This window comes from Jaculus jaculus, chromosome 6 (assembly GCF_020740685.1).
Source record: "Jaculus jaculus isolate mJacJac1 chromosome 6, mJacJac1.mat.Y.cur, whole genome shotgun sequence".
Classification (NCBI taxonomy): Eukaryota; Metazoa; Chordata; class Mammalia; order Rodentia; family Dipodidae; genus Jaculus; species Jaculus jaculus.
The window spans coordinates 139084674-139373031 of record NC_059107.1 but is presented as its reverse complement, the minus strand read 5'-3'; the positions used below and the strand labels follow the sequence as shown (position 1 = coordinate 139373031).

General features: G+C 43.2%; 5 protein-coding genes and 1 non-coding gene across 7 annotated transcripts; 3 read left to right on the top strand and 3 right to left on the bottom strand.

Annotated features, from left to right (window-relative positions):
* Window positions 1-63530: 63530 nt before the first annotated feature.
* Window positions 63531-63602, bottom strand: Trnad-guc. The gene has a single exon. It is a non-coding gene; the product is annotated as a tRNA-Asp (tRNA).
* Window positions 63603-63966: 364 nt separating this feature from the next.
* Lta4h (leukotriene A4 hydrolase) lies at window positions 63967-98351 on the top strand. 2 transcript variants are annotated; one of them, XM_004650195.2, is made up of 19 exons: window positions 63967-64220; window positions 70009-70139; window positions 72179-72299; window positions 74605-74673; window positions 76443-76547; window positions 78193-78245; window positions 80901-80973; window positions 81222-81362; window positions 83150-83173; window positions 84473-84543; window positions 84987-85098; window positions 85644-85788; window positions 87482-87585; window positions 88397-88467; window positions 91140-91194; window positions 93328-93423; window positions 95535-95617; window positions 96242-96346; window positions 98108-98351. In XM_004650195.2, exons 1-19 carry the CDS (start codon window positions 64062-64064, stop codon window positions 98223-98225), a joined length of 1836 nt encoding a protein of 611 aa, XP_004650252.1. In that variant the 5' UTR covers window positions 63967-64061; the 3' UTR covers window positions 98226-98351. The 2 variants fall into 2 exon arrangements, with proteins under 2 accessions (XP_004650252.1, XP_045009257.1); XM_045153322.1 differs by lacking the exon at window positions 95535-95617 and having other exon boundaries at window positions 98108-98242.
* A 5288-nt stretch (window positions 98352-103639) lies between these two features.
* On the top strand, window positions 103640-133253 carry Hal (histidine ammonia-lyase). The gene is made up of 20 exons (XM_004650192.2): window positions 103640-104203; window positions 104736-104796; window positions 104888-104915; window positions 105858-105932; window positions 106029-106101; window positions 106469-106535; window positions 106889-106926; window positions 107565-107690; window positions 110023-110162; window positions 111909-111956; window positions 112598-112745; window positions 113510-113605; window positions 113703-113761; window positions 115285-115365; window positions 119191-119256; window positions 119333-119498; window positions 121924-122058; window positions 130425-130533; window positions 130631-130700; window positions 132725-133253. The coding sequence occupies exons 1-20, from the start codon at window positions 103957-103959 to the stop codon at window positions 132863-132865; spliced, it is 1974 nt and encodes a 657-aa protein (XP_004650249.1). The 5' UTR covers window positions 103640-103956; the 3' UTR covers window positions 132866-133253.
* A 12631-nt stretch (window positions 133254-145884) lies between these two features.
* On the bottom strand, window positions 145885-165940 carry Amdhd1 (amidohydrolase domain containing 1). Its single transcript, XM_004650191.2, has 9 exons — window positions 165804-165940; window positions 163719-163825; window positions 162237-162301; window positions 159224-159501; window positions 156638-156863; window positions 153430-153554; window positions 151033-151126; window positions 150072-150232; window positions 145885-146750 (listed from the first exon to the last, which is right to left on the bottom strand). The coding sequence occupies exons 1-9, from the start codon at window positions 165938-165940 to the stop codon at window positions 146663-146665; spliced, it is 1281 nt and encodes a 426-aa protein (XP_004650248.2). The 3' UTR covers window positions 145885-146662.
* On the top strand, window positions 165939-228746 carry Ccdc38 (coiled-coil domain containing 38). The gene is made up of 15 exons (XM_045152252.1): window positions 165939-166206; window positions 182100-182200; window positions 183338-183503; window positions 188410-188474; window positions 194579-194742; window positions 194881-194961; window positions 197193-197344; window positions 203957-204043; window positions 207018-207075; window positions 210515-210587; window positions 214928-215079; window positions 216507-216642; window positions 224565-224770; window positions 226515-226608; window positions 228633-228746. The coding sequence occupies exons 1-15, from the start codon at window positions 165939-165941 to the stop codon at window positions 228744-228746; spliced, it is 1917 nt and encodes a 638-aa protein (XP_045008187.1).
* Window positions 228747-229629: 883 nt separating this feature from the next.
* Snrpf (small nuclear ribonucleoprotein polypeptide F) lies at window positions 229630-235324 on the bottom strand. Its single transcript, XM_045153723.1, has 4 exons — window positions 235204-235324; window positions 232323-232448; window positions 230257-230321; window positions 229630-229758 (listed from the first exon to the last, which is right to left on the bottom strand). The coding sequence occupies exons 1-4, from the start codon at window positions 235204-235206 to the stop codon at window positions 229692-229694; spliced, it is 261 nt and encodes an 86-aa protein (XP_045009658.1). The 5' UTR covers window positions 235207-235324; the 3' UTR covers window positions 229630-229691.
* Window positions 235325-288358: the final 53034 nt, after the last annotated feature.

Genomic DNA, 288358 nt, shown 5'->3' with positions numbered 1-288358 from the left:
TTTTTTCTGACACCAAATGTTTATGAGAACAGTTGCCTCCCATAGATCTTCTTCACTCATCCAGACCGCTCACTTCGCTTTCTCTTCTTGGCCGAGGTCTCAGACTAGTTCAGGATTTCTATTCTCAGCACGGGTGACATCTGGGCTGGACGCTTGTTCGTTGAAGGCTGTCCTGAGCATCAAAGGAGTCTTAGCAGCATCTCTGACCTCTGCCTGCTAGATGTCAGGAGCTCCTCCCCTTCCCCAGATGGTGACAATGAAGAATGTCTTCAGGCTTTGCCAGATGTCTTCAGAAGGTCAAATTTGACCCTAATCAAGAGCCCTTAGGGTTGAGAAGAGTGGGACCCACAGGTGCTCAGATTAGAGCTGCATGCTGAATCTTATGTTGTAACCTGATAGAGGATTTGACAAGCACCGAGGTGAGAAATTAGACACGTTGCCTTTTGTATAGCCACTAGCTGGCTGAGCCTGCTTTAAAAAAAAAAAAATGTCACGTTTCCAAACTTGTCACCAATTAAGGTGATGATTCTCAGGAAATGGTAATTAGTTACCAACTACATGAAAGGTAAAATTCACAGAAGTTTATAACTTGGAAAATGCAGGGAAAGAGAGAGAGGAAAAGGAAAGGAAGGAAGAAAGGGAGGAAGAGGAGAGACACACTCTGTACTCTGCAGGAGGCTGGGAGATAGCTCAGCTGAAGTGCTGTCCTCACAAGCATGCACCTCTGGGTCTGGTGTCATGTGTGCCCGGAACCCCAGCACTAGGGAGACAGAGACAAGAAGGTCACTGGAACTCGCTGCTCAGCCATTTAATTCAGTTTAAGTAGTGATTTCTAGGCCCATGAGTCTGTCTCCAAAAAGAGGTAGACAACATTTCTGAGGATGACCCCTGAAGTTTGTCCTCTGTACACACACACAGACACTTACAGAGAGAGCAGAGAGAGAGAGAGAGAGATTCATAACTCAGATGCAAAGTTTAGAATTCAACTGGACCCAGTCTTAATATATGACAAGGAAGTCATGTCTTTGTTAAAATCCAAGTCCTACAAGCCCTCTTCTGCCTGCAGGATGAAGCTCACATTGTGGCTTGGTGCTGAGGCCTTCAAAAGCTGGCTCCACAGACCTGTTCTCATTGAAGCCTGATTCTCTTCTACCCAGTCCACTCAGGTTTCCACAGGCACCTCACTAATTAATATTCCTGGACCTTTTACATCATCCTTGCTCCATAATTGAGCCTTTTAGGTATCTAATCTTTCTGTCTCCAGCTTGTTCATTCACTCGTTCCGGCACACCTCGGGGCTGGGCCAGTCTAGAGACTCACAGCCTACAGGTGTCCAGCAGTGAGCACAGGGCGGACTCTGCTCTACACGGCCCTGGCTTCGGATGCCAAGCAGGATTTCCTCTTTCCAGGGCTGCCTGCTGCGCCACCCACAGCAAGCCCCGGGGGAACAGAAGTGGGCTTCCTGAGCCAGCCCGGCATCTGCCACTGCCACCTTGGCTTTGGTGCCTGTCATCTTCAGGAGCATACGTGCAAAGACCAGCCAGGGGGACAGGTGGGCTGCAGGGCAAAGCGCTGCTGGCAGGATGTGAGGTGAGGGGGCTGAGCACAGGGATGGGGGGCAGGGTTCGTCAGCCCACAGTGACCTCCCAGTTGAGAATGAGGGCAAGAGGAAGCAGATTTTTGCTGCTCTCCGCTCAGGGCTTCCTGAAGGCGGGGCTCCTGTCCCTGGCCTTCCTCTAGGTGCACGTCTGCCAAGACACCAACATACCCACCCATGGAGGAGGGTCGGTCCTTGCAATAAGTCGAGACTCTGTCCCCCAGTTCTGATCCCCCGAAAATGAGGCTTTGACTCATAGCTGGAGACACTGGCTTCCCTGGTAACTTCATTTCCACCCAGGTGCTCAGAAGAGCGAGGCAGAGACCTGGGCAGGTGTGAACTTCTCCAGGGCCTGGCTTCAGCGGTAGAATTCACTTTGAATCAAACATCGCTGTCTTGTCTAGAACATCTTTCCTCTGCCCTCCTTTCCTGTTTTCTCTTCTTGTCTCCTTATTCTGAGTCAGCTCAGTTGTTGAAGAACGTCAGTGCCACCTTCCAGAATATTCTTAAACAAGCAATGGCCTGAACCCCATACCTGTGCGCTCTGCTAAACTCCTCGTTCTTTCCCCCATGTAAAGACGATGACCTTGACTCTTTAGGTCAATGGTGTTCCTTTTACGAGGGAGCCTTGCCTGAGGGTGTTGTGTGTCGTGGTGGGGTTAACGAGGCCACTCATGTCTAGTCCTCGCCCTGGAGAAGAACTAGAGTAAAGCACAGTCTCCTGCAGGTTGTTGAGGTTGGAGTCATCTGCCACCAGGGATTTCTGGTCTGGTATTTATCATGGACTCAGCTGCCTGTGAACGGAAGAATTTCTCTCTGCCAGCTTGCCCTCCTGGGCAGCCAACCCTCCTCTACCTCTTGCCCCAGACTCAGAAGGAAGAACAGAGTTGCTGAGTAAGGTTTTGGGATTCAGACAGTCCTGCCTCAAACCCCCAGCACCATGGCTTGGGTGGTTACTCAATTTGCCACTGTAACATACAGACAAGAACAGCTATCTGAAGGTTCAGCATGAGGGATGAAAAGAGCTGACAGACGTGTAAAGAGAACTTTTTATTGACTACCTTTCTCCTTAGGAAGACAGCATGATATTGGTTGAGAAAATACTTCGCTAAAGGCAAAAAGTAGAAACCGAGATCCTACTGGCCTGAGGTGGGTGGGGTGCTCCCAGCAAGACAAAGGGAGGATTTTGTTTGCAGCTCCAGGGAGGAAGTGGGGGCCCATCTGAGGGCGGAAACCCAGCTATAGAAGAGGACCCCTCCCTGGGAACACCTCCTCCTCCCACTAAAATGAGAGTCAAGTCTGCCCACTTAATTAGTGTTCTGCTTCAAGGAAGTGACGAGGAAGCAGAGAAGGAGCTGAATTCTGTGTCCAGGAAGCTGGGGAACAAAGCCATGCTAACACTGTGGGATGAGAGACGGCAGAGGCCAAGGCAGCGAGGACCAGAGACAATCCCCTGGGAGTGGACCTCGCACAGCCAGACTTCTGAGACATAAGGACACCAACTGGCCACCTGGTTACGCAAGCAAACTACCGTGGGCTAACATTGTTAGGCCATTTGCGGCTTTCCTGAGGCCTTCCTCCCGGACTTCCCGCTTCCCTTCGGTCATTACTTCCTCCAGTTCCCAAAAGTGGGTTAGAACCAAATCTCTGAACCCCTGCCAGGGGTTCTCATGGTAAGAGTTATCACCCTGACTGACAATTTCTCATTGGGGTGTCTGGTTCCCTATAGGACCCTAACCCCAAAGAGGCCAAAATTAAATCTTTTACTCCATCTGTTCTGAAATCTGACATAGCACATCATAGATTTCCAATAAAATGCATGGGATCAGGGAATGAGAGTACACTAGGAAATGTATGGGCTTGTAAAAGCTGGCTGGCCATGCTACCGACAGAGATTAGGAGCAAGGCAATCTCCTTTTATTTATTTATTTTTTTTAATTTTAATTTTTATTTATTTATTTGAGAGTGACAGACACAGAGAGAAAGACAGATAGAGGGAGAGAGAGAGAATGGGCGCCCCAGGGCTTCCAGCCTCTGCAAACGAACTCCAGACGTGTGCGCCCCCTTGTGCATCTGGCTAACGTGGGACCTGGGGAACCGAGCCTCGAACCGGGGTCCTTAGGCTTCACAGGCAAGCGCTTAACCGCTAAGCCATCTCTCCAGCCCTAGTAATTTTTTTTATGAGAGCAAGAGAGAGAGAACTGGCATGTCGGGGCCTCCAGCCACTGCAACTGACCTCTAGACGTGCACACGGTCTTGTGTACATGTGCGACCTCGCACGTTTGCATCACCTTGGGTGTCTGGCATATGTGAGATCTGGAGAGTCGAACATGGGTCCTTAGGCTTCACAGTCTACTGTCTTTACCACTAAGTCATCTCTCCATCTTTTGTTTTCCTGAAGTTCAACCAGAGCATGCAGACCGTTGTCATAATTAAGTGTATTGGCTGTAGAACTAAACTACTCAGGTTTTAGCTCTATGGTGGCAGGCTACTGGCCACAAGGCTATGTATAAAAGGAGTGAAATGACAGCTCCCTAATTAGGTTCTTGTGAGAAGTGATGTCTTGATATATGTTAAATTCTTAAAACTATATGTGTTGATGTTTACTATAAGTTGGTTATTATTATTAAAACATAAGAGAAATTAGCAATATATATATATATATATATATATATATATATAAATTTATTTATTTATTTATTTGAGAGCGACAGACACAGAGAGAAAGACAGATAGAGGGAGAGAGAGAGAATGGGCGTGCCAGGGCTTCCAGCCTCTGCAAACGAACTCCAGACACATGCGCCCCCTTGTGCATCTGGCTAACGTGGGACCTGGGGAACCGAGCCTCGAACCGGGGTCCTTAGGCTTCACAGGCAAGTGCTTAACTGCTAAGCCATCTCTCCAGCCCAGCAATATATTTTTTAAAAATATATTTACTTATTTATTTGAAAGAAAGAGGGGTGGAAGAGAGAAAAAGAGGCAGATGTGTATATGCAGAGAGAGAACAGGTGTGCCAGGTCCTCCAGACACTGCAAACAAACTCCAGACACATTTACCTGGCTTAAGTGGGTACTGGGGAATCGAACCTGGGTCCTTAGGCTTTGAAGGCAAGTGCCTTAAACACTAAGCCATCTCTCCAGCCCCAGCAACACATTTTTAACTGCAAAAAATATATGAAAATAAACAGAGCAAAACCAGGTGTAGTGGCATATGCTTATAATCCCAGCACTTGGGAATCTGAGGCAGAAGGAGGACACGTCCAAAGTCACCCTGGGCTACATGGCAAGTCTGAGGCCAACGTACACTTCTTACTGAAGCCCTGAGTTTTGCTGCTGTTTCCCTCAGGTTGGACATGACTGTTGCCATCTTGAATCAGAGCAGCCGAGACCTTCATGAGCTTAGGCCTATTCACGTACCCTTGTTGGGGGGGATGGGGAAGTTCACTGGGTTCCTGGAGCTCAAGAGCCCTCATAAGAACCTCATGTGGCCCCTCCCCTCCCCACAGCCATTTTATAGGAGGAAAACAGTGGGTGGGGGTGCTGCAGGGGCGGTTACTCCTCAGCAGTGCAGCTGCCCATCGTGATCCAGGGCTCTTCATGACTCCTCATGCTATGGCGGGATTCCAGTGAGCAGCTGCCCCAGCGTCACCCATGCCCCTGTGAGTAACTCCAATAAAATCAATGATTCACCATGATGGATGTGTATGGAATCCTTTCTTTGCTATGCCAATGCCCTCTCAGGGGTGAACGGACGATTCCTTACATCTCCACAGAAGTCTCATGACACACTGTCTCAAAAACTGGGGGGGGAGGGGTCGGTGCTGGAAGGAAAGATTGCTCAGTGATTAAACCTGACAGCCTGGGTTGGATTCCTCAGTGTCTATGTAAAGCCAGATGCACAAAATGGCACATGCATCTGAAGCATGTTTGCAGTGGCCTATACCCCTCCTCTTTCTCTCAAACAAACAAATAAAAATATCTCTTAAAAATCCAAAGTGGGCAAAAGAAAGAAAGCAATAAAGAAGAAAGAAGGAAGGAAGGAAGGGGAAAAAAGAAAGAAAAGGGGAAAGAAAGCATAAAGGACAGAAAAAGACTCTAAGGTTATGATCCTGGAAAGCTGAATGGCAAACTTGGGCTTCACACTCCCCATCTGTCAAATGGGAACATGGGCTCCACCCAGTTCTCTTGTGAGGCTCTGAGAGTGGAGGGGACTTAGGAGCCAGGCACGAGCTGAAATCTAACAATGGGGAGCGCCTGCTGCTGTTCAGAGAAGGACTGCATGGCATTGAACAGAGCCGCACCACCGCCAGGCAGAGGCTGCTGGCGACAGGAAGGGGATGCTGGGCTTCCTCTTCCGTCTGGGGTTCCAGGCCACAGACTCCACGCTGGCTGGAGGGAGGAGACTGAGCCTCGCTGAAAGGCATCCCACAACCCCTTTTCCTGTCAGACAGTACATGGACTCTGCTTGGTATATGCATTCCTCTTCCTTTCTCCCCAGTTCATTCTTTTTGCCTTTGGCTTCTCCACGACATTGCTTATTAGCATGCTGTGAGCAACTGCGTAGCTGTCATTGGGCAATTGCCAGACTCCTGTTAAAGATAGACCGTTTTCAATCCCTCGCTCTCAAATTCACAGTTGAACCTCTAATCCATTGACTTCTAATGTTTGGAGATGGGCCATGAGGAGGTGATTAGGTCATGAGAGTAGAGGTCACATGAATGAGATTGGCATCCTTATAAAGGGACCTAGAGAGCTGTCTGCTCTCCGCCATACAAGGAAAAGACAGCCATCTCCCATAGGAAGCCAATCACCAGACACTTGACCTGCCAATGTCTTGGATCTTGGACTCACCAGCCTCCAGAACCATGAGAAACAATGCTCTGTTGCATTGGCCATCCAGTCTGTTGTGTATTATGGTCACAGCTTATCGTGGTTTGAATGTAAATGGCCCCATAGCCTCAAGTATTTTTATCAAGCGTCCTACTTCGTCTCCCACAAGTGTAGCCCTGAGGGAGGTGGTGTGTCACTGCGGGATCTTGAGTCCAACACTGAGGTGTTCACAATTAGCTTGGCTTGCTGTGGTGTCAGCTGTTGTCTCTCTGCTATGGATGTATGATGAAGTGAGCCGTCTTCTTCCACCATGGTGAAGCCTTCCCTGGAATCTGTGAGCCTGAAATCAACCCTGTCCTCCCACAAGCTGCTTCTGGTCAGGCGTTTGTTGTCCCAGCAATGAAGGTAACTGAAACACAGCCCAAACTAAGTGTCAGGCAATTGTTCCAAACTGCATGTTGTAACTCATGTATCCTCCGAGCAGTTCTGAGAGATAGCTTTTTTTTTTTTTTTTTAAATCATCTCCATGTTACAAGGAACAAATTGAGACACAGGGAGGTAAAGTAACTTGTATAGTTTGTAGGAGGTGGGCCTCAGACTCAAATCCTAGCTTAAGGGCTGGAGAGAACGTTCAGTGGGTCAAACACTTGCTGCACAGTCATGGGGACCTGAGTTCACATCCCCAGAAGCCACATGGAAGTGAGCCTCTGTAATCCCAGCATCCCTACAGCAAGATGGGAAGCAGAGACAAGAGAATCCCTGGAAGTGGGTGTGCCCAGCATGTGTGGGCACGTGCAGAAGAAGACAGCTGTGACTCTGTCTCAAACAGGTGGGAGGCTAGGACCAACACCCAAGGTTGCCCATCCTCTATCATCTATACATGCATACAACCACACTTCTACAGGAATGTGCACACACACGTGTTCACGCACACACACACACTATACACATGAAGATTCATTTTAAATCCTAGCTTACCAGCCCCAGACTGTTGTTAGCCTTGAGACCCTCTTTGGGTTTATTGTTCCAGGGCAGCCAAAAGGGAAGTCTAAGCAGTCTGATATGCACGATGTGTCTGTATTTATTCACCATGAATTCAAACTGCCTTGTGAGGAGCACAGACTGGTAAAGGCTTTGGGAGCAATGCTGGGGTCGGCTGTCCGTATTCTTGCAGCCTCTGCATTCAGAATCTAGTCTCACCACCGCTCCTGACAATGGGGGAGGGCGACTGTAAACACTTCAGTGTCTAGGAGCAAGTGACCCTGTACCTCAGGGAGAGCTGTGGTCCCCACTGCAGAGGAACCCTCCCAGCCAAGAGGATCCTGTGCTAGGCTGCTGAACAGCTGCTCTGACAGTTCCTGGGACCCTTTCCTCCAGGTTGTGGATGGCACATGCTAAGAAGGTGGCCCTTCCTCTCTGAGAATGATGTAACTCTGCACTCCTCAGCCACAAATGGTTTGCAGATTTTCTGGAGTGACTGTTTCCTGTGTTCTGAGTTTGCAGGTGGTGAGAGCGTTGCTTCTGAAGAACATTCTGAAGACAGCATTTCCACCAAAGCAGCTCAGATGAGCCAGGATGTGCCTGGTGGCGAGTCACAGAACAGCACAGACTGGCTTTAGGAATGAAGACTAAGGCACTGACCCCCCTATCTGCGCTCTCACTGGGTAGACATCAGGTGAGGATGGATACAGTGAAAACCATATCAGAGAAGACTTGGCTTTTCTTTGATCTCTTTTCTCTGCTTGCTAGGAGGTCATGTTCATCTTAAAGCTGGCTTTCTCTACAGAGGAGCAAGAGAGCCCCTAGAAGCTCAGGGAACATGCTATTGATCATCTCTCACAAAGAAAGAGCAGCAGCTCTTCTAATCTTCCTGATTGGACTACGCCCACTCATGCGCCAATCACAGCAGCCGGGGCCAGTGACAGGGCCACATTGAATGTAAGTCAATCAACGCCCAACCCAGGATCTGGAAACCAAGCACTTTGCTCTAATCTCTTACTTCTAACAGGGAATTTTCTAGAGGTATTAAAAATGCCAGATACCGGGCTGGAGAGATGGCTTAGTGGTTAAGACACTTGCCTGTGAAGCCTAAGGATCTAGGTTTGATTCCCCAGTACCCACATAAGCCAGATGTACAAGGTGGTGCAAGCATCTGTAGTTCATTTGCAGTTGCTAGAGACCCTGGTGTGCTTCTCTCTCTAATAAATAAATAAAATGATATAATTTTAAAATGCCAAATATGGGCTAGAGAGATGGCTCAGCAGTTTAGGCTCTTGCCAGCAAAACCTAAGGACCTGAGTTACATTCACCAGTACCCACAAAAGCCAAATGCACTAAGTGGCACATGCATCTGGAGTTTTTTTGCAGTGGCAGGAAGCCCTGACATACCCATACTCACTCTCTGTATCTGCCTCGTTCTCTCTTTCAAATAAATAAACAAATTATGTTTAAAGCCAAATATGGTTCAATAGAACAATAAAGTAAATAGCAGATACATTCTCTCACTCAAGTTAAAAATTGGAGATCAAGCTGGGCGTGGTGGCACACACCTTTAATCCCAGCACTTGGGAGGCAGAGGTAGGAGGATCACCGTGAGTTCGAGACCACCCTGAGACAACATAGTAAATTCCAGGTCAGCCTGAGCTAGCGTGAGACGCTATCTTGAAAAAAAAATTTGAGATCATTCTCTATGTCCTTATCATCTCAGTGGATAGATCCACACCCTTCATTACTCAAACCCTGATGCAAGCTACCACCATCTTTTACCCTGTTCATACAGGAACCCCTAACTGGTTGCCCGGCTTCTGCCCTGGTTCTACTGTCAGTTCTTCATACATCAACCAGTGATAGCAGTTTAAATCCTTAGTCTGCTCAACTCACTTCTTTGCTCATCTCTATTCAGACCTCTCGGCCCAAGGGGTCAAATTCATGTCCTTACAATGGTCTGCATGGCCTCTTTCCAAAGCCCTGAGCCCCTGTTGGCAACAATGTGATGGAACATTCCCCAATCCAGAAATGGAATTCACATGCAATATAACTTTTCTTCATAAAGCATTTTTAACGTATTTTTATTTATCTATTAGAGAGAGAGACAGAAATGGGTGTACCAGGGCTGCCAACTACTGCAAACGAACTCAAGATGCATGTGCCACCTTGTGCATCTGGCTTACGTGGATCCTGGGGAATCAACCTAGGTCCTATGGCTTTGCAGGCAAGCACCTTAATCACTAAGCCATCTCCCCAGCCCCACACAACATTCTCAAAAGAAAGGGTTGTAAAGAATAAATGAGGAGGAGGAAGAGAAGGAAAGAGAAGGGAATGTATAATGCCTGGTCTAAAATATAAAGTAGAAACAAAAACTTCACAATAAAGTATGTATTTAAATATGAAATGCTCAGAGGCTGGGAATGTAGCTCAGCTATGGAATATGCAAGAAGGACCTGGATTCCAATACAACACACACACACACACACACACACACACACACACACACACACACACAGAGACAGAGAGAGAGAGAGAGAGAGAGAGAGAGAGAGAAACAAAAAACATGTTTATGAATTTCAGGAACACCTACCATGAGAAGGACCATCCCGTTGAAATCCCATAGAAATCCACCAACCTATTCCTTCTGGCCTGTCTGCGTCTCGCTGACCTTCTCACACACTCATGCACACTTTACTCACACCCAGGCCGACACAGCACACCTGGCTTCTAGGCTGCTTCCAGACTGTGCAAGGCATGGCACTGCCTGGCTCCCCGAAATCACACTCTCCCATTCCTCCTTCAGGGTTTTGCTCAAATGTCCCTTTCTCAGAGTGGCAGCATTCATGACCCGGCCTCTTTAAAATAGTACCCTTCCTCCATTCCCCTTAGCCTACCATCCTTACCAACCTTCCCACCAGATATTCCATAGCATTTTGTTATATACCTTACTAAGCACTGGACCGAAAGTGAAAAATGCAAGTGGGCACCTGAGCACGCCTTCACACCACCAGGAAGCCTAAGCGTGAAATGTGAAGTCAGAACCTGGGTAAGCCGGGGACCATCTGTGTCCCACAGTCACTTGACTCAGCTTCTCCTGCCCAGATATGTTTTCTCCCACGCTGGCGCTTTCCGCTGCACACAGTCTCCATCCCCCAGTTTGATTCTTGACCTGGCTGTGTCTATCTTTGACTTCTTCCCATCTAGATTAAGGATTTGGCCCCCAAGTATGATAACATTGAACCAGCTTCCTGGCAACACTGATCTTCTCACCTTTTCCTGCTCTCCACACTGACTCATTAACCACGCCCTTCTCAAGTGCTCCTTAGGTCTGCTCACAAAAACATAGATGTGCATGTGGAGGCCAGAGACCAGCACTGGGTGTCTTCCTCAATTATTCTTCCATCTTGGTGTTTTGTTTTGTTTTGTTTTTGAGACAGGGTGTATCACAGAACCTGGTGTTTGGCTAGACTAGCTAACCAGCAAGCCCCAATAATCTTTTGCTCCCAGCCCTGGGACTATAGGCACAGACTTGCTGGGCGTGGCTTTTATGTAAGTGCTAGGGACCTGAACTCAGGTCCTCCTCATGTCACGGCAGACACCTTACCAACTGAGCCATCTCTCCAGCCCCCAGTTATTTGCAATTTGTACAGCCTTCATCATTTCCTTTGCTTCACAAAATTTTTGTATATTCATGAAGGTCAGATTGTTTAAGAGCCATTCATCTCTTGTATCTTACATGATAAGTAATCAATAAATATTCAATGCGATATTTTAGAGGAAGCCCCTTCAGTACAGCTCCCTGCACACAGCGAATGTTCAACCCATGCTGACTGCTAATACCAATAAACACACAGGGAAGGAAGAGTTGAGTTCCACTCAGATGAGAGCTAAAATCTGTACGGCCAGCCAGGTGGTCTTTTTTTATTATTATTTTAGAGAGAGCAAGAGAGAGGGAGAGGCAGAAAGAGAGGAGAGAGAATTGGCGCACCAGTTCCTCAGCCATTGAAAATGAACCGTAGATGCTTGTGCCACCTACTGGGAATACGTGACATTGCTCTTGCCTCATGTTTGTGCATCTGGCTGATGTGCGATATCGAGAGTCAAACATGGGTCCTTAGGCTTCGCAGGCAAGCACCTTAACCGCTAAGCCATTTCTCCAGCCCCTGGTGGGTTTTTAGAGTGCCAGATACATCCAGGTCCTTTCTTCTCACCACCTATCCCTCCTATCTATGACAGGAGCCCTATGTTCCCTGGACACACCCAAGTTTTCCTGAAGCTATAGACAGCTCCTGGACAGGAAGACTGACAGCTTCCCATCCCAAGTGTTTACATATGTTTTATGTCTATGTCCATCATAGAGTTTTGTAGGCTACTAGTAAATGCAACTTCATTGGCCAATCTGGAATGGAGTTGTTGGAAAATATGTTCTGACCTCTCTGACTCTTGGAGGAGCAATTTTGAGTCCAGTTCCATCTTGTTTCCCAGAAAATCCCTACTGGGATTCAGCCTATTATCCCCAATAGTCACTTTTCCCAACACTGCCCACACTTAAGTCCTGCTTAGGAGGGTCCCGCCATCTTTGAACATTCCTGAAGAAATTTAGACATTGCTCCTGGTTCCAACAAAGTTCTCCATGCAATCCCATCCCAACACACGATCCCTGCAGTTTAACAGCATGAGCTTATCAGTCATGGCACCAGCTATTCTACTGTGGGGGAGAAAACAGGGAAGAATCATTGGGGTGTCTGCAGAAACAAAGACTGAATGGAGGGGGCATATGTGTAGTTATTCTAGCTTTGACTCTGGCCTTTCAGAAATTGTGCCCAAGGAACAGTTGCAATAACCACCATTTAAAACCAAGGGCCACTCTCATTCTCTATTGTGATCAAACACTTGAACTTCTCCAAAGGCTAACCCCTACCTTGTGCTACGACCATTGTGCTACGAAGACACAAAGCATCATATCTATATATATGTTGGTTTTTCGAGGTAGGGTCTCACTCTAGCCTAGGCTGACCTGGAATTCACTATGGAGTCTCAGGGTGGCCTCAAACTCATGGTGATCCTCCTACTTCTGCCTCCCTGAGTGCTGGGATTAAGGGTGTGCGCCACCATGCTTGGCTTTGCAAAATTTCTTCTTGAAAACAAGTTGTGCCTGGCACTGGGGTTTCAGTGGGGACCATTGGTTCATTAGTCTGATAATAACCAAAGAAAGGGACACAAATATCTTCCTTTACAAGGACATCTTGTAGAAGTGCCAAGCTTTCACCCTACTTTTTTTTTTTTAATACTGGCAGGGAGGGCTATGGGTTTTTAAAAATATTTTATTTTTATTTATTTGAGAGAAAGAGAGAGAGAGAGGGAGAATGGTCATGCCAGGGCCTCCAGCCACTGCAAACAAATTCCAGATGCATGTGTCCCCTTGTGCATCTGGCTAATGTGGGTCCTGGGGAGTCGAACCTGGGTCCTTTGGCTTTGCAGGCAAGTGCTTTAAATGCTAAACCATCCCTCCAGCCCTCACCCTACTTTTAGTTACGTATAGACTCCCCACGGAGGAGCTGATGCTTTCTAGCAAAAGTAGTTTCCAACTGCTATTATCTCCTTTTCCCTTCCGAAGGAGCCCATGAATCAAATTCTTCCTTCCCCTCTTTTCCTGTTGCAGAAATCAAATCTCGGGGATATTTAGAAATTTGCTGAATATCACATGGGAAATAAGAGACAGAACTCAGCTCACATTGTTTCACTTAAAAATCCACATTGTGCGTTTATTAGAACAGTCCAGTGGGTCATTGTGGTGCTGAGCACACGGAACATACAGGACAGGACACCCACTCCTTCACCTATGGTGGAGTTTTGTCACCATAAAGCCAGTGCAAGTTGAAATTTGTATTTACAACGTCTAAGTGCTGCAGTGTCCGTGGGTTTATCTTTCTGGTCATGTGTCTACAAACTACGGCTTGCCAGCACCACAAGAGAGAATAACATGACCAATCACTAGCCCCAGACAGGATCAAAACTCAAGGTATAGTTTCTACAGATTGCTTACCTCTTTCACATCATAGCATAAAAAATGCTCAGTGGGTAAGAGCACTTCTTTTTTTTTTTAATTTTTATTTATTTATTTGAGAGCGACAGAGACAGAGAGAAAGACAGATAGAGGGAGAGAGAGCGAATGGGCGCGCCAGGGCTTCCAGCTTCTGCAAACGAACTCCAGACGCGTGCGCCCCCTTATGCATCTGGCTAATGTGGGACCTGGGGAACCGAGCCTCGAACCGGGGTCCTTAGGCTTCACAGGCAAGCGCTTGACCGCTAAGCCATCTCTCCAGCCCAAGAGCACTTCTTGAACAATCACGAGGGCCTGAGGAGGCCTGGGAGACTGCTTGAGTTTGATCCCCAGGACCTATACAAACCGATGGGCGTGGCCATGGACATCTGTAACCCAAGTCCTTAAGGGGAGCAGAGACCCCACCAGAGAATCACCAGAGCTTACGGAACAACGGCAAGCCCCAGGATCAGTAAGAGATCGTGACTCAAGTAAGAGCAGGTAGAGAAATGAAGGAGCAGGACACCGCACGTTGTGTTCCAGCCACTGCAGGTGAATGAAACCTGCCACAGGTGGCCGTGCGGGGCACTGCAGGGACACATGTCATGTAGACACCACACACAAACACCCTACAAGTAAGACCATTGCAAAGCAGGACTTGATTGTACTATATTTGAAATTTGACCCCTGTTGGCTTATTTGAGACCAAAAAAAAAAAAAATTCCTTCACTGGAAATATTGAGATTGTAAGTGGTAATGGTTTATTGGTAAGTGAGCGCAGGTGGAAGCCACAGATCTTCTTGCCTTTGCCATTGGCAGAGACCTGGTACGGAAGAGGTTGAGAATGCTGTGGGCTAGCTCAGAAATACACCCTCCGAACACAGAGACAAGCCAGGGGGGCACAACTCCTTACTCTTGAACTATGAGCTACGTGCAGAGGCAACCTTCTGAATAATATGGTCAAGTGTCACCTGTTTTCTGGGTGAGCAATGAGTTTGTTGTCTCAAGATTGTGAACAGTGACGTGACGGATGCAGACAGTTGAAGGAGGGCAAGAAAGCAAGAGGTATTGAAAGTGGAAGCGGCAGAGAGAGGTCCAGGAAAAATGGCCAGCCAGCATTCGAAATGGGTTTTTCTATGTATCGAGAAGGAGTGTGACTGGTCTGAGACTGTAAGTGAATTAGTCATCAACTTGGGGGTGAGCTTTATAGATTTAGTTTAAAGATACTGAGTTTACATGGACCGTGATTGGTTGGTGGGGCAGGGAGAGGAGCTCAGACTCACAGGGGGAAAAGACCTGCCAAAAAATTTCTAGAAGATGGGAGAGCCAGGAAGTAAAGAGAACAGAGGGCTGCCCCTGATTGCTATTTGATGAGTGAGGGCTTTGTTTGGACTGGAGTTGCTTTCTAGTATAAATTGATATTTGTGCTGTTTTGGACTTGTGTCCCTAACTAGCTACCTACAAAAAAAAGCCTACCTTGCTTCTAATCTTTATCCAAAGGAGATATCTTACAGCAGAGACCTTGAAGCAAAGACTACCTCAGCCAGGTGATCAATGTCAATGTCAGCAATCAGAAGCTAAATGATAAATCCCAAGCCCCAAATATGATGTGGTGCTCTTCCTCTGAAAGACCATAGCACCAGTGTGATCATGAGAAAAACACCAGGGAAGTCGCTGTTGAGTTACAGTCTACAAAATCACTGGCCTGGTCCAGTTGGAGCAGAGGGAAGGGAAGAGAACCAAGACATAATGGGGGTAAATATGTTCAGAGTATGTCATTTACATGTATGTAAATGTAATTTTAAAAAACCCATTATTTGGGGCTGGAGAGATGGCTTAGCAGTTAAGTACTTGCCTGTGAAGCCTAAGGACCCCAGTTCGAGGCTCGATTCCCCAGGACCCACGTTAGCCAGATGCACAAGGGGGCGCATACATCTGGAGTTCGTTTGCAGTGGCTGGAAGCCCTGGCACACCCATTCTCTCTATCTATCTTCCTCTTTCTCTCTCTCTCTGTCGCTCTCAACTAAATAAAAATGAACAAAAAAAAAATTAAAACAGCACCTCTTTAAAAAAAAAACATTATTTGGTACTGTTAACATATGCTAATTAAAATGAAAGGAAATGAAAAAGGAGTAAGAGTGGGAAAGTAAAGGGCTGGAAACATGACTTAGCAGTTAAGGTGCTTGCCTGCTAAGCCGAAGAACCCGGGTTTGACTCCCCAGTACCCATATAAGCCAGGTATGCTTGGCAGCACAGTCATCTGGAGGTTGTTTACAGTGGCTGGGGACCCTGGTGCACCAATTCTCTTTCTTTCTCTTTACCTGCCCCCCCTCTCTCTGCCTCAAATAAATAACTAATTTGTTAGTAACAAAAGGAAAGAAAAGAAAAATAAGAAATCTCTGACCTGTATTCTTCAAAGCTGTCAAGGTCAGCAAGCCCTTGTCAGTACCAAGAACCTAAGCCAACATAAGACTCCAGTGTCCTAATCCAGAGCTGGAGTCCTGGATCAGAGAAACGGGGGGGGGGGGGGAGAGAAGGCTGGCAGAGCTACTTTGCAGAGGATGGTTCGAGAAAACCTCGGGGGAGGTGACACAGGTTCTTCAAACAAGCTGGCCACAGGAAGTGGGGCAAAGGGAGCTTCCAGCAGGGAATGGCAAATCAAAGGCCTGGAGGAGCTGAAGGGAGCCAGGATCTGGGTGGCAGAGGCCCGGTGAGCAAGAGGAAGAAGGCAGGTGTGAGGCGGGGGAGGTCAGCTGTGGTGGTCCCCCGTCATCTCATGGTTTGTGAATGCTTCATCCTCAGCTGATGGCAATTCGGGTGGTGGAGCTTTGCTGGAGGAGGGGTGTCACTGTGGGGGGATCTTGAGGTTTATTACCCCTCAGTTTGCCAGTGTTAGCTGGCACACTCTCCTGCTGTTGTTGTCCACCTGATGTTGGCCAGCGCATGCCATGGTTTCCCTTGCCATCATGCAGCCTCCCCTGGAGTCTGTAAGCCCAAATAAACCCTTTCTTCCCACAAGCTGCTTTTGGTCAGGTGTTTTGTCCCTGCATTAAGAAAGTAACTGCAACAGACAGACACATGATGGAGTTACCCTTGATGCCTAGAGGAATGAGTCTGTGAAGCCTTCAGGTCAATGTTGAGGTTTGACTGCATACACATACCAAGTAAAGATAATTCTAGGACTGGAGAGATGGCTTGGCTGTTAAGGCACATGCCTATGAAACCTAAGGACCCATGTTCCATCTCTCTCCAGATCCCACATAAGCCAGACGCACAAAGGTGAGGCAAGCACAAGGTTGCACATGCCCACTAGGTGGCATGAGCATCTGGAGTTTGATTACAGTAGCTGAGGTCCTGGCATACCAAGTCTCTCTCTCCTCTCTCTCTCTCTCTGTCCCCCCTCTCTTTCTCTAAAAGCAAACAAAAAGATCAACAAAAACTAATTCTATTAATCTCCTGCTGCTGTTGTAACAAATTACCAAAAAGCAAATGTCTTTAAACAACAAGAAGATATGATCATATAGTTCTATAGGTCAGAAATCCAATGTGAGCCCATCTGAATTAAAACTAACATATCACAAGCAACACTCCTTTCGACTGCTCTGGGGGGGATCTGTTTCTCTCTCTCTCTCTCTCTCTCTCTCTCTCTCTCTCTCTCTCTCTCTCTCTCTCTCTGTGTGTGTGTGTGTGTGTGTGTGTGTGTGTGTATTTTTCCAGCTTCTGGAAGCCACTTACATTTCTTCACTCATGGCCCCTCTTTCATCTTCAAAGCTGTCAGCTCAGCCCTCCAATCTCTGCCTTAGTCATCACCTCCTCCCACTCTGGCCATCCAGGTCCCTCTTCATCCTTTAGAAATTCATGATCACAAAGAGCCAAACCAAATAACTTAGAATAATCTTGACTCTAATTTAATCACACCTACAAAGACCTTTTACTACATAAGGGAACATTTACAGATGCAAAATATTAGAAGGAAATCTACTGGGGGGGCATTATTCAATTTGTAGCAAGACAGCTGACTTCAAAATTGCTGACTCCTTTTGAGGTATCGGCATTTGAAGAAATCACCACATGCCCGTTACCATGGGAAGTCAGCAGCAGGTTTTAACCCTGGTAATGAATGACTGCACTCGCCTCTGAGACACCCCTAATGGTGATGCTGGCACCTCTGGGAGATGTTATCCTACATATTTCAGACTCTATTTGTCCGCTGGCCTGGTACCCTTGGGCCAGAGTCCACTACATAAATAGAAATAGTGTATATCTTCTGCCTGTAAAAACTCTTCAAGCAGATATGAAAGTAGACACATATCATGAGCCTGCACAAACCTTGAAGCCAGCTTTAGCAATCGCCGATGTCTGGACGGTCTTGTTTCATCGGTGTTCTTTCCTACCTCCCTGCTCCCCTGGGTTATTCAAAGCAGCTTCCAGACATTACCCTTTCAACCGTAACTGAAATATTACCTGGATGTTATTCAGAGAAGACTGCGGGCGGTAGCGGTAGAGGTGAGGAGTCCAGTCCGGTGTCTTAGAACAGGACACTGGAAGTAGAAAGGAGATGTGAGGAGCTGGGGAGATGGCTCAGCAGTTAAAGGCACTTGCTTGCAGAGCCTGGTTGCCTGGGGTTCGATTCCCCACTATCCATGTAAGCCAGATGCATACAGTGGCACATGCATCTAGACTTTATTTGCAATAGCAGGAAGCCCTGGTGTGCCCATGCTTAGTATCTCTTTTCTGTCTTTGCTTGCAGATAAATAAATAAATAAAATATTTTGAAAAGAGATGTGGTTATGGGGGGATGGTGGCTGAAGTGTAGAGGCAGAGGTGACCATGATAACCTCTGGAGGGTGTGGGGGCCATGAAGGAAACACAGGAGCCATGGAGGGCTCCTCCTATACAGCAAAGGCTTCTGTGTGTTCCTTAAATTCCACTTTTTCTTCTTACTGGCCACCTAGCAAGACTACATTTCCCAGACTGCCTTACAATGAGGTAGAGCCATGTGACTATTGCAGGCTGAAAGACATCTGTAGATAGATAAGGTGTTTATCACTTCCAGGCCTCCACTTTCCTATCCTGCCCTGTTCTCTCTTGTCTGTTGGTCAGGCAGAGAGGATCCAGGTGTCTGAGGTGAGGCCTCAAAGTGCTTCTGGGCTGATTTTGCTTTTCCTAATTCATTGCAGCCTGATATTTTTTGTTGTTCTTGTTTTTTTTTTTTTTTTTAAAGAAACAGCCCCATTCTGTAGCTAGGCTAGCTTGCAACTCACTATGTACCCCAGACGCTCCTCCAACTCAAGTAATCCTTCTGATTCGGCTTCTCCAGCACAGGGATTGTAAGTGTGTAAGTCTAGCCCTTTAGCCTAATACTTTTGTAAAATACTGTAAAAATAAATTTCTGAAAAAAATTAAATTACAGCTGGGAGTGGTAGAGCACGCCTTTAATCCCAGCACTCGGGAGGCAGAGATAGGAGTATCATCGTGAGTTCGAGACCACCTTGAGACTACATAGTGAATTCCAGATCAGCCTGAGCCAGAGAGACCCTACCTTGAAAAACAAAACAAGCCGGATGTGGTGGCGCACGCCTTTAATCCCAGCACTGGGGAGGCAGAGGTAGGAGGATGGCCGTCAGCTCAAGGCCACCCTGAGACTCCATAGTGAATTCCAGGTCAGCCTGGGCTAGAGTGAAACCCAACCTCAAAAAAACAAAAAAAAGAAAGAAAGAAAAACAAACCAAACAAGCAACAAAACAATTAAATTACAAACGAGACCAAAGGGGCTGAGGAGATGGCTCAGCAGGCAAAGGCACTTAACTTGCAAGCCTTCCAGTGGAAGTTTGATTCTCCAACACCCAAATAAAGCAAAATGGTGCCCGCATCTGTAATCTCGGCATACCTGTGACAACGGAAGGCGGCGCTCAGAAGACTTCCGAAGCCTATAGGCAGTGCAACGAAAATGAGGGAGACCCTTCTCAAAATAAGAAGGTGGAAGGAGAAGAGAAAGCCCCCAAGGTTGTCCTCTGACCTCCACATGTGTGCTGTGGCATGCATGCATATCCACACACACATACACACACATATATATATACACACATGCATTAATAATGAAAAATTTTTAAAGACAAAAAATTCTAGCTGGGCATGGTGGCGCTCGCCTTTAATCCCAGCACTTGGGAGGTAGAGGTAGGAGAATCACTGCTAGTTCAAGACCACCCTGAAACTACGTAGTGGATTCCAGGTCAGCCTGGGCTACAGTGAGACCCTACCTCAAAATAAAAGCAAAAAAATCTATCCTGTATTATTAGATTCAATATTTCTACAATTATTCTGGGGTGGGAAAATGGCTCAGTAGCTAAAGGCATTGCTTGTAAGTCCTGCCAGCCTGTGTTCATTCCCCAGTACCTTCATAAAGCCAGATGCCACAAAGTGGCACATGCACCTGGAATTCATTTGCAGTGGCTAGAGGCCCTGGTGTACCCATATTCTTTCTCTCCCCTCACAAATATGTAACTAAAAATATTTTTAAATAAAAAATTATTCTGTTAAATCATGTAAGTTTCTAAATAGTGTCACTTCTATGATCATCTTATCATGATCTGATAGTCAAGGTCTCACAAACCAGAACTGTGGATACAAATGTGACAGTCATTTCTGGTTTACCATGCGCTTTACAGTCACAAGGCCACTGGGTTAATAAAAATCCATTAGAGGAGGATGGAGAGATGGCTTAGCGGTTAAAAGCTTGCCTGTGAAGCCAAAGGACACCAGTTTGAGGCTGGATTCCCCAGGACCCATGATAGCCAGATGCACAAGGGGACGCACGCATCTGGAGTTCGTTTGCAGTGGCTGGAGGCCCTGGCACACCCATTCTCTCTCTCTCTCCCCCTCTTTCTCTGTCTGTCGCTCTCAAATAAAAATAAAAAAATATTTTTAAAAAATTGATTAGAGCTCACCATTTCCTCTGGTGAGAGCCTTGTGAGCTGAGCGTCCAACACTGTTTAGCCAGCACACCTCTAAGAACATGCTTTTGTATTCATCCAACCCCTTCCAAAAATGTCTCCCCAAACTCAACTGCTCCAAAGGGATTTAAGACATCCTGAAGCATTAGGCAAAGAATTAAGTTAGAGTGCCTTTGGGTCAAGTTCAGATGACTTCCAACAGCGAGTGGGCTGCCCTATAAAGCACACATATATTTTGGCCGATGGGCTAAGGGGTCACCATTGTCCCTGGAAAGACTTGCAGTGGCTGGGTGCGGAAGGAAGTGGCCTCCCCTCATCAGGGACAATGTGTCCCACCCTGGGCCGGATAATGGCATATCATAGCCTGGCCTCCCAATTTCACCCACTGGCCTTCATTTCCCATGTCACCTGAGGTCAGAGAGACCCAAGCCAACGAAGGTGACTCTGCAGCCTCGCAGGAAGCTGAAACTGTGAGAAGAAGGATATGCCACCCCATGCATATCCCGGAGGAGCTGACCGTGGACGGGCCACAGCTGCCGGGCTCCCATCCAGGTCTGCCTCTGGGACCAGGTGGTGTTGGAGTTGGCCGAGTATCCCTTCTCCATCACATTTTCCAGGAAGGGGTGGTTAGGGACAGTGGTAGGTGGGGACATTGTTGGCAACGGGTGTTAGGTTTTTTTGAGCAGAAGCCAATGTATTGTGTATTTCGGGGGGTCTGGCAGCCTGCCTCCACCAAGGGAGACATACGCCGCAAGACTGCCATCCCTACCTCGGGTGGATTTATTTGAGTTTTGCAGAGCACCTGAGCATAGTGAGCTTCTCATCCCCAAAGGGAGCCGTCCGTGTTCCCTGCATCTTTAAGCAAACAAAGCACGGGGCCGAAAGTGGGCTCCGTGAGCTGAGAGGGGACCCTTCCTTTCTAATCTTGTCAATTTTCTTGTTGTTGCTCTTGTCGGCTGGTTGGTTGAAGCGGGGTTTCACTCTGTAGCCTAGACACTCTCCTACACTCATTATGTAGGCCAGCTGACCTTGAACTCACACTGATCACCTGCCTTAGACTCCGCATTCTGCAATTACAGGCGTGAGCCGCCACACCTGATCATTTCTAGAGGTTAGAGGTCAACAGAAGAAAATCTGTTTTTTTTCTTTTTCTATAGACCACTTCTTGAGTTTAGGTCTTCACGGAGACGTGTTGGCATTAATAACAGCTGTCTGGTTTATAGCCAAGGCAGCAACGTCCAACAGTGTAGAGTCCCTAGTTATTTACAAATAACCGCCCTATTGTGGCATGGCTTCTTCCTTCCAGAACTCTCGCGGGCCTGAGAAACCCCAGAACAAAGAAGAGCAGAAATACCGAAATCCAGAATGGTCAACCTCTGAGCAAAAGTGCCTGAGGAGATTTCTAGAAAGATCCATTCCTCTAGCCCAGAAGCCTTCACGAAAAGTCAGGCTGCCTGGAGCGGGTGAAGCTCAGACCCTGTAGCACTATAGCGGGGCATAACTTGTTTCCGCCTGCAAAGGTCCATGCAGCAGGCTGTTTCCCACTGTGTGGCAATTGCAGAGGCCACTGCTGCCAGCTGTCAACAAGCAACACAAGCCTGAGACCACCCATGACTGGAGGCCAGTGGTATTTGAAGTTGCATTTGGGAGGCAACGTTCCACACAGGGCTGGTAGGGCAATGTGTGCCCCACAAGAGACCATTCTCCTGACCCACAAACTTGGCAAAATCTGCAGCCCCACCAGATGGAACTTCAGGGGTACCTTTTTGGAAATGCTGGATTCAGTATACTCGGGATTGGAGAGATGGCTTAGCAGGTAAGGTACTTGCCTGAGAAGCCTAAGGACTCAGGTTCAATTCCCCAGTACCGGCATTAGCCAGATGCGCAAGATGGCACATGAATTTGGAGTTTGTTGGCAGTGGCTAGAAGGCCCTGGTGTGCCCATTTTCTCTGTGTGTAGTTGCTTCTCTCTCTCTAAAATAAATAAATAAAATATTTTTTAAAAAAATTCAGGATGCCCCATGAAGTTGGAATTTCAAATAAAGCCTGAACAATTTTAGTACATATATATCCCAAATGATGCAGAGGCTGTAATTACACTTAAAAAGTAATGTGCTAGAGATGTCTTGGTGGTTAAGGCACTTGCCTACAAAGCCTAAGGAACCATGTTCAACTCTCCAGATCCCACATTAGCCAAGTGCACAAAGGTGAGGCAAACGCAAGGTCACACATTCCTGCTAAGTGGTGGAAGTGTCTGGAGTTTGATTGCAGTTGCTGAGACCCTGGCATGCCAATTTATCTCTCCTCTCTCTGTCTCTCTCTCTCTCTTTCTTGCTTTCGCTAAAAAAAAAAAAAAAATCCAAATAAATAGGAAAGTATTTGTTCTCCTCTGAACACTATTGGTTAGACTGCAAATTAGTAAATCTGTTATGGAAGACAGTATGAAAGTTTTCTTTAAAAAATTTAAACTCTAACTATGGTTTGAATGTGTCTCCTTCAAGATTCACTTTGAAACTTAATCCACTTTGTGTGGTATTGAGGTGTGGACTTTGATTAGGTGAAAAAGAGTCCCCCCTTTTTACAGTTACCTTGTCATCTGCAGGGACAAACACCCAGCACAAAGTATTTCACGAATGAACAGGCTTATTTCAGATTACAGTCTTGAGAAGTTTCATCACAGCAGGGAAAACCTTATAGGCCTGGGCAGGAAGCCTGGATCACAGCTCTACTTCAGCAGAAAGGAACTGCTCACAGTGAACTAGCTATGAACATCCAATTGGACCGAACTAATAAACCTCAAGGCCCACCCCCAGTGACACAACTCCTCCAAGACTCCACCCCCAAATTGCCACCAGCTGGGGACAAAATATCCTATGCACAAGAGGTCATGGGGGACATTGTATTCAACCACCACTCCCTTTGTGGTTGGGCTTCAGGCCCTTTTAAAAGGGCTTGAGGACTGGAGAGATGGCTTAGTGGTTAAGCACTTACCTGTGAAACCTAAGGACCGGGATTCAAGGCTCAATTCCCTAGGACCCACATTAGCCAGATGCACAAGAAGGGGCAGCATCTGAAGTTCGTTTGCAGTGGCTGGAGGCCCTGATGTGCCATTCTCTCCCTCCCTCCCTCTCTCTCTCTCTCTCTCTCTCTCTCTATCTCTATCTCTCTATCTCTTTCTCTCTGTCACTCTCAAATAAATAAATAAAAATTACAGAAAGAAAGGCTTGAAGGAGTGGGTTTGCTCGTTTCTGTTCTGCCATGTAAGGACTCAGCGTTCATCACCCCTTCCCCTTCTGATTTCTGCTGTGTGAGGATACAGCAATGTTAATGGAAATTTTAGGGCCAAAGCCTGGGCCCTGGAAGTCCTAATAATCCAAGTTCGGCTACTCATCTTCAAAATGCCAATTAAAGAGACAAGTAATAGTGACAAACAGAGAAAGGAGATTTATTCAATGTGGCCACATTGAGAAGAAGAAGACATGAAAAAGTCCAGGCCCTCACACGTCCATCTCTGGAGTCCTTCACAGGCTTAAACAGAGGACAGCGGCATGCATGCCCACACAGTCCTGGTCAAGGCGTGGTCCTGCTCATCACTGACCCGTCGTCTCAGCTCCAGTCTGCTCTGCTCTGTGATCTGACAAGTTGTCAGAATTGTGGGAAATCTCTTTCCAGAAGACAAGTTTCTCCTCTGGTTGGCACCAGGGTCTGTTATTGTTTCTTCTCTCAGCATGGGATTCCTAGAGAAATACCAATTCCTTGGCATGCATTGTCGCAATAGTCTCATAGCCAATGGGAGCCGCACAAGTGTCTGTCTTTATAGTATCTTCACCCCTGCCGGCAAGAAGGTGCCATCTGTGAAACAGAGCAGCTGTCACCAAAGACTCAATGCCAGCACTGGGATGACCTTGGGCTTCCAGCCTCCAGAACTCTGGGCAAATAAATTTCTAGTCTAGGTCAGCAAATTTAGTCTGAGTCTCAGGTCATATCAACACAAATGGACTAGGTACGTATGATCCAGCAATCCCTCTGCTGAGTACCTCTCCAGAGGAAACGGAATCCACAGGTCGAACACACATCTGTAATCTCATGGCCACTGCAGCACTGCTCGTGATAGTCAAGAAAGGAAACAACAGATCATAAATAAAGGAAATGTGTATATAGGTACAATGAAATATCATACAGTGTTATGAAAAAGCCAGAAAATCTTGTCACTTGTGACAACATGGATGAACATAGAGGACATTATGTTAATAAAGCAAGTCAGGCACAGAAAGAGAAATACCACATGATCTCATTTATATGTGGAATCAAAAAAACAAAGTCAAGCTCATTAAAGCAGAGCAGAATGTTGTTGTCAGGGGCTAGATTTGAGAAAATGTAGGTCAAAAGACAGAAATTTTCTGGCAGACATGAGGAATGAGTCTAAAGGGTCTATTACACAATATGGTGTTTATAGTTATCACAATGTATACCTGAAAATTAAATGTGTAAGTACACACATATGCACATACACACAAGTAATTACATACAGCAATGCTTTTGTCAGCTTGATTCAGCTATTCCACATGTATACTTACTTTGAAACATCATGTTGAGTGATAAATACATGTATCATTCTTGTCAAGTTTTTTTTTGTTGTTGTTTGTTTTGCTTTTCGAGATAGGGTCTCACTCTAGCCCAGGCTAACCTGGAATTCACTATGTAGTCTCAGGGTGGCCTCGAACTCTTGGTGATCCTCCTACATCTGGCTCCCAAGTGCTGGGATTAAAGGTGTGTGCCATCACGCCCAGCTCTTCTTGTCAAGTTTCTTAAAAGCTTTATTTAAGCTATTCTTTATGTGGAATTTAAATTGAACAAGGCATCTTGTATTTTCTGTCAATCCTATTCCAGGTACAGATGCCTCCAGAAGCTTCCACAGAACATAGAAGACAGAGAAAAGCCTAGAGAATGTTGCCTTCTTTATTTGTAGTCAGTCTTTCAACTTTTCCAGGAGACAAATTATTTACAACTACTATTTATTTTTACTTTCGTTGTAAAAACTTATTTATTTATTTGCAAGCTGAGAGAAGAGGGACAGAGAGAATGAGCATTCCATGGTCTCCAGCCACTGCAAATGAACTCCAGATGCATGCACTACTTTGTCTATCTGTCTTTACATGTGTATTGGGGAATTGAACCCAGGTCCTTAGGCTTTGCAGGCAAGCGCCTTTAACTGCTGAGCCATCTCTCCTGCCAGGCTTTCGGTGTGTGTGTGTGTGTTGCCAGTGCTGGGACGGAATCCAGAGCTTGTGTATTCTAGGAAAGTTCTCTACCACTGAGCCACAATCCCAGTCCTGAGCTGTTTGCTTATGGGACGAGCAACACACTTCAGGCTAAGATTCCCACTGGCCAATTGTCATCAACTGAGCCAAGGCATTCTTCGCAAAAAGAAGTGGTATTGTGCTATAATAATTAAACCTTTAGGCCACTTTAGTTCAGTGGTTACCTGATACCTGCTTGATGAAGGCAATCTCAGCCCACAGCTGCCCACCCTGTAGAACGCTTCACCCAGTGGGCGGGCACCCGGGCTTGAGCTCTCTTCCTTACCCTCCTACTCTGCTTTGGGGCTGTGAGGAGGGCAAACCTCTCCAGCAAATAACTCCAGGTATTTCCTCGTTCCTCCATGTAGAGTATTTCCCTGAACCTGTTTGCCTGAGATCTGGGCCAATATTTGGTGGGAAAAGCAATTTAATTTTATTGTTTTAATTTTTACATTCTTTTTATTGTTTGTTTATTCAATCCACTTAGGTTTTGTTTGCTCATCCACTTACATGCTTTAACTCTTTATTGACAATTTGAATATATGCACATAATGTATTTTGATCATAATCCTCTCCATTATTTTCTTTTGCCTCCCCACCTTCAGTCTCCTTTCACTGAACCCTTTCTGCTTTTACACCAGTCCCTCTTCGCATTTCTTTAAACTTTGATTTGCATGCACACATGTGTGCACGTGTGTGTGTGTGCATGCACATGTGTGACCACCACTGCCTACAAAGACCCAGATGCTTGTGCTTTTTTTTTTTTGTTTTTGTTTTTGTTTGCATCCACCCTATGCAGAGCCTTTAGGATACAATGCAGGCTGCAAGCTTTGCAAGCAAGCACCTTTAACTGCTTAGCCATCCCACAACCACCACCCCAAGCCTGGAGACGGCGTTCCAAAGCACGCCTTCCCATCCTCCTCCCTGACCTTCTTTCTTCCCTGAGCTTTGAAGGGGGTCGTAGAGGTGTCTCATTCAGCACTAAACACAGTCTCTTCTTAGCGCTTAGACAAGTTTTGAGTCTCCCTAGTACACCCTTTCATCTGCAAAAAAAAAAAAAAGCAACCTTTCTGACTAAAAGTGAGACAGCACTAATTGATGGGCATAAACGCAAGTATTTAGAGAAGAAGTTGATGAGCACAATGTATCCATTTCACCAATGTATCCATTTAACCGAAGAGCATTGGTAGCTTCCCCACTAGGGCCTTTGACCCTCTAAGGCATAGGCTTTTTGGCTAGGTTTTCAATATCAGGCATGAACTTTTTTCTGTCGAGCAGGCCTCAAATCCAATCAGAGAGCAAGTGGTTACCCCCATTAACAGTTATGCCACTATTGTACCATTGGGTACATCTTGCCTGACTGTCTAGTTACATAGCTCATACAGTCTACTTCTGGTTAAGATTGTTGATGACTTTTCTCTCCGAGAAGGCTATGTATCAGTTTCTAGCATGACTGCTAGCAAACCAGCTGGAAGGAGGCTTCCAGTTACATTCCAGCTGAGTTTCTTAGTATCCTACAATGGAAGCACTAGGGACTAACCATCTAGTTCTGGTGGGCATCCAAGAGCGTTGGCAACAGCCTGTATTGATCTGGGCCTTATGAGCCTCCCTGACTAACTGGGAGCTATCCCAGTCCTGGTACTAGATTTTCCTATAAAAACCTATGGCTTTTGGACACAACAGAGTACCCCTGTAGGGTACTCTGCCCAAACCCTTTCTCTAAAAAAAAAAATTGCATTTTTTATTAGCTAGCAAAGAAGTAAGCTTCCATATGCTTTATTCATAATGTCTTTAGTTTTGGTTAACCTCCCAATCCCTCTTCTCCTCTAGCCTCCTCCCCTGACCCCAGTTAGATCTTTCCACCCCCACTATTCCGTCCCTCTACTTACAGATCTACTGTGCCCTCCTCTTAAGCTTCCCTCCTCCTCTTCCTTCATGGTGCCTTTTTGGCTTTCAGGCTTCTACTACTGACTCATTCCAAATCACATGCGAGTCTCAACACTTGAAGCTAGCATCCACACATGTGAGAGAAAACATATGGCATTTGACTCTCTGAGCCTGGGCTACCTCACTTAGTATAATCTTTTCCAGATCCATCCATTGCCCTTCAAACTTCATTTTGCTTTACAGCTGAATAAAAACACATTGTGTAAATATAAAATACATCACATTGTCATTATCCATTCATCAGTTGATGGGCATCTAGATCGGTTCCGTTTCCTGGTTATTTTGACGAGAGCAGCAATAAATAGATGAGCAAGCATCTCTATGGTAACATGCAGTCCTTAGGGTAAATGCTCAGGAGTGGTATAGCTAGTTCATACAGGAGTTCCATTTTTAACTTTTTGAAAAATCTCTACAATGATTCCCATATTGGCTGTAACAATTTACACTTCCACCAACTGTGAACAACAAGAAAAAAAATCCAGGGCTGGAGAGATGGCTTAGCGGTTAAGCACTTGCCTGTGAAGCCTAAGGACCCCGGTTCGAGGCTCGGTTCCCCAGGTCCCACGTTAGCCAGATGCACAAGGGGGCGCATGCATCTGGAGTTTGTTTCCAGAGGCTGGAAGCCCTGGCACGCCCATTCTCTCTCTCTCCCTCTATCTGTCTTTCTCTATCTGTCTGTCACTCTCAAATAAATAAATAAATAATTTTAAAACAACAACAAAAAAAATCCAGCTTTTTATTGAGGTGACATTGACAGAACATAAAATTAAAAACTTAAAAATGTAATCCAGAATAATCCCAGCACTCAGGAGGCAGAGGTAGGAGGATCACCATGAGTTCGAGGCCACCCTGAGACTCCATAGTGAATTCCAGGTCAGCCTGGACTAGAGTGAGACCCTACCTTGAAAAGCATATACATATATAATTCAGCACTATTTGCATTTCTTCCACCATTTCCCAGTTCCATAACATTTTCATCACTCCAAAGAAAGCCCCTGTGGCTACACAAAGCAGTCAGATGTCACCAAGCATCCTTGGTGTTTTCTCTGCTTTTTATTTAAATATTTTTATTTATTTATTTGGGTTGAGAGAGAGAGAATGGGCTCACCAAGACCTCCAGCCACTGCAAACGAACTGCAGACGAATGTTCCACCTTGTGCATCTGGCTAAACTGGGTCCTAGGGAATTGAACCTGGGTCCTTTGGTTTTGCAGGCAAGTGCCTTAACTGCTAAGCCATCCCTACAGCCCATCCTTGGTGTTTTCAGTAGCTGGGAGCTTGGTCTGTGAGGCTAAAGTGAGGGCAATGAGAGGAAGAGAGGTCCGAACTTATGAATCAATGCACACCTGACATTGATCTGTGAAACTGAAGAACTCCAAGAAGACAGGTAAGATATGACAAGTGTCCCAGGTCCTCACAGGAGGGTACACCTTTGTGAATACAATGGGGAAAGGAGTCGCTAGCGCATGAGGCATCATGGGGAGAAGGGATGTGAACCGACTCAGGGGAAACTTTGGTGAGGAGTAGACAGAGAGAAGAGGGACCGAAACACACGTGCAACTGGTCTGAGTTTCCGGGTTCAGAAGGAGCAAATGAGTCACACTGGGGAGGTGCCCGTCCTTCCCTTTAGTCAGCAAGTGCCTTGAGGTTTCGGCTTCCCGAAGGAGTGGGTTCCCTCTCAAAGAAACCCTTCATGATCTTCTGTCGGCAGAGGCCAATCCCTGTTGTATATCAAGTCTGACGCAACTGCGTTTTCCAGGGGGCCACTGGTTGCTACTTGCAGCAGTTAGTTCTCTTGTTATCCTGTTGGTTCCAGCTTCCTGGTTTTTTTTCCCCCTTGGCTGCCAATGGGGGTCCTCAGCTCACCTCAAGCCTGCAGGGCAAGTCCCCTTTGTTCAAGACTTGGGAGTCTGCTGAGTGTGGTGGTGCACGCCTTTAATCCCAGAGGCTGGAGGATTGCTATGAGTTAGAGGCCACAATGAGACTACATAGTGAATTCCAGGTTAGCCTGGAATAGAGCGGAACCCTCAAAAAATAAGAATAAAAATAAAGATTCCCCCTTTGCAAGCAATGCAGAGGAAGACCTGCTGGGATGGGGGGGGGGCGGGGGGTGCTGGTCCTGCGGGAGCGGACCTGGCCTAAGCCGCGAGCTCGCCCTGGCCCCCCGAGTGAGAGATGCAGGAGGCCACGGGGCGGAGGGGAGCTGGGTCCTGCGAGGCGGGCGGGGCTCCGGCCCCTTCACTGCTCTTTACTCAGCCTTGGGTACTTACAGGAAAACAAGCATCTCCCCGCCTTCTCAGGGCGAGGGTTGTCCACAGCGGGGTTTGCCCACACTCCACCCTCCCATGGAGAGGCTCAAACCTCTCCCACAGGTCTCCCCTATGCAGTCATCACCGAGCCCCAAAAAGCTGTGATGACAGGGGCAGAAAAGGGAAAAAACACAAATCTATACCTCTGCACACACACCCAAATATCTTTTTTTTGTTTTGTTTTGGTTTTTCAAGGTAGGATCTCGCTCTAGCCCAGACTGACCTGGAATTCACTATGGAATCTCAGAGTGGCCTGGATCTCATGGCGATCCTCCTACCTCTGCCTCCCAAGTGCTGCGATTACAGGTGTGCACCACCATGCCCAGCACCAAATATCTTTTTTTTCAATTTGCTTTTTAGAGAGAGAGAGAGAGAGAGACAGAGAGGAGAGATAGAGAGTTGGTGCACCAGCTGGGCGTGGTGGCACACGCCTTTAATCCCAGCCCTCGGGAGGCAGATGTAGGAGGATTGCTGGGAGTTCGAGGCCTCCCTGAGACTATATAGTGAATTCCAGGTCAGCCTGGGCTAGAGTGAGACCCTACCTCAAAAAACCAAAAAAAAAAAAGAAAAAAGAAAAGAGAATTGGTGCACCGAGGCCTCAGCCACTGAAATCAAATGCCAAACCCTTGTGCTAGGTAGTGGGCGTGTGCGACCTTGCACTTGCCTCACCTTTGTGCGTCTGGCTAACGTGGGATCTGGAGAGTCGAACATGGGTCCTTAGGCTTCGCAGGCAAGCACCTTAACCGCTAAACCATCTCTCCAGACCGCACCCAAGTATCTTTAATCTACCTGTCTCCTTATCACTCCCCTACTCTGTGAGGTGAAAGCAGCTGTCCACTCTGTCCATGTCTATGGACACTTTGCTCGGCTGTCAGAGAAGACAGCCTTTAAATGAAGACCCTAAGTGAACATACTCCATTGGGCCTGGCTATGTGATGGTGGAGGATAGGAATACAAGTGTGCAAAGATACAGCTAGTGCCCATGAAGACAGACAGAGGAATGTCTGCAGCCCATCCTGAAAGCTGACCTTGCATCCTTAGCCTAAAGGGGTCTGCCTGCCAATCTAATTATCTTTTTTTGAGACAGGTCTCTCTCTGTCACTCAGGCTGGCCTTGAACTCACTAGATAAGACAAGATGACCTCAAACTTGTGACAAGCCTGCTGTCTCAGCCTCCTAAGTGCTGGCATCATGGGCACACACCACCATCTCTGGCTTCATAAACCTCCTTGTACATCAAGATGTTTTGTGAGAAAAGCTGATTTTATACTCTTACAAGATGCTTAAAGTATGTCTCACCTGTTAGCTGATGTTGGTTCGGCATACTCTCTCACCTTGTTCCTTGTGTTGGATCATATAGTAGCTGGCAGGTTGTGTGTGTGTGTGTGTGTGTGTGTGTGTGCATGTGGGAGTGTTCTGAAGTCTTTACAGGAAGGGTTAAAAGGCCACGTGCAAATTAGCTTCCGTCCCATGGCAGGCGTGTAGAGTCACCGTGCTTACAAGAGGGATAATGAGTCGCTGCTGGTTGTTACTGCTTCGCTAAGATGCCTCCGGAAGGGCGAGGAGATTAATTGGCTGGTCTGGCAAATAATTTGAGATGAGTCAAAAGTAGGCGCAGCTGCCGGCAGGAAGTAGGCAGGGACTCGCCTCCGCAGGGCCCTTCCGTGGTGGGTAGCACATAGGGAAATGCAGAAGAGAGCAAAGGCCTTTAAGTGCCAGGGGAGCCGAGAGGATTTGCCCTGACTTCCTGGAAGTAGCTTTGCTTCGCTTTCAAGACCCTCTGAGGTGCTTTCTTGCCTCACAAACCTGTGGGTATGAGTTGAACGGCTGCAGAGAATGCCCAGCTGGATACCAAGAGTGAGACTTTGAGCAGAAGCGATGGGCATGTGGAAGGACTTGTTTAAGGACTGGGGGTCATGGGCGCTCTTCACTCTGGCTATGCAGTTTGAGCAGTAGACACTAGAGGGCACCATTGGCAAACAAATGGCATTCCCTGCCCCCTCCCTCCTCATTTCTCTGCAAATCACAGCCCGTGTGATTTCCACAGCAGACCAACTCCACTTCTGACTTCTTAGAGGTAAAACTTTCTGTTCAGCTTTATTCCACCTGCTCAATATAATCCTTCCAGTCTCTAAGCAGGAAGCATTACAAGGGCCAGTAGCTATGTGGTACATCCTCATTCCTGCAAAGGGCTGGGAGTGTTGTTTTCCCAACATGCTTCACCTCAAGTCTAGAAACTTCTACACATACTAATAGAAATAGAGAGACACCGCTCGAGTGCGGATATGTGATTGGCAGGCCAGTCTTTGCAACCTCAGCACCACAGACATTCTCCAGCAAGCGACTCTGCTGTACAGAGCTGTCTATCCTGGGCAGTGTATAACGCTTAGCAGCACCCCTGGGCTCCACCCACTAAGAGCACAGCCTCTGTTCAGATGTGACAGCGACAGACACCTCCAGACACCGAGGGATCACCTTCACTTCAGAATCACGGCCTTCCGTCCACCAGGATCCTGCCCTGGATGCCTTTCTCTGAACCATAGGTGGACAGCGTGAGCGCCACATTCTGTCAGAAGTGACAGGCACTGGCTACAGCGCGGGCAAGCAACGGCGGCATCCACGTATAGTAGTGGAGCAAACCTCACATCACATGGAACCAAATGCAGGCCTGCCAAGTCATCTTTAACTTAGTAACTTGTTTTGTAAGCAACATACATACATTAAAAATGTGCCTGGGGTTGGGGGTGGTGAGGCTGGAGAGATGGCTCAGCAGTTAAGGTACTTGCCTACAAAGCCTAACAACCCAGGTTCGATTCCCCATTACCCAAGTAACTGGTGCACAATGTGGTGCATAAGTCTGGAGTTAGTATGGAGCAGCTAGAAGCCCTGGCATGCCCATTCTCTCTAGCTCTCTTCTCTCTGCTTACAAATAAATAAAATAATAAAATGTGTCTGGTGTTCAAATGGCTGAGGGGAAAGTGGGGTATGGGAAGGTATTACCATGGGATATTTTTTATAATCATGGAAGTTGTTAATAAAAATTTGAAAAAAAATATTTAAAAAAAAATGTGTCTGGGACCCCCATCACACCCTCCAAGGCCTCCAAGGATGAGAGAACATTGTGGAAGAGGAGGTAGAACGAATGTAAAAGCCAGAAGATGGAGAGGAGTGCTTTGAATCATCGAGTGGCTATTGCGTTTATGACTCAACAGGGACTGTTGATACCTTCATGAGACCTGCATGATCTTGGACCCATCAATATTAATATTTTGTCACGGATCATGGAGGAAGAAAAAGACACTGAAGCACATGAGGACTGAGCTGGAAAGAAGATGGATTCAGTGGAAGAGGGATGAGGCACGTGACAAAGGCGGCCATTATGATCAAAACACATTGTGTGTCGCTATGAAAATTATCAACGGGAAGCTTACAAAAGGGAAGAACGTGTGTGGTGGGGCTGGAGAGATGGCTGAGCAAGTAAAAGTGCTTGATTATTGATCTTGAGGGCCTGAGAGGGCCCGAGTTCTATCCCTAGCACCCAGGTAAAAAGCTGGGTATAGCCATACTTGTGTGTAACCCCAGTCCTGTTGTGGGGGACAGGGACAGGAGAATTGCTGGAGTTCATTGGTCAGGCAGTCTCACCAAAAATAGCAGCTCTGGGTTCAGTGACAGACTCTGTTTGAAGAAAATAACACAAAAGAGTGATAGAGGACACACACTGCATATACACACACATGCCACATGTACACATCACACCACAATACTACATGCATATGCATACATGCCACACATACACACCACATACACACATATTACACACCACACAGGCCACACATACACACACATACCACACCACAATATTACATCCATCCATACACACATATGCCACACATACTATATACACATACACACATGACATATGTACACACCATACCACAATGCTACATGCACATATACATACATATAACACATACACACCACACATACTACACACACACATGCCACATGTACACATCACACCACAGTACTACATACATGCACACACACACATATACATACAGAGCATGTCTATTGGCAAATAGCCTAGACTATGGAAATATAGGAATAGAACCAAGTAACCCATCCCCTTCTTGCCTTTCTACACCTTGCATAGCGGCTGGGTAGCCGAGTCTGCCAGGAGGTAGTGCAGGCCAGAGCGAGGCACAGACATCCCAGTTAAACACTCCCGGACCCAAATCCTGTTCTAGCACTTTCCAGGTATGCCAATCTGGGTAAGTTACTCTTTTTTTTTTCTTGTCTGTGAAATGAAACTAGTATTGCTACCCACCTCTAAGGGTTGATCCAATGATTACATAAAATCCACTCTTTAGTCCAGCACCTAACACATAATTAACTATCTCCAGTTGTTGGCTGTATTATAGCAAGAGAGCATTGGATCTAGGGTTGGAAGTTTTTCACTCAACAAATGTATGCTGTGTGTATTCTGTACCAAGCTCAGTTATAGACACCAGACATTCTGGGGCGGGGGTCACATTACTAAGACTCTGTCACCAAGGAGCCCTCCAACTCGATGTACCTTCCTAGTTGGGTGGAAGAGGGTGGGAAGATGCCTCTAACCAGAGTTGGGGTCCTGGCTGAAGCCTGCAGTTTGTTTTCTGTTCTTGGATCAGTGCCAGGTACACAATGAGTGTTTGATAAAATATTCATTGAACAATGACATGAGCACACCCACGCAGTGAGAATAAAAATTCCGACACAAGAATGTCTTGTTATCTACAAAGTCCTATAGAAATGTTAGCTAAGTTGATGAGGCTGAGAATCACATCATTATCAAAATCATTAACTAATAGGCAAGTTGACAATCTCAAAGATTTTTTACATGTGCTTAGAAAGCATTTGGTTTCTAACAGTTTACATTATTTTCCTGCCAAACCCTTTCAACCCCATTGACTAGAAAGATAAACTTGAAACCAGTTCATGTCCAACTCATAGCAGATAGGGGAAATCTCTCAATAACTTATTCACATATCTTTTTAAAAAATTAATGTGGAAGTTCACTGATTTCATCTACAAAAATACATTTGAATTTTCTTAAACCTTGATTTAGCTGAAGAAGTTGAAACAAAAAACTAATAGCAAATGACAACCTAAGAAATTATTGAATTGGATAAAATTTACCCTGTCCTTCCAATTTATACATATTAGTTTTAGATAATGAAGTTTTTTTATTAAGTTGAAATTTTGTATGGACATATCATTGTTGGTATCATTTTCCTTACCCTTTTGATAATGAAGCCTTTTTAAAAATTATTATTTATTTACAAGGAGAGAGACAGAAAGTGTGTGTGAGAGAGAGATTAACAATGGACATGCCAGGGCCTCTTGTCCCTGCAAACTCCAGATGCATGTGCCACTGTGTGTAGCTTGCTTTATGTGGGTACTAGGGAATTGAACCAGGGCCAACAGGCCTTGCCAACAAGTGCCTTTAACTGTTGAGCCATCTCTCCAGTCCATGAAGTTTGTTTCACTAAGAAAGCTTCTAAAATTCAATTATTATTATATAGTTAATATACATCAATGGATAATTGAAAAGTGGGAGAGAAAACAAATGAGTGGTAAGATGTAGGGAAGGGCTTCTGAGGCATGATGCCATGCCTGGGCTCTGTAAAATGCTTCACTTTAATGTGTACAGGCAAAAAAAAAAAAGCAGCCTGTTCGTTGAGTGCCTGAGAGCAGAGATAAGAGACAGAGGAGGTAAGCTTTACAGAGTGCTAAAGTCAGGAAACTGTGAGATTTGGTTTGAAAATGTAAACTGACTTACCAGGTAGAGAATTATTAGAAACCCAAGTGCCCATTCCCTTTGCACATTCTCCCAGATGATCCTGGGTATGGGATTAGAATACCTCTGCTATCCTAACTCTAAAGGAATGTTCAATGATCCTGGGTATGGGATTACAGTACCTCTGCTATCCTAACTCGAGAGGAATGTTAATTGACCCCTTGCAACTTCTCCTGAAATATGGGTCTCAGCCACACCATGAATGGCAAGCTCAGCTGGGAGCTTTTGCCAACCAGCCTTTCCCACACATAGACAGCTGCATTTCTGTTATGCCCAATTATATATGTAGAGGTTTTTTTCTCATAAAAAGAGCTGGGGATACAGAAAGCATAAATCATAGTCACTGAAGGCATTTTTAGGCATTCAAATAAAAAAATAAATAAAAGCTATAACAAGAGTAAAAGATAAAAAAATAAGTTAAAGAAAAACAAGCAGGTACATTTGAGTTCTTCATTAAGCCAAATGCTAACAGTCTGCTCTTTATAGTGAGGAGTCAATGAATCATGGACCAAAACCATTCAGGAAAAAAAAAATATCACCAGTCATAGTAATGCATACTGTGAGTTCAAGACCAGCCTGTGCTACTGACTGAGTTCCAGGTCAGCCTGGGCTAGTGTGTCTATGATAAACATGTACAGACGTTTCTCTGGTCATTATCCCCTAAACAAATAATTATTTTCATACTATCCACACTCTTCTAGGTATGATAAGTGATCCAGAGATGACTAAAGGCTTACAAGAGGATGTGTGTATGATGCCTGCAAATATTACGCCACTTGTGGGTTTTGTTTTGGACAGGATTTTGCTGTGTAGTTCAGGCTACTTTGAATTCAAGATCATCCTTTGTTGACCATCTCCTGGGTGCTCATTATAGGCACGTACACCAGGGGCCAGCTGGGAGTTCGGTCTCTACAGAGATCCTGATGCCAAATCACCCCCTATACTGAGAGACTCCATTCTGAGTAAGGAATTTGTTGTGAATTGCAGGAACTTGTGAAGGACTCTTTCCCATGGGCAGTTTGTGTACGTAGTGGATCTATCTTCTGTGGGCATTGCTGCTAGGTACTCTCCATAACCATAACCCCAGCTCTCACGGGTCTCCTTTACACTACCCCTCTCCCCACCTTGGAAGGACTAGCTTCTTGCTGAGATTTCTTGAGTGATTTCTCATCCTTATTTTGCATCGTGACCTTCCCCGGAGCTCTGTGCAGCGGTCTCTCATTAAAGACTCCTCAGAAAACTCCTCTGTTCCTCTTGTTTCCTTCCTGGCCCTCACACTTAATTTCCTTTTGCTTCTCCAACAAATAACCACAAACTTGAGCTTCAAAACACCGTAGGTTTATGATGTTGGAGCTCCGGAAGGTAACAGCACAAAACAAGGGCCAAGGCCATGGCTCAGTGAGTGAAGTGCTTACTGCGTATATTAGTTAGTTTCTTTCTCCTGGCTGGGACAAATACCTGACCAGAAGCCGTCACTTCTTTTCCTTCTCCTTTTCCTCCTCCTCCTTCTAGCATATATTAATTATACACAATCACAGGTTTCATTACAACAAGATGTGTTTATCCTAGGCATCCCTATTACTCTATCTAATCCCTCTCCCAATTCCACTGATCCACTTCTTCCTCTTCTCAGTTTGCATCCTTTGACTTGTTTTTTTTTTTTTTTTTTTTTTTTTTTTGGTGGCTCAATGAGTATAATTAGGGCTGCTTATAGGAGCATGAGCACCTTACTTGTGGCTACCCCACTGAGGAAAATATCCCCTTTACCAACTGCATACAGGTCCTCAGGTGGGGGTGGGACCTCATGAGCTCCTCCCCCATCCATACAGGATGTCTTGTGTAGGTAATCACAGCTGCTGTGAGTTCAAGAGTACAGCAGCTATGCTGGAGAGAAGGCTTAGCAACTAAGGCACTGGCCTGCAAAGCCTACGGACCCATGTTTGCCTCTCCAGATCCTCCATAAGCCAGACACACAAAGGTGAGGCAAGTGCAAGGTCGCACATGCCCACTAGGTGGCACAAACCTCTGGAGTTTCATTGCAGTGGCTGAGGCCCTGGTGGGCCAATTTGCTCTCTCTCTCTCCCTCTGTCTCTCTCTTTATATGTCTGTTACTCTCACTCACCCTAAAATGAAAAAAAAAAGAGTACAGCAGCCATGTCATGCCTAGAAATCACCACCCTCCTGCCCTATGTGTGGCTCTTAAATTCTTTCCATTTCCTCTTCTATGATGTTCCCTGGACATTGGAGGGGATGACATGGATGTTAGAAGGGCATTTCTTATTTATATAATCTAAGATGAGTCAGGATAGGTACCCTAAGTACCCATAAGCTCATTGGAAGACTAGGTTCCTTCTTGCTCTGCTGTTCTCCAACCTGTGACCCTTACCTTTATGGTCAAAGCTGGCCTACTGCTGCCCCATCCTCATTCCACAGTGGGAAAGGAAAAGAGGACGTGGGAGCTCAGCAGTCCCCCAGAAAAGAAGGAACCTTATGATTGAAGACATCATTTCTAGTCTCCTCCAGTTGGCCAGAATTTAGTCACATGACCACATGAAACTACAAGGGAGGCTGAAAATTATAGATGATTCTTAGGCATCCGCGGGCCCAGCTAAAAGCCCAAGACTTCTCTTACGTAACAGAAGGGAAAAGGTTGGGGAGATGGATCAGTGGTTATAGGCATGCGCTTGCAAGCCTGACAGCCCCAGTTCAATTTCCCAGAACCCACATAGCGTTAGAAGCAAAGGGGAACCTGCATGTCTAATCCCACTGTGCCTGTGAGATGGAGCCAGGAGCACCCAGAAGTTTGTTGGCCAGCTACCGCACCCGTGGCAGCTCGAAGCACACAGGAGAGCCTGTCTCCAGCAAGGCGGAAGGGAAGGACAAGCACCAGAGGCTGCCCACCTGGGCTGTTGCACACATGCTCCCCGTAGACACGCACATCCTATACACCCCCCGTACAGATCATTAATTTTTTTAATAAAAGAGAAAACAGAAATTGGGGAACACCTGGGAGACTCTGGCACATTCTTTGCAGCTTAGTTATCTCATCTCAAATACAAGAAGATGGACTTGGGGAGGGGGTGCAGTGTGGAGTGTGTGTGATGTGGCGTGTGCACAGGGTTATGCAAACATGCATGCTCTGTGCGTGTGCAGAGGTGAAGAGAGAGCATCTGGAGTCTGCCTCTATTTGCTCACCTGCGCGTTTCCGGGACATGGATTCTGCACTGAACTGGGTATTTCAGTTTTTGGTCAAACTGGCTGATTAGTGAGCCCCCACACCTAGTCAAAAGCCAATGGCTTGGAAGGTCACAGGCCCTAGAGACGCTACTACTGTTCATTGGCTAAATGGGTAAGTTATGCCCATCAATCACACTGCCAGAGCCAGAGGAAGGGAGGAGTGCTTTGAGATGCTGTGTGCCGGACATGAAGTGACTGTCGCGTTTATGACCTCACAGCCACTGCTGTGACCTGCGCAATATTGAGCCCATCATCTTTTTTTTGTTTTGTTTGAGGTAGGGTCTCACGCTAGTTCAAGCTGACCTGGAATTCACTATGGAGTCTCAGGGTGGCCTTGAACTCACGGCGATCCTACCTCTGCCTCCTGAGAGCTGGGATTAAAGGCGTGCGTCGCCACACCCGGCTTCCATCATCATTTTTAACACAGATTATGGAGGAGGGGAAAAAGGAGACATCAAAACAGAAAAGGGAGTAGTCAGAAAGAGAAGAGGATTCAGTGGAATGGGGAAAAGGGAAGAAGGACAAAAGAATTAATGGGAAGGGATTATGACCAAACTACAGTATGTTCATGTATGAAAATTCTCTACTTAAAAAAAAGGGTGGCAGGAGAGATGGCTTAGCTGTTAAAAGGCTTGTCTGTAAAGCCAAAGGGCCCAGGGTCTATTCCCTAGAATCCATATAAACCACATGCACAAAGTGGTGCATGTGTCTGGAGTTCATTTGCAGTGGCTGGTGCCTTGGTGCATCCATTCTCTCCTCTCCCTCTCTCTGTCTCTCTCCCTCCTTCTCTCTCTCTCTCTCTCTCTTTCACAAGCACAAATAAAATGTTGAAACAAAACAGCCAGGCATAGTGGCACATGCCTGTAACCCCAGCACTCAGCAGGCAGAGGTTGGAGGATCACAGTGAGTTCAAGGCCACTTGAGACTACATAGTGAATTAATTCCTGGCTAGCCTGGGCCAGAGTGAGACCCTACCTCAGGGTAAACAAAACAAACAAACAAACAAACAAACAAACAAGGGCTGGAGAGATGGCTTAGCAGTTAAGTGCTTGCCTGTGAATCCCAAGGACCCCGGTTTGGGGCTCGATTCCCCAGGACCCATGTTAGCCGGATGCACAAGGGGGTGCACACATCTGGAGTTCGTTTGCAGTGGCCCTGGTGTGCCCATTCTCTCTCTCTCTCTCTCTCTCTGCCTTTCTCTCTGTGTCTGTCACTCTCAAATAAATAAACAAATAAATGAACAACAACAACAAAAAAAACAAATAAAGGTGGCCGGGCGTGGTGGCGCACGCCTTTAATCCCAGCACTAGGGAGGCAGAGGTAGGAGGATTGCCGTGAGTTCGAGGCCACCCTGAAACTCCATAGTGAATTCCAGGTCAGCCTGGGCTAGAGTGAGACCCTACCTCAAAAAAAACAAAACAAACAAAAAAAAAAAGTAAATAAATAAAGGTGGGTTAAAGACTATATATCCTTGCAGGTTGCAGTATGGAAGCCTTTACCCCCACAGTCTGATGGTGTTTGGAGACAGGGCCTTCCAGAAAACAGTAAAAATTAGGTGAGGTCCTAGGTGTGGCCTAATCCCCTAGGGCTAGAGTTGTTTTTGTTTTAACCAGCTTTGGACACACACTAAGGCCCATAGCTTTGTCTCTCTGCGCAGTACAGAAAAGAAGCCTTCAGGAGTAGCAAGCTGTCTAAAGCCAGTAGAGGGGCCTCACCAGAAACCAACTGGCACTTTGGCCCCAGACTTCCAGCCTCCAGAACTGAGAGAAAATAAGTGTTTAAGACACTTGGTCTGTGATGCTTTGACATAGCAACCCAAGCCCAGAAATTTGAGTTGAGAGGAAAAAGGGGGAAATGTTCTTCACAGGAAAGAGGGCAGAGAGAAAGGAGGGCGAGAAGAGACGCCTCTTCAAGGCTAAGTACACAGTGCGCCTCGGAACTTCTAGAGGAGTCTCTGAAGGAGTTGTCTAGGTCCAGTCCTTATAAGTGAGGCACTACCGCCATCTGGTGGCAATAATCTTAATCTATTCACTCACTCATTCATTCAGTCATAAACATTATTGGATGACTGCTCTGTGGAAGGTAGTGTGCTCAGTAAAAAATATTGGTGAATATCAATTAGCACCTGTCATGTTAATTGATATACATTTCTCTCCTTTTTCTTTCTCATTTTTTTTCCCCTTGGCAAATTCACACTATGTAGCCTAGGCTGGCTTAGAACTCATGATCCTCCTGCTTCAGCCTCCCAATCCAGGCATAGAAAAAAGGGAGATAGAGAGAACCTAACAGGCCAATCGACACACAGCCAATAAGGGGACAATCAGCCTAGTGGGATGGGGAGATGGCTCAGAGGTTGAAGGGACTTGCTTACAAAGCCTGCCAGCCTGAGTTCAATTCTCCAGGACCTACATCAAGCCAGACGCACAAAGCGGTGCGTGTGTCTGAAGTTTGTTTGCAATGGCAAGAGAATTTGGCATACTCATAGTCTGTCTGCCTCTTTCTCTCTCTTTCATGCAAATAAATGAAGAAAAATTTCTAAAGGAACATTAGCAATAATATATATAAATAATTATATGTATTGCATTAATATAGCTAAACCTAAATATTTAGAGGGAAATTTGGTGGGCCAGAGAGAAATCAACAGTCTTAGCTACTGGTAGACTCTGCAAGCTACATGGCTGGCCAGCCAGGCAAAATGTGATGATAACTGGTTAACTGGTACAAGAATGGCATGTTTGTTATGGGGGAAAACAACTGCTTTGAATGGAATTGAAACCTACTCCATGGGTGGGAATTCACAAATGGCACTGAAAACCTAGTGAAAAGGCTGTGGATACCCTCTAAATATTTAAGTACATATATGTTATACATGTGTATTATATATATTAATCTTATTTTTACTTTTAAAAATATTTTGTTTATTTGCATGAGAGAGAGACGACTACGGACATGAAAAGCCTCTTGCTGCTGCAAGCAAACTCTAGACACACGTGTGTCACTTCGTGCAACTGACTTTATGTAGATCCTGGGAAATTGAACCTGGGCCAGTACGCTTTGCAAGTAAATGCCTTTAACCTCTGAGACATCTCCATACCTGCTGCTCTTACTTTTTATTAGAGAAGTTTCTCTTTTCAGATGGCAGAAGTTTCTCTTTTCAGATGGTAGTGGGAAACTCACAACTCAACAAAGTTCTAAGAAGTGACCGTGAAGTATTTGGCACTAAGTGAGATATCTCTGTCATTACCTCTGAGGCTCACAGACCATCGCAGAAGAGGTGATGGAAAGAATGTGAATCAAAGGATCAGGAGAAGTGCTTTGAAACGATCCTCACAGTGGCCATCATTACCTGCACAAGACCTGCCTAAAATAGGGGCAAAAAACCCCCACGAATGATGGCATCAACATAGAAGAGGGAATAGCTGGAAAGGAAAAAGGGTTCAGGGGAGAAGACTAGGAGACAGGACAGAAGAGGGTGCTTGGAGGGGATTATAGTCAGGATACATTGTGAATATGTGTGAAGGTTGTCATTAAAGAGACTTCTAAAAAGATATCCTGCAACAGCAGGCTTCACTGTGTGCTGATGCACGTGGTCAATCCTGTTCTTTCTTTCTTTGTAAGCAGAGAAGTGGGGGAGAGAGAGAATGGGTACATCAGGGCCTCCAGCCACTGCAAATGAATTCCAGATGTATACGCCATTGTGCATCTGGCTTTACGTGGGTACTGGAGCATTGAACCCAGGTTGTTAGGCTTTGCAGGCAAGTGCCTTAACTGTTGTGCCAGCTCAATCCTATCCTTTTAAAGAAGGCCCGATGTGAGTCTCTGATTAGCTAACATCACTTGTTACCACTTATGATAAACTGACACCTATGGGTGATTTAGTTAGGTCATAATCAGCTGGTCAAATAAAGTTCTAGTTTAGGTTGGCTACAGAGAAACTTACCAAGGCACACAGACACAGACACGCAGGACAGGGCAGCACCTAAGCCTGACTCTACACAGCTGTGCCCAGCCTCTTTGTCCGTTTTGTGGTTTTTGTCTCCCTTGCTGAGTCTTTCCTCATCTCACCCCCACGTGCACACCACGGCATGTGCTGACATGTGCATGTGTTCTCACGTGCACATACCTGCACATCAATAAAAAAATTAATTAACTAAAAATTACGTGTTGAGGATCTGCTGGCCACAAGTAATTGTGGTGTAAGAGAGGGATGCCTTGGCTGAATGAGATGACAGACAGACAGATGATAGATGTTACATAATGGAATATTTATGATCTAATATTCCCGTGGTTCCAAATGATAGAAAACTCGAACTGACATGTTAGTGGTAAAATGTACAAATATGCCTTGGGCCAGGAGATGGCTCCACAGTGAGAGCTGCTTGCTTGTCAGGTCAGCTGACAACCCAGGTTCAATTTCCTAACACCTACATAAAGCTGCAAAAAAGAAAAATTCTACATACATTGATGCACCTGCACGCACGCACACACACACACACACACGTAAATAAAGAAAATTTAAAAAATAAATAAAAGAATGCATCTTGGGCCTTATGTCGTGTGTGCCTTTAATCCTAGGACTCGATCACTGTGGATCACTGTGAGTTTGAGGCCAGCCTGAGACTACGTAGTGAATTCCAGGTGAGCCTGGGCTAGAGCAAGACACTACTTTGAAAAACAAACAAACAAACAAGAATTTTTTAAAAAAGAAAAAAACAATGTATCTTAAGTTTACGTAGCACATGATCGAGAGCATGCAGTGATCTCACTAGCAGTCTCTCTCTCTCTCTCTCTCTCTTGGTCCTCCTCGTTCCTTCCTGGCACGGTTCATTTTGGCTTCATATTTGGTCAACTTGTGAAGACAGGTCTGCCTGCAGCTCCAGGCTTACAGTGGGAATTCACAGCCCTGGCCTCAGGATCTCCGGCTCGTTGTCAGGAGTCATGGTAGCTAGACGTGGGTCTCCAGATCGCTTCTGAACTGGGGCTGGTCTGATTGGCTCGATTTGAATCCCACGGTCTACCTCGGCAGCACAGTGTGGGGAGGTAGTTTGTTGTTGTCTGAGGAGAGAGTATGGAACTACTGTGAAGAACTTTAGATAAATTAAAATGAATAGAGTTGGGCTGGAGGGATGGCTTAGCAGTTAAGGTGTCTGCCTGCAAAGCCAAAGGACCTTGGTTCGATTCCCCAGGACCCATGTAAGCCAGATGTACAATGTGGCACACGCATCTGGAGTTCATTTGCAGTGGCTGGAAGCCCTGGCACACCATCTCTCTCTCTCTCTCTCCCTCTTTCTCTCTCTCAAATAAATAAATAAAAATAAAATATTTTGGGGCTGGAGAGATGGCTTAGCAGTTAAGCACTTGCCTATGAAGCTTAAGGACCCCGGTTGGAGGCTCAATTCCCCAGGACCCACGTTAGCCAGATGCACAAGGGGGCACATGCGTCTGGAGTTTGTTTGCAGTGGCTGGAAGCCCTGGCGTGCCCATTCTCTCTCTGTCTCTCTATCTGCCTCTCTCTTTCTCTCTCTCTCTCTCTCTCTCTCTGTCACTCTCAAAGAAATAAATAAAAAGTGAACAAAAAAATAAAATAAAATATTTTAAAAAATAAAATAAAATGAATAGAGTCCTTCTGAACAAAGAACAACTCGTGAATCAGGAAACAGAAAACTAGAAGGGTCAGAGTTAGAGAGCACTCTAAGCTCCAAGTTCTTGTGGGCAAAATGCACAAGAAACATCTCTTTATCTCAGGGGGGCCTGAGAAATTTGCTGCCTGGGATTAGCTTAAACCTCACTTCTTCTTTTTTTTTTTTTAGAAATTTTCAATACAGATTTCAGTTTATTTATGTACCCTAGGTTTCTCTTTGCTATGTAGAAAATCAGAGACAGCCTTCAGATTTTTTTAATTTATTTAATGCTAGGTAGAATTTAAAAAAAAAAAGCTAAGATCTCTATAGCATGCTGGCCTCAAACTCATGGCAATCCTCCTGCCTCAGCCTCTCTACTGTTGAGATTACAGCCGTGAGTCATGGCCATCACCGTGGTTCTTACCAGGCTTAATTGAAATTCGTAAATGTGGTTAAAGCACTTAGAATAGCCCTGGTACAGAGAAAGTGCTAAAGATATTAAATGAATACAATTAAGGAAAGCAAGCGTGGCTATTGGTAAATGCTGTGCTACAACCTACTTTAAAATAGTCACCTGTGGGGGCTAGGGAGACGTCTTAGAGGTTCAAGACGCTTGTTTGTAAAATAATGACCTACCATTATTTGGTGCAACCTACTATAAATTTAGCTAAGAGGGCCAGAACAAAAGAAGAACAAAATTTTAATGTCTAGTGATCATTGATTGCAAACAGGTAACTTCCTCCTTCCCATGTATTCCATTTCCCTCTTACAAATGTTGCTCGCTGTCCTGCCTAATGTTATCCCCGTGGCTGCACGTGTCATAGGAAATGCGGTTTGTTTTTCTGGCCTTTGTGTCCTAAGGTCTCCTCTTGCAGACTGATCTTCAGCAAAATCTTGCTGCATTTGGCCCATGGGGTCTCCTGAGACAACAACCCGACCCAAACCATCCTGCACACGACTTTCTCTGACTTGTGTTCAGTTTATAAATGTCAGATTCTGAAACTGGATCAGTGGTCTTGTTATTCCTGGTCTGTGCATGGTACTTTCATAATTGTGCGGGTGTGAGAGACCATGGCCAGATGTTCTCTGTAAATTTCATTATTTGGAAACGGTCCAACTTCCTCCCTTAAGCAACAATGACTTTTGAAATGATCTAAGCAAAAGGAAGTACATCTCGTTTGCAATGTTTCATGCACTGGGGGGGAGGGGCGAAGAAGTTAGGGAGATAAAAGGCCTGTGGTGAGGCCAAGATACAGGGCTACGCAGTAAAAGGATGTGGTCTGGGGTCCCATTGCCAGGGTTTGATCCTTAGCGCTGCCTGTTCCAAGCAGAGTGACTTGAGCTAATTATTTAGTCACTGGAACCTCAGCTTCCTCTTTGATAAGATAAGGCTAATAATAATGCCTCATGGTCGTAGCCAGCCCTGGAGAAGGCACCCAGTGATTGCCACCTCCTGTACTTGTGGTTTTGTGCAGTCCCCTCGTATTAATCAGAATGGGTCTGTGTGATGAATGAAGTATAATGGAAGCGGTAGTAAGTCACTTTCAAGGCTCAGCAATGTGAGCTCAAGACCAGGAAGATCGCTTTCCAGCAGCTGCCATTTCCTTCACTTCCAGGAATCAGGAAACTTTAGTGATTTCTTGATCTGATTGTTGGCCAGGGTGGACAGGAGGGCCCAGTACACACAAGCATCTTGTGTGAAATGTGATGGATTCATCCTCTTTTTTCTTTTTTTAACTTTAGAGAGAGAGAATTGGCGCACCAGGGACTGGGCCACACTGCAATCGCACTCCAGACGCTTGCACCACCTAGCGGGCATGTGCAACCTTGTGACTGCCTCACCTTTGAGCGCCTGGCTTACGTGGTGTCTGGAGAGTCAAACATGGGTCCTTGGGCTTCGCAGGTAAGCTTCTTAACCACTAAGCCATCTCTCCATGCCTTGTCTTTGTGAAATATGCCTGGAGGATCAAGAAAGTGTATTGTAGGTCCATTGGGACTGATGACAAATCCCACCGACTGTGTGCCTTGTAAACAACAGTGACTTAGTCCTTTGGGAATGTAGTCCTCTTTGCTGGGACAAAACACCAGACCAGAAGCAGCTGAGGGAAAGAAAAAGTCCACTTCAGCTTGCAATTGCAAGGGGAAGCTTCATCATGGCAGGATAAAAACCATGGCAGAGAAGACGGCTGGGCATCACATCTTGTCAAAGCAGCAGGGAGAAAGTGGTAAGAGAGAGCTAGCTCTGGACACCCAGTGCGATGGCTTAAAATCCTCAAGATCTGCCCTTAGCAAGGCTCCACCTCCCGAAGATGCCACAACCCTCCCAAACTGCCACCAGCTGGGGGCCAAGTATTCAAATCACATGAGGCGATTGGAGACATTTGACATTCAAACCACCGAAGGGGAAGTCGGAAATCAAAGTGCCAGCAGAATTTGTCCTGAGTGAGGGTCCCTTTCCTTGCTCATAATTGGTGCCTTCTCATTGTGCGCTCACACGGCAAGACAGCTCCCTCAGGCATTTCCAGCATGAGTTCTAATACTGCTGATGAGGACTCCATCCCGTTGACTTAATGATGTTCTCAAAGGCACCACCTCTCAATTCCTAGTTGAACAGCTGGGATTTCAGTGTGTATATTTGGAACAGACATAAACATTCAGACTATAATCAAGCGTAAGTTATTGTTTCTAAATTTGCTTTCGATTTCCAAACTTGCTTTTTACTATCAACACCATCGGAAGTGTTTTTCCCATCAATTGTCTACCCAAACTTTACATATTTATTCCTGAGGGGATTCCCGTGCGTGATGGACATGTTTTCCTGTGGCAAACAGTTGAGTGAAGGCAGACAACACAAAAATTCTATTTTAATTTTTTTTTTTTTTTTTTTTTTTTTTTGCTTACCTGTTTTACAAACATGAGATGTAATCGCCACCATATATTTTTTTCCCTACCATTTTTTTCCTTTTTCTGAGCAGGCTAGTGGGTCCCCTGCTAGGATATGAAATCCTGTGCAGGCCCATGATCTTTCTGAATACTCAGGGGATTCAAAGATCTATAGTCATGTTTCACAAATTGCAGCCCCAATTAATAAACCAGAATGTAAGCATGAGTGTCTTTTTTAAATTTTTTAGTTTTTTAGAGAGAGAATGAGAATCTGCATACCAGGGCCTCAGCCACTGAAATTGAACCCGGGCGCTTGTGCCACCTAGTGGACATGTGTGACCTTGTGCTTTCCTCACCTTTGTGTGCCTGGCTTACATGGGATCTGGAGAGTTAAAGATGGGTCCTTAGGCTTCGCAGGCAAGGGCCTTAATGGCTGAGCCATCACACCAGCACATAACTGAGTGTCTTAATCAACAGTGGCTGCCCTAACAAAATACTGTGGACTGGATGGCTTAACCAATGTACATTTTTCCTTCAGTGTTCTGGAAATTAGAAGGTCAGAGATTAAAGAACTGGAAGATTCGGGCCTACTGCGGGGCCTTTCCCTGGCTGGTAGATGGCTGAAAGGAAGCTCTGATCTCTGCTCCTTATCTCATAAGGGAACTGATCTTGGGACTGCCACCCTCATAACCTCATGAAAGCTTTATAGCTCCCAAGGCTTCACCTCTTTTCCTTAGGAGTTAGAGGGTCAACAGGTGTGCACTCTCTTTTGTTATTATTATTTACAAATTTTTTATTTGCATGTGTGTATGTATTTGTGTGTACAATGCACCAGGGTCCTTTGTTGCTGCAAGTGAATGCCAGATGGCATGTGCCACTATTTTTGTATCTCACTTTACATGGGTGCTAGGGAATTGAACCTGGGTTGACAGGCTTTGAAAATAAGCATGTTTACTGCTGAGCCATCTCCTTAGCCCTCTCCTTTTTTCTTTCTAGCTCCCCTTAATTATCCATTTATAGAAATCTAAGGTTTTGCTAGCATGTGCTTTAAAACTCATCCTCCAAGTACACAAACTACCTCTACCTATTTCTTTTTTTTTTATTTTAAATTTTTTTTTATTTTTATTTATTTATTTGAGAGCGACAGACACAGAGAGAAAGACAGATAGAGGGAGAGAGAGAGAATGGGTGTGCCAGGGCTTCCAGCCACTGCAAACGAACTCCAGACGTGTGCGCCCCCTTGTGCATCTGGCTAACGTGGGACCTGGGGAACCGAGCCTCAAACCGGGGTCCTTAGGCTTCACAGGCAAGCGCTTAACCGCTAAGCCATCTCTCCAGCCCACCTCTACCTATTTCTGTATTTGTTACAGTAGCACCTACTCCTGGTATTCACTTCTGTCTTAATACACCCAGGTAGCCATAACAAGTAACAATGACAGGAATAAAAGATCCATTTAGTTAAACAGTAGTACTTCCTCCCTAGGGCTCATGACCTCTCAACCATATGTTTTCCATTAGGTTTTCAGTACCTTTCATGGAGTGGGTCTCAAGTGCAATCAGAGTGGTTGTTTTCCCCTATAACAGACATGCCACCATTGCACCAGATGGTACATTTGGCCTGGCTATACAGCCATAGAACTTGCAGAGTCTGCTGCTGATAAACACCATTGATGACTTTCCCCCCCCAACAGGTTACATAGCTCTTTCCAGCATCCTGACAGCTAGTCAACAGGGAAGAGGCTTCTAGCTGAGTCCCAGCATAGTTTCTCATTCCTGCACCCAAGCATGTGGGATCTTCAGCAATAGGGTCTTATCTGCTAGTTCTGGTGGGCCCTGGCAAGAGCCTGGACAAGTAATAATGAACAACAAGCAAATGGCAGGATCAATAATTCTGTTACTCTAAGATAAGGCAGGAACATTAACCAAGCAATGGTGGTTCATCAGCACTTCTGACAGGAAGGAAGCCATCCCCATGCACACCATCACTAAGATGGTTACTTAAAGTAGGGACTCACATTCACCCTAAGTGACATTGAACCTGACCTCCATGTAGTTTTGTGCATTGAGATAGTCATTATTTATATTAGTACATGTAAAGAACTTGCAGCCAGTAGCCAGGTGCATGTCTTCAGTCCCAGCACTTGGGAAGCTGAGATAGAAGAATTCCAGTAAATTCAAGGGCATCCTGGAGCCATGGAATGAGTTCAGCCTGCACTAGTGTGAGACCCTGCCTCTAAAACAACAACAACAATACAAATAATTTGCAACCACATGGCACATACAGATAACCTCAGAATTCTGGAGACTGAGGCAGGAGGATCTCAAGTTAGTTATAATAGTAAGATGCTGTCTCAAAAAAAAACCAATACTCTGGTTTGTCTTTAGATCAAATAAATCATCTTTCGTGCTTAAAAAAAAAAAAAAAAAAACAGGGCTGGAGAGATGGCTTAGCAGTTAAGGTGCTTGCCTGTGATGCCTAAGGACCCAGGTTCAATTCTCCAGTACCCATGTAAGCCAGATTCTCAAGGTGGTGCATGTGTCTGGAATTTGTTTGCAGTGGCTAGAGGCCCTGATGCACCCATTCTCTCTCTCTTTCACTCTCTCTCTCTCTTTCTCTTTTTCTCTCTCTCTCAAATAAATAAATAATATTTAAAAAAAACAAATCAAATAATTTGGAAATACACATTGGTGTGGCTATACTCCAAGTTTTCTCCTCGTGATGAGCAATTGCAGGGCCAGTGGTCCCCATTGTCATTGTCCACACATAGCCACTGTTGCATCCCGGAAGATTCCCGTTGACCTCCCACGGAAATGCTAAGCAAAGCATGTGTGATGGTTGCAGTGGTCTATGTGACATACAAGTTTACAATGGTATAAAACTGGTATGCCTTTGACAGAAATTATAACTCAAAATTTGAATTTTTTTATGAGAGCAAGCGATCAAGAGAGAGAGAGAGAGAGAGAGAGAATTGGCACACTAGAGCCTCCAGCCACTGCAATCAAACTCCAGATGTGTGTGCCCCCTTGTGACTATGTGTCACCTTAAGTGCCTGGCTTACATGGGTCCTAGGGAGTTGAATCTTGGTCCTTAGGCTTCACAGGCAACTGCTAAACCACTTCTCCCACTCTCAAAATTTGGATCTGAAGCTAGGGTTGGTAGTACACATCTGTAATCCCGGCATTTGTAAGGCAAAGGAGGAGGAGGAAGAGTTTGAGGCCAGCCTGGACTGCCTATGACTCCCTGTCTTTAGAAGGAAAACACAACTTTTAAAGGCTCATCCGTGCAGCCATGGAGTTACTGGTACTCTTCAGCGCACTGGGTTTCAGGGATGGTTGCTTGACAGCTTAAGTATAAAGCCATTACTTTTTTTTAGATTTTTTTTTTTTTTTTTTTTTTTTTTGCCGCCATGCCCGGTTTATTTCAGGGGGCATTTTAATAAGTGTTCTGAATACACATATAAAAGTTAATTTTTTGTTTATTTTTATTTATTTATTTGAGAGCAACAGACAGAGAAAGGGGCAGAGAGAATGGGCACGCCAGGGCCTCCAGCCACTGCAAATGAACTCCAGAGTGTGCGTCCCCTTGTGCATCTGGCTAACGTGGTTCTTGGGGAATCGAGCCTTGAATTGGGGTCCTTAGGCTTCACAGGCAAGTGCTTAACCACTAAGCCATCTCTCCAGCTTGTAAAAGTTAATTTTTATAAACAGGTCAAAAGGTATAATAACCTTGCCTCCTCGAGGTAGGGTTTCACTCTAGCCCAGGCTGACCTCAAATTCACTATGTAGTCTCAGGGTGGCCTCAAACTCAGAGCTATCCTCCTACTTCTGCCTCCTGAGTGCTGGGATTAAAGGCGTGCACTACCATGCCCGGCTCCCAAAAACATATTTCTATCAGCCCCAAAAACTTATTGTAAAGAACCTACACCACACAAACATTCCGCACCCCCTGATTTCATTTTTTTTTAAATCCAAGAGGGAGAGAGAATTAGTACACCAGGGACTTCAGCCACTTTATTTGAATTGCAGACGAGTGCGCCCCCTTGTGCACATGTGTGACCTTGCACCCTTGCTTCACTTTGTGCATCTGGCTTTTGTAGGACCTAGAGAGTGAAACATGAGTCTTTTGGGGCTTTGCAGGCAAGCACCTTAACTGCTAAGAAGTCATCTCTCCAGCTCGCGAAGGCATTTTTGACTTCCAGTTTTCAACTTCTCATGGGGTTACTGCTAGAACCTTTGTCAGCCAAGGAACACCTGTCCTCTTTGAGCTCTCACTCTGCCACACTGGTCTTCACCGTTGTTTCTTCACAGTCCCTGTTCCCAGGAAGCTTATGAGCTTCCAGTGTTCCTGAGTGCAAGGCCGGGGGGGCTTCACAGAGACTCTGTGTGGGAGATAAGCTGGGCTCCGGTGAGAATTAGTTTACTGGCCGTGAGGTCAATGTTAATGCTGTACATTGCGTCAAGTGTCTCTTCACTGAAACTCATATGAGACGGGCTGTGTGTGGAAGGGCTGGGGAGAGTGCTGTGACAGGGGCCGACTGTGCTTCTCCTGGGTGCAGTGGTTCAGGGTTCACGAATTCTGTGTTCACTGCAACTTCTTAGAATACAACGCCTGTGAATGATGAGAATGGAGTGTTCATCTTTCTTGTCCTTCCGGCTGGCTTGTGTGTTTCTTTATTCCTCTTTGTGTTTCCAAAGAAGTTGAAGCTACAAGCTTCGGACAAGTCCACGTCAGAGCTCCTTTACTTCGTTCCCAGAACCTAGCTTGGTACAGACCACACAACAGACCCATGATAGCTAAGAAATGACAAAATCACCGTTTCCTCAAATGTAGACTTGTAGATGAGAAGAACATTCAGGGAGAAAGCCTTTTACATGGGTCTTCACTCATGAAAACATGTCAGGAGGAAGTACAAAGAACCCACTTTGTTGGCAAAACAGGCGAACCTGGTCTTATGCCAACCAATATGAGCGAAGTAGGGCTTTCAGAAATGAAATCCTGCAGATACTTGTCAAACGTACGCACGCTTGTGTCCCTTGGAACAAAAGACGTAAGTTTCTGCCGTGCTGAAATATCATTGGCTATTAAGTAGGAAAATCCGAAGCAAAGCCGGAATCTGTGAGTCAGAACAAAAACCAGAATAGCTGAGCTTGTCATCAGACACACCTAGAAAAGAAACAGCATTACATGAGGTGGCATCTGGGCCAGTGGCAAAGAGCTTTTTCTTGTAACTTGAAAACAGCTTCCCTTCCTTCTTCATCTTCCCTTTATCCAAGCTGAATAATTGCTGGATTTGTAGGGGAAAAAAAATTACCTAGCCACTGCAATGAATGATTTGTTTGGTACAGTTTCCCCAGAGAAGAATTCCTGGTATGGATTCAGCTGTCCAGATTTCTAAGCACCAAAATCGAAATCTGGCTGTGAGCTGCCCACCAGCAGACACGTATTTCGGTGTCCATGGCAACACCAGTCATAACAATCCGAACCAGAAGTCACAGGAGTCCATGTACTTGGAAATAGCGGAAGCAGCTTGGGGGAGTCCACGCACGGAACACTGTCCACGCAGCAGCACGGGAGAATGCCATGAACACAGAATTCAGCCCAGGAAGCTAAGCATGTTTGCAGTGACATATGGGAGCTAGGAACAGCAAAATGGGTTAAAGCAATATGAAATCATAGGCAGGGGTTAGCCCCAAGAAATGGGATTCACAGAGCCCAGAAGGGAATTGAAAAGCAGCGTGTAGGGAGCAGTGCTAATTTTCTGGTTTTAGTCTGGGGGCTGGTTGCACTGGTATGCTCAATCTGAAGTTCCGAGAGCTGTATCCTGAGGACCATGCACTTCCATAAGTGAGCAGATACGTAATTTAACATATCCCTTAAAGGTCAATGCATTGGAAACGGTCCTCAAATTCATGTTGGTGCTATTTAGAAGTGGGGCCTCTGGGTGTTAAGTAAGATCAGCCAAGGTCATGAAAGTGGGCCTCCCAAGATGACAGGGCTTTATGAGAAGGGAGGCCCAAGTGGCCTTTCTTACCAAGTGATGCCCTCCACCCTGTTTTGGTGCAGCAAAAGAACCCTTGCACCAGATGCCAACGTCACTGAAATTCCCAGTCCACAGAACCTGGAACCAAATGTACTGTTGTTTTGTTATGGCATCAGAAAATAAACCGGGCAGTTTGTATGCTATCATAACAATGCTTTTGAAGTGCTTCCCATTGGCAGGATGTTAGCCAGAATATTTGATATTACAAGCAAATATGTTGCCTAGTGGCCTTGGAAGTCAGGAGGGACTCAGAGGTGGTTTTCTCTTGGCCCTGAGATAAATGCTGCTTGAAGCACTAACCACTAGGAAACCTCGACCCTCCATGAAACCGTGTGATGCATCTACATACAAATGTGTTCATTCAACCAGTGCCCATGCTCGGAGAGGGCCAATATGTGCTCTGGGACTTAAATAGGCAACCCGGTTGTGCTGGGGAGTACACGTTAATGCACTATGGGAGAGCTCAGAGCAGTGGACCTCAAAGAAGGGGTCCGGGCCAGGCGTGGTGACCCTCCTTTCATCACAGCACTTGGGGGAGTCCGTGAGTCCAGAGCCAGCCTGGGCTACAGAGTGAGTGACAGGTCAGCCTGAGCTAGTAGTGTTAGACCCTGCCTCAAAATTTTAAAAGGGGACTAACTCTTTTGTAAACAATATTTATTTGCACAGAGAGAGAGAGAGAGAGAGCACCTACCTGCACAGGGCATCTCGCCACTACAAACAAACTCCAGACGCGTGTGCCACTTTGGGCATCTGGCTTTAGGTGGGTGCTGGGGAATTGAACCTGGGTTGTTAAAAGTTTTGCAGACAAGTGCATTAACTGCTGAGCACCCTCCGATTAATTCTTGAACTAAATATCCTCCAACTCAAAAAGCTTTTTTTGAGCCTCTAAGGCAGTGGTCTGCACAAACATAATGCAGGTTCCGATTCTGCAAGCCCTGCACTGCTGAGGAGGCTTCTTGTTGTCCTTGTTGTTTGACCTTTAGTCTGAAAAAGTGTTGATTGAAAGTGTACATCAGAGCCGGGCATGGAGGTGGCACATGCCTTTAATCCCAGCACTCGGGAGGCAGAGGTAGGAGGATCTCTGTGAGTTCGAGGCCACCCTGAGACTACAGAGTGAATTCCAGTTCAGCATGGGCTAGAGTGAAACCTTACCTCGAAAAAAAGAAGAAGAGGAAAGAAGAAAGAAAGTGTACATCAGAGAGCAGGTGCAAGCAGCCGGGGCCACGGAGCCGCTGGTAAAAAAGAATGTCCTTAAATAAAGTGTTAACAGAGTAAAAACCAGAACCATCAGTCTGTCCCTCCAACACAACAGAGCACAGCTACAGAACCAACTGGCCCAAAGAACTAAGGAGGCTGGAGAGGATGCCGAGACTCCCAGACTTCCATGTGGGGGAAGAGCTCCCTCTTTGGAACGGGCTGAGGAAAGCTACCCAGTGTGGCTCCCCTCCCCGCCCAATCTGTGGGTCCCTGAGCACCCTTTGTGTGGGGAAAGACAGGAAGTCATGTGACCAGCAGTGATGCTCTGGCTCCAAGGGAGGACAGCTTGACAGTCTGCCTTGTTCAAACCAGTCCCCCTGAGTGCAGGCCTGTGTGGAAGAGACCATCCGAACCCTGACTATTGTAGTCCAGTGTGGGGAAGGGGGATCTGGAGGAGTCCACTTAGGCAGTTTTACCAAGTTGGCAGATTCTTGACTCCAGGGCCTCCCCCCTTACCCAAGCATTCACTTGACATGAAGAACAGACCAGAGGTGTAAATATAAACAGAATTCTTTTTCTGTTTTTGAGGCAAGCCCAACAGACTGGCCCCCCCTTTTGTGTGTGTGTGTGTGTGTGTGTGTGTGTGTGTGTGTGTGTGTGTGTATGAGGGAGAGAGAGAGAGAGACAGAGAGGGAGAGAATTGGCACACCAGGGCCTCCAGCCACTGCAATCAAACTCCAGACACGTGTGCTACCTTAAGTGCATGTGTGACCTTGCACATGTGTGTCTGGCTTACATGGGACCTGGAGAGTAGAACATGGGTCCTTAGGCTTCGCAGGCAAGTGTCTTAACCACAAAGCCATCTTGCCAGCCCCAAACATAGAATTCTTATACCAGGCCACACAAGGAAAAAATGGGTCAGACTGTCCTCAAACTATAGTGCAAGCTAAACACACCCAAAAAAGGTTGAAATTCTTTTTCCTATTTTCTTACCTATTGGAGCCTGGGGTCACCTACATCTTGGTCCCTTGGAGACAGAAATTCCAGTACATTCCAGCTAAACTGGAGGGAGGAGTGGCAGGAGAGGGAAGAGGAGAGACTTGCAAAAGTTAGAGGGAAGGGTCAGGGAGACCCAGGCTTAAGGAAGAGCAAAAGGGGCTGGCGAGGTGGCTTAATGGTTAAGGTGCTTGCCTGTAAAGCCTAGGGACACAGGTTCAATTTCCAAGAACCCAAGTAAGCCAGATGCACATGGTGGCGCATGGGTCTGGAGTTCGCTTGCAGTGGTTAGAGGCCCTGGCACATCAATTTTCTCAATCTCTCTCTCATAAATAGATAAATATTTTAAAAAAGAAAAGACAAAGAAAGAAGAAATGCAGGGTCTGGGAGCTTTGGTTCCACTCTGTGTGTGGCCATCTGAAGTGAAGGCCACAGAGCCAGGTGCGACCATGTTAGAAAGCATGGAGTCAACAGGAAGCCACAGAAAACTGCTTTTGTTTTCCTACGTCATTTGGGGGCCTAGTGACCTTATTTTTTATATTTATAACTTGATTAGGAAATGTATTCACTTCCATCAAAATTCAAAAGGCTTATTCTGTTGAAAGGTTATTATTCTGTTGAAGACTAAGAGGTTCAACTATCTGTTTCTTATCTTTAGCTACCCTTTTCCCCTTTCCCATAGGCAAATAATATTGTGGATGCTTTGAGACTCCTTCCCAAAATGTTTTATGTAGGCATGGGCATATTTTTACACATATGTTCCTCCAATCTTCTACACAAAACTCTAAGTCATTCCTAATAATTTTGTCTCACTGTCCAAACAGCCCTCCTATCTTTCTAAATGATTAACCCCCAACTCCGACCATGTTTTGGTTGAATTTATTGACTCGATGTCTTTGCTAGCTCTCCTACCCCCATGTGTCCTCCCTCCACATCTTGAATACTCTCTTGGCCAATCCACCCCCAGGCAGCCATGCCTGACCAGAGAAACTTTGCACAGGAATACTGCCTGACTCACGGTGAACCCTCCACAGGTCCTCCAGTGGGCTTTCAGAGGCACCCAGCCATCTCACCATCCACCAGCCTTCCTTTCTCCCCGACAGAGACCGTTCACCTTCTCTTCTTCCCTGGAATCATCTAGGCCTCATCCAACCCTGACCTCATTCTCCACGGGTGGCTTTGCTTCCTGCTCTACGAAGGAAGAGGACGTTCGGGACTGCTCCTTGCTTCCTGTCCCCCTCTCGCCTGCAGCTGCAGGGGTGGCCGCGCTCCTTCTCCCCTCTTGTGATTATGGATACATAACTTTCTCTTAGCTTGAGCCAACTTCTTCACTGAGGCCTGGATCTCAGCCTCTGGTCTCCAGGCACCAGCGAACTCCAGCCTTTCCCTGCCTCTCTCCTATCTTACCAGGAGTCTCCATCTCTCCTGGGATATTTCCAACAGCTTTTATTTCTTCCATCTCAACAACGACAATCCCTCGGTGGACTTCGCCCTTCTATGCCTACAAGCCCACGTTTCTGATCTCCTTTGCAATAAACCTATTCAAAAGAGAGATCAATATACACTCGGACTTTTATTCTGGTCACTTCCTCTTCCTCCTGTAGCTATTTCAGTTACAGTTCTACTTTCCACATCCTTCCCTCCCATCCTTCAAAGCTGCTTGTGTTCAGGCCACACACAACCTTCATTGCCACAGTAGTCAATTCCTCACCCTCACCTTATCTAACTAAGCAGCAACAATGACCCCTTTGATGGATTCTTTCTAGAGAGTATTTTCTTCACTTTTCTTCTGAGATATCTGGTTTTCCTTCTACTTTCCAAAGCTAGTTTACCTCCCGGCTGGGGGATCTATGTGCTGAGCTCCTGAGTTCATATTTCTAGCCTGCTCTGGTTTTTCCTCTGGATGCATGGTGATGCATGCGTCTGGAGTTTGTTTGCAGTGGTTGGAGGCCAAGCATGCCCATTCTCTCTATATATCTGCCTCTTCTCTCTCTCTCACTTTCTCTCCCCATCCCTCCCTCCCTCTCTCTCTCTCTCTCTCTCTCTCTCTCTCTCTCTCTCTCTCTCTCTCTGTCAAATAAGTAAGTAAATAAATAAATAAGCAAAAGAAATATACCTTAATCCTATCCATGAAATTTTGCCAGACTATGAAGTGTAGCCGATCTACAATCCCAGCATTACCAAGTACTTGAGCTTGCAGACTGCCCTCTTTCCAACACTTTTCTCCTTATGTTTTCCTTCTTCACTCCTCTGTCTAAAGCCAATGGAAGTTCAATGTAAAGTTATACTTTCTTATAAAAAAAGTTCTTGGGTTGGAGAGATGGCTTAGTGGTTAAGCACTTGCCTGTGAAGCCTAAGGACCCTGGTTTAAGGCTCGATTCCCCAGGACCCATGTTAGCCAGATGCACAAGGGGGCGCACGCGTCTGGAGTTCGTTTGCAGTGGCTGGAGGCCCTGGCGCGCACATTCTCTCCCTCTCTCTCTCTCTCTCTCCCTCTCTCTCTCTCTCTCTCTCTCTCTCTCTCCCTCTCTCCCTCTCTCTCTAATAAATAAATAAATAAAATGAACAACAACAAAAAAGTTCATGGCTCTTGGCTCTATTTGGACTTATTTACAACTGCTCTCTAGCTGTGCTGTTGGAGGCTGTGGAAGTTGTCCCAGAACCTGGTCCTTTTCTTGCTGCCACCAGCAACAGCTCAGCATACTGTGACTTCAGAGAAGCCTTTGTCTCAAGAGCCTGGGTTTCACACAGGAACACCTAATCATGCATTTCCCAACTGGGCTCCTGGGCAAGTTCTCACGGTTTTCCCGTGGAGCATAGGACACTTTCAACCCAAGCGCCTGCCTTCCCCCTCAGTTCACCCACTAGCTCTACCTTACCTACGCTCACACAACTAAGTACCCAGAGCTGCAAGATGGAATTTCTAGGAAGAATTTAGACAGGGAATAGGAACAAAATGTTCCTGCAAATTTTGCAGAAGAGGGGACAGAAAGAGTGTAGGAGCCACAGAGTGGAAGGGAATGTCCAGAGGCACTGCCCCCGCTCCCCCCCCCCCCCCCCCCCCCCCCCCGTGACTGACTGCTGCTCTCACATCTCAAAACCCACAGCCTCCGGGGAAGACCAGCAATCAGACTAAGGAGGGCCCTCAGCAGAGTGGGGTGGGGAGGAGGAGAATGATGACACCAACACATGATGTGCCCATGCAAAGTTTCTACTTAATTAAAAAAAGTTAATAAAAAATAATAATAAATGTTCCTGCAGAGAAAACACACAGGGGAAGTAAACCTATGATTAAAGGAAGACATGAAAGAGCAGGCAGGAAGTTAGGTATGGTCAGAGGACAGAGTGCTTTGGGGGTTAGAGTGGCAAGGTAAGTAGGAATGAGACTCCACAGGATCACTGGTGGCTGTGAAGGCTTGTGTTTCTGTGCTTCAATGATATAAACGTTCTGTTGAATTAGGTTATGGTTCTCTTGGAAGTTTATATTGTTTAGGCCATGTGTGTTACATAGAATGTTAAATAGAGTGACTTGAGTTACTTGGTGTAAAGCTTGGCATAAGTTTCTGCAAGCAAGAGGCAGGGGGTCTGTTACTCTGCAGTAGTTATTGAAGGATGGCCAGGTCACGTAAAGTCAAAAGCCACTCCATTCAAATTGGCCCGATCTTGAAGAAGAACCACACGAGGAATCCAGAAGTGTGGCTGAAGTTTTCTACGTGAATATGTGCAAACTAGGATTCACAATTCTTACTAGTATCAAATATCAAAGTAACAACAACCTCAGCCACTGGAATTGCTAACGTAAGCAAGAAACAATATTCATCTTTTAGTCACTATAATTTCGATATTTAAAAAAACACGAAAAGCCTACAAATAAATTATATATGGTTATATATTGTGTGATAGGTTTTTAAAGTTTTGTTTTCTTTTAAAACAACCCTATATTTGTCTTTTAATTCTTTGGATCATGTTATAATTTGAATGTAACATGTTGCCCCATAAAACTCATGCATCGGGAGCTTGGTCTCCAGCTGGCAGGGCTATTTTGAGAGGGTCTGGAGATGGGTGAGAAAGTGGGACTTAGCTGGAGGTAGCAGGTTACTGGTGGTCCATGGAGGTGTCTTGGGCCTTGCTATTTCCCATCTGCCATGAGGTGAACAGCCTCCTCTTCTTCAACTCAGATGCTGTATCCTACTGACCCTTCCCAAAAGGGTAGAGCTTGTCCCTTCGGTGGGGGGCATACCTTCATGTATGGTGTGCCCCAAGCCTTGGTTTCATCTTAGCACAGTGCTGGCTTAGGCCATTGGTTCATCTGGGAACGAGAGTAAACTATCTACTAGTTCAGTCGGAGCCTTCTCCAGCTCATTTCTAGGCAGCACCTTGCAGTAGAACGCACTTACTATCAGCAAATTGCATTGAGTATTCACATAAAAGGAGAGGCCTATGTGAAGCAAGAGAGAAAAACAAGGCAAGGTCTTTGCAAACGCTGAAGGAAGTGTCAGTGCACCCAGTGAAATTTCCTGCAAATGCATTTCAAAACATACAACCTTTGCAATGCTGAGGCCTAATTTTTGGAGACCTAAGTTGGTATGACTTGCTTTGCTGAACAACATTGCTTATTTGTTACTTCCCAGGCCTTGCTCAAAGCTCTTGCTAACACTGCAAGGAAAGACAAATGCTAAAATTATCAAAGTAGATAAGTAAAAGCCACTAGAAATGCTAACACTAGCTAACAGGTAACATACATCAGGGACAGTGCTAAGCACTTTACGTGTGTGTTATTTCATCTTTCAACAACGCTTTAGGTACAATTACCCCAATTATCTTGATACCCTTATTTTATAGATGCATCGGAATCCCTGTTGGTTTAAATCATTCCTACTCATCACTGGATATATATTTGTGTACTAGGGGTCAGTGATATAGAAAACAATTCTTTTTGTAAAACTATGTTTGATAAACTTTTTATTATTATTATTTTTATTTTGAGAGAGGAAGAGGTGGGGGTGGGGAGAATATAGGCGCACCAGGACCTTTAGTAGCTGTGAACAAACTCCAGATGCATGCGCCCCCTTGTGGCGCATGTGAAACATTGCACACTTGCGTCACTGTGCATCTGGCTATGTGGGACCTGGAGATTTGAACATGAGCTCTTAGGCTTCACAGGCAAGTGCCTGAACCATCTAAGCCATATCTCTAGTCCAGGTAAACTTATTAATAATGGAGGAATTCATTTGAAGTTATCTGTGGGTATCTTCTTGAACACAAGTGACATAAACTCTGTGTGTTCCCGTTGACTAACAATGGAAGATGAGGGGACTGTGGAGATGGCTCAGTGGGTAACAGAGACCTGAGTTCAGCTTCCCAGTGCCATGCAAAAGCCAGACATGGTGGCACAAACTTGCAATCCCAGATCTGGGGAGATGGAGAGAGGCAGATCCCTGGGAATTGCTGGCTAGTTAGTCTAGATAAATCAGTGAGCTCTGGATTCAGTGTGAGATGCCATCTCAAAAACCACGATGAAGAGTGACTGAGGAAGACAACTGATGTGGACCTCTGACCTCCACACACACATATGCACACATGTGTATACATACATGCACATGCACACATGCCACTCACCCTCAAATGTACATTTTTGTATACAAAAAGTCCTTTAAGTAGCTTTATCCTTATTTAAATAAAGTGAATAAAAATTTTAAAAGTACCTGCAAATGTTGATCATGTTTCATAGACTTATAGGTCCTATGAAACTAGAAGCTATCCACATGGCAAGCTGATTAGTTTTGTAATTTGGGATGACTCTGCTCTATTTTTGCTTTCCTGTGGTTTGTAGGAGCCAATACAAGCATACCCAGAAAGCATGCCATCTTTTCCTATAGCTGGAGCTAAATTTGGTAGCTCACTTTTAATAGAGAATTGGACTGCACCTGCATGTTCAATCCATTACCTCTCCCCCATACTTCTTAAATCTTCAACTTTTTTTTTCTCTAGAAACTCATTTACTTCTTTATATAAGCATGTTGAAATTCTCTCACCCCCCCCCCAAAAAATATAAAACTAGGGCTGGAGAAATGGCTTAGCGGTTAAGCACTCGCCTATGAAGCCTAAGGACCCTGGTTCGAGGCTCGGTTCCCCAGGTCCCACATTAGCCAGATGCACAAGGGGGCGCACGCGTCTGGAGTTCGTTTGCAGTGGCTGGAAGCCCTGGCGTGCCCATTCTCTCTCTCTCCCTCTATCTGTCTTTCTCTCTGTGTCTGTTGCTCTCAAATAAATAAATAAAAAATGAACAAAAAATATTAAAAAATATATATATATAACTAGTTTTTCAGTGCCACCTTCCTCTCGAGCTACCCATCTTAATTTTCTCTTCTTACACTGCCCTAGCACCTGGACACAGCGATTAATACTCTCCTTCCCCTTTTCTTTTTTCCATTGCTTAATTTGCAGTTCTTTCCTCCACATTCAACTAAACCACAAAAACAGGGCGCTGCTCATCCACACCCCACTGGCAAACCTAAAGGAGAATTTGCCATCCTTTCTTTGATGACTTGGCTAAACTTGACATAATTGGCTGGCTCCTTCTCATTTATTATGAAGTTTTTTCTTCCTCTAGTCCTTTTAAGAAACGAGATTCTAGTTTTCTCCCAGTTTTCAACTTATTTTCCCTGCTTTTCTCATTACACATTTCTCTTTGGCTTGAACTAACTCACTATTGTAATTTCATCTACACCAGTATGGGACGTTCTCATATCGTCCTGTCACTCCCTCAGCAGCATGGATTTTACTATCCAAGTGCTTTGACTCCTAGAGTTTCTCAAATTCCATATGTTCAGAATGGAACTTGGCATCTTCCCTTTAAATGTCCTTGCTCTCCATATGGTTTACCACATCCGGCTAATGATGACCCAGCCACTGAAGAAAAACAAAATTTTGAAGCCCATAGGCTCTTCTTAACCTGTGAACCCATTTACCTCTTAAAAATCCATTCCAGGGCTAGAGGGATGGTTTAGCCATCAAGGCACTTGACTGCAAAGCCAAAGAACTCAGGTTGGATTCCTGAAGACCCATATAAGCCAGATGCACAAGCGGCATCTGGAGTTCGTTTGCCGTGGCTGGAGGCCCTGGCATGTCCGTCCTCTTCCCCCCCCCATAAATAAACAAAAAATAAAATATCTAAAAAATTCATTCCATTCACCGTCAGGAGCCCAGGATCTTCTTCTTAGACTCTTTTTGCAGCTGCATAATTTCCCTGCCTCTGGTTGAAAACTCAGCTTCATTTTCTGACTAGGACCGATCCTGTCTTTATAATAGCAACCTGACCATTCACGACACTCCCAGGCTGAAAAGTCTGATGTGTTCCCCATGCATGCATCCGGAGTTAGTTAAAGCGTGTGTGTGTGTGTGTGTGTGTGTGTGTGTGTGTGTGTGTGTGTGTGTAGGTTCTTGGCTTTCTTTGTAACAGCATTCTGGTCTTCGATGTGTCCTCTTATTTATGCACAAAGCATTAAAGGCTCAGCTGTTTAAAGGTCCCTTGAGTCTGCCGTCTTCCAATCTCTTCAGTTCCAGCTCAGATGTTCTGCTCTAAAGGAAAGGTATTTTTTAATCCTCTCTCACCCTTTTTCAAGAAGGACGCTGGAGCTAGATAAGCTAGGCAACACAGCTTGCTTATTCCCATTGTGGCTGCTGTCATCGAGTTTTCTCATTCGTGTTTAACACAGAGAACGAGGGAGGGAAAAAAAAAAGTGGTCCGTGCCTCCCCGTCGGGGAATCGAACCCCGGTCTCCCGCGTGACAGGCGGGGATACTCACCACTATACTAACGAGGAACTGCACAGCAAAGCTGCTTCAGCTAAGCCTTTTATGCTACTTCACTCCGCCCTCAGTATGTGCAGCTCCTAAAAGGCCTGCCATTGTTTTGTTGCCACCGCAGCTTTTGCTGCGATTGAATGGAATTACGGTGGAAGTGTTTCACTAGCTGTCCTGGTTCCACTTCTAATCCCGCAGCCCAACCTTCCCTCAGCTACCCGCCTTCCCCGCTGCAGAAGCCCCCCTCTGTTGCCCTCCACACTCCCAAGCGGCCTAGCGCTCGCCTGCTCGCGCTGCACCATGGGATTTGTAGTTCCATTCTGCAGGTTCTCTGGGATCCTTGGGCTCTAGAAGACTACCTTTCCCGGCGCGCATCGGGGCTTCTCTCTTCTTCACCTCCTTCACTGCTCGGGTTCGCGGTCCAAGTGTGTCTGTGGTGTGTCTGGGTGCTGGTTGGTGTGCGGCGATCTCACGGAACCATGCCCGAGGTCGTGGATACCTGTTCTTTGGCCTCACCGGCTTCCGTCTGCAGGACCAAACACCTCCACCTGCGCTGCAGCGTCGACTTTGCTCGCCGGGCGCTGACCGGGACCGCCGCGCTCACCGTCCAGTCCGAGGAGGACAATCTGCGCAGCCTGGTACGGGGGGCGCCGGTCCAGTGCCCACTTGCCCCGGGCCACCCTCTCCTCGCGCCGCGCCCTGATCCCTGGTCCCCGCGAGCCCTGAGATCTTTGGTTCTCCCCGAGCGCCCACCCCCTTTCTTAGCCCCGCGCGGGTCCGCAAGCCCCCAGCTCGGGGTACTGCACCTCTTCGTCTGCCCCCACTCATCAGACACCCCTCAGCGCCCCCTCCTTGCCCTCCTCCTATGGTCACCCCTTCCCTTCCTGCCCATCCCTCAAGACCCTCTCTTTTCTCCCTGGGCACATCCTAACGCCCACATCCACACCTCGCCCCCACTCATCATGTTTTATCTTTGCAATAATCTCTTTTCCTCTCCCCGCCCCCAACCCTATTTCCCAGCGCTAACTACTTGCACATCCCGTGGCCCTGCGTTTCCTCGGCTTCCAGCTTAGGAACCCCTCCTCAGGACCCAGATTTCCCCCAGCCTTCAGCTCCCCTTCTTTGTGACATCCAGCTCTCACTGAGATCTCATATTCTGTCAATTGTTCATCACACTCTTTTCTCTCCCAGGTACCCTTAACCGTTCGCCCTGTTCCCTCGACCCCCATGACAGTGGCCCTTAAGCCCCTTAAGGATTCCCAGTCCTGGCCCCTTCTCTCTGCCCTTTTCCAGGCTTCCAGTCTCTGTTCCCTAAGCGCAGACGCAGCATTTTCTCTTCAAGGATCTTCCTATCTTTGCTCCTTATCATCATCTTCTAATGACTTGAGGACAAATGAGACCTTCAGGCTCTCTAAGAATGACTCAATGCAATTTTTAAATAGTTGGTTCCAAGGAGCAAATAACCCTTGCACTTTTTTTTTTAATGTACTTCTATAAATGCTCTAACCATTTGAATAAAGATTTGTATAGTATCATGGAATATTCAATGGTTTGATCTGTTCTGTGTAATCTATATTCAGTGTTCCTACTGATCAAGTGACATTAGGACCAACCATACCTTTCGCATGAAAAGATTTTATAGGCAATCGTTTCAGAAACAAGATGGGTATGAAAAAACCAGCAATATTCAGTATTCAGCCCGCTAACCAGTCAGGATGGTATATAGTGTGTTTTTGCTGTGTGGAGTGGCCATCTGTACTGAGTCACGACAGTAAGCAATCAGATCTGGTATTGAAGAGTGTATTCAATGAATGAAGTAAATATTTGGGCAGAATTGCAAGGACAGATGAGAACTGGTGGTTTTAATGCCTGTACAAATGATCTTGCTTGTGGGCTCATTAGTCGTAAACCACCAACCCTCCTTACTCTTGTACTGATATGTAATGACCAAAAAAAAGAAAACCAGGAAATCTTAAGCAAGAAGGTAACTATTTCCTTGTAGGCTGCACTTTGGTCCTCTTGAAGTACTGTACTATCTTTAACTGCAGTGACAACTTTGCCCCTAGCGGGGCTGAAGTTAAGACCTAGTTCAATACAGTCTCTGTCTCGTATTTAAAAGAAAGCAAATTTTGCTAACTTATCACTACTTAATGTAACCTTAACTGGCTTCTGTTTTGTAGAGATACAGAGCTTTATGTTTGTTAGCGAGTAACATGTTGGGAGGCTAACATTTTGAAAAGAAACATCCTAATCTGAAACTTGGCTCATAGCTTACACGTTCCTCAAGCCTGGAGAACTAAGACTAAAATGATGAGTTCTGGTCGGCCTGTCTGTTGAGGAAGTTAGCTGGAATTATAATGTTTGGTTTTCTGCAAGGAAGGTTTTTTTATAGTACAACATACCATCTGTTTATAATCATTTGCTTGTTTATGACAGTAGCCAGAGACCAAACACTAGATTTGGTTGATTTATCTTTATTTGAATTCAATTAACTTGCTTCTTTTCCAGATTAGGGACTCTTTTTAAGATAGGGTATCACTATGTAGCCTAGGTTGGCCTCCAGTTCATTATGTAGCCCATGCTATCCTTATACCAGTAATCTTCCTGCCTCAGCCTCCCAAGTGATAGGATTATAGGCATGAGCCATCACACCAGTTAGATTAGGGATTCTTGAAGGTAGGAACAACCTTTTATATCTCTGTATAGCTCAGATTCTGAGTATAGGTACCTGATATGCAGAAGACAGTCAAAAGTTTGGGACAAAGGATGCAGTGCCTCAACTTAATATGAGCTGTATTGATAATAGTGCTTCCCACAGCCTGTGGGGTCCATGGCGTAAAGTTCCCCACCACAGAGAGCATCTGCTCCAGGGCCGGGATGAAGTGATAGTGAGTCTACTTTTCTACAAGAAAAATTATTTGTTTGAGAGGTAGGAAAAGTCAGGATGAGAATGGGAACACCAGGACCTCCAGCCACTGCTAATGAACTCCAGATGCATGCGGCACCTTGTGCATCTGGCTGTGAGTCTACTTTTTGGCCTCACTCTGTGAGTCTTGAGATGCTGGGCAAGCTTGTTAGTGCATCTCTGAGAACGAATTCCCATTGTTCTAAAATCCAGTTTTGGTTTGCTTGCACTGAAGTTTGGTTTTCAAAATTTGTAATTTTCAAGCATTTGTTTCTTGAGGTTTTCATTTTTGTTTTAGGGGTGTTTTTTTGTTTTTTTTTTTCAGTTAGTAGCCCCGAGAGCTTAGTGTCATGGCCAGAAGTATAGGGTAGTGAATGGTGGTGGGGGGGGGGGGGGTAGGCATTGCTCATATATCTTGCTGACACTAGATAAAATGGCATAGCTAGAAGTCACATCAAGGTATTTGTTTATTTATTAATTTTTGTTGTTGTTCCTTTTTGGTCTGGTTGTTTTGAGGGTGACCTGGAATTCCTGATATACTCGCAGGGGTGACTTCAAACTCACCACGATCCTCCTACCTCTGCCTTCCTAGTGCTGGGATTAAAAGCAAGTGCCATCATGCTCTGCTCTCCAAGGTGTTTTTTTTGTTTTTAAATTTTGGTCTTAACCCAAATACCTGTGGATGTTGTTTTGTTTTATTTTTGTTTCCATCACAGCAGCCTGGAGATAATAAGTAGAAAATATAAAGCCATAGTACTAAGTTGTAGGCCTTCCTCAATTCAAAACCTGCTTTATTCCAGAAAGAACTTGAGACACTTCAGGTAACATCTATAGTATAATAAGATTTTTTTTAATTAAAAAATTTTGGAGGAAAAGAGAATAAAGATAAGAGAATCAAGACACGTGATATAAAGCCAGGTCTATAAAAAGAAGTATGCCAGAAAGTTGACATGGAACTTCCCTGCAATCTTGGCAAAAAGGGATTCAATAATATTTTCCTTGTCAACTAGCCAGTGGTCAGAAGTGTAATCTCTTCAGCATGTTGTCTAAAGAGGACGCTGTGAGATGTAGTAAATTATATCCTTAGTAAGTCCATACCATATGCAAGACAGTTTCTTCTAACTATGTAGATGTCTTGCCTTGTGCATAGTTAGTGATCAATAATTGCTTGCTGGAAAGAACTAATTCTAACTTGTCAACTATCCAGTTTCCTTACTACAGCTTTTAAAAAAAAGTTATTTATATGAGAGAAAGAGAATGGGAGAACCAGGGTTTATAGCCCCTGCAAACAAACTTCAGACGCATATGCCACCTTATGCATCTAGTTTACATGGGTTCTAGGGAGTTGAACCTGGGTCCCTTAGGCTTTGCAGGCAAGCACCTTAACCACCAAGCTTTTACTACAATTTTCGATCACCAGTTATTTAATAATATTAGTAAAATTTGAAGGCCAGTTTCTTACATAATTTGGAATGGAAGCTGAGGCTTAGGACTCAAGATATCTATTTTATCTCTGTCTCTTTCTATTTGCAAATAAATAAGTAAATTTAAACAAATAGTCGTTACAATAATCAACTCTTCTAATTCTGAACAGACTTGAAACATTTAGACAATATTGAAAATAGAGTATGGACCACTGGGAAATGACTTGAAGCATTAATGTTTATGGTTTTGGAGTCTATATAAGCATAGATATTTAAATTGTAGTCCTTTTTTTTTTTTTTTTTTTTTTTTGAGGTAGGGTCTCACTCTAGTCCAGGCTGACCTGGAATTCACAATGTAGTCTCAGGGTGGCCTCGGGCTCACAGCGATCCTCATATCTCTGCCTCTGGAGTGCTAGGATCAAAGGCGTGCACCACCACACCTGGCTCTTAATTGTATTTTTAAAACAAATTAGATATTTGGAGATAAGTAATGTATTATGAAGGGATAAAAGATAACTATGATTCTTAAGCTAGAATATGTAAGTATGAGAAGATGAGCCAGTTCCATTTAGAGTAACAGTTGAGGCACTCCCAAAGGACTGTAATTTGGAGAAAGAATTATACACTAGAAGGGAAGTAGATGATACTTGTAACAAATTTGGCTCCTAGAAAGAAAATTCAACCATGAGTTGACTTGGGGACATAATGGTGGTGTCAATTATAGAAGCCTGTTGAATATGAGGGGATGCTTACTGTGGAAACGCTGATCAGGCAATTACCGATGTCTAGCCGACATCACAGCAGGGGACACCACTGTAGAAAACTAGAAGAGCTCCGTGTGTGGCACATGCCTGTAATCTCTGTGCAAGTGTGTGTGTGCGTATGGGACTACACAGGAAGATGGAGCAGTTGAGGCCAGGTTGGGCTACAGGGTGAGGCCATGTATTGAAAGAAGGAAGGAAGGAAAGAAAAAAGAAAGAGGAAAGAAAAGAAATAGACTTGCACAAAGGCCTTAGTTGCATATGTGGCCATGAACATAAATGAGAGAATAAAGAACATTCTGGATCACAGCACTTGCGCTAAGACATGAGGGTGTGTCCATATTCAGGACTTAGAAGAGGAATAAGAAGCATTAGCAAATAGGACAACCATTCCCACATAAAGGCTGAGAAGCCAGGGAGGTTTCCAGCCACGTGGCATGACCCTCAAGAGCGAGAGCAGACAGGGTTCAAGTCACGGTACAGAAAAGACCCTGTGAACCAGGGAGGCTGCCCTTTCCATAGCACAGCACTAGAAGCCAGATTGAAGGAAGAAAGGAAGGAAGGAGAAATACAGCGGAAAAATCTCAAAGGTAACGCATGAGGTTGCTTGGCTGATGGCGTGGGAAGGTTGGGGATTCTAAAACCGGACATGGGAGATGCTTGAAGGGATCTGGGTTCATAGGAGATTGTTGGGGTGAAAACTGACAGCTACCTGCTGCTGCTCCACTGCCCAAAGCACTGTCCTTAACTGGACACAGTAAGTACAGATGGTCGCCCAGACATCTACCAGGGTCATTTGGATAGAGTAGCCTTACAAAGTTGAGCTTTTTCTAAATAGTAAACAATGGTAAGGATTTAGAAAACATGGTCTGCTTATTTGCCTAACAAGTGCCAAGATTTGTTTTAATTTTGGTTAGATGAAATTACGCTATAGGAATTCGACTGTATGAATTCTAGGAAGGAATATATTGAGTCAGAGTGAAAGAAATTAAAATTATTATAGCTGAGGTTTCTTTATAACAAAGAAATTAGTAAGTAGCAGGCAGGATTAAAGGCATTTTAACTTGAGGTGGAGTCCAGAATTTTTGTGATCATCCCAGAATTATTTAAGAGTATATGCAAATCTTTAAACTCTGAAAGTTTTAAGATAATTAGGGTCCTGAGAAATGTCCTTAACTATCTTCTGTCTTCTTTAATTTACATAATTGAACCCTGTATTTTGATATCTATAAGTTGCTAGTTTTACACTCATTGTACTTAGCCTATACCTAGTGCACATTTTTTCTGATGTATAAAACTATTTTCTTCTAATTGTAAACTATTAATTTAATTTTAGACCCTGGATACAAAAGACCTCACAATAGAGAAAGTGGTGATCAATGGGCAAGAAGTCAAGTACACGCTTGGAGAAAGACAGAGTTACAAAGGGTCTCCAATGGAAATCTCGCTCCCGATTGCTCTGAGCAAGTGTGTATGATTCTTTCTCTGTCACAGCTAAAGGAAGGGGACATGTGTTTTGAAATATTTATATATCTTTTCTGATTTTTTTGTGTTTGTGTATATGTTATTAATGCTATTAGCATATTTTGCTGATGTTTTCAGATTAAAGTATACAGTGAAAATTATATGTTCTTTTTTTTTTTTTTTTGGTTTTTTTGAGGTAGGTTCTCTAGCCCAGGCTGACCTGGAATTCATTATGGAGTCTCAGAGTGGCCTTGAACTCACTGTGATCCTCCTACCTCTGCCTCCTGAGTACAGGGATTAAAGGCATGTGCCACCAGGCCCAGCTTACATGTTCTGAAGGTCCTAGAGAAATTAATTGCATAGGGGCTGGGGAGATGGCTCAGTGGTTAAAGGTGCTTGCTGCAAAACCTGCCAGCCCACGTTCAATTCCCCAGCCACCCATATAAAGCCAGTGTTGCTTACAGCAGCAAGAGACCCTGGGACAACACACACACATAAGTAAATAAATTGATAGTGAAAAAAAAATTATTGCATGAGACACTGTAGAATAGCACATTAGGTAACTGGCTTCTTTAGTTTTCTCGTTACGTCACTGATGTCTGGGCAATGCCATCCTAAGGAGACTTTCCAAGATGACGTGGGATGCTTGTACTAGCTATACGCTCCTCACCTATGCCCCAGAGGCCAGCTGCTGTTAGGAATGGAATACTCATCATCATAATGCCAGACACAGAAGCGGTGACTTTGTACCAATCTTGATATAACTTCTTTACATGCATCGTTAATCCTTCCAGTCACCCCAGGCTGTATGGTCTGCACTTACAGGCGAGGAAAGGGGATCCACAGAGAAAGAAATGAGCATGTTGAAGAAATGGCAGTCAGCACTGTCATACAGGGAACATGACTCACTTTACACATGGAGGGGCAAGGGCGGGAAGTCCTGGCTTAGAACACACGTGACCTGCTTCCATCTTCCAGTGTCTCTATGTTTTCTCTCCTCTTTTCCCCTGTGGAAAGAGAAAGGGGGACTGGAGAGATGGCTAAGCAATTAAAGGCACTTGCCTACAAAGCCTAAGGACCCAGGTTTGATTCCCCAGTACTCACATGAACCCAGTTGTAATAGGTGACACATGCGTCTGGAGTTCATTTGCAGTGACTAGAGGCCCTGGGGCACCCATACTCACTGTCACTCTCTTTCTTTCCCTCACTCCCTGTCTCTGTCTGTCTGTCTGTCTCTCTCTGTGTGTCAAATATGTAAATAAATATTTTTTTAAATGAAAGAGAAAGGAAGGAAACACTGAGCATAACTTGGAGGTGGGCATCATTGACCCCACCCTCTAGTTGGGAGAAGCTGTTACATAGTGAATGAGGCTCAATCATGTGCCCAGGCTTCCCAGCACCTGTGACTGGCAGAGTCAGAAGTTAAGTCCACGTCGGGCTGCTGGTCCCCAGAGCTCTTGCTGCTTCCTCATCCTTAGTGCTTCTAAAACTAGCTGCGGTGTAAAGACGGTTTGTTTTTCTCCTGCTTGTCACAGGCTGATAACTTTTGTAAAATGCAATACGCGCGAATTACTAAGAAGAAGAGGTTTATGATTATTAGGATGGTTATTTGATTCAGCAGCCCTAAGCATGACTGTACCGTTGTCTTCCTCTGGACGTCGTGACCGCGCGTCACAGAGCAGCAGCACTTTGCAGCACTGCTCTGTGTCATGTGCTGGCACCCGCTGCTGTGGCCATCTCAGATCCACAGTGATTTCTTTTATGTCTCCAGTGCTATAAAAGACTCTAGGATGTGACAGATACAAAGTAGATGACACACTTTGGGGTGCTTCTTCATTAGTCCGGCAGAGTGACAAGGACCCACATTCGGGCATTCGGGGAGGGAACCAAGAGGCAAATTTGTCCTGTACCCCTAGAGCTCAATTGGAACTAGGACAAAGATGTCATATGATGCTGTGTATGTTATTCACTGTATATTTTTAAATTCAAATCGTATTTACATGTGATTATACCGTACTAATGTATTTATTTGTTTAATGCAGAAATCAAGAGGTTGTTATAGAAATCTCTTTTGAGACATCTCCAAAGTCGTCCGCTCTGCAGTGGCTCACACCTGAACAGACTTCTGGAAAGGAACACCCCTATCTCTTTAGTCAATGCCAGGTAAAAAGGATTTATGCAGAAAAGTCCACATGCAGGTCTTGTGAATTTGTGGGTCTTATATAAGATACTGTCTTATTTTCCATTATAAAAGATGCCATATATTTTTATTTATTCTTGTTATTGACACATTCATGTATCATTTTTAAGTATAAGTGTCTTTTGATTGAAAACAATCTACTAAATTGAAATATGTAAGTCTTCTTTATCTTTAAGTCCTGAACAGCCAGCATAGAACTTGCCATGGAATGAAGACTCAATGAATGATCCTAAAATGAATGCAAGGGAAAAATTCTTAATAATAATAAAGAAAGGAATATGTACTCATTACAAAATGCTAACAGTAAAAAAAAAAGGAATGTGAATGATCAAATTTATAACTTTCTAGACCACACTGTGCAGAAGTAGTCACCATTGAGTTCATTTTTATTTATTTATTTGTAAGCAGACAGAGATAGAAGAGAGACAGAATGGGCATTCCATGACCTCCAGCCACTGCAAATGGATTCCAGACACATGTACCTCTTTGTGCATCTAGCATCATATGGGTACTGGGAAATCGGACTTGGGTCACTGAAACTGGAGCTGCCGTTTATTCAGTCAGACTGGCTGACCAGCGATTCTCCTATCTCTGTCACCCACAGGACTGGGGTGACAGTTGTGTGTGGCCAGGCACACAAGGATCGAACTCAGGCTTCGTGCTTGCACGGTCAAGCACTCTTACTGGGAAAGCCCTCTTCCCAGCACCTTCCTTTATTTTCCTCTTTTTATTATGTGTGTAGTGCATGCATGTGTGTATATAGATGCACACACGCCATCAGCACACGTGTGAGGGCAGAGGAGAATGTCAGGTTTCCTCCTCTGCTACTTTTCCTTGGGACAGAGTCTCTCGTTCAGCATGGAGCTCATCAGACTGGCTGCTGACTAGCGAGCTCCAGTGATTTCTCTGGTCCCGGGCCCTGTCAATGCAGGACTTAGGGATTACAGGTGTGCCTGACCACACCGGCTTTAGAGTCCTCAGGCTGGTGCAGCAGGCACTTTTGCCACTGAGTCACCTCAACCCTCTCCTTAATTTTGTCCATCTTTTGTTTTTTGAGACAAGCCCAATAGACTGGCCTTTTTATTTATTTTTTATTTATTTTTTTAATGAGCAAAAGAGGGAGAGAGAGTTGGCACACCACGGCCTCCAGCCACTGCAGTCGAACTCCAGACTTGTGTGCCACCTTGTGCGCATGGGTGACCTTGCGCGCTTGCGTCACCTTTTGCGTCTGGCTTACGTGGGGCCTGGAGGGTGGAACATGGCTCCTTAGGTTTTGCAGGCAAGTGCCTTAACTGCTAAGTCATGTCTCCAGCCCTGCTCCATTGTTTTTACTTTTAGAGTTGGCTACAAGATTGAAATGGCAAAACAGTGACATTTCTCAAGTTCTTTTCTTAAGAACAGCGGCATTCTGCTAGATGCTAACTTGAGAAAAATGGGTTTCATATTAAGGATAAGTGTGAGGAATCGAACAGGCTTCTTTGTTATAGGGCTTTGAGGATCCTCAGCAAGCTTATGTTCCTACTGACACTCCAAGATGGAAGTAGTACGTGCCAGTCCACAGATTTCTTACAGTCCAGGCCCCTTTTCCTCAGGGCTGCTACACGCTTCACTGGACTCTTGGGTTAGCCCTTAACATTCACATCATTTTTCGTCTCAACATGGTAAAGAGGGGACATCCACATTTTTTATCTGTGGATCTATTGTTTTGTTTTGTTTTTGAGGTAGGGTCTTACTCTAGCTCAGGCTGACCTAGAATCCATTATGTAGTCTCAGGGTGGCCTCAAACTCATGGCAATCCTCCTGCCTCTGCTTCCCAAGTGCTAAGATTAAAGGTGTGTGCCACCATGTCCAGCACCATGGTTCTATTTTTCCTGCTCTAAGAGACTCCCAAGAGATGAGAAAGCTATTTTTATTATTATTTTATTTTTGAAAGAGAGGCACAGAGAAAGAATAGGGAAAGAGATAAAGGGTGTGTCAGGGCCTTCAGCTGCTGTGAATGAACTCCAGACACATGCGCCCCCTTATGCGCACGTGCAACATTGCATGCTCCTGTCACTTTTGTGTCTGGCTACCTGGGACCTGGAGATTTGAACATGTGTTCTTACGCTTCATAGGCAAGCGCCTTAACCGCTAAGCCATCTCTCCAGCCCTGTTTTTATTTTTTAAAAAGAATATATCTAAGAGCAATACTGTGACTTCAGTGATTTCTTAATAACTTGATGTATGAAAAGGGAAGCAACCATTTCTTTTTGTTTCTCCCCATCCCAGGCCATCCACTGCAGAGCAATTCTTCCTTGCCAAGACACTCCTTCTGTGAAGTTAACCTACACCGCAGAGGTAAACAAACACCACACTGTGAACTTCATTAGATGATTAATAAGCAGAGATGATAATTCAGTTTTCTTTTTTTAATGGAAGAGAGCAAGAGCAAGAGAGAGAGAAAGACAATTGGTGCACCAGGGCATCCGGCCACTGCAGTCAAACACCAGACACATGCACCACCTTGTTCCCATGTCCAACCTTGTGTGCTTGAGTTACCTAATGTGTCTCTGAATGCTGGGATTAAAGATGTGCGCCACCATGCCCAGCTAGAAATAATGTAATTTTCAGAGCTAGAAGCATTTTACTTACTGAAATTCTACCTAAAATTTATATTAAAAAGTCTGTGGGTTTCAGTTTTGATATCTGATTTGAAGGCAGTTTTAACTATTATAACTGAAAAAAATTGATTCTGTTCTTACTTTTTTTTAATTCATAATTCTACGTCTGAAAATAATAAGACCATTTTCTTAATTTTAGAAAATTGGCAGTGTCATCATTAAAGTTCCAATGAATGCATTTTGAAGCCATGACCGTCTCTAGGTGTCCTAATGGGCATATATCACAGATCTGTCTGCAGGCATGTGCAGTCTATTCCTGACGTTGGTACTGCTAATCCTTTTATAATAACACATTCCAGCCTAGAGGCTAGACCTGTTCAGACCAAACAAATTAAATGAGGTCCAGTTTGTATTCATGAGAGCTCGTCCACTCCCAAATCATCCCCCACCCAAGCCCCACCTAGTATAGGGCTGCACAATATCATAGTTGTAGGCAAGGAACCTCTGGGCTCTGTCCTCCACCGCTTAATAGCTGTGTGGCTGTGAGCAAGTCATAACAACCTTAGTCACCTTGTGCACAAATCAGCACCCACCACAGTGTCTGAGTGTCACAACTGTCTTGTGAACAGTCGCTGTCTCGCTGATGAGGGTGATGAACCTGCTCCCTTGTTATAACTTGTTATAACCTCGGTTCAAAACCAATTCCGGGTCTGCCACAGAAACAGTTACGAAGCCTGAGCCATGCAAAAAGGAATTAGTTAAGCATGTGTGCTCCTTACATTACTAATCACCAGGGGAGAATCTTATTTTGGCATTTATCAGAAATAAAACTTTCAAAGCTGGGTGTGCTGCACACCTCTAGTCCCAGCACCCGGAGGGATTACAGTGAGTTTGAGACCAGCCTGGGCCAGAGTGAGAGCCCGCCTCCACAAAACCAAAATGCTATTACTTCCGCTACGAATAATAAAACTTTCAGAATCATGGAGCCAGGGCTCACACACAAATGATCCTTTATTTTTTTTTAACTTAATGTTTTTATTTATTTATTTACTTGACAGAGAAAGAGGGGGACATGAGTATATCATTTTTGAGTTTGTTTTGGGGGCTGTGGGGGGGAGCAGAGTTGGTGGCTTCATTGCCAGGCATTTTTAAAATTATTTATGCTTTTCGGCAAACCTGTGGCATTTTACTTATTGATGAGGAAGCTGAGACTCTCCAAATCCCTACAGTTAGTAGGTGGGGAGCTAGGATTCTAATCCCGTTTCTACCAAAACCTTGCTCCCAATGTGTAAATGAACAAGCAGGCACATGACATTCAGTTTTAAAGATGACAGTTTTGCATATTGATAATTCTCTTTACAAAACTGATATATAATACTTTCTGAAATTACATCTCATTCATTACACAGACAGTCAAGAAGAGTGGGAAAGATTGTTTTGCATCTGTAGCTGGAGATACCTACACCCCTTTCTTTGGAATAGGAAGTGACTTTTCTTCTTGGTTAGGTGTCTGTCCCAAAAGAACTGGTGGCACTTATGAGCGCTCTTCGGGATGGAGAATCACCTGACCCGGAAGACCCAAGCAGGAAAATATACAGATTCAACCAAAAAGTAAGCCCACCGTGTCCAGGTTTGCCCTCAGCGGATGGTGAACACAGAGAGCCTGTCCCCTTCCAGAGGGCCACGCGGCTCCCGAGCCCTGCAGCCTAGGGCAGCTGTTCTTTCTGGGTCTTTGCTGTCCCGCTTGCAGCTGAAAGTGCTTGCTGGGGGCACATGGCGGGGCTTCCTGATTCCATTTCCTCTTTCCAGTCAGCACAGGCTTCCTGCCCCTGTTCAGTCACTGTACTTGCGCTGCCCCTGCTCCCCTAGTGCGGGGTGGGTGGCTGCTTAGAGTAACTCTACAGGGTTACCTTAGACCACACAGCCCTGGGAGTGAAAATCCCACAATAGCTGATAATTAACTGGACTCGTATCTTTGACCTTTAATAAGCAGAGCATATGTGTTGGGGAACAGGTGTTGATTTTTAATTTAATTTTTATTTATTTACTTGAGAGAGAGAAGGAAGCAAAGGAAGAGAGAGAGAGAAAGAATGGGTGCACCAGGATCTCAAGCTACTGCAAACGAACTCCAGATGCATGTGCCGCTTTGTGCATCTGGTTTACACGGGTCCTGGGGAATCAAACCGAGGCCCTTTGGCTTTGCAGGCAGGCAGCTTAACCGCTAAGCCATCTCTGCAGCCCCAGGTATCTATTTTAACTTACTTCACAATAGACAGTTTGGCTCCTGGTGGGGTTCAATATTATCAGAACTTTGTCATCTACTCACTGCTAGTTTAAAGCTATGATGAAATTAGAAAATAAAAAGTATCTGAGCACATGCCTTTTTTAATCTTGGCACTCAGGAGACAGAAGTAGGAGAATCACCATGAGTTCAAGGCCACCCTGAGACTGCATAGTGAATTCTAGGTCAGCCTGGGATAGAGTGAGACCCTACCTTGAAAATCCCCCCCCCCAAAGTATCTGAAAGTTGGAATAAAAAAAAAAACCCAAAATATAAAGGAAAGCACAGTTGCTCTCAAATAGGTTACTTTTTGAGATGTTTGCTGTATCTTTTAAAATTGTGCAGTTGGGGGTTTTTGCATGTCTGTAGTTTTCCTTCTTTTTTGAATAAAAGGAAAGTAGATTCTTAAAATCTTTTGGCATCATAGTTTTGAACTGTTTGGTCATTTAAAACCAGAACAGTTGAGCTGGAGAGATTGCTCAATGGTTAAGTGTAATTCCTGTATGAGTCTGAGGGCCTTGAGGGGACCGGACACTGCCCCCCCAATCTCTGGAACCCATGTTAAACAGCTGGGCATGGCCACATGCACTGTAACCTTAGTCTACGCGGGGAGCAGAGACCTGGGAATCACTGAACTTGTGAAAAATGGCAAGCATAGGGATCAAGCAGATCTGGCTCAACAAGAGTAGGCTGAAGACCGATGCCGGCTCTCCACTCTGGCCACTGTAGGGGATCCCACTTCACTGCACGGGCCACAAAGACACACACACACACACACACACACACACACACACAAACAGCAAAAATAGGGGATGTGTGTGTGTGTCGGGGGGATGCATGTTGAGAAGGACAGAAGGCAACTAGGTTCATACTAATGTTTGGAGATTTAAAAGGGAATTCATTTTAAATGTGAATTATCTGGTCGTATGCCATTCTCATTACTAATAGAGCATGTGGTGTGTTTGCCCCCTTCAGGTTCCCATACCCTGCTACCTGATTGCTCTGGTTGTTGGAGCGTTAGAAAGCAGGTGAGCTTTTGTATAAATTTTAAGGTCTGTAAACAAATATCAAACCTAACCTTAGGCAACTTGAACTTCCGTCAGGATGGATGGGTAGATTGTTTATTTGTGTGTTTCTTACAATGTCATTCTGCTCATTTTAGAAACATTCAAATACAATTATAAAATGTAGCTAACAAAATTTTTTTTGAGGCAGCCTCACTGTAGCCCAGCCTGACCTGGAACTCATTCTGTAGCCCAGGCTGGCCTTAAACTAAGGCAGTTCTACTCAGCCAGCAGGTCTGGCAGTGTAGGCATGAGTCACCACACCTGGCTCAACAAATGAATTTTAACTAAAGAAGAATGTCCACTAGTTGGCCCTTATATTTTCCAGTTGTTCTAAGATGAGCACACTCTTCCCTTTATGCTGGATCTGGATTCTTTGAAAAGTCCCAACAAGTCTCCTCTCTAACCTCTCTTTTTCTGTTGTAGTGGAGTTGAATCTAGGGCTCTGTGCACGCTGGACAAGTGCTGTATCACTGAGCTACATCCCAGCCTCTCGGTGGCTTCTCATAATCTCTATTTTCCTGTCCTTTAAGTTATGCCGTCTTCCTTTCCCATCTTAAAGGTAGCTCCATGAAACAGATAAGATATATCAGTACTCTTGGAAGTCTGCATAGAGTACAGGGATATAAGATATTTTATTAAAGAATTACCAAGTAGCTAGGGAGCCCTTTCTTCATTTTTCTTTTTATCTTTATTTCTAAACAACTTAAAATAAAGAATAATTACAGTAATCACAGTCATTAAGCTGCTAAAAATGTGAACATGCCAGGGAAGCCAGATGTCCCCAGAGTTACAGGCTACCTCCTTGGGCGGCTCAATGCCTCTTGGAGCTTCATTTCTTCACCTGGAATAAAGAAATAAAATGTAGTACAGAGGATGTTTCTGGAGAATTAATTGACCTGAAGGTCCTGGCTTATGGGAAGTACTCAGCCAATGTTGATTGTAATGATTGTCACCTCAGTTGACAATGAAACGTGCAAGTTCTTGTGCATTGCATCCTCAGTTTTGGAGTATATATGATTATTTATTTGTCCTTATTTTACCAAGAAAAAACCGTCACTCAGTGAGTTTTAGTAGTTTGCTCCTTCATACAGCCAGGAAGTATCACAGCCAGGACCTGTGCCTCTTCCTTTTGAGCGTACGTGGTATAGACCCATGCAGCTCATAATTGGTTGCATGAGGCTGTTGCACATTTGAAAAATAGGCCACCCAAATTGAGATGTTCTGTTAAGTGTAAAATGCAGGCTGGATTTCTGAAGACTGCATGAAAAATATAAAATATTTCATTGGTAATTTTAAGTAATATTTTAGATTATTGATTCAAATTTACTATTGCTGAGATTCATTTAATTTGCTTCTTTTGGTTTTTAAGGAAATGTGGCTACTAGACACTTCCAGATTACATCATTGCTTGCTGTTGAGGCTCTTAGTAAATTTTACTTTGGGAGCAGAATGTTGACACACACCTTTAATTCCAACACTCTGGAGGCTGTGGTAGGAGGGCATGAGTTCAAGGCCAGCCTGGGACTACAGAGTGAGTTCTAGGTCAGCCTGGACTAGAGTGAAACCCTGCCTTGGAACCAAGCCAAAACAAATCAAACCAAAACAAAACAAAAATTTATTTTGGGGAGCACTCACAGCTTGATTAGCAGACCAGTAGCTTTGACAAAAACTAGGAGTTTGTTAGAAATGCAAGTTCATGGGCACATCCCACGCCTACTAAATCAGGATTTGGATTGTAATGAGATCTCCAGATACATTGCACAGTAAAGTTTGAAAACTGTTCTAGAGCCTGTTGCCTCTAGGGCAGAATACCAGAGCAAACTCTTGTTTAGGGTTTGGTATCATATGCCTTGTAAGATGAAATTAGGACTTTTTTTTTAACCTTCAACATTATATAAGTAACATATATATATTCTATTTGTTATTTCTCCTTTGTGAAAACCACATAGATTTTGGTTTCTTAGCCATTGTAAGTGATACTCAGTGATGTTAAATATATCCATGGGGTTGCAAAACGGATCTGCCAAACTTCTTCATCTTGCAAAACTGAAACTTTGTTCCCCCTAACCAATGCCTGTTTCCCCCTTGCCCCTAGCCACGGTAACCACTGTTCTACTTTCTGTTCCTTTGGCTGTGACTTGGTTAGAAATGTCACAGTAGTACAATCATGCAGTACTTGCCTTTTGCTGTCCAGAATATTTCATTTAACATAATGTCTACAAGGTTCACCTGTACTATAGTGCGTGACAGGACCTCTCACCTTCTCTTGTAAGCGCATAACAAAGTGAATGTCTATCCATGTTGTCTACAACTGGGTTTTTACACTCACAAGATTGAGAGAGGAACCTGTGTCCCCAGAAATCTTACAAGAGCCACTAAGCTAAGCTCTACGGGCACCTCATGCCCCAGGCCGTGCCTGTGTGGACAACTGTAAGGTTCTGGCTGTGTGTACATCGGCATGTTGACGTGGCTGCCATTCGACCTCGTTCCTAACTCATGAACACGTGGTAAATCCAGCCCTGCTTTGAAAGGGTTTGTGTATAAGATGCTTTGTTCTAGAACCAGATGAGTAGTTTGCTTTGAATTCTTTTTTTATTAAGCTTTTCATTTCTGCAGGCAAATTGGCCCAAGAACTTTGGTCTGGTCTGAGAAAGAGCAGGTGGAAAAGTCGGCTTATGAATTTTCTGAGGTTGGTCATACAGTTATCCTTTCTAACAAGTGTGGTAGACGAGAGGTCTAGATTGTGATGTGGTGGTTTTAAGCAATACGGTACAAAAAATTCAAGTTTACCATCAATAAGTTAAGCTATCGCTGCAATTCTGATCATCATTTTCATTTCAAGTGTTCTTAACTTATAACCTTCATAGAAAATATTATGCACTTTTAAGAAATTACTGTTGTAATAATGATGACAAATGTGTGTGCATTCATTTTCAGACCGAATCTATGCTTAAAATTGCAGAAGATCTGGGAGGGCCGTATGTATGGGGACAGTATGACCTCTTGGTCCTGCCTCCATCCTTCCCGTATGGCGGCATGGAGAACCCTTGCCTTACTTTTGTGACTCCCACTCTCCTGGTAAGTATAACTGTGTCTTCACTTGAACTGGAGGTCACAAAAATGTTCCTAGATGGAAAAATCTTAGACTCCTACCAACATTTAAAAAAATATATGTGTTTTCCTTTTATTAAAGTATTTTTAAAATTAATTTTTATTTATTTGAGGCAGAGCAAGAACAAGAGAGAGAGAGAGAAAGAAGAGAGAGAAGGAGAGAGAGAGAGAGAGAGAGAATGGCATGCCAGGGTCTCTAGCCACTATAAATGAAGTCCAGACACATGCACCACCTTGTGCCTCTGGCGTATGTGGGACCTGGAGAATCGAACCTGGGTCCTTTGGCTTTGTAGGCTGGCATCTTAACCACTAAGCCGTCCCTCCAGCCTGTTTTCCTTTATTTTATTTTAGAGAAAGCAGGGTGGCGGGGCCAGGGGAGAATTAGCATGACAGGGCCTCAGCCACCGAACTTGAACTCCAGACACTTGCACCACCTAGTGGGCACATGCGACCTTGTACTTGCCTCATCTTTGTGCATCTAGTTTTTGTGGGATCTGGAGAGTTGTACATGGGTCCTTAGGCTTCACAGGCAAGCACCTTATCTGTTAAACCATCTCTCCAGCCCTGTGTTCCTTTTTTACATAACCCTGGTCTCATATTACTTATATTATTGCTGATTATTATTATCAAAATTTTAGTTTTCAAAGGGAAATTATTTGGCCATTGGGGATTAGGAATATTATGTTCAGGGTATATGGAAAGTTGAGGGTAGTGGTGTTATGTAACAACAATCCTTTGATGAATTATGTACACAGAGACATTATACTATTTGTGCTTGATATTTACAGAGAACAACCAAAATAAATAAATAAATAAAACCCTCAGTGCCCACTGTATAGGAGATTAGCCCACAGTATATCACTGTATTTTATATTCTTTGCAATTACATTGAATCCTCTGAGCATCAAATAAGTAATGGATTAGCAACTAAGTAAATAAACTGGAACACACCGCAGAACCTATTGACTTCTATAAGCTTTTCTTTAATACACTGTGAACACTGTGAATAATAGAGGGGAACAACAGTGCAAAGAACACATGCCAAATGGAAGGAGGAAGTGTTTTCTGGAAGTTCATTAGAGAGAAGTCTTTTGGCCTACTGGTCTTGATTTTTTACCCCTATGATTAGGGAAAGAAAGAAGAACCCTGACTTTTTTCAGTCCCAGATTTTTTTTTTTTTTATTTGTTTGTTTGTTTTGGAGCAGGGTCTCACGCTATCCCAAACTGACTTGGACCTCTCTGTGTAGCCCAGGCTGGCCTCAAACTCAGTGAATCTTCTAACTCCACCTCCTCAGTGCTGGGATTAGAGGCACGCACTTCTACGCCTGGTTCCAAACTTCTGTTTTCTCAACCCAGCCTCTTTGGAGACTTTTGAAATGCCTCAGTACAGGGCTGGGGAAATGGCTCAGCAGTTAAAGGTGTTTGCTTGCAAAGCCTATTGGGGAAATGGCTCAGCAGTTAAAGGCTCTTGCAAAGCCTACTGAGGGTTGATTTAGCTGTACCCATGTAGAGGCAGATGCACAAAGTGGCACAAGCTTTTGGAGTTCATTTGTAGTAACAGGAGGCCCTGGTACAGCTATTGTCTCTCTCTCTTTCATTTTCTCAAGTAAATAAAAATGTACAGCAATGAAATGCTTTAGTACAAATACAGTGGACCATCAAGGCAAGCATATGGGATATGGAGGAAAGTCATTTAGCTGCAGCCTCTCATTTTATTTATGGAAATAATGACATATTTTCTCTTTTTTTTGTAGGCAGGTGACAAGTCACTCTCCAATGTAAGTTAAATTTCGTATTATAGTTTTACCCTCAAGAAGTAATAAATAACTAATTCACAAATATCTATTGAATTGTTGCTGGGCATGGCGGCACATGCTTTTAATCCCAGCACTTAGGAGGATCACTGTGAATTTGAGGCCAACCTGAGATGACATAGTGAATTCTGAGTCAGCCTGGGCTAGAGTAAGACCCTACCTCAAAAAATAAATAAATAAATGAAAATAAAAATCCAGCCCAAAAAAATATAATTAAAAAAATACTGGGACTGGAGACATGGCTCAGCAGTTAAAGTACTTGCCTACAAAGCCAAACGACTTTGGTTCCATTCCTCAATACCCACATAAAATAGATGCACAAAGTGGTGCATGCATCTGGAGCTTGTTTGCAGTGGCATGAAACCCTGGCACAGCCCTTCTCCCTCCCTTCCTCTCTCCCTCTCTCTTTCTCTCTCTCCTTGGAAATATATAGATAGAAAAATTTTTTTTAAATACTGAATTGTTATGTTTAAGATATAAAAGTTCTCTCTTTTTTTTGCATGTGTATGTGTGTGCGTGTGTGTGAGGGCACACATGTAAGTAGAAGCCAGAGGTGGGCATGAGGTGTCTTCCTCACTCACCCTCCACTTTATTCTGAGACAGGGTCTGTCACTAAACCTGGCACTCACCCATTCAGGGTGGCTGCAGAGCCAGTATACCCCAGCACCCTTGTCCTTGTCTCTGCCTCCCCAACCCTGGGATTATAATCACAGGCCTCCATGCAAACTTTCACAGGAGGACTGGGGATCAGGCTTGCATAGCAAGCCATCTCCCTAGCCTTCCTCATACTATGTTAGCAATGAAATTTACCAGATTAAAGAAAATTTTGATCTCATGTTTATGGAATAATTTTAACGGACTGATGTGTCATTTAATTTTAATATTTTCTTGGTGGCTTGTTGTTGTTTCTAGTTCTTTTAAGTATTCTCTATTTTTGTTGTGTGTGTGGTTTTTCAAGGTAGGGTCTCACTCTAGCCCAGGCCAACCTGGAATTCGCTATGTAGTCTCAGGGTGGCCTCGAACTCATAGTGATCCTCCTACCTCTGCCTCCCGAGTGCTGGGATTAAAGGTGTGTGCCGCCACGCCCTGCTGTATTGTTTGATCTTAGATTAAATTTATACTTTTTCCCTGAAATAAATCCCCAAATATGTTTTGAAAAGCAGTGAGTAATGTGGACTTGAAAGAAAATTAATGTACTTACGTAAGGGCTTGTTTTAGGGATAAGTGATTTCATCACTGACTGCTTGACACTCTTTTCTCTAGGTTATTGCACATGAAATATCCCATAGCTGGACAGGAAATCTAGTGACTAACAAAACTTGGGATCACTTTTGGTATGAGTTCTTTTTTTAATTTCCTTTTCTTACTGGTTGCTGTTATTGATTGATTTCCCTGCCTCCCACCACTTTAGCCTGTTTTATATTTCTCTTGTTTTCTTTTGTTATGGCCACTTTGTTGGACAGTATTTTTTTTTTATTACAAAGTTTGTAACACTTGTCCCAGTGTTAGGTATGATTTAGGTGTTGAGTCTCTGACGCAATCATGTTTTCATACGGGGACCTGTAAAAAAACTCCAGCTTTCCGTTTCCTGCTGCCACCTGCTGGGCGGGTCTTGCATTGCTCCTAGTTAGCTGCTTGTGAGCCACATAGACAGGGCCGAGTCTGCAGCTGCTAAGCTTTGTAATTGCCAGAAAGTATCTGCTGGGTGAAAAAGCCTTGTCCTCTCAGCCAGGAAAGTGATTTCATACTAGTTGTTCATTTATTTATTATTTTTCAGGTTAAATGAAGGGCATACTGTGTACTTGGAACGCCACATTTGTGGACGATTGTTTGGTGAAAAGTTCCGACATTTTCACGCTCTGGGAGGATGGGGAGAACTACAGAATTCGGTAAATAAACTGGGCTTTGGAGAGCAGCCATCCAAAGTTGCACAGCCATGACCAAACAGTGTATGAAGTATCTTCTCCGCAACAAGGAAGTGATTCCCCGGGTGTGGGAAGGGAAGCAGGTGCTGGATGATACTTGTGGAGACATGTCATTCATGACCTGGTCCAAGTCAGGAGTTACAGGGCTACATTGTGTCTTTGCTGGCAATGCAGCTGGTTATTTCGTTGGATTTTATTTAGAATGCTTATGAATTTTCCAAGTGCTCTTTCCTGAAATCTGAATTGGTTGGCCCAACATTCGAGTTATCATTCTAGTCTATGATAAGAAGGGCAGTGCCTGCTTTTAGGTGAGAAATATAGATACATAGGCAGCCATTCTGTTATTTAGACTTCCACAAGTAATAGAAAATGACTGTACATATGGTCTATCAGTTGAAGTTCTAGACCCCCTTAGTACGGCCCTGCGTGAGTTAACACTTCCTTACCACCTTGTTGCCACACAGTACTTCTCTCCCATGGAAACAGTCACCTTGTTTCATGTCTTGCAGATAAAAACTTTTGGGGAGACCCACCCTTTCACCAAGCTGGTGGTGGATCTACAGGACGTAGATCCGGACGTGGCCTATTCCTCCGTTCCCTACGAGAAAGGGTTTGCTTTGCTCTTTTACCTTGAGCAGCTTCTTGGAGGACCAGGTGTGTGAATAGTCGGCATTGTCACATGAAGAGTGAAGGTGAATTACAGACTGTTTCCCTTCACTTCTCACTTCTGGTGTGTTCTGCTAGAGAAAGCTGTATTGTATCTCTGTACATAAAACTAAATAACCTGAGTTGTAGATAATACTGCTTGACTTTTTTTTAAAGAATCTTATCGCTATGTTAAGAAGAAAGATGATAGTTTATACTCATTGAAAAACTTACTGTAATCAAGAAGTTCATGAGCATAACAAGTGACCTTCAAACCTTCCCCAGCCCCATGAGTCCCTCCTGTTAGCAGTTTGATGCGTGTGTCCCCGGGATCTGTTTTTTTTTTTTTTTAAGTAGGGTCTTACTCTTGCCCAGGCTGACCTGGAATTAACTTTGTAATCTCAGGGTGGCCTCGAACTCACGGTGATCCTCCTACCTCTGCCTCCCAAGTACTGCGATTAAAGGTGTGCACCACCACACCCCCCAACCCCACCCCTGATAATTTTCTACATGTAGATGAACAAGCAGACAAACTTATGCCAGGCTGACCTGGAATTCACTATATAGTCTCAGTCTGGTCTTGAACTCACAGCAAATCTCTTACCTAAGCCTAATTATTTTTTAATGACAAGTACTAGCTACTGCAGCGGTTCCCGCTCTCTGACATCTCAGTTGCAGTAGTCCACTGCGTAGCCAAACTGGTGCAGTATCCTTTCTTCTTCCCAGTCCCGTGGAAGGAAAATCAGTCCTTACTGTCCACCTCAGCAACCTCAGTCTAGGACACTTTTTTCTTCCCTCATTAGGAGCTTTCCCTGTACACTTGATGGCTTCTGTTCGGATAATCTAAATTGTCCCCATCATTCCTCTTGTGCTTAGAGCCATTAGTAAAACAAGAGTTAGCTGAAGTAAGTATTCAAGAGCTCTATGCCTACTAAGATGTTTGGAGGGAGATACTGCGTTCACATTGCTTTTATTATGGTAGAATTCTAATTGTTCTATTTTATGATTAGTTAGTGTTAATCTCTTACTGTGCCAGCTGTGTTAATCTTAGGTCTGTATGTGTAGAAAAAAAAAGGTTCATAGAGGGTTTGGTACTATACACAGTTTTTAGATAGCCACTGGGATCTTGGAACATATTCCCCATGGTAAAGAGAATCTGACTACATTACATATTTGCCCTGACTGTGTTTTTTAAGTCTGCACTTTACATCCTTCCAGTCAGTACCCACAAATGTGCCTCATCCTTTTTTGAGGGCTTGATAATATCTCCTTATGTGGACATGCTGAGTTTGTGTGACTTCCTGAACACCTGGGAGGTGTTCTCCTTGGCTGATGGACTTTGTAGGTTCTTCCTCCCCTGGCTCCATCCTTCCTGTCGGACCTTCCTGCTCATATGAGGACTGTTGCTTTAGAACGTGTTTTGCTTGTTCCTTATCAATATCTTCATCTGTTGATCCCTGACGCCTAAAGAGCGCTTCTCTTCTCCTAGTGTGAAATTGCATGTATTCTTCAAGGCCCAGCTTAAGTCCCACCTCCTTTCTTGAATGTTCTTTCACTTTTAAAGTTCTCATTGGTTCTTTCAGTGTTCCCTGTTGTCTGTGGTTACTGGTACAATGTCAACCACAAGAAAAAAAAAAAAATCAAATAATTACCTTCCTATAAACTGACTTCTTTTTCTTTCTTTTAAATTTTTCACTCTTAGAGGTTTTCCTAGGATTCTTAAAGGCTTATGTTGAGAAATTTTCCTACAAGAGTATAACAACGGATGACTGGAAGAATTTTCTCTATTCCCATTTTAAAGATAAGGTTGGATTTTAAAATTTTTATCTTTCATGCTCAGTACATCTTTAACTATTTCACTAACTTGGATTACTTATTACTAGTAGTATTGGTTCAATATTTTCTTCAAGATTCACTTTTCCTATTTTATTTACCAGAACCCTAGAAATGAATGTAAATTCACTTTATAAAAAAGACTCAAGTATAGTGATATATGTTAAGTAGATTTTAAAACTCAGGTACTGACACCATTTCTTTTCTGTGTGTGTGTGTATGTGTGTGTGTGTATGTACGTATGTATGTACGTATATATGTATGTATGTATGTATGTATGTATGTATGTATGAGTGCTTGCATGCCACAGCACACATGTGGAGGTCAGAGACAACCTCCTTCCAGCTTCTTTGGGTCTCATTGTTTTGCCATTGGAAAGATCACTCTAGCTGACTATCAAGCTTTGGGGATCTCCTGGCTCTACCTCCCATTACCATAAGTGTTTTGGGGGTTTGTACACATGCACCACTTTGCACCTGGCTTTACCTGGATGCTGGGGTTCAAACTTGAGTCACGGGCTTTAACTGCTGAGCCAATATTTTCAGCCCCACTTAGCTAGACTTTAATCATTCCACATTGTATCCGTGTGTCAAAATATCGCATTATACCCAGTAAATATACATAATTATGACCTATAATGTTAATCTAAAAAATAGTGAGGCTTAGAAATTATCTGGACAAGACAGAGTTGATAAAAGTGTAAGTTTCATGTCACGACAAGTTTGTTTTGACTGACAGAAAGAGCTGTTCTACAGTCCCACGCTGAGTGTTCTTCCTGTCACAGGTGGATATTCTCAATCAAGTTGACTGGAACACCTGGCTCCACGCTCCTGGGCTACCTCCTGTCAAACCCAAGTAAGTGCTTACCTGTCTGGGTGCCCCTCATTCCAGGTCCTTGTCCCCTCAGAATATGCAGAGTCATCTGCCTTCCTTAAGATGTTACCATTGGGCCAGAGGGTGCACCTGGCGGACTCGGAAAGGAAGCAAGGCGGGGGGAGAGAGGGAGACAAACTGCCCCTCACACTTCAGCCAAGCCACAGCTGAATCTACAGAGGAATGGGGAGAAGAGCAAGAGTGCTGCTTCCCTTCTGTTCCTGACAATCAGTGCCAGGATGAAGGAGACAGACCCTGAGGACGCTCAACACCTACCAAAGCAGAGATCCAGAGGCTTCTAAGAGCTCATCACTGAAGTAGACTTAAAACTCGCCTAACATTTGCTGGGCGTGGTGGCGCACGCCTTTAATCCCAGCACTCAGGAAGCAGAGGTAGGAGGATCACCGTGAGTTCGAGGCTACCCTGAGACTGCATAGGGAATTCCAGGTCAGCCTGAGCTACCTCGAAAAACCAAAAAAAAAAAAAAAAAAAAAAAAAAAAAAAAAAAAGAAAAACCACCCACCATGGCTCAGGGAATTTTGTGGAAGAGGAGGCAGAAAAATTATAAGAGCCACAGGTTGGCACATCATGCCCAGAGGCATTTTCCCCCCACCCAATAACTGAAAACTGATCCCACAACTCCATGGGGAATACCTGCAACCCCACTGAGGAGAATCCCCAATGGAATAGGGGCAGGGACAAGGGAAAAGAGAGTACCAACACATGATATATCCATGCAAAACATTTTGTTAATAATAATAACACTAGTAAACATTAAAAAAAACAGAAAGATGTTACCATTGAGTGAGAAGCACCGAGGGTTTGGGTATTTAGACCTTATCCCTGAGGCCATATTGTTTTAAACCCTCACTTCAAGTGATTGCAAGTAATACTGAGTGAGATGTTTCTATACCAGGACAGTGAGGGACTTTTCCTTCCCTAACACTTCTGTGGAGGCTAAGTGTGACGTTACACACCTATTCCTGTGGTATATGGAAGGAGGGTCACAAGTTCAAGGCAAGATTGGGTTTCATAGCAAAACTTTGTCTCAAAACAAAACAAAACAGGAGAAAACTCCACAGCTTTTTTCAGTGAGAAAAATAAATAGCAAGTTCCAGACTTCAGTGGATGCCTTGAGCCATCACAGCACAGAATATGGACTTCTGAGTCCTCTGACTTTTCCAAAGCTCTCACCATTTACATGTGGTTTAAGGCCTGAGCACTGGAAACCCTCCGATCCTGCTTGTGCCCCGCGTGAAGATAATGTGGCCGCTTCTTCAGAGGAGGGAGCTATGTTGACTCCTGTGTTGGTCAGCGTCTCTTTGCTGTGACAAAATACCTGACACAGACAACTGGAGGGGCGAAAGGTTTAGTCTGGCTCCCGGTTTCAAAAGTTTTGGTCCGGGTCACATTGTTTCTGGGCCTGGGCTGAGATGGGGGCTGGAGTACATGGTGGAGGCGGCCGCTTGACCTGCTTCCTCCAGCCGGGCCTCCCCTCCTGATGGCTCATTCATCTGGGCACTGCCCCGCTGGCCAAGTCAGCATCCTTAGCATCCGGCCACCTCTCAGCAGCACCACCAGCTGAAGGCCAGGCCTTCAACACACAGCCTTTGAGGGGACATTTCAGATTCAAATTCTAAGAGCACATTTATGCTCTCCCACTTGTGTGTGTGTGTACATGTGTGTGTCTTCATGTTTCTGTGTGTGGGTGCACACGTGTGCACTTGTCAACACTTGGTGTCTTCTTCAGTCACTCTCCACCTTCTATTCTGACAGACAGGTCTCGCACTGAATCTACGTTCACTGATTCAACTACACTTACTAACAGTATTCCCTAGGGATCCTCCTGTTTCTGCCTTCCCAGTGCAGGGATTATAGGTGTGTCCTGCCACACCTGGTTTTTACCTGGATGCAGGGTTATGAACTCAAGTCAACCTGCTTGTGTAGTGAGCACTTATAACTCTCTTTAAGCAGGTTCAGTAGTAACTGTTCATCACAACTTAACTATACTTTATCCCTAAACAGTAGGAACCTCTCTGGGCACTAATGCAATCAATTCACAGCAAGCAAGCTTGACTTTTTGGACAAAGAGAGCTGTCTTGCAAGAATTATGTGCCCATAACACATTCAGATTGTGAATAAGCTTGTTTGCTCTACTGATCACAGCAGGTTCATTTGATTCTCTGACAAGGAGGTGACCACACAGTGATTTGGGACACTATTAGGGATTGGCATCCGGAACAGTGCCCGTTACCTGTCTGGATGATTAGAAGGTGAAAACAGTAGAAAGTAACATGTTCCTCATGGTGTCTCGAGTGCTGGATGCTGTTCCTGCCCAAGAGTGACCCCAGGTGTGCTCCGCTGGTTCTGACTGCCTTACCCTGCTGTCCTTGGGCACGTGATAGTGTGATGCTGAGATGCCTTGGCATGCGTCATGAACATGGCCAGGAGATTCATTCATACGGTGCCCATTTGGATTTGTGAGTTCCAGCAACTTCTGAGTCAGGCAAAAGACTTCATACTTCTATCATTTTGGAGCACCTTATCTTTAAAGAAGTTTGTAACTTGAGTGTTTTCTTTAGCTTTAAAATTACATATAAATAAACGCAGGCACGATTATCAAATTTAATCGTTAATATTTTTCATCTTTGCAGTTATGATATGACTCTGACAAATGCTTGCATTGCCTTAAGTCAAAGATGGATCACTGTAAGTAGTATTATGTGATATTTGGCTGCTTGCTGAGTTGTACACAGATGTCTCTGTTCATGGGGGAGTACTGTAAATCATGAAGGGTTGTATTTAGAAAGGCTATCTGAAAGTTAAGTTCCCACAAGGTAACACTTTCCTCAACCCCAGTATATAAAAAAGACAGCTTACTGGGTTGAAGACAGATGTTGACAGAAGCATGCAAAATACTTCAGTTTGCCTCCTCCTCACAACATATACAACATGACCTACAGGGTACATTTCAAACAGAGCAATTATATGTAGGTAAACCTAAAATAATCCTGGGTGAATGTTAATGCCACCTATGGGGTGTGAGGAAATGAGAGACTTTTGCTTGTTACTAACTCCGTTCATTTCTACATGAGGAGCTTTTTCATGTGCCACTGAACCACAGAGCCTATCATAGTGTTGCAGGTGTGGAATTTAAAATACCATAAAATGCAAACTCCTCTTTGGAGACTCATCAGCATCAAAGAGGATTATAATTTAGAACCAGTGTCTTTTTTTTTTTTTTAATTGACTTCATTTGTTTGGGGACTACTTGTTCTTGTTGCTTTTCTGGAAGGAAGGAATAGGAAAACTGCCTCAGAGAATTGGCTGGTTGTGATCATACGTACCTTGACTGAATGGTTCACCTGCAGTGGTGTTGAATTCTGATTGGTAAAGTGGTTTGATTATGGTCTCTTTCTGAATAATATAGAAAAGCTTATTTTTTGCACTTTTTATTAACAACATCCATACATATATACACATTGTGTCCCCTGATCATACTCTTCCCACAGCTCTCCTTTATTCCCCCTCCTCCATTGAACCCCATCTTCATTCCAGCTAGTCCCCGCCTCCAGAGCTTGACTGTTTCTATCTGCGGAGCCCGTGGCTCACATCTCATGACTTTCTTTAGTTTTGCTCTTCCATGTGCATCTCGAATATGTGGCCTGGAGAAAGATGTGAGAGCTATCTGTGGGAAATAAGATTTCATAGCAACACAAGTTCCCTGGAGATCTCTGTTTAAATGTGAAAAATCTATTCCATTTTGCCTCGTGCTAGATTCTGCTCAGATATTCCTAAGGGCCAGCACTGAATACGGGTGGTTAAAGAGTTCAGTGTCGGAGGGCGCAGGTGGTACGGAGAACAGAGAGGACATGCTGATCACGAGGACATTCTTCTCCTTTGTACTTTGTCAGTTATTTTCTTCTCAACTATTAAATAAACGCAAAAGAATATTCATATTTATAGGTCATAGAAACCAATAGTAGGACAATGCCTGAACATCTACCGCAAGGTGTTCTCATTTAGCCAATAAAAAATCTGGCCTCTTATGTCTTGAATTGGCTTATCAATTAGTTGACATGCTTTTATGATGTGTTGGTTTGTTGTTGTTTTTTTTACTTTAGATACCACCATACTTCTAGTATTTGCTTTTTTGTTATTATTTTTAAATAGTTTATTTATTTGAGAGAGAAAGAGGCAGAGAGAGAGAGAGTGAGAGAGCATGGGTGTGCCAGGACTTCCAGCCACCGCAAACAAACTCCAGACACATGTGCCACCTTGTGCATCTGGCTTACGTGGGTACTGGGGAATTGAACCTGGGTCCTTTGGCTTTGCAGACAAGCACCTTAACTACTAAGCCATTTCTCCAGCTCAAGAAACCAGTTTATTTCTTATAGCATAAGTGATGTCAAAAAGAATAATAAAACAAGCTAGCGATCTGAGGAATCTTTAGCTCTATTGGTTACAGTAAATTCACTTCAGGATTATATGAACTCAGATGTAAACTTATTTATATCATACCCATCCATGTCTTTTGTGGTTTTCTTTTTTAAATATTTTTATTTATTGATTTATTTGAAAGAGAGAGAGGCAGATAGAGATAGAGAATGGGTGTGCCAGTGCCTTCTATCTATGCAAACAAACTGCAGACACATGTGCCATTTTGTGCATCTGGCTTTTCATGGGTCCTGGGGAATTGAACCTGGGTCCTTTGGCTTTGCCTGCAAGTGCCTTAACTGCTAATCCATCTCTCCACCCCTAATTTTTCCTTTTCTATCAGATTGACTCACACTGTTGTCAAACTGTGCAGGAGTAGAAGTAACCTGCTAACATTTCTTTCAGGCCAAAGAAGAGGATTTAAGTTCATTCAGTGCTGCAGACCTGAGCAATCTTTCCTCTCATCAGTTGAATGAGTTTCTAGCACAACTGCTCCAGAGAGTAAGTACCACTCAAGACAGCAGAAATTCACATATACGCAACAGCACAGGGTGTGTTTGCTTTACTCAACTTGGCAAGAGTTATTGATACAACAACATAGAACAGAACTTATACAAGTTACTAGGATTCTTTGTTTTGTTTCTTTGAGGTAGGGTCTCACTCCAGCCCAAGTTAACCTGTAACCCAGGCTGGCTTTGAACCCACAGCAATCCTCCTATCTCTGCCTCCAAGTGCTGGGATTAAAGGCATGTGCCACCATACCCAGCCACTGTTTGGTTTATTATAAAAAAAATTATTGGATGCCTAATATAATTATTATTGTGCTAACTATAAAATATATATAAAAAAGAATATACTTTGTTTGCAAAAAGCTTATAGTCTATTAAGGAAGGGGAACACATACAAAATTTAACAATAACAGGAAATGCAGGTTAGAAAAAATGAGTGCAGAAGGACCCCCTTCTACCTGGAGTCATCAAGGGAGGATTCTTGGATGAGTGAGACTTGATTTGCTGTTGGTGGGAAGGTGGACGTCCAAGTTGGATGGCGAGTAAAGAGTGGAACTCTTGCTAGGGTGAATGAACTGTAGGTCTGGGTGAGGAAGTTAATGAATGCTGCTGGCGTCAGATACAAGTCTTGCATGCTAAGCAAGAAGTTTAGACTCTGTTCTGGTCAGTTGGAAGGAATTTCAACTTTGTAACTGGGAGTCACTTGATGAGATTGCGGATCATTATGGCTAGTACGTGTAGAGAGGCATCCTGGCAGGGAGGAGACTGTGACTGGAGAACGGAGTTGACATCTCTCTAGTAGTACCTCACCCTGTCCTCTCTAGACATCTTAAACTTTCTGTCTATCCAGTAAGAACTCAGCTTCTTCTTTCCATCATCTAAACTTATTTCCCATGAAGTATGGGCTAATATGAGCGCAGGAGGATCTTGAGCCCTCTGCAGTTGCATGTAGACATTTGTGTTTAGGATAAATGCATTTTCTCCCTTAGGAAAAGAATCCATATTATTCATCAGATTCTAGAAGTGGTCAGTGATACGAAAGTCTAGGAGCTGCCACCTTCTAAGTATAATAGAGTTTTATAAATAGTTACTTGCTGGACATGGTGACACATGCCTTTAAGCCCAGCACTTGGGAAGCAGAGATAGGAGGATCACTGTGAGTTCAAGGCCACCCTGAGACTACTTAGTGAATTCCAGGTCAGCCTGGGCTAGAGTGAGACCTACCTTTAAACTGCCCCCCGCTAAATTTTTTTTAAAAAACCTATTTTCAGAAAGAGAAAGTATGGTTGTGCCAGGATAACTCCATTTTGTGCATCGTGCTTTATGTGGGTATAGGTAATCGAAACTGGTCTGATCACCTTTGCAAGCACACCACTTTAACCACTGTGCCATCTCCCCGGCCCCCATAATTGATATATTTTTTTCTTTTTTTTTTGTTCATTTTTTATTTATTTATTTGAGAGCGACAGACACAGGGAAAAAGACAGATAGAGGGAGAGAGAGAGAATGGGCATGCCAGGGCCTCCAGCCACTGCAAACAAACTCCAGATGCATGCGCCCCCTTGTGCATCTGGCTAACGTGAGACCTGGGGAACCGAGCCTCGAACCAGGGGGGTTCACAGGCAAGCACTTAACCCCTAAGCCATCTCCCCAGCCCCATAATTGATATTTTAAAGTTATTAGAGAAGATATACAAAGATAACGCCAGGGGAATTCAGGGAGTAAAATTTATGGAGCAGTGATTTCATCTGGAAAATTGGATAAATGTAAGTTGTATATAAAGAAGTTGAAAGACTCTAGAAAGAGTCCGGAAGGTAATATTTATTCCATGAGGCCAGAGGAGAATCATTCTCATTTGCTCCTCTTAAGTACCTCAAAAAGTAAATTATAAAAAAAAAAGTAAATTATCCCTGCATTCCCAGTCAAACGCCCCTCGTCCAGAGTAAGTCTGCAAGAGATTTACTGTGGTGTTCGTCTCAGCTAACATAACTCTATATGATAAGAAACTTAGGCTTTTAATCCGGCTAAGACTCTCTCTGCAGCTCCTTTCTTCCAGGGAATCCTGTTGAAATGATACGTCATGCTTCTTTATTTTGCTCTTAGGCACCCCTTCCATTGGGGCACATAAAGCGAATGCAAGAGGTGTACAACTTCAATGCCATTAACAATTCTGAAATACGATTCAGGTACATCATTTTAACTTGTCTCTGTGGAAGAAAGCAGAACGCTAGTTTAAACCGTGGAGAAAGGGAAAGCAGAGTGTGAAGCAGCCATGAGTCTGGAGAAACCCTGGCCACACGGAGGGCGTCAGCCTAAGTGACCATAGAGGCGCTGGAGGGTAGTGCCTTGTGTACGCCGTGGTACTTTGCATCTTTGTGCTAGTTTTGGTCTGAACTTCTCTTGCCTTAAAAAAAAAAAAGCTAGAATGAAGGAATCAGTGATAAATAGGCTTTCATGAGTAGCTAAGTCATCTCTAAATGGAAATAGTTAGAAACCTGTGACTGTGATATGTTAACTTTTGAAAATTCAAATCTGTAGCTCAAGGCTTAAAGCAAAGCTTAATTCCTTCAGGGTACATGAGTGCTTCTATAAGCCAAACCTAAAACTCAGGATCTTTTCCAAGAGCCAACTTCTCTTCCTTCTCTTCTCCAGTGACTAAATTGTATATATACAGAGTGAAATTCTCAAAGTGGTAGACAGTGTAACTGTGATGGGACTCTTGTCTTCCCATCAGTAATTTTCGGATATTCCTATCGTTTTCTGTTTTCTCCTCCTCATTGTCTCCTCTCCCCCTGAAAATCCTTCTTTAGATGGTTACGGCTCTGCATTCAATCGAAGTGGGAAGAAGCGATTCCTTTGGCTCTAAAAATGGCAACTGAGCAAGGAAGGATGAAATTTACGCGCCCTTTATTCAAGTAAGGCCAAATTAAACTAGGCATACATATATACTCCAGGAGTAGGAAGAAAAACCTTAAGCAGAATTTTTATGGTTAAGCTACTTTGTAAAATGTAATCTGTAGCATAGATAATTAGAAATGTATTCAACTTTATTGTAGATACAAATTTTGAAATAGAAATTCATACTTGAGACCATTCAAACTTGAAGATAGCATCATTAATTGTTTCAGAAGCATAATGTGTGGATTGCCCACTCTGAACCAGATGGGGTTAGATAAGTACTGATGAAAAGGAAATAAACTGAACACAGTCTTATATACACAAAAGGATTTTAAAAAATATTATTTATTCACTTACTTATTTATTTAAGAGACAAAAAGAGAGAGGGCCTCCTGTCATTGCATATGAACATGCCACTTTGTGCATTGGGCTTTACATGGGTACCAGACCATCAGAGTTTGCAGTCAAGTACCTTTCACCACTGAGCCATCACCCCAACCCCTGCAAAAATATTTTTTAAAGGAGAAGATATTAATGAGTAGGTATGGAGAGAAAAATAAAAGAGTCTAAAACTACATACAAGGAGAAATGAGAAAGTAAAGGAAAATCTTTCCATTTAAATGTTGATGGTCATGTAGTAAAGGACTTCTTGATAAGTGGAAGGCAAGTTGTGTTTGAGCAGAAAGATATAATTTAAGAACACAACTCAGAAATTGTTTGGTTAATTATTTACTTTATAGTCTGCAAAGAACATAACCACAAATGTCCATGATCATTCTAGTTATTTGTACTTATTTCACATTAATTCAATTTGACAACACAAAGTGTTATCTGGATCTTTCAATAAGGCCACAAATTAACTTTTAAGTATTTCTAAGTATACTTCATTTATTTTCTGTAATTAAAATCATTCTAGCTTTGAATTGGGTATACTTTAAGTAAGTTGTACATCAAAAGATGATTTTGCTGGACTGGGTCGTGCACACTTTTAATCCCAGCACTTGGGAGGTAGAGGGAGGAGGATTGCCAAAAGTTTGAGTCCACTCTGATACTACAGAATGAATTCCAGGTCTGTCGGAGCTAGAGCGAATCCCTGCTTCAAGAAAAAAAAAGACACACACACAAAAAAAAAAAAACCCAAAAAGATGCTTTTGACAGGAATGATAAATATTCTGTTTATGGGTTGAAACTTAGTATATATGTATATATATATAAAATGTATAAAATATATATGAACATATAAATTTAAAATAACCAGTCCTACATTTTCTGTGGTCACCCACTTATTTAATATCACTATTATTTCGCTATGGTATTTTCAATCTCAATTTGATTGTTTGAGATTTTCAGAAAAGCGTTTTATAAAATTTAATTTTTTCCTATTAAATATTGATTAAAATACACTTGAAAGGTAATTTTTAAAAAAGACAATCAGTCATTGAGGTATACTTTCTCATACAAGGCTATATGTAGTTAGTAGATGAGAAGAGAGTGATGAAATGCCCTCATGCTGTTTGCTGTAGCTAGCATCCCGCCATTCCAGTTTTCTCTCCACCAAATGATACGCAATCTACACGTCTAAGCATCGGTATGTGATGCAGTAATTGGTTCATCTGGTTTCCTGGGGCTCATGCCTTATTTGGGTGATAGCATCTCTGCTATTTTAATTTAATCTTGGACATTGACTCAATGTTTTTGTTGCTTCTCTCCTTCTCTCTCCCCATGACTTCCCATCCTTTCCCTCTTTCTTTTCTTTCCTTTTCTTTCATTTTTGTCAGGGATCTTGCTGCCTTTGACAAGTCCCACGATCAAGCCATCCGTGCCTACCAAGAGCACAAAGCCAGTATGCATCCCGTGACTGCGATGCTGGTGGGCAGAGATATAAAAGTGGATTAAGGGCCTACCTGTTTTTGATTTCAAATAATTCTGATTTTTTAAAAGTTGAATCCATGATGAAATATGAAATAATATTAACTATAAGATTTCCGCTGTCATTGTAATTAAACATGTTTTGTTTTTTTATGAGTTTGTCAGTTATTTCGCTAAAATTTGCCTCCTTCTTCATAATAGTGGTGTATTCTTTGTAAAGTAAATTTCAGTGAACATTATTGATTTAGAAATTTTAAGTATCTATTTATTTACTTACTTACTTTGAGACAGGGTTTTACTATGCAGCCCAGGCTTGATTCAAACTAGCAATCCTCCTGCCTTTGCTTTTCGTATGTTAGGATTATATATGTATGTCAACACCCAGTGTAAGTGCCAGATTTTTTTTTTTTTTTTTTTTGAGGTAGGCTCTCACTGTAGCCCAGGCTGACCTGGAATTCACTGTGTAGTCTCAGAGTGGCCTTGAACTCATGGTGATCCTCCTACCTCTGCCTCCCAAATGCTGGGATTAAAGGCATATGCCACCATACCTGGCTTCCATACTTTTTTTTCTTAAGATTTTATTTTTATTTACTACAGTCAGAGGGAGAGAGAGAGAATGGGCATGCCAGGGCTTCTAGCCATCACAAACGAACTCCAGATGCATGTGTTTGTTTGGCTTACATGGGACCTGGAGAATTGAACCTGGGTCCTTAGGCTTCACAGGTATGCTCCTTAACTGCTAAGCCATCTCTCCAGCCCTCATACTTTTTTAAAAAAATATTTTTTTGCATGTGTGTGTGCAGATGCTTGCATCACTTTTTGCATATGGTTTAGGCGAATGGGTGGGGAATTGAACCTGGGCAGGTAGGCTTTGCAAGCCAGTGCCTTTATCTGCTGAGCCATCTTCTCAGCCTCACGTTTCAGATTTTTGAAGGAAAATTGTTTTGTTCATTTTTATTTATTTAGTTGAGAGTGACAGACAGAGAAAGAGGTAGGTAGAGAAAAAGAAGGCACGCCAGGGCCTCCAGCCACTGGAAATGAACTCCAGTCGCGTGTGCCCCCTTGTGCATCTGGCTAACATGGGTTCTGGGAACTCGAGCCTTGAACTGGGGTCGTTAGGCTTCACAGGCAAGCGCTTAACCACTAAGCCATCTCTCCAGCCCCAAGTTTCAGATTTTTAAATTAACTTCATAGTATTTTTTCTCAGTATAATTACAAGTTGTCAACATATTATTCACATAATATTTTATTGAATTCCATTAACTTGAGCTGCTGGAAGGCCAAAAATAATTTTTTTTGTTTGTTTGTTTTGAGGTAGGATCTCACACTAGCCCAAGCTGACCTGGAATTCACTATGTAGTCTCAGGGTGACCTTGAAGTCATAGTGATCCTCCTACCTCTGCCTCCTGAGTGCTGGGATCAAAGGCATGCACCACCATTCCTGGCATTTAGCTTTTTCACTAACCTTAAACAGGAATTAACCTTGCTCACCACCCACGTGGTAGAGATGGGATGGACTCCCCTTCCAAAGGGTGTAAGCCTCAATAACCTGTGCTTGCCAACCGTGGACCCATCTTGTTGATCTAATGTGCTTGGTCTTCTGTTCCTCACGGGTCGCCTGGCCACCCTAAGCAGGGGTGTTTCCCGTTGACCACCCTGAACACTGCCCATGGGCACCTCAGCTAGCACTCCAGCCTGCCTCGTCACCTCAGTGGCCAGCCGCCATTCTTTATCCACACTGCATATGGATATAGACACTTACTAAAAATGATTCAACCGGAACCACATAAAAGATAGATGACAAAGCACTCTTGGGACACCTCCACACAGTTTGGACACCTCCGAGACATTCAAAGTCTTTGCTTGTGAGGCGCAGATACCCAAATGACTGGAAATCAGCAAGGGGAGAAGAGGATAACTTGACAGCTACATGAAGGCCAAGGTTATCCAAATGAAGCCTTGAGCAGACAGACGAGAATTGCAGTTACACATGGAGAGGCTGAGTCACGCTGGGCCCATCCCTGGCCAAATATATGATACCTTGGAGTATAAGCTTAGATAAGGGTGAATGATTACCAGGTAACTCCTAAAAGTGTGGCACAGTGACCAAAATACGAAAATCAAGCTAAGTTGGGGAGTGGATGCCAAGAAGAAGGGGCGGGTTGCAAAGGGACATGCTCCTGTCCAGTTCTGGAATCTGGAGACTTCTCACTTGTTCCCACAATCTCCAGCAGTGTTACCTATGCTTTCGTGAGTCCTGCTTCCCAATGCTCAGATCTCACCAGTCTTTCTTGCCAGGAATGTCAAAAGAGAGAGCTCAACTCAAATCTTTGTTATATAATCACATTGTAAATGGTTAGACTTGAGCAGATACATGTACCCAAATAGCTCTTTTTGAGGTTTCTATTGCCCTATGAGCCTTCAAGGCAAACCAAGGTAATGCTTCTTCAGTCAACACCAAGTGTATTGGCCAAGGCTTGGAGAGTAGCAGGGAAAGGTGGTGTGAGAAAGGCAGAGGGCGCCAAAGACACACTATGTACAGGGTGACCCTAAGACTAAGTGTTCACACTGCCTCAGCTAATAATGTCTTTGTGTCCGTTTAGAAATGGATATACACATGATTACTGGATGAACTAGAAAATGCTAATAAAGCACTAGCTGAAGCCACTTGGAAAACCAGCCCAAACCAAGTGAGGTCAAAGAAAAGGCTGACCTGTGAATTCAGGAAGAATTGTTCCTAGCAAATAAGGAAAGCTGGAGAGTGTGAGAGAGAAAGAGTAACTAAGCCTGCGCCACAATGTCTAGGGCCTTTGTTGAGTCTCCCAACACTAGGGGTGACTTAAATCACTAGGAGCTGGTATCTATTATCAAAAGTTGGTTCTGGGCTGGAGGGATAGCTCAGTGGTTAAGGCACCTTGCTGCAAAACCTAATGACCTGGGTTTGATTCCCCAGTATCCATGTACAGCCAGATGCACAAAGTGGTGCATGCATCTGGAGTTCATTTACAGTGGCTGGAGGCCCTGGCACAACAATCCCCTCTCCCTTCTCTCTCCTTGCTTGCAAATAAAAATGAAGTCAGTCCTAGCTTGGAACATCCAGTAGGTGGGGTTTCCTTCCAGCCTGAGAAGCAGTTGAACTTCTTAGTCTTTCTGCCTGTATCTGTACCAGACACCAAGTCCAGGAATGTGTTTTAATGAACATATCCTGTCTCATTCCAGCACCTCACATACAACTTGATGTATAGAATGTTCAGGGGAGAATGAAGTTGGCTCACATCTAAGGGCTTTAGTTTCCCCAGAGATGTAGGGGATGAGGCCTATGTCTGAGAACATGGGGTGCAAGTTAAATGTTTGAGAAACTCACTGAGGGAAGGTTAAATGCCACAGATACACAGGACCACAGGAATTTCTGCTGCTAAATCTCTTGCCATGGTCAACAGTGGTCTGTTGTGAGGACTCTGCATAGGTTTCTCTGCAAGTATAGGCACAGAGTTTGGGTTGGAACCTATTTATTTATTTATTGAAGTAGGGTCTCATTCTAGCCCAGGCTGACCTGGAACTCTGTAGTCCCAAGTAGGCCTCGAACTCACTGTGATCCTCCTACTTCTGCCTCCCGAGAGCTGGTGTGGGCCACCATGCCTGGCTACAAAGTTATGGTTGGAAAGGACTTCAAGCTTGGGCTGGAGGGATGGCTTAGCGATTAAGGCTTTTGTTTGCCTGTAAAGCCAAAAGACCCAGGTTTGATTTCTCAGGACCCACATTAGGCAGATGCACAAGGGGGCACACACATCTGGAGTTTGTTTGTAGTGGCTGGAGGCTCCTGTGCTCCCATTCTCTCTCTCCCAAATAAACAAATAAAAATAAAATATAAAAAAAAATACTTCAAGCATGGTCTAGGTGAGCAAGAAGATAGCTTCCTGGGAAGTGGGGTAGAAGAAAGGACTAACCAGAGGTCAGGTTCATGGGCAGAGATGACTAAAGCAAGGGGAGAACTTGCAGGCTGTGATCTGAAAGTGAAATATTGAAATTTGGGCTGGAGGGATGGCTTGGTGGTTAAGGCATTTGCCCGAAAAACCAAAGAACCCAGGTTTGATTCCCCAGGACCCACGTTAGCCAAATGTACAAGGGTGTGAATGTGTCTAGAGTTCACTTGCAGTGTCTGGAGGCCCTGGCATGCCCATTCTCTCTCTCTCTCTCTCTCTGTCTCTGTCTGTCTTTCTTTCCCTCTTTCTCTGTCAAATAAATAAATAATTTTTTAATATTGAAATTTAATATAACACCTATGTATTAAATTCTGGTGATGGTAAGTGCAGGGTACAGTCAGGGTGGACTATCTGAATGTGATTCTCTGGATATGGATATGAACATTTGTTGGCAGTAGCTAAGTCTCCATTTCTAATGATGTTGAAATGGACTTCAGGATTTTTTGTTGTTGTTTTGTTTTTGTTTGTCAAGGTAGAGTCTCGCTGTAGCTCAGACAGACCTGGAATTCACTCTGTAGTCTCAGGGTGGCCTTGAACTCATGGTAATCCTCCTATCTCTATCTCCTGAGTGCTGGGATTAAAGGCATGTGCCATCACACCTGGTTGACTTCCGGATTTTCTACTGCAACAATCAAATTTCTATGGCCTAACTGCCTATTAAAGTGCTGGTTAACTAGAACAGTACACACATTTTTTGACTCTTTTTTTCATGCTACTCAGAGGTCCTTAATGCTAGCAATAATGAGTTGGGTGCATGGAATGGTGGGTGCAGTTTAATTGAATGAGGGACATCCAGGTACCAAGAAAGGACATTCACAAAATGACTGAGGTCACACAACGCTGATGTCTGGGTAAGAGAAATGCTGTACACTTCCAGAGCATTTCCAAGGGGCAAGATCTGTCCTCATGGCTTCATGCATATCAATTCACTTGGCCCTTTAAAACAGGCGCCCTTACGATCTACCTTTAAGCATGAGGGAGCTGAAGCCAAGAAAAGTCAAGGAACTTTCTCTGAGCTCAGACAACTGGGGAATGGCAAAGCCAGGATTCGACTTCAGGCAAATAACGCAAATTACTGCCGTTGTAAATTTGTCTTTTGGTTGTGGAGACAGGCTACCAACTCGCTTGAGGGCCATAAATTGAGGGAGGGTGGGCGCTTCCAAGCCATAGTGGTTCATTTGTCCAAGGTGACCTTCAGTTGGGACAATGATCTCCGGCCTTCTCAGTCTTCCTTGGTGGGGCAAGCGCCCGAGAATCACTCACCAGTGGTAGGGAGAGGTTGCTCAATCCGAGTTTGTGGAATAAACAATTGAGTGAGGATTGCCACACTCCCGGGTGTCACAATTGGCTAGCCCGGTGCATTTTACAGTTGAGTAATTACCAATAAAGAGAGAGGAACACAGTGTTTATAAGCTGCCCTCTATGGAGGAGGACAGTAGGGACTCTGGTCCGAAGGAGAGAGCAGCAGAGACCTGATCCCACCTCCTCGCCCAGGGTGGGAGACTCCAGGTCTTTCTGCTTTCAGGGCTCCATCGTGGTCCACCTACCCACCAACCGCCCCTCTCCTGCCCTAGTTTAGCTCCAAGAGAAAAGAAAACAAAAAGAGAAAAAGTAAACCCCAAAGGGACTCACACACCAAGGTCTGCAATAACTATTTGTCCAGCGTGAGCCAGTGAAGGCCAGGGAGGGTCCATTCCGGCTGACCACACCCCAGCAGTCACTCTCGGATAAAGTCGCCGGCAGCTGGTGGCCGCAGGGCTGCGACAGAAGGAGCCATGCCGAGGTACACGGTGCACGTGCGCGGGGAGTGGCTGGCCGTGCCCTGCCAGGATGCCCAGCTCACGGTGGGCTGGCTGGGCCGCGAGGCTGTGCGGCGCTACGTGAAGAACAAGCCGGACAACGGGGGCTTCGCCTCGGTGCACGACGTGCGCTTCCTTGTGCGCCGCTGCAAGGGCTTGGGCCTGCTGGACAACGATGACCCCCTGGAGGTGGCCTTGGAGGACAACGAGTTTGTGGAAGTGGGTGAGTGGCCGCAGGGAAGGGGGGCGTGGGAGAGGGGGAGGAACTGGTGTGGCATGACCTGCAGGAAGGCTCCGCAGTCACCCCCACTTCAGGGGACCCGGAGAGAAGGATAGATGGGTTCAAGGGTTTGCCCTGGCCCAGCGCCGCGTTGTCGCACAGATAGGCTCCTCCTCGGCTTTGGTAAGGGAACAAATGTAAACTTGAACCCAGGACTGCAGGCGCAAGTCATGTGCAGTAACCAAATCATTTTGCCCTTCGATAGACGCAACCAGTCAAGATTTCACAGTTAGAAGACCAGAGTAGGTGTGGAGACAAAGGCCCCTTGCACTTAAACCTCTGCGTTTTGCTCGCCCGCGTAAAGACGCTAAGGCCACTTGCAGGCATGGAAGGTCACGTTCAAGCAGCCATCCCTATAGAATCCAAGCTCAGTGAATTGGGGGGTACTTTTTTGGGGGGGGTTCAACAGAAGGCTGGAAGCGGCTGTATCTCGTGATCCTTTCCTAAAGGACTTCTCCTTCTCTTCTTATTTCAGTCATAGAAGGCGACACAATGTCCCCTGATTTCATTCCCTCTCAGCCAGAAGGAGTTTACCTGTATCCTTTCTTGCAACCTCTTTGGTCAGCGCTGCCAAAGTGGGGCCGGGGTTTTCTCCCAGTACAAACATTTTCCTTTATCTGGCTCCAGATATAGCAAATACAAGGAGCCTGAAAAGGTAAGCTGAAAAGTGCTTGTCATTTTGAGGGGGGTGGGGGAAGAAAATGAAGCCCTATCATGTCTGGTGTACACTCTCTACTTCCCCTGACCCCGTTTAAGGAGGAGGAGGAGGAGGAGGAGGAGGAGGAAGATTTCATATCCTAGCCAACACCATGCTTTGACACTAGGCTTTCATTCCGTTGCCTGTAGCAGGGCAGGGAGCTAGAAGAGACATTGTGCCTGAGTTTCTAACTCTCCTTGCCCAGCCTCTGCTTAAGACAGCCCTTTCTCTCTCCCTCCCTCCCTCCCTCTCTCGCTCTCTCTCTCTGTGTATGTGTTTGATACTATAGGGTTTTACTGAAGATGGCTTAAAAAACAGCTCATGTTCATTTGTTAAGGTCATTAGGCAGGAAGTCATTTAAATAATGAAACATAACCCTTCCATGAAATCAAAAGACCCTGTCCACTCGTTTGCAGCAATGTCCACCACCCCCAACAACCCGGCTTTCCTCTGCCACTCACCAAGTAGTGAGGTCCTTGATGCCCAGCACTCATGACTACCCTGTGACACACACAGCCCCTCAGACAGAGTCATCACTCTCTATGAAGAGGCGAAAAATAAAGGGCTTAGAGGAACTGACATTCCGGAGCTAGACCAGCTTTCACCTAGCTCTAGATGACAATAGCAGCAGAATAACCTGGAAGGATCCAAAACAGAGCCCTATTTAACCATTACAGCTTTATTCCCACACCAAGGGGGAAACACGCCCATTCCAGCTCTCTTTCCCTAAGATGGGCTCCTTCCTCAATGCAGGAGGGAGTGACTCCCCAGCTGTGCTCTGGGCTAGCACGTCAATGCTCCACAGCAGTCACAGCAATCTCCCAAGTGTCACACTGCACGTGTGAGGCTCCTTGTTAAGCCATGGAGCTGCACGTACTAAGATTTGCTTCTCTTGGGCAGTACATCGCTTTAGATGGGGACAGTCTGAGCACAGAGGATCTGGTCAACTTGGGGAAGGGACGCTACAAAATAAAGGTATGTGGGGAATGAGGGAAGGACAGTTTCTGTTCACCTTCACTGGTCACGGAAGCCTTTGGCTTACTTGTTCCCTCCTGACCAATGTCGTTCTAGCTCACTTCAATTGCTGAAAAGAAGGTACAAAAATCCAGAGAGGTCATAGACAGCATCATAAAAGAAAAGACGGGTACGTTTCTTTTTCTGTCTTATATTATAAAATTATTTTTATTATTTTATTTATTTGAGAGTGACAGACAGAGAGAAAGAGGCAGAGAGAGAGAGAGAGAGAGAGAATGGGCACCCCAGGGCTTCCAGCCACTGAAAACAAACTCCAGATGCGTGCGCCCCTTGTGCATCTGGCTAATGTGGGCCCTGGGGAACTGAGCCTCAAACCGGGGTCCTTAGGCTTCACAGGCAAGCGCTTAACCGCTAAGCCATCTCTCCAGCCCATAAAATTATTTTTACAGAAGGGAAAATAAAAATAAAAACCCTCCCATATCTAATCACATAATGTCTATTTTTTTGTTTGTTTGTTTTTATTTTTTGTTTTCTAGTTGTCTATGGCATTACTACAGGTTTTGGAAAATTTGCCAGAACGGTAATTCCTGTCAGTAAGCTCCAGTAAGTTTGCCCATACTGACGCACTCACATCTCATCTTCCTCTGTATCTGAGATTTTTCTACCGAGGGAAATCGGTGACATGTGCCTCATTTGTTGAACATTTGCTCTAGACCAAGCTTCGGGTATCAAATCTTCATGTGACCCTGGGAGACAGCTAAGCTTGTCGCCCCAACATGAGCCTTGTGAGGCTCGGGCTGGCACATCTAGATGGGTAGTGAGAACGTGGCGGCCTGGGTTCTTCCACTGCATGTGACTGCCCACCCAGAGACTTACCTGGTTTTCCCTTTATCCGGCCAGCGGTGGGAGCGTTTTCACCCCAGGTGACTAAGAGAGGTTTGGCTTTTCTTTTCCAGGGAGCTTCAGGTCAACTTGGTTCGTTCTCACTCTTCAGGTAAATCACTCAAACCATCAAACCATTGGATGCCTTCTAGATTGTGTTTGATTATATGGGGGAAAACAAAGCAGAACACAGTGAGTCATTCACTACCAGCCACATCAAGGACTGTGCTCCAAGTGCATTCTAAGGATTGGAGGGTTTCCCAGATGGGACCTGGAAGAAGAGCAGATGGCATCGAACCAGACTGCCTTTCTGCTGCACTTCAAAAAAAAAAAAAGGCCAAGTTGAGCCGTGGGGTTGGGACATGTCCCAGCTTGTGGAGAGAGTGACACATTCAGGGAGAGAAACAAAGGCCAGGAGTGAGAGAACGACTTAGGGTGCACTCCAGGGTCATCTCACGGAAGGAGCTCGTACCAAACAGTCTCAACAGTATTCTGAAGGTGTTTGGGAGGGTGCGGTTCGCTGAAGGATTCTAGCGAGGGAGGCTGAGAAAGCAAATCTATGGCTCTGCCTTGGTCTGGACAAAGAAGGCTTTGAGTAGCAAGACAGAGAGCAGAGAAAACCATCAAACCAGCTACAGAAAGCCAATACGAGACTGGACTAACTTGAAAGAGATCTGAGAGATGGAGGCAGCTCGGAGGTATGAAAAGATTTGGTCTTCTTGGAAAACGTGTCAATATTCTGTTTTGTAGGCGTTGGGAAACCACTCAGTCCTGAGAGGTGTCGGATGCTCTTGGCCTTAAGGATCAATGTTTTAGCCAAAGGATACAGTGGCATTTCCCTGGAAACCCTGAAACAAGTTATTGAAGCATTTAATGGTAAGGCAAGGAACCCCTGGCCTGACCTTTCATAGAGGATGAGCATGTCCTACAAGGAAGGCCTGGATGGTGAGGAATCTATGGAGCTAAGAAGGCAAAATCATTCAGATGAATGGACAGTGAACTTGGGAAAAAGAAAGAGAAATGATTGGGGGGTCAGGTATCAAGAGTGGCAGAGCAGGTACACCTGGGAACTTCAACTCATCCTGTAGCACTGTTCACTCATTGTCAGGCAACTTTAAGACAAGAATGAGCCCCTAAAGTCTGTCTTTAAGTTCAGATCTTCAATTCAGTGGCATCCCTATGTCACTAAGGAAGTTGTCCCAAAGTATTGGGGAACATAAAGACTCCTGGATTGTGTCCATATCAAAGATAGTGCTTCTAGCTGGAGACCTGAACTTGTAATAATCCCCAGGTGATGGACCAGATACACTTGGGCCATAAAATCCAATCTCTTATGAAGGTAGATCAGACATGTGAAGAGAGTGATTCACTCAATCACGTTAGGCAAGTCCATTACCACGGAGCCACATCCTAGCCCTGATTCACTTAATCATGAAGCCATTGCAGGACATGAGGCAACTCAACTCTGTGGGGCTTCCTTCTTAAATAGGAGATAAGATTCACAAAGCTGTCCCTTCATGTTCAGGATACAACATTTAGGTCAGTGGAAGCCCAGGTGCACAGAACACATGCATTGCTAAGGGCACAAGTTGCTAAGGGCAGATCGTATGGGCCAGCCAGTGAAGAACACAGCCTACGGTCTAGAAGGCTATGCTAACAGACCCGGGTACCACACAACCCCAGCAACCCCAGCACATTTTCTACTATCAGCTCTGCCCCACCATAAGCCTCATATTCCAGTCAGTACAGCTCTATTTTTTTTCTTTTTTCTTTTTTGAGAGAGAGAGAAAAAGAGAGAGAGAGAGAGAGAAAGGGCATGCCAGGACCTTTCAGCCACTATGAGTGAACTCCAGATGCATGCGCCCCCTTATATGCATGTGTGACATTGCATGCTTGTATCGCTTTTGGTCTGGCTATGTGAGGCCTGGAGATTCAAACATGCATTCTTAGGCTTTGCAGGCAAGCGCCTTAACTGCTAACCCATCTCTCCAGCCTTCTAATATATTTTTTAAAGTATTTTATTTATTTGTTTATTAGAGAGAGAGAGAGAGAGAGAGAGAAGATGAGTATACCAGGGCCTCTAGCCACTGCAAATGAACTCCAGACGCATGTGTCACCTTGTGCATCTGGCTTACATGGGTCCTGGGGAATTCATCCTGGGTCCTTAGGTTTTGCAGGAAAGTTCCTTAGCTGCTGAGACATCTCTCCAACCCACAACTCTAATCCTGAACCCGCTTTTTGTTGAATGGGTGAGTTTGGTACTCTGAGAATTCCCCAGGTGAACTATGGTCTAGAAGTGGCCCATGGATGGCACCGACATTATCTAGTGGCATAATTTAATAATTGGGGGAAAACAAACGCCACCATCTGGAGCTGATTTTAACTTGGGAAACAGAAGCCTCCTTTAAAAATCACATTTGGAGGCACGTCTTCGAAACAATACACGTGTGTTTATAAGTGGTGGTGGGGTGACCAACTAAATGACTGTCAAATAAGCCAAAGAGACTAAATTTTTATGGTCTCACTGCCCCGAGAGAACCTCTGTTCACACCTGGTATACTGTCTTTCTAGGACACTTCATATTCTTCAGGTGAACATTCACATGCTTCCAAACATTCTCCCATAGCTTTCCATAGATGCATACCATTTGTGTCACGAATATCCTTTGATTCTGTATTTTGGTAATTCCTAGCATTTTGTTTTCATAAACAATAATTTAATGAACAAGAGTTTGTTTCTGATCACATATAATTTCTGAAAGTGGAATCACTTCAGCATGGGCATTTGAACACCTTAGTAACTGAGAGAGTTCTTCCTTCTGGCTACCTCTCCCTCCCCTCCTCCTCTTCCCTCTTCCTAGTCCCCCCCTTTTTTTCTTTTCCTCTCTCCACCCTCACAGCTTGTTCCAGACTAGACTCTCTTGGAGGTGGGAGTCATCTTTACTGGCAAAGTAAAGATAATCAGAATGGTGTAAGTGGGGCGGGAGAGATGGTTAGCGGTTAAGGTGCTTGCCTGCAAAGCCTAAGGACCCGGATTCCATTTCTCAGAACCAAACAAGGTGGCACATGCACCTGGAGTTCATTTTCAGTGACTAGAGACCCTGGTATGCCCATTCTCTCTCTCTGTCTCTCATAAACAAAGAAGTAAAAAATATTTTATAAATTGGTATAAGTACTCTTGAGGTAACTGATGCCTGATTCTCTCGTAGCCTCCTGCCTATCCTATGTTCCAGAGAAAGGAACTGTTGGTGCCAGTGGAGACCTTGCCCCACTCTCTCATCTTGCTCTGGGGCTGATTGGAGAAGGAAAGATGTGGTCTCCAAAGAGTGGCTGGGCTGATGCTAAATATGTAAGACACTGAACAACTTCTACCCATCGTGACTCTCCTAGGTGGGATCCATTCCTGCAGGATACCAGCCACTTCGTCCTTAAGACAGTTGGCTGTGTGAGACAACTCAAGCTTAGGAGTCAAATGAAGCAAGGCTATTGGCTTCCATACTCAACTGACGAGTCCTGGACTGGAGGATCACCTTGGGGGAGTCAGGGAGGGTTGCAAGTGTTCACCTCACAAGTATATTCTGCAACCACGAAACTTGCAGTGCCCAATGAGCACGTCACACTCTTGTCACAGTTGAATGTGGAATCTGATCTCATGGGCGCAGAGCTGTGGATGGTGACATCTTTGTCACTATGTGGCCTTTGGAAAGCATGTTCTGGTATCGTCTAAGCTCCTTCCCTGATTAGCTATTCAGGAAAGCGTATGTTTTCTTTATCTACATATGCCATCACAGTGGCCTACAGCATGTATGATCAGTTGCCGGGAGGTGCCGTAGCTAAGAGAAAAGGACTCAGAGCCAATGTGGAAGAAGTGAGGGACTAGGCCATCCTCTGTGGGATGCAGATCCAAGAGTGCCTTTCTCCCATGCAGCCTTATCTAGATGCTGTCTCTGTGGACAGTGTTTTCCCAGCCACCTTCACCCAGCTGTCAGTCTGACCTTTGTCAACAGCAAATCCAACCATGTTCTATAACCTAAAACATTCCTCATCTTCCAGATTTGATGTGGCTTCAAGAGGTTTGTTTCCTTTGTGTGACCCATACAATCAAAGTTCTCTCTCATGACAGAAACCAGATTATACTGGGTGCTAGGCAGAGAACCCTGGACAAGTATAGTCCTTCATTCCCACCTGGCTCACTCTCATTTTTCCTTTTGAAAAGTCATCTGGGAAGCTGTCCTCTCTCCTCCTCTGTCCTTTCCCTACCCCCTGAGTCCCCAATATACCTCCTTCATGCTTTCCTCACGGCTTGTATGATTAGTTTTTTTTTTTTCCATTAACTCCTTAAGCAGTTCCTATATCCTCAGAGACTCAATAGGCTAGTGATTTAATCCCCAAGTTTGTCTGTCTTTACTTTTCTTAACCCCAGCCCAACACCCCGAAAAGAACTTGATGTGTAGTCAGATCTTGCAAAGTTGACATGCTTAAATGGCACTGGATCTGTCTTTTCCTTACTTTGAATCTCTCTTCCTTCTTCCCTACTTACTGACACCTTTTCTCCTCTTATCTCAAGGAAAGACCAGTACGCCCTTCCTTCTCAGGCTTCTATCTCTATGATTATGGAATCCCTCATCACTGGTGATGCACCTATCTGGCACCAAGTCCTGCTCTGAGGTTCTACCCAGGGCAGAGGAAGCAGAATTAGGGTGGAGGAATTTTTAGGTCAGACTGTGGAGGCAGGAGCATATGGGTAGCCAGCCAAGAGCCCAGCCTTAACTTAGAGCAGGTATACCTGGAACCTGAATTAAAAAAAAAAAAAAAAAAGTGAGTCACATAGATTGAAGCCAAACAGATGAACTAGAAACCAAAATTGATTCTTTTGCCAACAGAGCCAGTGGTTTCAATCCAAAAGTTATTTGAAAGTGAAATCTTTCTGACTAAAGCACAGAGGTAGATCCTAGACCAGAGCACATGCAGTTCTAATCTTTTAGAAGATGGACATTGTGCTTTAAAGCCTTTCACTGGGTTTTAATGTGAAATTTAAAAAGTAGGCTAGTATTTCATTTGATAACCATTTTCATGATTGTAAATCATTCTACAGGTTCTGGAAGCACATGGATTGAAGCCAGTTGTTCTAAAACCAAAAGAGGTAAAGAGAATCACAGGAAATGTGTTGGTGGTAACAAATCCTTGTGCAGGCGCTGCTTTCAGTCTTAATATCAACCTCACTGCTTCCTTCAAACAAACCTGACGTATCTGTTTGTTTAAGGCGGCTCATGAGGAAAGGGCCCCTCTAGGAGAGTTTAAAAGATCCCTTGTGCTACAAGTGCTTAGGGTTCCCTGATCTAGTTCTACAAGCGGTTGAGGAAAAATATGTCTTAAGATGCTTTAAACCAAAAGGCTTGGGCCAGAATAAGTTTTAGGATGTCTTGTCTACAATGGTGAGAGGTTCAATGAACCATGCAGCATAATAAAGGGCCAAGTGATGATGACTCATACAACTTACACTCCCCAGCTACAGAGCAGCCCCGAGAACGAGGAGCACGGGCACTTGGCAGGTATCTCTTCCCGCCCCCGCCCCCGATTTACAGTACTGATTTCACATATAAAGGCACTTGCTTCTCAAGTGCATGAATAATCATTACTGCCCTGCACTTTGGAAGACATGCATGAACACAGTTCAGCTGACTGGCTTGTTTTCCTCTTACAAAAGCAGAAGGTAGAAAATCTACTTCTGAGTAGGCTCATTACGGTAAACACAGTGGGGAACTCTCCTCTCCTGACCCGCAGGGCCTGGCACTCATCAATGGGACACAGATGCTCACGTCCCTGGGATGTGAAGCCGTGGAGAGAGCCAGTGCCATTGCCCGGCAGGCTGACATCGTGGCCGCTCTGACCCTGGAGGTGCTGAAGGGCACCACTAAAGCCTTCGACACTGGTCAGTAAGCTCTCATGCGCCTATTCAGTCTGGAAGCTCCTTCAAGTTGCTCATTCAATCATGGGGAATTGGTTGACGTCTTTAGTCATAGGAGTGGTGGGAGTGGATGGCAGGGAAGAAGGAGAAACCCAAGTGCCCATGGCATTTCTAGGGCTGTCACAGCTTCCACTGATGTCTGCCATACTCAATTCCTGTAACAATGGTATCTGTAGACAGACATGGATCATGGAGAGTTAAATGACCTGCCCCAGGTCACCCAGGGTTGTTGGCATGTCAAACTAGGTGGTGCTTTTAGGAGTCTGTGCATAGTATTTAAAAACTCAAGTAAGATGAAGATTGTCTTGGTAAGAAAATTGAGAGACATAAAAATGATACAAGTACCTTGAATCAAGAAAGCAGTGAATTTCAAAGGTCCCTTATTATAATAAATAGGGTAGAAAGCCAAACATGAGTGGGTTAAATAAGGCAACTATTCAGAGTGCCAGTTGTGGTCAGCCTAGTTCTTTGAAGGGTGGACCCGTTGTCCAAAGTTCAAACCCCTATGCACTGTACACACAGTTTGCATGTGGATATTTAAAGTAGAGGGAACGAAGTCAATAAGAAAAAAAACATGCCTGTAGAATGAAGTTTCTGTGTCTTTGTGATCAATAATGAATGACCCCAGGACTTTTGAGGGCTACGCCAGCACCATGGATGGTTCGCTTCCACCGTGGTCGGACTCCGATACCACACTTGCTCAGCCCTTCCGTCTTCCCCAATTCTAGATATTCATGCTGTTCGTCCTCATCGTGGGCAGATTGAAGTTGCTTTTCGGTTTCGATCACTCTTGGACTCCGACCACCACCCATCAGAAATCGCAGGTCTGGGCAAGTTTATGTGGGTGGCTTTATTGGGTTCTGTATCCCATGGTCCGACTGATGATTTGTTCCTGGTCTCCTCCCTGCACTTCTTCCACAGAAAGCCACAGGTTCTGTGACCGGGTTCAGGATGCATACACCTTACGCTGCTGTCCACAGGTAAAAAGAAGAAACATGAAAACCAACAAAGACGCCTTCCCTTCCCTATGGTCAGAGAAAAAGGAGAATGAGGGAGGTTTTAGAAAATCATGCTGTGGCCAAATATAATCACAATTTCTTTACTACTTCTATTAGAAACTATATATATATGTACATATATATATATATACATACACACACATACAAACAAAGTACCCAGTTTCTCCAGTTACTGCAAATGTCTCATTGTATATGCTAAATTGCTGGTCTTCTTTTGAGCTGATTTGCTTAACCTCCTCTCGGTTCAATAGACAACTTACTATGTGGATTCAACATAACTGCTAAATAAAGTTATAAGTGTCTTCCTGTGGGGAAACAATAGGAAAATCAGTCAGTCGGATGTTCACAGGAAAGACTAATTTTCATTCTGAACTCAAGTGCCGATCCACGAGTAGATGTTATCTACATTTTACACTTGAATGTAAATTATTATAAATGAATCTGTGAGACAATTTCAAATAAGAAATGTAGGTGAAACAGACTGACATCAGACATCCTATTTTACAAATATACAACTTGTTTACATGAGCTGATGGGGAGAGTAAGAGGCATCTCATGAGACAGTACGCCAGTGTATACCAAGATCTGGTCTAGAGAGCCAGAGAGAGTCCTTCCTACAGCAAATAGCTTTATTTCCCTTCTCAAGTCCTAGTCTGACTAGATTATTAAGCAGTAGTTCAAAACTGTCTATGGGAAAGAATTTGCCAAATTAATTAAACTATAAAAACAACTCCTGGGTTAAGAGCTCCCCAATACTGAAAGAATGGCAGCTGATTCCATGTGACAGGCACTTTGACCCGTGACTTCCATTGTCTGTCCATTAAATTTTCCCAACTTATGAGATAGTTACTTGCTCCTCTTTTGCTGTTTTGAACCGATGAGCAGGGTTAAGTTTCTTCCCTGCCCAAGATCACACAGCCTGATCTTTGCCTCCTTGATTTCTTGGAAGGCCGGAAAGCAGGTCAGGCTGTAAAGCAATTGACGGTCCCCAGGCAAACGCAGATGTCTTTCTGACATGGCAGCTGACGCTTCGTGAGCTTATTCTCCTAGCGTAGTGGCTGCCGTCTGAGTGACCTCTGACAGCCTCCTTGTATTATCTTATGTTTTTTTCTCACAAGCTCTAAAATAGCTTCCATCATCTGTTTTTCTAAGACTGTTTCTGTTTCAAGTATAAACTTAATTTAGCTGCCTTCTACCACTGACATGGGAGTAAAATTTTCTGTCTAGATTTGGCATCTTTCTCCTATACTATGATATTTTGAAGATTGCTCTATATGTGAATGCATATTATGGTGAGTTTTTTTCTAATTTGTTTCAGTGAGACCCCAAAAGATTTATCAAAGGTATTTTCATATTCTGAATAAGCCATGTGTACTTTTACAGTTACGACTACTGTTTCAAGGGAAAGTCTAAAGATGTTATGAGAATGTTGGTGTTCTTAATGGAGCCAATGAGTCATATGTGTTAATTTGATTGTGTTTTAGGTCCATGGTGTGGTGAATGACACAATAGCATTTGTGAAGGACATCATTACTACAGAACTGAACAGTGCAACAGATAATCCTGTATCTTTTGAATGCTTAGTGGTTTGCAATTACAGACTGGCTAGTCATATTAGAAGATGCAAAATAATCTTTTTTTGTTTATTTTTATTTATTTATTTGAGAGCGACAGACAGAGAGACAAAGAGGCAGGTGGAGAGAGAGAATGGGCACATCAGGGCCTCCAGCCACTGCAAGCGAACTCCAGACTTGTGTGCCCCCTTGTGCATCTGGCTAACGTGCGTCCTGGGGAATCAAACCTCGAACCAGGGTCCTCAGGCTTCACAGGCAAGCACTTAACCGCTAAGCCATCTCTCCAGCCCTCCTTTTTTCTTCTTGAGTATCTCAATTATTTGCTCCCTTTCATAGCATAGGTAAATGAGTTAGTCATGGAGGCTTAGCAGCTAAGTGACTATCTCCAGGCTGGAGTAATTTGCAGAAGCAGCCCAGTGAATCTACTTTTGGGTTCCCACATGCTGTACTTTCAAACTGAACCCATGACAGGGAGGCATTTCCAGCATTGTTTGAGATGTTCCATGAAGTCATGGGACAAAACCCACTCCTGAGGTTGCTGGTGGAGATATGTAGAGTTGTATCATTTGCCAAAGTGTTATTAAAGAGTCAAGACCTCCCCATCTTGAGTTTCACTTCTGATGTGGACTTTGCTCAGGTTTCCATAAACACAAATATGTCGTGTCTGTATTGTACAGAGAATAGTAAGAATGCTGCCATTGCTCAAGGAGGAAGCTCTTCTTTCCTTGCTAGGGTCAATTGTCTCAGCATCATTGGCTTTTGCTATGAAGTTGAGGGGATGAATCAGGGTGCTGTCTGCACAGAGACAATACTGCTTTTGAAGATAGCTGACCTACTTAGAAGTCCATTCTTCCATTGCCCAACTGCCTTCATCCTTAACGCTGGAAAAAGAGCTGAGGTGGCAGCTCTGAAAGCCTGAGTTAGGAGAGGACTACCCAAGGGCTGTGTCATGTCTCTCACAAGACGTGTGGAGTAGACTTTCCTGCAAACCTACCTTAGGATTGTGTTTGATGTTCTGTCAGATTGTATTGTAGCTAATCTGAACCCACACTAGATAAACATTAGGATAGTCAATCTCTCAACTTTTTTTGCCCTTTGGTTTTTTGAGGTAGGGTCTCACTCTAGCCCAGGCTGACCTGGAATTCACTATATAGTCTCAGGGTGGCCTTGAACTCATGGTAATCCTTCTACCTCTGCCTCCCGGGTGCTGGGACTAAATTCTACAATGGAATGGTGGGTTTTGTGCACTTGACATACTCTTATACATATATCTATTCTCTTATTTATTTTTTTTTGAGGTAGCGTCTCACTCTAGCTCAGGCTGACATGGAATTCACTATGTAGCCTCAGGGTGGCTTCCAGCTCACAGCAATCCTCTTACCTTGGTTTCCCAACTGCTAGGAATAAAGGTGTGTGCTACCACACCTGGCTCATCCATCTGTTCTTGACACTGAAGATCTAGTGTATGTTTACACAATTTAGACCTTAAAGGGTATTGTACAGAGTTTAAAACAAAAAAGGAAAAGAAAAAAAATGATACTAGGTTACAGGATATGAGAGGAAGAGGATAGATATTTAGTAAATCCTCCCCAAAACATTTGTCCCAGCATGAATTTCAGCCCAAAGACCTCTGCTTTCTCAATGAAAGACTCTATTGTGGATGAATTTTTCAATATTTTCAGTGCTTTAGAGTTCTCCCACAGCTTAATTTCACCTGAAAGAATATTTCTCAATTTTCTATTATATAGAGAACCTATTGCATGATGTTGGACATTATTGGAGTTAAAATCTAATTGCTAAAATCAAGAGCCCCACAAAGTCAGGAAAAGCACAGGAAAATAGAACATATTCCAGTTCTAAATTGGTGCAGATAACAATTGCCTGTAGCCAGTCAATCCCTATAGGATTCAGATAATGGAGAGAAGTCCCAGGCCTGTGGTTGAGACCGGGTCGTGAAAGTTTTATCATCATATGTGCAGAAAGTCACTTCACTGCAAGGTGTTATCATTCCACATGCCCACATGCATCTTCAACTCTTTGAAAGTCAGAGCCTTCCCCCTACACAGTAAGTTTCCCAATTAATAAGTACTGACTACAGTTATAGTTATCCTCCAGTATCTGTGGGGAATTGATTCTAGGACCTACCCCTTGGTAGACATCAGAATCTTTGGATGTTAAGACCCTTATATAAAATCAAACTATCTATACTTTAAATCATCTCAAGATTACGTATAATACCTAATCAAAAGTAAATGCTGTGCAAGTACTTATATTATATTATGGGAGGAATAATTACAAAAAAAGGTGTCTATGCATGTTTAACAAAGGCACAACTTTTTTTCTGCTTTTTTCTGAATATTGTCACCCATAGGTTGGTTGAACCCACTGATACATGATCATGGGAGGTTGACTATATTCTTTAACCCGAGGGGCAAAAAATTGTTTTTGAACCAGGAGGAGGATCTGTAGCTGTCTTTGCCTGGATATCTGGCAGTTTAAATAAAAGTACATGACAAATTTGAAATATCTCTGAGGGGAGAAATATTTAGTGAAGCCAGAGTTGCCTCTTACAGAAGTGGATTTGTTGGTACAGGATCACAAAAGGTAGAGCTTGAAAATGTTCCTGATGTGGACAATTTCAGAGATTATGATGGTCTCCTTCCATCCAAGAGCTTCTGCTGTTGAAAAAAATTTCACTGAAGAAATAGAATTTTCTTTCAAAATGGCTCCTTGTTCTCTTCATAGTTGCAGCTTATAAACTTGTAAAATAAAATTTTTATTTATTTGCAAGCAGAAAGAGTCAGAGACAGAGTGAGACAGAGAGAGGTGAGGAACGGGCACACCAGGGTTTCTTACCACTGGAAATGAACTCCAGAAGTATTCACCACTTTGTGCAAGTGGCTTTACGTGGCTACTGGGGAATTGAATCTGGGCCATTGCCCCAGCCAGCGGGGAGTCAAACAAGGGCCCGAGGGGAAATTAACCTGGATGAGAGACAAGAGACACAAAGAAGGAGACCAAGTCTATGTTCTGATCAAGGTCTTCAGATTTTTAATTTTTACACAATGGTTATATAGGGGAAGAAAGTGGGGAGTTAAGCTGGCTGAAGTGATTTAGGGTTAAGGGATTGTTAGGGAACCTAGAGGAGATGTAACCGAGTGTTTATCTAACTTTGCCTCAATGGCTTAACAGCCTGACCTCAATGGCTTAACAGCCTGACTGTGTCAGGCTTGACAGCCTGACTATAAACTGGCCTTTTGCAAAAGATAAGATTCTGCAAGCAGTCTGCTGACCAACATTCCTAATTGCAAGCTGGATGGACCAGCTTTCTAACAAATGAGTCAATTTAAGAACAGGCCCAAGCAAAATGGAGAGGCTTTTGCTCTATGGCTCCGGACAGGCCATCAGGCCTTACAAGCAAGTGTCTTCAACCACTGAGCCGTCTCTCCAGCCCAGCTTATAAATTTTTTAAATGCAAGTGTTAAATCATTAAGTTGTGAGAATTAGCAGTTTCTAATCTCAAGAGAAAATATTTCATGTTATGTCTTCTGGCCTCCAAATTAGATGCACATAGTTCACTTTAATGATGTGTGTGTGTGTGTGCGCGCGCACACGTGTGTGTGTGTGTGTGTGTGTGTGTGTGTGTGTGTGTGTGTGTGTGTTGTTTTATGTCAACAGCCACTGGCAGAAAGACCCACCTCTTTCCCTTTATCCCACATTGGTACAAGGACTGTCACTTCAATGCTAAAAGCAAGCGGGTGTGACATGTGAAGCAATCAACGAGTATGGTGTTTAAGCCTTAACTAGTCTTGAAAGATGGTCTTTGCCAGTCGGGGAGAGACAATTTCAGGAGGAAACTTCCATGGCGAATACCCAGCTAAAGTAAGCTTCTAACTATTGCCCTTGACCCTGAGAGTATATTGCAGCTCAGGCCCACTGAACTGAGGCGTTCTTTCAGGCCCTGGACTACTTGGCCATTGGCGTTCATGAGCTTGCTGCGATTAGTGAGAGAAGAATTGAAAGGCTCTGCAATCCCTCCCTCAGTGAGCTGCCCGCCTTCCTGGTGGCTGAAGGTGGCCTGAACTCGGGGTTCATGATAGCCCACTGTACTGCTGCTGCTCTCGGTAAGGACACTACCCTTGGTCCCGACACCAGCCTGTCCATCTAAGGGCCTTTCCGTTTTACCTGAATGCATCAAATTTTGCCTTGGAATGTAATCTGAACTTTCACCATTTTAACTTGCATCCTACCTTTCTCAATGCTAATAGAGCAAGTAACACCTTTTTTTTTTTTTTTTTTTTTTTTTTTTTTGCGAAAACCTGAGCCATCTAATCGTGTAGCATATAAGATGATAGTGAGGTTATTAATGGAAAATTTCTCTGCAGACAGTAATCTGGTGTTCTGCGTAACTTCCTCAAGCTCAAGCTGAAACTTAATTTGAAAACCAGCAGGAGGCAAAGAGGCCAAGAGGGATATAGTTAATGGTGATACTTGAACAGACCTGAATGATTAAACTTTGGAGACATTCAGTTAGATATACCATCCACTAAAAAATAAAGATGCTATTGCTACATATAAAAATGCAAAAAGCAGTATGTCATCTCTTAAGAAGACTGAGCTAGCACATCTGTGATTTCTGAGCCCAGATCGCCAAGGACAGGTAAGCAACATATCAAAGCCGTGCCTGGCTCAAAGTGCAATGACCTCGTTAATGTCCATTCACTTCATCATCGCAACAATACCACAAGGGAGGTACTGCTGTAACCTCCATTTTCCAGATGAATACTTGAAGACCTAAGAAGTCAAGTAAACGGTTCCATATTGCAGAGCTAGCTGCGTGTAGAATAGAATTCAGTCCAGCCATTTTGACGTCCAAATCTGGGCTCTCTCACTTCATTTGGATTAGGATCTCAGGTTAATCAGTTTTAGTAAGCAATAATGCAGGATGCCCAGCTTTAATTACTTGATTTAAATACTTGTATTAAAAAACAACTTGTCTTTTTATCCAAAACTCCATCCTAACAGGGTAACTTGTATTTTTTCCTTATCAATCCTACCAAACAACAACAACAACAACAAAAAGACAGGATAAGATGATGGGTAATTGAAAGCATCGGTTTGAATGTAAATCCCAGACTGCTGTTTACTGTGTCATGCCAAGCCTCTGAACCCCCCAATCCTCGACTTACTGCTGCATGAAATTCAGTATGCTAAAGTTACCTAACGGGGTTGTTTTGAGGATTAAATGAACTAATACATATAAGTCCTTGGAAGCCATGTCTAGCATATCATGAGAACTAAAGAAATCTTGGTACTCTTGGTTTCTATTTAATAATGTTGCTCTTGCTTCCTTTCTCATCCAAGCTGCACTAAACCTCAACACAGGCAACCAGTAAGGACCACTGCCTCAGTTTATTCTCTGGCCCAGTATCATCTCCTTGTTCACTGTTCAAACTCATCCTTAAAGGACTCTCACTATACCACGATAGTGGGGAGCAGCGATTGATTTCTAGAGAACACTGTGGACCCTGCCGCGCAGGGTTTGGATGAGTTTGGCTTCCCAACTTGCCTATTGACATTGCTCGGCTTGCTTTCTTAATGAAAACATCATATTTATTCAGTCATTCGTTGATCTTTTTGCTCAATTGTAATCTTTCTGAAAAGCTTCACCACAGGGTTCTTGTCAGCGTAGACACCAGTCTGGATGTCCTGGAAGAACCAGGGCCCCTTGATCACCCTAATTTAAACCATGGATTCTTGCTGGACAGGATACCTTTAAGCGTAGAAAAGAAGGAGAGATATTCTCAAGGTCAATGGAAGAGAAGAAAACATTCAAGTTTCACCTGACTTCTATGGAGAGGAGGAACTTGGTAAATTAGGTCCTTGCTACTTAACATGTAGTATCAGGAATGTAGCATCTCATGGGGACTTGCTGTCAAGAGCAGTCTTGGGGCTCTTGGGAAACTTTGTATCTGCTTTATAATAAGATTCCTGAGGAATTAATATGTAAATTCAAGCTCGAGAGGCTCCAGGGTGGGACTGGCACTCACCTCTCAGAGATATCACTTGTGATTGCGTAAGCCCGCAACACCTACGTGCATCACATTGAAGCTCACTTGTTGGATATTCTTCAAGAGCTGTCAGTCCAGCCTCGATTCTCAAATGCATGTCACCCTACATTACAACCCAGCTCTTCTGCCAACATAAGCCAATTGTTCTTGGGTGTATGAGCCTTGCCTTCATATTTGTTGTCCCCTGAGTCTCCCTGGCACACTAAGGGCTTCCCGTAGTTTCAGTATGGTCATTGTAACATGAGGATCTCAGATCTTTATGCCATTATCCCAGAACCCACTAGAGTTTCAGAATTCTCACTTTGGGAGAAAAATAACCTGTTTCCTTTTCCTTTTGTACCATATGGTGTTTGAGTCATGGCCAAGAGCTCCTGGAGGGTCTTCTATGCTGTGGAGACTTTGGGGGGCGTGTGTCATTTTGTCGGGTTCTTTTTCTTCCTCCTAGGAGCACGTCTTAACTGTTGCGGCTCTCTTGCAGTTTCCGAGAACAAGGCCCTGTGCCACCCTTCATCTGTGGACTCGCTGTCGACCAGTGCTGCCACCGAGGACCACGTCTCCATGGGAGGATGGGCAGCCCGGAAGGCCCTCAGGGTCATTGAGCACGTGGAGCAAGGTAATACCAGAAAGTCCAGAATGGCACATTTCTCTTACCCATAAACTCTTTCGCTAGATCTTTCTCAGAAGGGGGCATCCCTGCCCATAGCATCAGCATTACTGGAAGCTCATTAGAAATGCAGATGCCACCGGGCGTGGTGGCGCCCGCCTTTCATCCCAGCACTCAGGGAGGCAGAGGTAAGAGGATCGCTGTGAGTTTGAGGCCACTCTGAGACTACAAAGTTAACTCCAGGTCAGCCTGGGTCAAAGTGAGACCGTACCTCAAAAAAAAAAAAAAAAAAGAAAAGAAAAGAAAGAAAAGCAGATTCCCAGGCCTCTTCCCAGAAACTCTAGGGAAGAGAGCACAGCCTGCGTTTACAGCTTGTGATGCCCTGAGGCTAAGAGTTGGGGAACTCCCCACAGATAGCAGAGAAAGGAGAGTGAACCCTCACATCTCACTCACCCTGACTCAACAGCTCATATAAGTGCTTCCCCTTTCCCAGGATAATTTTCAAGCAAATCTCAGCGATATTACCAGTTTGTTATGGTGCGTTTCCTCCCTTAACTATGAATGCTTTCTTCTCTACCAGGATGCCATTACCACATCTGGCACAATTCAACAGTTGAGCCCTAGAATCACCACCAAATGCATATTCAAAATTTTCCAGCTACAGAATCTCAGTTCTTCCACTGGGTTTTGTAAAAATCAGATTTCAAGGCCCGCATTTAAATTTTGGTGGTTATGATTCTAAGCTTCTTTTAATCTAGAACAGTCCTTGTCCTTGGCTTTCCTCCATGCTTTTCTGTTTGTTTGTTTGTATTTTGGGTTTTTTCCTCCAAATTTCTTTTTAAAATTCTTTTTGAGTTTTCGCTTCGTGTTTGTGTGTGTGTGTGTGTGTGTGTGTGTGTGTGTGTGTGAGAGAGAGAGAGAGAGAGAGAGAGAGAGAGTGTGTGTGTGTGTGTGTGTGTGTGTGTGTGTTCAGGCAGCCACAGGCCATGGTGTGCACGTGGAGGTCAGAGGAAAACTCCCAAGTGTTGGTTTTCGCCTTCTGGCTTCTCTGAGGTGGGCTCTCTTGTTCCCCACTGCAATGACAGGCTAACTGACTCCCAAGCTCCTGGGATTCTCCTGCACCTGCCTCCCGTCTCAGCACAGGAGGTCTGGGGTTACAGATGCATGCTGCTGCGTCCAGCTTTACATGGGTTTTGGGGATCCAAACTCAGGTTATCATGTGTATGCAGCAAGGGCTTAAACTACTGAGCCATCACCCCCAGCCGAGGCTTTTGTTTTTAAGAGGTAACAGTTTCATGTGGTGTAAGGTAGCCTCAAATTTGCTACGCTACCAAGGATGGCCAGGAGCCCCTGATCCTCTTTCCCCACATCTGAAGTGCTGAGGTTACAAGTATATGTCACCATGTCCAGTTCCTTCATTCTTTAGATTCACTGAAGAACTGGGTGTGTTTTCCTATGGGAAGACTGATGCTGTGTATTGCTGGTAGATTATTTGTGAGGTCACATGAGGTCATTAATTTTTTAAAAATTTATTTTGTTTGAGAGAGAGAAAGGGAATGGGCATGCCAGGGCCTTCAGCTGCTGCAGACGAACTCCAGACACATGTGCCACCTTTTGCGTCTGGCTTTCATGGGTCCTGGGGAATCACACCTAGGTCCTTATGCTTTGTAGGTAAATGCCTTAACTAACTACTTAACTACTTAGCCATTTTTCCAATCCAAGGTCACTTTTTTTTTTTATTTTTTTGAGGTAGGGTCTCACTCTGGTCCAGGCTGACTTGGAATTCACTATGTAGTCTCAGCATGGCCTCGAACTCATGGTGATCCTCCTACCTCTGCCTCCCAAGTAATGGGATTAAAGGTGTGCGCCACAATGCCCGGCTTTATTCTTTTCCTCAGGCATTCCTGACCCATTGTCTAATGAAGTTAGTAAGATTTAGGTCCAACCTGTTGACAAAGAAGCATTACAGGAGATTTATCTACCTCTTAATTGCTCTCTGCATTCTTAATTGCTGCTTCCCTTTGAATCAAAGAGAAATTTCTTTCTTTTCAACTTCCTTTAGGCTCTTAAGTGGATTCAATAGTATTGTAAAAATATTGTTAGGTGACAAAAGAGTATTACTAATTAAAAATAGATGTGAGAATTGAGCATTTTAAAATGGCCATTATGAGATATAATTTACCCATTTAAATTATACAATTCAGTGATTTAGTATATTCACAGCCTTGTCCAGCCATCGCCATAATCAGCTTTAAAAATGTTCATTTCCCAGGCTGGAGAGATGGCTTAGCAGTTAAGGCCCTTGCCTGCAAAGCGTAGGGTTCCAGGTTCGATTCCCTAGATCCCAGGTAAGCCATATGCACATGGTGGTGCATGTGTCTGGAGTTCATTTGCAGTGGCTAGAAGCCTTGGCATACCCATTCTCTCTCTCTCTCTCTCTAACAAATAAATAAATAAAAATAAAATTTTTCACCTCTCTCTTAAAAAACCTGCACCCTTTAGCTCATTAGTACCCCATTCTTCATATTTCCCTCACCCCTAGACAACCTTATAGATTTTATCCATGATGGTTATTTCATATAAATAGAATCATTCAGTATATATTCCTTCAAAGCTGGCTTCTTTCCCATAGCACACTGCTTTCAAGTTTCATTCATGCTGTAGCATGTGTTAGTACTTTGTTTTGTGTGTGTGTGTGTGTGTGTGTTGCCTTAGTAATATACCATTGTATATAAATAAGCCACATTTTGCTTATCTGCCTATCAGTTGAGGGACACTGGTTTGTTCTCACATTTTAGCTGATATGAAAATACTGATAGAAAAAAAAATACTAGGTTTTATATGTCCTCACTTGTTTGGACTAAAATTGTTGTGCTACATGGTAACTTCTCATTCATTTGTTTGAGGAGCTGCTAGATGGCTTTCCATAGTGGCCACACCATGGTACATTCCCATCAGCAGTGTCTGAGAACAACTATCTCACTGCATCCTTACCAGCTCTTGCTACCAGTGTACCACCGTGTCATTTCAATGAGATGGTTCTACATTAAACAGAGTTCTCTGACCCCAAGCTTAAGAGTTTTCCTTGTCTGGCTTCATATCTAGTTCATCAGTAAACCAACCCTGGCTTGAAGTCATGCCAAATCAAACCCATCATCTGATTAATCTCCTGTACGGTTGCCACATACAAGAAAACAGCTTGCTTCTCCAAACAGAATGCAGAGCATGCCACACCCTTGCTGAAAAGTTATTTCCTCCTAGTGTGCAAAACCACATCCACACCTCTTCCTGGAGCTTAGCAGCTTGGCAAAATCTGGCTTCTGCCTGTCCTGTCTATGTCATTCTCTACCTGGGAACCACAGGGTGGTCCTGTGGGGACCTGCCAAGCAGGCCAATGTCTGTTTCTCTGTCTAGAACTTTAGTTTCCACGAGGGCAGAAGCCAGGCACGTTACATTCGCTGTTCTCTCAGCACCTTGCTGGATTGTCTCCCTGTATCTCTGTCCCCAAGGGCTAATGCCTTGGGGTTCCCCCCCTTTTTTTGTTCCATCCTTGTAGCTGTCCAGATTTCTTCACACATGCCCTCCTTCATGACCTCGCCAGAGCAAGAACTGGTGCTCTTTCCCTCTTGCCTTTCCTGGCATCCTTCAGTGTCTCAGATAGAGTTGTTTGTTTGCTTTTCCATGAGGGCATGCAAGGGCATCCTCAGCACAGGGTACCTGGAAAGCTTGTCTGCCTTGGACACATCTTTGGATGAATCTCAACCATTCAGGCCAGGGCCTGGTACAGACTTGTTGCTCAAATGTTTGCCTGGCATTAAGGTTGGCACTATCAGTCCAGATGATTGATATTGCTTTTATCAGTGTTGTTATCTCCACTTATATCAGGGAAGGACAATTAACAAGAAATAAGCAAACACACAAAAATAACAATTGGCAATTTATATTGCAAGCATGACCATTACTTAAGTTTGTTTTGATTATAGATGCATAACAGATACCTACAAATCTCAGAATCCAGTGGTGTGGGTTATGAAGTGTGAGATAGATCCTGCTTATCAAATCAGCTAATCATTATTCATTGTGTAAGTAGCTGGTGTGGGTGTACAGAAAGTGTGATTCCATTAGCTAGGGTAGAAAGGTATCGGCCATATGCACGCGGTAGGTGGAATAGCGAATGAGATGGCTTCTGTTCTCATGGAAACTAAAATCTGTACAGAAAAGCAGACGTTGAAAGCTCCATAGAAATGAACAAAGTTCTTAAGTAAAGTGAAGAATTGTAGGAAGAGCCAGGCATGGTGGTGCATGCCTTTAATCCCAGCACTCAGGAGGCAGAGGTAGGAGGATCGCCACAAGTTCTAGACCACCCCCTGAGACTACATGTGAATTCTAGGTCAGCCTGAGTTAGAGTGAAACCCTACCTTGAAAAAAGAAAGAAAGAAAGAAAGAAAGAAAAGAATTATAGTAAGAAATAACTGAACCTGATTTACTATGCAGGGACCAGAAATGACTATCTCCAAAGAAGAATCTAAGATTAAGACCTGAACACCACATATGGACAACTGTGTGTTTGCATGTATGTCATATGTGTCTTCAGCACTAATGCTTTGACAGAAATGGAGGGGTTTGCACAAAACAAGTTGCTTTGGGGATACACTGAGGTGGAGACACTTATAAGCCCTCTAAGTACAGATGTCAAAGCTCAGGGAAGAACTGGGATTAAGGAGATTGGTTAGGCTCTCTGAGCAGGATATTACAGGTAAGACCGAAAGAAGAGTGGGAGCAGGGACCTTGCCTGGGGATGAAAGAGGTCCCAAGCTATATAAATGACAATTGGAGGAAGGAGAGACCTCAAAGGGAACAGTGTCAAGAGTGCAGGGAAGCTGAGGTCTGAAGGGAGGGAAGGGGATGTGCAGCCAAGATCATGAAATACAAGTTTAAGTTAGTCTCAGAGGTAGACAAAAGGAATAGACAAATCTGTAATGTATCTCAGTAGTCTCTCTACATATTTTTATACATTTATTAATTATTTTGATAAAGAGAGAAAGAGGCAGATAGATAGTGAATACGTGTGCCAGGGCCCCTAGCCACTGCAAATGAAGTCCAAACCCCCTTGTGCATCTGGCTTACATGGGTGCTGGAGAATTGAACCTGGGTTCTTGGGCTTCACAGGCAAATGCCTTAAGCACTAGGCAGTCTCTCCTAACCTAAGTAGTCTATAGATTTACAATGTATTTAATGAGCATTGTTATTTATCTCCTTAGGGTAGTTTTAATTAATGTGACTTGTACTGTGACATCTATTGCCTTAACCACTTCCCTATACTGACTACAAAAATAAATAAATAAAAAGCCAGCACCCTTTCGCTTCTCCACACTTCCCTTGTTCTCTATGTGCTCCATGACTCAAGGTGAAATCTCCATGAATGGAGAATGTGATTTGAGTTAGATCTTTGAGATGCCTGTGAAGTTGGGGTTGCACAATGAGTCTGGTTTGGCAATTTATCATAATTTATTCCAATATGTGGCTTTAACTGAGAAATACTTTTTTCTCACCCATCAAGTGCCCCAATTCAACTTTTTTAAAAATTGATATTCTTTATTCATTTTTATTTTTTTGTTTATCACTTTTTTTTTTAATTTATTTGAGAGCAACAGACAGAGAGAGAAGGAGACAGATAGAAAGAGAGAGAATGGGTGCACTAGGGCCTCCAGCCACTGCAAACGAACTCCAGATGCGTGCGCCCCCTTGTGCATCTGGATAACGTGGGTCCTGGGGAATCAAGCCTTGAACCGAGGTCCTTAGGCTTCACAGGCAAGCGCCTAACCACTAAGCCATCTCTCCAGCCCAAAAATGTTTTTTAAAAAGTTGAATTGGGGCTGGAGAGATGGCTTAGTGGTTAAATGCTTTCCTGTGAAGCCTAAGGACCTCGGTTCAAGGCTTGACTCCCCAGGACCCACGTTATCCAGATGCACAAGGGGGCGCACGCGTCTGGAGTTCGTTTGCAGAGGCTGGAAGCCCTGGCGCGCCCATTCTCTCTCTCCCCCTCTATCTGTCTTTCTCTCTCTGTCTGTCGCTCTCAAATAAATAAATAAATAATTTTTTAAAAAAGCATTTTTATTATTTATTTATTTGCAATCAGAGGAAGACAGAGAGAAGAGAAGCAGACAGAGAATGGGCACTCTAGGGTCTCTAGCCATTGCAAAGGAACTCCAAATGCATGTGTCACTTTGTGCATCTGACTTTATGTGGGTACTGGGGAATCAAATTCTGGTCATTAGGCTTTTCAGGCAAGTGCCTTAACTGCTGAGCCATCTCTCCAGCACCCCCCCCCCCAACACTCAACTTCTTGATCAATATGAATAATAACTGTTTTCTGTTTCCACTTAAGTCTTAACTTATAAATTTCAAGTTATTTTTATTTTTTTATAATCCTTTATGAGAGAGAGAGAATTGGTGTACCAGGGCCTCAGCCACTGCAAAAAGAACTCCAGATATGTGCAGCACTTTGTGCGCATATGTGACCTTGTACGCTTGTGTCACCTTGTACCTCTGGCTTATGCGGGACCTGGAGAGTCAAATATGGGTCCTTAGGCTTTTCGGTCAAGCACAAGCCATCTCTCCAGTCTTTAAGTTATTTTTAGACTTATACTTCTCTTTGCTTATAATACTGGACACACAGACTCATGTAAAAGGTCTGAAGGAGCCAGTTAATGTACAAATAAGGCTTTCACTTCTCTAGAACTAATCTTGTAATGGCCATATGAAATCTTTAAATTAAAGACTCAAAACTTTGGTGAAATTGTAGAAATTAATATCTTGCCAACAGTTTTCCATAAAATCTGCATATCCATATAGTCATTTTTAGCTAAGAATACACCATAACTTCAATGCAAGTTGAACATTGAAAGGTATGTTTCTCTATATTTTCAACTGTGTATATTATTAAGAATTTTTATAACTATAATTCAATATTAAACCACTCTGGATTCCACTATTTGAAACTGCCAAGAAAATTATTTTAGAAGCTTAACATTAATCAAACTGTTTAAACTGTATCAGCATAAAACACAATTCTGACCTTAAAGGGAATAAGAGATGGTTTATTTCTTGAGCTAAATAGCAGTAATCCTATCCTGGGAGCAAAAATTCAGATTGTCCCAAGTAACTTGTTGCAATGTGGATACTGTTTCATGAAGTTTTTATAGATACATAACAAAATAAAGTCACAAATAAGGCATTTTTAAAATAAACAATGATGAAAACATTAGGGAGACAAATTATAGCAAAGCAGGGAAGTCGCTGCCTTAGGTTTTCTGATGATACTCACTTTGGGGCTGCTAGAAGCTGAGTGGTCCACCAAGTTAATGCATACCAGAAGATTTCACTTGACAGTCACAAGGATGTTCGATCAAACACAGAGGTAGGCAAGGAGTAGCTAGTGAGGGGGCTAAAGATAGTCCAAGATGATCTGGCTCTGAATCTGCACCATTCTAACCCACCACAACCAAAAAGTTCTAATGTCCACTAGCCTTGCAGAAGCACTGATGTAGGTGTGGCTTTTTTTCCTGGATATTTTGGTTCACAGTGGTAACCCAAATAGAGTATTTGACTTCTCAACTTTCAGCTTATGAAGCACATTATGAATTCAAGTTAGTACAAAACAGGTCACACCGAGAGAGGATGAAGACTCTATTATGGATCTGGAAAAAGATCTTGTAATTCTGTCTACTTTTGCATTATACCCACAGAGCTAGAAATGGAAAAGAAAATCATCTTATTTAATAGAGCTGGGACTCCAGACCAAGGCTGGCTATGTGTTATGACTTTCTTAGCCTTATGACATCAAAAATGAATGGGGGAAATAATAGATTTTGCTTGTGTACCCTCAAGGACATCTTCCTAGATACATCCTGGTGTTTCAATACTCACCCTCGCCATTGAAGATATAGCAAATTGGTTAGAAAAAGTGAGTCTAAATCTATAACTTAGGGACCAGGGATGTAGCTCAGTGAGTAACATGCTAGCTTAGGATGCACGAGTCCCCAGGTCCTCCCGTACTATATAAACCAGAAATGATCATATATGCTTATAGTCCAAGCACTTGGGAGGTAGAGGCAGGAAGATTGGGAGCTCAAGGTCAACCTCTGCTACATAGTGAGTTTGAGAGTTTTAGACTAGCCTAGGATACATGAGACCTTGTCTCAAAGGACAGCACAATAGCAAAAATGGTGATTCATACCGAGGCAGCTGCATTCTCCCAGCACAGAGCATTGGTCTGTTAGCTGGCTGACAAGGGCTGTAACTGTGTTGGGTGTCTGTCCCTGAAGCATGAATTCAGACTTTAATCAACCATTGCCTTGACGTTTTTGTCTTAGTGCTGGCCATCGAGCTTCTTGCCGCCTGCCAGGGCATAGAGTTCCTACGCCCACTGAAGACGACCACTCCCCTGGAGAAGGTCTATGACCTGGTGCGCTCTGTTGTCAGGTGAAGTCAACACGTCTCTGGAAGTTACACCATTTCAGGACCGTGAACCTTGGCAGAATCAGGGCTTGGCTGATGGGGTGATCTTCTTTCTCTGTAGGCCCTGGATAAAAGATCGCTTCATGGCCCCGGACATTGAGGCAGCACACAGGCTGCTTCTTGATCAAAAGGCAAGCTGCTTGCTTACTGCTTGGCTTTTTGGTTGTGATTGGGAAACAAAGTGCGAGCTGGGAGTGCGGAGGCAATGTCTTTTTATATTCATTCCTGCTGCTCCTTGGAAGTGTACACACAAGTACAGAAGAGACTTACAAGGCTACCAAGAAGCTACGCGCTAGTCCCCACAGTGTCGCATGTTACAGGCAAACATTGACTATTGAAGGAGTAGGAGCTGAAATGAGTTTTAAATGGAGATGGGGGACAGTGTTCAGGGGGACTGCATGAGATGAATAGCTCATCGGTCTCCTTGGCAGATGCACTCGTTAAAGGTACTGTCTCTTTCTGGTGGTGTTAGCACAGGTGCCTCAATCAGGCCGTGGCCCAGGGTTCTGCTGTGGGCCTGCCCCATCTGACTGCAGGAGATACAGGATTCTGCCACCGCTTCTTTCCCTTGGTTACAGTTACCATAGACGTAGCTTGTGGATACCGCTGCCCAGCAGACTGATGTATATATATATATGTATATATATTACATATGTGTATGTATGTTAGTGCATTCTAGTATGTATATACTTATATGTATATAATGCATATATTTTTACATATAACATATATTTGAGATATATATATATATTATGCCTTTTGCACCTATAATGCATATATATATGATGCCCAAGCCTTTTGATTAATTTTATTCCATTCCCTAGAATCATTTGATTTCTCCCATAATTACAGCTTTGCTCTGGGAAACAACTTTTCCCTTTGATCTTCATATCTCTCACTTCAAAGTGCACCCTATATTCTTTAAGGAGACATTCTTTCCCTGTCACCAATTTTAAAAGGTATCTGCTGGGGCTAGCTTATGAAAGAATGCATTTTCTTTTCTTTCCTTTTTTTAAAAAATTTTTTTTGAGACAGTATCTCATACTGTAGTTCATGCTAGCTTAGAACTCAGTATGTAGCCCAGGCTGGCCTCAAAGTTAAGACAATCTTCTTGCCTGAGCATGTTCTAGAGCCAAGAACAGTGGGATTATAAGCATGAACTACCACACCAGCTAAGAATACATTTTCATTTTTTTTTTCAAATATATTTTATTTATTTATTTGAGAGAGAGAAAGAGGCAGAGAAAGAGAGGGAGAAAATGGGTGCGCCAGGGCCTCCAGCCACTACAAACGAACTCCAGATGCATGCGCCCCCTTATGCATATGGCTTACATGGGTCCTGGAGAATTGAACTGGGGTCCTTTGGCTTTGCAGACAAACGCCTTAACCACTAAGCCATCTCTCCAGGCCTGCAAGAATGCATTTTCTAAGGGCACAGACTAGGAAATTCTCCTTGGAAGTCAGGGCCAACTGGAGAAAAAGCAGCTACAGACCAAAAACAGTGCCTTTGAATTTAAAAGATACTAGACATAAAAGAAAATAGTGAGTAGAGGCAAAAACTAGAAAAGGAGTTCAGGCTGTGCTTCTTACACTTAAATATACATGTGAATCTCCTGGGCATGCTTTGAGAAAGTGTTTGCAGGTCAGTAGGTCTGGGCTGAGGGGTGGAAGCTGAAATTCTGACTTGTCCCAAGTGTGCTTATGGGGCTGGGCCACTGGCCACATGGACAACCAGGGCTAAGAGCACAAAGCACTGGTAGGCATTGAAAGAGTCCGGAATCACCATTTACATCTTGCTTTAGAAAGTGCTTGGCCCTATTATACTCTGGAGCAAACATTCTTCACTGGGTCCCCAGTGAATCTCCTCATTCTGTTTGTTTTTGTAGGCCTGCTTGTTTGGCTTGGGAAGAGCAAACAGCTTAGGACCTTTAAAACTTGAGAATCGTTTTGGACTTTGTATTGTTCAAACCTTTAATACATTCAGCAGCTAATCAACACAGGCCATGTGTCAAATGGTCTAAAATACAAGCGAGCAGGCAGCTGCCGTGTTTGGTCAGGCAGAGAGGATGTTTTGGCATGGGACGAGGTTGATGGTTAATAGCATGTGGAAACCGTGTTGTCAATCGTTGAACTTTGCTCTGTCCCCGTTGCTCAGGTTTGGGAAGTAGCCGCACCATACATCGAGAAATACAAGATGGAGCACATTCCAGAATCGAGGCCAGTCTCTCCAACAGCCTTTTCACTAGAATTCCTGCATAGGAAGTCTTCCAAAATTCCAGACTCGGAAGACCTCTGAGCTTTGTCAGACGTCACCGAGAGAAACAGACAACAGTGTGGAAGAGAAAGCCTGGAAACAGCCCGTTATATACACAACAAAGCACCCCTAAAGCCCTTGGTTAAGCTGGTGGGGATGACACAGATGCCCAGTCCAGCCCCATGTTCTCGCCACCATGGCTTAGCATGTACTGGACATGCCACTTCCTCTTGAGAATAGCCGTAACTCATGGGTTTGTCTTTTATTTTACTCTTACCACTAAGCATACCAAATCCAGAACATTCTTCTCTAAAGACATTCATTTTTTGTGAACTTAAAAAAAAACTTTTTTTGGACAAGCTTTCCACTAATTTCCTTCCTAAGGCTAATTGCAATATGCCATGGTATGACAAATATTCCTTATACATTTATAAGTAACCATTTTAAGTCATGATTTGTTTTTCTTTTAATTGAATCACAAATAACCAGCAGGCCCAAAGTCATTAATTACTGGGGTATTCAAATGCCTTAAGAAGTTTTCTGGGTAAAGGAGTTAGGGAATGAACATAAAGATTGTCATTGAATGGCCTTGGTTGACCTGCGTCTTTTATATTTATCAATGTTTGTCACTACATATATTTCCTAAATGCTTGATGCTATGCTCACATTGGAGTTTGAAGTTGCAGTATCATTCAATTCACTCGCGGTGTAACCTTGCTAAGCAGACTCCTCCTATCGTGTAGATAGACGAGGTATCTGTGGGGCTTGACCAACCTCCTGCCTTCATTGGAAATGGTTGGGATGAGCCCTAATGGCACAGGTCAGAGAGGCCCTCAGATACATTACCCAATTTCTACTTTCCCCCAGGAAGATCAAAGAAGGCTTAATATAATTGTGCAGAAGTATTAGATCACATGACCTGTTGGCTTCCCAAGGCTACATTGTACACATCCGTATAAATGCGTACAAAGCACTTCATGTACAAGGGTCTAAAGCCATGTCTGTAAAGACTACAATTAGTCAGTGAAAGGAGTGCTTGTCTACTTGTTTCCTGACCCCAGTGGGCCCATGGTGTGTTTCACAATAGACTTTCACGCTAGAGTGTCCAGATATACGATAGGTGCTGAGGTGAAAACTGCTGCCTTCAGCAATTTGGGGTGTGGAAACAAGCTGGGGAACTAGTTTACCTAAAGGTGGCTCTATCTGTCTGTCTGTCTGTCTATTTGCCTATCTATCTATCTATCTATCTATCTATCTATCTATCTATCTATCTACCTATCTATCTATCTATTATCTATGTATCTATCTATCTATATATCTATCACCTATCATCTATCTATATATCTATCACCTATCATCTATCTATATATCATCTATCATCTGCCTATCTATCTATCTATCTATCTATCTATCTATCTATCTATCTATCTATCTATGTACCTTAACTATCTGATCTGGAAGAGAGAGAGAATGAGTGTGCACCAGGGCCTCTTGCCCTGCTACAAATGAACTCCAGGCACATGAACCACTTTGGTAATCTAGCTTTACAAAGGGTACTGAGGAATTGAACCCAGGCCAGCAGAGGCAAGCAAGTGCCTTTAACTGCTGAGCCATCACTCCAGCCCCAAAAGGTAGCTCTTGGTGCCAGTGTTTGTTAAAGGGGAACACACAGAAACAAAATTTGTCTATTCTTTCACCAAGCTGCGTTTGAGGCAGCAAACCCCAGAAGGTGGCTTATTCTCACTCAAGTTTTGAAAGTGCTGACTTCCTGCCCAGCCCCATCCTTTGGGGACACAGAGACACACTTTAAATTTTCTGGGCATCTATATCAGTTACCTATCTTAAAGAGGACTCCAGGGAACAAACTGTCAGTGACCTTGTTGGTGTCACTTGATTCTCAGATTTTTAAAATTTTTATTTTTTGGATGCTGAACAAGGGTCTTGTGCATGCCAAGCTTGTGTTCGGCCGCAGAGTCATCCATCCCCTAGCCACCTGTCCTTACATTTATTTTTGAATAAAGTTCAATAACTCTTTAGGAAAAGTCTGTTCTAAGTGTAGCTAATCAAGTTTCTAAAGGATTCAGTCAACAAATGACATATTTTAGGAAATGTGAGGGACCTTGTCCCCTTTCTTCTCATTTCTTGTTAAGTAGCAGCAAAAGAGCAGGTGATATTAGGGTTCCCTCCCACATGGGGCTCTCCTGAATTTCTTCACACCTTTCTGGGTAAACCTCCAAGTGCAAGAACTCCTTGAACATCTGCTATGTCATGTTTGTTGATGCCCTACTATCCAAAGAAAACCATACTCCAAGCCAGAATCAATTTGGGACAATAAGACTCAAGGGCATGGGTAAATGATTTGGTGTGATTGGTGGATATTACCTAAAAAAAGTCTACCACATATATAAAACCCAGCAAATGTTTGAAGAGGTACTTTTCCTATTATCTTGAACTTGTACCCTGTTTCTGAATCTAGTTATTATCATAATATTTTTACTTGGCATTATGTTATCATAAATGATATGGCCATCTTACCTTTTTGATTAGTTTTGTTAAGCATTCTAATTTGTCAGACATAAATTTTGGAAAGCAGTTGTGCTCACCACTATACCACCAATGCTAGACATAAATTTTGAAAAAACCTTCAAAACAAAAAGAAACATGGCAGGCTGGAGAGATGGCTTAGCAGTTGGGCATTGCCTGTGAAGCCTAGAGACCAAGGTTTGATTCCCCAGTACCCACATAAGCCAAATGCACATGGTGGCACACGCTACATGCATCTGGAGTTTGTTTGCAGTGGCTGGAGGCCATGCTACACCCATTCTATCTCTCTCTCCCTCTCTCTCTCTCTCCCTATCTACCTATCTGCAGCTTCCTCAAATCAATAAATAAAAATAAAATATTTAAAACAGAATAGAAAGGTGGAAAGTATTCATTTAGCTCCGAGGGTATACATAATTAGTCCAAAATTGTCCTGTTTCTTCTTCTCCTTGCCTAATTCAAGAAAGGTCTTGGATGCAATTGGGTCATTGAGACAGAGAAGAGTGACTGGTGGCTTCTGAGAAAGTTTGCTTGTCTGACAGCCAAGGCAAGCCATCTCTCTCCCATGCCTACTTCACCTGAATAAGGAGACACAGCTATGTCTACTAATAGCCAGAAAAACCCAGAATATTGCTGGGTGGCCATGCACAGGAGGGAGGCACCTGTGTTTTACTATATCACTGAGGTGTAGATAAACAGATCTGAAAAACTGCCTTGTCTCTGAATTTACAATGGCAAGTAAAGAAAACTTTTTTCTTTCTCTTTCTTTCTTCCTTCGTTCCTTCCTTTGTTTGTTCCCCCCTCCCTCCCTCCCTTCCTTCCTTCCTTCCTTCCTTCCTTCCTTCCTTTCTTTCCTTCTTTCTTTCTTTCTTTCTTTCTTTCTTTCTTTCTTTCTTTCTTTCTTTCTTTCTTTCTTTCTTTCTTTTTTATAGTACTTAGGGCCCTACATGTTTCTGTCTAGTTCTCCACCACTAAGCTATATTTCCCTAACCCATTTTTGAAAATTTTATTTTGAGGCAGGGTCTAGCCAAGATACTCAGGCTGGCCTCAAATTAACTCTGCAACATAGAATTACCTTGAACTTCTTTTTAAAACATTTCAATGTATTTATTGTTCATTTGTTTGTTTTTGCACATGTGTGTGTATATGCATGTTCCTGCACATGTGTGTGCCATGGCATGCATACGTGCAGAAGTCAAAGACAACTTCAGGGTGCCTGTGTTCCTCCACAGTCTTTGAGACAGGGTCTCTTGCAGCTGCAAATGAACTTTCAGATTACAAATAAACATTGACTCTGCTTCCCAACGTTGGCTCCACCTCTCATAAGTCTGTTGGGATCTCAGACACACATGCCACTTTGCAGCTGGCTTTACTTGGATGCTGGAGAATTGAACCTGGTATGGCAGGCTTTGCAAGCCAGTGCCTTCAACCACTGAGCCATATCCCCAGGCCAATGACCTTACATTTTCAACCCTGTTGTCCCAACCACCCAAGTAACTGGGAGATAGGTGTGGCTCCCACAGGTTCTGGTATTTGTCACCACTAGCATTCTATCTAGTGCAATGTGAGGGGCTGGGGTGCATCACCTATCCCGTGCAGTCCTGTATTCAAGGACGTTCCATCTAGTTAGGGGCATGTCATAGCAACTACTGTACCAAATGTGTCCACAGCCCCGATATGTGCATATGGGACTAGCTTCCCTATCCTTCACAGCCCAGAACAACTGCAGAGTTAGTAGATTACCATGAAGGCTGAAAGAAGTGACCAACTTTGTGAGGTGGGAGTCAAAAGAGTGCAAAATGAAGAAATGTGAGTTAATTTCATTGTCAGAAGATATTCACGTCAGGAAACTACTTCAGTGGTTAGCCAATTTCTCTTTCTTTCTTTCTTTCTTTTTTTCTTTCTTTTCTTTTCTTTTCTTTTCTTTTTTGAGACAGGGTCCAATGTAGCCCAAGCTGACCTTGAACTTGCTATGTAGCCAAGGTTGACCTTGAACTCGCTATGTAGCCAAGGTTGACCTTGAACTCCTGATTCTCCTACCTCCACCTCTCAAGTACCAAGATTATAGAGGTGTAACACCATGCCTGATTTGGTTTGGTCAATTTCTAAATCCATGGCAACTAAAATGGCCTGGGTCCTTGCCCTCACTGTTTATAGCCTAGGCAACAAGCCAGGGGAGACAAAACAAATAGGAGCAATGTGTGGAAACACCATGGGAATGTAACCAGAGGAAGCAATCAGAAACCAGGTCATGGAGGGCATGATTCACAGAACAGTGGGGGAAGAAAGATTCTACAGCCCGTCATATGGGTGTCAGGTGCACCCCCTCACCCCATCCACAGTAGCTTCCACGGAACATTTTAGAATAACTTCTGATCAGAAAAAAATTCTCTTTCCAGGAAATTGACATTGGTTTTATGCATCCACTGCTCACTATTAAAAAGACCAAGAGGAGCTGGTGGTACTATCATACCTGATTTTAAGCTACAGTACAGAGCCATAGTAATAAAACGTATGGTACTGGCACAAAAACAGACACATAGATCAATGGAACAAAATAGCGGACCCAGATGTAAATTAAGGCGGCTACAGCCATCTGATTTTTGACAAAAAATGCCAAAAATATCCACTGGAGAAAAGACAGCCTCTTTAACACATAGTGCTGGGGAAACTGGATATATGTAGAGGGATGAAAATAGATTCTTATCTCTCTCCATGCACAGGAATCAAGTCCAAATGGATCAAAGACCTTCATATCAGACCTGAAACTCTGAAACTGCTGGAGGAAAAAGCAGGGGAAACCCTTCAACATATTGGCATAAGCAAAGACTTTCTGAATATAACCCCAGTTGCTCAGGAAATAAAACCACGAATCAACCACTGGGACCTCATGAAATTACAAAGCTAATCCCGGGACTCTAAGAGGTGATGCTTCTGTCTTAGTGTGATTGTAGCTGTGCAGGGTCGCCCGTTGCCGGTCAAGCGTCAGCTTAGATTTCAAGCAGAAAGAAAAAAAACTCTGCCTGCTGATAGGAGAGGATTGATATAAAAGAAAGCTTTTGAACACTTCTAAGGTCTAGGCAAATGTGTGCCTACCTTCTTGCTAATATGAAAAACAGTGACACCTTTTTGATTAATTCCTCCTTTCTGATACACTTTATTAACTGCTATGGAAAATATAAGATGATAGTTTATATAACCTATTGTATCACAGAATTTCCAGTTAGCTTGCAAACTCATTTTTAATTATATTGGATTTTTTTCCTAATTAGATTATTTTTATAAAATAAAAGTTTTTTTTGTTTTTTTTTTTGTTTTTTTTGTTTTTTACAGCAAAGGACACTTTGAATAGAGCAGAGAGGCAACCTAGAGAATGGGAGAAAATCTTTGCCAGCTATCCATCTGACAGAAGATTAATATCCAAAATATACAAAGAACTCAAAAATCTAAATAATAGCCTGACATGGTGGTACATGTCTTTAATCTTAGCACTCGGGAGGCAGAGGTGGGAGGATCACCGAGAGTTCGAGGCCACCCTGAGACCACATAGTTAATTCTAGGTCAGTCTGGACCAGAGGTGTGATACCCTACCTCGAAAAACAAAAACAAAACAAAGAAAAACAACAACAAAAATCCTAAATAATAAGAAATCAAACAATCCAATTAAAAAATGGGCTAAGGAACTAAAGAGAGTTCTCAAAAGAAGAAATATAGATGGCCTATAAACATCTAAAAAATGTTCTACATCCTTAGCTATCAGGGAAATGCAAATCAAAACTACTGAGATTCCATCTCACTCCTGTCAGAATAGCTATCGTCAAGCAAACAAATGGCATTAAGTGTTGGCGAGGATGTGAAAAAAGAGGAACCCTTCTACGCTGTTGGTGGGAATGTAGTCTGGTATAGCCATTGTGGAAATCAGTGTGGAAGTTCCTAAGACAGGTAAAAATAGATTTACCATATGATCCAGCTATAGCACTACTAGGCATATATCCTAAGGACTCTTGTCATTACCTTAGAGATACTTGCTCAACCTTGTTTATTGACACTCTAGTCACGATAGCTAGGAAATGGATTCAGCCTAGATGTCTCTGAACTGATAAGGATGATGTGGTAATTTATACAATGGAGTTCTATTCAGCAGTAAAGAAAAAATGAAATTATGACATTTTCAGGGAAATGGATAGATCTGGAAAGGATTATGAGGTAACCAAGCTCAGAAAGACAAATGCCACATGTCTGTCTCATATGTGGATCCCAGATACAAATGTTTATGCTTGTATGTGAGTTGGAGTAAAAATTGGTAGCAGAGTCCAGTAAGCTAGAAAGGGTCTATAAGGGAGGGAGGAGAGAAGAGTAAGTAAGGGGATGGGATTGTACACATGTAAGTAGATGAACGATTACTGGGGGTGGAATGGCCTAAGCAAGGTCAGGGGAAGAGATTGAATTAAAGAAGTGTTAAACAAAATTTAAGATGTTTTAAGCCATATGAAAACCTACCTTTCTGGATAATGATATACCCAGAAGCCATAAGTTGTTGCTAGAAAATTTTCAGTGCCAAGGATGGGATACTTTCTAGTGAGTTGTTGGCCAGAGTGGTCGCTTATGCTCCCAAAACATTATAGGCCATTGCCAAGGCTCTTTGCTTCCCACCAGAAACAGATGGTAAGAACCTATTGCTGAAGACTCCACATTCTTTAGCTGCAGGGTCACTGAGAAATCAGCTGAAAATCTCCTTCCTGGAAACCAGATGACAGAAATCTGGAAAGAGCTACACTACATATAGCCCTGTGGGAGAGAAAAGTCATCAGTGGTGATAACAGTGGAGACTGAAAGCTTCAAGTTTGGCCAGCCAGGCCAAATGAGCCAATGGGTGCAATAGTGACATGTCTGTTATGGGGGAAACCGACCGCTCTCTAATTGGGCTGGAGGCCCACCCCATGGGAGAGAATGCATGCCTGATACTAAAAATATAGTCAAAAGCATATGATGGGGGAAGTCATGAGCCCTAGAGGTGTGACACCTGCTGGTATCTGGCTAAATGCATATATTATGCTCACCAAACTGCCCTGTAAGCACTTTTTAAATGTTCATACCCATATATTAATGCTACTCTCACTTTTGGTTAGAGAAACTTCTCTTTTCAGATGGTGGTGACCTCTGGGTGACTCAAAAGGCAACACAGTCCTGAGAAAAGGTGACAGAGGTATGCTCAGCACTGAAAAATCTCTATCACACCCTTCAAGGCTTTATTGCAGAAGAGGTGATGGAAGAATATAAGAGCCAAAGGAAGAGTAGGACTCTTTACAGTGCAATCTTCCAGACACAAAATGGCCTGGATATCCATGACCTCACTGTGCCTGGCACTATCTACCCAAGACCCTCATAATAGAAGGAAAAGATGATGACATCAAAATGAAAGAGAGAATGATTGAGAGGGGCTGGAGATGTGATGGAGAGTAAATTTATAAAATGGAAAGTGGGGGAAGGTAGGAAATCATCATGGCTATAATTATAGAAGTTGTCAATAAAATTTTTTTTAAAAAAAAGACCAAGAGAAACATGCTATAATTTCTGATAAAATTAATTTAAATAATGAAGTCAATGTGTTTGGTCAAAGTGCTATTTTTTAAGGGAGTAAACTTTCAATACTGCCTGGCACTAATTCCACTTTTTTAATGTCCATCTTGCTATGCTAATAGGATTATAAATTCCCTGATGGTCGTGCCTGCTCAGAGTTAGAGCTCCAGAGATCTGGAACTCATTCATATTCATTCTTTCTCTCTTTCTTTCTTTCTTTCTTCCTTTCTTTCTTTCTTTCTTTCTATCTTTCTTTCTTTCTTTCTTTATCTCCCCCCACCCCTCTGTGATTTTTGAGACAGAATCTAACAATGGAGCTGGCCTGGAACTCACCATCCTTCTGCCTCCATCTCCCAAGTGCCAAGATTTCAGGCATCCATCACTATACCTGCCTCCAAACAACAACAACAATGACAAAAGTGTTTTTCCCCAGCATACTGTAATGGCTTGTGGTCCTCCAAAGCTTGAGCTTACCTAACAATATTTTTAAGGGGGAACTTAATTTTAATTTTGTGGTAGCTTCCAACTTTAAAATGTTGAGAAAAGGAATGTTGGTCTCATCCAATGGAAGATGTAGTAGGGATTTTTATACCTTCTGAGACTGGGAAAACTGGACTTCCAGCACCTGATACCTCTGACTTTCTCCACCAAAGGACCTGGCCAGCCAGCTGTACCACAACCCAGTCACATTATGAATGTAGGTTTGAACCTACTGTGTACACCAAAGCCATATTACTCTTTCTTTTCAAATTTTTTTTAAAATTTAGACAGACAGAGAGAGAGAGAGAGAGAGAGAGAGAGAAAATGGGCATGCCAGGTCTTTCAGGCAGCTGTGTACAACCTCCAGATGCATGTGCTTCCTTGTGTGCATGTGTGACATTGCATGCTTGCATCACTGTGCATGTGGCTATGTGGGACCTGGAGATTCGAACATGAGTTCTTAGGCTTTGCAGGAAAGAGCCTTAACCACTAAGCCATCTCTCCAGCCCCAGATTACTCTTTCTGCAACACTTTTAAACTGGTTCTATCCTATCTAAAAGCTTTCTGTGTCTTTCCCTTGGCTTAGGATGCAGCCCCAGCTAGTTTAAAACCCTGTGACAATGGGATGGACCCACTTTTATAGTCTCAGTTCCCTAGTACTTCTGCTGCCCTGGAGGAGGAACTCATCATGCATCTTTCAAACTTCATGACAACCCACAATGGAGTCTTGTCATCTCATTCAAAGCTTTCCTAGCTTAGGGATCTGTAAGGCTCTGGGTTTGGTGCCCAGCACGAGAAAAAAAAGAAAGGAAAAAAAAAAAAAGAAAACAAGGCCTTCCCAATCATCAAAGCTGAGAATGGCTTCCCCACCCTTCACCATGCTTTTCTTTGGTTTTATTAGCACTGTGCTATCTCTGTTTAGCATTATATTATAAAACTCATGCTTTTCCAACCCACAGATTAAGTATTGGTAGTCCATCCTGGGTTGGCTTGCTTCATTTTGTGTGGGGTTGTGTGTGTGTGTGTTTTAAGGCAGAGTCTCACTGTGTAGTCTATGCTGGTCTCAAAGTCTAGATCCATCTGCCTTTACCTCCCACCATGTGCTGGGATTATGAACATGGACTAACATGAGCAGCAATGGTTTTTGTTTTTTTGTTTGATGTGGATATGTGTGTGGTGTGTGTGCATGTGTATATGCATATCTGTACACACATGTATGTGTGGATGCGTGTGCAATCACATCTAGATATGCATGGAGGCCAGAGGTGTCTTCTTCAATTGCTTTCCACCTTATTTTTTAAAACAAGGTGTCTGGCTGAATCCAAGGCTCAACCATTTGGTTTTTCAAGATAGCTAGCAAGCCTTTGGGTGCCTCTTGTCTCTGTCTCCCTAGCATTAGGACTATAGGTATACCACCAATTCCGGCTTTCATGTGGGAGCTAGGGACTTAAACCCTTATGCTTTTGCCAACTGAGCCACTCTCCAGCCCCGTATTTTGGTAACTAATTTTCATTGTAACAGTCTACTTTTTTAGACACTTGATCCTTTTATTGATCATTTGCTATGAATCTGTCAGTGTATGTAATTGTGGAGACATGACAAGGTACCTGTTCTGTATTACCTCACAAATGAATGGACAAGATAGTTCAATTGCAATACTATGAGGATTGTCATGGGATAAGGGAGCGTGGTGAGAGACTCCCCACACAGAGAACAGAGGGAAAGTATAGCAGCTTCCATTCCCCAGTGGGATTGCTTTTTGTGGTTTCAGTTACCTGTGGTCTGAAATTGTCCAATAGAAAATTCTGGAAATAATTTTAAGTTTTAAACTCCCCCCCCCCTCTTTCTCTCTCTCTCTCTTTCTCTCTCTCTCTCTTTCTCTCTCTCTCTCTCTCTCTCTCTCTCTCTCTCTCTCTCTCTCTCTCTGTGTGTGTGTGTGTGTGTGTGTGTGTGTGTATGTGTGTGTGTGTGTGTATTTTGAATCAGGGTCTCACTCCAACCCAGGCTGGCCTTGAATTTATGGCTATCCTCCTACCCGAGTGCTGGGATTAAAGGGATCTACTATCACACCCTGACTTTTTTTCTTTTTCTTTCTTTTTTTTTGGTTTTTCGAGGTAGGGTCTTGTTCTAGTCCAGGCTGACCTAGAATTCACTATGTAGTCTCAGGGTAGCCTCGAACTCACGGTGATCCACGTACCTCTGCCTCCCAAATGCTGGGATTAAAGGTGTGAGCCACCACGTCTGGCATTTTAAATTTATTTATTTATTTTAATTTATTTGAGAGCAACAGACGGAGAGAGAAAGAGGCAGAGAGAGAGAATGGGCATGCCAGGGCCTCCAGTCACTGCAAACAAACTCCAGATGTGTGCACCTTCTTGTGCATCTGGCTAACGTGGGTCCTGGGGAATGGAGCCTCAAACCGGGGTCCTTAGGCTTCACAGGCAAGCGCTTAACTGCTAAGCCATCTCCCCAGCCCCACCCTGCCATTTTAAATCGTGCACCACTCTCAGTAGCATGATGAAATCCCAAGCCATGTCGCTCTGCCTCATCAAGCACAAAGCTTCATTTCATCGCCCCTCTAGCCAACAAAACCACACTGAAGGTGATACCTGCCTCTTCGCCTCCTGGCAGCCATCTTGGTATCAGAGTGGTCATGTCGTCACACAGCTTGTGTTCCCGTTACCTTGCTTCATTTCGTAATGAGTCCAAAGTGTAAGAGGAGCAATGCTGACAAGTCAGGAGTTTCAAAGAGAAGCCATTTTCAAAGAAGATCACCTTCATATAACTTCTGTGACAATACAGTAATAATTTTCTCTTTTACTATGAGCTATGGGTCCTAATCACTAAATTCAACTTCATCACAGATATCGAGGCATTGGAGGAAATGACCCCCATATATAAAAGGCTTGTAAGCTACTGGTGGTTTCAGATGTCCCCTGAGGGTGCTGGAACATGTCCTCAGTGGTGAAGGGAAAGGGGACAACTGCATGCTAGACAGAGGAAATAGTTCTGCAAGGCCCAGAGCATCTGACTCAAATGATGTTTAAAGAAATGTGAATGTAGCCAGGCATGGTGGCGCACGCCTTTAATCCCAGCACTTGGAAGGCAGAGGTAGGAGGATCTCTGTGAGTTCGAGGCCACCCTGAGAATACAGAGTGAATTCCAGGTCAGCCTGAGCTAGAGTGAGACCCTACCTTGAAAAACCAAAAAATAAAAAAATAAAAAAAAATTAAAAAATAAAATAAAGAAAGAAAGAAATGTGAATGTCTGTGTGACTAGGGCTCAGACTGGCATAGTACTTCTTGGACCTTAATGTGCACAGGAGCCCATGAGCCCATTAGAGGGCTTAGGGCCCAGAGCAGACCTGATATTGAGGGGTTTTTTTTTTTTTTTTCAATTCAGTGCTGTCTATGGAAACTTTATAGTTGGGGCTTTGTATCCACCTCCTATATTCATAGTGACCTTTCTCTCCCCATAGCCCTGCAAGACACTTTCATTAGTCACATGATAGACAGAGCTCCAAATATCCTGAAGCACTAACAGACATTTGCAATGTTATCCTCAACCTTCCAACAACGACATCGCCCTGAGCTGGGTATGGTTTGTTCCCCAAGGACTCTGGGTTGGAGGCTTGGTCCTCAGTGTTGTGAAGTTGAAAGGTGAGACTTTGAGATGGTGCAGTCCAGTGGTCTTTGAAAATGGTGAAGGTGTTGATCCTGGAACTGTGGGTAGTACTTGAGAGGTCATTGTCATGACACCCAAGCTTGGCTTGACTCTACCATCTCTGGCTGGCTTCGTGTATGGAGGTGTGATTTCTTTCTCTCTCACTGCTCCACCACCAGAGTTGATCATGAGTTGACATAACCAAGGAGGCAGCCCTCCACCAGAGCCTTACCACGCTGTTGGGAACTTAGGGCAGTCACAGCTGTCAGCTAAATAAACCTCTTTTCCTTATTAGTAGTATGTATGCCTCAGGTATTTTATAACAGCACAGACCCATTAATACAAGTAACTTATTGAACATAGCATCTCATTAATTCAGACTCTATTCACTTGAATTTAGTGATGGTTTGGTATGTAATGTTTATTTGTCAAATCACTTTTTTTTATAAATAGGAGAAAAGTTTGATTACAAAGATCATAGAAACCTTTACAGAGATTTCAAGGAAGCTGACACAATGCCAATGTGAATAGCTAATTATTCACCCTGCAAATGATTTTGTAATTTGTTTTCTTAACATTTCAGAATACTCTAGTAGACAATGCGGCTGATTTAATTCCAAGGCTGGAAGGAAATAAACACAGTAGTGACAGCAGACATCTATCAAAAGCTATAAAGTTGGGCTGGAGAGATGGCATAGTGGTTAAGATGCTCGCCTGTGAAGCCTAACCACCCATGTTCCACTCTCCAGATCCCACATTAGCCAGACACCCAAAGGTGAGGCAAGTGCAAGGTCGCAAATGCCCACTAGGTGGTGCAAGTGTCTGGAGTTCGATTGCAATGGCTGAGGCCCTGATACTTCAATTCTCTCTCTCACTCTCTCACTTGCTCTAAAATAAAAAAATTAAAAAATAAAGTTATAAAGTCTTTATCACAGATTTGTAATATGAAAAATCCAAAACTTAAGCAATATTTTTTTAAAAAACAACTACATGTTTGGAGTTGGTGAGAATGCATTCTGTACAGGATGGTTGTTATGTCTCTGTGTAAAAACAAGTTTTGAGTTCCTCGTTGAAGCTTTGTTACTAAGGTTGAAGAAAGCAACTGTGTGGGAAAAGAATATTCTATTTGCTTGCTAGAAAATGGTATAAATTAGCTTAGTAATTTGTGGCATATCATTTGGATTTATTTTTATTGCCCAATATTCATTAACTATAGTTTAAAAATTGAAATTTCAGATATAGAAACAAAATGGAAATTTCAAGCTATGTCTGCTCTCCCCACAGAGGCACTTTGGAGGTACCTCATCACATTAATGTTTGGAATATTTGTAATGAATATCACAAAACAATTTAATGTTTTGAAATTATCATAATAGGTTCACCTGCTTATATGTCAAGGTGCACATGTTCATTTCAAATAAATCAATCCTTTGGTTTTCAAGTGAATTGGTAAGACATTAAAATATGATTAGGCTAAAGTGACATAGTTCTGGTAAGCCACTCAAGTATTTAAACTTACAACTGTATTGACTTATTAGATACAGAAAGTGTGTCGTTTCTTTTCTTGCAGATCAGTCATTTTTTATAAATGACTTTTCCTTTAGCTATAACATAATCAATTAATTCATGATGGCCTCCAAACTGGTAAATCAAATGCTCCCATCTAGAAAGAAATCAAACAGTTTCTTTAATGCATATCACAAAGTAGCATATGTTAATTTAAAACAAAAATTTCTAAAAATTACTTTGTGCTAGGTTATTGGTATGGGGGAGTAGGGCTTTCAAGCAGTATATCACCAAGCATTTAAAAATATTCTTTAAGAGCTTTCCCTTAAACGTTTTCTTCATGACATGCATGGCGCCTGAGTGGTCACGTGAGCACCACCTTCCACGGAGGGAGTGGACAGCGGCCATAAGAGCAGTGCTGCGCTGCTTCTCTCTTCTGCTGAACATGGGGCCAAAGTGTTGTGATAGGTTTGTGGGTGGTCAAGGGTGCATAGTATTTACAGCTTTTAGGTTTAGAACAATAGGACCCAAATTGTCACACTGGAGTCCCAGGTGGAGAAGAGCAGGGAGGAGAATGGAGTAACTGAGTGGGGGCTTTGGGATCTATTTGGCATCACAAGGCAGAGAACGAATGAATTCAACCAGGCATGGTGATACACACCTTTAATCCCAGCACTCAGGAGGAAGAGGTAGGAGGATCACCATGAGTTCGAGGCCACCCTGAGACTACATAGTGAATTCCAGGTCAGCCTGAGCTAGAGTGAAACCCTACCTACCTTGAAAAACCAAAAGAATAAGAAACAGAATGAATCCAAACCAGGTTGACAAGCCATAGCTGGGAGCAAGCAGAAAGTCAGAGTCAAGGACAAAATCAAACACACATGTCAGAGAGCACAAGTCAAAAGTCCAGGTAAACAGCAGAAATTGGAAACCTAGGAAAGATGTAGGATAGGTGAAGAGAAACTAAAACTTGGTCTTTTGTGTAGTTTAGGACCTCAAGGTAGACTTTACAGTTGAAAAGGATTAAAAATAGGGATAATCAAAACTCATCAAAGTGCTGAGAATAAATCACTGCTGAATGCTCAGCGTTAAATGAGATGTCTATACCACCCCTTCCAAGGCCCAGGGAACATCATCGAAGAGAAAAAAGAGAGAATGTAAGGAGCCAGAAGGTGGGAAGAAGTTCTCTGGAACGCTGTGTGCTGGATATGAACTGGCTGGTGAATCCATGACCTCGCTGCCTGTACCAGTCCTGTACAATATGGGGCCTGGCGGCATTCTGACCCGGATGGTGGGGAAGGGAGAAAAGACATCAAAACAGAAGTGTGACTAGTTGCAAAGAAGAAGGGGTTCAATGGAAGAGGGATGGGGGAAGGAAAGAGAAGATAATGGAAAGGCATGATGATTTTATACATATATGAAAATTGTCATTTAAAAAGTTAAAAACAGCCTGGCATGGTGGTGCATGCTTTTTTAATCCCAGCACTCAGGAGGCAGAGGTAGGAGGGTTGCCATGAGTTCAAGGCCACCCTGAGACTCCATAGTGAATTCCAGGTCAGCCTGGGCTAGAGTGAGACCCTACCTCGAAAACCAAAAAACAAAACAAAACAAAAAGTTAAAAATAAGGGCTGGAGAGATGGTTTAGCTGTTAAGGCACTAGCCTGCAAAGCCCAAGGACCTGGGTTCAATTTCCCAGTACTCACATAAAGCCAGATGCACAAGGTGGGACATGTGTCTGGAGTTCGTTTGCACTGGCTGGAGGCCCTGGTGCGCCCATTCTCTCTGCCTTTATCTGCCGCTCATAAATCAATAAATAAAATAGGGCTGGAGAGATGGCTTAGTGGTTAATGTACTTGCCTGTGAAGCCTAAGGACCCAGGTTCAATTTTCCAGATTCCACATAAACCATATGCATCTAGTGGTGTTTGTGTCTGGAGTTCATTTGCAGTGGCTAGAGGCCCTGGCACACCCATTCTCTCTCTCTCTCTCTCTCCCCCCTCTCTCTTTCTCTCTCTGTCTCTAATAAATAAACATAAAATGTTAAAAAATAAATAAGTAAATAAATAAAGAACATCTTAAAAGTTAAAAACAAAAAGGAATAAAAATAGTGGGAAGAGGATAGTTTTAGAGACTGGATAGAGCCTGATAGTTACCAATAACTAGTGGAAAAGGGATTTAAACCTTGTCTACGTGTGTGTCAAAAAAGCCAGCCTGTATTGCTAAAGACTCCCCATACATGGGCTGCAAGGTCATTGAGAAATCCTTCTGGAGCTAAGCTGAAAACCTCCTCCATGTAGACCAGCTGGCAGAAAGCTGGAAAAAGCTGTGCTGCATGTATAGTTTAATGGGAGGGATAGAAATCACCAATGGAAATACTCAACAGTGGACACTGCAAGCCTTAAATTTGGCCAGCCAGACCAGATGAGCCAATGGGTGTAAGAGTGGCACATCTGTTGTGGGGGAAACTAACTGCCCTCTAATTGGACTGGAGACGCACTCCATGGGAGGGAATACATCCCTGATACTGAAAACCTAAAACAGGGGTAGTCATGAGCCTTAGAGGTGTAACATGTGCTGCTGTCTGGCTAAATGTATATATTATGCCCATAAAACTGCCCAGTAAGCACTTCTCTTAATGTTCATACTCATATATTAATGCTACTCTCACTTTTGGTAGAGAACCTTCTCTTTTCAGATGGCAGTGACCTTGGCATGACTCAGAAGGCATCATGGTTCTGGGAAGAAGTGACAGAGGAGTGCTCAGCACACTGCAATATCTCTATTACACCTTCTAAGGCTCAGGGTCCATTGCAGAAGAGGTGGCAGAAAGAATGCAAAAGCCAAAGGAAGGGTAGGACTCCTAACAACGTTCTCCTCCAGACACAAAATGGCTTGGATATCCATTACCTCACAGTGCCTGACACTACCTACACAAGACCATCATAATAGGAGGAAAATATCATCACATCAAAATAAAAGCGAAGCCGGGTGTGGTTTCACACGCCTTTAATCCCAGCACTCGGTAGGCAGAGGTAGGAGGATCGCTGTGAGTTCGAGGCCACCCTGAGACCACATAGTGAATTCCAGGTTAGCCTGGGCTAGAGTGAGACCCTATCTTGAAAAACAGAAAATAAATAAGTAAATAAAAGCGAGGCAAATTGAGAACGGGAAAGGGTATGATGGAGAGTGGAGTTTCAAAGGGGAAGGAGGGAATTGTCATGGGTTATTGTCTATAATTATGGAAGTTTTCAATAAAAAAATAAAAGCCAGCCTGGCGTGGTAGTGCGTTCCTTTGGTCCCAGCATTCTGGAGACTGAGGTAGAAAGATCACAGACAGTTTGAGGCCAGCCTAGGGTTATAAAGTGAGTTTCAGGCCAGCCTGGGCTAGAGCGATAGCCTACCTTGAAATAAAATAAATAAATAAAAAATTAAAAGCTCATAGGCATTACCAGTTAGCATTTGCTTGGGAGAACACTCACCTGGATGCATTGATGATGATGACATCTCCCTGTTTGCCAACCTCCAAAGACCCGTGTGTGTGAGATCTTCCTAATGCATAAGCGGCATTAATGGTGGCGGCAGCCAAGGCCTCAGGCATGGACATCCTCATGTTTACACAGGCCAGATGCATGACCATTGGCTAAGGCAGGAAGAGAAAAGCACTGGAGGAAAGCAATAGGATGACACCTGTTGTGCATGATGCTCCTCCATGCAGCACAACACATAAAGGTCACAGGATGTAACTCAGTAGCAGCTTTGTTTAGCAAACACAAGGCTCTGGATCGATTCCACCACCCCCTCTTCTAAAAACTATATAGGTGGAATCTGCTAAGGTTATGGGAAGAAACTAAATCTATACATATAAGTTCTTATATTTTGGAAAAGGTGTTCTTTATTCTTTAATGATACTGTATAGTCAAAAGTTCTTTATGCCAGGCGTGGTGGCATACACCCTTAATCCCAGCACTTGGGAGGCAGAAGTAGGAGGATCGCTGTGAGTTCAAGGCCACACTGAGACCACATAGTGAATTCCAGGTCAGCCTGGGCTAGAGTGAGACCCTATCTCAAAAACAAACAAAAAAGTTATTACAACTTTACAAGACTCTTACAGTGTAAAATGAAGCCTACTACACCCTTACTGATTAAAAGCTTGTTGAGTTCCTGCTATGCTCCAGAGAAGCAAAATGGCTTATTATAAACCCACAATGTTCAAGGCTAAATGGAAAAATAATTCAAATGGAAGTCCTCCCTCCACTCTTTGGGCCTGGAGGCATTCGTGTGTGCAGGAAAATAAAATCCAATTATACCACTATCTATGCCTTTCTTTTTTTTTTCTATTTTCAGGTTTTTAAATACATTGTAACAACTAATGAAAAGTTTTAAATTATTTATATGGTTGATATTTACTCTGCTCAGGAAAACACCTGAGAGAATAATTACCATGGAGAAGCAATATGCATTGGGGTTGAAATCGCTGCCCAGGGCAACGATCACCCCTTCGTCTAACATCTTCCTGGCTCGAGGCTGCTTCAGCCTAAGGGGAAGAAAAAGAGATGTCAGTCTCGAGACAGAACTTTGCAGAGCAGATGGTGGGCGCAGAGGACTTGAGCCTTCATGTTCTGGAGGAGAAAAGAAAGCTCAGGGTTAAGTGATGAGTGGAAAAGTTAGGCAGAACCCCAGGACTCTTGATTTTTATCATTCTGCTTTTGAAATTCCTTGCCTATTATTTATTTAATCTTATTAATTATTTAATTTGTAATTATTTGTCTTGAAAATCCACATATATATATATATATATATATATATATATATATATATATATATTCTGACACTTGCTGGAAGAGAAAAATATAATAAAAAGTATTCATTTCAACAAATAAATAAGGGCTAAAGAGATGGCTTAGCAGTTAAAGGCGCTTGCCTGCAAAGCCTAAGGATCCATGTTCAACTCTCCAGGTCCCACGTATGTACAAAATGATGCAAGTGTGCAAAGTCACTCATGCGCACAAGGGAGCTCACACATCTAGAGTTTGATTACAGTGGCTGGAGGCCCTGACATGCCAATTCTCTCCCTCCCTCCCTCTCCCTCACTCTCTCTCTCTCTCTCTCTCTCTCTCTGTGTGTGTGTGTGTCTCCTCTCTCTCTCCCATAAATAAAAAGCCAGTCTGCTGGGCTTGCCTCAAAAAAAAAGAAATTAAAAAAATAAATGAATAAATGTAGGTGCAGTTGCATGCACTTGCAACTCCAGAGCTGGGGAGGTGGAGACAGGAGGATCCCTGGGAGTTCCTAAGCAGCAGTCAGAGCTTCCTTCTAAAGTCAGACTAGGGGTGGGGAGAAGCTCAGTGGATGAAGCCCTTGCCGGGCAAGCCTGAGGTCCTGAGTTCTGACCCCCAGGGCTCAGGTCAAATGCTGAGCGTGGTGCTGTGTGCCTGTGATCCCAGTGCTCAGAAGGCAGAAATGGGTGGATCCCAGCCAAATCCGGGAGCTCTGGACTCAGTGAAACACTTTATCTCAATAAATAAGGTGGAGAGCAATAGAGGGAGACAGCCGATATCAACTTCTGGCCTCCACATACATGTGCACCCCCACACAAACACACACTTACATACCACACACTTACATACACACACAAAAATAACTGAGGTCAATACTTCTCGAATAAAAATTATATTCAAATATCCAGAAGATACATGATTAAAGGAAACCCCTGAATGGCATAAGGTGAGGGTTATTCTGGAAATGTGGCACAGTAGAGGACTCTGTAGGCCCCTCCTGATGGAAAGATTAGAAAAATAGAGAACAAAAAGCCAGAGAAAAAAGTGGCCCACCCCTTTGGCTGTCCTTGCCATCCAAACAGAGTGCAAATTTACCCACGGCAACAAGAGCTGGCAGCCACCAAGGGCATGGGAATGAAGTTCAGACATTGAAAGCTGAACTGTCCATGTGTATGACACACAGCTCAGATTTCTGCTCTATAATATAAGGTTCAAGGCAAGTAAAATATTTTTTTTTCCTGGTTTTTAGTCCTTAAGTAATGGCACATTAACCAAGTTAAGTATTGATTGATTAATGACTATTGATTGCTATTCATAAGAAAAACAGTTGGGGGGGGTGGGCTGAGGAGATGGCTCAGAAGGCGCTCCTGACATAAGCATGAGGGCCAGAGACGGCCTGAGTTCAAGTTCCCCAAGACCCACATCAACAGCTGGGCATGGCAACTTACATGTGTAACACCCCTCCTGTGGGGAAGGAAGGAGGGGAAGCAAAGAAGGAAGGAGGGAAGAAGGAAGGAAAGAAAGAAAGAAGGAAGGCAGGAAGAGGAAGGAAGGAAGGAAGGAAGGAAGGAAGGAAGGAAGGAAGGAAGGAAGGAAGGAAGGAAGGAAGGAAGGCAGGAAGGAAGGGGAAGGAAGGAAGAGGAAGGATGAAAGAGGAAGAAAGGAATGGAAGGAGGGAGGGGAGAGAGAGAGGGAAAAAGGAAGGGAGAGAGGAGAGAGGAACAGAGGCAGGGAAGGAAGGAAGGAAGAAGGAAGGAAGGAAGGGAGACAGGAAGGTAAGAAGGAAGGAAGGAAGGAGGGAAAGAAGGAAGGAAGACAAAAGCACCTCTTTCAATAACCCCACACTCCAACATGACTTGGGTGAAGAGCCTTCCTAAGGGAACTTCATCTATAAGCAGCAGTCCTGGGTTGCATCTTCTTGGCACATAAATCAGCGTCTAAGTTTCTGCCACCTACATTTTTCAGGGATTTCTAAGGGCAATGGAACAATGTTCTTCACCTCCAAGGTCTGTCTTTAGTGCTTGTGTTTACAGCCCTGTGTCAGGGTAAAAGGGAACCTTACCTCAGCATGTAGGCTGTGGTGGGCAAAAGGACCGCAGAACACCTGGCTGTTGCCATGGCAGCAATGCCTTCATCGCTCACTTCCTCCAGGTGGCTGATCGCTTGGGCTCCTAGTTCAGCCCCGAGCTAGGCAGGTCAGACAGAGGGAAAGGATTTTTTTTTTTTTTTTGAGAGAGATAGAGAGAAAGAGAGAGAGAGAGGAAAGGAGAAAAAGAGAATTGGTGTGCCAGAGCCTTAAGCACTGCAATCGAACTCCAGATGTTTGCACCACCTAGTGGACATGTGTGACCTTGCACTTGCCTTGCCTTTGTGCATCTGGCTTACATGGGATCTAGAGAGTTAAGCATGGATCCTAAAGCTTCACAGGCAAATGTCTTAATGGCTAAGCCATCTCTACAGCCCAAGGGAAAGGTTTATGGGGGGGGGGCAAAAAAACAATTCAGTAGAGTACCATGACATGGTTTTCCTTGCAAAAAGAAACAGTGTTCTATATATGGCCTTCTCATCACCTACCTCTGATGAGCACAAGCCCGAAAACAAATGCAGAGTTTGTAATGGACAGCTAGTGAAAATTGGTTTATGTTAAAACTAATCTTGAAGCCAGCATGGTGGTGCACACCTGTAACCTCAGCACTTGGAAGGCTGAGGCAGGAGTATTGTTTTGAGTTCAAGGCCATCCTGGGCTAGATTGGACAGAGTTACATAGCAAAACCCTGTCTCAAAGAAGCAAAGGTAAGCAAATGAAAAACTTACCTTAAACATCAATGTTTTCAGACATTTTCTGAAACATAACTCTATGAATCTTACAGGTCAGAATAAAACAGAATATTTATAATTAAATATTCTAGCATCATAAAAACACAATAAAGGGGCTGGAGAGATGGCTTAGCAGTTAAGCGCTTGCCTGTGAAGCCTAAGGACCCCGGTTTGAAGCTCGGTTCCCCAGGTCCCACGTTAGCCAGATGCACAAGGGGGCGCACACGTCTGGAGTTCGTTTGCAGAGGCTGGAAGCCCTGGCGCGCCCATTCTCTCTCTCCCTCTATCTGTCTTTCTCTCTGTGTCTGTCGCTCTCAAATAAATAAATAAAAATTTAAAAAAAAAAACACAATAAAGATAGGTATTCAAAATGTCACTGTACTCTGTAAAAATAGGCTAGTTAAAAGCTCAATATTAGTGACATTCTCCACCAACCTTGACTGCATGTTCTCACAAGAAGGTCCTAGAAGCTATGGGTAAAATTACAATGCTATGCTAATGCAGATTTGTGTGCTGTGATGGTTAATCTTGATTGTTAACATGACAGGACTTACAATTATCTAAGAGACAAACCTCAGGGTGTATCTATGAGGGCATTTCCAGAAAAGTTTAACTGAGGAAAGAAGACCCACCCATCCATGGGATGCTGACTTGAACTGAATGAAAAGGACAAAGCAAGCTGCATATGGGGACTCATGATTATAATCCTAGTGCTCAGAAAGCTGAAGTAGGAGGGTTACTGTGAGTTTAATGCCAGCCTGGGCTACAGAGTAAGTTCCAGGATAGCCTGAGCTAGAATCAGCCCTGAGACAATTTAGGGTGACTGGGACCCAAAAGTAAAAAGCAGGAATTTTCATGGGCTTGCCTTTGCAGTCTCTACTTTACTAGAGATCACAGAAGAATCTGGCTTCTCCTTACCTTCTGCCCAAAGGAGATCCCAGAGCTGGCTTTACATAACAACCTGAGCCCCTCCCTGGGAAGGAGAATTCCTGGAAGGTTTAAAATCTGACCCTGACATTTTGGTTGGTTAAACTTAGCCCCGAAACTTGGTGTCATGGCTGGCCTCTTCTTAAGCCAGGCCTAGCCTGGACCAGAAAGCTCTGTCTTTTTCTCTGTCTCACCTGAGCCTAATGGTAGAGTTCACCACGATAAGGTTACAAATAGATGCTTTCCAGGGGGACAAGTTCTCTTTGCTGGGTCCTGAACTTCCAGATTCTGGTAAGCCTTCCTCGTCTCAGCCCAGCCGAGCTGAGATGGTGGGAGGCCCCCCTGACCCCTACTTCCGCATAGGCCCTCTACCCCCTCCCTGCCTCCACCTGGCAGGAGCTCTCTGCACTTTCTTCTCTTTCCTTCTCTTAACCTGACAAAGTCTTTCTAAACCTTACCCTCTGCTCTATAGATTTTAATTCTTTAAATTCATAGGACAAAAATAAAGGGTACCCTAAATTTATTGGTACATCAGCATATTAGTGTATTGAAAGGAACCCCCAAATCCCTATTTCAGATCCTGCCTCAAAAGAAAGGGAGGGTGAAAAAAAAGGGGGGAGGGTGGGAGAGAAAGTGAACTTATGCCCACATTTATCCCTCTGGGCTTCCTGTGGATGTGACATGCCAGCTGTCCTGTCTCATGTTCCTGCCTCGTGTCTTCTCCACCATGACTGACCATGAGCCCTCTAACTCCTTCCTTATTCCTTCAAGTTGCTTTTATTGGATATTCTGTCCTACAAGAAAAAATGTAACTTATACATGTGCCAACCAAAATATGTCATGAATTTAGTCAATGAGATCACACAGGTACTTCTTTTTCCTATGAACATCACCAGCAGATGACAATAAAATGAGTGGTCAAAGCACAGGCTTAGCAAGGTCCCAGCAGCAGCAGCAGCAGCAGCAATAGCAAAGTGAATGATCAGCAAACAAGAAATAAGGTTCTCACAGAAATCAGGACTTCCTAGGCTCAACCAAACCAAACTGCACTTCTCTATCTTTTTAGACTGTGTTGGATTAAATGTGAATATATGCCCCTCCCCCATAGCCTCAGGGATTTTTGATTAAGGTTAAGCTTCCTGCATAAGTCTCCAACATTCTGCTGGAGGGGGTGTCACTAGGGGCAGATCTTTTAGTCCAGCCCTAAGGTGTGTAAAGAGCTGGTTTGAGCTCTGGCTGTTCATGTTTTCTGGTTGTTTGGTGGTGTCTCTCTGCTACGGATCTATGGAAGTAAGCCAGCTTCTTCTGCCATTGATGGAGCTTTCCCTGGAATTGGTCAGCCTGAAATAAACCCTTTCCTCCCTTAAGCTGCTTCTGGTCAGGTGTTTTGTCCCAGCAACGGGAAAGCAACTGCAACATAGATGCAACTCCTAACTTTGAACAAATGGATGATGTTTTCCACAACATGAGTGTGCAAGAGGAGTAAGAGTGTTGGCAAGGAAGAGTCAATGGTGAGCCATACATACCTCAGCAGCCTTCATCGGGTGGAGCTCATCCCCATGGAAGTTAATCTGCAACCCCATCTCCTTTCCACTTTGCAGAATCCTTCGGGTGGAATCCAGATCAAAGACGCCCTTCTCACAGAACACATCTATGTTGTCAATGTGTATTTCCCCACTGCTGCCAAGTTCCTTCAGCTTCGGGAGGTGGTTATTGACAATGTCATCAGCAGCTTCAGTGGCAGATTTTCCTCTGTTGGAAGAGATTGAGACTCCCATGGGCATATATTCATACATACACTAGATAACTTTGAGGAGTATGTATAGTTTTCAGTATAATATATTGTTTCACACACACATAATATATAATATAACATGACATTATAATATATTTAATGAAGAAAGAGTAACATAGAAGCATTTGGAGAATCTGAGAAACAGGATAAGCAAATGAGCTCAAGCTTCTGAAAGAAAGAACTGAAAGTAGATCTCAGGACACTTAAAGATTATGCCTACACAGCTGACGTACTTATAAAATTTATGTTTGTGGGGCCTTATGTACACAGGGATGCAAAGTGCCCAGCCTTGTTAGCATGCCTGTGTAGCCTCTGGGGATGCTAGCAAGAGTCCTGGTTTTAAAGCCAAATCTCCCAGTCTAGGACACCTAAAGGACACCCTAGATACTTGGGCCCTGGTCATATGCTGCCCTTTTCTTCCTCTCTACCTGCAAGGTTTCCGGAAGCTTCAAAAGACTTCCTGTCTCACCACTGGGGTAGGCAGGGACTAAAGAACCTTGCAAAGCTCTCAAGAGATGTAGAGCTGTTGTCCGTTAGAGAGGGCTGAGCTTCTGAAGTCAGACAGACGCAGTGCTGTACCTCCTGCAGGCTCCATGACTTTGGACCTATCATTTGCTTGTCATTTGTGCCTTGAGCTTAATCAGTGACAATCAAGACGCAGGCCTCACAGGCCTATTGGCAGATGAAGAAATTTTCTGTAAAACTTCAGCCCTGTATTTGGCACCCAGCAAAACTGTGTGTGTGAGTGAGTAGAGGTCAGCCATGAGGAAATAGGCACTTACATAAGTTATTTCTACTTTTCATAATAACTATATAGAATAGGATAATGCACACCGCATGCTATTCACATTCAAAACAGTTAAGTCATATCTTTAAGATCACCCAGCTAAGCTGGATTCAAACCTAAGTTTTAATACTTAAAAAAAAAAAAAGCCAAGGCAAGCTATCACACACACTTTATAATCCACTTGAAAAGCATCTACTTCTTATAGACAGACCGTTTCAAAAGTCTCAGTGAAATTCTAAGCTCTAGTGATTGCAGAAATACAAACACTAATATCTTACAACAAAGGTCACTGGAAATATTAAATATTTATATTTCTTCTCTACATAACTAATTCTGTGAATAGTGAATGCTTAATTTTAAGTTCTAGTGTCTCTGATTCAAGGTGGTCAGTGAACATTAACATTAAAAAATAGATATATTTTCTGGCCCAGTGTGACCCCAGCACTTTAGTCCTAGCACTGAGATAGGAGAATCACCATGATCTTGAGGCCAGCCTGAGCTACACAATGAGTTCCAAGTCATCCTGGAACTAAAAAAAATTATATTTCTGTACAATATGGTGACTGTAGTAAATAACAATGAACTGTACTCTTGAAAACCAGAATAGATTTTAAGTATCTCCATAAACAGTGATAAGTGTGAAATCATTTACACGTGAATATTTTTAGTCATTTAACAATGTGTGCATATTTCCAAATATGTTGTATATGATAAATACACACAGTTTTAAATCATCAAATTAAAGCATTATATTTTAAAATTCATAAAAGTAAAGAAATTTAAATAAAACTGAAATGATTAGACTTCCAAATCCTTGTAAGTGTAAGTCTTCCAGCACACATAGATCTCAGTCACCAGAGCTGAATGCTGTGCCAGGAATGTGGGGATGCCCACCCATGGATTTCTTTTAAGCCTGTCAAGTCTGGAACCATGGACTTTTCAATGAAGAAATGCCAGGACCAAAAGTAACTCTGCACAGATCAGCTGTAGGTGAGCACAGAGACAGATTTCTCTACATAAATCCACACAGCAGAAGCTTTAGAAAAGGGTTGAGGCTAACCACACATTACAACACCTAAAATGAAAGCATTTGCCATTAAGTAAACAGAAATAAACCCCCTTGTGCAACACCTAGCCGACCAAGTGGGAGCTATCTCATCAAGGGTGTAACTAGTAATTTCTACAGTGGTTGATGTTAACTATTGTGAGAAAATATTTAGATTTGTATCTAATTTTGAAGAACCCAAAAGGAGCCATTTCTCTTGGCTAATGAAAAGATCTTGAAATATCTTTTCCCTCATCATTCAAGGACTAGAAAAAAATTGATTGGTTGGTGGTCCTCATTCCTAAAACCACCAGAGAGCCATAACTGGCCCTTAGAAGAAGACCATCTTTCTAAAAGCATATCTCAACGATTGTCTCCTGGCAAGAACTATAATGGCTCGTGCAATCCACACCCCTCCCCAACAACACAGCCCTGGCACTGGCCCCTGTGCCTGAGTGACACCCTGCCCCAAACATTGAGATTACTTGGGCACTGAGTGAGCCCCGCAGTAGGTGGCGGAGATGCCAACATTCATCTCCTTCCTTGCCCACTCGATGACGCGCAGCATCTTGAGCTCTGTCTCCAGGTTGAGGCCATATCCGCTCTTGCACTCCACCAGCGTGGTGCCTGCCCTCATCATGCACTGGAGCCGCTGCTGGAACGAGCAGAAGAGCTCGTCCTCTGACGCTTGGCGCGTGTGCTGCACGGTGAAGTTAATCCCTCCTCCAGCCTGGTGGATATCCATGTAGGTGGCCCCTGCCAACTGAACACATGGCTCTCTCAGAGCGGTGGCAGGCGGGTTTGCAGAGCCTACCTCCAAGGCAGACACCAAAAGATGGTTAGGAGGAAGCTTGGTGTGGTGGCACACCCCTGTGACCAGCATTGGAGAGGTGGAGGCAGGAGATTCAGGTGCCCAAGGCCACCTTTACATAGACAGTCTGAAGTTAGCCTGGACTATAAGAGACCCTGTCCCAATCAACAAATCAACCAACCAATTAAATTAATTTAAGAAGCAATAGAATACAGGCAAACCAAACAACCACAGCAGAAAGGGTACATACACACAGGTCTGGGCACCCCTACTAGATAGTGCAGGACAGGGTCCCAAGGAGGTACTGGTGAGGCAGAAGTGGGAGCTGTGGATAGGCAAGTATGTATCTCAGAACAGCACGTATGAATTGTTACTCAGACATGGGAATATTTTGATATTCTCTCCACCCAATCTGCCCCCGGTGTGCACCAGCTACGTGTCAGCCTGGCCTACATCCCTCAGTATGTTTGAGAAAGCAAAGCTTAGAAGGTTCCAGAACCCCACCACAGCTATTCAGATCACCACCACCAGAGTTTGGAATCTGACTTTTGTCACTCAAGCTCTTCCTTCCCAGTGGGCTGCAGGTATCTTGGAAAGCCAGAAGGAGCTACAGTGGAAACACAGCATGCATTCCTGTGTCTTTTAGACACACTTTCCATCCATCTCTTCCACCCTTGGCTGGCCAACACCCTCCTTTCCCTGGACCTCACTTTCTCCATCTGTACAATAACACTACTGGACCATGAATTTCTAAGATTTTTTGTGGCTCAGAGATTCTGTGATGTAATAAAATTGTCTTTAAAACAGCACTAGGGGCTAGGGACATGACTCCATGGGTAAGAGTGTGCTTGACCCAGAAGCAGGAGGACCCAAGCTCAACTAGGAACCATGTAAAAAGCTGCAAATGGCACACACACCTGTAACCCCAGTCCTGAGTGGGTAGAGACAGAAGAATCAGTGGGGATCACCGTTAGCCAGTCTGACTCAAAGTCACAAAGAATAAGAGCAATAGAGGAGGGTTGGAGAGATTGCTCAGCAACTAAGATGCTTGCTTGCAAAGCCAAAGGACCCAGGTTCAATTCTCTAGGACCCATGTAAGCCAGATGCACAAGGTGGTGCATGTGTTTGGAGTTCTTTTTTGTTGTTGGTGGTGGTTTATTTATTTATTTATTTATTTTTTGAGGTAGGGTCTCACTCTAGCTCAGGCTGACCTGGAATTCACTATGTAGTCTCAGGGTGGCCTTGAACTCATGGCAATCCTCCCACCTCTGCCTCCCAAGTGCTGGGATTAAAGGTGTGTGCCACCACACCCAGCTGTCTGGAGTTCTTATGCAGCGGCTGGAGTCCCTGGCATACCCATTCTCTCTTTCTCTCTATCTCTCTCATAGACAAATAAAAATTAAAATTAGGGCTGGAGAGATGGCTTAGTGGTTAAGGCACTTGCCTGAGAAGCCTAAGGACCCATGTTTCACTCTCAGGTCACACAGTGCACAAGGTGGAGCACACATCTGGAGTTCAATTACAGCGGCTGGAGGCCCTGGTGCACTAACTCTCTTTCTCTCTATCTGTCTCTCACTCTCTCACATTAAAAAAAAAAAAAAAGGCCAGTCTGTTGGGCTTGCCTTAAAAAAATTAAATTAAAAAAATCAATAAAGGACATGGGACATTCTATGCTGGTCTCCACATGTGTGTGCATGGGACACACACATGATATGTGGTCACTATGCACAGCCACAAACAGAAAAAATGCACCTCTATTTATTGACAAATATACCATATATCTTAAGAAAATGGATTTTTTCTGTGGAAATAGTACAATGTCACTGCAAGGGGTACACATGTTTTCTTTTGTTGTTTCTGTTTTTCTTTGACACCATGAAAATGGTTTTAATCAAGCATTTGGGAGTTGGCCATCACTCATATAACTAGCACAAAGTACATTGTATGATTCTTCAGGAATCTCATTTTTCTAGAAAAAAGAGAATAATATTAGATAACTTGTTTTGTGTGTAGTAATATATTTTTCTAAATTCAATCCCAAATGATTCCCTAGATTTCTTCCAAAGCCAACTGCACACAGCAATGTGGAATGGGAGAGGGGAAGAGGAGCCAGAGGGCAAACTCTTCAGCTCTGTTCTATTCATTCACTCACTCATTCATTCATTCATTGCAACAAGGTCTCACTCTAGGCCCAGGCTGGCTTCAAGCTCATGATGATCCTCCTACCTCGGGCTGATAGGTGATTAAACACCTAGCTGCAATAGCTTAAAAAAAACTTTAAAAATATGATTTCACCGAAACTGTCTGCTAGCTTTATGCATCCTATGAAGATCTGGGGCAGTGTTAATTAAGTTAGTTTTATTGGCATTTGTTTTCTATACTCAGGCAAGTAAAGTGTCTATTAGAAAGATATGTAGTGGGTCAGAGAGATGGCTCAGAAGTCAAAGGCACTTGCGAAGCCTGTTGGCCCAGGTTCAATTCCTCAGCACCCACATGAAGCCAGAGGCAAAGTGGCTCATGCATCTGCTGTTCATTTGCAGTAGCAAGAGACATTGGTACACACTCATACGGACATGCATGCGAAAAAGTACAAATTGTATAAAAATGTGGCAAAGGTTGACAGCTTCTGAACTCTTTAGAAAAGACTTGATATTCGTGCCTCATTCTGATTTGCCACTGTTCGTTACCTTCATTGCAAACTCATGAACTCTTTCACCAGCCCATACAGGATGTGTGTGTGCATCCACCAAACCTGAAACCAGTCAAAAGTAAGAAACAGAAGACGCTTAGACAGCAGGCTGGCCGCACCACGCTTGACTGATTTAGAAGGTTCTAATAGACAATCTAGAAGGTTCTACTGGAAGAGAGTAACAACACAATGCAAATATTTATCAGAGATACAAAAAGTTCCTTTGCTTGGTAAGTCCAAAAAGCTTTCAAGCCAGGTGAGCAAAACCATTCATTGGGCAGACTGAGGAAGTCTATCACCAGGGAATATTGATACACCCTCCCAACTTTGAGAACGGGGCATAAGAAAAGTGAATTTATCTTTAAGAAATAAATATCTCTAGGGGCTGGAGAGATGGCTTAGCGATTAAGGCTCTTGCCCACAAAGCCAAAAATCCCAGGTTCAACTCCTCAGGACCCACATAAGCCAGATGCACAAGGGAGAGCATGCATATGGAGTTTGTTTGCAGTGGCTGGAGGCCATGGAATGCCCATTCTGTCTGTCTCTCTCTCTCTCTCTCTCTCTCTCAAATAAAAAAATAAAATATTAAGAAACAAATATCTCAAAGGGAATCTATAAAGCAATCACTCATACATGGTTCTTACTGGACTAATCAAAAGTCTATCAAATTGTGGGAATTGTGTTTTTTTTTTTTGTCATATTCTTCTTCTTACATTTCACCTTGACTTTGTCTCCTGACCATCCCAACCCCAAAAGGAGAGGCTCATAAATGGTCACAGTAATCATTATATAATAAATGTAGTTACTATATATAAATGCTTAGTATGATTTATATAAAAGTTCACATGAAATATTAAAATAAATATAAAACATCATTTTTGTGTAGAACTCAGATTTTGTGGGACTTGTTTCAGACAATTACCTGAAGCTGTACAATAGTGGTAATGACGTAGATGATCAAAATGCCACTTCTGTGGTCAACTGATGAGTTAAGGGTCCTGTAGTGAAGTGTATGTGTGTGTGTGTTTTCTTTTCACACCTAAAGCTTTGTTTTCCACATTCTCTAAATGTAGAGTAGTTCTGGTGTGGTAGACAGGAGCTGCTTGGCTTCCTCCCCAATGCAGTGAGTTGATAAAGTCCTTTCAATTGTTTTGAAACCTAAACATGACCCCACTGGTTTCTCTTTGGTGTGTGAGCAGGAAGGAGTGAGGTGCAGGGATGGATTTGATTTCATACCTAACCTTCACATTTATAACCAGTCACATGGAAAGGACACCTTACTGTACAGGGAAGTTATGAGGATAAAGATAAAGGCAGGTTTGCAAAGCTGTTACACATTCAATGGTAGAAATTCAACACATGGAGCCCCTTATAATCATAAATATTTTTGTTAGACCCTATTTAAAACAAGCTGATGTGCTTCCCCTTTATATTTCTAGGGCAACTGCTAAAATTCCTTTATGAAAAAGAGCTTCAATACCTGGTAGGATACATTTTCCTGAGCAGTCAATTCTTTCTTCAAAAGTCGCTTCAGAAAACTTTCTTTGGATAACATCAGCAGGACCAATAGCTTCTATTAACCCATCTCTGAAGAAAAAATTAAAGAATAGTTACTGAGTTTGGTAAAGTATGTGGTGTTTTCTGACTAATGATTTCAATAGGCTTCTTGATATCTTGGTGCCTCTCAGTCACATATTTGTCAATAAAACATTTATGGTGTTTTGCTCTTGAACGTGGGTTTTTGAGAAAGTGGAAGTAACTACAGTGAAGACAAGAAGTCAAACCATGTGTAGTAGAGATTGCAAGTTTCCCCTGAGCACAAATGTTTCTCTTCCCACAGTACTAAAGCCCTAAATAATCGCTGGACGCATGCTCATTCAAAATAAAGACTACATTTGCCTGCCTCCCATTAGTTGGGCATGGCTCTTTGTAGAGATTTGCTTCTGATATGTCCCCAAAAGGCTCATGTGCCAAAAGCTTGGTCCCCAGTAAGGCAGTGTTCAGAGGAAGGGATTTCGTGAAGTGATTGGCTCATGAGGGCTCTAACGTTATCAATGGATTCATCCATTGATAGGTTCATAAACTGATGGGTTAGTAGGAGGTGATGGAACTTAGGAGGTTGCATTTAGACAAGGGAGTAGGTTCTTGGTGGCATGTCCTTGGTGGCTATATCTTGTCCCCAGCCTCTTCCTTGCATTATCTTTGTTTCCTGGCCACCATGAGGCGAGCAGCTTTGTTCTGACACCTACTGGCCTTGTTACTCTGTCTTACCACCAGCCTAGGAGCAACCGGGCCAACCAATCACAGACTGAAACCTCTGACATTGAGTGGAAATAAACCTTTCCATTCTTTAAGTTGATTTCGTCACATTGATGGAAACATAACATCCCACGGGACTTAGCTATTCCACCAAGACGGTTTTCACTGCTGTTTGCAATAGCTGGAAAGTAGACATCCTAACGAGGGCTGAAGCTGCCAGCTTGGGTAGCGGAGGGGCTGCAGGAAGGTGGACCGTGCACGGGAGAGCAAGATCTGAGAAGCTTGGATGCTGACCAGCACCCTGCTTCAGGAGTCTTAGAGAGTAGAGATGTAGGCTTTGAACTTGACTCAGCACTGTTAATATGGGCCTTTATTACTCACTGAAAATTAGTGTTTTCAAAGTGGACATTAAGGGCTATCATCCTACAAGGCCCGAAAGGACTGTGTAAAGGGGCTTCAGGAATAGGGTGGAAGTGATTTGAGTCACCAAACAATATAAGAGTTCGGAAAGAGCCCGAAAGGGATGGAAAGTAGATTTCATGAAAACAAAAGACAATCACTGTGGGGGATGGAGAAGAGAGAAGCGGAGGGGAGAAGAGGAGAGAACAGGGATAGAAGAAGGAATGAAAGTTTCATTTGAACCCCAGCGCTTGGAGGCTGAGGTGGGAGGACTGCCATCAGTTCGAAGCCAGCCTGAGCAAGAGTAAGACCCTGCTTCGTTACACCTAAGGAAAGAAAGAAAAGAAAATTTGAAATTTCATTTTGTATCTCCACTTTTCATCCCGATAGCTTTAATCTTGCCGTACTCAACAATCCACGTACTGTGCAGAGGACTAGGCCAGCAGGTTAGAAACTGACCCATAAATGGGACCAGTCAAACACAGCGGTCTTACCCACGACATTTTCTCCTAACGGAACTGGCGCGAAGCGGAATGCACCAGGGGCCACAGGACAAGTCACCTGACAAACCGCTCTAGGCAAAGAGAGGATGGCTGACATTGCTTTAGGGGCGTCATCCGTGCTTTCATGAAGTCCAGTCTAAGCTGGAACTCTCTGCCAGGGGGCAGTCAAGTGTGCGAGGAGGGTTCTCTGAAAAGCAAGCCAGAAGCCACTGCAAATGGTGATGAGGACGGATGGACAGCGACTCCCCTCTCCAAATGGATCTGGGGGTGCTCTGAGAAAGTTCCTCCAGCGCCCGGCGCAGCGAAAGACCCAAAAGCCCCTCCACGCCCACTCCCCGGGGGAGCCTAGCGGACGGGACCCCGCCCCCGAGCCTCCGTGCGGGCAGCCCGCGCCCGCCACTCACGCGCCCACCACCAGGCTGGCGCCCTCCAGCACGGCCAGGCTGCGCGGCGCGGGCCCGGCCAGGAAGCGCTCCCCGCGGGCGCACACCAGCACCGCTTGCTGCGCGTTCTCCAGCAGGAGGCGGTGGCCGCTCGCCATGGCTCCGTGCGTCGCCGCCGCGCAGCCGGCAGCGCCCAGGAAGAGCGGGACGAGGAGGAGGAGGAAGGTCGGCTGGCCCGAGGCTGCGCTGCCCCGGCCACAGGGCGGAGCGGGGCGGGGTGGGGCGGGGCGGGGCGGTCCCCTGGCAGCCGCTGCCCTTAGACGCCGGGGGTGCCCAAGCTCCGTGACAGCCACAGTCACAGTCCCCACGAGCAATAAACTGAATGATCATCACCGGCTGCTCTCTGTTTGGGTGGCCTTTTCAGGTTTTGAGTAAAACGCCGTAAAGAGAAATATAAATATCTTGGATAAAGGAAAGGAACCTTGGTTAGCAAGGTGGGCTGGCGGAAGGCTGGTGGTCATAGGAAGGGCGTCGTCGTGGAGGGGAGAGCGTCCCGGAGGGTGGACGACTGTGAGGGCCTCTGGCCGTGCGTGTGTGTGTGTGTGTGTGTGTGTGTGTATGTGAGTGGGTGTGTAACCTCCGTCCAAGGGGCTGTCAGGAAAATGGGGATGAGCCCCCAGGAGGAGGGTGTGTGTGTGTGTGTGTGTGTGTGTGTGTGTGTGTGTGGATACATATGTGTGTAACCTGTCCAAGGGGCTGTCAGGAACCCAGGAACCTGGGGATTGGGCCCCCAGGAGGAGGGTGTGTGTGTGTGTGTGTGTGTGTGTGTGTGTGTGCAACCTTTCCAAGGGGCTGTTAGGAACTTAGAAACCTGGGATTGAACCCCCAGGAAAAGGATGTGTGTGTGTGTGTGTGTGTGTGTACATGTGTGTGTAACCTTTCCAAGGGGCTGTCAGGAACCGAGGAACCTGGGATTGATCACCCAGGAGGAGGATGTGTGTGTGTGCGTGTGTGTAAGCTGTCCAAGGGGCTGTAAGGAACCCAGGAACCTGGGATTGATCACCCAGGAGGAGGGTGTGTGTGTGTACGTGTGTGTAAACTGTCCAAGAGGCTGTCAGGAACTCAGGAACCTGGGATTGATCATCCAGGAGGAGGGTGTGTGTGTGTACGTGTGTGTAAACTGTCCAAGAGGCTGTCAGGAACCCAGGAACCTGGGGTTAAACCCCCAGGAGGAGGGTGTGTGTGCGTGTGCGTGTGTAAAACCTCTGTCTAGGGTCAGCTGCGAGGACTCAGGGGCAGAGCCCGGAGCTGAGGCTGCAGGCAGGGACCCGCAGAAGGAGAGAATCTGCGCCCACCCTCAGGTAAAGGAACCTGGAGGGGGAGGGAGCCCCTGACCACAGCCCGGGGAAGGGACGGCGTGGGGGACTCCTGCGGCCGCGAGGCTGGGCGGGGGCGCGGGGCGAACCCCACGGGGGAGGAGGGCCTCGCGGCCACCAGACAGGACTGCGGGTGCCACACTGTTCGTTGGCCAGCTCCGCTCTACCATCCGCCTCCGCATCGTCCCCAAGATGAAGCGACGCTGGGGAGGGGGAGGCTAGTGCTGACGTAGGGCATCGGTTGGCGCGTCTGCCCTGCTTGTCCCCCACGCCTGTGAGAAGGACTGGTCGCCAGAGGTCCTGGACCCAAACTCGTGGAGGTGAAACACGTTTTAAGTTGGGTGCCCACCTCATCCACTCCCCGGATCTGGGGAGGTCTGTCTGGGCCTACATTGCCATCAGGGTTGGAGACAGAATCAGCTTTGTGTAAGGAAGGTGCTCTGTAATTCTCACACTCTTTCTGCTTATCAGCTGCTATGGAAATGCTGGCTGGCACCAGGAATTTTTTTTTTTTAATATGAATTATTTGGTTTCTCCTGTGAAGCAGACAGACAGAAAGACACACTCCTTACTCGCAGTGGCTTTACAATAGAAAGAAACCAGGTGAGGATATGAACATTATTCCCTAAAACCACACTAGGCCTGTAAAATGCAAAATATAAAGGTTAATTTTCTGTCATCTTAAAGCAATTTTAAAATGAAAGATAGCAAAATCTCTTTTGGCGAACACATTCAAAAAGAATATATGTTAGCAACCTACCACAGCCTATCAAAGGGAGACCAGGTAAGAGAGAAAAAAGAAAGAAAATGAAAAAAAATTAAATAGACAATGTATGTGAGACATCTAAACAACAACAACAACAAAGAAAAAAATCCAAAGATTACAAGTCAGATACAATCACAAGCAGAGGTGTGACTACACTCAGCTTTAGAAAGCATATGTAGGCTGGGTGTGGTTGCACACACCTTTAATGCCAGCATTCAGCGGCAGAGGTAGAAGGATCGCCATGAGTTCAAGACCTCCCTGAGACTACAGAGTAAGTTCCAGGTCAGCCAGGCTAGAGCAAGATCCAACCTCAAAAAACAAAAAAACCATATGCATTCATATATACATACACACACAAACACACACACACACACACACATACACACACACACACACATACTACATGTGTGTAGAAATAGTGGGGAATAGAAACATAGAGTCATTAATTCATAGAGAACTACTACAAGTTTCTATTATAAGGTTTCTACTGAAGACTGATCTGTCACCTTTTGCAAGTTAAGGCCCGTTTGCATATTTATGCAATTATAGGTATAAAGGATGAGTTCAAATTACAGCAAAATAGGAAGTTTGAGGTTCAACAAACAGGCTTTATTCCTATTTCTGAATTATTTGACCTCGGGAAATATGCCTAACATTTTCCTAAGGCACAACTTTCTTCTTTTACCATAAGCCTCATTTTATCCATTTGCGGGCTTGTTTGGGCATGAAACGAAATGAAAGTCACTGAGCCCAGGGAATAGTAGGCATTAATATGTTTGCTTTGTTAGTTGATAGATTGATTGAGAAGGGTCTATGTAGCCCAGATTGGCCTTGAATTTGGCGTGTGGTTGAGGATGACCTTGAATCTGTACTTGGTCTTAGCCAAAAGGCAGAGAAGTGAGAACCTTGAACTTCACATCTCCTCTTCGAGTGCTGTTTTTCAGACACTGGCCCCACACCTGGCTTAGGCAGTGCTGGGAATCCACCCAACGCGCATGCTAGATAAGCACCCTACCAACTGAGCTAGATCTCCTGCTCCTATTCATTTATTTTAATACTCTTTTTTTTCTTGCTTGTCAATTGGGTTGAGGGTTAGATTTCAACCAATAGTATTAGTTCCACCCCTGGATTTGCAGAATGTGCTACGTAATATACTTATAGCTTATGAAATTCATCGGACATCCAAAGAGAAACCATGCAGCTTTGTCATGGGTGTATATGTCTGAGGGTGACGTGCAAGCATCTGACTGACATCACCTGAGAAGACCCTGTGAACAAGAAATATACAGAAACAGGAAGCTTAAAAGCCTTAGTATAAGGACAACCAAAACCTATCAACAGGCCAAGGATCGCTGACTCCCTGTCAGCAAGTGAACCGCCCTCACACAGCAGCCAGGGCCCAGGGGAAAACACGGAGGGATTGGAGAGATGAGCAAGAGCGCTGCTTCCCCAGCGAGCCTGACACCCTGGGCCAGGGTGATGGAGACAGACACTGAGGACACTCAACATGCACCCAAGCAGAAACCAGAACTTGCTGAGAGCTCAACACTGAAGTAGACTTAAAGTACAGCCACCAAGGCTCAGGGAATTTTGTGGAGGGGCAGTGGGGGGGGGGGGAGAGCCACAGGGTAGGAGGGAATATACAGGGGTATTGCCATCCCCACGCCTCCCCAAACAATGACTGACTGCTGCTCTCACATTCATAACCCACAACCCCATGGGGAACACCAGCGATCCCACGGAAGAGGGCCCTCAGTGGAATGGGGGCAGGGAGGAGTGGAATGGTGGTACCAACACGTGATGTGTCCATACAAAGTTTCTACTTAATTAAAAAAAAAGAAGTCTTAAGAGCTGAAGAGATGGCTTAGCAGTAAAGGCGCTTGGATGTGAAACCTGAGGACCCAGGTTCAATTCCCCAGTTCCCATGTAAGCCAGATGCACAAGGTGGTACATGCATCTGGAGTTTGCAGTGACTAAAGGCCCCCTGACATGCCCATTCTCTCTTTCTCTTCCTGCCTCTTCCTCTGTCTCTGTCAAATAGATAAAAGTATTTTTAAAGCCTTAGTGATATGTAGCATTCCCACAGCATGTTTTCATCAAAGGACTTTTCAGATCACCTGGCTCACCTGGGGACTCCTTTTCACTTGACCTCTAGTTATATTTATCAGTTTGCCAAAGGGGCAATCCCAGCTTTCAACAAAAAGTTTCCACAAAATAGCAAGCTTGACGGCATCAGGGGCCAGAGGTCAAGCTGAATTTCTTCATCCTCCTGCTCTGTTTCTAACCTAATTAAAACAGGCGGACCATCAAGTGGGCCAAAGACCTAGTGGTCCCTAGCTTCCAGGTAAACAAAAAACTGCTGGCGCCAGTGTGCCCACACCATGCAAGAACACAGCCTTTTCTCCTAGGACTTGTCCAAGGCAGGCGGGGAGTAAAATGGAAAGCTATCAGGTCTGAGAGAATCCGTCCACATCCTTACCTGAATGTGAAAGATGCACACAGATTTTCATCCCCTGTTAAAAGACCCTGGAAGTCCATTCTCCTTGGGTCATAGGTACGGCATTGTGAAAGCTGCGTATTCTTTTGTTGTAGCAGATAGATGGTGCAATTGGTAATTTTATTTAAAATGTTAGAATTTGACTTCATAAAACCCCAGTCTTCTTACCTGGAATTTGAAAAGTTAAGAATCTGCACCGAGATGGCTCAAGCCCCCCAAATCTGCACTGACCCTGTAGCATAGTCCCCTCAACTGACCAAGCTTCACGAGCTTGGACTCATTTTCTCATGACAGTTACCTGCCTCTACTCTGTTCACATTCTGGTAGTTGTTCTAAGACAGAGTAGATCAGAAAGAGGATGGATCTACACGTCAAAAGTTCAAGTTCCTCCTCAGCTACACAGCAACTTGGAGGCCAGCAAATTGACACACGAAACTCTGTTTTAAAAAGAAAAAAATAAGAGAGTCAGGAGCCAAGCCTGTGGTTTTCCCCACTGGCATCCTCTTGTCCTTGTGAGGCCATTCAACGAAGGACCCAACTGAGTGACTGGCTGTAATTGCACAAGTATCACAGGAATGCAAGAATCAATTAAATCAACCCAGCATGATGTTCATTTGGAAGAGCCACATATTGCATTCTCAGGTCCCTTTGGATGTCTAATAAATATCTCAAATTTAACATGCTCCAAACTGAAGCTCTGGGTCTTCCCAACCACCCCCAACCCTCCAGTCTTCTTGATCTCCATTGATGGCCATTCCATCTGCTCTTGGCCTTAACCCTTTAGTTCATACATCTAAATCATCAATGAGTTGTGTAGGTTCTCTCCAAATGTATCTACATTCTCTCCAGCCCTCCTGCTATCCCAAGGAATCCTATTAACCCTGGCTTCCCAATGACTGCAGCCCCTAATAGTTCTCCATGTGATTCCAGTCCCTTTCTGTAGTTTCTCCAAAGAACAGCAGTTAGAATGGTTTGCCAAATGATCCTTCATTTGACTGGGTCAGTGACCTGTTAAGCCCTCATGATCTAGAACTTGTTCTCTCTCTGCTCTTATTGATCACTGTGCTTAATTAAATCCCACTGGCTGCCTTAACCATTGCCCAAACATACTAGGTGTCTTTGCCTCTTCAAAATATTCTTCTCCCTGTGCTTACACGTGCATGCCCCTTACCACACAGCTGCCAAAATCTAGAAATCTAGAAATATTAACTTTCCCATGAACCCCCAAAGTGGCCACCAATATAATTTCCTTTGAAAGATGGGAACATTAGGTCTGGAGAGATATTCAGTAGTTAAAGGTGCTGGCTTGCAAAGCCTGAAGGCCTGAGTTTAATTCCCCAGTACCCACATAAAGCCAGATATACACAGTGGTATAGACATCTGTAGTTTGTTTGCAATGGTAGGAGACCCTACTGCCTCACTCTCATTCTCTCTCTCTGCAAATAAATAAAAATATTTTTAAAAAGACAGAGAAAGCCAGGCGTGGTGGTGCACGCCTTTAATCCCAGCACTCGGGAGACAGAGGTAGGAGGATCACTGTGAGTTCGAGGCCACCCTGAGACTCCATAGTGAATTCCACGTCAGCCTGGGCTAGACTGAGTCCCTACCTTGAGACTCTATGCTCTCTTATAATTTGTGTGTTTTCTAAAAATGATGGCTTGTAATCACACTCCACAATTTTAAAGTGTTGGCATTTCTGAGTGCTTTTGTGTTTTTCAGTCATTGGAAGTTGGATGTGACCATGTGCTGAAGAGGAAGAATTATAAGCATTTGCTACAGTCCAATCACAGTTTTCTTTGGGACAGAGCATTTGGTAAGATAGCATGTCATTTTCTTTTAAACAATGATATTGCCTGCCTGACATTTCTTAGTTTGGAAGGAAACTTAATCATTTCTTCCTAAGAACAGTTGGTTCTCTCTCCCTTCTGGTCTTCACCAAGCCTCATTAGTCCATAGAAAGGTAAATACATATGGAAAGATAAAAGCATTAAGATTTCCAGAGACTGCTGACTCCACTTGCATGATCTATGAGTTACTGGGGAGATGGAAACAAAGCAAAACTCTGTCACTAGCAAATTGGCTTAGAAGAATAGGAATTTCCAGCTTTCTGTGAGTCAGAAAGTGCCTGAACCTATGGATAAACAAGCTCATTACAGACAGGCTTTTGGGAAGAGGGAAAGAAAAAGGGAGAAGGAAAGTGAGGAGGAAAAGTGTGATAAGAAATAGAAAAGTAGACTTTTGGCTGAGTGTGGTAGCGCACACCTTTAATCCCAGAACTTGGGAGGACAGAGGTAGGAGGAGCGCCATAAGTTTGCCAGCAGTCTGGAACTACAGAGTGAGTTCCTGAGCTAGAGTGAAACCCAACCTCAAAAAGAAAGAAGAAAGAAAGGAAGGAAGGAAGGAAGGAAGGAAGGAAGGAAGGAAGGAAGGAAGGAAGGAAAAAGGAAGGAAGGAAGGAAGAAAAGAAGGAAAAAGGAAGGAAGGAAGGATAAGCAGACTATTGAAGATGGGTTAATGCAGAGGGTAAAATTTTTAAATAATTTCTACAAATCTTTAGTATTAGTTACCCAAATTTCAGATATTTATCTAACCAACAGACTTCCATCAGGTTTTGTTGTTTTCGACATAGGGTCTTGCTTTAGCCCAGACTGACTGGAATTCACTGCGTAGTTGGTCCCAGGCTAGCCTCAAACTCACAGCAATCCCCCTACCTCTGCCTTCAGTGCTGGGATTGAAAGCATTCACCACCACATCTGACAACTTCCATCAGTTTTTTTACCATCAATTGTTTAGAATAAATTGATGTAATGTCTATGTACATAATCTTGAGTAATTTGAGAGATGATGTTAGAAATATTAGTGCACACTTACTGAATTGGACAATCAACTTGATGTTTTATTTATTTTATTTTAAGTATTTCACTTATGGCAAGAAGAGAGAGGGAGAACACACACACAGAGAGAGAGAGAGAGAGAGAGAGAGAGAGAGAGAGAGAGAGAGAGAGAGAGAAACAATGGGCACACCAGGGCCTCCAGCCACTGCAAACAAACTCCAGATGCATGTGCCACTTTTGCAACTGGCTTACATGGGTACTGGGGTTTTGCAAGGTAGTGCCTTAACTACTGAGGTATCTCTCCAGCCCCAACTTGGTGTTTTAAATCTACTGCTTCATTGACCCCTAAAGAATGCCCAGGAAGTTGTAATTATTATCCCCACTTTATGGTATAGACCCTAGGACCCAGACATGTGAAATAATTAAAATTTAGGCTCCATGATGGTTTTTTAATCCCTCTTTTTTGTCTTGTTTTTACATTGTCCTGTCTCTCATGCCTAGGACAGTGTGAGATACCTAGCAAGTACTCAACAAATATGGGCCTGTGAGGTACTGAATATGAGGGTCATGGCCAGTGCAGAGCCTAAACCATTCCATGTTCAAATTTTGACATTGTGTTCATGGTATTAGTCAACTGTCTATCACTGTAACAGAACACTCAGGGTTTTGCAGGCAATTTTTTAATCTATACCATTCCTGGTCTTTTGAAATAGCTTTTTACTTATAATAACAAGTGGGAAAAGGTAAACTGTGGCCACAGAATCAGTTTATAGAGCCACATGACAATGTATAGGTATAACATAGTTATTCAAGAAAGTTCTATTTATTAAAAGATACCAAACAAATATTATTGCACAAACTTTTTTGCCCTCCTATCTGATTCTTTTCTCTTTTTTCCTTTTTGATTTTCTGAGGCAGGGTCTCACTCTAGCCAAAGCTGACCTGGAACTCACTCTGGAGGCCCATGCTAGTCTTGAATTCAGGAATCCTCCTATCTCTGCCTCCCAAGTGCTGAGGTTAAAGATGTGTGCCCCCGTGCCTGGCTTATACCTGATTATTTTCTTTTTTTTTTTTTAATTTTTTTATTATTTATTTATTTGAGAGCGACAGACACAGAGAGAAAGACAGGTAGAGGGAGAGAGAGAGAATGGGCGCGCCAGGGCTTCCAGCCTCTGCAAACGAACTCCAGACGCGTGCGCCCCCTTGTGCATCTGGCTAACATGGGACCTGGGGAACCGAGCCTCGAACCGGGGTCCTTAGGCTTCACAGGCAAGTGCTTAACCGCTAAGCCATCTCTCCAGCCCATATACCTGATTATTTTCTGTGGATAAGTTCCTAGAGTTGGAATCACAGAGTCCAGGGGCCTGTGTGTATGTGTGTGTGTGTGTGTGCGCGCGCGCGCGTGTGTGACTTAAAAGCCAGGAAGGCAGAAAGGTGTGGTGGTGCATTTGTTCTCAACACTCCTGAGGCTAAGGTAGGAGGATCACTCAGAGTTCAAGGCCAGTTTGGGACTACAGAGTAAGTTCCTGGTCATCCTGAACAAAACAAAACAAGACAAAAGGAAAAAGCCAGGAATGGGCTTAAAGAGCTGCAGGTCATTAAATTTTTCCCTTTCTGCAATGTCTACAAAAAAAAATTTTAAGTATATTTTCTTTTCTTTGGACAGGACCAGGAGACAAAATGGCATCCAATCTTTTACCAAAGTCAATGCCTTCTGCAGGTAAACATAAATTAGTCAACAGGTTCTTTTAAAAAAAAAAATCTTATTTTTATTTAATTATTTCTTTATCTGAAAGAGAAAGAGGGAGAGAGGGATAGAATGGGTACACCAGGGCCTCCAGCCACTGCAAACGAATTCCAGATGGGTGTGCCCCCTTGTGCATCTGGCTAATGTGGGTCCTGGGAAGTAGAACCTGGGTCCTTTGGCCTTGCAGGCAAATGCCTTAACTGCTAAGCCATCTGTGGTATTTTGAATAGATGGCCCCCAAATATATTCAGTGTTTTATTAGTTTGTAGTTTGCATCTGCAGCCACCTGGATGGAGGTAATGTCACTGGGTGGATCTTAAGGTGTAGTGGTGGGTTTGAGATTTCAATCTAAAGATATGCAAATTGTGCCCAACTGGAGTTTCTGAAGTGTGCTGTGCTATGTGGTTTTTGGCTTTTGGCTTGTGCTTCTCTCTGTGTGTTTGGCCCTGTGAAAGCAGGCCAGTTTCTTCTGCTATTATGGAACTTCCCCTGTATCTGTAAGCTTCAATTAATCCCTTCCTCCATAACTGTGCCTGGTCTGGAAGTTCATCTCAGTGACCCTGAAGCTATCTGCTACACCATCCCTCCAGCCAGTCAATGGATTCTTGTTTTATTCCCAGTATGATTTGATTATAAAGTGATTTGGTTACATAGTGGAGAGAAGAGAAAGAAGAAAGCCACATAGGTGGCTTAAGATATAAGGAGTTCCAGCACTTGGGAGACAGAGGTAGGAGGATCACAATGAGTTCAAGGCCATCCTGAGAATACAGAGTGAATTCCAGGTCAGCCTTGGCTAGAGCAAGACTCTACTTCAAAAAAACAAAAACAAAAAAATATATGTAAGGAGTTCATAAGCCTTTGCTGAGAGTATTCTGTTAAGATGTAAGGAGCTGAGGTGGACTGATGGCTTAGCAGTTAAGGCACTTGCTAAGAAGCCTAGGGACCCAGGTTTGATTCCCCAGAACCCACATAAGCTAGATGCACATGGCGGCACATGCATAGAGTTTATTTGCAGTGGCTAGAGGTCCTGATGTGCCCATTCTCTCACTCCCCCGGCCAAAAGAAATAAATTAACTTGATAACAATATAAAAAAAGTGGTAAGGAGTTTACAAACCATGGCTGAGAGGGGTTTTGTTAAGATGTAAAGAGTTCAGAAACCTTGGCTAGGAGGTTCTGTTAAATCAAGAGTCCATGAGGTCAGGGTCAACTACATTGCTGGAGCATCCCCTGACAAAACAACCCAATGGTAGTCATAATGAAGAGCATGAACAGCCAAAAAAGTGCTTTAAGCCACTTGTTTATTTTTTAAAGTTTTTGCATTTATTTTACTTATTTAAGAGAGACAGAATAAGCACACCAAGGCCTCTAGCCACTGTAAAGGACCTCCAGATACATGAGCCATTCTGCGCATCTGGCTGTTGTCACTTTTTAAAATGTAAATTCTTTACTTTCTATGACTGGGAAACAAATATCAGGAGCAGTGCTGGCTAGGACTAACTGCTTTTGGGGCGGTTTTATAATCTGGGAATAAGGGTTTATTACTTTCTCATCTCTGTGAGAAAATACCTGAGAGAAACCACTTAAAGGAAGGAATTACTTATGTTGTCTCAGAGTTGGTGAGGATTCAGTCCATGGTCACCTAACCCCATTGTGGTGGCAGAAGCATGTGGACAAGGAGGCTGCTCACCTCATGGTGGACAGGAAGCTGAGAGAAAGACAGGAAAGGGCCACAGAGACATGCAAGAAATCACAAATATCCAGTGACCTACTTCTGGCTAAATCCTGTCTTCTGAAGTTTCCAGAACCTCTAAAAACAGCACCACTGACTGAGGCCCAAGTCTCCCAACACATGAGCCTTTTGAGGGAATCCCTTCACAGTGGTCAAATGGTGTCTTCCCTCCGTTTCCTGGCCCTTGAGAACAGAGAGTGTGGCCTTAGATGCAGTTGTGATCAAAATAAAGATCTCATGATCCTTATAGATCTAGGGCCAGCCCTACATGAAATGACAAGCTCCCTTGTGAAAGAAAATGGACAAGACCATTTGATGATGGGAGCAGAGATTGGAGCTCCTCAGTCAACGGATGCCTAGAGCCACCAGAAGCTGGAAGAAGTGATGCAGGACCTCAGCACCCACTCCCTTGAAAGCTTCTGGAGACAGCCCAGCTCTGCTGGAACCTTGATTCAGGACCTCTACCCTCTAGAACTGAGAGAATAGCTTTCTACTTTTTTTCCTTGGTTTTTCGAGGTAGGGTCTCGCTCTAACTCAGGGTGGCCTAGATTTCACTATGTAGTCTCATGGTGGCCTTGAACTCACGGTGATCCTCCTACTTCTGCATTCCGAGTGCTGAGATTAAGGGAGTTCTCCACCATGCCCGCTGATTTCTAATATCTTAATCTTGCTGTGTTTTGTCCCTCAAGGGTTCATGTGTTGGAAACAAGGACCTCAGTGCAGGGCTGGAGAGATGGCTTAGTGGTTAAGCGCTTGCCTGTGAAGCCTAAGAACCTCAGTTTGAAGCTCGATTTCCCAGGACCCACATAAGCCAGATGCACAAGGGGGCACACGTGTCTGGAGTTCGTTTGCAGTGGCTGGAGGCCCTGGCGCGCCCATTCTCTCTATCTCCCTCTTTCTCTCTCTGTCTGTCGCTCTCAAATGCATAAATTAAAAAAAAAAAAAGGACCTCAGTGCAGCAATGCTAAGAGGTGTTGCAACTTGTGAGTTGCTATAAAAGATTAAACCTAACCCCTAAGTCACTCTTAGTGAATTCCTCTCTCACTGTCGTCTCCCTCAAATACAATTGCCACTATGGCGCCAACTACTATGAGACCCTCACCAGCACCCAGCGGATGCCAGTACCAAACCCTTGAACCTCCACAGTCATGGGCTAAATGCACTTCTTCAAAAGGTTTCCCAGTGACAAATACTTTCTTACAAAAGCAGAATGCTTGCTAACACAGGCATTAGCTTTGTGGTAATTTATTACAGCAGCCGCAGGAAGCTAATAAGCTTGGTATTCAAGAGTTTCTTTTTCTTTTTTCCTATTTATCACTAAAATGAACTTGGATTTGGTATTGAAGGAAGAAAAACATCAGCTTGGCAATTCTAGGACAGGGAAACTTGGTCAGTGAAGATTGTAACTCAAGTATTAAACATTTTGAGATACTTGGGTTGGGTAGGCCAAAAGTTAAAGGGTTTCTCTTAAGAGAGAATGGATGGAAGGTGCCCAGCATACCAACGAGGATGTCAGTGGCCCCGTGAGGGGATGTCCATCTGGGGTCCATCCATGGCCTGGGAGTGCTGGGAGGTGGCACGTGGACTGTGGCAATGGCATGGTTTTAGGCAAGGTTTTCCAGCAAACAGAACCCACAGGAAGGAGACTTATTATGGGCAATTGGCTCACATGATTCCAGAGGCCAAGTTCCACAACCTGCTATCTGCAAACTGGAGATGCAGGAGAACAAGTGGTGTAGTTGAGTCCAAGTCCAAAGGCATGAGAATCAGGAGAGCTGATGGTATGCGTCTCAGTGTGAGTACAGGTGGAGATGGGATGTTTCAGGCCCTCAGTGGGTTGGATGATGCCCACCTCTACTGAGGAGAACAGTCTACTCTACTGAATTAACCAATCTGAATCCCAAGGCCCACTGACTCAAAATTCACCATCATGGCCGCTCAGCCCCTGGACCAGTTGAATCCTCCACTCTGCTTTCCTCTGTCGTCTCTAGCCTGATGTCCACATTCTTCCACACCCCTGCTGTCCCCAAACCCAGCTGCTTGAACCCACCCTCAGCTGTCTCCCTCATGTTATCAGACCTAAAATGTCATCTTCTTTCTTGACATATTTGAACCTCACAGGACCCCAAAGACCCAACCAGAAGTTCCCCTGCTCTTACCAGATATGACCCTGGTTAATCCCCTCTCCACTGGAACAGCCACATTTCATTTAGTTTTCAATCAATGGGTCTCCTGCAAACCACAAAATTCTCACACAAATTGATAGCACTGTCCTGTGATAAACCGGGGACACCTCGCCCTCTGCAATTCTCTCTCTTCCCCTAACCCAAAACCTAAGAAATCAAATTGAAAACAGTAAACAAACCAATGTGTGCGGTTTCCATGCTCCTAAGCACTCTTAGTTCCTCAACTGAATACCTAAAGTGGCAGATGGCCACTTCTCAGGTGGCACTTAAGCTCTGCTCCGCTAATTCTGAACACGCCGGCTCTGGCTGGGCATGACAACATGTGAGGGCCTAAACCAGCCAGTCAGTGTCTGGAGGAGGTGCCGGTGACTCTAAGGACTCAGGCTCAGAATCCGAGTTTCCAGGCCCCCGGCCTCCTGTGAAGATTACCAGCTTCTTTATGAGGTACAGGTGGGTGAAGGGTATGGGTGTGGCATGCGGGACTTGTCTCCAAGCGCCCTTTCCCTTTCTTTGGTACAAGGTCTCCACTCTAAGCTCTCAGTATTCCTGGTCTTACCTACTGTTGTGTTTTGTTTTTTTTTTTTTTTTTTTTCTTAATCCAAGATTTCAGTCTTCACCATCATACTGCCAAGCATTAGCAAGCAAAAAAAAAAAAAAAAAAAAAAAAAAGAAGGATATAGGGAACAACTTTTGATCATTTCAGATTCAATGAGTTAAAATAAGTCCATTCAGAAATACAATTGATTTCTTTCACCCGCTTTAGTTTTCTAATGGCCAGTTTTCTCTTTTTGTTTAATCTAATCTGTGACTTTTTAAAAAAATGTATTCACATATGCCTGCAATCATCACTGCAGTTACTCTGAAACGTTTCCAGTACTTTCAAAAGCAACCCTGGGGCTGGAAAGATGGCTCAGCAGTTAAAGCTTTTGCATGGACTGCAAAGCCTAATGACCCAGGTTTGATTCCCCAGTACTTATGTAAAGCCAGATGCACAAAGTGGCGCATGCACCTGGAGTTCATTTGCAGTGGCTGGAGGCCCAGTCACACCCATTCTTTCTGTCTGTCTGTCTGTCTCTCTCTCTCTCTCTCCCCCTCTCTTTCTCTCTCAAATAAATAAACAAAATATTTTAAAAATAAATAAATAAAATCTAAAAATCCTGAACTCCCTGGCATCACCCTCTAGCTTCAACCCTCCTCCACCCCCCATCCCAAAATAATAAATTTTCTGTCTCCATAGATGTGCCTATTCTAGCCCTTTCTTGAGAGCTTGTTTGCAGGTTCGGGCAGGAGACGGCAGCTACCCAGAGGCCCTTGACTAATGACTGGTCCTTCTCTATTCCGGGAAGGGTCGCACACGGACTGGTGGGGGAGGAAGAGGACCCGCAGCCAGTCACCCTGTCAGCCCTGGTGTCCAGTGGGCTGACAGATGTTGCAGCCCAACCACCTCCCGCCAGAGCTCCTTTCTTATAAGTGGAACCATATTCCATATGGTCCTTTGTTAATGAGCTTCTTGGCTTAACATGTTTCCAAAAATTATACCTGGTACAGTACATGTTGTACATTACCCTTTTATAGCTGAATAACATCTCATTATTGTATATGGTTTATTATTTGTCAGTCAATGGATACATGAGCCTTCCCCCTCCCGCATCTTTGGCTATTACAGTACAGCTCTACACTCTCACGCACAAGTTTTCATGTGGATAGACCTGGCAGTAGAACCACTGAGATGTACAGCAACTCAGCATTAAACTCTTTTTTAAAAATTAATTTATTTATTTATTTGAGAGCGACAGACACAGAGAGAAAGACAGATAGAGGGAGAGAGAGAGAATGGACGCGCCAGGGCTTCCAGCCTCTGCAAACGAACTCCAGACGTGTGCGCCCCCTTGTGCATCTGGCTAACGTGGGACCTGGGGAACCGAGCCTCAAACCGGGGTCCTTAGGCTTCACAGGCAAGCACTTAACCTCTAAGCCATCTCTCCAGCCCAGCATTAAACTCTTTAAGGAAGTATCAGTTTGTAATCCGAAGCGAGCATGTTGTGTTACACTCCTACAGGAAGTGTTTGAAGATCCAACTTCACATTCTCCCCAGTGGTTGGTAATAACTTTGATTTTATTTTTTTTTAAGAATCTCTAGTTTGAATTGCAGCTTCCCACTAGGGCAGTGGCTCTGTGAGTTGCTGCAGAAGTGGGGTATCTGCCTAGTCCTGGATATAGTTGCAATGGTAGGAAGAAATGCTTTCAGATCTCAAAATGTGATTCTGAGCTGTATATGGTGGCTCCCACCTCTAATCCCAGCACTCAGGAGGCTGAGGTAGGAGAAAGTTGTAAGTTCAAAAGAATCCTGGACTATAGAGTGAGTTCTAGATCAGTCTGGGCTAGAATGAGACCTTGCCTCAATAATATATCCTTCTTTTAATATATATATATATGTATGTATTGTTTATTTTTATTTATTTATTTGAAAGCAACAGGCAGAGAGAAGGAGCCACAGAGAGAAAGATAATGGATGCGCCAGGGCCTCCAGCCACTGAAAATGAACTCTAGACACATGCGCCCTCTTGTGCATCTGGCTAACATGGGTCCTGGGGAATCGAACTTCAAACCGAGGTCCTTAGGCTTCACAGTCAAGCGCTTAACCACTAAGCCAGCTCTCCAGCTCTGTATTTAAAAAAAAAAAAAAAAAAACCTTCCATTGATTTATTTGCATGTATGTGTGTGTGCCAAGGCCTGTGGTACAAATGGACCTCAGACACTTGCATCACTTTCTGACTTATTTGTGTGGCTTGGAAACTGAATCCAGGCCAGCAGGTTTTGTCAGCAAGTGCCTATAACCACTGAGCAATCTGCTCAGCTCCAAGATATCTGAATTTTATTGATATGTCTTGTGAGGTACTGAGCATTGAGTTTGGTGGGAAATAGGCAGAGGAGCTATGGCTCCCGTTCAGAAGATCCAGGCTCCGCAGTTCCAATTCCAAGTGCAATGGTGGGGGTGGAGGGGCAGATACAAGATCTGTCTACAACCCACCACTCAAAGACCTTTGCATCCCACTCACCTTACCCCAGCTCCTAGGACCTTATTGTTTTGGTTAACAAAGAAAGAATAGCAACTAATTTTCTTTTTCTTCTTTCCTTCCCCCTCCCTCCTTTCTTTCCTTCTGTCATTCCTTTCTTTCAGATAGAGGACCTGATAATGTATTCAAAAAGGACAAGCCTTACAGGGTCTTTTTCAAAGATCTCTTTCTTTTCAAAGAAAGTGAAATGGCAGCCAAGAAGAGGGTAAGTTTTAAAATCATAATCAAAATAAATGTTGGAATCAAAGGCCCTTAGCCATAGTTCTTAGAAAATTTTATGGGGGCTGGGGAGAGGGATCAGTGGTTGGAGGAACTTGCTTGCAAAGTCTAATGGCCTGGGGTTGGTTCCCCAGTACCCATGTAAAGCCATGTGCACAAAATGGCACATGCTTCTGGAGTTTGTTTGCAGTGGCTAGAGGCCCTGGTGTGCCCATTCTCTCCATCTGCCTCTCTCTCTCAAATAAATAAAAAAATATTTTTAAAAAAGAATAAGTCAAGACAAGCCAAGTTATATGAATTAAACAATGTCTATGTGTGTGTGGTGGGGAGAGAGGAGAGGAAGGGGAAAGGGATAAAATGAGAGGAATGGTTAACATTTTAGAATTATGTGTTACGAAGCTAAATCAACAATAGAGCTGAGATTCACTGAGGGACAAACTCTCTTAATCCTAATTAGAACCAAGGAACTACTTAGATATGTTCCACAACTAAGTCACCCATGCTCACAGTTTTCCTGCATGGATCATATGCTTTTGTAGAACTTAACTCAAAAGTAAACTGAGGAAACGTTAAAGAAAACAGAAAGTTAATGCTTGCCACAAAGAAGATCCATTTCCTTGAAGTTTTAACTGCACTTTGGGGAAGACAAGCTTGTGAAAATAAGGCAAGAAAGACATGTTCCAGTCTCATGCTTGTGAGATACAGTTTAAATATTTTATTTATTTATTTATGAGAGGGAAAGAGGCAGAGTATGTGAGGGAGAGAATGGGCATGCCAGGGCTTCCAGCCACTGCAAACAAACTCCAGATGCATGCCCCACCTTGTGCATCCGGCTTATGTGGATACTGGGGAATCAAACCAAGGTCCTTTGGCTTTGCAGGCAAGTGCCTTAACCCCTAAGCTATCTCTCCAGCCTGAGATACAGTTTAATAAAGGTACATTTTTAATATGTTTGCTTGGCTCTATATAGGAAGGAAATAAGCTATGCACATTCCTTAAAAGAAGAAATTGCTTATTTTATGTTGATGTCATTTGTTGAAAATTATATTTTTGTATATGATCTCTATTTTAATATATTACTTTGGCATATTAAAATTCTTTTAAACTTTTCCACTTTGGGCAGGAAAGAATCATGAACCGTAGCATGAAAGTCTACCAAAAGACAACTTTTTCATCCCGCATGAAGAGTCGTTCACACCTGGGCCAGCTGTCTATTTACGCTGAACCAGGTGGTGGCTCATTTGAAAATCTGGGGCTGGATCCGACTCTTATTCTCAGGTTGACAGAAGGTATGTCTATGTTTAAAAAGATTATTTTAAATCTTTGCTGTTACCATCAGGCTTTGGGGAATTTCTGGAGGTGAGAAAAACAGAATACATGTTTTCTTTCGATGGTGGCAGAGAGTTTTGTAAGTCAGGTTTTTGGGAGTTGAGAGAAAAAAATAAATAAGAAAACATACTTTTCCACAGAGATTGTTAATTATTTTCATAACTCTCGTGGAAGAAGGAAATCACTGTCAAAATAGTACAGTGTTGGGGGTTGTAGAGATGGTTCAGTGGTTAAGGTGCTTGGCTGCAAAGCCTAAGGACCGGGGTTCAATTCCTCAGTACTCACTTAAGGCCAGATGCACAAAGTGGTGCACACATCTGGAGTTATTTGTGGTGGCTGGAGGACCTAGAGCACCCATTCTCTTTCTCTTCCCCCTTTCTCTCATTCCTTGCAAATAAATAAATAAATAAATACTACAGTGTTAAAGTTGACAGAGGTGGAGAGAATACAAAAGGAATGGCTCATTTTTAGATGTAGAGACAGAAATTTTCTAAGGATGGAAAAACGATTGTTCCAAGAGCTCAGGTAGCTCAGGAAGCTAATGGATGAAAGTAAATTTGGCTGTGATTGCAAAAACATGCCTGGCTAAATGATGAGCTAGGGCAGCATGATAAGGTGATAATAATTTCTCTATGAAAATACAATCTAGGGCCTGGAGAGATGGCTCAGTCAGTAAAAACCCAAGACTGAGGACCTGAGTTTAGGCCCCCAGCTCCCATGTAAGTTCTGCATAGATGTGGTGGCCTGTCTGCAATTTCAACACTCGGGAGGCAGGAACTGAGGCTCACCAGGGCAAGCTAGCTAGCCAAATTGATGAGCTCTGGGTTCAAGTGGGGGCAACCCTGTCTCAATGAATAAAGTAGAAAAGAAGCCAACCATTGTCCACCTCGGTCTTCCACACATGTGAACACACATGCACAAAATAAAGCAACCTGGATATGAGAAATGTCATAAGCATTTCTTGCTTGTCACAGTTCAAAAGTGACTACAAAGGAGAGTAAAAGTAATTTGAGGCTCCTGAAGCCAAAGTGACTAATTGTAAGTCATTTAGCAGAGAACATTGAATGCAATAATAAATAGAAGAAAAGAAGTCATATTAACTGATTTAGAAGATCTTGTAGGTGTCTATAATAACAAAAAGCAACAGATGGCAGCCAGTAAATTAAACCAGTGACCATAGCCCAAAGTCAAGAACATTTAAAATGACATGTGGCATTTAAGTCTTGAAAGTTAATAGGATAGACTATTAAAGAAGAAATGGAATTTTTCAACACTGTGCAAAACAAAAAAAGATGGGGGCTCTGTCAAAAATTTGGCTGATTATTCAGACAAGCAGCATGGATTTTTTTCACTTAAACATTTCCAATCACAAGTTGTTCTCAATGATACCCCCTTGTTGTAGACAGCTCCCTATTGCTGGGATGAACATCCAAACCAAGCGCAATATATAGGAGGAAGGGTTTATTTCAGCTGACAGATCCAGGGGAAGTTCCATAATGCGGAAGAGGCTGGCCCCCTTTCCCAGATCCAAGTAGGAGGAGACATCACCAGCAGTCAGCACCACAGACAAGCACACAGGCGCAGCAAAGCAGCAGGGATCCAGGAAGAGCTCAGGACCTCTGCCTGCCTTTTGGGCTAGAAATCAGATCTGACCCCAGTGACACCTTAGGGCTGGACTCCAGGATCTGTCTCCCCAGTGACACCTCCTCCATCTAAGCAGCTGGAAACCCAAGTTAACCCCTGAGTCTATTGGAGGATATACATTCAAATTACCACATCCTTATTACTCAACCTTTACAATGCCTGCCAGAAATCTGATGGAAAACAAGCCTACATGAGAGTGAAATAAGCCAGGGACCCCCACTTTAAGAGCCCAGGCCCTTTTACTTCTGTGTTTGCAGTAGGGACAAACTGTTAGGTTACTGTCAAAGGCAACAGACACCACTTAAGTGTTATTGGCAGAGCAGCTCACCTACATGACAGAAGTGCCAGTCTCTCCTAGCAAGTTTTCAGCATGGCAAAACTCATTGTCTGCTTTTCCATACCTGCTGTGAATTTGGCTTGCGTTCTCTAAACACATTTGGCCTGAGGACCCAGCTGAGCAATGCCTGAGCTTGGCTTTGCTGTCAAAAGGCAAGCAGCTGTAAAGTTTGACTCATTGCAGACTCCATAGCCTCAGATCTCTCTTAATACCCTTTGTGATACCAGTGGGTGCTGGAGGTGTTCTGAGAAGAGCTTTACCATGCAAAGCCTCTTTGCTGAAACAAGCATGCGTGCGCGCGCGCGCGCGCGCACACACACACACACACACACACACACAAAGAGAGAGAGAGAAAGAGAAAGAGAGAAATTTAAAAATGAATTGGAACACCCAGGGCCTCAGCCACTGCAATTGAACTCCAGACACTTGTGCCACCCAGTGGGCCTCAACTATGCACACCTGGCTTACCTGGGATCTGGAGAGTGGAACATGGGTCCTTAGGCCTTGCAGGCAAGCACCTTACCTGCTCAGCCATCTCTCCAGCCCTGAGCTAGACTTTTTTGTGCCTAGATTTTTGTTTTGTTTTGTTTCGTTGTCTACACAGTCTTACTGTGTAGCCCTAGCTGGCTTTGAACTTGCTAAAATCTGCCTGTCTCTGCCTCCAAGTGCTAGGATTATAGGCATATACCACCATACCAGTTTAGATTTTAATTTTAAGATGATTGTGTTTAGAGACAACTGGAAACAGCCCAGGCTTGCTGTGAAATCATACTGAGGAATCGTTAGTTTTGCTAGGCATGAGAATGGTTGGTAGGATGGTTCTTTTTAAAATGTGTGGGAGAGTTACATACTGAAGCACTCATGGCTGAAATTATCCAAAGGTTTTGATTTTTCATTAAAATATTCTAGTGATGGGAAAATTAAGGAGAAGTAACAATAGATAAGCCTGGCCAAATGCTGGTAATGTTGAAGTGGGTGATAGGTACATGAAACTTCATTATACGACTACTTTTATGAGTTTTGGTGATTCCCAGGATCTAAAAATTTTTAAGTATTAAAAAAAGATAGCTGTAAAAAAAAGACAGCTGTGTAAGTGCTTAGTGGTATTTACTTTCATGTAAATTCTTAATCCTCAACAAAACATTCTTAGAAACTGTTGTATCCTCTTTGCATATGGTGAAAACCAGTTCAGTAAGATTGAGTCACCCAAATCTCTAAATGGATGCAGGATTCACATCAAGACCTGTCTGAATCCAAAGTTTATAGTTGGTTACCTCCCCATAAATTTAGTGACTAAAATAATCATTGTTGGCTTTATGATTAACCTATAAAATGAAGTGACTCATACCAATTGTGTCATTTAAATAATAGTGGCTAACAATTATTAAGAAATTGTTGTGTGTTTTATAATTGTGTGTCTCGTTTCTTTCTCCTGATACCATTGTGAAATGGGGGAGTGCTCTACTGTCATAATAAGCTTTCATAAGGTTTAATTTTCAATCACTTTTTAAGTCTGATACTTTACCTTGGATCTGCTAGTAAAGGAGCAGTCCCAATCTCTGAGATATTGCTGCTGCTACCTATCACAAGAGCTAAAGAGAACAATGAATATCAATTCCTTATTTCTATTTTGGGGGATGTTTTTTCAAGGTATGGCCTCATCCTAGCCCAGGATGGCCTTGAACTCTCAGCGATCCTCCTACCTCAGCCTGCTGAGTGCTAAGATTAAAGACATGCACCACCACGCCTGACTTAAATGAATAGAACTTCTTAAAGCTTCTACTTAGAAGTCACATGGATCACCTCCATGCCTGATGCCTAACCAGATCATCTCAGTAGCCAAGCCTGACAGCAGATTAGCTGAACAGCAAAAATCTGGAATCAGTTATATGATCTAACATAATTAGTGTTCTCACTGTATAGATGAGGAGAGTGAGGCTCAAAGAGGGAAAGTGCTTACTGTGTCCCCAGTTAATTAGAGGTGGAGGCCAAATGTGAGTCCAGAAGACTTGGGACTCTGTTTGTTTAGGAAATTTATTTTATTAATTTATTAATTTTCAAGCAGAGAGAAAGATGGAGAGGCAGAGGAGGGAATGAACATGCTAGAGCCTCTAGCCACTGCAAACTAACTCCAGATGCATGCATCACTTGGGCATCTGGCTTTACATGGGTACTGAGAAATTGAACCTGGGTCTTTAGGCTTTGCAGACAAGCACCTTAACTGCTGAGCCATCTCTCCAGTCCCTATTTCATTTTTTTTTCTTCCATCTACATTGTTAGTGAAAGACTTTATTCTAAAATGAATTCTGGTGGTGTCTCATAAAGCAAATATTGGAGTGTAACAGTTGTATAATTTTCCAAAATGAAGAAAACTTGGAAAAAGAATAGTTGACGTGGTAAAACTTATTCACTATCTTTTTTGCACTTGCTGTAAATTTGACTAGTGTTTTCTGAACACATTTGGCCTGACAATTCCAGCCTTAGCTCTCAGATTTAGAGCATTTCACCTTGTTATACAGCACGGGCTGAGCAGGCAAGCCCCTATTTCTGCCAATGCACAGCTGGGAGATCTTGGACAACAATTTTGGTATCTCTAAGCTTCAAGACACAGAAAGAACGGAATAATAATACATAATTTATTCAGGATTAGATGACTGACATGTTTAACAAAGGTGCCGGGGTACTATTGACACAAAATATAATAACAGCTATTATTATTAAGTTAATTTTTGAGTGGTTCGAGAGCCTTTGTTTGAAGGCATGGGGATTTTTTTTTTCCTAAGACCAGATATGTAGTATATGTGATACCTTACAGTAACTTTCATTCAATATAATGTCTTTGAAAGATAGCAAACTAAGGCTGTCTATTTCAATGTTCTCTGCAGGTGCAGACAGAAAGAGGAGTCTCCATGAATTTATTAATGACCAGAGAGACAGGTTTCTACTTGAGGTAGTAAAAATAATTTCTTTCTCCCATTAGCCAAATAGAAGGCTTCTTGCATGCATAGCGTTGCCTAATGCTTACCTTGGCATTGTATATTTCCATTACATGTCCCAAGTCAACTGGCTGAACAGAGTGGTTCATTCCTGTGTTTACTCATTGGAACAATATTTACTGAGTACTTACTGTGTGCCAGGTACTTAAGATAAAATACATGTCCCTTCAGATGCTTACACTTGAGTAATCTTCCATGGAAAGCATTCTAGAAGATACTGGGGAGATGGCTTTGTGGTTAAGGCACTTGCCTGCAAATCCTAAGGACTCACGTTCGACTCTCCAGATCCCACATCAGCCAGATGCAGAAAGGTGAGGCAAGCGCAAGGTTGCACATGCCCACTAGGTAGTGTGAGCATCTGGAGTTTGAGTTCAGTGGCTGAGGTCCTAGCACACCAATCCTCTCTTTCTCTTTCTTTCTCTATCTCTCTAAAAAATAAAATGTATTTTCAAAAAAGGAAAAATAAAGTATATTTACTTTACATTTTCCTGAAGCTTTGATTGGCGATGGTGGGAATCAGAGCACTGTGGGAACTCAGGAAATTCTGAGACCTTCTAGCTTCCCTGATACCCATTCAACTCTGTAAGAAGTGCCAGGTACCTAGTGAAATCTTTTATAAAAATAACAGAAGGAAAGAAATAAAGGGGGTCTTATCCTTCCATCAGTACCTCTTAAGTAAGAAACCAGGTCATATAACCTAACCTATGAAAATTTGATATCCCTCTGTGCATATTAATTTACTATAGATAGGGCAGAGTCACCAAGCACTGGACAGTGGGAAAATAATTACAAAAGGAATTCACTGAATGTTGTTTAGCCCCTGTTGTCATGAATCTCATCATTTAAAGATGATCTGCCTCTATCAAAGCCTTTGATGCTGGTGAGTAAAGGAAAATGTACTTGACTTTTTCCAATTTCACAGCATACATTTTTTAACATAACTCTAAGTTACCATTTTCCTGTGCTGCCAGCTGCAATCAACAGGAAAGATACCAACTAAACTTAGTACAGTCACAAATAGAACTCCATGCATGTGGGGTGTGTGTGTGTGTGTGTGTGTGTGTGTGTGTGTGTGTGTTTAGGCCAGAGGTTGAGGTTGGGTGTCTTCCTCAGTTGCTCTCCACCATTTTATGAGATAGGGTCTCACATTGAACCCAGAGATCACCAACCAGATCAGCTAGCTAGAAAGCCCGAGGATCCTGCTGTCTCCGCTTCCCCAGTGCTGGGATGACAGTCATGTGCTGCCACATCTAATTTTCAATTGGGTGCTGGGGAGATAAACTCAATTCTAATAGACTTGCAGAGAGGTCTCAGTGGTTAAAAGTGCTTGCTTACAAAGCCTGATGGCCTGAGTCTCAATTCCCCAGTACCCACGTAAAGCCAGACACACAGAGTGGCACATGTGTCTGGAGGCATATATAGTGGCAGGGGGCCCTGGCATGCCCATTCTCTCTCTAATAAATAAATAAATAAGTAAATAAATAAATAAATATTTTAAAAGTCTTTTAAGATTTATTTTATTTATTTATTTATTAGAGACAGAGAGAGGGGTGAGAGGGAGACAGAATGCATGCGCCAAGGCCTCTAGCCACTGCAAACGAATTTTAGATGCATGCACCACCATGTGGGACCTGGAGAATTGAACCTGGGTCCTTTGGTTTCACAGGCAAGCACTTTAACCATTAAGCCATTTCTCCAGCCCCATAAACAAATATTTTTAAAAATAAGAAATTTAAAATTTAAAGTAATGTCATATCCAAAGTGTTAAAGCCCTACTTTCATTCTTAAATGTGAAAAATATACACTGAAAACTATAAAACAGTGCTGAGAAAAATTAAATGCATAAAGAAATGGAGAGATATACCTTATTTGTAGATCTGAAAGGCTCAATATATTTTTAAATTTTTTTGTATTTATTTGTTTATTTATGAGAGACAGAAAGAGGCAGAGAGAGACAGACAGAGAATGGGCGAGCCAGGGCTTCCAGCCACTGTAAATGAACTCCAGATGTGTGCACCCCTTGTGCATCTGGCTAACGTGGGTCCTGGGGAATCGAGCCTCGAACCGGAGTCCTTAGGCTTCACAAGCAAGCGTTTAACCACTAAGCCATCTCTCCAGCCCAAGGCTCAATATTTTTATCATGTCAATTATCTCCAAGTTTAATACAATCCCAATATAAATACCAGCAGTATTGTAGAAATTGACAGGTTGCTTCCACATTTTATATGTAAATAAAGAGGTCCTAAAAACAAGAAATGGGAAAGATCTGAGATGATGCTACTCTATTTGAAAGCTAAAACATTGGCCTACCACCACCTTATGGTGGCACTAGACTTACGGGTCAGAGAAGACAGACAGCTTTTTTGTTTGTTTCGTTGCTTCTTTATTTAGCTTGTTGGCTTTGTGAGACAGGCTCTTGCTGTGTAGCAGTGAGTGATCTGCTACTCTCTCTGTAGCCCAGCATGGCCTTGAACTCACAATAATCCGCATGCTTCAGCTTGAGTACTGGAATGACAGGCATGTGACACCATGCCTGGCTGAAGGATGGTTTAATACTCATGGCCTTTCAATTCTTTGATGTGTAGTCAAGAAATAAAAAGGATATATGCTAGTAGCAACTTTATTTACAGTAGCTCAACATAGAAAACAATGGAAATGTCTGTGGATGGTTAATGAGTGAACAATATGTGTGTATATATATATATATTATAATATATATTATGTGTATTTATATATATAATAGTATTCAACATAATTGAGTACTATTCATCAATAATATGGATAATCCCAGAAACATAATGAACCTCACAATAATTGAACTAAGTTTTACATGACAGAGAAACAGCTCACACTATGATTTCACTTACATTAAATTCTAGAAAATGCAAAAAAAATTCTTAAAAATGCATGGTAGTCTATAGTGATAGGAAGTATGTCAGTAGGTGTCTGGGAAAGTATTTGGGAAGGAGAGAAGAATGGATGGATTACCAAGAGCTTGAAGAAACATCCAGGGATGGGTATTGCCATCATTTTGACTGGAGTGATCGTTTTCCAGGTGTACACATGTCAGAACTTACTGAATGGCATATCTAAGCACATGGAGATTGTGGCACATTTGTCTCAATTAGTCTGGGGAGAGATGAAAATAGCACAATAATTGTCCCTCTTTGCTTGGTCATCATCACCAGCATAATAAAATTCCTATCATTTACCTCATTTTATAAAAGAACTCTTTAAGCCTCATCTTCTTACTATCTTCTGCCCCACCCTTCCATTCTCCTTCATGGAATTATTTTTCCATAGACTTATCTTAATTTCCTATTTTTTCCTTATTTTTACCTGATTCCTGTTCAGTCAGTTTTTGTCTTCAACGTCTACCAAAACTTCTCTTGGCAGAGCTACCAATGAGCTCCCCACTGCTACAGTCAGTTGCCAGTCTTTCTATTCGTCCACCTTTCAGTGGAAGTCGGTCCATCTGGTCAATGACCTCTTTCTCGACTCCTGCTTCAGCTTGTCTCCAGGCGCCATTGTCTTGGTCCTTCCGTGTCACTGGAATCTTATTTGCATATTCCTCTTCTTTCCCCCGATCTCAGAGTATTAGACTGAGACTCAGTCCTCAGTCTTGCTCTCCCTGGCTTCCTCCAGGGTCACGGATCAAAACCCCACCATCGACTCCCCAACTTCAAAATGGGCTTCTCTAGTTTGATCCTTTCACCAGAACTCCAGACCCAGAGATGCAAGGGCAGCCCCTAATTGTTTCCTCTTAGATGCAAACAGGCATTTCAGGCTTAACATTTTCAGAATGTCGCTTCTGCTACACTCTTCCCTAGCCTTGCAAAATTTTCCTACTCAGTAAATGTATTAGTTACCTTCTCACTTCTAGGACAGAATGCTTGATGAAAGCTGACGTATGGCTGCAGGTTACAGCCCATCGCAGTGGAGAAGGCATGGCGGCAGGAGTTTGAGGCGGCTGGTCACATTCAGCACAGGGAGGAAGCAGAGTGATGAACGCTGCAGCTCAGACAACTTTCTCCTTATTATAGTCCAGGACCTCAGCCCATGGGATGATGCCACTCAGCTAAGATGGGTCTTCCCACCTTCATTAATCATCATCATCATCATTATTATTAGCTTGGTTTTTCAAGGTAGGGTCTGACTCTAGTCTAGGCTGACCTGGAATTCACTATGTACTCTCAGAGTGGCCTTGAACTCATGGCAATCTTCCTACCTCTGTCTCCTGAGTGCTGGGATTAAAGACCTGTGCCACCATACCTGGCCTCCACCTTGATTAAGATAACCAAATAATCCCTTGCAGACAACCGTGGAGGCTCACCTAATCTACATAATCCCTCACAGGTGGTTTTGGGTCCTGTTCAGTTGACTATATAAAAACCATCATATATATAGCGATATATTTCCCATTGCTTACACTAAAATATTAGAGCTTTTCTTAGTTCCTCACCCCCCCCCCCACACACACACCCAAGGAGACTTCTTCAAACTATAACCCAAAACTATATTCCATGGCTTCTGTTGCTACTGCTGTAGTTCAAAGCCACCAATATCTCCAGCACTAATTGTTTGTTACAACTTCTAGTCACTGGCCTCCTGCCCCTATTTTCACTTCCCCATGGACAGTCTCATCTACTCACCAGTAAGAATGTGCCCCTCGTTCACTGAAGACCTTGAGGAACCTGCTCTGGTCCCCAGCTCTCTGGGTGCTCACTCCCCCCACTCACCACTGTGCTCCAACAACACCGTGCTCCAACCACATGGCCTCCCTCTTGGTTCTGGAGAACGTCACTACTTTTGCCTCCATGCCTTTACACAGGAGACTCCCCCTTCCAAGGGAACATTTGTCCCTCATATCCCCCCTACTTCCTTCCAGTTTTTCTGTCATTTTCACCATATCCTAAAGATTTTCATTGGCTATCGTGAACATGGTAATAGCCCTCAACCCTTGCCCACTGTCAATCCATTCCCTCTTTAGCAGTTTTTTCTCTACTATAGTGGATATTCCATAACGCATGCTTATTTTGTCCAGTGCTCTATTCATACTTGTCGAGAGAGTCCTGATATGCAGCAAACACTTGACGAATAAAGCAATTGTTGTAATACTTTTTACTATGAATTTGGAGGATCTAATTGTGGGTTTTCATTTTCTAAAATTGTCTCATCTCTGTGTTTGAAATTCATGCATGTTATAACACATGTCACTTTGCTTACTTACAATTTATTTTTCATGCATGGCATGTTTGCAAAGCCTAAGGTCTGGGTTCACTACCCATGTAAAGCCAGATGCACAAAGTGGTACATGTATGTGGAGTTTGTTTGCAGTGGCAGGAGGCCCTGGTGTGCCCATTTTCTCTAAATAATAAATAAATAAATAAGTAAATTACTTAAAATCTCAGTTAGTTTCTTATAATTTGTACTGAAAAAAAATATAGGTAGATGTCATAATTGTATTTGAGGATATAAACAGACCTTTTTTTTTTTCTGAGGTAGGGTCTCACTCTAGCCCAGGCTGACCTGGAACTCACTATGTAGTCTCAGGGTGGCCTCGAACTCACGGCGATCCTCCTACCTCTGCCTCCTGAGTGCTGGGATTAAACAGACCTTTTTGAGTCTGGATGGACGACCTGTACTCTATGTCATTTGTGGCAGAATGGAAACTGCCTTCCCCATCCGTCCTTCCTATGGGAGGAAAAGCTGGTCGACTTTGTAGCCACAGAAGGGTCAGTTTCCCCATGCCTGGGAAATTGGAATGCACTATGGGTACCAGATGGCCCACTCTTTGAACAGTTATACAGAGCTACCTTTGGCTAATGGGGCATAGCCACTTTGGAAGAATAGAGTCTCTTCATGACATCACAGTTACCTTCTGAACTGTCTCTCAAAGTAACATCCCTTCATGAAACATTTGTGCATGCTATTAACTTCTGATACAAATGGCCACTTAGTGTATAACTTTGTGACCCCAGTATCATGAGTATTTTTTGGTATACTAGGAAGGTGGGATAAAATGCCCTTGACCCACTTTCATTTTCAATATTTCTAGTATGCTGTGTTATCAAAAAAAAACACAATTAAGAGGTTTGAAAAGGACATGGCCACGAAGGAAGGTCAACTTAAAAAAGCTGAGAGGAAGCTCCAAGATGACGCAGTGGCCTTTGAAGAGTTCCTTCGAGAAAATGACCAACAATCCATAGATGCTCTTAAAATGTGAGTGTCTTCACTCTGCCCAGATCCCTTCCACAGTCTGGTTCCACTGTCTGTCTGTCTGTCCATCTGTCCATCTGTCTGTTTTAGCTTCCCAAAACACAACACAAAACAATCTAACAGATCTCTGTTATTTCTCAGGGCAGCACAAGAAACACTGAATAAACTCCAAATGACAGCAGAGCTCAAGAAAGCCAGCATGGAGATGCAGGCGGTGAGAAGGTGAGGGTATGGGGCATCACCTGCCATGACCAAATCCCCAAATCCCCATAACACCTATTGTGCCCATTAAGATACAAGTGGGACTATATCTTATCTGTTGATGGCTTCTTAAGTATAAATACATTTTAAAATAAGGAACCTACCCATCAAGAATTGTGCCTGTTTGGGCAACAGAATATGGCCTCTATCTGGAAGTTTTTCTGACTTGTAGATTCAAACACAAAGAAATGAGTTGAAAAGAAGCAAACCAATGTTAGGAGTAAATAAGAAGTTACTTTCTAAGTGCCTTGTTCCATTCACTTGCAACTCTGAAACTGGGATTCACTTTGCAATTGCCTTGCATTTATCCTTGGCAGTATTTTTACATTTTGACTTATAGTGGACTCTCTTTGGTTTTAAAAATTAAGATCTGAAATAAACCATGCAAGGTGGCACATGCCTTTAATCCCAGTACTCAGGAGGCAGAGGTAGGAGGATTGCCATGAGTTCAAGGCCACCCTGAGACTACATAGTGAATCCCAGGTTAGCCTGGACCAGAGTAAGAACCTACCTTGAAAAAAAAATACCAAAAATTTAGCCGGGAGTGGTGGCACACGCCTTTAATCCTAGCACTCGGGGGGCAGAGATAGGAGGATCAATTACCCATCTACCCACTTAAATCTGACATAAAAAGTGACACAAGCGGGCTGGAGAGATGGCTTAGCATTAAGGTGCTTGTCTATGAACCCTAAGGACCCAGGTTCAGTTCTCCAGGTCCCACGTAAACCAGATACACAAGGTGGCACACGTGTCTGGAGTTCATTTGCAGTGGCTAGAGGCCCTGGTATGCCCGTCCTCTGTCTCTTGTTCCCTCTCCCCCAATGTCTGTCCCTCCCTCTGTGTCTCAAATAAAAATAAATTTAAAAAATGACACAAACATCTTGTGCATCTTCTGTTTATTTGCAGCAGCAACACATGAACACATGCAAATAAGTAAATAAATAAATATTTTTAGGTAACTGAAATCTATGAGTAAAAATTATAGGACGAGGGGTTGGGATTGTACCATCTGTGACTCCTTTCCTACACATTTCCTTCTATATTCAAGGGCACTCATTTGAGCATAGTTTAAATAACTAGAAAGCTCCTGTCACCATCCTGAGACAACAATTTCACAATCAAAACGTATGCTTCAAACAGGTTCTGACCCCAGCAGCCTCTTCTGTTCTAAGAACCTGAAGTTAAAGGTACTCCAAGGCGGATCATTTCCTTCCCTCCTACCTTTAATTACATGTTTTGCTCTATCCCACGCCTCTTTTTAACTTGTTATTTTGAGTCAAAGCCTCACTATGTTACCAAGGCTGGGCTTAACCTTTCTTTGTAGTGCAAACAGACCCTGAAATTGCCATCTTCCTGCCTCAGCCTCTCAATTAGCTGGGATTCCAGGTGTGTACTACCAGGCCCATTCAGAAGAGTCTGTCCACTTAAAGATATGTAGACCCTGAGCCTCAGCCTCAATGTTTGTGGAAAGTACTGCATTCATACATGGTGGCCATCCTCCAAGAGCCTTGCCAGAGATCCCGCTTATCGATGTGTGTCACAGCATTCAAAAGAGATGCCTGAGATGATTGAACATAAGCTTGTATCAGAGCCAGGGAAATGGGACCGATTCTCCTTCATGGGAGAGATGATTTCAGAGGAAAAGTTTTTGCACAGGAGAAGCAACCTTGTTCCTCAGTCCTTGCATGCAAACCATGCGATTCCAGCTCATTTTTATCCTGCATTCCTTGTGACATTCCTTGGGGAATGAGGACGTATGTCTTCAAATGCACTGCTGAGGATGAAAAAATGACTGTAGTGCATCCTGCAAATTGCCCCACTCATAGTTGGCCTTCGTGAAATGTTAGCACTCTATCTTCCCCTTATGTAAGTGTTATCTTTCTCTGGCCTCAATTTTCTCTCTAGGACTAAAGCAAAATGAAGTATAGTGTTTCCTGTGGAACTAACTAGAGTAAAAACCTATTATCATCTTTCTTTATAAATGCATGCTCTTGGACATGCTCTATTCTGATATCATCCTATATCCCCTATAGGTTTTGTTCTGCTTATTGAAGTCTATGTTTTAATGGCCATACTTATCATTCTATAAGTGTATTGTTATGCAAAGAATATACAGAGAATGAATTTTGTAAAGCATTTTAATAACTGGGTTTTGATGTGTCCATCTAACCATATCCTTACTTCCTTTGAAGTGAAATAACAAAAACAGAATTCCTCCTCCGGGAGTACATGAAATATGGATTTTTTCTGCTGAAATTGTCTCCAAAACAGTGGCAAACAGAGCAGTCATTAAAAAGGGCACAATCAGCAAAAAGTAATGCAGTGCTTCCAAAAATATTAGAAAGTAAGTCAAATGTTCTTAATTTCAATGAGCAAATATCCTTCATGCTGCTTTGATGTTGGTTATTATAAAGTCAGAGTTTTAAAAGTAAAATTTGGGCAAAGATTCCCACTAGGTCTGCTACCATATATTATTAAATTGGAGGTGGGTTAATTCCAGGTACAAAGCAAGAAAAGTATGTACATGGAAAATAGTTGAGTTTTAGATGATGTACTGTCATAGAATTACTGCCTTAACAAAATCTCAAAAATGATGTAATATTATGAAAGGCCCCTATAATAAAGTCAATGGATAACAAAGTCAATTATACTTGATCAGCCTAGTATGTTAACTTAAACTAAATTTGTTACTTAGAAGCCATACAAATAAACTAAAGCCAAGTAGACAACAATCACCTTAATGTGTACGACCTGCAGGGTTTTTTAAATTAATTAGTTATTTTTTTATTGACAACTTTCATAATTGTAAACAATATCCCATGGTAATTCCCTCCCATCCCACTTTCCCCTCTGAAATTCCACTCTCCATCATATTCCCTCCCCTTCTCAATCAGTCTGTCTTTTGTTTTGGTGTCAGCATCTTTTCCTCCTGTTATGATGGTCTTGTGTAGGTAGTGTTCAAGATACAGTGAGGTCATGGATATCCAGGCCATTTTGTGTCTGGAGGAGCACATTGTAAGGAATCCTTCCCTTCCTTTGGCTCTTACATTCTTTCCACCACCTCTTCCGCAATGGACCCTCAGCTATGGAAGATGTAAATGAGATGTTTCAGTGCTGAGCACTCCTCTGTTACTTCTCAGCACCATGATGCCTTCTGAGTCATTCCAAGGTCACTGCCATCTGAAAAGAGAAGTTTCTCTAACCAAAAGTGAGAGTAGCATTAATATATGGATATGAATATTAAGAGAAGTGCTTACTGGGCAGTTTGATGAGCATGGAATATACATTTAGCCAGACAGCAGCAGATGTTACACCCCTATTTCTCATGACTACCCCTGTTGTAGGTTTTCAAATCAGGGATGTATTCCCTCCCATGGAGTAGGCCTCTAGTGAAATTAGAGGGCAGTTGGTTTCCCCATAACAGATGGGCCACTATTGTACCCATTGGCTCATTTGGCCTGGCTGACCAAATCTAAGGCTTGCAGTGTCCACTTCTGAGTATCTTCACTGGTGATTTCTCTCTCTCCCATTGAACTGCATGCAGCATGGCTTTTCCAAGCTTTCTGTCAGCTGATCTAAATGGAGAAGGTTTTCAGCTCAGTTCCAGCAGGATTTCTCAGTGACCTTGTATCCAAAGTATGTGGAGTCTTCAGCAATAGGGTCTTACCATGTATTCCTAGTGGGAAACCAAGGGCCTTGGCAATGGCCTGTAATACTTTGGGGGCATCAGGGACTCCCTGGCCAACAACTCACTGGAAGATATCCCATCCCTGGCACTGAAAAGTTTTCTAGTAACAATCTATGGCTCCTGAGTGTTCCATTGTCCAAAAAAGTAGGTTTGTATGTGATTTATTTATATCCTCTTGGATTTTGATTAGCCTTCCCTCTGCCTTTCCTTACTCAATCTCTTCCCCTGATCTCACTTAGGCCCTTTTACCCCCATTAATCTGTTCTTCTGCTTACATATATACAATACCATCCTATTAAGTCCCCCTCTCTCTTCCTTTCTATTCACTTTATATCTCCTTTATAGCTTACTGACCCTCCTACAGGTTTAATTAATAAAAGAGCATGCCTTATTTTCAGATACAAAGGCTGATACTACAAAGTCAGCAAATTTCCCAAAATGAACGTGTATTTTTATTTAATTACAGTGCTGTAGTCAGCTTCACATTATTGGGATGAACATCTAAGCCAGACACAGTTTATAAGAAGAAGGATTTATTTCAGCTTACAGATCCAGGGGAAGTTCCATAATGCTGGCAGAGGCTGGCCCCCTTTTACAGATCCATATAGAGAAAAACCACCAAACAGCCAGCAACACAAGCAAACACAAATGGCCAGGAAAACAGCAGGGAACTGGCAGAACTAAGACTTCTCTGCATACCTTTGGTCTGGGATTTATATCTGCCCTCAACAACACCTTAGGGCTACCCTCCAGGATCTGCCCCCACTGACACCTCTAACAGCCAAGTAGAGTTTCTTTCAGAATTTGGAATGTACCACTCTGAGTCTTCCAGGCTTGAGTAATCTGCTGTTATCCTGATGGGCTTGCCTTTGTATGTGATTTGATTTTTCTCTCTGCTTTCAATATATTTTCTTTGGTTTGTGTGTTTAGTAGCTTAATTATAACATAGCGAGGAGAGGTTCTTTCCTAATTTTGTCTGATTTGTATTCTAAAGGCTTCATGTACCTGTATTGGCATCTCTTTCCCTATTTGGGGGAAATGATTTTGTTGGAAATACCTACTGTGCCTTTGGAGTGAAATTGTTCTCCTTCTACAAAACCCTAAATTGTTATGCTTGATCCTTCCTACTGTCCCAAGTGTCTTGAAATTCCCATTCACATCTTCCTATTAGTTTGTCTCTCTCTTTGTTGGACTAGTTCTGCTGCCGTGTCTTCTAGTTTAGATATTCTCTCCTCTCCTTGATCCATTCTATTGGTGAGACTTTCTACGGCTTTCTATTTGACTTACTGGGTTTTGCCTTTCTAGTATTTCTGACTGGTATTTTTTCATTATTTCTATTTCCTTACTCATGTCTTGTATTGACCTCCTTATTTCATTAAGTTGGTTTCCTGTGTTCTCGTAGGATTCCTTCAGGAATTTCTTTTCTTCTTTGATTCCTTCACTTTCTTAGTTGATTTCTTTGAACATAGATATAATCAACTTTTGAATTCTTTGTCAGACATTTCATCTAAATCAGTCTCACTGGAGGTAATTTCTGATGGATTTATAATTTTGGTAGAATTGTGTTGATTTTTTTGTGCTTTTTGTATTATAATGTAAATCTATTTGTATCTTGAGTTAATTTGATACTTGGGTTTTCTAATTATCTGCAGTATTCTTAGACGTGTAAATCTGACTTTATATATCTTCAGGGTCAGAGCTTAAGGTGCCAAGTGTGGCTCTTTTATTACTCCCAGAGTAACATCAGAAGTGACCCTAGGTGCTGAGTTTGCCTGCTATGAAAGTATTCTAGTAGGTTTGGTAGAACAAATTACTGGCATACTCTAAAATTCAACTGAACAGTATATACATTCAATCAAAACCAGAAGGGAATATTTATGCAAGAGTGGAGATTAGAACAAACATACAATCTAATAAAGTCAAAGTCTGTAAGGCTGTGTGTTGCTCCACACCCTTAATCCTATTAACTGGGAGGCTGAGATTTCTGGTATAAAAAGGGTTCCAGGTCAGCCTGGGGTCAAGTGAGACCCTGCCCCCAAGAATGACAGAAGCGGGGCTGGAGAGATGGCTTAGCAGTTAAGCACTAGCTTATGTAGCCAAGGATCCCAGTTTAAGGATCCATTCCCCAGGACCCACGTAAGCCAGATGCACAAGAGGCACTTGCATCTGGAGTTCATTTGCAGTGGCTGGAGGCCCTGGAGCACCTGTTCTTTCTTTCTCTCTCCCTCTCTCTCTCTCTCTCCTTCTTTCTCTCTCTGTCACTCTCAAATAAATAAATAAAAATAAATACTTTTTTAAAAAGAATGATAGAAGCAAAAGACAAAGGCCCTATAAATCAGGAAATGTCTAAAGCAATAATAGTCAACACCAAAATACAGCTTATTTGAGAATGGTAAAGCAGACCTAGAGTACATCAATCAAATCTAACACATAACCTGCCCTGACATGGAAGATGAAATTAGCACTTCCAGTGCAGGCCAATGTACCTGGCTTTGTGTAAGTAGGCCCTGTTACCTTTTGGGATGCCTTCCATTCTCACCTATGCTGAATGCCCACCTGGGTCCCTCTCTGTTGTGCTGTGGACTTAATTAGGCTGGTTGGGTGGCTGGACCTGGTGTTCTGATCTGGCTGGATGCTGTGTGGCTGGGGGTTGTTCTCCAGTGGTTCGTGGCACTGGTGGTTGGTGGACGAGAGGCTTTGCAGGATGCCTGGAGTAATACCAGAGTTGCTCAGCTGATCCTGTGTGTGTTCTCCTTCAGTGGCTGCACAGCTTGTCCCTGCTGTCTTCTCCTTTGGGTTTCTCGACTTTGTGAGGAGGCTTGTGTGAGTGGACTGTCCCCTTACCTGCCTTCTGCTCCTGTGGCTCAGGCAGGGCCTGGCGGGCACGTGGACCAGGACCACTGGTGCTATGGAAGGAGCTGATTCTGGCTGCTCGTGTGGTTTCTAGAAGCTCTGGATCTTTCCTGCTTCTCTGCTATGGTTGATGATATGATAATTCCTTATACACCATCGCTTTTTGGTTGAATAGTGTATTTTGCTATTTTTGTGCTTATTTTCCCCACTAGGCTGTTTTGGCCTGGCTACTAAGCCACCATCTAAAAGTCCCTTGGAAATCTAAGGCTATTGGGGGACATACATTCAAACCACCAGATATAGTAAAAAATGTTACTAAATATTTTTCAGAGCACTGGATGTTAGAATGTGAAGAACTTTGTACAATGATCTTGAGGTTTATGTAGGAAGATAAATACATACTTTTTAAATTTACTTCTTTTTCTTTTTTGCTTTTTTTTGTTATTTTTGTTTATTTATTTGAGAGAGACAGAGAGGGACAGAAACAGGCAGATAGAGAGAGGGAGAGAGAATGGGCATGCCAGGGCCTCCAGCCACTGCAAACGAACTCCAGACGCATGCGCCCCCTTGTGCATCTGGCTAACGTGGGTCCTGGCGAGCCAAGCCTTGAACCGGGGTCCTTAGGCTTCACAGGCAATTGCTTAACCACTAAGCCATCTCTCCAGCCCCATTTTTTTTCTTTTTTGAGGTAGGGTCTCACTATAGCTCAGACTGACCTGGAAATCACTCTGTAGTCTCAGGGTGGCCTCGAACTCATGGCAATCCTCCTACCTCTGCTTCCTGAGTACTGGGGTTAAAGGCATGCACCACCATGCCCAGCTTTACTTTTTATTTTTTACCAGAGAGAGAGAGAGAGAAAAAAAAAAAAGAATTGGTGCACCAGGACCTCCAGCCACTGTAATCAAACCCCAGATGCATGTGCCATCTTGTATGCACATGCAACATTATATGCATGTGTGACCTTGAGCAATTGCATACATTGTGCATTGGGCTTATGTGGGACCTGGAGAGTGAGTCCTTAGACTTTGCAGGCAAGTGCCTAAACTGCTAAGCCATCTCTCCACACTAAATAAATACTTTTAATGAAGAAGGAAATGGAAAGAGGTAATTAACATTAATCCTTTTAAAAATAGTATACAATATATGGTTACAGAGTCTTGGCAATTAAGATAGTATTATACTGGAATTACAGGATCAGTTTATGGATCAAAAGTAGAGCCCATCGATTAAATGTTCAAACTGTGATCCAAGTGGAGCCAAAAATCAAACTGGAAGATTGCACTTCCAGCAACTCTGGGGTAACTAGGTCTAGGCTTCCCTCGTAGATGAAGAAAGCTCTGACATTTTGGATAAACATCAGCAATAAGGATTGTCAGACACTCACAAGCCCAAAGAAGAGCAGTCCTGATGGCGGGGGCGGGGGAGGAGCATTGAGTTGGGCGCTGTCATTGCTTCAGCCTAGGGCATGACTGTCTGGGGAGTGATGCCAGGATGCCACAAAAGGATGACAAGCTGAAGTGCAGCCAGCTGAGAGCTGAGCATTTGCACCACAGAAATGGCAAACCACAAGTCAGAGAGAATTCGTTTTGCAGAAAGCTGGTCACTAACCGGTGGGATGCCACCATGTCATGACACAGGAGTGAAGCTCATTAAGTGATATTGAAACAAGAGATTTTAAAAACTGGGAAGGAAACAAAAAACGATCCATTTGCATTTCATAGTTTTAAGCTTTAAGTTTTAAGTTTTAAGCTGTCTTCATGACAAGGCCACTGTGCTCATGAGCTCAGGGTGGGGCCAGTCAACATTCTGCCGTGGTTACAGGAGAAGCTCATGAGGCCACCCCTCTCCCGAGGAAGCAGTGGCACCTAATGGTTGCTGGGGGAGGGGAAACTCTTTCTCATGGCATAGCCGTTGGGAGTAGTAGGAAGAAGGGATGCAGTGTCACATGGGGGATAAGGAAGGGTAATGTGCTGTGTACATGATCGAGGTGTAATATATACACATGAAAATGTCAAAGAAAAGCAAATAAAGTTTTAAAATGGGAAAAAAACATGTTTCAGTCCTCCAAGACTTGTCATCTAAATAGAGGCTACTCAGAACCCCATGGGTCTGTCAGGCAAGAGGTGTCAATAACTACAGTGAGACTTGAGGAGTTATGACCCAACAATGTTGGAAATGAAGATAGCCTAGCCCTCCCCCCCCCCAAGGGTCTGTGCTCGTCTCTCCTCTCTATGTGTGAAAGCAGCCCACGCCATCTGGACAATGAGTTTGTAGGTAAATGAGGTCTCCATCCTCTTGAAGTGTTGACCCTGACTGCCCTTCACACTGAAGCAAAGATCTCATTCTCTGGAATGTTCTCCACTTTCTTTATCTCACACTCTCTCTCTCAACCTTCTTTGCATTTTCCATTTTTAGGATTCTCAATAAATGTAAGAAAAGACAACAGTGACTCTGACAGGGCGTCGGTTTCAGAAGACAGCCCTGTAGAAGACAGGAACCAAGGTAAGAGCTGGGTGTGTGACGCGCCATGCAGAGTAAAACCCTGCTCATCTAGAAAGCGAGGGCCGAAGCGTCCCACGCCTCCCAACCCTGGGACACCAGGAGTTCCTCTCTGATGTTATCACCAAGCGCAAAGACGCACCCAAGCACACAAGAGTCACGTCATACCTGGAATGGCCACCTAGCTAGGCATTCTGGCCATCTGGCCCTGTCCTGCCTTCTGGTAGTGGTGGACTCTTGGCCAGGTGCAGCCACGTGACGGACATTGGTCAGTGGCCCGGGAAGTCACTTTGAGGGTAGAGGACTGCAGCAAGCCAACATGCTCACTGTCAACTCTAAGAACTTCTTCAGGACCACCATCGCCTTCAGGTGGACCAGCCGCACTCCTTCCACATGATCACAAGTACAAGCCAGAGATTCAGCTCTGGTGTCTTAACGTGGTTTGACTTTGTAGTGAGCATGTCAAACTCAGCAGAGACCATGATACTGTCTGCATTCCCATCTACCTTTGCAAACCACAACACCTGAAGTCTTGGCTTCTGCTCAGGAGCGTGCTCCATGTGAGGACTTTTAGTCCTCCTCAGGTCTCCACCTCTCCTGGGCCACTCATAGTCATCTGAGTTTGTTACCCCACCCCAACATAGGCTGACTCTTGGGAGCCCCTTTTCTCCTTCATCCTCCTACCAAGAAGCAGTTTTATACCATGGTCAAGGTAAAACCCAAGGGTTCAATTTGCCTGTCCAGATAAGCATGAAATGAGCCTGGGGCCTGTGGGTGCTTCCAGCTGGTGACACAGTGGAATTCTGTTGGCTTGGGGGGGCCAGTTGGGACCCACATTATTTATGACACGTGACTCTGCCCATATAAGGAAATGAGTAGGAGGAAGTGCCGGGTGGGAGAAGAGGGAAGGGGTAATGTAGCACCTCCTCCGACATTTTTAGTGGAAAGTGTTCAGATATCACCTTCAAAGCCAAGGTAGTATTAGAACAATGGTGATGTCCATCACCTGTGTCTTATTTCTTTGTCTCCTTCTTCCTCTAACTCACCATATATTTATTAGAGGCATATGCGTTTTGGGCATTCTTTATTTCTTTCTTTATTTGGACAGAAAGAAAGAGGTAGACAGGGAGAGAGCAAGCAATTGAGCCTGGCCATGCCAGGGCCTCCTGCCACTGGAAAAGAAATTCCTGGTGCACACGCCACTTGTTTGCATGGGTACTGGGCAATCCAACCTGAGCCATCAGGAATTGCAAGCAAGTGCCTTTAACCCCTGAGCCATCTTTCCAACCCCGTAGCGGGCACTTTTTAAGAGGAAGAGTGCACACAAGTGGACAGAAGGCAGTTCTTTGCTGCCGAGCTACCCGGTACAAGGGGGCAGCTGGCCGAGCAAGGGTAAGCAACGAGAGCTCTGAGGACTATGGCCCAGAGGTGACCTCTGCAGGACACATTCAGAAGTCTTTGTAGGCCAGCTGACAGTGGAGCTGGGTTTTTAAGAATGAGCAGGAGCTTGTCAGGTAGAAGGTGGGAAGGCTGAGGCCACTGTGGTCTCAGAAGAGAATAGCAAGAAGAGTGAGTGGGAGCCAGAGAGGTGCAGGCATGACCCGGGACAGGGTGGGTGAAGAGACTCAAGATCAATGTTGGCCACGTCTGAGTTGCATACCAGGATTAGGCCAAATCTTGATGTGCACGTAGACAAAGGAAGAAGTACAACGTACCCTGTCCCTGGAATGTAGGTCTGTCCACAAGATGGGAAGTGAATATAACTTTTTACTTTTCACCCTTAATTTTTTTTGTAACTTTGTGATTGGAAATAGCTATTATGTATATGGAAAAAATAGAACCATGATGTATATTCTATATTTTCTGTCTCTTACTTATGACTTTTAAAATATTTTATTTATTTATTTACTTGAGAGAGAGAGAAAGACAGAGAGAGGATGGGCATGTCAGAGCCTCCATCCACTGCAAATGAATTCCAGATGCACGTGCCACCTTGTGCATTTGGCTTTACATGTGAACTGGGGAACCGAACCTGGGTTCCTTGGCTTTGCAGGCGAGCTTTAAGTGCTAAGACATCTCTCTAGCCACTGCAAACTATCTCCAGATAGATGCACCACTTTGTGTATCTGCCTTTACATGGATACTGGGGACTTGAAACCTGGACCAGCAGGTTTTATAAGCAAGTACTTTTGTCTGCTGAGCTATTTCCCCAGCCCCAATGCAGCTATTAAAAGTCACAAATAACCCTGTACCCATGTAAAGCCAGATACACAAAGTGGCCCTGTATCTGGAGATTGTTTGCAGTGGCAAGGGGCCAAACACTCTATCTTCCTTCCTTCCTTCCTTCTTTTCTTTCCTTTCTTTCTTTCTTTCTTTCTTTCTTTCTTTCTTTCTTTCTTTCTTTCTTTCTTAATTTCTTTCTTTCTTTCTTTCTTCCCCCTTCCCCCTTTCTTCCTTCCTTCCTTCCTTCCTTCCTTCCTTCCTTCCTTCCTTCCTTCCTTCCTTCCTTCCTTTCTTTCTTCCTCTTTGTCTCTCTCTCCTCACAAATAAAGAAATAAAGAAATGTTTTTGAAAAAATAGTTGTACCCTCCTCTGACAACTTATGAACCTTTCATCCCAATCACTGAACCTTTGGTTTACGTTTAGAGCCCAATACCAGTAGAATGAAAGAGGACCATTTGCTATGCAGTTATCATTCTGATAATAAAATCATGTTTTTGCCAGGCATGGTACACCTAGAACTTGGGGGCAGAGATAAGAGAACTGTTGTGAGTTCAAGGCCACCTTCAGACTACATAGTGAATTCTAGGTCAACCTGGGCTAGAATGAGACCCTACCTCAAAAAACAAAATCATGTTTTAAAAAAGAAGTAATTGGCATATAATTCATGATTCTTAGTGACAAGGATTCATTTCTAATGGCATCTTTTCCCTCTCCCCTCATCAATGGCATGGACCTCCCTTGTTGCTCTGAACAGAAAAGCCAAAGAAGAAGCTTACTTTCAAGTCACCATCTACAAGACAGTCTTTCCTCAAGTACGGTACAAACAGAAGTAGTTCTGTTGGAAACTGAGAATGTTTGTTTGTTTGTTTGTTTGTTTGTTTGTTTTGGAAAATAACTCTTGGAGTTAGTGAGATGACTAAGGGCTTGAACATGCTTACTTGTAAAGCCTGCTGACCCAGGTTCAATTCCCCAGCCACCCATGTAAAGCCTGACACACAACCTGACATGTGTCTGGCATTTTGTTTGCAGCAGCACACACATGTATATACATGTGAAAATAAATGACTTGAGGGGGGAAAAAAACAAGAAAGTGACTCTTGTTAGCCTTTACTCAATATAGAGACCCTGTCCCCACGTCTGTTGAGACACACTCTGGAGCCAGGGCTGGTTTACATGCTCTGGAGGTGAGTTCTCCACATTTTTTTTAAAAGCTTTTTATTCTTTAAAAAAAAAAAAATTAGGCCAGGTGTGGTGGTGCACGCCTTTAATCTCAGCCCTCGGGAAGCAGAAATAGGAGGATCACCACGAGTTCAAGGCCACCCTGAGACTACATAGTGAATTCCAGGTCAGCCTAAGCTAGAGTGAGACTCTAGCTCAAAAAACAAAAAACAAAAAAAAATTATTTTTGTTGTTATTTTTATTTTTCAAAGAGACAGAGAGAGAGAAAGAGAAAGCGAGTGGGTTTGCCAGGGCCTTTTAGACACTGTGAACAAACTCCAGACGCATGAGCCCCCTTGTGCGCATGGGCAACATTGCTCGCTTGAGTCACTGGACATCTGGCCACGAGGGGCCTCAAGGTTCAAACACAAGTTCTTAGGCTTCACAGGCAAGCACCTTAACCGCTAAGCTGGCTCTCCAGCCCACAGTTTTTGCTAAGAATCCCCCACTCCTATTTGCAGAAACCGCCAGCCCCTGGTACCTTGGGTCAGAATCTACTCTCCCTTGGTTTATTAAGCTACTCTGTTAGCCTGTGTATCTGCAGTTTCCCCACCTCATTCAACCAGAAAGCATTTATAATTTTATTTTTTGTATGCCTTTCCTAATGCTATTGCTAACTCATTATTTCTGAAACTGTTCATTGCCAACCCTGACTACCCTAAGGAACTTTAATAAAACATCTGTCTTGGGGCTGGAGAAATGGCTTAGTGGTTAAGATGTTTGCCTGAAAAGCCAAGGGATCCTGGTTTGATTCTCCAGGACCCATGTAAGCCAGCTGCACAAGGGGGCACACGAATCTGGAGTTCAATTGCAGTGGCTGGATCCCTGGCGCACCCATTCTCTCTTCTCTCCTCTCTCTCTCTCCCTCTTTCTCTCTCTCTCTCTAATAAATAAAGAAATAAAATTTAAAAAAAAATATGTCTGAACCAGGTAGACCCAAACAAGGGCTCTAAGCTAGAACCACAGTTTGTATTATAATCTCAGAGGATCTCAGACATTTGTTTATGAATTTCAGGGGTCTTGGGGGCCATTCTACTTTTGTGGCATATAGCCCTTGTGATTACTTTTTTAACTAAAATTTTATCTTAGAATAATTGTAGAGTTATGTGTAACATGAAGTTAAAAGAAACACTACAGACAGATCCGACGTGTCTTTGATCAAGTTTCCCACAGGGGGAACATCGTATACTAGACTAAGTACCCACACTGTACAACCAAACACAACATGGCACCACGGAATTCTTCATGCTGTCCTGCCACTAAGTTTTATCCACATCCCTTAATTCTTTTTAGGCAAGGTTTCTCTGTTTAGCCGAGTCTGGTCTCAACCTCACAATTCTCCCATCTCTGCCTCTCCAATGCTGGAATCACACCAACCTTGTCTCTAATTGGATCACTTTTTGTTTGTTTTTACTGTCACCTTTTAAGGATTCTTTTTATGTTAGATAGGAGTCCTTAGTGGAATATTCTTGTTTGAGGGTTTTTTTTTTTATTTATTTGAAAGCGACAGACACACAGAGAAAGACAGGTAAAGGGAGAGAGAGAGAGAATGGGCTCACCAGGGCTTCCAGCCTCTGCAAACGAACTCCAGACGCGTGCGCCCCCTTGTGCATCTGGCTAAGGTGGGACCTGGGGAACCCGAGCCTCGAACCGGGGTCCTTAGGCTTCACAGGCAAGCGCTTAACCGCTAAGCCATCTCTCCAGCCCGCTTAGTGGAATATTCTTAACAAATATACTTCTTCTGGTCTGTAGCTTTGCCCTTTCATCTTACCAGAATCTTTCATAAAATAAAATGTTTAGTTTTGATGAAATTCAATGTATCTGTTCCCAGAAATGAATCATGATTTTGGTGTCAAATCTAAAATTCTTTGTCTACTCAGATTTGGTTGTGCTTTACCTCTTAAATGTTGCATAACTTTACATGTAAATCCTTGATCTATTTTCCATTTAATTTTATTTATCTATTTGCAAGCAAACAAGATAGAGAGAAGAGAGACAGACAGAGGGAATTTTACCTCTTCCATTACCATCCATATGCATCTAGTCTCCTTGCTTTTCCTTCTTTCAGTGGGTAGAACTTTCTGTGCTGAATGAGAAAAGAGGGGGTGGTCATTTGTACTTTGTTCACAGTCTTAAGATTCAGGTTTTAATCATTAACTGTAATGTTAGTTTAGCCTCAGGATGTTTGTAGGTACAGTCTATCAAGTTGAGGAAGTTTCCTTCTATTTCAATTTTTTTTTTGAGAAATTTCATCACAGCAAATGTTAAATTTTGCCAAGTGACGTCTGCATCTAGATGCACCTAGTAATAAGTAGACACAGCCTTCCCGCACCCAGAAGGCTCACTGTTCTCAGAGTATCCTTCATTTATGCAATACATACTTATGGGGTGTCCGAGACCCTCAACAAAAAGTCAAAAATTATTTCTGCCCTCAAGAGGTTTATTGTCTAGAGAGAAGAGAGGTACCGTATTCACAGTAGACTTGATAATACCATCAGGAGAATAGGCTCAGGAGGCTACGGCATGCCAAGATCGGAATCTTAACATGAGGGAGAGGCAAGGAAGGGGCTGGGGGCTAAGGGTGGGATCAGGGGTGCTCTCGAGGATGGATAGTGTCTAAGCTGGGTCAGTGTGAGTGTAAATGGAGGGAATGGGGACAAGCTCTGGGAAGGGGACTTTGCTGCCACAGGGATGGCAGAGCTTGGCTCTGTTCAGAATGACGTGAGATATAGCTGGATACTAGGTCATGAGAGTCTACACTTTGTCCCAAGGACCTTGGGGAGCCAAAGCTAGAGTGTGGAGGGCACCCATTCATAATTACATCTTAATAAGATGATGTGGTTATATCTTACAGAATGCAAGGGTGAAGGGGCAAAACTAGAAGTAAAGGGTCTACTTAGAAGGAGCCTATTTTCACAATTCAGATAGATAAAGAGCTTTTTTATAGTCAGGGGCTCAAAATCAATTTGGAAATCAAAGCAAACCTATTGACAGGAAATGGGCCAGAAATGGTTTTCTTTTTTTCTCTTACAGTCGGTCTGAAAGTACCAACTCAGAAGACAGTTTGGAATTCTTTCTAGAAGATGAACAACTAGATTTTGACCTGGTAACCAGATTGCACTTCTTCATTTAAACATTGTGTCTGAGGGAAAGTCGAGGTGCTTATTGCTTTCTTTTGAAATTTTCTATTTCAAATATTCCACAAAATTTCCAGAAGGAAATATGACTTTCTAAAATTATATGGTCAGTCAACCTTGCTATCAGAATTTGTATGAGAAATAACATATGCCAGGCATAGTGGTGTATGCCTTTAATCCCAGCACTCAACAAGCTGAGGTAGGAGGGCTGCTGTGAGTTTGAGGCCAGCCTGAGACTACATAGTGAATTCCAGGTTCATCTGGGCTAGAGTGAGACCCTGCCTCAAAAACCAAAAAAAAAAAAAAAAAAAAGGGGGGCTGGAGGAATGGCTTAGTCCTTAAGGTTCTTGCCTGCAAAGCCTAAGGACTGAAGTTCAGTTCCCCAGTATCCATATAAACCAGATGCAAAAAGTGGACAGTGCTTCTGGGATTTGTTTGCAGTGGCTAGAGGCCCTGGCACACCCATTCTTTCTCTTTTTTACTGTCTGTCTCTCTTCTCTCTTTCTCTCTCTCTCTCTGTCTTTGCTTACAAATAAATATTTTTAAAAACATACCCCTATTCAAAGAGACCCACAGATTCCCTGCCCCCTCTCAAATAACATCTATGAGAAACTAATTTTCTAGTCTTTGGGAGGCTAAGGCCATGAAGAAAGATGAGGTGGTGTCTGCCTGCAATTTCAGCGCACATTGGGTAGAGGAAGGAGAATTAGGAGGACCAGGTTACCTTCACCCACATGATGAATTGAAGTCAGCCTAGGCTACATGAACCCCTGTCACTAAAAGAAAACACAACTGTAAGACCAGTTTGGACTTTACAATGATTTTCAGATCAACCTGAGATACACGTTGAGCCCTTGTCTCAAAATAATAATAACAACAACAATAATAATAATAATAGTTGGGCTGGAGAGATGGCTTAGTGGTTAAGTCACTTGCCTGCAAAACCAAAGGGCCCAGGTTTAACTTCCCAGTACCCATGTAAAGCCAGATGCACAAGGTGGCACATATGTCTGGAGTTGTATTGCAGTGGCTAGAGGTTTCTAGTGTGCCTATTCTCTCTCTGTCTGTATCAGCATCTCTCTCAAATAAATAAGAATATCTTTAAAAACAAATGGAACAAAAGGTACTAATTTGTAGGACAAACATAACATACAACCTTCCTATTAAAATATAAATAATTTTAAATTTAAATAATTTAAATTTAAAATAATTTTAAAAATTAAATAATTTTTAAATTAATTAAACTAGCTTCCTTTGGGTTGCTTATTATTTTCCTGGCAGCTGAGATGCTGAGCCATCTGATGCGTAGCTCTTGAATGAGCACAGCTCTGCTGCAGCAAAATTGCGAGCTTACTTTGCTCTAAATGAAATCACAAAAGCTTGAAAGGAGTAAGAAGCACATCCATTGTTACATATGGCACACTATCAAAAAAATGTTGAAAAAAAAAAAAAGGCTGGGTGCGGTGGCGCACACCTTTAATCCCAGCCCTTGGTAGGCAGAGGTTGGAGGATTGCTGTGTGTTTGAGGCCACCTGAGACTAAATAGTGAATTCCAGGTCAGCCTGGGCTAGAGTGAGACCCTACCTTGAAAAAACAAACAAACAAACAAACAAACAAACAAAAAGCAAGTTAAAAATACATAACTGACCATTTTAAGTGTACAACACAGTAGTATCCACCATACACTCCCTGTTGAATAACAGATTTATATAACTTATTCATCAAACCCAGCATCTATCATTCTTTTAGTCCCTAAGCAACTGACTAATTTAAATACCTTTTTTTTTTCTTTTTGTCAAGGTAGGGTCTCACTCTAGCCCAAGCTAATGGTGATCCTCCTACCTCTGCCTCCCTAGTGCTGGGCTTAAAGGTGTCTGCCACCACACCTGGCCTTAAATTCCTTTTTTAAAAAAAAATGTTTAAGAGAGAAAGACTGAATCTCTCTGGGTGTGCCAGAGCATCCTGCCACTGCAAACAAACTCCAGACACATGTGTCACTTTGTTTCTGGCTTTACCTGGGTACTGAGGATTTGAACCCAAGTTGTCAGGTTTTGCAAACAAGCACCTTTAACCATTGAGCCAATCCCTCCAGCCCGAAATACCTTTATAAGCTTGGCCACATAGTATTTGCCTCCTGTTACTGGACTATTTTACTTAGAATAATGAACCACAAAGTACGTCCATATTGTAGATAAGACAGAAAGACTCCTTGTAAAGACTGAATCATATTCCATTATGCGTGTCTGCAGTATTTCCTTCATTCTCCATTTCATGGACTTTTGGCTTGCTGCCATCTCTTAGCTACTGTAAATAATAATGGACACAGATATACTTGTATCTAAGTTATCTTTGTAAATTCCACCATACCCAGCCACTAAAAATGTTTATTTAAAGTAAGACACTTAATTGTAAGAATCTGGGACATATGAAACTTTACAATGTTGAGGGAAAAAATGAATTCCCCTTGGCTTCAGGCTTCTTGTTTTCTTTCTCTTTTTGTTGTTGTTGTTTATTTTTATTTATTTATTTGAGAGTGACAGAAAGAGAAAGAGGCAGAGAGAGAGAGAGAGAGAGAGAGAATGGGCGCGCCAGGGCCTCCAGCCACTGCAAATGAACTCCAGACGCATGCGCCCCCTTGTGCATCTGGCTAACGTGGGTCATGGGGAATCGAGCCTCGAACCAGGGTCCTTAGGCTTCACAGGCAAGTGCTTAACCGCTAAGCCATCTCTCCAGATCCATTGTTTTCTTTCTTTCTATGCATTCTCCCTTGCGTTTTCCTTAATCTTGCCCTTGTCTCCTCTTTTGCTAGCTCACTTCTTTTTTCTTTGCGCTTTTCCTCTTCCCCTCTCCAGTATCTTTCACTCTCCCCATACCCAAAATGCCCTCTTCCTGGGAGCTATCTCTCACTTGGAAAAGGATAGTTAAGGTTGTTTGGTCTTGGATATGCTAAAGGCATATTGCCCAGCTATGGCAGGGAACTACGGGGCACAGTGAGGGCCAGCGGAGGGAAGTTAGGTCAGTGGGAGATGCGCTTCTGAAGGGGACATTGAGACCTAATGTCTTCATCTCACTTTGCTTCCTTGCCACCACAAGGTGAACATGTCTCCACCACACACTCTTGCCAGCATAACAATCAGGGGCAAAAACAAATTTTTCCTACTTAAAAAGTTGATTTTATGTCTGTCGCTCTCAAATAAATAAATAAATAAATAAATAAATAAATAAATAAATAAAATTTTTTTTAAGTTGATTTTCTGAGCTGAAAAGATAGCTCAGTGGTTAAAAGTACTCACTTGCAAAGCTTGACAGCAGGGCTTTGACTACCCAGTTTCAACATGTAGCCAGATGATCAGACTGAGGCATGTGTCTGGACTTGGTTTACAGTGGCAAAGGCCTTAGCATGTCCATTCTCTTCTCTCCGCTTTTGTTCTCTCTCTTCTTTCCTTCACTTTGTCTCTCTCTCTTTTTATTTTTGTGTCTCTTCTTACAAATAAGTGAAAACATTTTTAAGTTGGTTTGGGGGCTGGAAAGATGACTCAGTAGCTAAAGAATTTTCCTGCAAAGCCTAACAACATGGGTTTGATTCAACAGTACACACATAAAGCCAGACGCACAGTGGCACATGCTTCTGAAGTTCATTTGCAGCAGCTAGAGATCGTGGCACATCCATTCTCTCTTTCTTTCTTCTTTTTATCTCCTTCTACTTACAAAGACGTAAATAAAAATATTTTAAGTTGGAGGCTGGAGAGATGGCTTAGCAGTTAAGCGGTTGTCTGTGAAGTGTAAGGACCCCAGTTCAAGGCTCAATTCCCCAGGACCCATGTTAGCCAGATGCACAAGGGGATACACATGTCTGGAATTCATTTGCAGTGGCTGGAAGCCCTGATGCACCCATTTTCTCTCTCTCTCTCTTTCTCTGCCTCTTTCTCTCTCTGTCACTCTCAAATAAATAAATAAAAATAAACAAAAAATATTTTAAGTTGGTTTTGTGGGTGGATGGTATTTTGTCACAGAGATAGAAAGCTAGTGTACAAGATAGTGTTCCTAAGCTGGGCATGGTGTCGCACGCCATTAATCCCAGCACTCAGGAGGCAGAGGTAGGAGGATTACCGTGAGTTTGAGACCACCCTGAGACTACAGAGTGAATTCCAGGTCAGCCTGGACTAGAGTGAGGAGACCCTACCTCGAAAAACCAAAAAAAAAAAAAAAAAAAAAAAAAGATAGTGTTCCTGTACTTTGCTGTGTTGTGTAAGTAACTCACAAGCATATCTATCTGTAAGACACTTGTGTTCTTTGATTCACTTATTAGGAACCAGAGATTTACTTCAAGGAACCAGAAGAGTTACTCCAAGTCTTCACGGAGCTGGAAGAACAGAATCTTATCTTGGTCCAATATTCCCAAGATGTGGATGAAAATCTTGAAGATGTAAACAAAAGAGAGAAAGTCATACAGGACAAGATGTACGTAGATGTATTCAATTAGGCAATGCCCTTTAAAAATATTTTTTATCTAAGTGAGATACAGAGAGAAAGAATTGGTGAGTATGGGTACACCAGGGCTCTTGCCACTGCCCACAAACTCCAAATGCATGCACTATTTTGTGTGTCTGGCTTTATGTAGATACTGGGAATTGAATGGCAGGCTTTGCAAGCAACTGCTTTTAACCGCTGGGCCTTCTCTCTAGGCCCTTGTTAAGAAATTTTTCTGACCAGAGATCATGTTCAACTCAGTCATGACTTTTTCTTCTGTCTCTGGGAAATAATAGTCTACAAAAGGTAGATGTTACATTTGTACAGAATAGACTCATTTCACATTCATTTCATTCCTGCTTCTTTTTATGTGCCAAAATATTTGCCAAGCTGTAGGTAATAGAGGATGGCTCAGAAGATAGCAAATAACTGAGATGGTACCCACTGCGGTGATTTTAATCCAGTCCTGCTCTCACTTTATCTGGGGAGCTGTCATTTCCTCAGGCAGTCTATGCTGTGGCTGCTACTAAATAAATTTTCCTTGACTGTGATTATCAGCAAAGTTATTTTCTTTGACTTAATATCATGTTGGTTTATAATATATCAATTTATCAGGATATCAAGGCTATTGTAGAAGGGATTTATGTCAGGGAAGGAAACTAGCAATGATGGCTCACTGAATTTCTTCCTACCCTAAGATTTTATGTTATTACAGACTTTTTTTTTTTGAGAGAGAAAGAGAGAGAGAAAGAATTGGTGTACCAGGGCCTCAGCCACTATAATTGAACTCCAGACATTTGCGCTACCCAGCGGGCGTGTGGGACCTTGTTCTTGCCTCACCTTCATGCATCTGGAGTACGTGGTATCTGGAAAGTCAGACATGGGTCCTTAGATTTTGCAGGCAAGTGCCTTAACCACTAAGCCATCTCTCCAGCCCTTATAACAGTTTTTAAAGAGCTCCCGGCTTAGGACTTGAATTCTCCCCGCTCCCAATCCTGCTCAATCTTCAGGGTGTGTGGAGCCCCACTGTGATTGCTCAGACAGGGCGAGCACAGGCAGACACGTGGAAAAGGGGTCTCTGTTTCTTCTGTGGCTCCCCAGATATTTTGACTATCAACCCAACTTGAGGACACTCAAGTGTGAGGCCAATGCCACAACTCAGGTTCCTGACAGCTGTTCTTCTGCTGTCTGTCTGGGGGACTTGAAGGAACCCACAAAAGCAGGACAAGAAAGAAAATCCCTTTAGATGAAAGTAAAGAGCAGGCATTGAGCTTTCTTTTGCACACTGCATTTACAAAGTTGGGAGTCCTCTGTGACAGCTGGTTGCTGGCCTATTGAGCCAGAGGGCTGGAGCCCAGAGCTGATGGCCGTCTCACTTACCCACGAGTCCCACACAGTCTCTCTCTTCTTTGAAACAGAAACAATAACATAGAGTTCCTGCTGGAACACAAGCAGATGCTCAAGGCTAACTGTGAGCGAGAAGAAGAAAAGGCTGCTGAGTTGGAACTGAGGTCCCGGCTCTTTAGCTTTGGAGAGTTCAAGTCCGATGATCAGGTAAATCATCCTCGGTCTGTGGTCATTTCATTTTGTCTCGTAATAATCACCTGCCTTCCCTGTGTATTAAGTATTTGAACAGGGGAGTTCAACTCCAAGTCTCAGGTTGTGCACAGAGATGGCAAATCAGCTTGGAATTATCTTGCCAATAGGTTAACAGTCAACTTTCTAGATAGGAATCATTCCTGGTTGATGCTGGAGTTCCAGTAAAAAAATGTTGCTCTAATTGTTTCAGACTCTGATAATGAGCTTTCTCTTATAAATACACCTTAGTCAGAGTGTGAAGGAGTTCACTGACTTTGATCATTTTTGCAGAAAATTACTAATGAACTCACACTGAGGAAAAGTTGCCCAACGCTGAGCCCGTGATTATGTCAGCAGAAAGAGATGGGCTCATTTTCAAGCGCCTGGGACAAATCTTAGTATCCTTCCTCACTGACAAGTTCACCTTCCCAGCTGGCTGCCCCTCCAGCCCGGGGACTGTGCCACTCCTCACACTAGCCGCTCCGTTCAGTGTCCCCGAATGCCAGTGCTCACTGAATGCTTGTTGAATGAATGATTGGATTGGTTAGTTTGTAGATTCACAGCAAACTCCGTCAATATTGGTTTCCTTGGAGGGGGGCGAAAAAAAACCAAGAGAAATAAAAATTCAAAGCAAATGTGTGGGGCTAACATCCCATGTATCGTCAGGAACTTGACTTTTTAAACAGATAGAATCAGGAAAAAAAACAAGTGTCTGTCCTTCCCTGTCCATAGGTGAACTGGGTTACCAAAAGTATAAGTTATTTGTCTCCTAGGTACACACATGTCCTAGGGCTCTACAGCGCCCGGAGTTACTGCTATAGCAAGAAGTGTGGTGAATAGCCCTGCTGAGTGGTAGAGTTTTGTCTTTTCTGCTCTTAACTCTTATTTATCTATTTATTTTGGGTTTTTTTAAAAAAACTTTCCAGGCCACTTTATTTATTGACTAAACGTCTTTGATGCAAATACAAGAGGTCAGTATTGATTGTGATCTATGATCATGACACAGTGTTCTCTCTGTCCCTGAGCGGGCCACCTCTCTAACTTTATCCTCCACTAATTAGGGTCAGAATGTTCTGCTTCCTTCTAAATATGGGGTGACATGTCCAGGATAGATGAGTCTATAAAAGTGCAGGTCTAAATTTATCCAACTCAGTCTTCTTGTCTAGAATGCCATGGCACACTGAGAAATGGGTAGCAGGAGTGGTTTTCCCTGCTAAAAAGTAGCTTTCTTCCTTCATCCCTCCCTTCCTCTTTCCTCTTTTTCCTTCTTCTTCCTTCCCTCTATTTCTCCCGAGTGCTGAGGAGCTAAGTAGGATTTCAAGCAAGTCAGGCAACTGAAGGAGGATTCTTTATATAACATATCCTTTTTAGAAACGTCAAGAACAATATGTCAAATAAAAAGATAGTTGAGAAGGCAGTTACTACTGCTTCTGATTTCTCTGCAGACACCATATTCCTTATTGTCACACCTGTCATGGGCCCCGGTCCCTGTCATTTACTTACAACTTGATCTATACTGTATTACATATTTCTAATATGATTCAGTTTTCCCATGACACCATTCTTGATTCTTGGAGAAAAAGATGAATGCCAAGAACTCAAAGAAAGCAAATTAACTTAGATGATTTTTTTCCCTTTGCTCTTAACTTGATCTAATTTTTTTTTTCTCTATGCTAGAGTGAAAACACCAAATAAAAATAAAATATCTTAGTAGGACTGGAGATATAGTTCAGCAATTAAGGCACTTGCCTGCAAAACCTAACGACCTGGGTTCTATGCCCCAGTACCCATGGAAAGGGAGATGTATACCGGCTTGTGCATCCAGAGTTCATTTGCAGCAGCTGTAAGGTCTGGTGCACGCACTCTCTGTCTGTCTCCTCTCTGTCTCACTCTCTTTCTGCTTGCAAATTAATAAATAAAAATATTTAAGAAAAAAATGAAAGAAAAAGCCAGGCATGTTGGGACACATTTTAAATTCCAGTACCTCATGGACGTGGACTAGTGCAGAATTTTGGGAGTAGTTTCTAGCTTATGTCACAAAGCGTCATGTTTCAAGATTCATCCAGGTTGTTTCGTGTATCAGAATTTCATTCCTTTTTTAAAAATTTTTTTGTTTGTTTTTTCAAGGTAGGGTCTCACTCAAGCCCAGGCTAACCTGGAATTCACTAGGTAGTGTCAGGCTGACCTTGAACTCATAAAAATCTTCCTACCTCTGCCTCCCGAGTGCTAGGAGTGAGGGCCTGCACCATCACACCTGGTAGAATTTCATTCTTTTTAAGGCCAAGTAATATTTCATGGTGTGTATCATATTTTGTGTGTCCATTCATATATTGATGGATATGTAGGTTGTTTGAAAGCTTCCATTCTGTCTTAAATAATTCTGAAGCTGACTGGCGTGTAAGATATAAGAAAAATATCTATGAAGTCTACCCTACCTCCACCCAACCAAGCCCCTTTCATGCAAGCAACTATGGAAAAAAGTGGCATTTAGGCTGGAGAGTTAGCTCAGTAGTTAAAGGTGCTTGCTTGCAAAGCCTGCAGGCCTGGGTTCAAGTCTCCAACAGCCCACATAAAGCCTGATGGGCATTCATTCCCAGTAGTAACAAGAACCTGCCATGCACACACGCACACACATGCAAATAAATAAAAACTAAATTAATTCTAAGTGACATTTTCACTATTTGTAAATATTGAAATCCCCAAATAGAGAGGGAGAAACTATGCTGTAAAGACCCCAAATTCAATCCCCAGCACTGTAGGGGAAGAGAGAATTGGTCTGAAGGTTACTTAAAATTATCCATAAACTGTGAGTCACGAGTGTAAATTTGACATTCATGTATTTATTCCCATGTAAAACTTTGGAATGGGACTAATGATTCCTAGTCTTCCAGGGATAGGGAAGTGAGGTGAGCAGAAAAATAGAAGGAACAAAACATTTTCTTTTTAATTTTTGAGGCAGGGTCTCATTTACCCCAGGGCGGCCTTGAACTTCAACTCCATATATAGCTAAGGATGACTTTGAACTCCTGATCCTCCTACTTTCACCTTCCAAGTGCTACCTCCTTCCCAAGTGCTAGGATTACAGGAGTGTAGCACCATTCCTAGTTTATGTGGTGCTTGGGATCAAACTCAGGGTTTTGTGCACATTAAATAAGCACTCTACCAACTGAGTGATGCCTCAGAACTTAGAACGAAGCATTCTTTTCTTAGGATTTCCTGTTCCCCAACCATGAAACAGGGGGCTGGAGAGATAGTTTAGTGGTTAAAGTGTTTGCCTGCAAAGCCAAAAGATCACGGTTCGACTCTCCAGGACCCACATAAGCCAGATGCACAAAATGGTGCGTGCATCTGGAGTTCTTTTGCAGTGGCTGGAGGCCCAGGTGTGCCCCTTCTCTTTCGCTCTCTCCCTCTTTCTCAAATAAATACATAAAATACGTATTTTAAAAAGATGTACAGAACAATCCCTCATAAGAGAACATACTTGAAGCTTTTAATTTTTTTCTGGAGTTATTGAGGAAAGTGGCACAGCTAATTTTCCTATTTATAAGTTATCTACAACTATAAAATGAGTATTTCCTTCTTTCAAAACTGCCACTCTTATCGTGGTACTTAATTCCCCAGTTTTTCCTTGATTTGTTATTTTTAAAACAAAGATTTAAACTCCAACATCAAGTGATATTAAAAATGTACAAGTAGGGCTGGAGAGATGGGTTAGCGGTTAAGCGCTTGCCTGTGAAGCCTAAGGACCCCGGTTCGAGGCTCGGTTCCCCAGGATACACGTTAGCCAGATGCACAAGGGGGTGCACATGTCTGGAGTTCGTTTGCAGAGGCTGGAAGCCCTGGCGCGCCCATTCTCTCTCTCTCCCTCTATCTGTCTTTCTCTCTGTGTCTGTCGCTCTCAAATAAATAAATTAAAATTTTAAAAAAAATTGTACAAGTAGTAACTTTCCTTCTCAAGGAATGTTCTCAAAGTGAACAGAGCCGGGTGCCACCTGCACATCAGGGAACACATGGACTGTTGTCATCTTCCCACAGACAATTCCTCATTCTCTCTCCAGTCTCTACATCCTTCAAGTGACCACTGTCCTGACTTCTTACCACCAGTTAACTCTTCTGTTTTCTCTCCCCCTCTGTGTGTGTGAGAGAAAGAGATGGATGCAGATAGATGCATGTGCTCTGTGTGCAGACAGGTGAAACCAGAGGATACCACATTTCCTCTGATCATTCTCTTTCATCATCCTTCTTTGGGACAGGGTCTCTCAGCAAACCTGGAGCAGGGAGCCCCCATACCCTCCTGTTTCCATCCCCTTCAGCACTGTGGCTATAGGTGTGCACTGTCCAGCTTTTTCTGTGGGTGTAGGAGGTCATATTTGAGGCCTCGGGCTTGTGTAACAAGTGTTTTTTACCCACTGAGCCATCTCCCCTGCTTTGGAATTTTCTAGAAATCCAATCATGTAAATCCTACCTTCTTGCATTCAGCATTGTCGGTGTGAGTCATCTACATGGTTGTTAACATGAAGTGAAATGTTTGTTATTCCACTGTTCAACTGGTAGAATGTGTTCATATCTGGTTTCGCTCGTGTGCAAGGGGTCCATTGAGTTCAACTGGCTCAGGGCATACAGTCAGCACACAACAGAAGGTGAAATGGTGTTGCAGTTAGCTTGGTGTTGCTGGCAGGAAACACCCAAACAAGATCATCTTGTGGAAGGAAAGGGTTTATTTTGGCTTACAGACTCAAGGGGAAGCTCCATAATGGCAGGAGAAAATGATGGCATGAGCAGAGGGTGGACTAACATCCTGGCTAACATCAGGGGAAGAGCAGCAGGAGAGTGTGCCAAACACTGGCAAGGGAAAGCTGGCTGGCCATAAGGCACCCCCCCCCAACAATACTCTGCCTCCAGAAGGATCCAGTTCCCAGTTGCCACCTGCTGGTATCCTTGCATTCAGAACACATAAGTTTATGGGGGCCACCTGAATCAAACCACCACAACGTAGATAAGAATTACAAAATCTGTGGGTTGGAAAGACCTTGTGATAGCATCTAAACGGCTCTCCTGTTTGATGCTGTGGTTCCTCCTACAGCATGACTGTCCCATCACATCCCTTCACTTCGGGCAGGTACTTGGAGTTACCCTGATGTCTCCGACCCTTCCTGAGCCCTGCGGCCTTCCTGGGCACGGTCCTCCTCCTAGGTGCTCTGGTCTCAGCCTGCCATCTAGTGGCCATCTAAAGGATCCACTTAGACGTTGTCCCTAATTGGACCTTTCTTTGCTCTTTGTGACAGAACAGATGACATAGGTCATCTTGCTTCATGTTCCCTTTTGTTTCTTAATGCTGTTTTCACCTTCTTTGGGGAAAAAAATCTCTATTCTTGTCTTTTCCTCTCCTCAGTGAGGGAACTTAAAAAAGAGAGAGAGAAAGAAAACATCTGGAAAAGACACTCGCTGCCTGCCCATCTTGAAAGCTCTTCCAAGTGTTCCAGAGGTCTCTTACAGTGTTCATCAAAACAAACCACTGTCATATAAGAGTTGTTTCCTCTCAAAACCGCATCCAATAGATATTTTAAACTATCAGCCATATACTTTTTCTGCTGTAGTAATATATGCTGTAGCAAGAGATTCCTTTCTTCCTCTTCTTTTTAAAGACAGGCTGCTCTGGAACTCACTGTATAACTGGTAGACTTCAAACTGACAGCAGTGTTCCTTCCTCAGTCCCCTAAATGCTAGGATTATAGGCGTGGACCACCATGCCCAGCAAGATTTTTTTTTTTTTAATCATATGGAATGTATTTCAGCCCCTGATGGGCTGCTTTCATTGTTTTTGCTTTTATATTTTCCTGTTTTCTAAAAGGAATGCATTTGGTATATAGATAGGAGGCCCAATCAGTGCTACTTTAGAAGGGAAAAGGACTTTGTGGCAAATAGGGTTTCTGCTGCTTTCTTTTATACTAGTTTGTATCTGCCTAGGTTTTCTAAAAAGGATTGTGCACTTAAAATGAATGGAAATACAGTAGGCATGTAGAAAAGTGGGAAAGTAGCTTTATGGTAAATAGGATCATCAGAATACTTGTTAAAGCAGGAGATGGGAGACAGAGAGGCTATTAGTAATTCATTCTTTTTTTTTAATTTTTATTTATTTATTTGAGAGCGACAGACACAGAGAGAAAGACAGGTAGAGGGAGAGAGAGAGAATGGGCGCACCAGGGCTTCCAGCCTCTGCAAACGAACTCCAGACGCGTGCGCCCCCTTCTGCATCTGGCTAACGTGGGACCTGGGGAACCGAGCCTTGAACCGGGGTCCTTAGGCTTCACAGGTAAGCGCTTAACCGCTAAGCCATCTCTCCAGCCCTAATTCATTCTTTTTAAAATATTTTATTTATTTATTTGACAGAGAAAGGGGGAGAGAGAGAATGGGCATGCCAGGGCCTCCAGCCACTACAGACAAATTCCAGATGTGTGCACCCCCTTGTGCATCTGGCTAACGTAGGTCCTGAATTGAACCTTGGTCCTTTGGCTTTGCAGGCAAACACCTTAACTGCTAAACCATCCATCCCTCCAGCCCTAGTAATCCATTCTTGATTCCATATCTTAGTTTTAATGAAATGCCAGTGGCCCTGCAAGGTGTTTGTGGTTCCAGGACAGACCTGCCACGGTGGTGAGAGTCACTTGTGTCTTAGGTGTGTAGTTTTTGGTTTTCTGGTGATTCCTATCTTCTTGAAAAGAAGCAGGAATTGAGGCAGAATCCTACCTACAAAAGGATTAACCTTGCCTAGCAGATTATTAAACTCTTCTCAGAAACAAAACCCCCAGTGGAGAAAGAGGATGACCAAAATCTTATGAGCCTGACATTCATTACCCCCCAGCTCCAGAGACTCCAACATCAAAGAAGACAACACACTGGCAAGGCACAGGGATAGGCAAGGTTTGGTCTAGGTTCTATTTAGACTAGACTATGGCAATGCCTTCCCCATAGAGAGCTATGAAAATTAAACTCCCAGAAAGCCTCTTTTCGGCTAGCCTAGGATCCTGTTTGCGTGTTAACACTTTTGTCTGAGAGAATGCATTCATTTATTCAGCACACATTTATTAAGCATATAGCTATAAGCAAGGCACTCTTTAGATACAAGTGTCAACATAAGTAGTTCTCACCCTCCAAGTGCTCCATCAAGAAGAGAAGATGAAACATGCATGCAAATAACTATCATGCCACATTTTTGGACTTTCAGCAATTACATACAATGACAGATGCAAAAGTGGAGGGCTCACACAGGATGGCAAGAGTGGCACAAAATGTTCTGAAGTATGTTCACGGAATCAGATACATAAAAACATTCAAGCAAAAAGGGATTGTCTAATATTTAAACCAATGCATGCATATATATATAAAAAACTTTTTCTTTTGGTTTTTCAAGGTAAGATCTCACTCTGGCCCAAGCTGACCTGGAATTCACTATGTAGTCTCAAAGTGGTCTCAAACTCATGGCAATCCTTCTACCTCTGCCTCCCGAGTGCTGGGATTAAAGGCATGTGCCACCAAGCCCAGCTAATATATCTTGAGGAAATAATCCAAGATGTTACTGTAATAATGATATGACTATATATTATGACATAAATACCCCTACTGCATTATCTTTCTGGCCTGTTCTATTGAAATGTTCTTTTTCTTTTAAAAGGGAAATATTAAAGGAAGTGGGGATATAGCTCAGTGGTAGAATATGTACCTAGCATACAATGAGGCCCTAGGCTCCAACTCCACCTCTGTGTATGTGTGTGTGTGTGTACATTTTAAGCTTTTGAAGGACTTTTTATTGTAACACAGTAAAGTGGAATTTTGCATTTATGTATAGTGAACCAATAACTAGTGATGTGACATTTTCTGTTCTTTCTTCTCCATCTCAGGAAAAGCTGATAGACTCGCTTAGTAATAAAATTAATCAAGTGTACAGAGTCTGCATTGGAGATGCTGAAGTTGGCAGTCTGAATGCAGTTCAAAAATTGGTCAAAGTAGAGTCTCGCCTGGTGGAACTGAGCGACCTCATCGAAACCATTCCCAAAGAAAGCGTGGATGCAATTGAAAGGATAAAACAGAAGGAGCGGAGGCAAAAGTATGGCCACTGTCTTATGAGAGTAGCAAATAACTAAATGATGGCTGCTTTTGCTCCTGCATGGCAAGCACTGCTATACAGGGGCTCAGTGGAGAGGTCAAACCATCCCTGCCTTCCCCAGAGAGCTATTGAGGAAATCCTTCATCAAACATTCTTAGGAAATGAAAGAAGCTGGGTAGACAGTTTCACCAGGGGCAACTGACCTAATATTATAGATGGACAAAGTTGGGTAGGGGAGGGTGTCAAAGTGAACACAGTTGTTATATGAACATTTTTGAAGAGCTATCATCTGGAAGGAATTACACCTGTGTTGAATACCCCAGGCATAGAATTAGGGATGTTTCACTGGAAAACCACAGGGAGATCCAATCAATGCATGAAAGTCAGAACCACACAATGGAGGTTTTCCTTGGTATGTAACACTTATGCAGCCAGCACTTACACTTACTTATTCCTCAAGACAACATCACTATGACTAACAGCTCTTGCATATTTTTATAGTAACAAATGTATTCATCTGAAAAATACATGTATCCATTTCCAATTGTTTTCATCCTTTCTGAGCATCTTATGGTTTGGAGTCATACAGCCTAATTTTGTATTAAAAAATTTTGCATGTGGGAGTGGCAGCTCACACCTTTAATCCCAAGCACTCTAGAGGCTGAGGTAGGATAGCTCTGAATTTGAATTTGGTGTCAGCCTGGGCTACAGAGTGAATTCCATGTCAGCCTGGGATACAGTGAACCCTGCCTCAAAAATCCAAATACATACATAAATGTATGTTTGGAGCTGGGGAGATGGCTGGGTGGGTAAGAGCACTTGCACAGGTATGAGCACCTGAGTTCAATCTCCAGCACCCAGGCATAAATCCAAATGTGGCCACATTTGTCTGCACCCCTTCCCGAGTGGGGAGACAGGATTGGCAGGGCTACCTAACCAGTCTAATAAAAGGTGAGGACACACCTCTGGCTTTCACATGTGTGTGCATCTATGCACACATATACCACACACACAAATGTTAAGTAATTATTACTTAACATCACCTTACAATTGTATACTCAGGTTATAGTCAGGTCCAAAAAAAGAATGTTACCTCAGAGTGCCTTTTCTGCACCGAACCTTATACTAGACATTTTGCATAAATTATCTTTTTCCTCACAATGTTCAAAATAAGAGAGCTGCAGAGATAACTTAGTAGTTGAGACACTTGCCTGTGAAGCCTAAGGTGTCACATGCATATGGAGTTCATTTGAAGTGGCTGGAGGCCCTGGTGCACACATCTGCCTCTTTTCCTCTCAAAAGAAAATAATAATAATAATAATATCTAAAAAAGAGTAAGACAATTGGCATTTATTGGTCTTAAAGGTATCATTCAAGACCACCTGGGAAGTAAGCTCCCGGTAACACGCTGAGGTAATGTGCTTTCTGTACATGTGTCATAATTGAATGAGTTTTTAGAAGACAGGAAGAGGCGAGCATCTAGTTCATTCATTCAAACAGCTACTGCATAGAACATGTAAGATGAGGGCTGGCTATCCTTGTTTTTGACCCAAATCTGGGTAGAGCTACTTCTTCCAAAATGTTGAAATTAAATTGCTTCCCATTGTCTATCTATCCAAAAGCCACTGTTCTGGGCTTTTCTGATGTTAAATTTGGATAGTTTGTTACTGACAGTGATGTAGATGTTTTGCTTTCTGTGAATTACAGAAGAATTTATGTAAGAATGTCCCCCTCCCCATGACAGGTTGCGTGAAGAGAAAATGAGAGAAAAGCAGAAACACCAAGAGGAAAGACTGAAGGCGGCTCTGGAAAGAGCTGTTTCACAGCCAAAGAAGAAGGTGTGTTTTGAAATTACCAGGAGGTCCAGCCCCATCCCACAGTCCCTCCTTGGTACAAACAGAATTCCCCTCCAACTCTTCCAGGCTGCTTCAGCGAACAGACCCTTCTGGCTCATACATGCAATTGGCTTCTGGCTTCTCACTTAAGAGTTATTCAAATAGTTTTCCGGTAGACTCACTTTATACTTAAAACAAAAAACTTGTTTCTTTAGCTCAAGGTTCATGAGTGCACTTTTTTTTAAGTTTGTTGTTGAGACAAGGTCTCATGAATCCCAAATGGGCCTAGAAAAAATAAGTAGTGAAAGATAATGTTGAACTTCTGTTCGCTTCATACAGTCACCACATACAGTATTATATACAGTGCTGGGGCTCAAACCCAAGGCTTGGTGCATGTTAGGCACTCTACCAATTTAACTACACCTCCAGGCCCAAAATAGTTTTCAAAAATAGATAGTACAAGCATGTTGTTCAAAGTTCAAGACAGAAAGGAATGTTCAGTGAAGTCCATTTTCCATAGTACCCCTTCCTAGAGGCAACCACTGTTTCTTGTGCATTCTCATGAAGATGGTCTTATCGTACACATTCCTTTTCCTACAAGATTAGCTACGAATCTTGCTTCATTCCTTGTTTTTGAATTAATGTCCCTAGCATCATGTAACTAAAGGGGACTTCTCATCTCTACATTGTAAAGACAATGGGATAACTGAACATCTGCCTAGTGACATCTTATTTAGAGCTGGGACTAGAGGTAGGTGTGCTATATTACAAGATTACATCCAATCCAAGGTTTAGGACTGACACTGCCAACTTCCACACAGGGTAAGAACTTGTTGGTATATGTCACTCATCCTCTGGGAAAGGGACTGAAATATACTCCAAGAAAGGAATGTTATGATTATCAGTAAAGCTAACGTAGACATTCTTACTATAATTACTAACCCAGAGAAGGCTTACTTACAACTAGCCTCTTGATGTTAAGGACTATAAAATATAGTCACAAAGTGAAAACTGCTTTAAATACTTAAATCTTGGGCTGGGGAGATGGCTCAATAGTTAAAGGTGCTTGCTTGCAAAGCCTGCTGGCCCAGGTTTAATTCCCCAGTGCCTATGTAAAGCCAGACACTTAACAGTGGCATGGGTGGTCAGGGTGCAGTGGCAAGAGGCCCTGGCATACCCACATTCATTCTCTCTCTCTTAAATAAAATTTAAAGACTGAGCTACATCCCAGAATTTAAAAAATATGTCCAGACTGGAGAGATGGCTCAGTGGTTAAAGTCACTTGCCTACAAAGCCTAAGGACCCAGGTTTGAGTTCCCAGAACCCGCATAAAGTCAGATGCACAAGGTGGTACATGCATCTGGAGGTCATTTATAGTGGTTGGAGGACCTGGTGCAGCCATTCTCTCTCTCTCAAATAAATATGTATATATCTTAAAAATTATTACCATCTTTCCTTCTAGACAACTTCTATGATCTTTGTAGTCCCGTGCCTGACACACAGTGGATACTAAATGCATGCTTAATTGAATTAAATGTGAGAGGCTGGGGAGATGACTCAGTCAGCACAGTGCTTGATGTGTAAGCATGAGGACCTGAGTTTGGAGCCCTAGCACCCCAATAAAATCCAAGCACTTGGGGAGGCAGACACAGGAGAGTCCAGAGTGTGCTCATCTATAAATTAACTTATAGAAATTCACCTATAAAAGCAAAAGGGTGAGAGCATCCATTCTTAGTGAGAATACCCTCCAGAGAATGAGCAAGTATGAATGGGAGATTTCCTTAAACTCATCATAACGTGAACGCCTCCAAGAATGGTAACACTCTTGCCAATTGCTGTCTGCATTCCATGGGTGCTCAATTTGCTAATTAATTTGCCAAGCATTAGGTTACCAGCCTCCATGTGATTGTGATTTAGTAGTTTAAACCATTTTATTCATATAAAAATCAAGTTACTATTGGCACTGTACACATCACAACAGATAATTATGTTAAAAAGCATTAAGAATTGCTTTTTCTTTGTTTCAGCTTGGAAGACGACTTATGTACCGTTCCAAACCTCCATCTACTAGCAAACAAGAAATACTTTTAGTCACTGAAACAAGGACAAAATCATTGGAGGAAGAATTTTTTTTTGGTTGAACAGCAGCAAGGCATTTTATTAACAGATGTGCTATGTAGATTGTAGCTTTCGGTATTAGTGACATTGTGCCACATACGCTGTCCCAACTAATTCAAAGCAGACAGACCCTCTCCTGTATCAGATTGGAATGAGAATAACCTTCTTTTGTTGATGCTGTTAGTATTATCCCATGTAGCCAAAAATTTGCATTTTGAGTTTCCCTAGTTGTGATACACAACCCTAAGGCAACTTATTGATAAAACTGGAAAATTTAAATGAAGCTTTCTCATCTATATATAAGTTCATCACTACAGAATATAGATTTTAACAATGTACCACTCTAAAGCATCAGAGCAGGCTTAAAACGTGCCAACTACCAGATTATGGTCTTGAACAGTCATGAGATGGCTTTTATTTCACATTAAGCTGTTCAGAAACAATTCTCTTAAGCGAGCAAACCATATCCTGCAGCCTAAATGTCAGGCCACAACTTCTGTTGTGCCCTGTTTGCACAATCATTAATCATTACATTTCAATATGTACATTATTTAGCTTGTATCAATACATAATTAATATTAACTTATTAAATAATACAATATATATTATAACTAAAAAAACTTTATACATGTTAAAAATGACTCAAAAACCTAAAAAAAAAAAAAAAAAAAAAAAACAGTTGCTTTGAAAAGGTCTCAATATAATTACAAGAATGGGGCTAAATTTCACCTTCATAAAAACTGTGAAGCAGATCCTTTATAGCCAAGAGTCCTGGGCTTACAAAAGAAAACCATCAGAAGCGAAACCGGGTGTTGTGTGCAGCATTAATCCTGTCAATCACTTTTCAGGGGTTCCAGCCTGAGCTTCAATCATGCATCCCTGCATACAGACAGCTGACACTCAGACTGAAAAACAAACCATCTTTATTGTCTAGAAATATACACTTAAAAAGTCCCCAACAAAAGATGCTATTCTCTCATTTCCCCATCTTCTTCTTCTTCTTCAACACCTCTGATATAAAGGACGTTGTTACACCTGAAAAGAAATAAGTTTTAGCAGTATCTCTCAGAACCATGTGACCTCCATCATTACTGTTGCATTTTTCATTATGAAAATACTACTACACTTCATTGACAAGACACCATTGTTTCTCTCTATCCCAGAGTTCTACATAGATTTGTGGTCTTGTTTTTTCTCAGAGAGCACCTTTATGACTTTTCAAAATGTGGAGGTTACCAGTTCTAGAAAATGAATGTAACAAAAGTCCTTGGTACTCAATTGAAATTCAAAACTAAGCTCCCACAATCAAGGCCAGTGGAAAAGGTCACAGTCAAGAGCCAAAAATGTACTGACAGTAGGCAAACTGTAAGGATTAACAGCTCAGAAGTATTTATCTTTTTTACAAAATTTTGTAGTTTTAAAGACTATTATGCTAAATTAACCATGATTTTAAAATTCTAAAATTGAAGCACTATTTATCTAAGGCATTCCTAACACTCACTATTAACTCCTTACATACATTAATGCTGTTACCTTATTAAAACTTCACCCAGATGTCCAGACAATGCCCCATCTATGTATTCTTCTGTATTTGCAAGCTTAAAAAAAAAAAAAAAGAAAGAAAGAAAGACATTAGTACAATTGCATCACAGGAAAACAGTATAGCACACCTATTCCCAGTGATGGAATTTATTACCTGAGACCTTTCTATACCAACAACTCAAACTTTAAACATAATTAAAAATTAGGAGATTAGCTTTCTATTACTATTATAGTATTTTTTTTGTTACATATACTCAGTAAAACATTCATGGTTATAGAACTATTTATTTATTATATATTTATATATATAATAAACTTGTTTAAAAGTTGATAAGCCTTCTAGATTATTTGTAATTTCTTTCTCGTTGCTATCAAAACTGTCTTTTAAAAGGCTCCACTTTATGAGTAAATTGTAGCAAAGTTTTGGGGGCTGGAGAGGTGGCTCAGTGGGTAAGAGTGTATGCTGCCCAAGCATAAGGACCTGAGTTCAAGCCCCAGCAAACATGCAGAAAGCTGGGCAGGCCATGAAACTTAGGCACATTACCATATGGATGAACTTTGAATTCAGCATGCTAAATGAAACAGGGACAATAGAAAAAAGACAATACTCTTTCCCCAAGGTATCCATGGTTCCAGAGCACTTCCACAGATGTAAGGATGTTCAAGGTCTGTATATAAAATAACTTAGTATTTGAAAATCACCCAGAAACACTCCATATACTTTAATCTCTCAATTACTCATACTTAATACAATGTAAGTATTATACAGTTGTTATATTGTTCAAGGAATAAACAGAAAGTGTGTGTACTGAGTATAGACATGGCATTTTCCCCCTCAGTATTTCTGATCTGAAGTCAGCTGAACCTATAAATGTGGAGCCCACAGGATTACAGAGCTGAAAGTATGCCACTTACATGAGGTACTGAAAAGACATAAAAGAATTTTACCTGGGACGGGATGGGAGGGGGAGGGTGATTTTTTTTTTAATGGGTAGAGGTTCATTTGTCAATGATGAAAAAGTCTGGAATGTGGGCTTAGTGGTTAAGGCATTAGCCTGCCAAGCCAAAGGACCCAGGTTCGATTCCCCAGGACCCACGTAAGCCAGATGCACAAGGTGGCACATGCATCTGGAGTTCGATTACAGTGGCTGGATGGCCCTGGTGTGCCCATTCTCTCCCTCTCTCGGAAATAAATAAATTAAAAATAAAAAGTTCTGGTATGTTTTACTGTAATGCAAAGTGAATTACAAGAAAAAAAAAAAAAAACCTGGCTGACTACATAGTGAATTCCAGGTCAGCCTGGACTAGAGTAAAACCCTACCTTGAAAAACAAAAAACAAAACAAAACAAAAAACCTGGCTGAATCATTTATAGAACCATGCAGTCAGTTCAATCCTTTATTTGATCTGTCTTCCCCATGAAGAAACACTTCTTGAAATTTCTGTATGTGCACAAGCATGGAGAGGCCAAATAACATCGGGTATACTCCTCTTCACTGACCCAAGTTGTATCTTACAGCACAATCTCGCAAGAAACCTAGAGCTGCTGTTTCTCTTTGATCATACAAGCCAACAATGAGCTCCAATGATTCTCTGGTCTTTGCACGCCACAGGACTGGGGTTGGCTCATGGCCATACCAAGCTGTTTATGTCTCCTTCACTTTAGCCACTAAGAGTAAAATCTGTAGCTAAATATTGATGTAACCCCATGTTTTTTATAACCCTCAAGTACATCACAGGTTCTTTTGGTTTTTTTCAAGGTAGGGTCTCACTCAGGCTGACCTGGAACTCACTCTGTAATCCCAAGATGGCCTCAAACTCACAGTGATCCTTCTACCTCTGCTTCCCAAGTGCTGGGATTAAAGGCATGTAACACCATGCCCAGCTCACAATTTTAATTTGAACACCCTCTCTGGATATTAATCCTAAATGTTGATTCACATCTGTCAACTTGGCTGCATATCTTCTTTTTATATTTTAGTTACAGTAAACCTTAGAAAAGTAAGGTGAAGCAAAATAAAAACAATTTTATGACCTTTAGAACGCTTGTCAGCTTACCTGCATGTTCATGTAGCCATCTACAGATACCAGGTAGCCCTTGTACTCCATTCCCCACTTAAGTTTCACCATCACTGGCTTTCCTGTTAGTCCATTGAGGAAAGGTTTGGGATTGAGGGGTAAACTCTGCAAAACACAAAAGCATTTGAGAATTTTTCCTGTAGTTCAGCTTCGACCACTTCCTCTCTATCAAAGTGCCACTCAAAATTTTATGGTATCCAAATGAAGCAACTTGATTCCCTGTCACTTTACTACATAATTTTCACTTTCATTTGTTGAAGAGATCAAGGAAGTTCAAACATCCAGTCATTTTCACCTTCAACTCATCAAAACAAAATATACATCAGGCACGTAAATGCTGAATACTGGGCTGGGGGTATATAGCACAGTGGCAGAGCATTTAATCCACAGAAACACACACACGGGGGGGGGGGGGGGGGGGGGGGGGGGGGGGGAGCGCGTTCCATCACTCACTGCTCCAAGCTCTAAGAAACAAGTGTAAGGGTTGGGGAGAGGAGATGGCTCAGTCAGTAGCATGCTTGCCTTGAAAGCATGAAGACCTGAGTTAGATCCCTAGAAACCATGTTTTAAAATGTTGGGCCTAAGAGTGTGTATTTATTATCCCAGCAAAGGAAGAGGCAGAGGGCAGACAGGAGGATCTCTGGAGCTCCATGGCCAGCCAGCGTAGCCTAACTGGTGAGCACCAGATCAAAGAGAGCCTGTCTCAAAAACAATAAAAGATGGACAGATTTCCTGAGGATGACACCAAGGTTGTCCTCCGACCTTCCATACATGGGACCTTCCATACATTTATCACACACACACCTGCACATCCAGAACACACTTGCAGGGAAAAAAAATAAAAGAAAGGACTGGGGAAATAGTTCAGTTGGGAAAGTTCTTGTTTGCCTCACAAACATGAGCCCTGAATCCAAACTTCCCACATCCACATAAATGCTGGACGTGGTGTGACGCACCTACAATCCCAGCACTGGAGATGCAGCAACAGCTGGCTTCTTAGATCTCTCTAGTAGACCTAACCAGTGATCTTCAGACCCTTTCTCAAAAAATGGACAGCATATGAGGATAACACCTGAGGTTATCCTCTGTACCTCCACATGCACACACATATGTGAACAGAGGACATCCAAACACATATAAACATACAAATACACACACGTAATAAAACAAAATAAAGGTAACGATCCATTTGGGGCATATAAGTAGACAACTAATCCACATATTGCTAGGCAATAAGGAGATATACTATGCTTACGAGTACCAAACTAGGGTTGGAGAGATGGCTTAGCGGTTAAGACAATCACCTGTGAAGCCTAAGAACCCAAGTTTGATTCCCTCGTACCAATAGTATCTATACATGGTAGCATAATTCATCTGGAGTTTGTTTGCAGTGGCTGGAGGATACAACTTGGGTAGTGAAGAGGCTGTAGTGCCTATTCTCACTCTTGCTCTCTCAAATAAAGTAAAATAAAATTTAAGAATACCAAACTAACCTAGGGATAAAAAGAAACCGAAAGCTTGTCTGGAAGTACTATCTCCATTTTAGAGGCTAAGAGATTATTTGGGGGCTGGGTGGAGAGGGAGAGGGCTGTTTCAGCAAGAGAGGTTACCTATGTAAAAGAGGGGAGGGGGAAGGTGATTTCTGGAGATAAACAATTGTGTATGGCCAGGGAGAGTTCCAAATGCAAGGCTACAAAATGAAGCAAGGGGCTGATCACACTTGAAAAACTTTCACCTTCATTCTGGGAGCTAGATCTTACTTAACTTTCTGTCATGACCAGGCATCTTCCTGCAATCATCTAAATTGTATTCTAAAAAAACCATAGTATTCTCAGTGAATTTAGTCTTTGTTTTCCTCTGCTCTACCGATCTGTCATTCCAAAGAAAAAGATCAAGAAACTTGACTGCTAAACTTAGTCTATTCAAAGTTATCTTGGAGAAACTAGAGAATACTACAATAACTTCCGATTGGGGTGCTAATTCCCACTGTCTCCAGTTTATTATCCATGAAGCAACTACTATGTTTAAAGCACATATTAAACCATGTAATATCTTTGCTCATAAGGCTTCCGTGGTTCCCGCATGCACTTGAAGTAGAACCAAACCACCAAATGCGGCCTAAGACGTCCTATAACCCTATCTCCTAACCACTATGCGTACAAGCAGCTGTAACTTTGTCAATTCCAACTGGACAAACTTATTTCTAGGTAGGGCTTATGCTCTTACTATCTATGCCAGAAAGACACTTTCTCCTGTCTCTGACACGGATGTGACAGAAAGAGAAACCCCCTCACCCAACAGCCATCCAATGTACCCACGCACCCTTTCAACAGCATCCTGCCGGCTTCCTTCTCAGCACTTCCCATTAACTGCAACAACCTATTTGTACTATTAACTGCCTGGTGTGTCTACCTCCATGCCCAACGGACACGACGTAAGGCAGAGTGCCGACCCTGGTACCTGGCATAACCCCTAGCGCCTAAGAACGGTATGGGGCAGGTAAACCCACGGATGGATGCTCGGAAGCCCGGGCCTTTTAGTGTTTCTGCGGCGCGGGGAGAGGGAAGATTCCGGGGTAGGACTCCCAACATCACCGAACAGAAACGGACTTTGGAGGTGTGGTTAAGTAGAAAATGAACAAGCCGCTTCAGTTTCGCCCGTGCCGCGTGGGCTCAAATGCAACAAGGGCAGCCCGGGCTCGGGGTCCCGGGCCGGCAGGGACTCGCGGGGGAGGAAGAGTCGGAAGAAGGCGCGAGCGCCGCACAGGCTCCAGGCAGCAGGGAAGGGGCGGGCGGGCGCGCGGATGAATGGGAACCGCGCGAAGCCGCCCGTCCGCCCGGGTTGCCTTCCTCCTCCTCACCATCGCGAATGCGGACGAATGCTGCAGGCCACCAGCCGCCGACCCAGCCGCCGACCCAGCCGCCGCCGCTCCCTCGTGGCCGCAGCCGCTCCCACAAGGTCCAAACCGCTCGCGGGCGAAGAGAGAAATGGCCGCCAAAAGCAGCGTGACCTTTCACCTCCCACCTCGGCTCTCCCGGCTCCTGTGATTGGGCCCCAAAGAGACGCGTGCTGATTGGAGGAGACGGCTGGGCAGTGTCTCCTAGCAACCAGCGGCGTGGCGTGATCCTGGGCTTGGTGGCTGCGGGCCGGCGCGTAGAACGCTGTCTTGGAGGGTGCGGACCTGCGGCGGAAAACCGAGGTTGTTCTTCGCTGCCTCGTGGTCTGGGCCGGGGCTGCGAGATGCTGGGTGGCCTGGAGAGCGGATACGGTTTCTCTGGGCCGATGGAGGCTTCTTCCTCTGTCCTTTGGGCTCTTTCTCCCGGCGATTGCGCGTTTTGGGGCGCGGGGCGAAGGACACGGCCCGCTTCTGCCCGAGGGTTCTTGGTTCTAGAAGGCTCCTTATGCCAGCAGAGACCAGACGCAGTTTTTTGGGTTTTTTGTTTTTTGTTTTTGAGACACAGAGAGAGGGAGAGAGAGCATCTGGTTTACGTGGGACCTGGAGAATCGAACCGGGGTCCTTAGGCTTCACAGGCATGCGCCCTAACCGCTAAGCCATCTCTCCCGCCCCAGTCGCGGTCTTTTTAACCGTGCGTTTGCGCTTAAGGAAACGGATATGGGGAAGATTTATGCAACCACTGGTCAGTCTGATAGAAAGATATCAATCAGAATCCCATTTATGTTTCTCATCATCCTCACAGTGTTTCAGATACTGGCCCAGTCGCCCTGAAATGCTGAACTGCGCTTCCTAGAGCATGTGGATTTTTGAGGAGTACCTGATAATATGGTGGCCCTAAGGAAAGAAAATTAGAATGTAGCATTTAATGTTACCTCTAGAGGCGTTCTGGAGTAGGAAGGCTTTAAAGGCAGCATGAGTTTTGTCAGGTAGTGTCCTAACTCCCCTCAAGGCTGCATTTCTGGCGTTCCTAGTCTTTAAAAGTGTCATCCTCAGCTGAATTGTGAGAATTAAATAACCATTATGAAAGTGGTTAGATAGAACTGTACTTTCCAGATAAAGGGCTCAGTAGCTGCTGACTTGTTTTCGTAGTGCCCATGTGAATGTTGGAAACACTGACAAGACGTATTAAATTTTTGAGTATGTTATACCATAATCACGGGACTTATTAACCCCCAACTTCAGTGGAGTTTTCTTAGTTGATCAATCATTTCACAAATCGCTAACTTTTATGTAGATTTTAGGACCTACTTTCAGAAGTCTCACCGTAGACTGTGAATGGGGCTATAGCCAAGGTGCGGAAAGAGCAAAGTGAGGAAACAGGCCTGGCCATTAACCTAGCCAGGGCTACAGAGCTCCATTTCAATAGAAAATGCCCTGCTTTTTAAAATTTTATTATATTTTTTAAAAGAGTTTATTTTTATTTATTAGAGAAAGAGGTAGAGAGAGAGAATGGGCACGCCAGGGACTCTAGCCACTGCAAACGAACTCCAGACGCATGCGCCCACCATGTGCATATGGCCTAAGTGGGACTTGGAGAATTGAACCTGGGTCCTTAGGCTTTGCAGGCATGCGCCTTAGCCGCTAAGCCTTCCTTCCCGCCCTAAATTTTATTTTATTTTATTTTTTTTAGAGAGGGAGAAGGCTTCAACCACTGCAATAGAACGCCAGACAGTTGCGCCATCTAGTGGGTATGTGTAACCTTGTGTTTGCCTCACCTTTATGTGTCTGGAGAGTAGCGCATGGGTCCTTAGGCTTCGCAGGCAAGTGCCTTAACTGCTAAGACATCTCTCCAGCTCCCCTCCCTTTTTTAAGGTAGTCTCATAGTGGCCTTTATTGCAAGGCAAGCCTCTGCCTCCCAAGTACTGGGATTAAAGGCCAGTACACCAGGCTTTTTTTTTTTTTTAATTTTTTAATTTTTAGTTTTTCCAGGTAGGGTCTCGCTATAGCCCAGGATGACTCTCATAAAGTAACCTGCCAAGGGTGATGTTTTCCTGTGAACTGGATACCAGCACAAAGGGGAAGGAGATCAATGCAGAGAAAAATCAACTCCTACCAAATCAGAGAGCCAGAGCCTCAGAGGCCCCCAACACCTCAGCACTGAAGCAGACCAAAAATGAACCCAACATGGCTCAGGGAAATCTTGCGGAAGAGGGGGCGGAAAGAATGTCAGAGTTACATGTTGGGTCATGATTTTCAGAGACATTAATCATACTAATAACTGGGGGCTAACTCCACAATGCACGACCCATTTTCAATAACAAGGAGGGTCTAATGGGAGGGGGTAGATCACAGATGAACCTAAATAATGGTACCAAACTGCCTGTATTTACTGAAAAGAAAACTAATAAATTAAATTTAAAAAAAAATAAATAAAGTAACCTGCCAAAAAGATCACTTAGGGGGCTGAAGAAATGGCTTAGCAGGTAAGGCGCTTACCTACAAGCCAAAGGACCTTGGTTCGATTCTCCAATGCCCATGTAAGCCAGACGCACAAGGTGGTGCATGCATCTGGAATTTGTTTGCAGTGGCTGAAAGCCCTGGCACACACATCCTCCCCCCACCCACCCTCTCTCTCTCTGTCTCTCTCTCTCTCTCTCTCTCTCTCTCTGTCTCTTTCCCTCTCTCAAATAAATAAAATATTTAAAAAAAAAAAAAAAGATCACTTAGGGGGCTGGAGAGATGGCTTAGCGGTTCATTTGCAGTGGCTAGAGGCCCTGGCATGCCCTTTCTGTCTCTCTCTCTCTCTCTCTCTCTCTACACACACACACACACACCTTTCTCTCTCAAATAAATGCTTTTAAAAAAATGTTGGGCTGGAGAGATGGCTTAGAGGTTAAAGTGCTTGTCTGCAGAGCCTAAGGACCCAGGTTTGATTCCCTAGTACCCACATAAGCCAGATGAACAAGATGGCCCATGAGTCTGGAGTTCGTTTGCAGTGGCTAGAGGCCCTGATGCACCCATTCTCTCTACCTGTATCTTTCTCTCTCTCTCAAAAATAAAAATATTTTAAAAAATTGTAGCATTGTAGATAGAAAATTATACCTCAAGTGAAGCATAGTCTCACATTTAATTCAAATCCTTGGCTGGCAGTATTTCTTAGTGGTTAAGGTGCTTGTCTACAAAGCCAAAGGACCCAGGTTTGGTTCCCTAGGACCCACACAAGCCAGATGCACAAGGTGGTGCATTTGTCTGGAGTTCATTTGCCACAGCTAGAGGGCTTGATGTGCCCATTCTCTCAATCTATCTGCCACTCCCTCTCAAATAAATAAAATATTGTTTTAATTTAGTTCAAATCCTTGTTCAGCCATGTGGAAGTTTTCTGTGCTCCAAGTTCCTCAATGAAGAAGGTGGGCATGGAGATGCACACTTAGTAGGTCCAGCATGGGTTACAGTAGATCCTATATCAAACATACACACACACAAACATACAGGCAAAATGACCACTGTAGTAACCACCTTAGGTGTTACCTGACCATCTGAGCATTTCAGTAGGTAGGTACAGGGAAAGCAAGGATGTCAGTGCTCCCATAGGAATATAAATGGCTATTTGTTCCTTTTTAAAACAGTTGATGCTTGTGAAAAATGCCCTGGGCCCTTGGTTCTAGTTCTCTGGCTCTGGTAAAAAACCATTACGTGACATCCATCTAGACCCATCACTTCACTGCCTGGGACTTGGGAACAGGAGAACCAACACACCTACGCCAATACTCTTCCTGTTGGCTCTTCTGTGTGTGATAAACTGACATGTTCTGATTCACTGAGCCTCACTGTCTGATCTTGGCACCTATGGAGAGGTGACAGGTTTACTCCTGGCCACCTAAAGATGGGTTCTTTCTTGGTTCCTCTTCTTCACAGTGCGGATAGTAAATGAAAAACTTACGTAATTGTACTAGTCACTGTTCTGGTCACAGTGACAAAATCAATTTAAGGAGGTAAGGGTTTATTTTGGCTTATAGTTTTGAAGTTACAGTCCGTGGAGGGAAGGCTTGGTGGCAGGATCATAAGGCAGCTGGTCACATTGCATTTACAGTCAGGAAGCAGCGAGTGATGAACACTGATGCTCAACTCACTCTTTCCTTTATATTCAGTCTGGGGCTCCAGTCCATGGAACAGTGCTGCCCACATTTACAGTGGGTCTTCCCATTGCAATTTTCAATTAACCTAATCTAGAAACTCCCTCACAGACATGCCCAGAGGATTCTTAACAGGGTGATTCCAAAGTCCATCAAATTGGCGATCAAGATTAACTATCACAATAATATACATATATAGATGTATGTATACATATATATGTATGTATACATATATATATACACATACATACATACATCTATATATGTATATGTGTATACACACACACACACACATACATACTATCTGCTTGGTAGTAAGCATGTTTGTTCCGGCCAATAATCAATCAAAATCTACCATTATCCTCCAGAGCTTTGGTTTAAGTGATAAGAAGCCTGTGCAAAATTAACACCTTTTTATATATGCAGCCAACCCCTCTGCAAACCTGAAAAGTACTTCCTTGGACTCTGCCCCAAATAGCTCAAAAGTCTGGCCTAAACCTAGACCTAAAGGCTGTCACTTAATATGACTAAAGTATTCTTAGTCATCTTGGGCAATCTCAAAGATACTTTTTCTTTTAATTTTTTTTTTTTGAGTCAAGCCCAACAGGCTGGCCTCTATTTTATTTTATTTATTTGAGAGCAACAGACAAAGAGGCAGAGAGAGAGAGAGAGAAAGAATGGGTGTGCCAGGGCTTCTAGTTACTTACCATAAACGAACTCGAGACGCGTGCGCCCCCTGTCCATCTGGCTAATGTGGGTCCTGGGGAATGGAGCCTCCAACCTCCTTAGGCTTCACAGGCAAATGCTTAACTGCTAAGCCATCTCTCCAGCCCTCAGAGATACTTTTTGATTCAGACAACAATCTGCCAAGTAGATTTTTCCATGGTGATAGAATCACTGCCATTCCTGGCATTCAAATATGCTCCAGTTATAAGTGAGTACCGATGAATCAGTGAGGTTTAAACTTAAAGCCTTAGAGAACCTAGTCTAAACTTCTAATTTCAAATATTTTATTTATTTATTTCTGTATTTATTGGAGAAAGAGAGATAGAGAAGCAAATAAAGAGAATGGGCACGCCAGGGCCTCTAGCCCTGCAAACAAACTCCACACGCGCCAACTTGTGCATCTGGCTTATGTGGGTTATGGGAATCAAACCTGGGTCCTTAGGCTCTGCAGGCAAGTGATTTAACCGCTAAGCCATCTCTCCAGTCCCTAACCTTCTAATTTAATTTTTGAGATTATGAAATGCAATGAATTAGACCCAGAACAGATTTTCATTTTAGTGTTTTTCCCATTACATTAAGCTGTATTATTTACCCTCTGCTTTATTCTGTAAAGGATTTGAAGTGGCTTATAAAAATTTGAAATAACAAATAATGAAAAAGGAGGATATACACCACATTAATTTATGCTTTATGAGGAAAGAGAAATATGACTAGTTATGTGAGTCACAAATTCTACAATACTTTTGCTAATCCAATCATTCAGCAAGAGTGGTTGTTACTCTAAGAGAAATTCCTCCTGTGGAATGTGAGCCCAGGATGTCTATAAAGCAGACCCCAGGCTGGAGGGATGGCTTAGCAGTTAAGGTACTTGCCTGCAAAGCCTAAGGACCCAGGATCGATTCCCCAGGACCCACATAAGCCAGATGCACAAGGTGGCGCATGCATCTGGAGTTCATTTGCAGTGGCCAGAGGCCCTGGTGTGCCATTCATATTCCCTCTCTCCCTCCCTCCTTCTCTCTCTCTCCCTCATTCCTTCTCTCTCTCTCTCTCTCAAACAAATAAAAATATTTTTTAAAAAGCAGACTCCAAGGAAAAATTTAAGTGAGTTGCTATAAAGGAACACATAACAAGGCAGTGGGAGTGAGGTGGAAAGATAAGACAGGGAGGAAAAAGCAGCAAATGTATTTACATCTTTAAGCTGCTCACTGCTTCTTCATAGAGCCAAAGCCAGTTTCTTGGCATGTGGGACACCTCTGGACAGGTTTATGAAACTGTGCCCTGGAGAACAACAGAAGAAGCCCTGAGGGGTTACTTGCTGGTCACCTTCTGTCTCCCGGGTCACAGTGGTTTAGGTGGGCCCTGTGGAGGGTAACTGCCTCCTTACCAAAGGGGTGCTGGGTGAATCAGAGCGTCAGGTGTCAGTTTCAGGTGAAGGAACCTGAGACTTGGAGCATCCAGTCTACAGAGGCAGCTGTGGGATTTGAGCCAAGAGGACATGAAACTGAGAAGACTTGAGCTGCCACAAGCTGTGTTTATACACAAAGGTTAGAGAAAAAAGCAGTGTAAGACGTTGCAAAAGAGGCCACTAAAAACGGTCAGAAGCCAATGGATAAGGCACATCAAAGGATTCCTTTTTTGTCACTCTGACAAATTACTTGAAAAACCATTGGAAACATTTATTTGGGGTCACAATTTCAGTCCATAAGTGGATTGCTTTTTATTTTATTTTTATTTATTTGTTTGAGAGAGATAGAGGGAGAAAGATACAGATGGAGAAAGAATGGGCACATCAGGGCATCCAGCCACTGCAAACGAACTCCAGATGCATGTGCCACCTTGTGCAGCTGGCTTATGTGGGTCCTGGGGAGTTGAACCTGGGTCCTTTGGCTTTGCAGGCAAACGCCTTAACCACTAAGCCATCTCTTTAGCCCCTTGCTTTTTTATTTTATAATCTACGACTCGATTTATGGAGAGGATAGATAACAAAAGCAAATGGCAATATGAAGACTGGGATTCCCACAGCTCACAGACCAGCATTAAATACTGACTTGAGCCCAGTTCGGCTCTTTGCCATGTCTCCACAGGGTGGCAGTAGTGAGTTTTGAGTAAAATTTCGGATTGGCTCATGGGCACTTGGAAGTTTACAACAAATGACTCCCCTGTTGTCAAAGCACAATGCAACACAAAATAATAAGAAGCTGTGGAATTTCTCCAGTCTCCTATACCACACAGTCTTCCTGCCTCCCTTGACCTCAGAAGTTGCCAGTGGATCAAGTGTTTTTCCTCTTTGTTGTTTTGTTTTATTTATTTATTTTTAGTTTCTAAGCAGAGTTTTTCCTGCTGTCTTCATCTGTCACCCTGTCATCAGAAGTTATTTTCCACCTCCACTACTGAAAAACAAAATGAGGATCTGGGTGTATGACTAGATGCCCACCGACTTGGCTGGTTGCCCGTTACCAGCCCATTACCAACTCCTTCAAATCTTTCCGTTCTGACCCACAGATCACAAGGCCTACCTTTGACCATGGGCCGTGCTCTCTTCACAACTCTGTGTGCTGATACACTGCATTTTCTCCCTCTAGAAATCCCTTCCTTCCTCTGTGTGCTTTGCTGGAAAATTCCTCATCTTACCTCCATGGTCTTGTTGAAATGAACATTTTTCTATCTGAACTTTATTAGCTGTACTGTTCATTGGCACTGCATAGCCTATCCTTAAAAAAAAGAAAAACTAACTTTTTATTCACAAGATTCATATATGAACATAATGTATTTTGATCATAATCCCTTCCCGTTACCCTTCTTTTGTCCCCTTCCTTTGTCTCCTTCCACTGATCCCCTTCTTCCCCTTTTCTGGTTGTTTTGGTTGTTGTTTGTTGGCCCCCTCCATCATCCATGTCAAAATGGGCTCAATATTGTGCAGGTCTGTAGAGGTAATGACAGCCTCTATGAGATTATGAATGCATAGTCACTTCATGGACTGAAGATTCGTGTCCCAAAGTACTCCTCTGCATCTTCTGGTCCTTACAATCTTCCTGTCCCCTCATCAACAATGTCCCCTGAACCTTGGAGGGCGTGATAGAGATGTCTCACTTAGCTTAGCACTCAATGGTCACGTACACTAAGCCCTGTGACAAGTTTTGAATCTCCACAGTAGTCACCCCCATCTGCAGAAAGAAGCTTCTCTGACCAAAGGTGAAGATAGCATTAATCCATGGGCATGAACATAACTGTTTAGAGGACAATTTGATGGGCGCAAAATATCCATGGAGTCAAACAAACAAGTAGCTGCTTCTTAGAGTCTATGACTCTAGGATTTAATGTTAACTATATTGGGGGGGGATTAACTCATTTGCTCCCACTACTATAGTAATTTCCTTTGTGCTCCCCTCTCTCTCTTTCTCTCTCTCTCTCTCTTATCTCTCTGACTTTGTAGCCTTAAATTCTTAATCTTCCTGCCTCAGCCTCCCAAGTACTAGGGTCACAGGTATACACCCCCACCCCTAGGACAGTAGTAATATTTTTTAGGGGTCACATAGTATTTGTTGTATACTTAGCTATTACATTTTCCTTGTTAGATTTTTTAAGTTGGGTCTTGATTTATCATTTCAATCTAGAAACGCCCCATATATATGTATCTTTCTTTCCCATTTGTCTAGACTCTTATGTATGGGTCTCTGTAGCACAGACGCCTCAGTTCTGTCAGAGGCGGCTGAATGTAGTCATTATGAGTATGAACTCCGAATCTGGTTCGTTTGGCTCCCAGCCAAATTGCTTTGGGCTTTCTGACTTAAACCTCCTTGTTTTTACAGTGGGGCTAAGAACACTCTCTAGCTCCCGAAGTCTGGAAGGAGTCATAGATTAATATATGTAAGGCACTAAAGAGACTTTTTCCTTCTTTTTTTTTTAAAAAAATAACATTTACGTTTATTTTATTTTATTTATTTCTGAGAGAGAGAGAATGGGCCTCTAGCCACTACAACCAAACTCCAGATGTATGTGCCACCTTCTACATCTGGTTTACGTAGGTTCTGGGGAATCGAATCTGGATCCTTAGTCTTTGGCCTTAACCACTAAGCCATCTCTCCAACCCACCTTTTCCTTCTTCAAACTTCCATTTATTTCAACAAGTGGTTACTCAGTGTCACTGTGCCCCAGGCACTGTTGTAAGGGCTGGGGACTCAGAACTTCCAGAAGGAAGGAATGACCTAGTAAGAAAACATACCAGAAAGCAAAGAAATAATTTGAGCTACTGTGTGCTGTGAGGAAGAGAAATGGGAAGGTAGACACAGACATGGTGGGAGTAGGGATCAAAGCCAACTTAGGCCAAACAGCCTGTCATGGGAAACTTTTTCCCTGGGGTGCCGTGAACACACATCTCCCCAGATAAGGCACAGATGACAGACCAAAGTCCAATTACACCAAAACCGGCTTTAGTGAACTGGTGAGTGTTATGTCCAGTTCTCGGCACCCCCAGTGACCACCAAGGAGAACCAAACACGTATGCAAGGGCAAGCAGCTTTAATTCGGGCTGAAACTCAGTCTCTTGACTTCACCAATGCAGTGGATCCATACAAGAGCCCCGAGTAGTGGGAGGATCGGGTTTTTATAGGGAGTTGAACATAGAAGAAGGGGGTGGGTACATGATTGGTTGATTTAAACAGTATACTCTTCTGGTTGGCTTAGGATTTTGGCGGGCAAAGTTGACGGGCTGGAGCTAGGGGAATTGAGCGCATCCATGACTACAGGAATGTTTCATGACTTCAGGACTGTATGGCATAACCAGTTTAACTGTTAAGCCTACCCTTACAGCAAGGTCGGTGGGCTGGAGCTAGGGGAATTGAACTTTATGACTTCAGGAATGTATGGCATGATCAGTTTCCAGTATCTGTTAAGCCCATCCTTACCAGAAGATAAAAAACTTAGATCTTGCTGGGAAACAGAAACTCAGGCCTACTGAGGACTCTGAAGCCTGTCATGGCGTCCATCTGGTTCCTGAGTCCTTCAGTGAGCTTATTGGGGCTACTTATAAAACAGGGTGAGGGGCTGTTTTCAGGTACAACAGATGACTTAGAAGGCAGCTGAATGACTGAAGAGCCCACCCTGGCTTACAGAAGCTGTGCCGCTGGACATTATACACTGTGTGTATTAGTTAGGGTCCCTTAGAGGAACAGAACTGATAGAATGAATTATATTAATAGGGAATTTGTTGGATTAGCTTACAGTACCCCAGTAGCAGCCACAGGCCCGAGAATCAAGGAACCCCGTAGCTGCAAGGTCCATGTGGCTGGATGCCTCAGTAGTCCCAATCTAGCACTGAAGGCCTGGAGGCTGCCTGAAGAGACTTGGGTCTTCAACCCACTCTGGTCTTCAATCCATGCCAGTCTTCAGTTGGTGCTGGTAGGCAGCAAGCAGCTCCAGCAGCCAGAGGGAAGGAAACAAATTCTTTTCACCCAGAGCTTCCTTATATAAAGTCCACCTGTAAGAAAGGAGGCCCACTCTGGGGGAAGAGCTCACCCTGGGGAAAGGACTTCATCCTTTAGTTAATCCTTCCTGGAAGGAAGGGAGGAGGGTACTTAATAGGTTGGTATTGTGTATATGCAAGTAGAAGAATAGATTAGTGGGGGTGAAAAGGCCCAAAGTGAAGTCAGGGGAAGAGATTGAGTAAAAGAAAGGTGGAGGGAGGGCTAATCAAAATCTAAGAGTATGCAAATAAATCATATGGAATCCTCCTATTTCGGACAATGGAACAGTCAGGAGCCATAGATCATTGTTAGAAAAATTTCAGTGCCAGGGATGGGATACCTCCAGGGAGTTGTTGGCCAGGGAGGTCCCTGATGCCCCCAAAACATAGGCCATTGCCGAGGCCCTTGGTTTCCCACCAGGAATAGATGGTAAGACCCTATTGCTGAAGACTTCACATACTTGGGCTGCAAGGCCACTGAGAAATCCTGCTGGAACTGAGCTGATAACCTCCTCCATATAGACCAGCTGACAGAAAGCTGGAAGAAGCTATTCTACATGTAGTTCAATGAGAGAAAGATACACCACCAGTGAAGATACTCAACAGTGGACACTGCAAGCCTTATAATTGGCCAACCAGGCCAAATGAGCCAATGGGTGCAATAGTGGCACATCTGTTATGGTGGAAACCAACTGCCCTCCAATTGGACTAGAGGCCCTCTCCATGGGGGAAACACATCCCTGATACTGAAAACTTAAAATATGGGTAGTCATGAACCCTAGGGGTGTAACATCTGCTGATGTCTGGAAAAATGTATATAATATGCTTATGCTTACCAAACTGTCCAGTAAGCACTTCTCTTAATATTTATACCCTTATATTAATGCTACTCCCACTTTGGGTAGAGAATCTTCTCTTTTCAGATGGTAGTGACTTTGGAATGACTCAGAAGGTACCACAGTGCTGGAAAGAAGTGGCTGGAGTACTGGGTAACATCTCAATCACACCTTCCAAGGCTCAGAGTCTAATGCAGAAGAGGTGACGGAAAGAATGTAAGAGCCAAAGGAAGGGTAGGACTCCATACAACGTGCTCCTTCCAGACATAAAATGGCCTGGATGTCCTTGACCTCATAGTGCCTGACACTATCTACACAAGACCATCATAAGAGGAGGAAAAGACCATGACATCAAAATAAAAGAAAGACTGATTGAGATGGGGAGGGGATATGATGGAGAATAGAATTTCAAAGGGGAAAGTGGGGGGGGCATTTTACCATGGGATACTTTTTATAGTCATGGAAAATGTTAATAAAAATTGAGAAAAAAAAATTTATATTCCTGGTGGGAAACCAAGAGCCTCGGCAATGGCCAACAACTCCCAGGAGGTATCCCATCCCTGGCACTGAAAATTTTCTAACAATGATCTATGGCTCCTGACTGTTCCATTGTCCGAAACTGGAGGATTCCATATGATTTATTTGCATACTCTTAGATTTTGATTAGCCCTCCTTCCACCTTTCCTTTACTCAATCTCTTCCCCTGACTTCACTTTGGGCCTTTTCACCCCCACTAATCTATTCTTCTACTTACGTATATACAATACCAACCTATTAAGTACCCTCCTCCCTTCCTTTCTCTTCCCTTTATATCTCCTTTTTAACTTACTGCTCTCTTCTACTGAGTTTTTTCCTTCTCACACATAAGCCCAATTATCTGTAGCTAGGATCCACATATGAGGGAGAACATGCAGCCCTTGGCTTTCTGGCCCTGGGTTACCTCAGTTAGTATAATCCTTTCCAGATCCATCCATTTTCCTGCAAATTTCTTCATTTTTCTTTACCACTGAGTAGAACTGCATTGTATAAATGTGCCACATCTTCATTATCCACTCATCAGTTGAGGGACATTTAGGCTGGTTCCATTTCCAAGCTATTATGAATTGAGCAGCAATAAACATGGTTGAGCATGTACTTCTAAGGAAATGGGATGAGTAATAAGGATATATGCCTAGGAGTGCTATAGCTGGGTCATATGGTAGATCAATTTTTAGCTGTCTTAGGAACCTCCACACTGATTTCCACAATGGCTGGGCCAGATTGCATTCCTACCAACAGTGTAGAAGAGTTCTTTTTCCACATCCCTGCCAGCATTTATGATCATTTGTTTTCATGATGATAGCCAATCTGACAGGTGTGAGATGGAATCCCAATGTAGTTTTAATCTGCATTTCCCTGATAACTAGTGATGTAGAACATTTTTTTAGATGCTTATATGCCATTCGTATTTCTTCCTTTGAGTACTCTCTATTTAGCTCCATAGCCCATTTTTTAATTGGCTTGTTTGACTTATTATTTAACTTTTTGAGTTCTTTGTATATCCTAGATATTAATCCTCTATCAGATATATAGCTGGTAAAGATATTTTCCCATTCTGTAGGTTGCCTCTTTGCTTTATTCACAGTGTCCTTTGCAGTACTAAATCTTTGTAATTTCATGAGGTCCCAGTAGTTAATCTATGTTAATTGCCTGAGCAATTGGGGTTATGTTCAGAAAGCTTTTGCCAAGACCAATATGTTGAAGGGTTTCCCCTACTTTTTCCTCTGGCAATTTCAGAGTTTCAGGTCTGATGTTAAGGTCTTTAGTCCATTTGGATTTGCATGGAGAGAGAGAAGAATCTGTTTTCATCCTTGTACAGATACATATCCAGTTTTCCAAGCACCATTTGCTGAAGAGGCTGTCTTTTCTCCAATGAGTATTTTTATTGAATATCAGGTGGCTATAGCTACCTGGACTTATATCTGGGTCCTCTATTCTGTTCCATTGATATACATATCTGCTTTTGTGCCAGTACCATGCTGTTTTTGTTACTATGGCTTTGAGGTATAGGTTAAAATCAGGTATGGTGATACCTCCTGACTTATTTTTGTTGCTCAGTATTATTTTAGATATTTGAGGTTTTTGTGATTCCAAATGAATTTTTGGATTGTTTTTTCTATTTCCATGAAGAATGCCTTTGGAATTTTAATGGGGATTGCATTAAATGTGTAGATTGCTTTTGGTAAGATTGCCATTTTCACAATATTGATTCTTCCAATCCAGGAACAAGGGATGTTTTTTCCATTTCCTAGTGTCTTCTGCAATTTCTCGTTTGAGTGTTTTATAGTTTTCATTGTAGAGATCCTTTACTTCTTTGGTTAGGTTTATTCCAAGGTACTTTATTTTCTTTGATGCAATGGTGAATGGGAGTGATTCTCTGATTTCATCCTCTGTATGTAAACGTTTACTAACTATATACTGCTAGCTGTTGACTGAGTATGGCAAGGCAAGTGGGCATATCTGCTGGATGACCTCTGTCGCGTGTTTGGCTGGACTTGGTAGCTCCCTCTTATCTTAGTCAAGGGGTCCAAGTGCAAGGAGTTCTGGGCAGCTGGTGTTGCCAGCACTGGCATATGTCTCCCTTAAGCAATTGGCACCCAAGTGCAGACTGTGTGTTCTCCACTGACAAGTCTGTTCCCACGTGGATGAGGTGGGCAAGGCTGCTCTCATGGAGCAGTCTTTGAAGTTCACGCCACCCCCAGGAAAGCATGCCCCACGGATACCATGGCTGCGGCTGACTTACCTGCCTGTAGATTCCTGCCTGCACTGCATGGCCCTGCGTTCAGTTGGGCCATATCCAAGGTAGTGTTATATCTTGTCAGTATGTAGTGGATGGTTAAACAAATCAAAGAACATGATAATCAGACTCAGCTCTGAGCTAGACTACTCTATAGGTACTTATAGAATAGAATTGTAGGTAAAGAAAACAATAAAATCTTGAAGCTTCAATCTTAATTCTTGTTTCTCTTCTTCCAAATCATGAACTTAAATAAAGATGCTACCTTTTAAATATCACTGCTTGATCATGCCTCATTTAGACTCTCTGATAGCATGATAATCTGTATAATATGTAGTAATAATAATAAATGAAATATCCATGCTTTTCTTAGCCCTTAGAAAATGAATGAATTACTTTCAAGAGGTGATGTTATTTTCATTTGTTTTTATTTCAAATAAATTCCAAATGTACAGAAATATTGCATGTACAAAAATACATTTTATTTTTCCTGAACCATTGGAGAGTGAGTTGCCAACACAATGCTCTACCATGCAGAAAAAACACTTTAGCGTACATTCCTTATACACAGGGCATTTTCCTACATGAGTTCAAAGCCAGGCCAATGAACAGTGCCACACTGCCACCATTCCATCCACGATGTTCATTCAGGATCCACTGGAACAGTGGAACAGTGAAAGAATCTAATGCAGGATCGCCCATGCCACCTAGATATTGTCTCTGTCTCTGTGTATGTGTGCTATGCATATGTGTGTGTATATGTATATACATGCGTGTGTGTGAATATGAGTGCACATGTGAAGAGGACTCAGGTCGCCCTTCGCCTTTATCACACGCTTCTCCTTTATTTCTCTGAGACCGAGACACTACCTGAACTGGGAGCTCACCGTTTTTCAGTAAGACTGGCCAGTGATCCCCAGAGGTCCTCCTGTCTCCACCCCTCTCAGTGCTAAGTTTACAAGTGTGCACAACCATTTTTATACAGGTGCTGGGGATTGAGCTCGGGTCCTCTCACCCACGGAGCCACCTTTGGTCTCACTCAGCCAGGAGCAGTTCCTTGGCCTTGCCTTGGCTGTGTTGTTGAGCAGCTTCGTTGGGTTTGCTTGCTGTGTCCGTAAGATCTAATTCACATGACGCACTCCTGTCTGGAGCACCCTGGAAATGGTGTTGTGCTCTCCCCTTGAGTCTGAGCTGGTGGCATATGTTTTGCTCTGAACTATCACTGGTGATATGAACCCTGACCTCTTGGCTAGCAAGCTACATTGTCCATTATCTTATTCTTTTTCCTTCTGTGATTCATAGGTATTTTATGAAGGTACTTTGAGGCCATGCAGATATCATGGCTTTCCTCATCAAACTTTGACCTATGGGCTGGAGAGGAGGGCTCAGAGGTTAAGATGCTTGACCATAAAGCCTAACGACCCAAGTTCGAGTCCACAGTATCCACGTAAAAGCCAGACACTCAAAATGGCTCATGCATTTGGAGTTCATTTGCAGAGGCTAGAGGCCCTGGCATGCCGATTCTCAATTCTCTCTCTCTCTCTCTCTCTTGCTCTGCCAGGAGTGGTGGCACACACCTTTAATCCCAGTACCTGGGTAGCTGAGGTAGGAGGATCACTATGAGTTCGAGGTCAGCTTGAGACTACATAGTGAATTCCAGGTCAGCCTGGGCTAGAGTGAGACTTTACTGCAAAAAAAGAAAAAAAAAAAAAAAACAAACAAACTTGGACCTACTGCACATTAACACCCACTATGTTTCTCAATCATTTATAGTAGGGGTGACAAATGGTGATTTCCTTCTAAGTTCATCACTTGGTGTTCTATTGTAAGAAAAAGCTCCTTCCTTTTCCCCTGTACTTATTCATTTATTTATTTTGGTGTGGACTCATGGATTCTATTTATTTAGTCAGTTATAATGTCATGAGTATATATTTTGATGTTCATTATTTATTTAAGGCCACATGGATCCCTATCCTATTACACATGTGTATAATCTGTTATAATTTATTTTTGTGCTTTAATTGTTTCATATTTGGACAAGGGGAGCCCTCTTTTAGCTGTCTTTTGTGTCCTTTGGTATGTAGCCATCATTTTTTTCAGTTTTTCCCAATATGTTATTTCTTGCCCTAGTCCTGAAATCAGCCATTTGTCCAAGGAGCCCTAGTTTCTTTCTGTGGAAACCCAGGTTGATCTGGATGCTGGCCATGCTCCTCGGTGTTGAGGTGCTGCTGGACTCAGATGCTCCTACTGGACAAAACTAGAGACAGCACACACATATATACATATATGACCACAGCTATGTTTGCCTCAATATCCCTATTGAAAACTACATTCCAATACCACACAGAAATTTCCTTTTTTACTTTTCATTTTTACTCTTTACTCCAAGTGAGAAAGATGTTTCCTTTTATTCTCAATTTGTTTACCTATTGGACCAGTACCCTTCATGTAACTATATTTCCTTCACCACAGCAATCCCTCATTCCACGCCACGTGGATGACCTTTGTGCTTTGTTGGGTACCCACAGTGTTGCAGTCACCTTCGCATTGCTGGGACAAAATACACGCATACACTCCAACAACTTAAGCAAACTTGGGCAGTCACCAAGAGAGCTGACTAACTAAGCCTTCTGAATGTTATGATAGCATCTGAACTGTTCCCTCTTTCCTCTGTAACTGAGAAATTTTTTGGCTTTTACCCACATTCCTTACTGAGTTAATTCTCTTCTGGGCAAAATGATGAAAGAGATGAGGAAAAGAAATTCATGACATGAATATGTAATCAAGGATCTCCGCCCCCCCCCTGAATTATAGCAACGGGACAGTTATCCAGCCTTCTCTTAGTGGACGGGACGAAGATAGTGGAGAAGGGCCTCTTTGTATTTGGACATGACACTGAAGTGGACGAGGCATGATGAATTAAAGAACGTACAGACTGCCGGGTTGGGGAGATGGCTCAGCAGTTAACGGGCACTTCCTTGCAAAGCCTGCTCGTCTGCGGTTCAATTCCCCAGCTGTCCATGTAAAGCCAGAAACAAAGAGTGGCAGGCTGTTCATTTGCAGCAGCAAGAAACGAGAGGTCTGGTGTGCTTACACATACACATGCAAATAAATAAATAAGTCTTAAAGGATTGTAAAGATTAAAGAATTAAAGTTTGTTCAAAGCCTATTTGCTGCTTAATTACTTTCATGAATTCTCAGCAGTAAGCCATTTGAAGAGATTAAGGGCAAATGCTCAAGGCGGCATATGCCTTTTCCAGGCAAAAATTAAGAATACACTCAAACATGGGAATATAGATGATGCACAAGCCAGCACAATCACACACTTGTTTTACGAGTAACTGAGTTAAATAATATATGAGCAAATATTCAGTTCTTAATCCATGGCAAATAATGGGAATTAATATGAGATCAAAGCAGACAATTTCTTCATAGGATGATTCCACATATTTGTGGTGTATTTATGGGGAAAAGGGGATACACTGTTCTTACTTACTTGTTCTGGATTATAATAAAACCACATGAAAACGAATATAGTGACTAATTTGGAATTTATGGAAATTCTACTGCAGCTGAACTTTTCATTGTTCTCTGAAAAGAAAAAAAAAAACTTGCTAAGAAATTTCCTTGTGTAGGGGCTGGAGAGATGGCTTAGTGGTTAAGGCGCTTGCCTGTGAAGCCAAAAAGGGCCTGGGTTCAATTCCCCAAGACCCACATAAGCCTGATATACACAAGGTGGCGCATGCATCTGGAATTCATTTGCAGTAGCTGGAAGCCCTAGCATGCCCATTCTCTTTCCCTCTCTCTCCCTTTCTCAAATAAATAAAAATAAAATATTTTTTTTTAAAAAAAGGAAATGTCCTTGTGTAAACAGGAATATGAACAAATAGTTTCTAAGTTTTCAAAGGCCATCTAACTGTCACCCAAGATACAAGTATAAGCAGAGACCCATAAACTCCACTTAAATTACCTGACAAATCCTTTCCACTCCTCCATTACTGGAGCAGTACTTCATCAAGCCAGGTTTATTGTTTCATTTGTAAAACAGGGTGATATTTGTTTTTTAAAATGGTCTTTTATCCATAAAACCAATATACAGTGTGGTGGTTTGAAAGTGTGATGTCTGTGTGATTAGGCCTCATATTCAGTCTCTAGCTAGAGGCAATTGGGGAGGTGGAGCCTAGCTGGAGGAGGTGCATCTCTTGGGTCAGGCCTTCAGGTGTTAGAGCCCAAGCCCCTGTTTCCAGAGTCAGCTCACTCCTGCTGCTACTTCCCAGCTAGTGTGCAAGATGTGATGCCCAGCCCCTGCTTTGCCATTCCTGTCCTGCCATGATGAAACTTCCCCTAGAGACTGTAAACTTGAAACAAACCCTTTCCTCCCCAAACTGTTTCTGATAGATATTTTGTTCCAAGAATTAAAAGGTAACTACTACAGGGCTGGAGAGATGGCTTACTGGTTAAGCTCTTGCCTGTGAAGCCTAAGGACCCTAGTTCAAGGCTCGATTCCTCAGGACCCATGTTAGCCAGATGCACAAGGGGGCGCATCTGGAGTTTGTTTGCAGTGGCTGGAGGCCCTGGAGTGCCCATTCTCTCTCTGTCTCTTCCTCTCTCCCTCTTTCTCTCTCTGTATATCACTCTCAAATAAATAAATAAAAATAGACAAATTTTTTTAAAAAAATAACTACTACATACTGTTAATTCAAGAAACTTGGAAAAAATAAAATAAAAACAATCCCCAGTGACAATAGTTATTAACATTTTGAATGATTGCCTCTACAGCAAGTTCCAGCATATATTTTAAATATGAAGGCATTAGATGTGAGCTTGTTAAATTGTTCTCACTTAGCAATATGTCATGAACATTTTCACATACCAGTATATATCATTTTACCCCAAGACTTTTCTTTTCTTTTTGGTTTTACAAGGTAGCGTCTAACTCTAGACCAGGCTGACCTGGAATTCACTATGTAATCTTAGGGGGGCTTCAAACTCATGGCAATCCTCCTTCCTCTTTCTCCTCAGTGCTGGGGTTAAAGGTGTGCACCACCACACCCAGTTTACCCCAAGACTTTTAATAACTACCTGATAGTCTATCCTATGTCTGACCAACTAAGGGCCTATGAGCCAACGTTTCTTTTTAAAAATTATTTATTTATTTGAGAGAGAGAGAGAATGGGTGCACCAGGACCTCTAGCCACTGCAAACGAACTCGAGATACATGTGCCACCTTGTGCATCTGGCTTTACACAAGTACTGGGGAATGGAACCCAGGTCGTTAGGCTTTACAAACAAGCATCTTAATCACTGAGCCATCTCTCCAGCTCTGAGTCACTGCTTCTAAAGCTCCCAAGTGATACTTGTGTGTTTCTGAAAAACCCTATCCCAGACCATGACAGAAGAATAATTGGAAGCTCATGGGCCAGCTAGCCTGGTAAACGCAGTGAAAATGAGACCTAGCCTCAAATGAGATGGAAGGCAAGGACTGAAGCCCAAAGTGGTCCTCTGACCTCCACACATGTGCCATGGCACATGTGTGCCCTTACATATAAGCAGGCATACACACACACTCACATACAGCCCAAACAAAAAAGTTCATTTTAGTGTTTCTGATGCATTCATGCTTTTTAAAATTTTTATTTATTTATTTGCAAGCAGAGCGAGAGAGAGAGAGACAGAGAGAGAGAGAGAAGAGAGACAGAGAGAGAACTGGCGTGCCAGGACCTCCAGCCACTGAAAACAAACTCCAGATGCATGTGCCCCTTGTGCATCTGGCTTATGTGGGTCCTGGGGAATCAAACCTGGGTCCTTTGGTTTCACAGGCAAATGCCTTAACTGCTAGGCCATTTTCCCAGCCCCATTCATGCCTTTTTAAATATTTATTTTATTTATTTATTTGACAGAAAGAAGAGAGAGAGAGAGAGAGCCTACCAGGGATGCCAGCCACTGAAAACAAACTTCAGACATGACAACTTTTATACTTATAGACAATAAACAATGATCATTCCCTGTCTTCTCCCACTTTCCCCTTCACAACTCTACTCTCCATCATATCCCCTCCCTCTCTCCATTAATCTCTCTTTAATTTTGATGTCATCATCTTTTTCTCCTATTATGAGGGTCTTGTGAAGGTATTGCTAGGCACTGTGAGGTTGTGACTATCAAGGCCAATTTCTGTCTGGACAGTTGCATTGTAAGGATTTGTACCTTTCTGTGGTGATTTGAATAGAATAGATGGCCCCCAATATCTTCAGTTGTTTGTAGTTTGCATCTGCTGGCTACCTGGCTGGAGGCACGGTCACTGGGTGATCTTAAGGTGTGGTGGTGGGTTTCAGATTTCAATCTAAAGATATGCAAAGTGTGCCTAGCTGGAGTTCCTGAAGTGTGCTGTGCTGTGTGGCTTTAGGCTTGTGCTCTTCTCTCTGTCTGCTTGGGCCTGTAAAGACAGGCCAGCTTCTCTGCCATTATGGAACTTCCCCTGGATCTGTAAGCTTCAATAAATCCCTTCCTCCATAACTGTGCCTGGTCTGAAAGTTCATCTCAGCGAACCTGAATCTGTCTGCTACACTTTCCTTTGGCTCTTACATTCTTTTCACCACCTCTTCCGCAGTGGACCCTGAGCCTTGGAGGGTGTCTAAACATTTGGAGCTAAAATCCACATATGAGAAAGAACATGCAATGATTGGCTTTCTGGGCCTGGATTACCTCACTTATATAATCCCTTCTGGATCCAGAAAAGTTTGAGAAGCAGTGGTATTAGTTCTTCCATGAAGGTCTAGTAAAATTCACCAGTGAATCCATCTGTGCCTGGAGTTTTTTTAGTTGGGAGACTTTTTATAACTGCTTAGATCTCTGTACTTGTTATAGGTGTATTTAAATGATTTATCTCTTCTTGATTTAATTTTGGTAGGTTATATGAATCAAGGAAATCATCCATTTCTTTCATATTTTCAAACTTTGAGCCATATATATTCTTAAAGTGTATCCTGATGATTTTCTGAATTTCTTTGGTATCTGTTGTAATGGGGATTTTTTCATCTCCAATTTTATTATTTTTTGTCTCATCTCTCTTTCTTCTGGTCAAATTTGCTAAGGGTTTATCAATCCTGTTTATCCTTTCAAAGAACCAGCTCTTTGTTTCATTGATTCTTTGAAGTGTGTTTTTAGTTTCTATTTCATTAACTTCTGCTCTAATCTTTATTATTCTCATCTACTGATTTTTGGTTTGCCTTATTCTTCTTTTTCCAAGGCTTTAAGGTGAAGCATTAAATTGTTTACATGTGAACTCTCTAATTTCTTAACATAGGCACTTAGAGCTATAAGTTTCCCTCTTAGGACTGCCTTCATTGTGTCCCAAAGGTTTGGGTAATATTGTATTCTCATCATCATTTGATTCTATGAACTTATTGATTTCCTTTTAGATTTCTTCAGTGACACATGTATCATTCAATAGTGTACTGTTTAGTGTCCATGAATTTTTGTATGCTCCTTAGTTTTTCTTGTTACTGATTTGTAGTTTAATCCCATTGTGGTCAGATAGAGTACAAGGGATTATTTCAATTTTCCTATATTTGTTGAGATTTGCTTTGTTTCCTAATATATGGTCTATTTTGGAGAATATTCCATGTGTTGCTGAGAAAAATGTATATTCTGCAGCATTTGGATGGAATGTTCTATAGATATCTGTTAGGTCCATTTGTTCCTTGACATCATTTAATCCAGATGTCTCTCTGTTTATTTTTTGCCAGCATGACCCTTCAATTGATGAGAGTGGGGTATTGAAGTCACTCACTACAATTGTGTTTGGTGTTATCTGTGACCATAAGTCTAATAGTGTTTGTTTGATGAAATTGGGAGCCCTCATTTAGGTGCATATATGTTTAGGATTGTAATGTCCTCCTGTTGGAGTGTTTCTTTAAGCAGTATAAAGTAACCTTCTTTATCTTTCCTTACTAATGTTGGTTTGAAGTCTATCCTGTCAGATATTAGGATAGCAATGCCTGCTTATTTCCTAGGCCTGCTTTCTTGAAATACCATTTTTCATCCTTTCACCCTAAGACAGTGTCTTTTATTGAGAGATGAGTTTCCTGGAGGCAACAAACAGCAGGATCCTGCCTCTTAATCCAGTAGACAAGCCTGTGTCTTTTGGTTGGGGCAGTGAGGCCATTGATATTAAGAGTTATTATTGAAAAGTATGTGTTTATTCTCATCATTCTTCTTGTTTTGTAGTTCTTCCTATTTCACTTTACTCTCTTGTTTTAAGTGTTATTTGAGTGTGGTTTATTTTTTCCTGTTTCCTCTTGTGTGTGCATTATTTTCTCTTCAGCATGAAGGATTTCTTCAAGTATTTTCTGTAGAGCTGGCTTTGTTGTCATAAATTCCTTTAGTCTGTTTTTGTTGTGGAATGTCTTTATTTCTCCTTCAGTTTGGATAGATAGCTTTGCAGTATAAAGCAATCTTGGTTAACAGTTGTTATCTTTCAGAACTTAGAATACATAATTCCAAGCCCTTCTGGCTTTTTAAAAAAAAATTTTATTTTTATTTATGTATTATTTGACAGAGAAAGAGGGGAGAGAGAAAGAGAGAATGGGTGCACTAGGACTTCCAGCCACTGCAAATGAACTCCAGACATGTACATCCCCTTGTGCATCTGGCTAACATGGGTCCTGGGGAATAGAACCTGGGTCCTTTGGTTTTGCAGGCAAACACCTTAACTTGCTAAGCCATCCCTCTAGCCCCAAGCCCTTCTGGCTTTTAAAGTTTGTGTTGAGTAATCTGCTGTTATCCTGATGGGATTGCCTTCATAGGTGACTTTCTCTTTCCTTCTAACTGCTTTCAACGTATTTTCTTTGTTTTGTGTGTTTAGTAGTTTAATTATAACATGGTAAGGAGAGTTTTTTTTTCCAGGTTTTGTCATTTGGTGTTCTAAAAGTTTCCTGTATCTGCATTGGCATCTCTTTCCCAATTTGGAGAAATCGTGTTCTGTGATTTTGTTGCCTACTAAGCCTCTGGATTGAAATTATTCTCCTTCTAACTATATCCCGAATTCTTATGTTTGATATTTTTCATAGTGCCCCAGATATCTTGAAATTCCCATTCATACCTTCCTATTAGTTTGTCTTTCTCTTTGCTGAGCTGTATTAGATCTGCCACCTGGTCTTCTAGTTTAGATATTCTGTTCTCTCCTTCATCCATCCTATTGGTGAGACTTTCCACAGAGATTTTTTTTATTTGACTATGTTTTTCAGTGCTAGAATTTCTGCCTGGTTTTTCTTTAATATTTCTATTTCCTTACTCATGTCTTGTAATGACCTCCTTTATTTAATTAAACTGGCTTCCTGTGTTTTCTTGGACTTCCTTCAGGAGTTTGTTTTCTTCTTTGGTTTATTTGAGTATAGATAAAATAAATTTTTTGTGAAATCCTTGTCAGGCATTTCATTTAAAACAGTTTCATTGGGGGCCATTTCTGATGGATTTATAATTTTAGTGGGATTTTATTGTCTTGATTCTTTGCATTTCTTGTATAATGGTTTGAGTTTTGCATCCTGAGTTGATTTGATGCTTGGGTTTTCTAATAATCTTACAGTGACTTTAGATTTGGAAATCCGTCTTTGTGTATTATCAGAGTAGGGGTCTAAGGTGCCAAGTGTAGCTCCTGTACTACAGTCCAACCACGTAATTGAGGATGGTAAAGCCAACCAAGGATATGTAACCCATAACCTGCCCTGACATAGAAAGAGAGATCAGCACTTCCAGGGCAGGCATGTGTACCTGTTTTTTTGTCAGTCGGCCTCATTACCTTTGGGGGATGGCTTTCAATGTCACCAATGCTGAGTGCCCACCTCGATCCCTTTGTGTTGTGCTGTGAATCTGGTGCTCTGATCAGCTGTGCTGGGTGCCCTGCCGCCAGGGGCTGAACGAGTTCTCTGGAGATTTGCAGTTCTGACTGGTGGGGGATGGAAGAGTGCAGGAAGCCTGGAGTTGCACTGGAACTGTTCAGCTGGTCCCAATTGTATCCCCTTCAGCTGGTCTCTGCAGTCTCCCCTTGAAGTTTATTGACTTTTCAAGGAGGCTGATGAGGTTGGAAATCCCCTTGTTTGGTCTCTGCTCCTGCAGCTCCGTGGCCAGGCCAGGCAGGCATGTGTATCCGCTTGGATTGGCTTCACAAGCACCTCGGCACAATTCTAGCCAGTTTTCTCCTTCATGGTAGACCTTTGTCTCTCCTGCTTCTCTGCTGTGGCCAATAAAAACCTGTACACCTTTACTATTTGGAAGAAAGGTGTATTATGCTGTGGTTTTGCTTAAATCCCTCCCTAGGCTGGTTTGATGTGATTCCTATGTAGCCATCTTACCTGGAACCCTTTATATTCTCTATAATCCATTATACTCTTCTCCCCACCTCTTTAGTGAGTTAAAACTTTTAGTATTGTGACAAGAAATTTTCTACATAGGTAAATAAAACTTATTTTGACAGATTATACACATTTCTCTTTCTAATTTGTTGCTAAAGACACAAGAAAGATCAAGTTTAGCGGAAGTTATTTTTTAATTTTTTTTCTGTTTTATTTATTTATTTGAGAGGGACAGACAGAGAGAGAATGAGGCTGAGAGAGAGAGAGAGAAAATGGGCGTGCCAGGGCCTCCAGCCACTGCAAACGAACTCCAGACGCGTGCCCCCCCTTGTGCATCTGGCTAACATGGGTCCTGGGGAATCGAGCCTCAAACCGGGGTCCTTAGGCTTCACAGGCAAGCGCTTAACCACTAAACCATCTCTCCAGCCCAGCGGAAGTTATTTTTAAGCCATGGCTCTCGTATAGATGACAAGGAACTTTGGACTGGTGTCATCATCTTAGTATCTTTGAGTTTCTCTCATTTGCACTAATAACAAAACATTTGAAAGGTTATGGCTTTGCTAATATTCTCTAACATGTACTGTTCCAGGGGAACTATTTTAGTTACCACTGACTAAACTGGGGAAGAAGTATTACTGGTAATACATGCTTAAGGAACTGGAAAGATGGTTCAGCAGGTAAGAGCGCTTGATGTACAACCATGAGGATCGGAGTTTGATCCTTGCTCTTATATAAAAAGCTGAATGCATCTTTGAGCACCATAACCCCAGTCATGACAGGGGCAGAGACAGGAGAATCACTGGGCTTCCTGGCCAACCAGACTGACTGAAAATGGCAGTTCTAGGGTCAGTGAGAGACTCCATCTCAAAGAAACAAGGTAGAAGAATAGTTGAGGAGAGCAGAGCTCTCCTCTGGCTTCCTCACACATGCACACAGGGCCCAGGCAACCATACACACACATGAAAATATGCTATAGCTACACACACACACACACACACACACACACACACACACACACATACACACACACATACACACACACACACACATTTACACGCAAATTAAAAACAAACTCAAGAAAAGTTAAATTGCAAGTGAAGCAATTAATTATCACAGAGGCCAACTCTTTTTTTTTTTTTTTTTTAATTTTTGAGGTAGGGTCTCACTCTAGCCCAGGCTGACCTGGAATTAACTATGTAGTCTCAGGGTGGCCTTGAACTCACTGTGATCCTCCTACCTCTGCCTCCCGAGTGCTGGGATTAAAGGTGTGCGCCACCACGCCCGGCTCACAGAGGCCAACTCTTAAACACAGGCAACATTTGTAAAGTTGTGATATGGTGGGTCTAAAGTCAACGTTGAGGAAGCCCTTCATCAACTTGTTCTATTTATCCTATTGAGTAGGCACCTGCATCATTTTACCCTTTTCTTTGTTTATTTTTATTTATTTGAGAGCGATAGACAGAGAGAGAAAGAGGCAGAGAGAGAGAGAGCGTGAGAAAATGGGTGCGTCAGGGCCTCCAGCCACTGTAAATGAACTTCATTCATGTGCGCCCCCTTGTACATCTGGCTAACTTGGGTCCTGAGGAATCGAGCCTCAAACCAGGGTCCCTAGGCTTCACAGGCAAGCGCTTAACCACTAAGCTATCTCTCCAGCCCCATTTTACCCTTTCTTTATGACCAATACTAGAGGAAAAAAATCAAATATAAACAGCTGTCTTTAACATTGTTAGGCGCCTGCTGTTCCTTCCTTTCTGTTCTGTCTCTTTTGCCAGCAACCTATGTAACTTGAAATTTTCTTGCTGTCTGTGTTTCTCCGTACTTCCTTGCTGCCCCTTCTATTTGTCAAGACTTTTGATTGCATGTAACTGAAACCTCTATTAAAATAGCTTGAGCCAAAAAGCATAATTATAGATTTTGTGGCAGCAGTATGCATGCAGGTGAGGAAACAATTGTTTGAGATTGCTCTTTGTAGCTTAAAGAAACTTGGAAGCGAGTCAAGAGAGAACTACATACCGGGTACAAGAGAACTGAAGCGGCGTGCTTGCGCAATGCTGTTTCACCAGGTGCAGAGTCCCTTCTGGTCGGGCTAGAACTGCTGAAGAACTTTCCTCTCAGAAGGGTCTCCACGATTTCAAGCTCTCAGTCTCAGCAGTTCCCCCCACCCCCTTTAGTTAAAAAAAAAAAAAAAAAAAAGGGCCAAAGGGCTGGAAAGATGGCACAGTGGTTAAGGCATTTGCCTGCAAAACCAAAGGACTTTGTTCAATTCCCCAGGACCCACATAAGCCAGATGCACAAGGGAGCGCACGCATCTGGAGTTCGTTTGCAGAGGCTGGAGGCCCTGGTGTACCCATTCTCTCTCTTTTTCATTCTCTTTCTCTCTCAAATAAATAAATAATTTTTAAATAAAAGGACTAAACTTGAGCCGGGCATGGTAGCACATACCTTTAATCCCAGCACTGGGGAGGCTGAGGTAGGAGGATAGCTGTGAGATCAAGGCCACCCGAAGTCTACATAGTGAATTCCAGGTCAGCCTGGGCTAGAATGAGACCTTACCTCGAAGAAGTAGAAAACAAAAGCACTAAACTTTATTGACAAACTGCTGCACACATTTTTGACAGAAGTTTAATCTACTTATATAGGCAGAGTCACACATGTAGTGCTTAATCTTCAGTGAACAAAATGGGAAGATGGTACAAATCCGTCAGGACTTCAACTTATGTACAAATTGGATTTTGATTCCTTTTTCATTCAGCTGCAATGTCTCCTTTTATATCACCCTAATGTTGAGAGACACACTTGACTAACTTCCTTGGGAACATTTTAAAATTGACAACTGTCAATTTAATGAAATCATCAGCTTGTGGTCCCAAGTGAGCTTTTCATGGAGTGCCAAATCTCAGGTGGACAAAATACCTCTGACTTTTTAAATACTGAAAGTGTATTTATTACTAGTATTACCAAAATGATTGTGACTAAACAGCACCACACCAAATTCAATTCAGGTGGCCAGCTCCCCCAATCAACCTCTTCAAAATCTACTCTCACCCAACTAAGTATCTCCCCACACTGTGTGTCTGGAGCTAGATTTCGAAACCCACAAAATGAAAAAGTTAGTTTTATAAACCTAATTTTGTAATTGTATTTTAAGCCAATAAACATTAAAAATTGCACCAACTATTTAATTCATGAGGATCTTTCATATTATTATTACTATTATTATTATTATTTTGAGTTTTCAAGGTAGGTTCTCACTTTAGCCCAGGCTGATAGCCTCAGGGAGCCTTCACACTCAAGGCAATCCTCCTGCCTCTGCCTCATGAGTTCTGGTATTAAAGATGTGTGCCACCACACCTGGATAATTTTTTTTAACTATGGTAAAATATATATAACATAAAATTTATCATTTTAACCATTTTAAGCATGTAGTCCAGTGGCATTACATAGATCCACAATATTGTGCACACATCACAGCTCTCTCTTTCCAGAGCTTTCTAACCTCTGGAGTGGGAGTGGATAATTCTTTGCTGCATTAGGTAATGGCCTCTCTCCAGTACTGCCCCTTTGCAGTATGCTTAAGAGCATCTCTGGATACCCATCCGATAGATACACCCTGCCCCTCTGCCCTGATAATCAAGTCTCTAGACATTGTCAAAGGTCCGTTGGGAAGAGAGCTTAGCTCTATTTAAGAATTATTGATTTAAAGAAGAATTTTTAGATCCATGGAACAATTTGTCCCTGAAGGTCACATCCAAATCTTATTTTTTAAAAAAATATTTTGGCTTTTTGTGCACAGAGAGAGACAGAAAGGAGAGAAAGAGATAAAGAGATTGGGTGCACCAGGGGCTCCAGATACTGTCAATGAATTTTAGATGCATGTACCACTTTGTGCATCTGGTTTTATAAGGGTACTGGAGAATAGAACCAGGGTCATTAGGCTTAAGTGCCTTAACTGCTGAACCATATCTCTAGCTCCCCAATTCTTATTATTTTATAGTGCTTTATTTTTATTTTGAGAAAATTTTCATTTTGCTTCTCACAATGAGTAGGTATCTATTTCAAGATACTGCATCCCATTATGGTCAACACAGCAAACCTACAGCCATTAGCTCCTTGAAGCACTGTCATTTGTTATTTGGGTTCCCTGAATGCTCCTCATGTCACCAACTGCATGGTGTGTGGTACAATGCCAATGCAAAAATGGTTATTTATGGGCATATGTTTACCACAGTTGTCAATGACCATGAGTCTCAGTGAAAGGACTCTTTCTCACAGAATCATATATTTCCCTGATAGTGTTCATTTATTGAATTTTACTTTCATTTATATATTTATTTTATTTACTTTTTTGAGAAGGAGTCTTTCTCTAGCCCACAATGACCTGGAATAATTCACTATGTAGTCTCAAGCTGACCTCAAACTGACAGTGATCCTCCTACCTCTGTCTCCCCTCTCAAGTGCTGGATTGAAGGTGTACACCACCATGCCCATCTATTGAATGTTTTGACCTTTGACTTTAGTAGGATAAATCTGGAAATAATGCTGTCAATTTCTTTTTGCTTCATATATCAGATTAATTTGCTAATATGTTTTCTTTTACTGCATTGTTAGGACAATTTCCAGCTAACTGATATGATATTTTGATTTTTGGTTTTAGTACAGTTTATGACAGATTTAACTGAACACCTCTGAGAGGTACATAGTTCAGTTGATCAGATTTTTTCATCTAGGTTGTATTTCTACTTGAAATAACTTCAGAAAAATACATTTTGAATACTCTTCTATATAGACATATACAACTATTTGTAACTTGGCCGTATGTCAGTCCAGTTGTGTTTTCAGTAGTAAACACTTAAGTAGAACATTTAATTTCTAGAACAGTGCTGGCATAATTTTTGATTGGCTTTGCTTCAGAATAGCTGACTAATCAGAAATAGTCTAGATTGAAACTGAGAGCTTTGTGTGCATGACAATGTGAATGCTGAAGAAGCTATTGAAGGATAAGGTTAAGTTTGCTTCTTACCAAAATTACTATTTATAGAGTGACATCACCCAACACAGGAAAATCATGACTCTGGGTGATTATCCAGACTTCCACTAACAATTATAATTTCCCAGCACTCTAGAGGCTGAGGTAAGAGGATTGCCATGAGTTCAAAACTATCCTGGGCAGCTGGGTGTGGTGGCACATACCTTTAGTCCCAACACTCAGGAGGCAGAGGAAGAAGGATCACTGTGAGTTCAAGGCCCGCCTGAGACTACATAGTGAATTCCAGGTCAGCCTGGGTTACAATGAGACCCTGTCTTTAAAAAAAAAAAAAATCTATCCTGGGCTTCTGAGTTCCAAGTCAGCCTTGACTATGGAGTGAGCTCTTGTCTCCAAAACAAACAAAAAGGAGTTATTACTTCAATCTCATCATGATGACTATTATATACTATGGTTATAATGAACAAGATTTTATACATTATAGGCAAACAATATATATAGGGTAATTGCGTGACAGGAAGTGTGAAATTTCTCAAAGCCAGATCTTATCCTATTTGTAATTCTATTTGACACTTGCAATGAAGAACCTTGAATACTACTTTAACTTCCAGGGCTCTAAAGAACGTGGTTGCCATGCATTGTGGAAATGGTAAGGGTTACTACTTAAGGACAGTAAGAATGAGGCATTTGATCTTACTTGTAGTGTTACAAGGAGCAGACATTTTCCTTAACATCAAGAATCAGTTAAAATAGAAAAAAATCAGCATTACTCCATGCCACATTTCAGTTCTATCTTTTTGTTTTGTTTTATTCTTGAGGTAGAGTCTCACTCTAGCTCAGGCTGACCTGGAATTCACTATGCAGTCTCAGCGTGGCCTTGAACTCATGGAGATCCTCCTACCTCTGCCTCTTGAGTCCTGGGATTAAAGGTGTGTGCCACCATGCCCAGCTTCATTTATTTTTATTAGTTGCCAAACTATACTATTTTTCTGAGTTTTTAAGTTAGCATACAAAGTAATGGGTTTCATACACATTTTGTTTTTATTCATCCCCTTCCCCCATTCCCCACACCTGTCTTCTTCCTTCCCTCAAACAACTACTTTTCTGCCTTTATGTAATATGTATTCCACTAACCTCTCTTGTCTTTATTATTTATAATTTCAGCAATTCTGAAAACAACATTTTTCAAGGATTAAATTTGGTACCCTTGCCATTTTGTTAAGTCTTGGGCCTCTCCAGGATTTAGTGGTGTATTTGCCAATGAAAGAATTGAAATAGACAATCTTAGGGACCTTTCCAGCTTTAATGTTATTTTCTGACAGTTTAAGTTGGCAACTGAAAAAAGATTTAAAAATATAGAATATCCCTTGATTTTAATCTTAAAATTTTTATTATCCTTTTTCATACAATTGTAATCATATGCTTTTCATCATATAATCTTTTACAATAGTCTTAAAGACAGATAGTTATTCAGTGTAAGTAATGAAATTTGTTTATAGACAATACCTTCACTTTTCCAAGAATGTTAAGGAGATTATATAGTTAAGTATTGAGAAGCAGAAATATGCAATCATGGTAATACCTATATGCTGTTAATATAAAAAATAGCTAGAAATATAACAATAAATTCAGAAGAGGAACAAAAACTGGCTCTGTTTTCTGTCTGGTTATAGACAGGCTAGATTGTCCTCTTGTCTATGAAAGGTACAATTGATTGTGTAAAATGTTTTGTTTATAATTCATTTATCCATAATTATCCAGATTTAATTAAAGTTTTAATCTCCCTCGAGGAACATACTCTGTTTGGAGGAAAGTCTAGTCTGCTCTTGCATCTACATAATAATAATAGTACCCATCATAAATGTCATTATGTTTGTCATTTATTATGGCATGTCTGTGAAGCAGGTATTATTAGCTAGAATGGCTGAATAGCCTGCTCAAAGTCCTACAGGGAATAAGCAAGCCATAGAACAAAGACTGTTCACCTTCAAACTTTGTTCCTTCCAACACAAACTACAAAAAATTTAGGGGACACACACACACACACACACACACAAAAAACCCTCTTTAATCCATAACTTTACAGAGAGAAAATAGCCTCAGTAAGGGATTGTCACACCAATTTGCGCTCTCTCTCTCTCTCCTCTCTCTCTTGTGTGCTGAAATGGCTTGGTGGTTAAAGCACTGGCTTGAAAAATCTGCAGCCCAGGGTTCAATTCTCCAGTACCCATGTAAAGCCAGATGCCTGGCATATGAGTCTGGAATTCCTTTGCAAGAGGCCCTAGCTCACTCATTTTCTCTCTCTCTCCCTCTCTCTCTCTAATAAATAAGTAGCTTCAGTAAGGCAGTGGCAGCTCTATGTCGCAGGCTGATCAGGAATTGTTTTGAGCGATGTGGCAGTTGACAAAGTTGTCTACACACATCACCTTTGTTCAGTATTAAATCCATTTGTACAACTGTGAATTAGCTTTGGGGAAGGGGTCAAAATGAAGATCACTCTTAAATTGGAACCTCTGCTGTGCTTTACTTCACTCTCTGCAAGCAGAGGTCGCAGCGCCTGAGTTGGAGCTGGAGGGAGACTTCTTAGTTCCTGACAAACCTACCCCCTCCTCCTTTGAATGGTGGCCCTTCCCAGCCAAGCTTCAAGAATGGACATTTTCCCACGATCCCCTGCTGATCCTGAATGAACAGATTCTCCACCTCCCGCTGTCTTGTAAACATGCTGCTTATCCCCATCCTCCCTGACCACAGCCTTTGTCCAAACTTGCTCAGGTCTGTGGCATAGCAGGGAAGGATATGGTGCTTTCTGCTAAATAACCCTACCATTGTAATGGGACTCAGTGGCTGCTTTTGTCATGATGGAAGGAGGAAAGGATGCTTTGTAGCCTACACAGCGCAATATCTGCACCGGAGTCCTTAAGGAAGGAGCTGGTGAAGTTGTCAGTAGATTATCTGTAGCTTGTGACTTTTGCAGTTTTCTCTGCATGACATGCCTTTCTTTACCTACCTTTCCAGAACCAGCTTTGGTAGTACATTCACTATGAGCCTGTTTCCCAAGGAATTGCTCCTTTCCTTAGGCCCCCAACATCTTTGTTCCCCCTGCCACTTTAAAGCAGCAAACATGCTCCAGTACATTTATTTTTTGTCTGCCTGACTCAATTAGAGACTCCTTGATACAAGGACCACAACGCACACCCCCTGCACCCAGAGCAGGGCCACGCAGAGTAGATACTGGGTTACTGATCAAGTGACTTTCCGGACCCACTTAAAGTACTGTTGTTATTATCATAGAAACTATTGACAGGGGCTGGGGAGATGACTCAGTGGTTAAAGGCATATGTCTGCAAAGCCTGTTGGCCAGAGTTCAGTTGCCCAGTACCCACATAAAGCCACAGGCACAAAGTGGCACATGCATCTGGAGTTCATTTGCAGTGGCAAGAGGCCCTGGCACACCCATATTCGCTCACTCTGCTCACAAATAAATAAATACATAAATTTTAAAAGAAAAGAAGTGATTGACAGGTCCCAGTTCTGTCAATTCCATGCTGTTCAGTATTTTGAGTTTCCTCAGACTATAAAATGGAAATTGTAATGCTACCTACCACATGGAAGCATCAGCAAATGTATTTAGATTGTTTTAGTTTCATAACTGTAGGTCTATTCAGGTTTTCTGCTATTCCTTTTTTTTTTTTAAAAAATGTTTGAAAGCAAAAGTGAGAGCAAGAGGAAGAGAGAGAGAATTGGCAGGCCAGAACCTCCAGCCACTACAGTCGAACTCCAGATGCGTGCACTGCCTTGTGCACGTGAGTGACCTTGTTCGCTTGTGTCACTTTGTGCACTCGGTTTATGTGGGACCTAGAAAATCGAACACGGGTCCTTAGACCTCACAGGCAAGTGCCTTAACCGCAAAGCCATGTCTCCAGCCCTGCCGGGCGTGCTGGCGCACGCCTTTAATCCCAGCACTCGGGAGGCAGAGGTAGGAGGATCACCATGAGTTCAAGGCCACCCTGAGATGACAGAGTTAATTCCAGGTCAGCCTGGACCAGAGTGAGACCCTACCTCGAAAAACCAAAAATATAAAAAATAAAATAAATAAAATAAAAACCTCAGTTGCCAAGAGACAGGACCAATATCTAAAACAATAGCATAGTATCAAAAAGGTGAAGCTAGGGGCTGGAGAGATGGCTTAGCGGTTAAGCGCTTGCCTGTGAAGGCTAAGGACCCCGGTCCGAGGCTCAATTCCCCAGGCTCACGTTAGCCAGATACACACGGGGGCGCACACGTCTGGAGTTCGTTTGCAGTGGCTGGAAGCCCTGGCACACCCGTTCTCTGTCCCTCTCTCTCTCTCTCTCTATCTGCCTCTTTCTCTCTCTGTCTGTCACTCTCAAATAAATAAATAAAAATTAAAAAAAAATATATATATATATAAAGGTGAAGCTAGCAGTTGACATTTGTCCAGCCCAAACAAAACAGTTCTAACTTCTAATATCCAAGTTAGCACCCACATAATAGACAGCATGGAGGGGCAGATGACAAGGTTAGTCAGCTGGACAACGTGGTAATAGAGCACAGGCCAAAGTTTCCTGCAGTGTGGCTCCACAGGCATCATCATCCTTCTGGGTGACTTTCCATCCCTTGAACCAAGCCATGCTATTAACATGTTGCCACCACCCCAGTGGCCACTGTGTCAGGATTGCAGCCAATTTTATTAACGCAATGCTGACTTCCTTAACAATGTCCTCCTATCTATTCGGGCCATAGATGCCTGGCTGGAATCTATTTTGTTGACATCAACAATGAGCTGTTTCATACCCAGTATGTAAGACAAGAGGCATATTCCTGGGGTTTAGAAACAACAATGAAAACACTGCAGTTAGCTTGAGATGTGCCTGTCATCTTGTTTTGGATAAAGGCTGTATGTCCTGAGGTATCGATGACAGTCACATCATAAATGCTGGTCTCAACTTTCCATAAGAGATGTCTGTGGTCACATCCTGCTCACACTGAGCTTTGAGTTTTTCCAAGACCCAGGCATACTTGAAGGAGGCCTTCTTTGGAAGCCTCCTTTGCAAAGTTTCCCATGGTCCTTTTGCCTATCCCAACACTTTTGTAGATCAGATGGTCAGTAGTGATAGCTTTACCCACATCTCTGTGTCCAAAGATGATAATCTTGACATCAGTCTTTTCTGTTCCCATTTTGACTTTGATTTAGAGTGGTTTTACATCTACATCCTGATGGCCAAACCTACTGTGAAAATCTCTGCTGTTTCTTTCTGAGCTAATGATGGTAATTTCTGTCTCTCTCAAAAATCATGCATATCTTGTTTTCATTTATTTTCATAAAGTAATAAATCTTCTTCTTTTCATTGCTTTTATCTATAAATCTTATTATAACCTGTCCCTACTTTGTGTATGTGTGTGGGTGGTTTTAATGTGAGTGTATGTCCCCCATAGACTCAGGTATTGTTTTTAAATTTTATTATTTATTTATATGAGAGAGACGGAGGTGGGGAGGGATTGGTGCACCAGGGCCTGCAGCCACTGCAAACAAACTTCAGACACGTGTACCACCATGTGCATCTGGTTTACATGGGTTCTGGGGAATTGAAACTGGGTCTTTGGGCTCCACAGGCAAATGCCTTAACCACTAAGCTATCTCTCCAGCCCAACTCAGGTGTTTTATTAAGCTGGTAACTTGGGTCTACAGTATACTGGCTGGAAGAGGTCTCAGTGGGGGCAGATCCTGGAGTCCAGCTCAAAGATGTGTTTAGAGGCAGATCTGATTCCAGCCCAAAGGTGTGGAGAGCAGTCTGAGTTCTGTTTTGTGTCTGAAGTTTTTCTCTCTGCTTGGATGTTTGGAAGTAAGCAACTTCTGCCATTGATAGAACTTTTCCTGGATTTGTAAGCTGAAATAAATTCTGTTCTTCCCCTAAACTCTGTCCGGTCAGGTGTTCATCCTGCAATGTGGAACTGGCTGCAGCAATGTGTGTTTTCATATTTTAAGGAAAAGTATGTCAAAATGTGGCTCTGAAAGAGAGTTTTGGGAGTTCCGAAAAAGTTTATGAACTCCAAACGTTGGTTTGTTGTTGTTGTTGTTGTTGTTGTCTATTTTAACAAAGAGTTGAAGTGAACAGACTTAGAGGGATAGATTATAAATCATTACCTTTATGTAAGGGAGTTTGTGAATGAAGAGAGGAGGCTGGAACAGGGATCCGCACCCACATGGAGACAGGTCCTGTGAGTCCACATGGAGACAGGTCCTGTGAGTCCACGCAGGAAGCTGAGCATGGACTGCAGGAACAACATGGAGGGGCCTTTTCCAGGAAAATTGGAAAAGGGCTAGGCCTTAAAAGGAAAGCTAAAAGATAATAAGAAAATCATAAAATGAAGAGAAGAAAAAAAAAAAACATTCCCTTCCCATTTCAACACCTATGATATTGAAATGGGTGGGGGTGTAGGAAACTTTACCGGACAGGGACTCCAAAGTTCAGGCGAGAAGAGGTGAACTGCCGAGAAGGAGAAAAGGAAGGCCTTTCCCACCTGGTAAGCCCCCCTTGTAGCTTGTTGGGGTGGGCTTTACTCTCAGGCTCAGGAGATTGCTGAGAGAGAGCTGACTGGTTTGGGCGCAGGGGGCTGGCCCAAAGAGAGGCCAACATTGAGTGGAGGGTGCTGTCACTGAGGGGTGAAACTGATCAGACGCTGAATTCCAGCTGTGCTGAAGCAGGCAGTGTGACCTCTCTTTTGGTTCCCTCTTTGGGTCCTCCCCTAGCTGACTCCCTATAAAAAGAACTATCATGCTCCTCTTCTCCCTCAGCTCTCTCTGGGGGGTAGGATTATGGGCTATATTTTTTCTTGTACAATCCAAATATTTATACATTAGTATATATTACTTGACATATTCACTAAATACATGTGAAAGAAAAATTTCAGTTTTTTTTTATTTTCAGATAAGGAAATGGAAACCTCAGTGCATCATATCTTCAAAATGAAATCAGAAAACTTTGCCCATTTTCTCTCTCTCCCTCTTTCTCTGTCAAATAAATAAATAATTTAAAAGGAAGGGATGGCCTAGTGGTTTAGGCATTTGCCTACAAAGCTAAAGGACCCAGGTTCGATTCCCTAGGACCCACGTTAGCCAGATGCACAAGGGGTGCATGGTCTGGAGTTCATTTGCAGCAGCTGGAGGCCCTGGTGTGCCCATTCTCTCTCTCTTTCTATAATTGATTCCTTTAACTCTTGTCTGACACGAGGGAACAGCCTCTAGATGCTTCCCTTCCTCTGGTCCTCATCTTCAAAGTTGAAGACTGACAGGAAAAAGAGCACTCAGAATTAATTAGGGTTTAATCCACCTTAAGTGGTAAACTGAGGCATTTTTGGTAGCTCAACATATAGTTGGTACTAAAACACCTATGGCTACAAGGGTAATGTGTTGCTACTAACAGACGGCAACGAGTGAGATATCTGAATATGTAATCGGAAGACGGGTGCTATACATTTAACGATTCAAATTTTTTCTGCTTCTACAGTAGGGTTTTAAGAGGAAAACTCGCGCGTGTGTGTGTGTGTGTGTGTGTGTGTGTGTGTGTGTGTGTTACTAGAGATCAAGCCCAGGGCTTTGCACATGCTTACACAGATGTTCTGTCACTGAATTATGCCTAACCCCCCAAAAGGACGTTTCTCAAGAAACCAACAGAAGGCTCTTGTGGATTGTCACAGCAAATTAGAGGGAGAGACATGCAGTCTAATTTGATTCAACAAACCCTTTAGGTGCTCTACTTAAGTCTACTATTAGACCACACATAGAAATGCTTTCATCATTGGCTTAAAATTTTTTTAAAAAAATGTTTTTGCCAGGCGTGGGTGCACACCCTTAATCCCAGCACTCAGGAGGCAGAGGTAGGAGGATCACCATGAGTTCGAAGCCATGCTGAGAATAAGGAGTGAATTCCAGGTCAGCCTGGGCTCGAGTGAGACCCTACCTCAAAAAACAAAAACAAAAACAAAACAAAACAAAACAAAATAAGCTATTTTCAAAGACTTTTTCTAAAATTAGTGTTTTTTTTCTTTTTCTTTCTTTCTTTTTTTTTTTTTTATTTTTTTTTGTTTTTCAAGGTAGGGTGTGACTCTAGTCCAGGCTGACCTAGAATTCACTATGTGGTCTTAGGATGCCTTTGAATTCATAGTGATCCTCCTACCTCTGCCTCCCAAGTGCTAGGATTAAAGGTGAGCACCACCACTCCCAGCTAAAATTAGATTTTTTAACTATTAGATAACCAGTGTCCTACACAATTAATCACGATGGATAAGTCATCTTATTTGCCTTTAAACTTGAGGGGACTTGTCTGGTAATTATGACTTAGTAAATACAATAATTGCATCTTTCTTACTAGGAAATAAGTTTTATGAGCACAAGCTATATCCCTTACTTCATTGTTCCAAGGTCATTAGCAAGCCTTAGAACACAGTGTGATAAAAATGGAGGTGTTTGCCATCTAAGAGACTGGGAGCTATTCAGATATAATAACTCATGTTTCTGCTTACATTTTGTTTTCAAAGACTATCCGTTAATGTAAAGACATTTAACTGTCTGCAGCAGTTCTCCAATCCTAGGCTAGCCTGAAAATAGCCATCTTCACAGGCTGCTGACCCTGAGCTCACAGTCAGAACATGTTGACATGAGACACATCTCCACTCATTCACTTTCCACCATGCACCAGTTTGGTTAGCAGAACTCCTCTTTTCTTCTACGTCACCAATTAATCTCGACACAAATCAGCCTTTGAGCTCTATTCACATAGAAAGTGAGCAGGGTTCATTTTGTCAGATGAGAACATTGACCCAATGAGCGTATTTGGAATAGGATGGCCTATTTGTTTTATAAGCATATTTTATTTATTTATTCATTTATTTGTTTATTATTTATTTATTTAAGAGCAACAAACAGAGAAAGAGAGAGAGAGAGAGAATGGGCACGCCAGGGCTCCAGCCACTGCAAACAAACTCTAGACGCGTGCGCCCCCTTGTGCATCTGGCTAACGTGGGTCCTGGGGAATCGAGCCTCGAACCAGGGTCCTTAGGCTTCACAGGCAAGTGCTTAACTGCTAAGCCATCTCTCCAGCCCTCGTTTATTTATTTGAAAGAGAGAGAGGGAGAGAGAGAGAGAGAGAGAGAGAGAGAGAGAGAGAGGACATACCAGTACCTCCTGGCACTGCAAACAAACTCCAGTCATATGCACCACTTTGTGCACCTGGCTTTACATGGGTAATGTGGAATCGAACCCAGGCCATCAGGCTTTGCAAGCAAGCACCTTTATCCACTGATCCCTCTCTCCAGCTTCCCCCTCCCTCATGGGTTATTTGTTAGGATAGCCCTGTATTGCATTTTTGGAGGTGCTGTGTTTTGCTTGGTTTTGTTGAAAGCTAAGGAAGAATTAAGATGTAGACAAAAGTGACATTTGGACAGAGGCTGTGAGAGACTGGTTTCTTTTTTGTACTCTTCTATGTTGAACAAATTTTCCCTGGGGAAAGAAGTCTAAATTCCCCCTCCACAGGAGAAGGTAGAAGACACTCACTGAAAACATTACTTTGTCCTCTTAACACAGAGGTCTCGGCCCCATGTGCTCATTACAACCACCTGAAAACGGCTTAAAAAAAAAAAATTCCATGCCTGAAACCAAACACACACAAAAATTCACCTTTAAGGTTCTACGGTGAGACCAGAGCATAATTAATATGTAAAAGCAGCCCCAGGGATTCTAATGGGCAGGAGTAAATGAAGTCAATTAATGTACTGTCTTATCTAAATATCTCCTTAATCTCTTAGTAACCTCCTTGGGCAATACTTGATTCTAATACTTCATCTTATTCTGTATGCAACATTTGGTGAATATCTGCTGTTTGATGAAGAATGAGAGGAAAATCGGGAGACATGAAGGGGACTTCACAGTCGGATACTTATAATTGTTACTAATCTGCTGACTGGGGTCCTTTTGCCCTACCTGGATGGAGGTCTTGAGCAAATAAGAAAGCCTTCTAGTGTTGACTGCCCCGGGTTTTTAGGTACCCAAGGCCTAGGGTCGAGACTGACAGGCACAGATGCTTCCAGGGTTCATAATTCAGAAGCCAGAGACTTACTTCTGAAGGAGCTCAGCGCAGAGGCTTATTGCCCTGGGTTTTAACCATCAGTGGCCCCAGCACTTGACAGGTTGCTGTAATGCTGGGCTTCCAGCCTCGGGAGGCCTTGCTAACGTTGACTGCTCCTGGGAGGACCTCAGGTGTTGGCACCCTCAGCTCCTAGAGTGTTATACAGTTGTCAGGCCTAGGGTGTCATATCGAGGACCCTTGGGCCCTAAGGTTTGGCAACTTGCTGGCAATGGGGACCACAGTTTCTCACCTCTGGCTAGTTACTGTCTTCCATCTTTCTTTAGCTTTTGCTCAGCTCTCTTTCTCTCACTCTCTTTTTAATTTCACTTTCCTTTGTTTCTGCTCTTTCTTTCTTTCTTTCTGCTCTTTCTACAGAACTCTGGTTTCCTGTTGTTTCTGTCCCCAGCCACTCTATGGAACTCTCTGGCCACCTTCAATCTATTTCTGTCTCCGTCACTACCGCCACGGCTATGGCCGCCCTCCCGTTGCTCCCCCTTGGCCGGAGCTTCCCCAGTCATGACTTGGGCCTGCTCTACTACTGACAGACATCGAAAGTGACCAAGAAAAGACTCGTTTACGGCACTTGCCTGCAAAGCCAAAGGACCTAGGTTCGACTCCCCAGGACCCACATAAGCCAGATGAACAGGGTGGCCTATGCGTCTGGAGTTTTTTTTTTGCAGTGGCTGGAGGCCCTGGCATGACCATTTTTTTTCTCTCTCTCTCCCTCCTTCTCTCTCAAGTAAATAAGTAAAAAGAAAATTAAAAAAAAAAAAGAAAAGAAAAGACTCACTGGGCATGGTGGTTCATGCTGGTAATCCCAGCACTCAGAAAGCTGAGGGAGGAGGATTACTGCGAGTTTGAAGCCAGCCTGGGCTGCAGAGCTAGATCCTACCCAAAAAGAAAAGACTGGAAGCTGGTTGTGGTGGTGCACACCTTTAGTCACAGCACTTGGGAGGCAGAAGTAGGATTGCTGTGAGTTCAAGGCCACCCTGAGATTACATAGCACATTCCAGGTCAGCCTGGGCTAGAGAAAAGACTGCTCTAAAGAAGCACTGACATGGCCGGAGAGATGGCTTAGCAGATAAGCACTTGTTTGTGAAGCCTAAGGACCCGGGTTCATTCCGGCTTGATTCCCCAGGACCCATGTTATCCAAATGCAGAAGGGGGCGCATGTGCAGTGGCTGGAGGCCCTGGTGTGCCCATTCTCTCTCTCTCCCTCTCTCTGTCTGCTGTGCTCAAATAAATAAATAACAAAAAAAAAAAAAAAAAAAAAAAACGTTGACATGGGTCTAACCTTGCAGCTCAGTAGGGCATCAAAATAGCCTGCCTATATGGCCAGAAGATGGGGAGGCCAGGGCGGTGTTCCAGCTGTGGACCCATGCTTGCTTGTGTGCCAAGCACTTTACCAGTTGTGCCATCTCCCCAGCACTCCTCCCCCATGGCATGCTCAGTAAGCTATGACAAGGCTCAGGTTGATGTAGTCAAGTGAAAACCCCAAGTCTAGGCAGTGAAACGTTACCTGGGGTTGCAGTCGGGCGGAGTGTGACCTGCTGCATGATAGGACTCACGTTTCTCTTTTGCCCTAGGTTTCATGAAGCATTTGATGCTCATATTGTTACATAGCAGATGGAATTGTGATTTACATTTTATAACATACAAACTTGACTTGGTGTCTGTCCTATGTACCAAAAACCATACTGAGCCAAAAAAAAAAAGTTCGAAAACCACCAGACATCAGACAAAGTGGTGCTCTATCTGAAAGTTCAGTTAGCTAAAACAAGCAGGCTGAGTAGAAAGAAATAATTTATAGGTGGGTATAACAAGGGTTTAGTTCTTTGGTGTGATGAATTCTGTGATCCTGTGTTGAATAAATAAATTCCTCCCTACCTCACAACCATGAGAGGATGGCCTACAGACCTGTTATACCTATCAAGTTGTACCTAAATGCTATTATGCCCACCAAACTGGCCTCTAAATACTTCTGCTTCTGCCCATATATTAATGCTACTCTCACTTTTGGTTAGAGAAGATTTTTCTTTTCAGATGGGGGTGAATGCCGGAGAAACTCAAAAGTGCTGAGAAGAGACAGTGCAGTGTTCAGAACTGAGACATCGCTATCACACCCTGCAAGGATCAGGGACCATGAGGAAAAGGTGGTAGAAAGAATGTAAAAGCCAAAGGATGAGGGGGAGTGCTTTGAACACAAAGTGGCTATTACATTCATGACCTCACAATGGCTGATGCTCCCTATCTACACAAGACCTGTATAATATAAAGGCAAAAAAAAAAAAAAAAAAGACATCAAAATAGAAGAGGAGCATGGGCTGGGAAGATGGCTTAGCAGTTAAAGTTATTTGTTTGCAATGCCTGCCAGCCTGGATGTGATTCCTCAGTACCCATGTAATGCCAGATGCACAAAGTGGCACATGCATCTTGTTTGCAGTAGCGAGAGGCTCTGGCACTCCCATTTTCTCTCCCTCTGCTTACAAATAAACAAAAGTATCTTTAAAACAGCAACCAAAAAAAAAAAAAAATTGAAGAGGGACTAGTTGAAAAGGAGAGGGGAAAAGAAGGGTGGTGGAAGGGGACTATGATCAGGATTCACTGTGTATATGTATGGAGACTGTCGATGAAAAGGGTTTCTTTTTTTTTAAGGTACTATATGCAAACATACTTCACTCAGCTTCTGACATGGTAGGCATTCAACAAACACAAGACAATGTAAATCTGATTAGTAAGCTCAGGGACTCCAAAACAGAAGAGTCAAGAGATCATTCAAGGGGCTGGAGAGATGGCTTACCAGTTAAGGCACTTGCCTGCGAAGCCTAAGGCCCCATGTTCTACTCTCCGGATCCCACCTTAGCCAGACTCACAAAGGTGAGGCAAACACAAGGTCACACATGCGCACTAGGTGGCGCAAGCACATGGAGCTTGATTGTGGTGGCTGTGAGGCCCTGGCTCCCCAATATTCTCGCTATCTCTGTCTCTTTCTCTCTTGCTCAGTCTCTCTAAATTAAAAAATAAGTAAAGAGATCACTCAATACAGGAGGCAGCTGAAACTGGGATACAAAGTTAAAGTGACCAACTATCCTGACCCAGCTTGCCAGGCGCTGTCAGTTTGGGTGCTTAAACTCTTCTGTCGTCACGGGGTGGGAGGGGGTAATTCTTCACTCCAGGGTTCACTAACGCTGGCCCATATTGCCCAGGCAGAGGTTTCATGGTATGGGCAGTGCTAAACCTGGAGGCATAGCCAACCGAGACATGACTTACCAGAAGAAACACCAAGGAAGCAGTTAAAGTCATTCTCTGAGGCAAGCGCAACAGACTGGTCTTTTATGAAAAACGAGAGAAGGAGAGAGCAAAAGAGCCAGAGAGAGAGAGAGAGAGAGAGAGACAGAGACAGAGAGAGAATTGGCTCTACCCACAGTAATCAAACTCCAGGTGCATGTGCCACCTAGTGGGCATGTGCGACCTTGCGCATGTGTCCCATTGTGTATATGTCGCTTTGTGTGTCTGGCTTATGTGGGATCTGGGGAGTGTAGCCTGGGTCCTTAGGCTTTGCAGGCAAGCCCCTTAACTGCTGAGCCATCTCTCCAGCCCTAAAGTCATACTGTTAAATGGCTGGTAATAAGACTAACGTGAACAACAGCAAAGAAATGGTCTCTTTAATGAATACTCTTGGGAAATTCTTACCCATAACATACAAGGAAATGAATCCTCAGAAGCCTAAGTATGGAAGAAATTGCTAGTATTTGGAAAACAAAGGAGAAAAGCTTAATGAGATTTCTTTTTTATTTTATTCTTATTTATTTATGAGAGAGAGAGAAAATGGGTGTGCCAGGGCCTCTAGCCACTGTAAGTGAACTCCAGACGCATGCATCACCATGTTCATCTGGCTTACATAGGTTATGGGGAATCGAACCTGGGTCTTTAGGCTTTGAAGGCAAGTGCCTTAACTGCTAAGTCATCTCTCCCATACAAGATTTCTCTCTGTCTCAGAAATTTTAAAAATGTTTTTAGTTATTTATTTGCAAGCAGAGAGAAATAGAGAGAAGATAGAGAGATACAGAGAGAATGGGAATACCAGGGCCTCCAGCTGCTGAAAACAAAGTAACTCCATATGCTTGCACCACTGTGCATCTGACTTTATGTAGGTACTGGGGAACTGAATTCATGTCCTTAAGCTTTGCAGGCAAACATCTTAGCCACTAAGCCATCTTTCCAGCCTATGATGTCTCTTTAAAAAAAATTTTTAAAAATTTATTTGGGAGAGAAGATAATGAGAATGCACATGCCAGGGCCTTCTGCTGCTGCAAACAAACTCCAGACTCATACATCACTTTGTGAGTCTGGCTTTACATGGGTACTGGGAAATTGAACCCAAGGCGTCAGGCATTGAAAGCAACCACCTTTAACAGCTGAGCTATCTCCAAGCTCATTAATGGAAGATTTCTTAAGTAGGGTAAAAACAAGGAAAGGTTGACAAAGTGATAACATTAACATAAAGAGATCCCATGAACTCAGTGGGAAGCTGGGCCATGAACTGGGGAACAATATTTACAATGCTTCACATCTACAAAGTGTTTGCACCAAGAGTAACTGAAGGAATCTGGCATAGTGGCGCGTGCCTTCAATCAGATAGGAGGATCGCCATGAGTTTGAGGCCAGCCTGAGACTACATAGTGAATTCCAGGTCAGCCTGGGCTAGAGTGAAACCCTACCTCAAACAACAACAACAAAAAAAATGTCTGAAGGACTTGGACTAGAAAGATGGCTCAGCGGGTTAGGCACTTATCCATAAAGTTTAATAAACCAAGTTCTATTCCCCAGTACCCACATAAATCCAGATGCACAAAGTGACACATGTGTCTGGACTTCATTTGCAGCAGCTGGATTCCCTGGTACTCCCATGCTCGCTCTCTCTTTCCCTGTCAGACATGGTGTCGCACGCCTTTAATCCCAGCACTTGGTAGGTCAAGGTAGGAGGATCACTGTGCGTTTTCAGCCAGCATGAGACAAAAGTGGTGAATTCCAGGTCAGTCCAGGCTACAGCAAGACCCTACCTTGAAGAAAACCAAACCAAACAAAAGTATATATGAAGAACTCCAACAAATCCACAATGACAATAGCAGCAATCCAGCAGATAGATACAAGTTAACAACAGGCAATTTAGAGAAGGAACTTAAATGGTAAAAAACACATTTTTCCAAAAGCTTAGTTTTTACACTTGTAAGAGAAATGTTAATTAAAAATTACACAGAGATAACAAGCAGATTGTTAGAAATTTAAAAGCCCAGCAAGGGGCTGAGGTGATGGCTCAGTGCACAAAGATCCCAGCACCCACATCAAATGCCTGGTGTGGGCTCACCATGCTGGGGCTCCAGGAATGGATGCACGGGAATCACTGGGGCTCGCTGGCCAGCCAATCTGAGTAACAAGTGGCAGCTCCAGATTCCGTGAGAGACTCTGTCTCAAGGAAATAAAACAGGATAACCAATGTCTTCCCCTGGCCTCCGCACACGAGAGGATGGGGTGCGTACATGTGCACATTTACTATACATTTCACATGTATACACACTGTGGCAGTTTGAATGTATGTCTCCCAATAGACTCAGGTGTTAATGTGGATTTCCAGCTGCCTGGCTGGAAGAGGTGCCACTGGGGGCGGATCCTGAAGTCCAGCCTTAAGGTGTCACTGAGGTCAGATCTGATTTCTAGGCCAGAGGTATGCAGACTGGTCTGAGCTTGGCCTGGATTCCTGCTGTTTTTGCTGTGTGTGTGCTTGCTTGGTGTGCTGCTTGGATCTGTGAAAGGGAGCCAGCCTTCTCTGCCGTTATGGAACTTCCCCTGGATCTGTAAGCTTCAAATAAACCCTTCATCCTGCAAACTGTATCTGATTTGGATGTTCAGACCAGCAACATGAAGCTGACTATGACACACACACCGAAGAGCAAGAAAGGAAAAGAGCTGAGCACGGTGATGCACACTCTTAATCCCAGCGCTGAGGACGCAAAGGTAGATGGATCGCCCACGAGTTTGGGGCCATCCTGAGACTACACAGTGAATTACAGGTCAGAATGGGCGAGAGTGGAACCCTATCTTGAAAAACAACAAACAAGAACAAAACAAAAACCAAAAGAAGGAAGGAAGGGAGGAAGTCCATCAATATCAAATGTGGTTGAGAATATCAAGCAACAGAAATCTGCTTACACTGCCTGAGAGGGCAGCCACTGGTGCAATCATCTTAGAAAGCAAAATGTTCAACAGCTAGAGATGTTTGAAAGGAATACACCTGAGCAAATACTTCCTAGCTGTACTGCCTAGAGAAACTTTTGGATATGTACATAGAGAGTCACATGTAAAGGGGTTTCGCGTAGCATAGCTTATGATAAAAAAGAGACTGGAAACATCCTAAACACTCATTATCTGTAAAATATTGTGCATCCTTCATTCATTGAATAACTACCACACAGTACAGAGCTGCATGGCCAATATTACTGAATCTCACAAAGCATAATGAACTAAAAGAAGCAAGTTGTAGGATTTGTTTAGCATGGAATCATTTAAGTCTATGTAAATAGGCTGGGGAGATGGCTGTAAGGTTAAAGGTACTTGTTTACACAGCCTAGAGGCCTAGGTACAATTCCCAAGTACCCACATAGAGCTCAAAAGTGGCATATGCATCTGCAGTTCCTTTGCAGCAGCAAGAGGCACTGTGCATTCTCTCTGTTCTCAAAACTATTTTTAAAAAATTCATCTATAACATTTCAAAATTATGAACTTTACATGTATGCAAATATATAATGCAAGTTTCAAAACAGTCATGGAGATAAATCAGATAGAAATTACTTCTGAGGAGAACAAGATGGAGAGGAAATCAGGGAAAGGTTCATATAGTTTCAAAGATGTTTATTATGTGCTTTTAAAATTATTTATTTGTTTATTTGACAACAGAGACAGAGAGAATGGGCTTGCCAGGACCTCTTGCCACTGCAAACAAACTCCAGACACATGTGCCACTTTGTGCATCATCTGGTTATATGGGAGTACTAGGGTATTGAACCTGTATTGTCAGGCTTTGTAGGCAAGCAACTTGACCACTGAGCAATCTATCCATCCCTGTGTTTTTTGCTTTTTTTTTTTTTTTTTTACAGAGAGAGAGAGAAAGAGACAGAGAGAGAGATTGAGAACGGGCGTGCGCCACTGCAAACAAACTCCAGATGCGTGCGCCCCCTTGTGCATCTGGCTAACGTGGGTCCTGGGGAGCTGAGCCTTGAACCAGGGTCCTTAGGCTTCACAGGCAAGCGCTTAACCGCTAAGCCATCTCTCCAGCCCTGCTTTTTTTTGTGTGTGTTTTTTGTTTTTTGTTTTTTTTTTTTGTAGTGCCTAAAGGAAATACAGCCAAGTGTGATAATTTGTCAGCTCAGAGGAATAGATATGTAGGTGTGATCTTATTCTCCATGCATTTCTATGTGCTTTTTGTATTTTATTCTGTTAAAAATGAAAAGTAATATTAAAATTTAAATTTAGACACTTCAAAATTACTCTTAAAATAATAAAGATAAAACCATGCTTTTAAGAATTGACCATGTAACAAAGCTGTGCTTGACTTTATTTCCAGCCTGGTCTGACATAGAGTTCACTGTCACATAACCAACACTAGGTGTCACTTGACTTCACGTGTTAAATTTAGTAAGAGGGTTTTGTTGTTGAGTTTGGATGTTTTACCAATTTCTGTCTCCATTAGGAAATGGAAATTCAAATTTTACTTCATAGCATAAAGATACTGGAAATCAAGTAAGTTTAAATCTTATTTCTTAGCTGGGTGTGGTGATGCATGCCTTTAATCCCACAGGTAGGAGGATTGCTGTGAGTTTGAAGCCAGTCTGAGACTACATAGTGAATTCCAGGTCAGCCTGGGCTACAGTGAGACCCTACCTGGAAAAAAAAGAAACTTTTTTCTTTGTTCTTGACTCTTTATTAAAGAGAGAGAACTTTCTAGAAACTGTCAGTTCTATGAACCATGCTAACTATCATCCCACCAAAATCAGGTGTTGAGTGCCAGCCAGGATTCTTATTTTCTGTGACTAGTCTCTTATTCAAACTACCAGTACTCCAGTTATAGCAGACAGGCTGAGCTCCTTTGGACAGAGTTCACTATGTAGCCCTGGGAAACCTTTAACTTGAGACCCTTTGCTTCAGACTGCAGACAGCTGCAATGAGGCCTGTGCCTTCAGACCTACATCCCAATTTTGTTTTTGTTGTTTTGAGGGAGGGTCTCACTCAAGCTCAGGCTGGCCTCAAACTCTTGGCGATCCTCCCTACCTCAGCTTTTGGCATGCTCAGATTAAAGGCCTGAGCCATCATACCCTGCCTAGTTTTTAAAATATCATTCTACTAAATCAGTATATATTATATTAATGCTATGAGAGTGGTATAACCAGGGTTCATTTTTCTCTTATTATACCATTTTGCTTTATGGGATAGGCCTCAGTCAAATAAACCAATATCTCAAAGTCCAGAAGTGGTATAGTGACCTTCATAGGCCTAGCTGGTCAGAGCACCACTGTAAATTACATGTGGAAAATGGATCTTACTTTGAGAGAACAGAATACAACTTTAGATCTAATTATTCAACCATCAAAAACATCCCAAACCCATTTTACTTAGGTAATTGAAGAAAAACTCAGTAGTTTTCTCTTATGAAAAGAAACTGAACACTTAGCCCTACCCTATCTTGTGATTGGCCATGTCTCTGGAAGGTTCCCCCCTCCAAAAAAAAAAAAAAAAAAAATCAGTATAAACTCTGGAGAAAACACTGTATGTTCACAATAAAATCCTTGATAATTGAAGCAATGACAATTGAAAGTTTTTCATTTGTTGATTTAATATTTCCTCTCTGGCTCTTCTTTCTAATAACACAAGAACTTGATTGAATAGCCATCAGAAAGTTCTCCCTGGGTCTAGAAAGATAGCTTAGAAGTTAAGGCATTTACCTAGGAAGCCTATGGACCCAGGTTTGATTCCCCAGTACCCATATAAATCAGATGCACACGGTGGCACACGTGTCTGAAGTTCATTTTGAAGTGGCTAGACGCCCTGGTGCACCCATTCTCTCTCGCTTGCTCTCTAAAGTAAATAAAATATATTTTTAAAAAAGAAAGTTCTCTCTGGATGAGGTTATCTTGCATGAGCCATGATAGGTTCATGAAATCAATTAGTGCTTTTAGTTCCATGCCCATGTTGTTATAATCACATTTAATCATTCTCGCAATTTCTAGTTCCATGAAAAAAATGTTTTATCAGTATTATGTTAATTCCATGTGCCAATTTAAGTGTTCATCTTGCCAATGAAGGAGAAACAGGAGAAAGCTACCTTCTTTCAAGCAGTTACTTAGGGACAGAAACCCAAAGTAGGAAAAATGAGATGCCACTGGGTCCATCTTAGCGAAACTGACACTTCCTGCGATGTCCCCACAAGAGGGCTGCCAGTGACACACACCCCACGCAGGAACTTCTGCTTCTCCAGCTCTACCTCTGTGGGTCAGACCCCCGAGTCCACGAACCAATCAGATCTTGACTCCTCAAGAACTAATTGCCCCTCAATAAACCTCAGGAATGATGATTTCTCCCTAAATAAACTCAATACATTCATAATTTACCCTCCTTGAGTCCATGTTATCAATTCTTTGTTAAAAACAGGATGAGGTCCCAAAGTTGGGATTCACAAGTTTTGGGGGGACCCCTCCTGAATCCTCAAAATCCTGCATCACCCTCACTCTTGACACTGGAAACGTGGCGACCACATTTTTTCCCACACATTCAAAAGGACTCATTGTGGAAGCAGCTCCGTGAGGACTGTGCTGGAAACCGCCTGATGGGGGCGCTACTGAAACTGCCTGTTTCTTGAAGCGGCTCCTTGGATCAGTGGATTTGCTTTCTCAGTGGTTGCATCTAATCTTTTCCTGTTTATTTGTTTATCTGTTTGTTTTGTTTGTTTATAAGAGAGAGAAGGAGAAGCACATTGAGAGAAAATGGGCGGGCCAGGGCCTCCAAACCCTGCAAGCCAATTCCAGGCGCATGCACCATCTCGTGCCTCTGGCTTACATGGGTAATGGGAAATCGAACTCGGGTCCTGAGGCTTCTCAGGCAAGCACCTTAACTGCGAAGCCATCTCTCCTGCCCCACATCTTCTTTATATTGATACTTACAAGCATAGCCGGAGCTCTTACCGCCTTTGTCCTTTTCGTTTGTTTTTCCGTTGGCTTATTTGTTGAGAATGGTTCTCACCCTGTAGCCCAGGACAGCTTAGAACTCATTATGTAGTCCAGACTGGCCTGGAAGTTGAGGTGATTCTACTGGCTCAACTTCCCAAGTGCTGGAATTATAGTAATGAGCCATCATGGCAAATCTTTTCTCCTTAGACAATATAACAGAAATCACTGAGCACCGGTAGGAATCCAGAATAGAATAGATTTTTAACAGAACATCAAATACATTATTTATTATAATCATTGCTCCAGATTAAATCCCACTTCTATTCCTTTACCATCCTTGAAGAATGTCAGGGTGGCTAAGAGGGAACGTGGGAGGTGCTTGGTTAGTACCGAGTGAGTGAATGAATGAGCAAACCCAACATTAGCAATATGTGAACTTGGCTTTGGGATTACAAACTTATTATTCTCCTTTTAGTCTCTAGTCCCCAAGAGTCATTGTGGTTTTTAAAGACTACTAAGATTTCTAAGGAGCAGACATTCTTAAAATTTATGGGGAAATTCTATTTCTAAAGTGACCCCCCTGGTCTAGATACATTTTATAATAGTCTAAGCCACTGGGCTGTCAAAGTCTTTTACAGATGAATAGACTGACTACTTTTGTTTTATATACAGAAACACTGAATTTTTCAGTTAGTTTCAATTTAGATATTTTAAGAGAACTTCTATTTGTGCTTATTTTGTGTTTGTTTTTGTTACATTAGAATTCTATACTTGAAATCAGAATGTGTATGAGGCAACTCTCTATCACAAGCAATGCTCAAAACCTGCAGCAGCGTTTCACCTTCATAGGAGCTGGCCAGCAGTGGGAGAGCTCTGCCCTGGGAAGAGGAGAGCGCCCGGCCAGATGGAGGCTTGACCTACAGGACCATCTGCTGAAGGAGCCGGAGGCAACCACTTAGGAGCTCTGTGACCCAAGGCAACCGTGTCCTTTCCTCGCTGCGGCTCCTTGTCTGTAAAGAGGGGGTAATGTTCATATTTCTGTCACAGGGTTCTCATGGGGACCACGAACTCAGAGTTTGCTGGGTCTTTACAGTGGTGCCTGGAACATAGCATAATGTTAAGCTAACAGAACCCATATGAGAGGAGATACGGCATGGCCATTGCCCAATTATAAAAGATTGTTTTGTTTTTTTTTTTTTTGAGGTGGGGTCTCACTGTAGCCCAGCTGACCTGGAATTCACTATATAGTCTCAGGCTGGCCTCAAACTCACAGTGATCCTCCTACCTCTCTGCCTCCCGAGTACTGGGATTAAAGGCGTGCGCCACTACGCCTGGCTTCATAAAATACTTTTGCATGTTCAAAAGGATTGGCCTGGAAGCCCTTTAAGCCTCCTTATAGAGGTAAATGCTGTTATTCCACTGTGCTCACATACGACAGGATTACCAAATATATCCTAAATATAGTCCAGATTCTTTAAGGATTCACATGTTCCTTTGTGGTCTGTCTTTACTGCCACTCTAAAGCTTATCAAAATTTCATCATCATCTCCATACATACAGTTGTTTTTCTTTTTTGGGGGGGTGGAGGGGTGGTGCATTCCAGTCTCCAATGTACTGTATCAGTTCCTAGCATTCTCTCATTGTTTTATGTGCAAGTTTCTGTTTTGTGTTGTTTGTAACAGCTTGTTTTGTTTTGCTTGAAACGGTGTCTCACTGTGTAGCCCAGGCTGGCCCCAAACTGATGCTGTTCTTGCATCAACCTCCTTGAGTGCTGAGACCACAGCCAGGAGCCGTCGCTTCAGGCTTATGTGCAGGTCATTGTAAAAATCACACAGCAAGCCTCTTGAGAATAGCATTATGTTCCATTAGCATGTTTCCCAGTACATAAGTACATATTTATTCAGTAGATAAATGGTGTGGGGGCAAAATTAGGTTGGAAATCATCCTTTAGTGACAATTAAGTATGTCTGAAGTAATTGAGGTATTGGATGTTTAAACTGTTTCGAAAGAAGCTTGGACACTGGTCCTCCTCTTTTGTTGGTTGGATCTACTGTGGGTAAAATATTTGTAGATTAGCTGGTTCCCTTCATCCCTTCTCTTCTGAAATGTGTGGTAAAGAGAAAAAATGCCTCCAGCAATAATCTGGGGGATAAAAAAACAGCTGCACATGAAAAATAATTGATGTGGTTTAAAAGTTACTCTGAGGTAGAAAGTAAAATGCTTTTATTTTTTCAACTTATGTTCTAAAAACAGTGCTAGAGCGAATTCGCGATAAGTCATGGTGTGGAGGCGCAGCAAGACACATTTTTGGATACATGGTTGATTTTAAATAGGTAGAGCTTTAAATTCTTGTGATAATAAATCAGAAAATATTTAGTTTGCTGAGAAGACATAGTTTAAGTTAAAATATTCTTATCCTTAGCATTATGGATTTAGTGTTTTCCGTAGTAACAAATAAGAAAGCTGGTCATCGGGGCGTCGTTTTTAATTTTCTAGTCAGTCTTGCTGTCTAGCCCACATTGGATTCAAATTCACCACATTCTGCTTCTGCCCCAGGTACGAGGATCACAGGAATGTTCTACTAGCCTGGCAGTTTGGTTTCTTTGTAAATTAGTTTTTTTTTGTTTGTTTTGTTTTGTTTTTTGTTTTTGTCTGTCATTTTAGTTCTCTTTTTCTGTTAGACTTCTGAAATTTTCCTGGAGGCGAACCAAATGGCAAACATTCATTTAAAAATTTTTTTTATTGTTCATTATTTATTTATTTATTTGAGAGTGACAGAGAGAGGAAGAGGCAGGTAGAGAAAGAGAGAGAGAATGGGCGCACCAGGTCTTCCAGCCACTGCAAACGAATTCCAGATGCAAGCGCCCCCTTGCGCATCTGACTAACGTGGGTCCTGGGGAATCGAGCCTCAAACCAGGGTCCTTAGGCTTCACAGGCAAGCGCTTAACCACTAAGCCATCTCTCCAGCCCACGTTCTTTATTGTATTTCCCAAGGTGCTGTTATCACTGAAGGGTGGTCCTAATGTCACTGACACCTGGTGTTGAAGCCAGATACTGGAGTCAACAAGGTATTATATTTCAACACAGACAATATTTGATTAAATTTTTTATTCTTATGTAAATCTACATAGATACAACCTTTACTTTTCTTTTTGTTTTAAGTCAAAGGCCTGCTATATAGTCTAGGCCGGCCTTAAGTTTGCGATCCTGTCTCAGAATTCTGATCGCTGCCATTACAGGTGTGTAAAACCATGCCCAGGTGTTCTTTTCTTTTTCACTCTTTTTCTTTCTCTCTTTCTTTTCTTTTTTCTTTCTTTCTTTCTTTTTTTTTGGGGGGGGGTTGAGGCAGGGTCTCCCTCTAGCCCAGGCTGACCTGGAATTCACTATGTAGACTTAGACTGGCCTTGAACTCACAGCAATCCCAGCCCCCTGAGTGCTGGTATCAAAGACATGTGTCACCACACCAGAGACAGAGAGAGAACTGGTGCACCAGGG

Bases quoted from the DNA above. Each gene is read 5' to 3' on its own strand.
- Lta4h (XM_004650195.2), top strand. From the start codon at position 64,062: ATGCCCGAGGTCGTGGATACCTGTTCTTTGGCCTCACCGGCTTCCGTC. The intron at 78,246-80,900 runs GTGAGCTTTTGT...TCATTTCTGCAG, and splicing joins GTTGGAGCGTTAGAAAGCAG to GCAAATTGGCCCAAGAACTT. The intron at 91,195-93,327 runs GTAAGTAGTATT...CATTTCTTTCAG, and splicing joins TAAGTCAAAGATGGATCACT to GCCAAAGAAGAGGATTTAAG.
- Hal (XM_004650192.2), top strand. From the start codon at position 103,957: ATGCCGAGGTACACGGTGCACGTGCGCGGGGAGTGGCTGGCCGTGCCC. The intron at 115,366-119,190 runs GTATCTTTTGAA...TAGTCTTGAAAG, and splicing joins ACAGTGCAACAGATAATCCT to ATGGTCTTTGCCAGTCGGGG. The intron at 122,059-130,424 runs GTAATACCAGAA...TTTTTGTCTTAG, and splicing joins CATTGAGCACGTGGAGCAAG to TGCTGGCCATCGAGCTTCTT.
- Ccdc38 (XM_045152252.1), top strand. From the start codon at position 165,939: ATGGCTCCGTGCGTCGCCGCCGCGCAGCCGGCAGCGCCCAGGAAGAGC. The intron at 182,201-183,337 runs GTAAGTTTTAAA...CACTTTGGGCAG, and splicing joins AAATGGCAGCCAAGAAGAGG to GAAAGAATCATGAACCGTAG. The intron at 224,771-226,514 runs GTATGGCCACTG...TCCCCATGACAG, and splicing joins CAGAAGGAGCGGAGGCAAAA to GTTGCGTGAAGAGAAAATGA.
- Amdhd1 (XM_004650191.2), bottom strand. From the start codon at position 165,940: ATGGCGAGCGGCCACCGCCTCCTGCTGGAGAACGCGCAGCAAGCGGTG. The intron at 163,826-165,803 runs GTGAGTGGCGGG...TTTTTTCTTCAG, and splicing joins GCCAGCCTGGTGGTGGGCGC to AGATGGGTTAATAGAAGCTA. The intron at 153,555-156,637 runs GTATGTATGGCT...TGACCTGCCTAG, and splicing joins ACCCGATGAAGGCTGCTGAG to CTCGGGGCTGAACTAGGAGC.
- Snrpf (XM_045153723.1), bottom strand. The intron at 230,322-232,322 runs GTAAGCTGACAA...TTTTTTTTTAAG, and splicing joins ATGGCTACATGAACATGCAG to CTTGCAAATACAGAAGAATA. The intron at 229,759-230,256 runs GTAACAGCATTA...ATTTCTTTTCAG, and splicing joins CTGGGTGAAGTTTTAATAAG to GTGTAACAACGTCCTTTATA.